General features: G+C 43.0%; 1 protein-coding gene and 1 long non-coding RNA gene across 7 annotated transcripts; both read right to left on the bottom strand.

The window, feature by feature from the left end:
- Positions 1–1,555: 1,555 nt before the first annotated feature.
- Positions 1,556–129,393, bottom strand: ADGRG2 (adhesion G protein-coupled receptor G2). Of its 6 annotated transcripts, XM_078065343.1 has the most exons (30): positions 129,370–129,393; positions 129,057–129,120; positions 79,819–79,866; positions 68,276–68,394; positions 49,925–49,960; positions 47,318–47,365; positions 47,197–47,220; positions 45,712–45,750; positions 43,710–43,751; positions 41,435–41,488; positions 37,949–38,001; positions 37,051–37,109; positions 33,925–33,964; positions 33,382–33,419; positions 32,042–32,136; positions 31,427–31,493; positions 24,733–25,121; positions 21,191–21,362; positions 20,833–20,989; positions 19,828–19,971; positions 18,878–19,000; positions 18,176–18,221; positions 17,951–18,054; positions 16,477–16,598; positions 14,863–15,131; positions 11,632–11,731; positions 10,806–11,089; positions 8,289–8,390; positions 6,728–6,880; positions 1,556–3,589 (listed from the first exon to the last, which is right to left on the bottom strand). In XM_078065343.1, exons 4-30 carry the CDS (start codon positions 68,391–68,393, stop codon positions 3,405–3,407), a joined length of 3,063 nt encoding a protein of 1,020 aa, XP_077921469.1. In that variant the 5' UTR covers position 68,394; positions 79,819–79,866; positions 129,057–129,120; positions 129,370–129,393; the 3' UTR covers positions 1,556–3,404. The 6 variants fall into 6 exon arrangements, with proteins under 6 accessions (XP_077921469.1, XP_077921468.1, XP_077921470.1 ...); XM_078065342.1 differs by lacking the exons at positions 129,057–129,120; positions 129,370–129,393 and adding an exon at positions 124,801–124,970; XM_078065344.1 differs by lacking the exons at positions 129,057–129,120; positions 129,370–129,393 and adding an exon at positions 124,801–124,970 and having other exon boundaries at positions 37,051–37,106.
- Positions 129,394–146,495: 17,102 nt separating this feature from the next.
- Positions 146,496–193,975, bottom strand: LOC144380410 (uncharacterized). Its single transcript, XR_013444537.1, has 4 exons — positions 193,848–193,975; positions 193,531–193,744; positions 169,695–169,796; positions 146,496–146,757 (listed from the first exon to the last, which is right to left on the bottom strand). It is a non-coding gene; the product is annotated as an uncharacterized LOC144380410 (long non-coding RNA).
- Positions 193,976–216,075: the final 22,100 nt, after the last annotated feature.

Genomic DNA, 216,075 nt, shown 5'->3' with positions numbered 1-216,075 from the left:
CATCTTTGACACCAAGAAGAGGGTCCATTCTGAATGAATTTTCTGAAAAGAGCTAATGTGCCAAATTCTGTTATTTCTATGACAATCAAATCTTTGTTGACTGGAGATCATTTTCATTGCAATGTTTTAAAGAATGTACAATTTGTCTCTGTTCCAGATTCCTGTAGCTAGTTTGAGACTAAGAAGTAAAGAGTAGAAACATCAGAGAGTGTAAGATTTCTTCTCAGTGAAGAATATACAGATACATTTAAAAGAATATATTCTGGAAGAATGTAGTCAATTTTTGTTTGCCTCAACATTTTGATGCTGTACCTAGAGAAAAGAAAAAAGAATCTACTGACAACAATTCTGCCCACTCAAGATTATGTTTTTATGTCCACCCAGTCTTTCCTTTTTCCTGTCCTTCAGACTCCAACTGCATCAGTTGGACCTGAGCAGAGACAAACTGAATAGTCCTTAAAATGCTGTTATGGAGAAAAAATGATAACACACTAGTCCATTCAGTAAAATGTTCATTTAGTAAAGTAGCCCTTTGTCAAAATGGTCTTCAAACTAACCTGCTTTCTAGGTGACCTCATTAGATATACACCAGCATCCCAAATGAAGCCATTTCACCATTTTTGCTGAGACTAGTCCCGATGCTGCTCCCTGAAGTTAAGAGTTACTCTGTGGGATTAATGATTGCAGTGTGTTTTGGGGAAAAACTTCTCAAATGTTCTGAAGAAATTCTTCTTCAAATACTGGTCACTGCTGTGATGCTCCTTGCCTCCTCATACTAGCACTTCGGTCTCCTTCAGTGGAGTCTCAGATTGTGAGACCAATTTTAAACTCAAAGAAGGATGCTTCTCAGGAACATTCTCTCTGTCCTGCCCTTAATGTGTGTGAAGTAAAAAAAAAAAAAAAAAAAATAGACAAGAGAATTTGGCTTAAGGACCACAACCCAGACACAAAACACAAAAGGGAAAATAAGGGGGCATGGACAGAATCTAAAGAACACTGGACACTGTGCATCCTTTGGTGTACACTTTAATTACATCATCTCCAGGAGATCTGGTCTGTGAGATCTCACACCCAAATCTCAGGTTATCTCACCACCTTCATCAATTTAATCCTCAACATCTTTGAGGCAGCGGAGCATCACAGGAGAGATTGCTCAAAGACCTCTTATAGAATCAAGGCCAGCTTCCCCCGTTTGTAGCTCCCCTATACTAATCAGTTCCCCAGAAATCCCTAATCCTGTCCTCACCTTCTTGAAATCCTACTCTTCAATGCTGAGGATGCAGAGACATGGAGGGGGGATCCAAATCTGGGGCTGTGAAGGCCAATGGCAACATGTGTTAAAGAGGGAATCTTGAAAGTGTGAGGGGAAAATGAAGAAGAGACCTCAGAAACTGATCTCGTGGGGAGGAACCTTGCTCTCACCTCACAATCACTGTGTGTCCGCTGTTTGCCAGAAGATGTTACCGTCACGTTCCTCTTAGGCCACTCACATGCCACATCGCCGGGGCAAGAGATCCCAGGCGCCTTCCCTCAGTGAAAGCTTTCAAACTCAAAGGACTGAACTACAAATTTATTTTGGCGATCTTAACATTTTTGTCGATTTTAACATAAATACAAGACAATTAAATAAATCAGAGAAGAAATCTTGCAAAGGCAAATCAGCACTCACAGAAGTGTATTACATTATTATTGTGGTTAGTCGGGGATACAACATTCACTTGAAATATATGCAAGGGAACCATAGTGAAAGACCGAACTACAGGGTTTTGCAAAGTTCCTAATCAGGACACACTTGAGGCATTGTTCAGGCAGCTAGCTATAGGCGGGAAGCAAAATAAACCCTCTATAACTAGGAGCAATCAGGGTTTGATACATATGGAAACAATAGCACTGCAGGATAGTTCACGTTCCCAACAGCTGCTCCCCCTTGTCACTATACATTCTTCAACACTTGACACCTTTTAAAAAATAATTATAGCTCTGGCGGGGCCAGAGTGTACCAGTCCTAACAACTAAAGTGCTATGCAGTCACCTTTTAAAGAAGAGCAGTATGATTTTTTTTTATCCTCATATACATCTTTAAAAAGGAATCCTACTCTACTCCCCTTTTCTGAAAGGCTCTGGGGATTTGAGAAGCGGCAGTGTATGTTTCTCCTCCACATTCACAATTTTCCTGATTACAGGTCCATCCTTCTCCATGGCCAAGGTACTAAGCTAAACATCTTGGCGCAGCTTCCATTCCCTGGTGATTAGGGATGAGATCAGGAGATGGGTATTGGGACTGGGTGCCGCACATGGCTGTACTCGTGGTGCCCTGCACAAGGGTGCACCCGAGAGGATGCGTGGGGCTCAAATAGGGCCCCCACTTTGTTTGACAAACCGTGAGCCCTTGGGGCTGTGTCTGCCCAGTAGGGGCACCTTTTTCCAACTCGCTCAAAGGCACTATATGAGCTAATTGCGCACTGTCTGCGCACACTTTTTCCAGTCTGGCTGGCACCATTATTTCTTGATTTCAGTGAAGCTTCTGTATTTCACATCCCATATAATCTCCAAAAGGAGCTGAACCAGCAAGGATTTTCTGAATTATCACATTAGACACAATAACACAACCACGATTCTACAAAGAAATTAATTTACACATTGTACCTCTGAAACAAATAATACATTATATGTTAAAAAAAAAGAAGAAGAAGATAGCAGGAGGGGAAGAATGAAGGGGGGGAAATCGGAGGGGGAGATGAACCATGAGAGACGATGGACTCTGAAAAACAAACTGAGGGTTCTAGAGGGGAGGGGGGTGGGAGGATGGGTTAGCCTGGTGATGGGTATTAAAGAGGGCACGTTCTACATGGAGCACTGGGTGTTATGCACAAACAATGAATCATGGAACACTACATCAAAAACTAATGATGTAATGTATGGTGATTAACATAACAATAAAAAATTTTAAAAAAGAAAATAAATACAAAAAAATGTAGAAGATATTTGACATGTGGGGCACTAGAATTTAGCTTATTTATAACAAAGGCATGCACAACTAAACTCACCAACAGGCTGAAGTCAACAGTTGCTTTATAGGACCTTATCATAGATGACTCAGCCTCTTTAAAATGTGGCTAGAAATGAACTACTTTGATTTTAAACGAGTCTTATTCTTACTGTGTTGTTTAAACCCAATCTTCTTTTAAAATGAAGGATAAAAAAAACCAGACAGCAAATGTCTAAAAACCATGTATAACGTCTTGGGTTTCCTCTTCCAATAACCATTGCCCTCAATTAGCATATGTTCCTCCAGAGGTTGCTGAGTATAAAATTAGTTGATTTTCATACATCTCACATTGTGTAAAAGGTAAAATTGGACATTTTCACTGTCAAGCATCATGCTTTGATTTTAGAAAAAGGAATCACATTTGCTCAATAAAGTGTAAGCTTCCCCGCTTTGAAGTCCTTCTGAGAGCGATACGGCCTTTACCATTGCACGAGTCTTCTTTCTCAGTAAACATGTGCTGCTTCCCAGTGAAATCATGAAGGCACACATCTCCATTCTGAACACTGAAAGAAACACCATTCTTGTCTGTTGAAGCATTCCCTATATAAGGAAAAACAAAATTGGTATCATGAAGTATCCAGAGATAAACACAGTTAAACATCACTTCGTTCTGAAGTAGGCACATGTAGTACATGAGTTTGTTTTTTTTAATATAGTTATGATGTATTGTCATGTTTTACTTTTCGATCCTTCCCTGAGGCCACTCAAAGTAAACAACACAAACTGGAGGATGTGTCAGAAACCAGTTCTCTATGGCAATTTTTTTTTTTTAAATGAAACGGTCAAAATATGAAGCGAAGCAATATATTTGATATGAGAAGACCCATTTCCTAACTCTGGTTGATCATATTATTGAGAAGTAGCTTCTGTGTAGTATGACCTAATATAATATTCTGGTCTCCCCCAAAACGTTAAAGTTAACAGAGGTCCCCATATGTCCCCTTACAAGGTTCTTGGTTCCTTCAGGTTCCTATAAAATAAAATTTTGTACCAGAGAAACCCAGAGCAACAACAGTCATGGCCAAGAAAAAACCATCTCTGGTAGAGTAAACCGGCTCCTCTGACTAAATCAGGACAGGACTGGTTCCCACGAGGAAACCACCAATTAATTACAACCTCAGAGTCCAGGCCAGGGTGCAGCTGGACATTCTAGAGCCAATGTAGTTCGGACCTGGGCCTCCCACACCGCAAGCAGGCCCTCAACTGTGTGTGTGCTCAGACCCTCTGGCTACTTGGCACCAACCTCCTGACCATTATACTACTGGAAGACAATGCAGCAAGCCAAATAACAGGGCACCTCGGGGGCACAGTCGGTTGAGTGAGTGACTCTTGTTTTCGGCTCAGGCCATGATCTCAGGGTCCTGAGATGGAGCCCCGCGTCAGACTCCGCACTCAGTGCAGAGTCTGCTTGAGATTTTCCCTCCCTCTGGCTCTGTCCCTTCCACTTGTGCGCTTTTCCTCTCTCTCTCTAAAATAAATAAATCTTTAAAAAAAAAAAGAAAGCTGAATAATAAGCCCATTTTTGAGTTCATGCTATAATCATCATAATAATGATTAAGTGTTGAGAACTTTATAAGTATTATCTCATTTACTATACTACACGTTGAGTGCTATTATTATCCCCATCTCACAGACGATGAAACTAAGGTTTCAGAAATCAAGTGCTTTGTACACGGTTATGCAGCTCAGAATTGATGGAGTCAACATGTGATGTTTCTTTCAAACTGTGAGTTTAGTGGCCCCCCATGTACCGAGTGAGAGGGCTGCTGGTGCCCAAGCCTTGAAAGCATAACCAGATATGTAGCATTCACACAAACTACGTGATGGACATGGTCAACACAGCCCAAATAGGGCATGTGACCATTTGAGGCAGCTGTCCTGATCTAGCCATTTCGGTTTGAGGACATTTTGGTGCAGGGACAATTTGACCTGGTATAATAAACCATTAAACTTCCAGTTTCTTTTCTGGAATTGCCCATCCCATACCTCATCCATCCCAGATCCTGGTGTGCAGCCTCAGGAGTCAGGGATGTCTATCTGATGAGCATGTTATGTGGTATTAAAAACTTGGCCATTCCAGTGGCCTAAAATGTACCCCCCCGCCCTCACTGTTGGCCATCCAAAACAGCTGTGTCAAATCAGCCATGTCAAACAGCTGTGCAAAATGTGTTGCTTCAGTCAAATCTGATTGCCCAAAGCATGGCAACACAGGCTAGGCAAGTGAGGCTTCATCTGTGAGTTGTTCCTAGAATATGGAAAAAACCTGGCTTTAAGAGCTCCAAACATTTCTGTCCAAGCCAACAGGCTTTCTGATATGTTGTGATTTTGAGGATTCATGATGGCTTACCTCACACCTCTGACTTCTCTGCCTTGAACCTTCTTTTTCATGCTAACTTATCAGTCAGTCTTGATTGCTACTGGCCCCACTCTCTTTACCTAACATTGAGTCATTCCCGACAGAGCCATTTGTCCTAGAACCCAGAGCTCTTACGCTGGCAACTGTGGTAAAGAGCTAAGGCCAGATGGTAGGTGTTTTTCATCTTCTACAGCAATGGTTCTCAGTGAAGGGGAGGTGGGTGATTTTACCCTTTAGGGGACATTTCACAATGTCCGAAGACATTTTTGGTTGTCACAACTGGGGGTGAGTGGGTGGGTGCTACTGGTATCTGGTGGGTGGAAACTAGGGATGTTGCTAAACGTCCCCAACTGCACAGGACAGCCCCCCCCCCAAACAAAGAGTTACCTAGCTCCAAATGTCAATTGTGCCGAGGTTGAGAAACCTCAATTTAGAGGCATTCCATTGTATTTTTAAATTCTATATAAACCAGCAGGACCTCCCATCTTTAGGTCGGAAAACTGACAGGTATATGGACTTTCTCACATATTTATTTGAATTCATCATGAAAATAATTAATATCCTAAAATGATGAATAAAGGCAAATTCTCCAGGGAAGGAGAAAGTATACGAGTAGAAATAGAAGTTTTGATGAAAATGCAAAAGATGTATTAAGAAGCCAAAGAAGAATGAAATACATAAGCTTTTATGAATGGACAGCCAAGTGTATGAAAGAAAGAAAATGTAATGGAAGTTTTAGCTAGAAATGTCAGAATTAGTATAAGGAGGCGTTGCAGCAATAATCTGTTCATATATTGGTGACATACATGGTCACCAGTACTGGCCACAATTCATCTTGGCAGTATTTGACATATTAATGGGGATCTGGGCACTGCCACAAGGCAGCCCTGCTGTGGAAAAGAATGAACAAACATGACAAGCAAAAAATAGGAAGGTTTAAAAGTGTTGAAAATATGTATGATTATAGATGTACTAAAAAATTGATATGGTCTTAACTATTTTCGGAACAGCTGACACAGCAGGAGCACGGCACTGAGGTCTTTGGGCAGTCCTTAAATCAGGATTTGCAACGGGAAACGTTTTAGGTCATCTTGAAGTCCCATCATGAAAAACTAAACCTTAAAAAAAAAAGTTTTTCTGGTATTCGCTCTAAATTGAATACATTTGGATTAATAAACTTCCTCTACCATAAGGGAGCCACATTTTGATCCACTAGTCATATGTACTTTTTCTCTTTGCTTAGCAAAAATGCCATTAAAGGATAAAAGTACTTTAATAAAACAAACACTAGCTTGAGAAACACTATGTTGAGGGATACGTACCGTTCCCGCTCGCAAGGCCTGAGCAATCGTTATTCACCAGCAGCGTGGTGGAGTGCGTGGAGTTACTGTTTGACTGTAAGGAATTTGAAGAGCTGGACACTCCTTGGTTTACAGTCTGCTTCTTTAAACCATTAGTAGCAGTTTTACTCCAGTCTACAGCAGAATAAGCATTTCAGAAAAACAGGGCGGAATGTTTGAAGCTCAAATGCAAGAGACAGATCACAGGGGAACTCGTTCTAGCAACTGATCTCACTTCCAGATCCCACTTCCACTTCTTACAAAGAAGTCACACATTTCACAAGTTGGTGTGATAAAATGTATTTTCATTTAAGACTATATACCTTTATCCTTTAAACGACCACCTGGTTAAAAGTAACCTATATGCTCTTGGGACTAAAGGCCACGCTCATTTGATTGTGTCTAAAGATAGCCACTGAATTAGGCAGTACTCCAGAACCAAGGATTGTCTTAACAAGAAGGGCGCCTGGGTGGCTCAGTCGGTTAAGCATCTGCCTTCGGCTCAGCTCATGATCTCAGGGTCCTGGGATCGAGCCCCACATTGAGCCCCACATCGGACTCCTGGCTGGCTCAGCGGCGAGTCTGCTTCTCCCTCTCCCTCTCCCCCTGCTTGTGTGCTCTCTCTCTCTCAAATGAATAAATAAAATCTTAACAACAACAAAAAAACAACACAAGACAACTGTGTTGTGGTGACAGGTGGCTCTTAAATGACTTAAAATGACTGAACTATATGTACTGCTATTTTCTGAGTGCAGATCTTGTGCACACAGGTCTCTGCCATACTGCAAAGGTGGTATTCGTGGGGGATATTCATGTAAAAGGAATTTATGTTTTCAAACAGTACTTCAGTTTTCTTATTTTCTTGAAAAGGAGCCATTTGCTCTGCAAAGCAGCAGGGCACACCTGAAAAGAACTTCAAAATAACCAAAGGTATGCTAAAGCTTATATACAACGTCTGGGCCACTAACAAATTAAGCAATGGACAACCAGGACCTGTGGAAAAAAGGTTGAGCCAAGGCTTTTTTTTAATAAGAAAACAATATGCTTTATTAAAGAATTATAGAATTTTTTAATGTTTTTATTTTAAGTCCAGTAAGTTTACATAGTGTACTATTAGTTTCAGGTGTGCGCTATAGTGACTCAGCACTTCCACACGTGCTGAGTGCTCATCACGACACGTGCCCTCCGGAGTCCCCATCACCTGTTTCACCCCTCCCCCAGCCCCTAGGTTGAGCCAAGGCTTAACAAGTTATGAAGGTAAATATGAAAAATTACTTCAGACAAATGGAAAACCTGGGCTCAAAAGGAAAAACTGCACTCTTGTTTCATTTAAGAAGCAATGAGCCCGTTAATCCTATTGTTCACGAAGTTCCCAGATAATGAGCAATTATTTTTTAATTCACTAGGGTTTTTCCCCCTAATGTTCACAATTGAGATCCGTTCACTGATTTCCAGATCTGACAGCCCTTCGGCATTGATTGCTTTAGATCGTAACTTATGTCTTTTCCCCAAGATTTAAGAGGAGAAAAAGGTCAATCTTTACCAGAATTTTCAGCCAGCCGTAACTTTCCACAACAAAGATACCGCCTCCATTGCTTTCTGACGTTCTCTTTTGCTACACAGTAAAAGATGAATATGAAAAATCCTATGGAGGGAAAAAAAAAAACCTGTAACATAATTCCAAACTGAGACCTGAATGTCATGAACTTCCTTTGCCCAAAAGATAAAATCTTTGGCAGCTATAGGCAATGTGAAATTTTACAAATGGGGGGAAAAAAAAGTCCAAAGTCCTAAGAAAGTCTGCTATTGAAAGGCACCCTGAAGGGACTCTCTTTGTAAGATAAAAAATACTTATGAGAGGAATGATAACTCCCTATTTCCAAAATTAAACTGTCTCTCCTCTCACATCCCATCCTTGGCGTTCCCTATCTTTGGAAGTATAAGCCATCCACTCTACTCAGGATGCCAGCTCAGACCTTGGCTCCTACTTCCCCACCCTTCCATATTTATGATGCATCTTCATGTTCAGTCAAGTGCCACATCCTCCTCCTCGGTCTCAAATCCCTGGCTCCTCCTCTCCAGCCCATGGCAGAGTCCCTTGCCTGGGCTCTTCCCTCTTCCTCCCAAGCCTGGTGCCCCACAGTGATGTCCTTGTCTGCCCTCCAGTCTCCCTCTACTCTGTTCAAGGAAATTCTCCGCTGGTGTCCTGGCCACAAAGAAAGCAACACTACAGACCTGAAGAGGGACTCGGGTTCTGCCTCCCACCCACCTTCTTCCTGGTCCTGCAGGCACGGGGCTCCATGCTGCTACCAGGCCTCAAGGCTTTTGCCAATAAATATTTGCTGAAAGAATGGGCGACTTCTGAATTCTCCCTCTCCTGAAATCCCAGTCGGTCTTTAAAATCTTCCTTTTTAAATATCAGGTTTGCTTCTAGTACAGTACACGTGCCCATCCTAAAACCTGCCATCTTGACTACTGCATACCTTTGTTGATCTGCTACCCTTGGGCAATTCCCCTTGGTTGCACAAGAGGAGAAACAGCATGTATGAGAGATCAAAATGGGCCTAAATAAGCCCCAACTCAGAACCCACACACAGCTTTCCTTTAACCAACCCCAAAGCCAGTGAATTAGGCATTAGTTCCCTTTTGTAAATGGAACGATGCATTCCTTTCATCTATTCATACTCTAATGAGAAGACATTCTGGGGGAAATGAAGACAGAGGCAGGTTCAGTTTCCACATTAAATATATGAGGATAGGTACCCTGCTTTCATGTTTGTGATTAGTGTGATGTGGGCATATTTTTTGCTCTTTTAGCATGCCATTAAGGCAAATAAAACTTTTCTATTTAATACTATGTGGTGTAACACCTGGATATACCAATTCAGGAACTGGTACATTGTAAGTTAAAATTAACAGGGGCACCTGGGTGGCTCAGTTGACTCTTGATTTTGGCTCAGGTCTTGGCCTCAGGATCCTGTGATCGAACCCCTCCATCGGGCTCCACTTCTCTCCTCCCTTCCTCTCTCTCTCAAGTAATAAATAAATAAATCTCTAAAGACATAAAATCTTTTAAAAAAATCTAACAAACTATGTAACCAACAAGTATATTAACTGGCTTCCTCCAAATAAGAACGGATAGCTAAATTAGGCATTTGAATTCAATCTCAGGTTGGGATTTCTTTGAAAACCAGCAAAATAATCTACTGCCTGACAGAACTACGGGAGGACGCTATGGGAGCTAAAAGCAACAGAAAGGAAAAGATGAAAACAGGCAGATGAGAATGAATTAAAAGGCATCCCACAGCCGATTTGGAATAAAAGGAAACCAAGGGACAAGAATTATCATTATTGTTACGTAAACCTATTAGCCTGCTTAGCATTTAATGCTAAAGTACTTCCATTAAAAATTAATTACAGCTGACAAGTCTTTTATAACGCTGATCTGAGTTAGTAGTTCGCTTTTCTGAACACCACAACTTGATGGGTTGGGAAATGTGTGCAGCTGGGCTTCAGGAACAAATGGAAAGCCGTGAAGAGCTCACACAGAGCCTGCCCCTTTCTCGCCGGGGTGGCCCAGCACAGCAACTTCTCAGGAAGAGCCGCGGGGCCGGGCTGTGGCCACTTGGCTCTGTCTATTGACTTCCCATTTCTCATTGTCTTCACTCAAACAGACCTAGAAGGTGGGCGTGGCCAGACGTCACCCGGACATATACGATCATGTGCACTTTGCTGTTTGCATGTTCTACCTCCATAAAAAGATTAAAAACAAAAACAAAAAAAAAAGGGCAAGGAACCAAGTGAAGGAAGAGTGATTCCCATAAGCGAGTTCCTGGCGGGTTGGCAGGTTCCCCTCAATATGTTCTCTCCGAGGAGACAATATGGAGGAGGAAAAAAGTACCCGTTTCTTCCAAGGATCTCCAAGCCCCCTTTTTCAAAGATGAATCTGTTTTTCAACAAGTAAGTCTTAAGCTACGAAATAAGCCACTTCACAGATACTTTTTAGAGATTTTTAGTTCGACTGGGATCATTCATGCGTAATTAGTGCTACAGAGCTTACCTTGTAAGGTGTTAAAGATTGCGAAGAGATACATGAAAGTGACGTTAACTGGTCCCCAGGCAAAGAAGGCAAAGCCCCAAGTAATGCCCAGTAAAAACGTAAGGCCGGCAACGCTCCTGAGGTCTTGAATACTGGTTTTCCGCTGGGCTCCCAGTTGTTTCTTCTTTTTAATTCGACAGAGCTGAACCAGGACCACAATGAACATGCTGACGTTCAGCAAAAATATCAAACAGAAATATCCCACAACTGTAATATAGAATACAGCATTGCTGTTGATCCAGCAACTGGAATTTGGGGGGAAAAACAATGGGAAACATATTACAGTGCTGAAATATGGTTCACAATGATACAATGAATCTAAATCATTTTACCGAAACATCCAAGAGGGAAAAAAAAGATAAAACCAGCTGTTCGCTAACAACCACTTAAAGCTCGAAGGAAAAAAAAACCCTAAGAGTTTATTTTAGGACACTTGGTGATTAGAAGTATTTACAAACTATTCTTTGAAAACATTCTGGATTTTACCCCCTTTAAATCTTAGTCACTCTATCCATGAGTCTTTACTAATATAATGTAGCTAGTATTTCATTTTTATCAGAGGCTTAGAAAAGTATTTTCAAAAAACTTCCAATTCGTTTTTTTAATACTTAAATAGTAGCATGGCATTTCCAACTAGCTTATCTCATCACATACATAACTGTGAAGACTGCCGTAAATGTGACTGGATTTTATTAGGATGAGCGTCAGAGTCGATTACATACTCCACTTCCTTGGAGAATTCAGTTTTCCAGTTCACTTAACATTCCCTCAGGGACTTTGTACTCACAAGTCATCGGGTGAGCCATTGGGGAATTTCCCGTAGGACCCAAGGCCATAGTTATTCGGGGATATAGCCAGGATGATGGTCACGACCACAGCTGGTAGCCCTGGAAGATGGGAAACATCAGTCACACACAGTTCTAATAACCAAGATGGTAAGAAGAAAGACTAGAGATCACGTTCTAGTTTCTTCTGGTAGCAGACTGCTGAGTTGTTCACCAAACCCTGTTTCTCTTTCTCCTTGGCACGTGGCTGGACCTCTCCCAGCCTGCTTTGCAGCTGTGTGTGGCCACATAACTAGGTCTTGATCAATGGGATATGGACAGAAGTGATTTGCTCTACCTCTGCGCTTGTCCCATAAAAACTTCCTATATGAGATCCTCCACTCTTTCTTCTCCCAAATTCAGGGCAATTTTGGAAGCCCTGTCTTGAGGCAGAGCTTCCCACAGCTTGGATCCTGAATAACCACAAGACCACAGACCTCTCCAGTCCTGCTAACTGGACTGTGTGTGAGAAATTATCTTCTCCTGAGATTTTTTTTTTTTTTTTTTGTCAACTACAGCAGCTAGAGTTACCCTTAACTTATACACATCTGGAATGTAATTTTGAGGCTCAGGTGGCAGGCAAAGTGAAGGACTCCAAAATGTAAAGCAAATAATCAGCATAGTAGGGTTATCAGCAACTCCTGGCAAATCTTTCATTATGAACCCCAAATCCTCCACTGACTAGCTGGAACCCATCAATGGATTGAGGAGCAGACCTGGTTGATCTGGGGGCTGCTGACTGCCACTATACTGGCCCTTTCAAGGGCCTACTGGCACTTCCACTAAGAAGCAGCACAATGAGAAGGCTCTTCCCAGCTTAAGATGGCGTTTGGCTGGGAAGGAGTCCCTCTCACTCCCCATCCCATCACCCCTCACCCCACTCCATGCGGACAGCTCATACTCTGTGCACAAAGACCAGCCTGACATCCAGTCTCAAGTCTCTGGTAAATAAAAAACAATTCCAGCGCCTGGGTGGCTCAGTCGTTAAGCGTCTGCCTTTGGCTCAGGTCATGATCCCAGGGTCCTGGGATCGAGCCCCGCTTCGGGCTCCCTGCTCGGCGGAGAGCCTGCTTCTCCCTCTCCCAGTCCCCCTGCTTGTGTTCCTGCTCTCGCTCTCTCTCTCTCTGTCAAATAAATAAATAAAATCTTTAATAAATAAATAAATAAATAAATAAAACAATTCCTCCTCACAGGCTGGGGTGCTTGGTACAATCTAACATAATATTTCATTTAATTCTTTTCTATTTGTACCTTACAGAGACACTAACATATGATAACTTCCTAAGTGAAACACTTTTCTAAAAATAAAACACTGGGGTTGTGGAGCCTGTCCAGGACAGAGAATGTGACCTTTTGGTATTCCACAAAGGGAGAATCCATGCTCGGTGTCAGAAGCAGTGATTTATTTTTCTAGGAAGAAGTGACTCATCTCTCTGGAAAGGTGTTCTGTTATTCTTGACAGAGATATAATGACAGGTGGGGTGACAAGTGTGGTAAAGGGTCTGCAGTACTGTTGTGTAGGGAATATCTGAAGGAATATTTAGCCTGAAAAAGAGCAGAGGGAGGGATGGTGGCTGTAATTCAGTGGAAAGATACGCACGAGAAATCAGAAAACCAGGCTGGGCTGCTCTCAAATTGTGTGAATTGGGTAAACCATGTCCTCGCTTCGAGCTGGTTTCCTTACCGCCTGTGCCAACCTCACCAGCTTATCTTTCGTGGGGTTACTCGTGTGAAGATACATGGAAGAACAGGGCATTTTTCATAATGTTATATATTACTGGCAGATTATCTGAAGGGCTCTTTGGCAGAGAGGTGCCAGCTTATTGTTTTGCCTTAGAAAGCAAAAACGAGACCACTGGGTAAGTGCCACCAGAGAGCCAAGTGAACTTAATGGGAAATCAGAGCTGTAGGGCTTTAGAAAATGGTTATTGGCTGCCTTGTAAGGTATTAAAAACAAGACAACAGACCTAAAATTGAGTCACTTATGGTAAGCCCCAGGTGATGAAACTGAGACTTGACTTAATTACAATTTCAGCTCCCCCAGAAATGGCATCTTAAACCAGTCAATCAGGAATCACATTATTAGCACTAGTTACGTAATCTGCCTGATAGACACCTCTGTCATCCCCTAAAGGAGAGGAACCTGGCAATAACGAACTCACTTTTTTGCCTAGAATAACTTGCTTATTCCTGTTCCCTTCTGCCTATCAACGTCTTTCGTTTTGTACAGCTCCTTTCTATCTGCTAGATTGGATGCTGCCGATTCATGAATCCCTGAATAGAGCCGATAAGATCTTTAAAATTTAGTCAGTTGAATTTTGTTTTTTTAACAAAGATAATGAGCTCCCTAATAATAGAAGTGTTCAAGCAGAGGTTAGATTACCTTTAGTCAAAGATAAGTCCAGTCAGGTTGATGAGGCTCCTACATTTGGTGGAGAGCTGACTGCCCGAATCTTCAAGATATGTGTGGTGTCTAAGACTTTGTGACCCACCACCAATAGGTGGCATGATCTGAAAATTGTATCAGTGCGGCTGTGAAGTTACATCAGGTCTCACCTGGTAGGTTCATCTCACTCTGCCCTTTTGAGCACAGTGTCGTACATGTGTGTCATATCTGGGAGATCTAGAACAGAGTGAGGCTAGCTAGGAGGTCAGGGACAGAGAGCTTGACCTCATTATCACGAAGCTCACTTCTTCAATTTTTTGAGCATCTTCTTTGTGCCAGCCCTAACTCTAGTTACTGGAGATACAGACAGTATTCATAGCCCTAACCTCAAAGAGTTTTATGTCCATAACCAATATACAGGTATTCTAGAAAGAGACTGGACGAGGTTGAGGCGCCTGGGGGCCAGGCAGTGAAGCGTCCAACTGTTGGTTTCGGCTCCGGTCATGATCTCAGGGTTATGAGGTCAAGCCCCACGTCGGGTTCTGCACTCAGCAGGGAGTCTGCTTAAGATTCTCTCTCCCTCTCCCTCTGCCCGCCCCTCCAAAACAAATAAATCTTAAAAAAAAGAGAGAGAGACTGGAAAAGGTTGCCCTTTGGGCAGGCAGTGCAGTTAAGGACAACGTAGCTGTTTTAGAAACCTGCCAAGTATGACCTGCTTTATCATCGTCTCTACCTGATGAAAAACCAAAACAGAGGAGTAAAAGCTTTGGAGAAAGCCCAGGCCATGTGCAAGCAAAATTATACATACCCCAACCAACAATGCAGAATTTAAGGATGTATTTCCGGATATAAGTATTAAACACTTTCACAAGGGCCAGGTACATATGGAATGCTTCCAGGCCCATCCATGTGAATGAGACCAAGAGAAAATAATGCAGAAATACAGCCACCGAGATGCAGAGGCCTCGCATGTCATACAGAGCTATCCATGAGTCCAGGAGAAACACCAGGTTCAGCAGGAGCAGAGCTGCACACAGCTGGATGAGGATTTTGGAAGGATAATCCCTCCGAATCTTTCTAAAAGGAAAGGACAAGAAAAGAAATAGCATCCCATTCTGACAACCCTTATGTGAACATATCTATGAAATTTATGTGTATTCTTTGGTAAATGTCTATATGCATCAATTTCTTCTGTGTGTGTGTGCACCAGGGGTAGGGGTGGGGGCAGGCATTGAAAATCAACGACCATAACAACAACAAAGGAAAAATCAAAACAGAATATCGTCTGTCATAACAATATGGAAAATCTGTATTTGCATTTCTGTGGAATCTTTTACATGCTGACAGCTGACCCGACCTTTTAAATAATTTGTAGTGGAATCTACTGAGCACCCACCTTCCTTTCTCCCAAGCGACTTCGAGAAGCATTGCTGTTGCTTCTCATACGATAGGCTCCTACATTCAGATCTTCAAAACCTAGCCAGATCCCCTATTATGTTATTAGTTAAAATGAGATCATGGAAAGAAGAGTTTAAACTACAGCTAAATGAAACAGGCAGAGGAAATTAGAGCTAACTGATGACATGTGCATGTGTGTGTGTGAAATCAGACCTGGTGAAATCATTCTGAGTAATGGCTAGCCTGATGGTAATTTAGTCTCATTAATCATGTTTCCAAAGGTCCACTAGAAGATCTGTAGTTACAGCTGGACCCTAAGTTTGGCACTGCAAGTAAATTTGTGCATTTCCTGAGCAGTGTCCAAAATCTAAATCCCAGAACTTACATACTGTTTAATTTAGTTAGTGCAATAAAAGTGCCTATTTTCTTTTTTTTCCAACAGAATTTGTTGGAATTCGCCCCCCCACCCCAAAGTGACCAAAGGGACACTTCAAGTAAGCCAAGAAGGAGATGCTATTATTTGGAATGTCATTCTTGCATGACTTACAAAGCTGCACTCATGAATTATCTATCTTTTTCAGTGAGGCTTTACACCTTTTCTTCTTCTTCATCCCCATACCTGCTACTGTTTTTAATCTTTTGTGTTTGCTCAGTGTAACTTAGAAACTTAATAAATTGAACATAGCTCTTATGCCGTACGTGAAGCTATGGTCTATATCAGATTATAAGCTCTTGAGTTTCAAGGTCTGCATCCATCTTCCATTTCACGCTTAATGGCGGCTAGGTAGCAGGCACCATTTTAGGGTAAAAAGATGATTAAGACACAACCCCTGCCCTCAGTAAGTGTGCAAACTAGTAGAAGGAAGTGAGTATTTTAACCAAAAAGTCCCACAAATTTTTGCATATAGGTGGCACCATTAGATGTTATGCAGGAGAAGGTAGGCCAGCGAGCACACGTAATACATTTTGGCAGCGGAGGGGAGTACTGCGTCCTGTAATCCAAGTTTCCAGTGTGGATACTCACTCAAAGGCTAAGTAGGTTACCAGAGTAACGGACAGAAAAATTGATGAAAGCCCACAACCAATATATGTGATAAACGTCAGAGCCATCATCTGAGAAGGTGGCAAGGAGGTTCGAGATAGGTCCTGGAAAAGAAAATACTGCTTTCAAGACCAAATATTTTAAAGAAATAAAAGAGCTATGGTTTACATTTATTGAGTGTTCTAAGTGCCTATCCATAGTTCATTCAACAAACCTACAAGGTAGACACAATTATTATCATCAAGTAAAAATAATGAAACTGAGGCCCAGAGAGGTTAAATAATTTGCCCAAGGTCACACAAGTATGAAATGGAGGAGCCGGGACCCAAATTCTGGTCTGGCTGCCTCCAAAGCCCGTGTACGTGATCAGTACAGATGGTTTCATCCTGCTTCCGGTCTTTAACAGAGCAGCCATCCGATGACCACCCTCCTCCGCCACCTGTTGGTATTGGGAAGAGTATCTGTCCCATCAGCAAGGCCGTGGCATTACGATACACTGGAAAAGTACTGGGCTAGGAGCCTAAAGACCTGAATTTGGCTTCAGGCCCTTATACTTCTTAGTTCTATGACTGTGGACAATGGCCTAACAAATGAGTCTTAATTCTAAGTTCTTAAAATGACAGTAACAATACCCCATTCCACCTATCTTGTAGGACTGTTGGAGAAATTAAACATAATAACTTATGACAGAGCATTTTATGAAAATTTTAAAGTGCGGGGCGCCTGGGTGGCTCAGTTGGTTGGGCGACTGCCTTCGGCTCAGGTCATGATCCTGGAGTCCTGGGATGGAGTCCTGGGATCGAGTCCCGCATCGGCTCCCTGCTCAGCAGGGGGTCTGCTTCTCCCTCTGCCCCTCCCCCACCTCCTACTCATTCTCTGTTTCTCTCTCTCTCTCTCTCAAATAAATAAAATCTTAAAAAAAAAAAGAGAAGATTTTAAAGGGCAATGCAAACTGAACAATTTTTCTTACCCATTTTAATCTGAATTCCCTAGGCCCTGCTATTTAAAAGAGGGAAACTTACATATAAAAATAGACTGGGGGTGGGCGCCTGGGTGGCTCAGTCGTTAAGCGTCTGCCTTCGGCTCAGGTCATGATCCCAGGGTCCTGGGATCGAGTCCCACATCGGGCTCCCTGCTCGGCAGGAAGCCTGCTTCTCCCTCTCCCACTCCCCCTGCTTGTGTTCCTGCTCTCGCTATCTCTCTCTCTGTCAAATAAATAAATAAAATCTTTAAAAAAAAAAAAAAAAAAAAATAGACTGGGGGAAAAAAAACTTCCATGTTCAAGTATTATCTTCCAAGTGCATTTGCTCTTTGGAAGAGTAATTTCATTGGTCTATAACTTTGCCACAATATCCTACCTGCTGATCAAAGTCATCTATCATATTAGACATCATGGTGTGACGCCCAGCTACCCCTCAGACCCAGAATCTAAAGCCATGTAGCGTGGGGTTATTACCAGTAGGACGCCAAAGCTCGTAAGGTGGCTGCACATGCAGATGGTTTCATTCTGCTTCCTGTCTTTAACAGAGCAGCCATCCGATGACCAGCCTCCTCTGCCACCTGTTGGTATTGGGAAGAGTATCTGTCCCATCAGCAAGGCCGTGGTCTCAATGATTGCCACTTCCTCCCCTGTCCCCGCCCCCGCCCACTCAAGACTGAAAAAGGTATGACTGGAACCTACCATTTCTGCCCAAGTCCCAAAATACGCATCTCACGGTTAAGTCATCCTGCAGTGGAAAGGTAAGTGACAAATAATCAATTTACGGAACTGAAAAAACTAAAAAGCAATTGAAAAAAAATATATGAAATTTTTTATCTCAGAATCTCATTCTTGATATTTGGAGAATTCTTATTTTATTCTAGTCCCTAGAAGCAAGTGAGTCTCATATAGGTCAGCACTTCTTAGACTTAGCAGTTGTGCACAGGAATGACCTTGAGGCCTTGCTAAAACACACATTCTGATTCCAGGGGTCAGTGTGGGGCCTTAAAGTGGGCATTTCTCACAAGATCCCAGGGGACGCTGAAGGTGCAGGTCTGCAGACCAGACTTTGAGTAGTATGGTCATAGATAATGCTCAACCTGAACCGAAATGAGAGATGTTTTCTCTTTGGGGGTGAGAATCAGACCTGTAGCCACAGATCTAAATGCACTAAAACCGGGTAATTGATAGTAGCTGGCTTTTGCGCTGCACCTTCTTGGAAATGAAGTGGTCAGTGCTTAGGCATGCTAAAACCCAACAGAGTGACCCTATGATCCTAGCCTCACACGCTGCCTTAACCGAGTTTGAGGTTCTGCTGGATCTCCTTCTTTCAGGTCAAGTCTGACAGACGTGGTTTGCGCAAGCGTATCTGGTCCATGAAGAGACCAGACAGGCCTCTCGCACCTGGCTCGGCTTGATGTGCTTTAAGGTAACCGTCACGTTGCTTGTCAAGTTCTTGACAGTCAGATTTGCCACACTGGACGATATGACGTAGCTGATCAGAGAGAGGTTCTCCAGGGCAGGGTCCTAGCACACCAAAAAATCAACAAGATGGATTTTAGAGCTGAACGGGACCCTAAAGAACAGTAAGTCCACACTGGTGATTTTATAATCTAGGTGAGAAATTGAGGGTCAGGGATTGAAGTGACCTTCCCAAGGACCACAATTAGAAACAGAGCCTGCTCCACTATACCTAAGTGCTCTAACTACTGACCGAAATTTCACAGACTGACACAACAGGGCCCTCAGGAACTGCAAAGGGAATAGCTCATGAAGCCGCTTAAACTGTTGTGTTCTTGAGCAAGTTAACCTTTCTGCACCTCCTTGCCCTCATCTGTAAATTTGGGATCATAGTTGAATAGTTCCTCCCTCACAAGGTTGTTGAGAGGATTAAAGTTAACATTTCTAAGTGCTTAGTAGCATGCTCAGCAATTGGTAAATTCTATATATAAATGTCAGTTATTGTAATTTATCATTACCAGTATCCCTAGGTCCTGTTTAAAAATAAACTGGAGGGGCACCTGGGTGCAGGTGGTTAAACATCTGACTCTTGGTTTCCAGTCAGGTCATGATCTCAGAGTCATGAGATCGAGCCCTGAGTCGGACTCTGTGCTCAGCGGGGAGTCTGCTTAGTTTCTCTCTCCCTTCCCCTCTGCCCCTCCCCACTGCGTGCGCTCTCTCTCTCTCCCTCTCAAATAAATAAATAAATCTTTAAAATAAATGAATAAAAACAAACTGCAAAAAAATATAAATAAATCAAAATAAACTGCAGCTTTCATGGGAGAATTAAAAGAAACGAAACTGCCTCACTCCAAAACAAAACCTAAACCCAAAGCAGTTAGCATTAACCTTACCTGAAACAGGGCAGGTGTTTCAAAGAAGTTGAACTGAACCCTGGAAGCGAGCTCCACATCATTAGCTGGTAAATTACTCATCAGTGATGAAGGCAGAGTAATAACACCAATACTGTTCTCAGGAGCCTGCGTTTCCAGAGAAACCTGAAAATCAAGTAAAATATAATAAAAAATGCCTGGGGTCAGTATAATGAAGAGATGGAAAACACAAGAACTAATTAAGACGGAGGCTCCTGTAAAGGCATTTATTTGTGGTAACTTCTGTCAAATCGGTTGTTCTTGTTTCTCTGTTCGCTATGAAATTGGAGAGGCTGTGTAATAGACAGACAAGGCCTCAGAGCAGGAAAGGGAACATTTTAAAGATACACAGGAACCATCAGAAAGTGTAGGATGCTGTATGTCAATTACAGCTCAACAAAACTGGGAGGGGGGAGTGCAGAAAGGGTAACTGCACACATACCAACTCGGCCACCTGTTAGGGCGAAGTCTTCATAAAACCACACGCACTAAACTTGTAAAGGCAAGAGGATACAAATTAAATTAAAAGGCAAAAAAGGCAAGACTTGGTCTGACGTGGGCATTTCCAGCCCCTAATCCCTCTAATAGGTGGATAGAAAACACTGGAAGCAGGATTAATCCTGACACCAGTGCAGTCAAAACATTGTTTAAAGTATTGAAATAACTTGATAAGTAGCTGATGTCCCTGCTCTCTTGCAACTGCCTAGAACCCTCCACGGGACACTTCTCCCCACCTGAGCCCCCCACTTCCCCACAAAACTTCCATTTAGCTGCTAGAGGGTTAACACTGGGCATGAGGATCACTCAGATCCTGCTCCAGCCAAGACTAAAGTCCTGTTTCCGATTGTGTGGTGCCTCACTGTTCTAGATGTTAAATATTTTTAGTATCACCCCTGATTAGAGGCAGTAACTGCCTCCATCATGAAGTACATGGAGACTACAGTCATAGATAAGAAAAGGTTTTTTCCACAATAGATTAGGATGTACCTGAAGATGTGCAGGGTCTTGGGCAGCAAAGGTAGTTGTGTCGAAATTACTAGCATTCACTCTGATCACGGCCAGAGCCAAAGAAGGGGAGGTTAGAGTTATGGTCTTAGTTGAAAAATTCAGCTGTAAGCCAATGTCATCCACTATTTTTAGCAATCTGTAATGACAAGTGGTAGTTCACACTCAGCACTCCCGCTTTGTCTTCCCCATTCGAAGCAGAACATGCAGTAGCAATTTAACAAGTCATTATGAACCTCTTATGTGGGAGAAAAATACTTGGCTGTAATTCATCCCGATAAGAAGTCTCGTTCTCTTAGAGGGTCCCCTCTCCTGACCACATTAGTTTGCTAAGTCATACCTTTGGGCCAGAGGAGCCAGCAAGGCAGGTGGGGAATGAAGGAGTTTGCTGACATGGTTTATCATTTCTCCCGCGAGGTTAGGCTCCAAACTGCCCAAGGACAGAGTCTTTTCCAACTGGGACACTTGGTTCTCAAGATCAGAATCACTGATGCTGCTGGTATAAACAACTTCTGTAACAGAGAGCCAAATCATGTTATGAACACATAATGGAAAAATCACTAATAAAGAAACACACACAGACTCTATGACCTGGCGAACCTACTCCTAGGTATTTGCCCCAGGGAAATAAAAACATGTCTCGAGACTTGTTCGTGAATGTTTATAGAGGCTTTTCATTATACCCCCAAACTGGAAACAACCCAAATGTCTATCAACTGAAGAATGGATAAACAAACTGATCCCTCTGTGCAATAGATTATTATTCAGTAATTAAAAGGTAGGAGCCACTGATAATTGCAACAACATGGATGGATCTCCAATTCTCCAATATATTATGTTAACTGAAAGAAGCCAGACTCAAAAGGCTGCATATTGTATGATTCTCTTCGTATGATACTTTAGAAAAATCAAAAGTATAGGAAAACAAAACAGATCAATCAGTGGCGGCCAGGGGCTGGGGGTAGTGGATAGGAACTGACTACAAAGGAACACGAAGGAAATTTGGGGGTGGTGAAAATGTTATATATTGTGATGGTGGTTATGTGGCTATGGGTGTTTAATCCAACCTCATGGAACTATAAAAATTTCATCTATCCACAGATCTGGATGAATTTTAACGTATGTAAATTATACTTCAAGAAACCCAACTGGGGTGTCTGGCTGGCACAGTCTAAAAGAGCACGTGACTCTTGATCTCAGGGTCATGAGTTGAAACCCCACATTTGGTGTAGAGATTATGTAAAAATAAAATCTTAACAAAAATAAAAGAAACCTAACTGAAAAAAAAACGTAAAAGCACATCAGTGTAGTTAGTATATATTTGTATAAGTATAAATACACTTGTATCTAATTTATATCGTGTGTACAAGATTTTACATGGGTAACAAGAAATTCTTTTTGTGAAAAAGAGAATATTATGGGGCGCCTGGGTGGCTCAGTTGGTTAAGCGACTGCCTTCGGCTCAGGTCATGATCCTGGAGTCCCTGGATCGAGTCCCGCATCAGGCTCCCTGCTCGGCAGGGAGTCTGCTTCTCCCTCTGACCCTCCCCCCTCTCATGTGCTCTCTCTCATTCTCTCTCTCTCAAATAAATAAATAAAATCTTAAAAAAAAAAAAAAAAGAGATTATGAAATTAATAGCTAGATGACCAGCTGTAAACTGGTTTTCAATAGTGTTTTTAATTGGAAAACAATGATACAAACCTGTCTAGCAACGAAAAAGTCTCAATTCCACCACCAAACATCCTATTTTTTATTTTGCATATTCCCTTCTAATCTCCATCCATGTTGTTGTCACATACTGTTATAAACACAGTGTACAAACTATTTAGTGTTGTGTTATTTTCTTTTCACTCAAGACTTGAAAGATGCCCCTGAGTTTCATCTAGCTGTTCTTAATGCAGGGCTGCGAACAGTCATCATGCTGAGGTGGCTTAGTGTATTTCATTACTCTTCTGTTGTGGAACTGTTAGGTTGTATCTACTTTTTCACTACCAGGTAATACTCTGACACAGCTTTTATATGTATGTCGTTTTGCTCCTGTTGTCTCATTAGCTGGAACTGGAGTCCCAGAAATGGAAGCACAGACGCAGGGGGATATGTTGCTAGCCTTTCTGGGGAGCCTGTGAGGTTGATTCTAATGGTCAATGGGGATAGCTCTGCAAAGGTGGGTGTTTTAGGCCCAGGCTAACTAACTTCAATTTTACTTTATTCTTCATCAGCCATTGAACCTTCTCTAAACTAAGGCCCCAATGGTTTTATAATGTGGTCTAAAATGTCCATATTTATAAAAAAATTGAGAGAGCAGTGCAAATTCAAAGAAATATCAAGTCATGGGGCGCCTGGGTGGCTCAGTAGGTTAAATGTCTGCCTTTGGCTCAGGTCATGATCTCAGGGTCCCGGGATCAAGCCCCACATCGTGCTCCCTGCTCAGTGGGGAGTCTGCTTCTCCCTCTCCCTCTGCCGCTCCCCCTGCTTGTGCTCTCTCTCACTCTCTCTCTCTCTAACAAATAAATAAAATCTTAAAAAAAAAAGAAAAGAAAAGAAAAGAAAAAAGAAATATCAAGTCATTTGGCAGCCGCTCCCAATCTCCTGGGGATGCTTGCACTGTGGGGGAGAAGGTGGAGATCACAACGTGAGCTCCAATCTCATGTCACCAAGAACTTGGTTTTGCCTCCCACTCCCCCCAAATTTAAAGGAAGGTCTGCTTCTTACTCACTGAATTGAACCTTCAAAGCATCCAGAATTCTCTCTTGCATCTTCCACTCTTATCTTTATCTCTTTACCCCTAAGCCTACTTTGTGTGTGGGGAGCCCTCTGCAGGTTCCAGGGCATTCTCCTGTAACCATCATTCCAAACCCAGTGCAGCTACTGTGATTATTTCCATCTTAAAGTCGTGTAGGCTAAAGTCAGCTAAATGGCTTATCCCAGATCACACTGCGGGTGAGGACACCTGCAGACCCACACGTATGTCTTCTGAACATTTCTCCCCTCCTCAAGCCAACCTTAGCTCAGTCCCACCTCTGTCACTCTGTAACTGACTTGTTTTCAAGAAAGCTAAATTTTTCTCTTGTCATCTTTCTAAATGGAATTACTGTGTTTAACAGTACAGAAGTTTCCTTGGGGCGCCTGGGTGGCTCAGTCGGTTAAGTGTCCGACTCTTGGTTTCAGCTCAGGTCATGATCTCAGGGTGGTGGGATCGAGCCCCGCTTCGGGCTCCGCGCTCAGCGGGGAATCTGAGATTTTTTCACCCTCTCCCTCTGTCCCTCTCCCCACCACTCTCTCTCTCTCCCTCTCTCTCTCTCTCTAAAATAAATAAATAAATCTTTTTAAAAAAAAAGTTCAACAGTGAGCGCCTGGGTGGCTCATTTGTTAAGTGTCTGCCTTTGGCTCAGGTCATGATCACAGGGTCCTGGGATCGAGCCCTGCATTGGGCTCCCTGCTCGGAGGGAAGCCTGCTTCTCCTTCTCCCTTCTCACACTCCCCCTGCTTGTGTTCCCTCTCTGGTTGTGGCTCTCTCTGTCAAATAAATAAATAAAATCTTAAAAAAAAAAAAAAGTTCAACAGTTTCCTCTTCAGAATGTTGAAAACAGTGACCTAATAACCTTTTGTGGGAGAAAGAAACCTGTAAAATAACTCATCTTGATAAAATGAGATATGTTTGCCTCAGAGCTATTTCTCCGCTCTCTTGATCAAAACAATCAAACTCAGCCACATCTATGTTCTACGAATCTCTGGAGGAAAGCTCTCGAAATCAAGCAGGTATCATAAAAAGAAAGGTTCAACATGGCCTTGTTACAGATATCTTGACTTGGCAAGCTAGCCCCTGCGATTCAGGAAGCCAGATTGTAACAAACAGCAGCAGCGTGACTCCTCATATTTACCTGTCTTGTCAGGAGGTGTGCTGGTCGTGATGACATTCACAGGGGCAGACGCGGTGGGAGAGTAAAGTGAGGATTTCACAGTTGGCAGTGTGTGGGAAAGATCAGTTTGGGGCATAGGGGAAAAGATAGTTCCAGAACTGGGGGGCATATCAATGGCAGAGCTGGAAGCTAGGGGAGCTGAAGGCTGGGGAGAAGGAAGGTAAATCCCTCGTGTTGGAGAGGCAGGGCTCTGGGTTACAGGTGGATGATTTAGAGGTTCAGCAAAAGAGAAGGCACTGGAGACCTGGGACAGAATGGTGGCCCGAGGAACAACTGGGATGGAATTGCTAGAAGAAAATGGTGAGCCATCTGGATGACCAGCAAGACATACGACAGGATCCTGCAGGTCACTAAAGGAAAGAATCAGAGAGATGCACGTGAGACACGAATAAGCGAGAGGCTCATCTCCTCTAGCAACCACCCGACACCACCAAGGTGACTTGGCTCCACCAGGGACCTGCTACTCCCAGCCTCTGCCCTGCATACCTGCCGTGCCCTTGCCACTGGCCCCCTGCCCCTGCCCACTTCCACCACTTCCTCCCTGGGAGAGGAATTAGCCAGGAAGGATGCTCTTTTATGAACTGCCAGTTCTGGGTCACTCACTCACCACTGCTCTCAGGCTCCTGTGCTTTATTACTTATCACTCAGTTGAAGAGATCTTGTAACACTTCTGTGTGTTTCTGGTGGTGGGGGGGAGCTGTTACATGCTGTTACCCACCTAGTTGGTTTTCATATATTAGGAATCTGTCTCACATTTTTTTTTTTTAGGTTTTACAAAATGTATTCTCAAAAAAGTATAATCACACGCCCAAACTGTTCCTAACATACTATAAAGTGTTCTAAATACTGGGTGCCTGGGTGGCTCAGTTGGTTAAACGTCTACCTTCAGCTCAGTTCATGATCCCAGGGTCCTGGGATCGAGCCCCACATTGGGTTCCCTGCTCAGCGGGGAGCCTGCTTCTCCCTCTCCCTCTGCTGCTCCCCCTGCTTGTGCTCTCTATCAAATAAATAAAATCATTAAAAAAAAATTCTTCTAAAAACTTAAATACCAAAATATCATTTTCCTTGAATATTCGAATCTGCATTAAAAAACTGGCTCATCATTTTTAGAACAATTGATTTTACTTTGAAGCAAAAGCATATCCATTTCAAAACTGTATCTGTCCATAACAGATTCACAAACTCTTTTTTTTTTTCAAGATTTTATTTATTTATTTGACAGAGAGAGAGACAGCAAGAGAGGGAACACAAGCAGGGGGAGTGGGAGAGGGAGAAGCAGGCTTCCCGCTGAGCAGGGAGCCCGACGCGGGGCTCGACCCCAGGACCCTGGGATCATGACCTGAGCCGAAGGCAGACGCTTAACCGACTGAGCCACCCGGGCGCCCCCGATTCACAAACTCTTATGTCAACTCAGTATTAACATGGGGTACAAAAGGGTATGGCATAAATTGAAAAGCAGCTCTAAATTTATCAATAGCCATAAAATGTTCTTCAGATTTTTCCTGTAGTTTTTGCAAAGTACATAATTCTGTCAATTACATTTACAATCTTCTGTGTATTGATCCATATTAGAAAAATGTGCAAAAATCATTATTATTGATTTGGATAATGGAATTTTTTATTTCAGCAAATTCTCATACTGGTCTTCGTGAGTCACAAGTAAGCCTTTCTTTTCCATGAAACCTCAAATTTAGCTCACTCACATGCAGTGTGATACTGGCTGGAATAGGTAAATCGCACTGCCTTTTTTTTTTTCTTTGACTTACTGAATTTTGTTTCAAGAAAATCTTGAACTGAAGTTAATAATACTAAATTTTTGTGAAACTGATGAACATAGGAATCTGTCTGAGTCAGTTTTATACCACTATAGCACAGCATGATGCTAACTGGCACCTAGTGACCGGAAATGTTCGTTGACTGAAAAAATAAATTAAGCTGGGGCCACAGGGGCCCCCAGTTTGTAAATCAGCTACGCCCTCAGTGTTGCTTTAGCCCAGTGGTTCTCAACCTAGGCTGTGCATGAGAAAACCCAGAGGACTTTTAAAAAATATACAGAGTTTTTTGTGGCCTACTCCTCAGCATCTGTTTCAGTTGGTCTTGGTGCAGGGGTGAGGCCCCCAGGCCCATATATTTTCATGGCATGCAAGGTTGAGAAGAACTCATCTACTATCAAGATCCACCAGCCTTGGGGTGCGGGGGGTAAGAGTAACCAGAGGGGGCAACAAACTATTACCTAGGGAAACCTCTGATGGATCCAGTTTTAGATGGTGACTTAAGAGCACCAACTAGAATGTGTCCTTATTGCTTCTCTGGGGTGAGAGGAGGCAGGAATATTAGGTTGAGGAACCCGAGGCAGGTCATACCCATAAAAAGAAATGCTGCCTCAGTCTAGTCTGGTCAGACACCCGCCGGAGGCCTGTCTACACAGCCTGGGGTTCAGGGTGGCAGTGTGGACGAAGGGGCGCCAGACAGTCGGAAAAGTGATGAGTCGAGAAGCCCTGGCTGAGGCTCCAGCTCTCAGTAGTCTTCCAGGCAATCCACCCCAGTTCTCGGAGACTCCGTTCTCTGAACTGTGTACTGCAGCAACCCGTCGGGCCGAGTCACAGCACAGGTGCTTTGCAAAGTCTAAATTAAATTTCCTTCTTAGATCTGGGGGAAGAGGCTACCCTCTCTCGGATACTCTTGGCACTTCTGCTACTCGGAGCCCTCCATCCGTCGGGAGAGGCACGCTGAGGGGCAGAGCGGTGGCGGGCAATGCCAGCTCTACGAGAAACCTCCGAGCGCTGCGCACCGGTGCAGGGGCTCCCATCCCAGGCCCACTCAACTGGACTCTCTGGGGTGGCTGCAGGCATCCGTATCTGTTTTAATACGCTTCTTCACTGAGCAGGCTCCATACGGTAGACTGCACTAATCTTCCATTTAGAGCTTGAAGAATTTTTATACGTGTATACACCTATATCATCACCACCCAGATCCAAAGAGAGTATTTCCAGCACCCAAGGCCACTTTGACACATCAGGTTTTAAAAGGGCCCGAAGTGGGCACCTGGGTGGCTCAGTCGGTTAAGCGTCTGCCTTACACTCAGGTCATGATCTTGGGATCCTGGGATCGAGCCCCGCATCGGGCTCCCTGCTCAGAGGGGAGCCTGCTTCTCCCTCTCCCTCTGCTCCTCCTCCCCTCCCCCCCGGTTCATGTTCTCTCTCTCAAATAAATTAATAAAATCTTTTTAAAAAGTTAAAAATAGGACACCTGGGTGGCTCAGTCAGTTAAGCATCTGCCTTTGGCTCCGGTCATGACCTCAGGGTTGTGAGATCAAGCCCCACGTCAGGCTCTGCGTTCAGTGGGGAGTCTGCTTCTCCCCCTCCCCTCTCCCTCTACTCATGTCTCACTCTCTCACAAATAAAATCTTAAAAAAAAAAAAAGAATCACCCCACCCAGGAATCCTGAAAAATCCAGAAGCCTGGACTGCACCCCAGACCAATGACATCACCATTTCTGAGGGTGGGAGGCAGGTATGGGTGTTTTTAAAATTCCCCAGATGATTCCAATGTGCATCCAGGGTTGAGAACCACTGCTCTGTGGACTAGACCCCACTGCGCAAAGTGAGGTCCATGAACCAGGAGCACTGGCTTCACCTGGTAGAAAGGCAGCAGCTCAGTTCCCAGACCTCCTGGATCAGAATTTTAACCAGACCCTGTGTGGCTGATATGCACAGTAACGTCTGAGAAGTGCTGATAGGGCTCACTTCCTATTTTACAGAGGAGGAACCTGAGGCTTATTTCTATTGATAAAGAATCAACAGCTGGATACACAGCTAGCTGATGACAGAGCCCGAGCCAGACAATGAGCTCGTATTCTGCTCGCTTTTCTGTGTCCCGCCGCTTCGTCCTCACAGCTCTTTGAATGGGCAGGCATCAGAGGTCTGTGGGGCTGCCTCAAAAGAGCTATGATCTCTTCATCTGATCCTGGTACTTCTAGAAATTCTCTCTCTCAAATGGGCCTCAACCCTTCAGCTTAATGGAGCATGTTGAGCTTAAAACTTATTCTTCACTTTTTATTACAGAAAATGCTATAAATCCTAAAGTCCTTTAGCTATTCCTCGAGATCCAATGTTTTAATATATCCCAGAAATACAGCCCACACAGGGCACACAGGCTACAGCTAGCCTTTTGTTCCCATATGAGAAGGTTTACATTGAAAAATGTATGTCCTGGGGCGCCTGGGTGGCTCAGTCATTAGGCGTCTGCCTTCGGCTCAGGTCATGGTCCCAGGGTCTTGGGATTGAGCCCCACATCGGGGCTCCCTGCTCGGCGGGAAGCCTGCTTCTCCCTCTCCCGCTCCCCCTGCTTGTGTTCCCTCTCTCGCTGTGTCTCTCTCTGTCAAATTAATAAATAAAATCTTGAAAAAAAAAAATGTATGTCCTTTTGTTCAAATACAAATTTTATCTGATTGTAATAAAGTACTGAAAATGCTGCAAAGAAAAAAAAAGGAATAGTAAACAAAATATCACCTAAGCCCCATGAGTATTTTCCTTCATTCATTCACTTCCTAGTTTTTTCTATGTATATTTGTATACACCTGTGATCACGTCATCCATGACTTTGGGATCATCTGCCTCCCAGCTTCCCTCCATTTTGGTGCTGAGTTTAAGGCAGTCATTCTCAACATTGATTGCACATTAGAATCGCCAAGAGGGCTTTTAAAACCCTTAATGCCTAGGCTGTGTTCCAGACCAATTAAATCAGAATCACTGAGGGTGGGAGACTGGAAATCAGGATTCTCAAAAAATTCTTCAATGGAACTAATTTTAGGCTTACAGAAACCCTGCAAAAATAACACAGAGTTCCCTATATCCCTCACTCAGCTTCCCTCAATGTTAGCATCTAATGTCTGGAATTGGGACCAAATAGCTATCAACATTTAACATATTCCAAAGATGGCTTGTCAAATCACTGAGGAAAAGATAGACTTTTTAATAAATGGTGTGGAACCCCTGGCTAGACATTTTTGAAAAGATTGAATTAGATCCATACCTTGCCCCACACACAAGAATAAATTCCAAGTGGATTTAATGTAAAAAAAATAAAAAATAAAAAATAAAGAAACCATATAATTACTAGAAAAACTCAAGGATGAATTCCCCTATAACCTGGGCATAGGAAAAGGCTTTCTAGCTAAGACTTCAAATCCACAGGCAATAAAAGAAAAGACTGGCAAATTTAACTACAATTTTTTTAAAAGATTTTATTTATTTATTTGAGAGAGAGAGTGTGTGTGCGCGCACTCTCATGCATGGGGGGGCGGGGGGCAGAGGGAGAGGCAGACTCCCCGCTGAGCAAGGAGCCTGGGCCTGCGGGGCTGGATCCCAGGATCCCAAGATCATGGCCTGAATGGAAGGCAGACGCTTAACCAACTGAGCCACCAGGCGCCCCTTAACTACATTTTTTAAAAAATTTAATTTGCGTGACAAAAACACGAAGTCAAAAGATAACTGACAAACTGGGAGAAAATATTTGCAACATATACCGCAAAGGGTTAAGACCCCACTATATAAAGGACTCTTAAAAACTGATCAGGTGATCAGGGGTGCCTGGGTGATGCAGTGGGTTAAGCATTCAACCCTTGATTTCGGCTCAGGTCATGTTTTCAGGGTCTTGAGATGGAGTCCTGCGTTGGGCTCTGTGCTCAGCAGGGAATCTGCTGGAGATTCTCCCTCTGCTCCTCTCCCTGCTCTCTCTCTCTCGAATAAATAAATAAAATCTTTTTTTTTTTAAAGATTTTATTTCTTTATTTGACAGAGAGAGAAACAGCAAGAGAGGGAACACAAGCAGGGGAAGTAGGAGAGGGAGAAGCAGGCTTCCTGCTGAGCGGGGAGCCTGATGTGGGGCTCGATCCCAGGATCCTGGGACCATGACCTGAGCCGAAGGCAGACGCTTAACGATTGAGCCACCCAGGCACCCCAAATAAATAAAATCTTAAAAAAAAAACTGATCAGGGGCACCTGGGTGGCTCAGTCGGTTAAGCCTTTGCCTTCGGCTCAGGTCATGACCTCAGGGTCCTGGAATCGAGCCCCACATCGGGCTCCCCACTCCACAGGAAGCCTGCTTCTCCCTCTCCCTCTGCCAGCCACTCTGCCTACTTGTGTGCACATACACTCTCTCTAATAAATAAAATCTTAAAAAAAAAAACAGATCAGATATCCAGTAGAAAAAGTGGGAAAGACATGAACGCACAATTAACAAGAAAAATACAAAAATGACCCCCAAATACATGAAAAATGTTCAAACAGACCTCAGAAGTGCAAATTAAAATACCACTGAGATACTCTTTCTCAACTACCACAATGGAAAAATTAAAAAATATGATGACATTCAGTTGGTGAGGCAGGGGCAGGGGTGGAGGGGAAGACGGCCAGAATATTTCTAATACTCCCCAGGTGATTTTGATGTGCAACCAAGATTGCAAACCATTATTTCAAAGTAATGGTCCACATGGAAACTTGATACAACAGAAAACTGCATTTCCTCTAAAATTGAAAGCCCTTCTTCACTGTCAAAATTCCAAAATTCCTTAGCCAGCATGGTGATTAAATATTATTATTATTATTATTATCATTATTGCTTTTAGGAAAAATGTCAGCCTGGGTGCTACATACCACTGCAGTTTTCCTAACTCTTCCGGGGAGGAAGGGCATGGTATCCTGACAGAACAGCAGCACTGTTCTGGAGACAACAGTAAAAGAAAGAAGAAAATACATGGTCAAGAATAAGGCAAGGCAGAAGCTCAGATCCATCAAGTATTATGGTTCCTACACTGGATGCATTTTAAAAAGCATCTGTCTAAAATAGGTGATAAAATAAAACTGGATACTATTATATTGACAATCATACATACATAATAGGTGCTCAGAAATATTTATTGAGTGAATAATTTGGGGGAAGTTATATGCATGCAATATCAATTGCTCTTCAACAGCTCCTAAGAATTCCGAAGTAAGTACATCCCGCAGCAATGGATCAAACACTCCAAATAGAAGTCCCCCTCTCTCAGTAGGTTTTTTTCCTATCTTGTTTTCAAATACAGTATACTGAAACTTTATTGAGAAAGCGGGGGAAAAAAAATCACATTTTAGAGCTCTCTAAAAGCTGTCCAAGAGTCAAAACAGAAAGCTATCACATACTTAAATTTATTGATTATATTTTCAGTTTTAAAAAGAACACATCAAAGTCATGTGAAGAAGAACACAGCAGTGAAGATAGAGACAACTTACCCATCGGTTGAATCTTTACTCTTCTCAAAGCAACCATTACAGCACATATGTTCATTGTTTTATTCATTTTTATTGTGAATGTACAATTTAATGTGCTGTAAAGAGAAATATATAAAACCAGAATGTTACTAAACTGGAAACCTACCTACATATTTGTAAATGCTTTTTCAAACTTGGGAGTGAGGAAAGGAGACACTGATGCTGTGAGCTTGGAGGGACAGCCCAATAAGCTTGTGACCACCCACGACTTTCAACCATGAGACATTTATAGAGGTTTACAGTCGCAGAGGTTGCAAACCAGAGACCCCGTGACCACACACAACTGCTGATTCATTTTGCCTGCGGGAACTATGAACTGGCGGGGGTGCAACTTGTTTGCAAAGACAAGCATCTTAACATCGAGAGTCTTACCCGCAGCTGGCTAATAGCCTGGTGTCTGTAGGCATTTGAATTTCCACCATGGCAGCCCTGTCACCTACCAGCCTGGATGAACATCGAGGTCTCTTAAATCCAAAACCTCTCTGGCAATTCCATCTAGATTATCAGGTAATTAGCAATTTAAGACATTATCGCTTATTTTTTTTTTTTTTACTTTAGTCTTGATTTACGTGAAAAAATATTAATGTTGCAAATAACCAAAAGTGGTTAAGTGAAATGAACTAAATATATATAGTGGATAGGGATTCAATCTACAATTTCATGAAGAATTGCCAGTATTTGTACCAATGAATAGCCTGATGAGCAGAAACCATCATTTTCTAGGACTTGTACTCTCACAGAATGCTCAGGATTCAGGTGACGAGATTACTGACCTACGTAAGTCGTTCGCTTATGCAGCCAAGACAGCCGATGGGCACAATTTAAAATGATCATCTGTGCAACCTCAAATAACTGTCGGGCAATCTCTGATGCACCCCTGCACACTTTTTAATTTCTTCTTTTCTCTTTCTTTCCCATCTTTTCCTCCCCTCTCTCCTTCTCCCAAGCACCATATTATGTTCCTTCTTCTCTGTCTGGCCTTTGCTAGACTGGACCACTGGGAGCCATTTCTTGGTTATATTGGTGGCCTTTGGGGCTAAGGACACTGATAGTCCTTACCGTCACCGCACCAGAGGCAAATGGCCCAGTCCCACCCACCCCTCTGTGATTCATAAAGAAACGGGAAGAGGGATGTGGCAGAGTGATGAATGTTTCAGAGGATAAAAACATATATCCAAAATGTCATGAATATGTATTTATTTTAGAGGAACACATTTGAATTTGCAACCTAAAACCCCCTCAATACTTTATTTCTCATGAGTAACGAAATAATATGGATAAAAGTGTTAAAAACGACTGACCTTTGGGTCTCTGCTGTAGCACACACGGTAAAATAAGCCTGAAACAAAACATATATATATGTAGGTTCCTTTGACAGTTGAGAATGTCAGACAAAACAACCTAGGACTTATCACAGCCTCATAGAATCTTAGAATCACAATAACCCCTAGGGATCATCCAATTCACATTGCTATCAGATTCCTGATCTATCATCAAAGCTACTAGGTCCGGGGTGGGGGGGGGCAGTCTCTGCTTGCATCCTGCTACTGTTGAGAACTCGCTACCACACAAGGGAGCTCATTCTGGAGCCCTCATTTTAAGAAACGTTTGGTTTTACATGAAGGAAAGTATCCCCTTGTAACAGCATTCCACTGTGATACCCAGTTCTGACTCTGGATCCATCCAGTTCTGACTTCTGGAGTAAAGGAACTAGTTTATTCAATCTTTTATATGACAGATTTGGGGAAGTTTGAATACATTTCTCCTCAGGAACACAGAACTCCACGCTTTCCCCCAAAGAGAAACAGTAATGATAAACAAGGTATAGGATGTACTATGATTACCTCACTTAAGGTTTGCAGGGCTTTGTTTAGCTCTGATCGTCTGTTAATAAAACGAGAGAAATTGACATGAAGGAGATCACTGGTGATGTTAAATTCAAAACAAGTTAGATTTTTAGCAATTAAACTAAGCCTATGGTATTTATTGCTTCCAGTGTTCACTTTGAAGAAACACTGGGCATACTAAGAGATTCCTATGTGAGAAAAATAAATTATTTATATGACAAGGGAAACTAACCAGACAGAAGCTCTATCAGTTCTAGCCAACAGCAAGATATAAATTATGGTTGAACAATCTTGTTACTCATTAGGCTCCTGCAACCCCCAGGCAGCTTCTTCTGGCAGAGGGCCCAAGGAAGAGCTGGCCCGAGGTGAAATTTCTGAGAGGAGTCCACCACTCGCCATGGGGGCCCTGCACCCCTGATTTCTTCCTCACTCCCTCTCCACCTGACCCCACCTGCCCTCTAGCACTCTCTAGCCCCCCTTCCCTTCCTCATCACTCCTCTTCCAGAATTTCCCTCATTCCTCTCCTCCAGTCCCGCTCAATCAACACTTTTATTTCTTCAATGTGGAAGAGCTTCACGGGAAGTTAAGATAAAAGAAATCTAAAGAATTCACTCTAGGGGCGCCTGGGTGGCTCAGTAGATTAAGTGTCTGCCTTCAGCTAGGGTCATGATCTCAGACTCCTGGGATGGGCTGTGTCAGGCTCCCTGCTCAGTGGGGAGCCTGCTTCTCCCTCCCTCTGCCCCTCTCTCTCAAATAAATAAAATTTTAAAAAATAAAATAAAGAATTCACTCTAGGGCAATCGTTCTCAACTGGGGTGGGGGGACGGATACTGTCCCCCAGGGGACATTGGGCAATATCTGGAGATGTTTTTGATTGTCACAATTGGGGGCTGGGTGTTACTGGCATCTAGTGGATAGAGGTCAGGGATCTGTTACACATCCTACAGTGCAAACACAGCCCTGCATAATAGAGAACTATCAGGTCCAAAATGTCAATAGTGCCAAGGCTGAGAAACCCAGCTCCAAGGGATGGGCAATAGTTCTAGGTGGTTCCAGGGAAGGTCTGGAGGAAAGAAGAGAAGGATTGTTGCAACAGTAAGTAGTCAGCTAGCTTTTCTAGCTGGCAGAAGCCGCTCCTTCCTAACTGTGCTCAGAGGTTACCTTTCTGGGGGTCTCTCTGGCCCCTGGGTTCAAGTCCAACCACTCTGCCTGCTCTATATTTAGATATGTAGAACATCCTTTGGAATCCTAAATATGTCACATTTATTGTAGGGATTCTACTGTATTGTTATTTGTTTGCATCCTAGGTCTATCCTACCAGACTCTAGACTCCTGGTTCTAAAAACTGGCCTCATGCTGGAACCATCAGGGGGGCATTCAAAAATACCAACGTCTGTGTCCCAGCCCCCAAATACTGATCTAATTGTTACAGAGTGTGCCTGGACGTCAGGATTTTTAAAAGCTCCCCAGGTGATTTTAATATGCAGCCAGGGTAGAGAACCACTGTTCTAGAGCCAGTTTTCCATCCTGAGAGTTGGGTTTATCCCCAAGGCCAAACACATAGTAGGTGCTCAACAAATGCTTCATGGCTGTAAACGAACTCCTCTGTATTTCAAGTCTAGTAATTAACATGAATTACAAGTATGTGAATTTCTGTTCTATTTATTAATTTGTGAGTTTAAAAAAATGTATCTTGGGGCGCCTGGGTGGCTCAGTCAGTTAAGTGTCTGCCTTCAGCTCAGGTCATGATCCCAGAGTCCCAGGATCGAGCCCTGCATCAGGCTTCCCACTCAGCGGGGAGTCTGCTTCTCCCTCTGATCCCCCTCCTTCTCATGCTCTCTCTCTCTCTCAAATAAAATAAATAAAACCTTTTTAAAAAATTTTAAAAAATTAAAAAATGTATCTTATCAATATTGTTTCCCATCTAAAGTTTAAGATACTTCTAGGACACTGATATCTTCTGCTTTTTATTTCACACATATACTTTGAATAGCTGGGAAAGCTACATTTTTATCAGGAGTTCAAAAAATAGGCATAAAGGACAGAAATACCGCTCCTGTCCATCCCAGTTCTCATTAGTTTAACTGTTTGCTGCTACACACTCACTCAGGGGAGGCCTAGAGATGTTTGATATCCCCCAGGTGGAATCCTAAGGTTCCCCTCCACCTATGCATTGCTGACTCAGCGGAAGCAGCCAGGTCAAAATGCTAATTGAAAGGATGACCCTTAAGAAGAGTTTTGTTTTGTTTTGTTTTTAAAGATTTTATTTATTCGTCAGAGAGAGACAGAGAGAGAGAGAGAGCACAAGCAGAGGGAGCGGCAGGCAGAGGGAGAAGCAGGCTCCCCGCTGAGCAGGGAGCACGATGTGGGGCTCGATCCCAGGACCCTGGGATCATGACCTGAGCCGAGGGCAGACGCTTAAATGACTGAGCCACCCAGATGTCCCTTGTTTTGACCTAGGAAAGGTTTTTTTTCTTCAATGTCATCACAGATACTCCCCCCGGAGCTTTTGGATTTGGTTCAAAAGTTGATGAAAATCTCCTTTGAGGGGTAGTGGCAAGATTGAGAGTAGATGGATTTTATCTCTGATGCTGCTTTCCTGCACGAGGATGAAGACATGACGTTTCCCCTCCCGGTGACACTCAGGTAAGACTAACTCCGGGCCTAGCCTGACATTTTGGCCTTGTGTCTGACTGGGAGCATCTATATTTGTAATGTATTTCTCATTGTCCATGCTTATCCCTGGAAGCTGGTACCTACTTCACAAAGACTTCTCTCTGACTTTTGAATGACTGATGCTTCATGAAAGCATGAACAAATGGAATACATGGCATCCCACCTTGAACTCTTCTTCCAACCTTTCTGGCTACCAAATCGTATTAAAGCTCAAATACCAATTCAAACTGACCTCTTACATACCTACAGAGCATCAAAGCGAACAGCCTCACGGGGCTATTAGCTGATGACGGGTAACTACTGTCTATTTGCTAAGAACTCACAAACCAAATTTTTATAAGCTTTGGGTCTATTTCCTACTCTCAGTTTCCAAAAGTAAAGATAGCTCAACAAATACCTTTCTATAGTTAACGTCTTAACTTTTAAATCAAGCAGTAGATTACTCACTTTGATTCCCTTAGAGACAGGACTCCAGATAAGGTGTCATTAGCCGTATTTTGATTCTGCTAGGAGTACAAAATCATTAAGAATATAACAAATATTGTTGTGGTTTTTTTACACTCTCTAACAAGAAGTTGTTCTTCAGTTTCCTTGGCTACCCAAAGAACTACACCCCAAAGACTGAATGCCAACGGTATGGAGTATTATCTAGCCAACGATCAAATCCGTATTAACTGAGCTACTTTTTGTTTTTATATTTCCTTTAAAAAATATTCTGAATCAGCAAGTCTAATGTGCTAATTAATTTCATTATTCCAAGGGTTCCCCGAAAAGAATACGATTAAAGCTCTCCACGTGAAAGGTCTCAGACTTAAGATCCCAGTGTAAAGAGGGAACTTGGTAGCAGCCTTCACTTCATTTGTAGCACCTTGCTCCTCACCTGGCACGTAGTAGGTGCTCAGGAAATAGTCACTGGAAGAACAAACCACATTTAGCTGGGATCCTCTGAACCAGTCTAGGTCATGGGAAGTCTGACTCTACTGCATCTGAATCCCCCATGAGGTGGAACAGGATCAGATTCATAAGACTACTCTTAGATTCAATATATTTCTTATTGCTAGAAGTTTCTAATATAATTAAAAAAGTTTTAAAGGCAATAGGATTCCATCGTATGAACATTCAGTAGCAAGTTTAGTGAAAACTGAAATATGCCTATTAACAAAGTACCATGATTATTATGAAGTCAAACCCTCTTGAAAAAGCTAGTGATTCGACAACACTTATTTTATTTATATTTGGTCATAAAAGTAAATATGCCATGAATAATCTGAGCCTTAAACAAATCTTTAAATGCACAAGCACTTCCTTTTTAAGATTGCAATTTAAAAAAATCTTTAAAACCTACCTGGGTAACATTGCTTTCTTCATATGGAAACATTATCTCACCTCTAAAAAATGCTAAAAATAAATTTGCAAAACAAAATTTGAGACTTGCATCCTTAGAGCATGAGGATTAATACAACACAGGAAAAGATTATCAGATTAATAATGAATAATCAAATTTATAAAATAAATGGTTTCATCAAATTCTTTGCAGTTACTCACATTTACTGTCTTTTCTATCAGAATGGTACTCAATGACCACCAATACAATTTTCAGAAAATGCGAACCATAAATTCTATGTGGGAATGTGGAAAGAGAAAAACCTTGCCTCCTTGTCAAGAAATTTTAATCCTACATGCTGCTCATCAGACCTTTTTTCCCATAAAGATGCTAACTTGAGGAACCGGCTCTAACATTAAAAATCTTTTTGGGGGGCGCCTGTGTGGCTCAGTAGGCTAAGTGTTTGCCTTCAGCTCAGGTCATGATCCCAGGGTCCTGGGATCGAGGCCCACATCAGGCTCCCTGCCCGGCAGGGAGCCTGCTTCTCCCTCTTCCTCTGCCCTCCTTGTGCTCGTGCTCTCTCTCTTTCTCTCTCTCAAATGAATAAAAGAAAATCTTTAAAAAAATCTTTTGGGGTTTTCTAGTTGCAGTTACATACATAAAGGAGGGAGAGAAAAAGTGTTTCTCAGAAATTAAGCAGCCTTATGAGAGTCTATTTATTCCTTGCCATTTGGTTTGTTTTTTTTTTCTTTTTAAAATATAGCGACCAAGTGCAATCTCCCCGCTAGGAACAAAGTTAAGATTTTGCTTTTGAAACCCGAATAGTCTGCAGGGAGAATCTTTTCTTCAGTTGAACAACTCATTGTGGCTTTCATCCCCAAAATGCCAGAAAACTCTGTTCTTAAAATGCTCACTTCGGGAAATACAGAACTCAATTTCAGTCAACCTGTTTCCTACAGCGTATACTTGGAGGGGCTCCGACTCAATCAGAAAGAAAGAAAATAGAGACTGCTTAACAGAAGCACACTGTGTGCACTTCATAATCTACAGAGACAGAAAACCGGCCTCTTTTTTTTTTTTTAAAGATTTTACTTATTTATTTGACACACACACACACAGCGTGAGCACAAGCAGGGGGAGCAGCAGGGAGAGGGAGAAGCAGGCTCCCTGCCGAGCAGGGTGCCCGATGCGGGGCTCTATCCCAGGACCCTGGGATCATGACCTGAGCCGAAGGCAGACGCTTAACCGACTGAGCCACCCAGGCGCCCCGAAAACCAGGCTCTAGAGCAGAAGGCAAAGAGGTCATACAAACTAGAGCAGGTGTCAGCCATTTTTTTGGTATCCGATCAGATATTTGAGGTTTTTTGGGCCATATGTTCTGTCAGAAATACTCAACTTTGCAGTTGTAGCATGAGAGCAGCCAAACAATATGTACACGACTTGCATGGCTATGTTCCAGTAAAACTTTATTTACAAAAACAGGTGGCAGGTATTTAGACTATGGGCAGTAGTTTGTCAACTCCTGAGCTAGAGGGTTGAATGCCTTCTCAGCTCATTTTTATAACAACCCAAAGTACCACTGGTGCCCACAGCCAAGTACCCAATGGTCCACTTCCACTTAAAATGGCCAACAAAGCCACTGGCCCAGTGACTGACAGGATTTATCTATTTTAGCAACTGTTCTACTGAGAACCTCAACTTCAGTATGTTCATACTGAAATCTCAATTAATGCAGTATACAATTATTAAAAGTAAAGATACTTGATATATGCATAGAATTACTTATCCATTTTGGGAAAAACCCTTAGCTATTAAAAATGTATTTAGTGTGTGCACGTGCCGACACCAACAATTTGTCTCCCTTATCCGTCCATTCTCCAAGTTCATCCTTCAGTCTTGTGGAGCGCACGCTGAATTTCATACATGTGCTGCGAGCACAGTGTTAGCAGTGTGACCCGGAACCTTTTGACCCTCAGCCTAACTCTGCCTGGTCAGCTCCCAGTTTTTTCACCAGCCTCCGTTTCCCTTAATGAAGTCAGATTGGAACCTGCGAGAAGTGAAGGTTTCTCGTTTCTGGCAGGAGACCATGGGATTTCTGGTGCCAAAAGAGTTGGTTCCCTGATGAGGCTGTTTTCACCAGACACTAAAACAAATGGTCAATTCAGTCACTTAACTGAGGAAAACATTACTCCAACTAGCTTCCTGGCATCTGTTATTCAAGATGACCGTTTTTTATTTTTTGTTTTTTGTTTTCTAAATATTCAATTTTCAAAGTTATCAAACATCATGTAGACACAACACTAAACTAGACATTAGTCACCAGTCCAAAACACAGATGAAGCGTAAAAATAATGAAATTATGGAGAATTCAGTAAGAGAAGGGTAAGAGAAGAGGGAGGGAAGAAGAGTTACACAATATATGAAAGTGAAACGTATCTCACAAGTCTTTTTCCCCTTTAATCAAAGCCAGCTAATATTTGCCTACGATACTCTACCTGGCACATACTATCAGCAGAATGCTCACATCCCTAAAGCTCACATTCACACAAGTAGAAAATGTTTGTGGACCATTCTTTGAATACAAAGTTTTCTTATTTTCTAATACAACCCAACCTTAACCTCTTTTACTTGAAGTTGTTTCCTGTGTTTTTAAAACAAATTATTAGAGGAAACAGAACAAAAGGAACAGAAGAAATGGAAAACATTCCTATAAGGATTGTTTTTTAAGACTTTAAAATTACAAAATACTTCATTACCTTCCTCCTCTCTCTTCCCGTGATCCAGTACTGACCTGCCACACCATGTTTTTATGTTTTCACATCTGCTTTCATTGGTTTTAATAAGGAAGGGAACCCAACAAGCCAAACCAATGTGAGAAAAACGGTTGTTTCATTCTTTCTGGCCCATGGCAGAAGGGAAAATATTCCCATTTCAAAAATAGCGTGTTCTCAAGAGATTTCCATTTTCAATTTGAAAAATAGTGACAGTCTGGGTTAAAGATGGCAAAATACACTCTGGGTACTACTGGAATTAGCAACCAATTAAACTAGGTGTCCGTGAGGTTTTCAACATTCTAGTGGAGCGGTATATTTTACTTTTAGCAGAAGACGACACCCTATTTCTAAGCTATAATACTTAAGGTCCTATGGAAAGGCTTGAGGGATTTATATACCAGAAGTGGCTTTCAATAATTAAGTTCATTACTAGTTATATTCATGGATCAACTCTAAGGGTATTAGTTATGGATTTAAAGCTATGGCGAAAATATCTGGTGTAGAGCTTCATATTCTCATAGTAAGTAAGTTAATCCATCACCTCACTAAGCAACGGGATAATTTCAGGCAGATCTAAAATTTGCTTTTGTTTTCATTTGGGACTTCTTAGTAGCCAGGCGATGTGAAAAGAGACAGATCAGAGAGATACACATCATATACTCAACAGGAGAAAAACCTTTTCTCTCTCTGGAGCTCATTTATCTGGTAATGTGTAATGTACACAAGAACTAACCTGAGTCATTGCAAACAGATGACAAATTGCAGATATTTCTCTGGGGTTTGACTCCTGCAAAGAAAACAACCCGGCCGGTTAAACATGTCAACACCTACACTTATATCCTACATTGTCAAGAGAATTCACAAATTTAGGCATCAAACGTGGGCCTAAAATATTATAAGTTGGATATAATTGGCTGGATGAATTCCACAAAGACTAGAGGAATGAGAGTTTTCATTTCTTAGTTGGTCAGCTATAGAACCTGATTCTTTACTATTCTTTAGTGTTTCACTAACCCCCTACTCCTCCCTCAAAATATTTGTTGTCCTGTTCCCCATTAAACCCTCTCCTGTCCAACATAAAAAGAACAGTGTGAATGCAAACCGAGCATAGAGACTTTAAATGCAATAGCCCTTACTCATAGATCCTCTTTCCTTTCCTGGGCAGGGGAGTCCATGAACGCTCTAATGCTGGTCTTATTTCCTTATGCAAATATATGTAAGAAATAACATCAATGTCATGATGTCACTACAACTAGGCAAAAACCACAAAATTCAAAAACTATTTGCTGAACAACTATCATATTCTACAGGTTTGGGAAGGTTCCAGATACAGACCCTGCCCTCAACGAGCATGCCATCTAGTAAGTGATAGTGGGCGGTAAATAAAAAGTTATAGTGAAGGCAAAATGGAGTGATGGCCAGGACAACAGACCACACAGGCATACAAAGGAGGGAGAGACGAATGGGAGATGAAATAAATCAAAAACTTCATACATATTCACCTAAAAAACACTTTCTCCCTTGGTGAAAGGAGAAGTACATCTCTTCTTTGATTTGAAGAGAGCTCAAGGTTTACTCCCTAAAAATCTTGCCTTCGTTAATTTCATCATTTTGGCCAAGTAAAAGAAATCTATAGTAAATGTGAGGTGCAAATGTTGATAACGTATTAAGCAAAGGGCCAAGGGGAAAAGATTGTTATATTAAGGGATATTTTGCTGTCCTTGTTAGGTCTGGCTCGGTCAGAATTATGTATGCAATGCCTGATTGCTATTTTATTTCCATTGTACTTTATGACTGCTTAATTTTTTTCTTAAGAGAACAAGTTTGGGCACAAACTAAAATTAGAGCTTGTATTAGTGCATGTGAAATGGTTTCTGCCAGAATGATCTGGGTGACGTTTGTTGTATAGGCATCATGCTTCAACTAAGAGTTTTGATTCTGTGAGCAAACTGAATTTAGGTGCCAAAAGTTACCTGACCTGTAGAATTCTATATTGTTTCACAGCAATGTTACCCACACCAAAAGAGAGATTTCATCTTAAATAAACCTGCTTTATTAGATGGTGGGTAGTAATGCTTTAAATGTTCTCTACAACCATTGGTCTATTGTTCACTAAGTGTTACATTCCATCATCTCTCACCTTTCTCTAAATTTTAGTGGTACCTTTGTTTCCAGTGATGTGTGTCTTTTGCTGCTCATTAACCCTGAGAATTTTCTTTCCCATTGCTAGGGCTGTTACCTGTAATTTCCCCCAAGTACATGGCCACAGGTCATCCTTTAAGTCATGAGTGAGAAAACTTTGTAAAGGGTCAAATAATAAATATTTTAGGTTTTGTGGGCCATATAGTCTCTGTCACAACTACTCAACTCTCCTGTTCATTGTATCGGAAAAGTAGCCATAGATAACATGTAAACAAATGGGTATGGCAGTGTTCCAATAAAACTTGATTTACAAAAATAGGTAGTGGGCCATATTTGCCCTGCAGGCCAGTTTGCTAACCCCTGTTTTAAATCAACCAGAGGCTTTTGTCAAGCAAATCACATTATTCCTACTCTTACACTACTAGGTACTTAAAAGTACATCCCTTTTTTGATTTCAAAAGAGTTTGAGGTTGACTCCTCTAAGAATCTCTCCCTCACAAATTAGATCCCATTGATAACCACTAGCACCAGCCCTTTTATTTCCCATGCTTAACCATGTCAGAAACACTTGTGTTATCATTTGCCTTTATCTGCATACATGTTCATGTTAGTTATCTCTTTGTTTGCCTTGTCTCTCCCCAAACTAGAAGATTCTTAAGGGTGGGCATTGTATTTCATCATGATTATATAGCCCCAAACACTTAGTACAACTTCAGGTACCCAGTGCATAAACACCTATTCATTAAGAACAGATTTCACTTTTAAAGGGTGGGGAAAAAAGAGAAAGAAAACATAAAAACCAGCCATTCGTTTCATTTTACTTTAGTTATAAAAAAGAAAGTCTTGATATTGATAGTAAGTCATACCTGATGCATTGAAGGTTTTTACTATAGTGATTTTAGTTTTTTCTGCAAAGAAGCAATTTAAATATTAGAGCAGAATTGTCGCGTGTTTTTAAAAACAATTTGCCATGAATATCATTTTAGTGAAGTGCTAAGAAAACCATACTGTTGACACCTTTCAGACATTATTGGTCATCCCAGCAGCAGAATAAATGGGAATCACAGACCCAGATCATATAACATTGGAATAGGGTGGGTCTGCAATTTGGATTCCCATGTTTACCCAGTTATCTCACACCCATCACATACCCCACTGTTTGTGTCATTCTACCACAGTTTCCATGCGCTGCTGCTAGACAAATTAATGTGGACTTACACTTCCGATATGTAGAATTAAGTCATTATCAGGACCTTCAGGTGACAGGTTGTAAAGAAAAGGTGATTCAGAATAAAACTTAACGGAAACACAAGATCTAAAATATCGCATGCTCTATAATCAAGAAAGTGTCCTGCTATTTTCTCTAGGAGTTAACATAATAGTATTGCTATTATATCAGTAGATAAAATTATTCTCAATGAGGCTGAAACCACTCAGCTACAGTTGTACAATAAGCTCAGAGCAGAACCTAGACAGAACTCTTCAAACCACGGGCAAATATGAACACACTCTGGAGAAGCAAACCTTAGAAGTATCTTCCCAACACACTCTGGGTACAGAGCATGGTTCATTTCTCAGATAATGGAGAACCAGGTTCAGAAATCCTTGCTTTAAGGATGGTCAATTAGAAGAGGCTGCGTTCGGGGCACAGATTTGCAAAGGTCTGTCTGCTAGGGTGAGTGGCAAATTCTGAAGAAAACACAAAGCTCAGATCTTGGAGAAGCACTTAAGAATGATGACGTTATACCAACAGTTTCTGAAACCTCATTTGTGTTATGTGTTATTGATGAGTTCCTGCTTCAACACGTGACTGACTCATGGGCAATGGTCGGTGGTAATTATAGAGGATGACAGTATTTTGCATTATCATGAAGAATCTTTTAAATATATTATTTGGTTTGCCCTGATACTTTCCTTTCCAGAGCAAACAAAACACAGCTGTGAAATGAACTTCTGGTTCTAGTAACAAAAGTGCTTTTGGGGAAAAATGTTCAACCTCACTAATTAAGAATGTAAAACAGAACCTACAGAATTGAAAGATCTAATAATATATGATATAGTCTCAGTTCTCAGCAAAAGTACAGTGACACAGACATCCTCACTCACTGCTGACAGGAATGTTGCTGGGTACAAGCTTTTAAGAAGGTAACTGAGCAATATGTGTATCAAGGACCTTAAAATACTCCTACTGCTAACCCATTAAGTCCAGTCCTTAGAATGCATCCTACAGAAATCAGGAATGAATGCAAAATGTTGGCACAAGGATGTTCATCGCAAAAATTTCTATTAAGAAAATAGAAACAGCTTTAAGAATGTTCAACATATGGTACACAATGGAATATTATCAAGTCATTAATAGTAACGGACAATAGAAAATACTTATAATTTAATATGAAATCAAAAGGGCAAGACATAAAAATCTATATACCCTATGACTATTGTGTAAAAGATACACACACACACACACACACACACACACATAGTGTGTATGTATATATGATCCTGAATGGAAATATACCAAATTATTAACAGTAATAGTCTTAGAAAAGTGACATTAGAGATGATTTCTATTTTTTTCATTGTATTTTTCTATATTCTCCATTTGTTACGAGCTAAGATATATTACTACTACAATTTTTTTGATGTTATTTTAAGCGGAATGTATGGCCACAACAGTTTGGAAGGTCAGGAATGTGATAACACAAGAATGACAATGTCAAAGTGAAATGAGTAGTCAATCAACAATTGAAGGCCCAGGAAGTATGCAAGGAGACAACCTTTAGCAATCCAGAAGACTGACCACACAAGTGAGAAACCCAAGAAAGCACAGAAGACGAGCTATTATATTTAGAAAGAACTTGATATTACCTGTTTTGTTTAAAGTGGATAATACACTCGAAGTAGCATCTGAAATAAAGTAATGAAAATTAAGCCTAATTATTGATATGCTTAACAAACACAAGCGTCTTCTAGGTTCCGTGAACATTTCACTTTTCCCCAAATCCTAGAGAAGCTAGAGAGTTTTGCAAAAGCCAGCTGACACTATCAAATGCATTTGCTGTCCACCCCGCCACACACTAACCATTCTCCAACCCCCAGACACAATTCCGGAGCAAGTATTCATTCTTTAAAAATGTGTTTCCTGAACACAGGTGATGTGTCTAAAACATACCAACACTTCTATAATGATTAGATTTAAATAAACCCATTTATGTTGTTTAATATTTTGTCCCTTTTATACTCCATTATAATGCAAGTCCCTAAGGGATATATTTCCAGTTAATACCAACTTTAATATATAGCCCTGGGGATGCTTAAAGGTACACTCTTACAAAGCAATCTTTAAGCAGTTCTAGCTTAAAATTAAACTTCTTGAACATTATATTTCACTAACTTTTAGAAAAAAATCTCATTTTGATCTTGTTTCCCTTAAAATTCAATTGAAAATCTATTCTAACTGGTATTTCTTTAAATAAAAATCATTCTGTAATTTATTATTCTGGATGAAACTTTAAGGGGAAAAGGCACATATTACCATACTTAAAAACCCACATACCATGGATCCAAAAACTACTGCCAAAGCTATTTTGAAGATGTTCTTTCATTCACTTTAAAAAGTAATTAAACATAGTTACGATGTAATATCTAGCCCTTTCCATTGGACCAAATATGAATTTAAACCGGTTTTGATCAGTGTGAACTCCATCTAAGATTGTTTAGCTCCTTAACCATCAACCACATGGTGAGATTTTTATTTTAACCAAGTAAGGGACTGTGGAAAGAGTTGGGTTTTGGCTGCACAAAGAAAGAGGCTGTCTACCCACAGAGTTCGGGAAGGCACAGAATTTGCCCTGTCCACCTCCCTCAAACACAGCCCACTTCTCCGGCATGAAGAAGAAGCCAGGTTTTTCTCTTCATGTCATGCTACTTAAAAATTGATAAAATCACCCATAAAAGGGTAGTCTTTGAACACTCTGTGCCTCCAAATCCATGCTGAATCATATTGAAGTCACTGGATGTGCTTCCCACATTTAAACAATCTGTCATATAAAATGTGCTGGCATTGTGTTGGGAAGCAAGAGAAACAGGGTACTCAAACTGTGGTCACTATTTCTTCTTTTTCACAGAACAGTTAGCGTGGTGGGGGGCTGGCCTCCCTCCATGATAATAAGAATGTTTTCATTTAACCGAAAAGTTTAGGGTACTCTCCAGGGTTGACAGTTTTGGGGGTTTGTTTTATTTGGGGTGTTTTTTCTTTTGCATATTTGAATATGAAAACCTTCAACACTACTCATTATACTTATATTCATATTAAGGGTTATCAATTTTCACTTGCTTCAGAAAAATTCTTACCATTTAGGCTTGTAGTTTCAACCTCTTTTGCCCCGAGGGGAAAAAAAATAAAAAGATATAATTAAATCCAAAACTTAACAAATTAGGCTAAATCTAGGTTTGAATTTTTTCAAAATCTTGCCTGGAGTACCATTGGTGTAGGGGACAAAACCAACAAAAGATGATTCAACTGCAAGAAGAAAAAAAACAACAAAAATGTCAAATTAATATTTTGAAACACTTATTTATTGAATTTTAAGGAGTTAAAACTTTTGAGATAGAATTATGAAAAGAAGTAGACAACATGCTATCAGACCAATATGAATCTGCAAGCCCCATAATCCTTCAGGGAATATACACTTAACCAGAGAATTGCAGAGAAAGAACCCAAGAAATGAAATGAGCAGTTGTCTCATTTTACAGACAAAGAACTTGAGACTCTTCCCTCAAAGCCTGCTCCTACCTATGGAATATTATGGACATAAGTTTAGAAACCACAGCAAAACATGTGACATACCACTTTCAATTTTTTTTTTCAGCCAGAGAATTCTAGAAACATTTTATACTTTGAATAACTGTCAAACTACAATTATAAAACATACCAGCACATTGGCTCCATTCTGTTATAATAACGCCTGGCAACTCTTCCCATCGTTAATTGAGGATTTAAAAAAAAACCAAACCAACAACTTTGCTACCACTCAGTACAGTACCACCTAACACAATTTCCTGGTAAGTTATTTTAAAATATGGCTGCTATTAAGACAATCAATCAAGTTATAAATTTCCCATGGAGTAAATCTACTTAGGCTAAGAGGTCAGTCTACTACACACATTTTGCATTTTGGAATATTAAAAAGATCCTATGGCTTGACTTCTACGTATATGCAGGAAAAGGAAACATAAACATTTTACAAGTAACACAAGCTTCGCAGTAGGCAGACTGATTTTCAGTGGGTAAGGACATTTGGGTGTGTCAAGGCGCTGGGCTGGCCTGTTTTAGACTGCTCATCCGTTGGCTGAAACACACACACCCTGTCTGTCCTACATTATTGCTTCCATATTTTGCATTTACTACATTTCTTTTTAATTACCAAGGATATTTCTTGAGAAATAAGACAGTTCCTGAGCAATAAGATTCAAAGTGTGGATATGGAATCCTTTGCAAAACAAAATAATTGGCCAAAGCTGGTTTTTAATTAACGAGTATTCATTCTTCTGAAAGGTGATGAACAGTGAGAAGAAGCCTGTGTGCACAACCCCCTGCCAGTCCCTGGATGTGCGCGAGCTGCTCCGTTCCTAAGTGAGTGCAGCTCTCCCCCAGGGCACCCAGATTGCAGGCTTTGACTGGAACCAGTGTGTGCCTCCAAATCTCCATGCCCCCTATTTCCATGAAAACAGGATTTTGCTGATATCACCATGATTAAGTCAGATGATGGCCACTGTACTAGGAGAAAAATACAGTGGTTCATTTTACCCCAGGAGCTTAACAGCAAGGGGGCAAATTGGCACAGTCAAAAAAGCTTGGGCTTTGGAGGCTTGCAGTCCTGGTTTGAATCTTTGCCCCATTACTTAATCACTCATAATAATGATCGTTATTACTTATTGAGGGTTTACGCTGGGTCAGGTGCATATGTTATCTCATTTCATCTTCACAACTATCCTATGAAGCAGGTACTATTATATTCCCCAATTTATAGATGAAGGAACTGAGGCACAGAAAGGTGAAGAAACTTGCCCAAAGTCACACAACTAGCAACAGGGTGGGAGGGTACTGGTCAAGTTCAAACACAAGTAGTCTGGCTCCACAGAATATGTGAACGTGAGCAAGTTTTATCCTCTCTGACCCTCAGTTTCCTCATCTAGAACATGAATATAATAATTCCTATACTGCAAGACTGGAAGCTGAATGAGGTGTCTGGAGACTCCTAAGCATGTAGTGTGGGCACAAGAAGTAATAGCTATCATTAATTTTATTTAAGTGAATTAACAGCAGAAGCTCATTTTGATACAACTAAGGATAGAATGTGAGTTGACTCACTCCTTACCATAACAGATTGTTCTACAATATATGGTATACCAGAAAAAACGCAGAAGGAGGAGGCAGAAAAGCCACGTGCCGCCTGTGCGTAACGGTGGCAGGGAGCTGTGTGACCTTAGGTAAGTTACTCGGGCTTCACTATCTCATCAGCTCTCACCATATGGGGCTGGACCACTTTATCCCTGAGTTCCGGTTCCAGTTTCAGCTAGCAGTCTCGAATGTGGGTTCTATTCCTGGTTCCTGCCAAGAGGGTCCTAGTTAAAAATTTCTCTTTATTTGCCTTCCCGTTCTCAGGAGGGCTAAGCCCTCAGAAGTCCTTTGAAAAGTATTTGTTCAGAAGTGACTGAAGAAGTATATTTAAGAGAGCATCCCATGCCTCAAATATATAGGAACATGCGGCAGGTTTATGTTCTTAATAGTCTACAGGAGACCTATGAACTAGAATACTAAAAATAACGTTGAAGAACTTAAGCAGTCCCCCAAATGAAAACCCACAAGTTATTCCTCAGCTTTGTCCATAAATGTGGGGGGACCAATTTGCCTGTCCGCTTGTCTATGTGTGCTAGTGACTTTTCAGGTGTAGGTTTAATTCAATCAGCCTGCATGGAGAAAAGCAATTTTGCTGTACCTGACTACATGCCATACTGCATGGAGAACTTTTGGAATATTTTCCTGAAATTCCCCAAAGCCATGAAATAACAGTCTTACCAGATGGTGATAACAAACTGGAATTATCAGCATTCTCTGTTGAGGAAAAAGGTGATTTAAAGTTAGTTAATTTGTGCATGAACTTGTAGATGAACATCTTTAACAGGAGCGAATGTAAAATGAAGTGCAAATAGCTACCAAAAGAGGGCAGTGTATTAATTTACAATTATTTTCAACAGCCTCATCAGTACTTGTAAACTCAATTTTCTAGAGACACATCTCTGGTGAAGCAATTCTTCCAATTTAACTGGTGATGGTGCTCCCTCTATTCTGTTATATAATGATATAGTATATATGAAACTTAAAATGATGACTGAGAACTTCAGTTGTTGGCTTGTATTCATTAAAATCTGTAAAAGAAAAGGGGAGCCAGGGTGGTTCAGTTGGTGAAGCGTTGGTCTAGGTTTCCACTCAGGTCATGATCTCAGGGTAGTGGGATCGAGCCCAACCCCCTCAGCGGGGAGTCTGCTTGAGATTCTCTCTCTCCCTCTCCCTTTTCCCCTCCCCCCACTTGTGCTCTCTCTCTCTCTCTCTCTCAAATAAATAAAAATCTTTTTAAAAAACGAAAAGGGGGCACCTGGGTGGCTCAGTCGTTAAGCGTCTGCCTTCGGCTCAGGTCATGATCCCAGGGTCCTGGGATCGAGCCCCACATCGGGCTCCCTGCTCGGCGGGAAGCCTGCTTCTCCCTCTCCCACTCCCCCTGCTTGTGTTCCCTCTCTCGCTGTGTCTCTCTCTGTTAAATAAATAAAATCTTTAAAAGAAAGAAAAGAATGTGTAACCGTAAAGGTATATATCTGCATAAACAAAACTTCCACTAACTGTGCTTCTTTGTACACCTATTAGCACAGCCTTTATATTATACCTAGTAAGTATATTATACTTCTTTCTTAGGAGTTAAACCACATCAGATGCCTCTGGGTTTATAAATTACAAGAACTGCTGTTATTTACTTTCAGAGGATGCTCAGATTCCTTAAAAGAAATTCTATTTTTTTCTCTCTGAAAAACAATACACACTTATTGGAACAACTTCAGATAAATTACAGATAAACAAAAAAGGAAATTAAAACCACCTATAATTTCACCACCCAGATATAGATGACATTAACATTTTGGCATATATGCTTTGCTCTCTCTCTCTCTGTTTATATGTATATCTACATATGTATATAGATATATGAATATATGTATGTATGTATTTCTGTGTGAGAAAGATCATATCACATAAACTATTTGTATCCTGATTTTTCTCATGACAGTATATCCTGAACATTCTTCTATATCATTAAACAATTTTCCACAATACCTAACTTATGATCACTGTATAGCATTTCATTGACTGGATGTACCATTAATTTACACAACAAATTTCATTTTAGTGGTACAATTTTTCATGATTATAAACAATGTTGTAATAAATACTTTTGGCTAGGGGCGCCTGGGTGGCTCAGTTGGTTAAGCGACTGCCTTCAGCTCAGGTCATGATCCTGGAGTCCCAGGATCGAGTCCCACATCGGGCTCCCTGCTCAGCAGGAAGTCTGCTTCTCCCTCTGATGCTCCCCCCTCTCATGCTCTCTCTGTCTCTATCTCATTCTCTCTCTCAAATAAATAAATAAAATCTTTAAAAAAAAAAATAAATAAATAAATAAATAAATACTTTTGGCTAAATTTTTGTAATACATACTTGGCTGCTTCCTTCAGAAATTCCATGATTTTGATTGCCAAAATGCCCTACAGAAAACAAACCAATTTATACGACCCTCTGCAGCACATGAGTGCTACTTCCCCAAACTCAAAAATCCACGTGGGATATTAAAATTTTTACATTTTTTTAATGACAGGGCGCCTAGGTGGCTCAGTTGTTAAGCGTCTGCCTTCGGCTCAGGTCATGGTCCCAGGACCTGGGATCAAGTCCCACATCGGGCTCCCTGCTCGGCGGGAAGCCTGCTTCTCCCTCTCCCACTCCCCCTGCTTGTGTTCCCTCTCTCGCTGTGTCTCTCTCTGTCAAATAAATAAAAAAAAAATCTTTAATTTTTTTTTAATTACAAAGGAAAGATTATTTCTATAGTGGTATCTTGAAATACAAAAAAAAAAATTAATAATATGTAGGGGCGCCTGGGTGGCTCAGTCTGTTAAGCATCTGCCTTCAGCTTGGATCATGATCCCAGGGTCCTGGGATCGAGTCTCACGTCCGGCTCCTTGCTCAGCGGGGAGCCTGCTTCTCCCTTTGCCTGCTACTCCCCCTGCTTGTGCTCTCTCACGCTCTCTCTCTCTGATAAATAAACTCTTAAAAAATTAATAATAATATGTATGTTTGGGGGTGCCTGGGTGGCTCACTCGGTTGAGCGTCTGACTCTTGATTTCAGCTCAGGTCATAATCTCAGGGTTGTGGGATCGAGCCCCATGTCGGGCTCCCCGCTCAACAGAGAAACTACTTGAGATTCTTTCTCCTTCTCCCCTGCCCCTCTCACGAGTACTCTCTCTCTCTCTAAAATAAATAAATTGATCTTTAACAAAAAAGAATATGTATGTTTGGAAACTAAAATTGCACAGTGAAACATACTTGGTAGGCTCCAAAAGCCTATTTTCCTGAAGTGGTGGTAGGGTACTGATTATTTTCTGGGGTCATTAAAACACAATTCCACTTGAAAGCAAGACCAAATGAGTGCTCAAGTTCCCAATTACCCTGTAGCCAACAAGGCAAATGTATGCAGAGTGGTTAGTGCCTCCATGCCCCAATTTAATTGGAATTGCCTCCTCTTAGTCTCTGTCCTTCAATATCTCCCTCAGGCTACTTTAATATTCTACCAATTAAAGAGTCTGTTGAGTTAACAGGAGCTTAATTTTTAAAATACTCTTGGGAGCACTAAGGGAAAATCAGTCATTCACACCTTAGTATGAATTACCTCCAATTGGCTGAATTATTCCAATCATGTAGTAAAGACCTACCATACTGGGCCATGTTGAAAAGTACTGGGAAGAATCAACATTCAATATGGGCTACTCTGAGAATGACACTTATTAGTGTGGGCAGGTGAGGTGGAGTGGGCCGTGAATGTGGCACAGGCAGGGAAGAGCATGAAGGCACTGAGGAAGTGTTCAGTACCAGGAAAGAGTTCAATACCAGGAAAGAAGGGTGGAGAGTAATGTTTAAGGCCAACAGAGGCTTATTCTGCTGCCTCTACAATTTTACCCAGGGGCTGACCAGAGCAGCCAATGGTTCCAACCTCCTCCACTGCCAAATCTTTTGACCTATAGACAGAGCTGGCCTCTTCCATCTTGGAACCCTGCAGGGCTCCCAGCAACAATCTACACTGATGAAGGGAGGAAATCTGGTTAATAAAAGCCAGAGATTTTTAAATTGTTATTGTCCACTTTTTTTTTCTTTTGGCATTTTTTTTCTTCTAGGGGCCTGATTGCTTAGTGACTAATATTTTATTCATTTTTTTCTGTCTCTCATTACAATCCTCCACATCACTCCTCTTGGTCCAAAATAGAGATGTCCCCATAGGCCTTGCATTTTCCTGACTATCAGCCCGTTTCTCTTGGGCTCTCTCCTAACTCACTTCCCATTTGTTACAACCAAAGAGGTGGTCGTCATTTCCACTGAGTCATATATTTGAGCTCCATGCCATTCTTAGGAGACAAAACATTTCCATTGTTACAAGGATTCATAAACAAAGAAAGGAAAAACATTTAAATTTTTCAGATTTTCCTTTGGAAACCTACTACGAGCACATTTTAAAGCCTTATTCATTTACTGAAGTCTCAATTTAAGTCAATAAATAAAATTATTGGGGGCGCCTGGGTGGCTCAGTCAGTTGAGCGTCCGACTCTTAGTGTCTGCTCTGGTCACGATCTCAGGGTTATGGGATCGAGCCCCAAGTCGGGACTCCGTGCTCAGCGGGGAGTCTGCTTGAGTTTCTCTCTCCCTTGCCATCTGCTCCTCCCCACTGTGCTCCCTCTCTCTCTCTCTCTCTAAAATAAATAAATCTTTAAAAAACTAATAAATAAAATTATTGTGGTCTACAAAATTTACTCAGTATTACTCTAGTGATTTTTTTTTTTAAAACAAAGCGCGTATTTCTGATTATGATGAACAGGAGTTTGGCATGCATATACTTACAATGAAAGCCAAAGACAGGAACTGGAAACTCCAGAAACCGAACTCCTCAACAGTCTCTTACCCTCCGTCACCTCCCTGGAACTTTCTTTCGGCTATTGCCACCACCTCCTCAACCCCAACCCCGCGAGGCCAAGTGCGGTCTGAGCACTGCCAAGTGAATGCCTTACTGTCTTTGCCCCTCCAACTGCATATATCCCAGAACTTCTCCCTCATCACCCCACATCATTTCCATACCTGCTGAGTTCTCAAATTTGATGGTGTTGCTGGTAACATCAGCCAAATAATTTAAGATGGAAATGCCCGGGTATTAGTTTCCTGTTGCTGCTGTAACATATTACCATGAACTTAGCGGTTTAAGACAACACAAATGGGTGATGTCAGATTTCTGTAGGTCAGGAGTCCAATATGAGTCTCACCAGACGAAAATCAAGGTGTCAACAGGCTGCATTCCTTTCTGGAGGCTCCAGGGGAGAATCTGAGTCCTGCTTATCTAGGGTACTACAGAATTTAATTCCTTGCAGTTGTAGGACCAAGGTACTCATTTACTTGCTGGCTGGAAATTGAGAGCCATTCCCAGATTCTAGAAGCTACCCACATTTCTTCATTCATGCCTCATTCTTCCATCTTCAAAGATAGCAATGGTGGGATGGGGTGGGAGAGGGGACTCCTTCACCTGGGGCATTCTACTCACTCACTCTTCTACCTTCCTCTTCTACTTTTAAGAACTCCCAGGATTAGACTGGGCTCACCCAGGTAATCCATGATAATCTCCCCATCTTACAGTCCTGAGCTTCCATCACACTTGCAAAGTCCCTTTTGTTAGGTAAGGTAACATATTTGCAGATCCTAGGCATTAGGACAGGGACGTCTTTGAGGAGCGATTATTCTTCCTACCATACTCAGAAATCCAGTTTTTTTTTAAATTATAGAAAATATGAGTTGCAAGGAAACACCCTCTATGGAAAAAAAAAATCCCACAGGGGTTAAGTAAAGGGCCTGGAAACCCAGAGTTCGTTTCAGCAATAGAGCTGAGTGTACAAATCAAATGCTCACTCTCGGATCATTACCCCTGACTCCTCCCTTTCCCCCACCTCCCACCTCCATGTCCAGGCATCCGTCTGGTGCATTCTTCTCCCCGTAACATGGGGCTATTGCAAGGATTAGAGAGAGATGATGTATGTGTGATAAAGAGCAATAGCAAACAGTGGTTAATGCTTCCTGTGACCCAGGCTTAAAGCTTCATATGCACTTATTATTTAATCAGCCAACAACTCCATGAGATACATGAATTCATTAACATCAGTCTATTTTAGTGCTTGAGAAACAGTCTGGGCAAGGTGTACTGGGCCCCACCAGTAATTCACTGTACAGCTGACATTTGAACCCAGGCAGTCCAACTTCAGAGCCCACCCTGAGTCGCTATTCTATCCTGCTTCCAATGACAAATTCTGTTGACCATAAACTAGTATATAAATGTAGGGCATTATTATTAATATTCTCTAATCTCTCTCTCATCTGTCCCTTCTTCCCATGCCTCTAATCTCTCTCTCATCTGTCCCTTCTTCCCATGCCCACTGCCCCCTTCTAAGCCCAGGTCTTGATCGCCTCATATGTGAGTGAAATATTAGAACCCCAGAATGTTCTCATTGGAAAGGATCTTAATGTTCTTTACATTCGACTTCTCACCCATTGCAGTAAGCCATTCAACAAGTGCATACAATTGGCTCACGATCCCAATTCAGCTGCCAGGCAAGTTTTATCGTGCCCACGCAGTGGGAATCATACTGAATTTTTTGAAAGTTTGAATTACTTAACAGCATTTAGAAATCAGGTGATTTCAAATGAAATTCCAAATTTTCACCCTTTCAAAATTGGGAATTTTAGAAGATGACCTCCTTGGATCAGCTCTCTGGCCCTCTAAAGCATGCTCTGGCTACAACAGTCAGCTGAGGTGGCTCTCTCCTCTTTTTATCTTAAGGTTTATTCCTTGACTACACCATTCACTTGCCATTTGTCGGACATACACTATTAGGCAGTGTTATTTAACTTTTCTACTATATGTCTCGTTTTCCCAACTAGATGTTAAGCTGCTTGATGCTTTATTATCTTCTAGGAATCCAGTCCAGTGCCCTGCATCTGGTAGATGTTCAAAAACATTTTGGGATTGGGGCGCCTGGGAGACTCAGTTGGTTAAGCATCTGCTGGAGTCCGGGATCGAGCCTCGTGTCAGGCTCTCTGCTCGGCGGGGAGTCTGCTTCTCCCTCTGATTCTCTCCCCTCTTGTGCTCTCTCTCTCAAATAAATAAATAAAATATTTTAAAAACATATTTTGGGATTGACTGATGACATCATTAAGGAGTCTCCATCAGTCAGGGATCAGTCTGGAACCCATGAGTGGTAGTTGAAGAGCAGGAACTTAACACAAATAGTGCAAGGAGTCAGGACCCTGGGATACAAAGCACAGCAGGGGAAAGATAGGGAATGGATCTGAGAACCATGAGGCAGAGTCTATGAAGGAAAGACTTGAGAGTATTTCTTGGACAGTTATTATTCGGAATCTGAAGTTTGGAATAGTAGTTGTAATTGCCAATCACAGCAGACAGATCGCTTAGCGGACCTTACAAATGTATGCTAAAATGGCCACTAAGATACATATCACGACCAACATAAAAAATTCAATGACCCTGAGCCTTCACTGCCTACCGCAGTGACCTCAGTAACATACCCTTTATTGGCTTTTCCATTTTTCCTAATGCCTTCTTCCTGTTCCCTCACTCCTGATTCCTGAAATCACCTCCCCAACAAACTACCTGCATGCAAGTCAGGCGAGGTCACGGCTGACTGTCTCTGATGTTTTCATTTTTCTGCCCACTCTTTGATGCCGTGGGGGTTGTATGACTTGAAATGGGAGGCGGCTGGTCGTTTTATACCTGTGACTGTGGGAACACGAATGAGGATTTCCTTCCAACGCATGTGCCCCAAGTTGAATGAGAAAGATAAAGACTTAATTTTTGAGGAGTGGATCTAAAACAAATACACGACTAGCCCCCCCTTGCACGGATATTTTAGACCCAGCTGAAACTTACAATCTGGTGGCAGTCCTCCTCTGGATTGAATTACTATTCCATAGAGAGATGATTCAAAACTAGGCGCCACACCTAGGCACTCCTATATGGGAACCCCCAACAAAACAATTATTGTTTTGTTATTATATTGGCTCTTCAGGGCTTGGAACAACAGATACTCTTCCAAGAACTGTATTTTCAGATTTTACTACATAACCAACAAAATGAATGAAAACAGTTCTCCTTTGGCACAGCCCGAAGTGTTTACTTGAGCTGTGACCATCTCACGTCACACTGCTCAATAAGTACTCTGACATAACATTTTTATTAAAGGATTAATAATGACATCATTAGAGAAAACTTCAGCTGCTAGCTGATGGAACTTCCCGAAGTGTAAACAATCAGCAATTCTCGGTGGGCCTTGGCCTTTATTGAACACTTTACTGAACACTGGCCTTTACTGAACACTTATTAGACTGACAGTACACCCTTGCTTCTTCATGGAGTCTCCCCACATTCTCATGGAACAGATGACCTTCTAGCCAGACCTCATCTCCTCCTATTCTCCCCTCACTCAGCCACACAGGCCTCCCTGCTATTCTGCCAACACACTGGCCATATTCACACTTCGCACTTGCTGTTCCCTCTGCCTGGAACACTTTTCCTCCCAAGAGCCCCTTGGTTTGTGCCCTGGCGCCTCCTTGGAATTTTGCTCAAATGTCACCTTCGGCTGAGAAGCTGATCCAGACCACTCTACTTAAAATCCCTACATTTTCCCTCTTTGCCTGACCCTTTCCATCCCTTTATCTCCTTCCACCTAATGAGTACGTACACATTTATGTATGTGTATGTTTTTGGATTTGTGCACACTCACATATGCAGCGCTAAGAGTGGGCATCTCTTAAAATTTTGTGCTCTAGACCCTTCACTTGCCTTATCTTAGTCCCAACCCTGTATAATTGGTAAGACTTTTTTGCCTCCAAAAGCCAATGTTCACTCCCGTGGGGGCGATACTGCCCCTGGAGAGAATGCATGCTCTACGCTGATCTCTACTTATTCCCAGAAGAGATGCGGCTTAAGGAGAGCAACATCTGCTTGGCTGCCCTTCTTCTCCCTGATTCCCACTCCTGTCTAGGGTAATTCTACTGTGAGTTAGTTGACATATTCTTTCATGCCAAAGCACCTATAATTTATGGGTTAGCGAGAGTTTCTTGTGGTAGTTTTAAGTGCAGAAGCACCTGGAAATGTAGGGTAGGGACACTAGTGGCTAGGGTACAGAGAGTTTTCTAGTCTTTTTTTTTTTTTTTTTTAAGATTTTATGTATTTATTTGAGATAGAGACAGAGAGGGCACAAGCAGGGGGAGCAGCAGAGGGAGAGGGAGAAGCAGACTCCCTGTCGAGCAGGGAGCCTGACGCGGGGCTCGATCCCAGGACCCTGGGATCATGACCTGAGCCAAAGGCAGACGCTTAACCGACTGAGCCACTCAGGCGCCCCTAGTCTCTTTTAGATCACACCACTCTTTGCCAGCTCACAATCAAGCAGCGACCCCCTTGGCATCTTAGTTTAGGTTCTCTGGGAGTGCAGAGCCTAAAATAAGGACTTGGGGGCAAAATGGCCTCCCCCCTCTCCCCAGCCCCTAGCACAGAACCATACGTATTGTTTTATATAGCTCCGAAATACACGAGGCGGCCGGAGAGGAGGGTGCTGCTGCGGTAGACTGGCCAAGACGTGATGAGGACCTGAACCTGTGCTTGGGAAGCTGGCATGAAAAGAGGTTCAACAGACACCCTAAGGTAAGATGAGAGGATGGGGGGTCCCCTGGGATGTCGGGGTATGCAGAAAACAGAAGTCAGCCCCAGCAGTCCATGTGACAGTGCCCTGAATCCCTCAAGTGTAGTAAGTAGGTCATGAACCTAGACTATGATGCCCAGACAATGTAGGTCCAAATCTGCCACTTGTTAATTCTGCACAACTTCTGTAATCCACCACTAGGTAACTCTGGACAACTTCCTTACCGCACCCCCCCGCCCCCCCGCACTTCAGTTTCCCATCTGGAAAACAGGGATGAAGATAATCACAATAGGACATACTTCATCGGTATGTATGAGGAGACCACACAGGAAACCGTGCTCATGTCCATAATTAATACGATCATGCTCTCTGTTCCTCGTTTACCTAGTGACCTTTCTAAAAATGGTTTCTCCCTTCTATGGAGCAAGACCTCCACTTCACTTTCTTTCCGTTTTATACTCTTTGCTTCTGATTTTCAAACACCCTTGGGATCGCTTTGGAAACATAAGGAAAGAAGCAGAAGTCAAAGGGTTTCAGGAGATCAGGTGACTGTTACCTTCTGTTTCTTAAATTTTTGCACAAAGTCAAGACCCGGTTAAAGTTTCAGGGCAAAAGTGAAAGGCGCATCTAATCGTGATGTTATTAGGGTGCCCTCTAGTGGGATGCATGGTCTCCCCAGGGGTCACTGGCTGGCTTCTAAAAATTAACATTAGTTTCTTTTCTAATTATAACAATAATAATGTGGGTTTATGTGGAGAAAATTCTAAACCACAGAAAAGTGGAAAGAAAAGCTTTTAAAAAAATATTCATATGAATCAGGGAACACTACATCAAAAATTAATGATGTAATGTATGGTGATTAACATAACATAATAAAATAAAATTTAAAAAAAAATTCATACTCTTTCTACTCAAAGATAATGTTGGCTGGCTGTAAGGCTCTTCAGATTATCTTCGGGCCAGCTGCAGAACAGAAACAATTCAGTAGAGCCTTGGGAGATGTTAGTATCAGGTTTTACTTAGAACTATTAGCAGATACAAAATTGAGCTTGTTAGCGTTCCAGTATGTGTGGTGTCTTGGTAATGGAGCATCATGGCGGGCCTAAGCTGCATTTCCCAGAATTCCCTTTTCTGTACGTTTCTGGAGAGCTTCCTGTGGGACATGCGGACAGAAGAGGCGCAGCAGCCGCCTCCCTTCATTCACGTGAGGGCGCAGCCAGCCTGCAACAGCTCCAGCGCCACCCGGGTCCGCTTCAGCTTCTCCGACTCCTGGGCCAGGTGGGTACTGAATTTTGTGCTAAGGACCCAGCTTCTGCGGGACGACCATACCACCAAGGTCACAGGTAACGAGAATGGACGTGGGTTTCAGTCATGCCTGTGGGTTCCAACTTGTTCCCGGTGTCACCCTTCTTCCTGCCTCCCTCCTGCCCACCCATGGTACATGGCAAGTTCTGGCATCGGATGCGAAGGCAACAGCTTTATAGAGGCTGCTTAGCCAGCTCCCGCAGTTGTACAAGGTCACATCCCTGTGACAAATTCCTTAGTGTGTGTGTGTGTGTGTGTGTGTGTGTGTCCCTAGTGACTCTCCTTCTGTGACTGAACCCTGACTTACACAGTATGAAGGAGAAAAATTCCGAAGCAATTCGAACGAATGGTCTAAGCTGCACTGTTCACTACCATAGCCCCTGGCCACGTGTGGCTACTTAAATTTAAGTTCATTCAAGTTAAACAAAATTAGAATCCAGTTCCTCAGTCACGTTTCAAGGGCTCAATAGCCACACGTCATTGGCGGCTACTGTATAGGGCAGCACAGAGACAGAGCACTGCCATTGTTGAAAGAAATCTCTATCACTGCGCTGGTCTCTAGGGATGACGGCCAGTATTTAGGGGTTCTGACAGTGTGTCAGACGCATTACAGGCGTCTCTTCATGCATTCATTCATTCAATCTGCGAGTAATTCTCTGAGAGATACTGCTACTTTACAGAGAAGGAGATTGAACCGCAGTGATTAAATACCTTGTTATAGTCAGAGTTAATAAACGGAAGAGGTAAGATTTGACCCCGGAAAGTCCAGAGCCTGGAGTCTTTTGCTGTATGCCAAACTGTGAAAGTCCTAGTGGCCCGGGTTGGCACAAAGGGAGTGGATGGCTTTGGTGGGCCTCGGGCACTCAAAGGACTCTCTTGTGATTGGGTGAGGAGCATCTCAGTAGTGACATCATCGACTCCCCCAGCTTGGACTTGATCTCAAGAAAGATGAGATGCCTACCCCACCCCACCCCACCTTCCAATGGCAGAACGAGATGTACAAACAACCCTGGTGAGAAGGGTCATAGATGTATTAGTTAAGGTAAGGCAAATTGCTGCAATAACTAAATCCTAAAATCTCAGGGACTCAAAAAAATAGAAGTTTCTTTTCCATGTATAAAGTCCAATCAGCAGCCTAGAATGGAGAGTAGGGTAGGGCAGAGAGAGGGACATCTGCTCCACGCAGTCATTGAGGGGCCCAGGAGGACAGAGCACTGCCGTGTTCAACATGAAAATTCCAAATTTGCTCTGGAGAACAATATCCAGCAGGCCAACAGGAAAAGAGACAGTGAGGGTAATCAGGTGGGAGATTTTTAATGGCTAAGCCTGGAAGTGGCAAACATTGTTTCTGCCCACATCCATTAACCAGAACTCAGTCACATAGCCACTTCTAATGGCAAGGGAGGCTGGGTAACAGAGGCTAGCTGTGTGGTGAGAAAGAAAAAAATTAAAGTTTGGTGAGCTGCCAACCAGTCTCTGCCACATCCATTTAATTTGAGGGCTGCGGAGTAATTAATATCCATTAAACTAATGATGGGACAAAATCAATGCTAAAATTACTCTCCCCAACTACCATTTTCTTTTTCTTTGCCATGATATCGACAAGGTCAAAAGTCAAAGAATCAACAGGAATTAGAGGAGGAGGAGTCCCTGCCACTTTGAAGCTAAATCTATGAATTCCCCTTCTTTGTGACTCACCTCCCTAGTTCTGCTCCCAACAAACATCCATATTATGATTTTTTCATGATCCTCAAGAGTAGGACTCCCATATGACAAACCATTTCTGTAAACACCTACATACTAGTAAAAGCCACTAACAAAGCCTGGAAGTACGGATATTCCTGTTGAGGCCTACTTAGTTAGAAAAGTTGTATTCTGGGGGCGCCTGGGTGGCTTAGTTGGTTAAGCGTCCAATGATTTCAGCACAGGTCAGGATCTCAGGGTCCTGGGATCAAGCCCCACATTGGGCTCTGCGCTCAGTGGGGAGTCTGCTTGAGGATCTCTCTCCTTCACTCTCCCTCTCTCTCCCTCCCCCCTCTAAAATAAATAAAGAAATCTTTTTAAAAAAGAATTTTGAATAGGAGAGCAGCCTTAAAATGAGATGGCAGAGATGAGTGGTTCTCAGTTCGAAGCAGACCCCAAGGATCTCTGGTAACCCAGGACAATGAATTAGGAAGCTGAAGACTCTCCCTACTGGGTAATTGAACTCAGAATGTAAGAGTGTGAAGGAATCCTAACATGCAATCAGCTGAGCCCCTTCATCATATGGAGGAGAGGAAACCATTCTTTAAGGGTTTCTAGCCAATGGACAGCCACTTCATTGAGGTCTATGCAAAACATTAGAGGAGTAACATATGTTGTCTAAGAACTCACTGGGTTCAGATGAGGGTAATGCTGGTGATGTAAGCTGAAGGGAGAGGTCCGCGTTTTAGAGTATCTCTAGGCTTTACACTAGAGTCACAAGTCAAAATCAAACAACCAGAGTTTATTGAGCATTTACTATGTGCTAGACTATGGAGGATACAGAGAGGAAAAAGTTGTCACCCTTACCCTCAAGGACCTGACTAGATATTTCTTCATACCTGAAAAGGTAAAACCAGAAGGAGGAGCAGAATTCAGGATATGATGATCACCTTCAACAATCCCTAGCAGAGTGTCCTAACACATCTTAATATGTATTCGTTTTAGAGTTAGTTTAAAATTTATAAATAGAATTTGGATGTACAAATAATAGCAACAATAAAGAAACACATAAAAAAAAAAATACCCAAGCTTCCATCTTATTTTGGAGCCTCCATTCCAGAGGTACAGGAAAGGGATCCTTACACCTGATGATTTAAGGTGGCTCGCTCTTTTGCTCTGAAATGATCTCCAGTTCAATCAATGTCTTTTGGATAAATGCACAATCTTTGTTTTGCCTCCTCTTCCATCTGGTGGTCAAGATGGCTTCCAGGTTGGGAATGGGGTGCTAGTGTTCTTCTGGCAGCAGGGAGAAGGGGCCCGGATCTCTGAGCCCACCCCGTGTTGAGCAATGGGTTCTCAATGGCCTCTCCAGAGATCTCCCTCACCCTGTGGGGTTCCTAAGTATCCAGTTGGCATCCACTGCTGAAGACTGTGTCCACTGGCCCCCATGGTCTATTCTCTCAGTAGCCCACCTTGGCCTGGGGGTCCCTCTCTTGATAATCCAGGTCCCCTCAAGTCTCACCTCTGAGTGTCTGTCACATCCTTCATCTGGCCCCTGGTCTAAATTGTCCACACCATCGCTTTTGCGCTCTGTCCCTGCTCCTGGCTCACAACACAGCTACCCACAAGGAACATGAAGGCCATTTAGAATCTCTACCCTGCCCACAAGAGACAAGAAAGACTTGAAAAAGACACCATCTCCAGCCTTCTCTCTGCCTAAACACTCTATGTCATCATCTTTCATCTCTACCATGGCCTCCATGTTGACGTACAGGCTGCTATGAGTTCTGACCAGTTCTAAGTGGGAAGTGGGACACAATGTCTTCCGCTTTCAGTTTCCCCTTCAACTCTCTAGAGCCTCTACCATTCCTTGTCACCACTTCTATCTGCCAGGGAAAGAGGCAGGGTCTACCAGAAGTGACCTCATGCCCGTATGGGGGTAGTGGGAATTTGGGAGGCTGTAAGATTGGCTGAGCATCAGATCAATGCCATGGTATTTATAATCTCATTTGCACAGATAGAGAATTGAGAGAGAAGGAGTACAGCACCCGGTTTGGTACTGGAAGACAAAGTCAAACAAGACAGGTTCCCTGCCTTTCAGAAGCATTACAGTCTACCCTCCTACAGCTTTACCATGCACTGCACAAGGAAGAACAAAGATTTGGATGGACAAAGCATGAGAGGATAAGAGGAAACAAGAGAGTGAGGCCTTGGGAGAGAAGAATTACAGAGAAATCTATCTCTGGAAATGCCTGCAGTGCAGAAAGATCTAGGCCCAGACCAGAGAGAGAAAGTTGGGGATTATAGCTCATGAGCTTACCAAACTGGCTCAAATGTGTAATTGTTTCCAAATGGGGAAGACAACTCTACAAGGATGAAATTATAACCATCTTCCACTATTATGTCATCTCACCCTCTGGAAAATAGTTGTACCTAAAAGAAGACCTCCTTCAAAGACAAAAAAAGAAAAGAAAAAAAGGCATTGGCACAGCCCAGGAGAGCTAGAGGCAAGAGAGAAGTATAATTACCTACTGAAGCTCATGTGGGCTTCTGGTAGACCAAGAATGATTCCCTCACACATTACCAAATTACACAACTGAAAGCATTAGGGTCTAAGGATTCTCTGTTGGCCAGTGGCCTAACAAGAGAGTGTCAGACCTACCTCTCCTTATTGTCGGGAGCTAATGAGTCATCTCTCAGGCTTCCAGGATGAAGCTACTGTGTTTGCAGTCCAAATACCCCAAAACCAGGGGGAATGGCTGCTAACCAGCGGCATACCCCGGCTCCCTGTCTTCTCCCCACACCTCAGTGACACGTTCCTTCAGTCTTCAGACACCTACGAGGCAACCCGGTAGAGTATGAACAGCACAAGCTACACATCCCAACGGGGAATCCTCTGAGCTATGAGACTCTGCACAAATGACTTAATCTCTTTGACACGGACACTCAGTTTCTTCATCTGTAAACTGAGACTGTAAACTGAGACACAAAAACTGAGGCGTTTTTGTGAGGAGTAAATGAGATGATATAGCTAAACACCTAGCAGGGCATGGCCCAGAGCAAGTCCCCAGCCTGCCCATTAGTTTCCCATCCGCTCCCGCAAACCCTCCTTCTCCATTCTCACCTGGTGCTGACAATGTGCTAAAAGGACCCGTGATACAAAGGAAGTACCTAACGCTGTCATAGAAGGGGACAAGTATAAAAAGATATGGATAAAGAGAAAAGCACTGGGGAAAGAGGTTTAATTCTTCTGAAGAGATGAGGGCAGGTTTTATAGAGGTAGCAATATTTGGCTGGACCTTGGACGATTCATTCAGTTCCAAGTGGGGAGACCCCAGAAAGCAGAGGGAGGGAGTAGGGAAGTAAGACAGGGAAGGGGGTAAAGACAATAATGGGTACATTAATGAGTGGATTACTACTGGGGGCAACTGGGGCACAACCCAACAATCTACTAGGTGTGTAGAACACAGCTCAGCAACATCTCACCAAGGGACGAGGAAGCTGGCATAGGTAAACGCCGACTCTCATCCCTCACTATTTTGGAGTGTTAACTCCCTGGCACTTCTGGCTTGTTCCAAGCACAGGCCATGCATGGTCGTATAGGCACAGATCATTCGCAGTTAGAGAGACATGGGAGCCATCAGCACGCATGCACATTCCTGTTTACCTGCCCCATTTTAATCACTTTTAAAAATACTTTTTCAAAAAGACTTATTTCTACCAAGCCGCTTTCATTTTGATGACTTTTTTCCCCTTATGTTCCACTTTCCTTCCTCATCTATCCCCATGGTGGAAAAAGCACTGAAACATGAGACTGAAGATCTAGTATCTAGTCTGGCTCCGCCATTTTCCAACCAATCACACCCCTGGGGACATTTACTCATCAGTAGAGTGGGGACATTTGACTTCTGCTCTGCCAATCCCACGGTGATGTTTTAATGCCCCAAGAAGATGACGTGCAAGCATAGTTTAGGGGAACATCACAGTACCACAGCAGAATGTGTAGCCCGTGATATTTAGCTGGAGGAGTTTTCTCTACCTACTTCTGTCTTCTGCCAGTTGTGCAGGCAGTGGTCCTCAAAGTGTAGTCTGAACCAATCGCATCAACATCACCTGGGAGCTTGTTAGAAATGTCCATTCTCGGGTCCGGTCCTATACCTACTGAATCAAAAAGTCTGGGGGAGAGACCCAAGTCCTCCAGGGGATTCTGACATTTTGAGAACTGATGTTTTCAGAGTTTGAGAACTCTGGTTTTCTGGTTATGACCACAAAATTCAGAGCTGGCTACAAATTCCAGTCAGCCACTTCCTTGAGCAACTTACTTATCTGAGACTCAGTTTCTTGATCTGGGAAATGGGGCTAACACTAGGACCTCTCCTTCACAGATGTGGTTGAGAAGCTTAAGAGAGTGTGTATGTGTAAAGCACGGAGGGACCTGGCCCATCGTAAGCAGTCAGTACATGTTTAGCTCTTACCATTTCTTTTTCTCAAGTATTGTGGCTTCTCGACATGCCCCAGTGCCTGCTTTTTGAAGGATTGTCAATTATTGTGTTTTATCCTGTTCAGAAGTTTTCCATTCAGTTTGCATGTGTGTGTTGTGCATCTATTTTGTTTACATGTCTTTGTTTGCTGCTAGTAGATATTTGCTTTATCCAATGAAGATTCCTTGATCCTGCCACTCTCCTCTGAGTAAGAAAGGTATTTCTGTGTCCTTAATAATTCTTCTTAAATAATATTCCTGGTGAGGATTCTTTCCATTTGCATAGCAGCATTGTATTTTTTTGGAAGTTGTGCCTACAAATGTTGCAGCCAAGATTTCTGGCCTTTTTGCTGCCTTCCTTAGGTACATTTTCTCCATGTTTCATTCTAAAGATCCTCCCTTCTGAAAACCATGCTGCTTCATTTGGCTGATTGTCTACCTCCCTTAACATTTCCATGCAGAAGTGCCTTCAAATAAACAAATAAACACTAGAAATAGACCCTCACATATGTGGTCAATTGATTTCTGACAAAGGTGCCAAGACCATTCAATGGGGAAAGGACAGTCTTTTCAACAAATAGCTCTGTGAAAAGTGGATGTCCACACACAAAAGAATGATGCTGGGCCCTTACCTCACACCATATACAAAAATGAATTCAAAATGCATCAAAGCACCTGACCATAAGAGCTAAAACTCTAAAACTCTTTGAAGAAAATGTAGGAGAAATCTTCATGACATCAGATTTGGCAGTGGTTTCTTGGATAAGACAGCAAAAGCACAGGCATAAAAGTAAAAACAGATAAATTGGACTTCATCAAAAATAAAAACTTTGGTGCGTCAAAGCACACTATTAAGAGAGTGAAAAGACAACACAGAATTGGAGAAAATATTTGCAAATCATATTATCTGGTAAAGGATTTAATACTCAGAATATATAAAGAACTCTTAAACTCAACAACAACAAAAACACCCAAACAACCCAATTCAAAAATGGGCCAAAGGTTTGAGTAGACGTTTCTCTAAAAAAATATCGTTATGTCCAATAAACCCATGAAAGATGCTCCCCATCACTAATCATTAAAGAAATGCAAATCAAAACCATGATGAGGTATCATTTCACACCCACTATCAAAACAAGAGAAAATAAGAAGTGTTGGTGAGGACAGAGAGAAACTGGAATCCTTGTGCCCTGCTGGTAGCATGAAAAATGGTGCCGCCACTGGAGGAAACAGTGTGGCAGATCCTCAAGAAGAATCACCATAGAATCACCATATGATCTAGCAATTCCACTCCCAGGTATATGTACCCAAAAGAACTGAAAGCATGGACTCGAAATTGTACTTGTACACCAATATCCAGAGCAGCATTATTTACAACAGTCAAAAGGTAGAAATACCCCAAATGTCTATCAACACTGAATGGATAAACAAAATGTGGTCTATACACACAATGGCGTATTATTCAATCTTAAAAAGGAATGAAATGCTGATACATACTATAACATGGAGGAACTTTGGAAACATGCTAAGTGAAAGAATCTAGAAACAAAAGGACAAATATTGAATGATTCCACTTATATGAGGTACCTGGAATGGCAAATTCATAGAGACAGAAAGCAGAGAGAGTACCGGGGACTGGGGTGAAAGGGAATGGGGAGCTACTGTTTAACATGGACAGAGTTTCTACTTGAGATGATGAAAATATCCTAAAAATGGATAGTGGTGATGGTTGTACAAAATTGGGAATATATTTAATGCCAGTGGTTCAATGGTTAAAATAGTAAGCTTTATGTTATGTTTACTTTACAGTAAAAAAAAAAAAAACCTAAATAAACACATAAAGACAGAGATAAAACGGGAAAAAATGAAACAAAACAAAACAAAAACACCCAGGCACATTACCTTCCAAGGATGTAACCAGAACAACATGAAGACAAATGATGATAAGAAATATCTTGAACATCAGTAAAAGTTCTTCAGGTCTGCCAACATGGCCACACTGCCTGCCAGAGAAAAACATCCTGGAATAAAATAAAGGGAAAACGTATCATCATAGCATGCCGCAATCACAACACAGCAATACCCAAGAGGCAGTTACTTAACCAAGGCAACCTGCAATCCTGCATCCTTTAAATTACTCTCATTCCAGGGGCACCTGGGTGGCTCAGTCGGTTAAGCGTCTGCCTTCAGCTCAGGTCATGATCCCAGGGTCCTGGGATCGAGCCCCACATCGGGCTCCCTGCTCGGCAGGAAGCCTGCTTCTCCCTCTCCCACTCCCCCCTGCTTGTGTTCCCTCTCTCGCGGTCTCTCTCTCTGTCAAATAAATAAATAAAATTAAAAAAAAAAAAATTACTCTCGTTCCAGAGAACTGGCAATGCCAGATGGGGCACTGGCTATAAAGAGCAAAACCTCTGTTTATTATGGGAGGACCACCCAGTGGGGTATCACATTACATTAAAAATTACTAAAAACAAAACAAAACAAAAAAACAGAAACAGACTCACAAATACAGAGAACAAACTAGTGGTTGCCAGAGGAGACAGGCAAAATAGGTGAAGGGGATTAAGGGGGACAAACTTCCAGTTATAAAATAAGTAAGTCACGGGGATGAAAAGTACAGCATAAAAAATACAGTCGGTAATATTGTAATAAATTTGTATGACGTCTGATAGTAACTACACTTAACGTGGGGAGCATTTCATAATGTGCAGAATTGTCGAATTGCTTTGTTGTACACCTGAAACTAATGTAATATTGTATGTCAACTATACTTCACTCAAAATTAAATTTTTAAAAAAATTTTTAAAAACGTGGTCCCTGTGAATTTATGGAAAACATCAATGCATGCAAAATATCAAGAGAAGTTAAAAACAAAAAGCGCTGCATATATAATTATTACTACTATATAAATGCTGGTTAAAAACTATGCTAAGAATCAGAAGGGGTTGGAGAATCCTATAAATAATTCTACTCCTGTTTATGTCTTATACTGTAAAAGGATTTCCTCTTTATTACATACTAGTCCATTATCACTGCTTGCATCTTTAGTGGTCAGGAGGACAGAGTCAACATTTTTTAAAAGCACAGTTCGTATCAAAACTGAATTTAAAAGCCTCATTTACCATTCATGCATTCATTCATTCAACAAATTATTTATTGAGGGGCAATAAAAAAAAATGTACTGAGGGGGGAGCCTGGCACACAGAGAGAATGGCAAATCCTGAGACTGTGTCAGTTGCTCTAACGGTGGAGGAGTTGGCCAACAGAACCCCATGCCAGGCAGTCAGCACCAGCAGCGGCGGCTGGCACGGGATGCCGAGGGAGGAAGAAGCCAGCCAGGAAGTCACAATCTGCCCACGGGCTCAGGCACAAGAACGGGGACGTGAGAGCCCACTGAGCAGGCTCCCCCTACACAGCCCCAGGGCGAGCGGCCAGGGCAGACCAGGCTGTATGCTCTCGGCTGCCACAAGTCCTGACCACGGAGCACCCACGACCCCAGCCACCACCGCAGCTTCTGCCAGCCTCCGAATGAGAGAGTACGCATGCCCGGTGGCGAAGACTGAGGAGCAGGAGTCGCAAGGTTCTGGCTCTGCCATGCAGTGTCTGAATGACTTTGGACAAGTTCTTTCCAATGTCCAGGATTCCAACCCGACAGCGTTGCTGTGGTGAGTAAGCCCTGTGAAGCCACTATAAACGCTAGCTGTACTCTTCACTCGTTCGGTCGACAGATACCTATTTTGCACCCGGCATGTGCAGGGTAAAACAGTGCAGGGATTACGGGGACGAGGGCACGGAAAGATGGGCATAAAACATAATTTCTCAGCCCCAAGGAAAAGCTGGCAATCTTTAAGGATCCTGTAACTTAATAGCCATCACCAGTACCAGCGACGGAATTCTTTCCTTGGACGTGGCATGATAATGTCTTAGACAGGAGGTGAGTCCTTCTCCTTCCAAAGAGGGCTTACATTTTTTAAATCAATAAGCTGTATCATATATTAATAATACACTATGTTGGGGCGCCTGGATGGCTCAGTCATTAGGCGTCTGCCTTCAGCTCAGGTCATGATCCTGGGGTCCTGGGATCCAGCCCAGCATCGGGCTCCCTGCCCAGTGGGAAGCCTGCTTCTTCCTCTCCCATTCCCACTGCTTGTGTTCCCTCTCTCGCTGTCTCTCTCTCTGTGTCAAATAAATAAAATCTTCAAAAAAAATTTACTCTTTAAAAAAATAATAATAATACACTATGTTAACAAGTTGTCAAATGCCTCTGGTTTGGCTCTCCTCTTCAACACTTTTATCCTCTCTCTGTTCATAATGGCATATTATTGACCCTCCCAAATGAGTCCCTCGAACCAGAATGCAAAGATGTAGCAATGTCTCTCTGGAGGGAAATGTAAGCGTCTGCTACAGCTACACACAACAATATTGATGAATCTCAGAGACATAAAGTGAGATAAAGGAGCCAGACGTGAAAGAATGCACATTGTACAGAATTCCATTCGTGGGAGGTACAAAAGCAGGCAAAACCAATCGATGGAGCAAGGAGTAGGGAGAGTGGTTATCCTTGGATAGGGGGTGCGGGTATAATAATTAGACGTGGGCACAAAGGGGTTTCTGAGGTACAGATACCATTCTGTGTGCAGGTTACATGGGTGTGTTCAGTTCCTGAAACTCATCGAATTGTACACTTAGGCGTATGTCACAAAAAGTTTCATTTAAAAGTTTAAAAACCAATCTATTTTTTATTTCTGAACTCAGTTCCCCTCCAAAAGCACTGTTATTTTTTTTAAAAATCTATATTTAGTGAAACAAACCTCTACCAAAACAAACAAACAAACAAAAAAACCCCAAAAACTCTCCTATACAAATGCCTTGACTCAACTCTACCTGGAATTTGTAGAACTGACTTAGAAGATTGACTGTGCAAGTACCTAATTTTAGTTCTGGAAAGAGTATCAGAGCAGTTTATTTTTGGAAAGGAACTCGGAATTCACCTAGCCTCAAACCCCCATTCTACACATGAAGGAAGAGGTCCAACATGTTCTAGGAGATGGGTCAAGGTCATTTGGCTGTTTGGTGGGACTCCTACTCTTTCTACCAGGCCACAGTGCTGGCCTCCTGAGAATGTGCCCCCTTGGAAGTAAACGTCTGAGTCTATCAGGTGAAATGAATCAACAAATGCAAGATGCTATTATATAATTTCAAAATTTCTGCAAACTCATTCTTGAGCTTTGCCAAATCCTAGGGCAGGACCTCCTGAGTGGTATAAGATATGGTCAAAGTTAAATCAGTCACAGTACACAGTGACTGGTTATTATGTGCCATAACATGGGCCTCTGATCAAAATAAACCATGCCTTTTCACTGAAGAGAGCCTGTACTCAACTCCCAAATGAGAGCAGGAAAGGTCAGAATGAAGGGTGACGCCAGCAATCATCTTGGAAAGAGAGTATGGATCAAGAAGGACTTACTACAGACCAGCTACCACTGAAAAGACCGCTTTCGGTTATCAAGCCTGAAATATCTTTCCTCAAGACTGAATATACATTTCCTAATAGGAGAAATTTTATGGTATTTAAAATAATGCAGCCCTCAGTTGCTCTGTATAAGCTGGGGGACATCCTGCTAAGCCATAAAGTCCTAGGATCACTGATCCAAGAGGGAAATCTGTGGATTTTGTTGAAAGCCTTATTCATTATACATGAAAGTCATTTCTATCTTTTTGAGCTGGAACTTTTCTTCATCTTCCAGGGTAACTTGGGTTAGCTCAATGCTCTCCAGGTCATCAAGAAAGAAGATTTAAACAGCCACTGATTCTTAGCAAATTTTCGAGGTGCTGAGGATGGCTGGTAAGATCACATCAATTACAAAGAAAACTATCTGCTAGCATTTAAACAGTTAAAACCTAGACCTTGACGCTAGACAATCACTCATAGAAGATTTTCCAAGCTTCCTCATGGTCCTGGGCCCCCTTTTATGGTTGTGGACTCTGATGTAAATGGCACCCCTGGGGTTGTACGGTACACAAGCGACACGACTGTAGGCCATGGCCCTGTCTGTAACCCTCCAAGAAATTGTTCTAGATCTCTTCAATTTCTTTAAATATACTATCGCTTATCATATTTTTAAAGACACATATGTCATCAGTGCAACCCTGAATAGCAATAAATGATAAATTTATCTTTATCTAAATATAGAATAATTAAAGAATAAGACTTAAAAGTGGGGGGGCAATAGCTTGATACCACTTGAGGGCAGGTCTGGGTAAAGGTTATTCTCTATTACCTCTGATTAACTGGCATATTTCGATTATACCATGGCGGCTGTGATATATGCAATGATCAATATTTTTGACCGAAGTAACAAGAGGTGTGGTAATTGTTCCCTAAGTCTCCTAGAAAACTTTATGCCTTTGAGATATTTACATTGAGTCATAAGTGTTGGTTAACCAGACTTGCACAAGGGGAAATTTAAAAGGGAGGTGCTGAAGAGGTTCTCAGTGCAAATAAAGCAATTGACTTGGATCATTCAACTGTCAAAGAAGTCAGAGAATCTCAGGGTTGCTTTTTTTTTCCCCCCTTGAGTCTCTGGTCATGTGTTTACTCTAAAAAAGGAATCCAGAAACTGTTAGTAAAAGCATAGTTAAATTTTATTTGAACTCTACTAAAAGACCCTGATATAGCAAATACCTCAGGAAAAAAAATTTCTTCAGTGTTCCAAGAATATGTTGGGTTCAGTTATTTAGACCAAACCTTCTGCTGAAGACAATCAAAAATTACAAATGACATATTAAGAGCATTTTCTTAAATATATCAAAAAGCTGACAAGATAGAAAAGAATCACCACGCCAAAGGTGAAGTGAAAGCAGGAACTCAGGGAGGTAATATAAACAAAGGAACCACTTATGCCTGAGGTTATGGGCCTAATGAAGTAAACCTGAGCTCCAGATATGAAATACAAAAGAAAAGTTCAGAGACATGGAGAAAAAAAAAATACAAGGTCTAACATATATTTCAAATTCAAAAAGGAGGGGCACCTGGCTGGCTCAGTCGGTTAAGCATCTTGCCTTCGGCTCAGGTCATGATCCCGGGGTCCTGGGATCGAGCCCCGCATGGGGCTCCCTGCTCGGCGGGAAGCATGCTTCTCCCTTTCCCTCTGCTTGCCTCTCTGCCTACTTGTGCTCTCTATCTCTCTGTCAAATAAATAAAATCTTAGAAAAAAAATATCTGCTTGTACTCTTTAAAAATGTCAAAGGGTCCTGGGATTGAGTCCTGCATCGGTCTCCCTGCTCAGCAAGGAGCCTGCTTCTCCCTCTGCCTGCCGCTCCCCCTGCTTGCGCTCTCTCTGACAAATAAATAAATAAAATCTTTAAAAATTTTTTCAAAAAGGAAAAAAGAATCAAGGTTTGAAATAATAATGACTGAATGACCCCAAATTGGTGAAAACCATCTATCCACAGATTCAAGAAGCCTAAAGAATCTGTACAATAAATAAAAGGAAATCTACACCTAGACACAAAATAGTGAAATTGAAGAAAACCAAAGATAAAGAGAAAAACTTACAAGTAGCCAGAGAAAACCAGACAGTTTACCTTCAAAGGAGCATGTGATAGACTGACAGCTATCTTCTCAGAAGCAACAGTGGAAGCCAGAAGACAGACAAAAAAAAACTGTGATATTGTTCACTACCTGCAAATCCTCCCTGAAGCAAATCCCGAAAGATATACTCAGGCAAAAGATGTAAGATCTGAGATGCAACAAGGAATGAAGAACAAAGAAAGTGGTTACGTGTGACCAAGCCCATTCCTAACATTTGCGATACACAGGTTAGGAGTTTAAAAGGAGGTCCAGGGGTGCCTGGCTGGCTCAGTCTGTAGGGCATGTGACTCTTGATCTTGGGTTTGTAAGTTCAAGCCCCATTTGGGGCATAGAGCTTACTTAAAAAAATGTTTTTAAATAAAAAAAATAAATTAAAGGAGGTACAATTTGCCCTTATTCTTCCACTGAGGCTCCATCTCAAAATACAAGAGGTTTTGTGCACATGTATGGGGACAGCCCAGCCTGTACACCTAAACCCCCCTCTCTCCCTGCCAGCAGCTACCCCTTGGTCATCCCTTAGGTCTAAAGGTATGGACACCTGCAGCATGACTTGCCTGGGGGGAGAGGCCTGCTCAGGTCCTGGAAATAGGCACACAATGACTGGAGAGGGAATTCCAGGGTCCCAGGGTCCCATAGCAAGATCTAGGAGCAAGGGTTGGGGGCGGAGTGAAGCAGGTTCCAGGTGGGCATCATTTCTTTGTGTCACAAACTTCTCACCCTTAGAGAGGGGTATGACTAGGGAAGGGTCAGAGAGGGGACCTCTAAAGCATGAGACACAGGCCAGAGGCCCCAACTGCCTAGAGCTAAGGGTGGTACTATATACTGGTAAATCCAAAAGAATGTGTTTTTTTTAATTATCTCATTTTATTTAAATGCAATTAATTAACATATAGTATATCATTAGTTTCAGATGTAGAGTTCAGTTATTCATCAGTTGCATATAACACCCAGTGCCCTCCTTAATGCCCATCACCCAGTGACCCCATCCCCCCACCCACCTCCCCTCCAGCAACCCTCAGTTTGTTTCCTATGATTGAGAGTCTCTCGTGGTGTGTCTCCCTCTCTGATTTCATCTTGTTTTATTTTTTCCTCTCGTCCCTTATGATCCTCTGTTTTGTTTCTTATATTCCACATGAGTGAGATAATATATCTTTCCCTGATTGACTTAATTCGCTTAGCGTAACAAACGAATGTTGACTATATAAAACATTAACAATAATATCTTGCAGGGATAAGTCAAACATGATAGCATAAAAATGACAACTATATTATTTACATATACATTATATAATATAGATTATATATATCTCAATTAGGAGATGAAAAAATGAAATTAAGAAATTAAAGTCTTCCAAGGTCCTTATATTATATTAAATGAGGCTAAGGTATGGATTATCTTTAGACATTGAAAAGTTGGGTAGACATTGTGATTTTTATACTAGCTATTAAAAAATAGAAGTGCGGTATATAACGTCCTAACAAGTGGATGGGGGGATGTTTAGAATATTCAGATAATTTGAAAGAAAGCTCCAAAAGGGAGCAAAAGAAAGAAAAATGATTAGGAAAAATAGAATATGGTAAATGTAAACATGCACATGAATCAATGATTCATTAAATATAAATGGACTAAATGATTCAATGAAAAAGCAATGATCATCAGACTGAAAAAAAAAAACACCAAAATTCAAATATGGTATTTATAAGGACACAACTAGAACATAATGATACAAGTTTGAAAATAAAAGGATGGGAAGATATGTAATGCCAATATTAATCAAAAGAAAATATGTTTATACTAATATCAGACAAATTATACTGTAAAGCAAAAAGCATTACCTGTAAATAAAATGGTTCATTCATAAAAGGTTAGATTCAATAAGAAGATGACAAATTAACGTCTCTATCATCAATTGGTAAAATTCAAATAAGAAAGTCACTAAGAATATAGAATATTTGAATGACACATTTAACCAACCTGACTTAAAGACCATCTATAAACCCTCCACTCCACTTGGGAGTAGTTATGAAAACCAAGCCATACAAGAAGTCTCAAAAATGTTTTACAGAACTGGAGAAGGAAAAAAGAGCATTTTCTCTGACTGCAAGACAATTAAACCATAATAAAAAGGTAAATTGTTATTTAACAAACTTACAGGTCAAAGAAGAAGTCATTACATGTATTAGAAAATGTTTGACTCGATCAATAATAAAAAAGACTGTATTTCAAAGCATGTAGGATAGAACTAAAGATCTTTGGAGTGAAATTTACATTTTAAATGTACATATTAGAGGGGCGCCTGCTGGTTCAGCCAGTAGAACATGCGACTCTTGATCTTGGAGTTGTAGGTTCCAGCCCCACATTGGATGTAGAGATTAGTTAAAAAGAAAATCTTTTAGGAGTGCCTGGGTGGCTCCGTCGGTTAAGCATCAGACCCTTGATTTCAGTTCTGGTCATGATCTCAGGTCATGATCGCATCGGGCTCCACGCTTAGCAGGGAGTGTGTTTGAGATTCTCGCCCTCTGTCTCTGCTCCTACCCACCCCACCCCACTCCCATTCACTCTCTCTCTCTCAAGATAAATAAAATCTTTAAAAAAATAAAAAGGAAATAATAAAAAGCATTAAATAGTGATATATAAAAAAGACATAAAATAAAAGTTATTAACACAGCCAAGGTTGTTCTTTGGAGAGACAATTCTGGCAAAATTAAGAGGAGGGGAGGAGGGGGAGAAAGGGGAGGAAAAGAGAGTGAGCACCAGCAAATAATCAGTGGAAAGAATTTAAAAAGCGATATAATTGAAAATGCTATAAACATACAAGATATAAGGATCTTAGGGATAACATTATTCAATAATTTTGAAAATCTAGATAGAAATGGGCAAATCCCTATGCAAAACATAAAACTTAACCAAAAAGGAATCAAGAAGAAATCATAAACATGAGTAGGTGTCTAATCATTAGAAGTCTCAAAAATTTTCCGAAAGACAAAGAAAAGTCCAGTCCCTGATATTTTCACTGGTGATTCTATCAAATATTTAAAAAACAAGAATTCCAATCTCACAAAAACTCCAAGAATAGAGAAAGAGAGCACAGCCTAACTCATTTTTACCAGGCTAGGATAACCGTGGTGCCAAAACCTGACAAGGAAAGTCCTCACATTTTTACCCATTTTATAAATCAAATAAGACTATTTACAGAAGTCTCTGGAATGCTCACAGAAATGTCTAACAGCAATTTCAAATCTTGTAAACTAGGGTAATCAGTAAATATAGGACAAAAGGAACCATTCCGAACTTCAGCAACAAAATTTTTTGAAGATGAAGTCACCAAGAACTAAAGCCAGCAACGCTGTAGTAAGAGAAATGACATCTCATATGCCCAAAAAAGCCCATGTCCTAACGACAACAGAAACTGGGTTAAGTGGTAAGTGCTGCATATGAACTCCAAAATGGCAGCTTTGTGTATCATTTGTCATTGCACAAAGTCAGATCAATGGGGAACCATCCAGCATGATGGTAATATGAAGCTTTCATGTCTCTAGAAGCAAATGGAAGGACATGATTTGTTTGGTCTTTGCAGTGCAAAATGATTTCCTTAATAAGCATTAAGTGCTTTCTAATGCGGCGGGGGGGCGGGGGGTGGAGGGAAGCTTTATTCAATAAAACAAGTGAATCATTATCAGATGTGCAAGATTAGAAATAAATTGTGCACTTAAAGTAAACAAATACAAAACTCTGTGAAAGGTCCGATATTTTCCAACTCCCTCACTCATGTCCAAACTCCTCCACTGTCCTACCTGCAATCGCCCAGCCTCTTTCAGCCTCTTCATTACCCGATGTGTGAAGACCCAAGGCAAAGCGAAAGCCCGCTTCATCTCTGCCCTCATTCTTCAGGCTCCTTTCCCAGTGCATGGTTAAGTATGTTGAACAAGCGCATGCCTGGTAGAGCCAACGGCCTGCCTTCGAACCCAGGGCTCCACCACTTACAGGGTAACCTTCACCTGTTCCTTAAGCTCTCTGGACCTCAATTCTTCATCTAAAAATTGGAGGTCATGATAAAATCTACCTCACAGGGTTCTGTAGAAATGAAATTAAGTACTATAAGGAAGACTTAGTATAGTCAAAAAGTGTTAGCTATTATTACAAGCAGAATTATAAGACAAGTTTACAGTATACTCTGGTGCTAAATGTAAATAGATTTGGGAATTATTTCCCACATTCATTCATCTGGTTTATAAAACTGTGTTGAGGTTCTATTACATGCAAGGTACTACGCTTGGGACTTATGATACTACAACAAACAAGACAGATATCTTTCCTGCCCTCGAGAACTTATAGCTACTATGTACTTAGATTCATGGGTCATCGGTGTAGCCAAAGAAATAGTGACTTTTTTTTTTTTTAACGTTCTCGTCATGGTCCATGAGACTCAGCTTAGCCCAAAAAGAACACCAAGGCAGCGGAACACAATATCCTTGCCTGAACAGACTCCGTCTCCACCTCACCCCAAGCCCAGCAGCACGCAACTCCACCCACAGCAGGCACTCGGAAAAGACTTTTTTAATTGATTTGGTCTGGAATCTGTTGCCGCAGGGTAATTCCATCAATATGTAGAGGAGAAAAATAGGAGACTCTCCTTAAAAGTACCCTCAAGATGGTGATCTACACTGGGGGATAGGGACAGGGATGGGGCAGAAGTACATGGTTTGTATCATCAGAAGATCTTATTTGATTAGAAGTGAGGTACTAAGAAAAGCAAACCACCCACCAGTATTCTGTGCCCTTCCTGGCCTTTGTCATCACGCCACGCCAACTCCCGCTTCAAGTCCCAGCTTGGCCATTTACCAGCTGGGTGATTCTGCTCAGATATTTTAACCTCATCCATAATAATAACGTATCAGCATTTAACATAATACCTATGTTGTTATTTATCATTTCAATTATAACAGGATCATTATAATTTTTATTAATTGCGATTAATACTTGCATTGGTTATAAGATTTCTATTGTTTATACCAGTGAAGTCCCAGAAATAACCAATATTTAGGAGTCTCAAAGGAAACAGGAAGTGTAAGTCAGTAGTGGTTTAAAAATTTCTGTGTAGAAGAGAGCTGGGAGCTGAAATATGGTTGGGAGGAGCCTTTGGAAGCTGCATGGGCACAGCACTTTAAGTAAAAAAGAGAACGTTCAAGGACACCTGGGTGGCTCAGTTGGTTAAGTGACTGCCTTCAGCTCAGGTCATGATCTCAGAGTCCTGGGATCAAGCCCCGCATCAGGCTCCCTGCTCAGTGGGGAGCCTGCTTCTTCCTCTTCCTCTGCCTGCCGCTCTCCCTGCTTGTGCTCTCTCTCTCTCTCTCAAATGAATAAATAAAATCTTAAAAAAAAAACAAAAAAACAAATGTATTTTAAAAAAGAGAGAGAGAACGTTCAATAGTCCATTTCAAAGCATGAGAAGAGCTGTTGGAGACAGGGAAGCCAGTCCAGGGAGAAAGAAGGAAAGAGGAAGAGTGAAACCAAATCCCAAAGAGTTCTCTGGAAACAATCGTTTTCCTTCCCCAGATTTCACTGCACCAAGTGACTTCAAAATCTGTACCCACTTCTGAAAGTTCTTAAAAAACAACTGGATTAGCAAGAAGAAATGGATCCACAATAGAATACGCAAAGAAAAGAAAATGTCTGAAGAAGAAGGCTCCAAGTAGGAGTGAGGAGTTAAAGACAAAACCAAACAAAAAAGAATACAGTGGTTAAGGGATAGGGATTTGAAATGAAGGGAGGTCATTTGAGAGAAAAAAAAAACAACCAACCAAACATGTTATTTCTACACCATTATCACGTAAAAAAAGCCTCACTCACCTGGCAGCAGGAAATTCAAAAGAAAAGATGGAGAGACTCTGCACAAATCTGAAAATGAGAAAAAGAAAATTAGATCAATGTAAAGTGGGCCCTCTTGGCACCGTAATGCTTCAAGCTACCGTCAGCCCGTTGGCTGTGGCCCGCAGACCCCCTGCTATATACAAGGGCTTGAACTTGGAAGCAGAGATTACAAAAGAAATGGAGGAAGCAAACCCTGCTCCCAAAGAACTCATTTTCAACTGCAAGACCAGCCTGAAGCTGGTGTTGGGGCTGACCGTGTTAGTGTTTTAGTAGCGTGTATTACTGCTCAGTCTCAGGCTTCATTAACAGCATGGCAGGGGCACCGGACAATGTAGTGATCGGATCTGGGGGGGAGGTAGTACCTTCTAGAGACCATGCTTTGTTAGATACTTCTACATGGTTTTGTGACTTAACTTCCCTAGAACCTAAACTCCTTGATAGCAACAATTGGGTCATTTATGTCTCTTGTGCACCTAAAACCAGAGGCAGAATTCTTTCTCCACAGAGGGGCCAAATAAAGAACTCTACTGAGTGTTAAGTTTGGCTCAGAGTTGAAAGGGGTTGTGGGGGTACTGGCAAGGACAAGAGTGAGGGACAAGGCGGATGCATACCAGTGAAGGGAAGAGTACGCCCACCCAAGGCAGAGCGCATTGGTGACAACCCGACTTGCATCTTTCACAATATTCCACTATGCCCACTTCGAAACCAAAACACTGGTATAACTATTAACTCGAAGAGGACAGTCCCGTCACTCAATGGTATCCCTTCATGTGAAATACAGGCATAATGATTCTCAAATCAAGACTTAGGAGAGGAAACAATCTGTAGGTAATCTTGGAACCAACTGACCTACTTCTGGTTTCAGTCAACAGACAGAAGTTCAATGCTCAAGGAAGAATCCAAGATATGAATTCAAAGAAGAAACAAAGGGGCTCCTGGGTGGCTCAGATGGTTAAGCATCTGCCTTCAGCTCAGGTCATGATCCTGGGGTCCTGGGATCGAGTCCCACATCGAGCTCTCTGCTCAGTGGGAAGCCTGCTTCTCCCTCTCCCTCTGCCTCTCCCCTGCTCATGCTCTCTCTCTGTATCTCTGTGTCTCAAATGAATAAATAAAATCTTTAAAAAAAAAAACAAAACAAAGAAGAAATAAGGAGTTTCTATTGATCATGATATGTCCTTTTTTTTTTAAGATTTATTTGAGATAGAGCACGAGAGAGAGAACATGAGGGGGGAGGCAGAGGGAGAGGCAGGAGCAAACTCCCGGCTGAGCGGGAAGCCCGGACACAGGGCTCGATCCCAGGACCCTGGGACCATGACCTGAGCCGAAGGCAGACGCTTAACCCACTGAGCCACCCAGGCGCCCCTGATATGTTCTTTACCAAAAAAAAAAGTAGTTCTTGGGGCATCTGGCTGGCTCAGTTGGTGGAGCATGTGACTCTTGATCTTGGGGGTGTGAGTTCAAGCCCCACACGGGGTGTAGAGATTATTTAAAAATAAAATCTTTTAAAAAAAAGGTTCTTAATAAAGCTTGATATGTCAGAAAAACTTCATTAAGCAATGTTTAAAGAAGACAAAAATGAAGGCCAAGCATGTCATCCTGTCCTAGAATGAACAAATTACAAACACATGGCCCAGTGCTCAATGTGGAATGAATGTAGGATTAACAACTGAAAAGCATTCAAATAATAATCAAAGAAACAAATTGATTGCGACTTGAGTATGGAAATAATTTCACTTCACATTTGTGCAAACGAAGATTTTCTACCTAGGGATTTTTGATGATATTTCACACCTCAAGCACATTGCCTCTTCAAAACATTACTGACAGCCACAATGAAACACACTTCATGGTTCATGGTCACCAAGTTTATTAATAAACAACACGAGGCTCTCTTTGCTCCTTTGGAGTACTTTCGGGTAGAAAAAGAAGTCAAACAACAATAAAGTTTGTTTTGCCCACTGGATGAAGAAATGTAAAATGCTAGAAATATCCAAAGCTGTAGAGCATGTGGGGAAATGAACACTCACATACACTGTTGGTGTCAACTTTAGGGCACCTGGGTGGCTCAGTTGGTTAAGCGTCTGCCTTCAGCTCAGGTCATGATCCCAGGGTCCTGGGATCGAGACCAGCATCAGGCTCCTTACACAGTGGGGAGCCTGCTTCTCCCTCTCCCTCTGCTGCTCCCCCTGCTTGTGCTCTCGCACTTGCTCTGTCAAATAAATAAATAAATAAAATCTTAAAAAAAAAAAAAGAAAAGAAAGGAAACCTCAACTAAGAGAGAATAGTGTAGCTAGGCTTTGCAATGTTAAGTGTGCATACCTTTTGATCCAGAAATTCTCATTCCAGAGGTTGTCCCTACAGAAATACTGACACACACAAAAAAGCTGTCATTGCAGCTTCATGTGACTGGGGAAAAAAGCCTAAGTCTCTCTCCATCTCAGTAGATGAATAGTTAAATAAATGATGGTCCATCCATATTATGGAATATTATGCGATGCTTAAGAAGATGAAGTTGATCTACATGTTGACATATAGAGATTGTTGTGAATACATGTAAGCCAAAAGAAAAAATCAAGTTTGTTAATAATACATATACTAGGATCTGTTAAGAAACAAGCAAAGCTATACATATGCATGCTTATTCATGTAGTGACAAGTAAGAATGCACACGAAAAAGCCTGGAAGGAAACCTACCAAGCCTCCACAGAAAGCAGTGTGACAGGGGGGAAAGATGAAGCCCAAGAGAACACAAGACACGTATCTGTGTATTACTTATGCAATTAAATATATTTCTTCTAGCAAAGAAAAGCAGAAGAGACAGAGGACCAAGCCATCCAGGTTCTCCAGAAAGAGCTCCCAAGTAAGCTCGGAGGGAGGCTAACTAGGAGGTAATGCCATCACTGGCTCAGCTGGAGGCCATCTCCCCTGGCCCAGCCCTAATCCAGTTAGAGGCCCCAATGAGGGGCGCCTGGGTGGCTCAGTCGTTAAGCGTCTGCCTTCGGCCCAGGATCCCAGGGCCCTGGGATCAAGACCCGCATCGGGCTCCCTGCTCCGCGGGAAGCCTGCTTCTCCCTCTCCCACTCCCCGTGCTTGTGTTCCCTCTCTCGCTGTGTCTCTCTCTGTCAAATAAATAAATAAAATTTAAAAAAAAAAAAAAAAGGCCCCAATGAAAGCACAAAGCCCTCTGGTTGCGGAGCCAAGAAATCAGCTTCCCAGCCGGGGAGCAGGAACTCACTTGAGCAAGTTGTGGAAAAGAATGTCAAAAGCAATGATGTGCAATGCCTGATGGACAAAGAGGCCTAAACTTAACGAAAGAGCTCCACATCCTTCAGCCCCTGGGGTCCCTCCTGGCCACTGTCACCACACACCCACCATCCTTTATCTCCTATAGAAACTAAACAGGAATCAGGACCCAATCAGCACCAGCCTCCAGGAACAAAACATTAGTGATTGCCAATGTTTGGGCTTCTTACATCATTGAAAGGAAAGGGCAAGTCACAAAAGGACACATGGCACAAAACAGAGAAACTGCTCAGAGGAGAAGAGCAAATCCACCAATTGCTAGGATTAACTGAAACCTCCCCCAGTTGCAGACTGCCCCAAACCATGACATCAGGGAGGCTGGAAATGCATCCAACTTCCTCTATTTATCAAACTGGCTAAAAGCCAGGGTAATACCAGAGTGAGCGGGGGGGGGGGGGGGGGGGGAGGTGGGGGAAGGGCAAGCAGACTGTACAAGTGGCTTGGGTGGGAAGGAAATGATCTCTGTATGCAGTTCAAGCCCTGCTCCAGCGCTGAGTAAACTCTCAGAGAAGCAAGCCACATCCAAGAATCAGGACTCCTGTGCTCGGAGCCTGATCAGAGGCCCCGGGTGCCAGCCACAGGGCCCAAGCATCCTGGGGATAATCAGCAAAACAGGCCAAGTACACAGGTAACAGTCAGCCAGCCCCAGATGGTTGTACCGCGGCCCTCTGGGGTAATACGATGCTGGTCCAAGCATCAATAAAAAAAACTAAAAAAACAAAAACAAAAAAAACCCGCTGGTGACATACAGCATCCTGAAAGACTCAGCACTTAATATGAAACCTAATGATTAACTAGTGGCCCAGATTGAGGGGCAGAGTGGCTGACAGTTTCTGGTGTTGACACCACCATGGAAGAAACAACCAGAGAACAAAGAGGTTGTGATAATTTGGGAACAAGGGCAGAAATAAGCAAAGAGAAGCTTCTCCACACTAGGAGAAAAAGCAAATTGCACAGATAGAGATGATGGTGAAAGTTAGGCTTGCGGGCATATACAGGAGAAGGTCAGGGACATGCAGGTTCTTGACTATAGAGTAGTACGTATTACCATCAAGGAACGAACAAGAGTGATTCTAGAACTCGGGGCGCCTGGGTGCCTCAGTCATTAAGTGTCTGCCTTCGGCTCAGGTCATGATCCCAGGGTCCTGGGATCGAGCCCCGCATTGGACTCCCTGCTCGGCAGGAGGCCTGCTTCTCCCTCTCTCTCTCCCCCTGCTTGTGTTCCCTCTCTCACTGTCTCTCTCTCTCTCTGTCAATTAATTAAATAAAATCTTAAAAAAAAAAAGAGTGATTCTAGAACTTTCTGGTGGCCCCATTGCTGGTCACACCCAACCTAGTAAGATCTTTACCTACACAGACTGGTGTGTTCAGTTCTGGATGCCACCATTCAAGAAGAGTTCAATTGTGGCAAAGCTTTGGAAAACTCTAAAGATATTTCATTCAGCAAACATTGACCGAATGCCTACTACATGCCCATAACAGGGCCTCTCCATATGGTTGCGCAGGTTGCACCTTGCACAAGGATGCCTGGTCAAGAGAATCAACAGAGCCTGAATCCAGAATGTCAAGTTTTCTGGAAGTGCCATATGAACCAGCTGTGGGCTCTGTCACAGGCACAGTAGGAGCTCTGAGGAAGGACAGTAAACCGGTGCAGGGAAATGGATCTAGGAGCATTTCCTCAAGGAGGTAACAGTCATGCTGCCTCCCAAAGGATGCACAAAGCCCTTTATGCGAAGAAATGGGAAAGAGCTTTCCAGAGAAGAAATAGCCTAAACCAAGACACAGAGCCAACGACTGGCATGGAGTGGGCAGGATTTAGAATCAGTTGGATGTTGCTGAAGCATGAAGAGCGAAGCAGAGGATGGCCAGGAGGGACCCTGGAGAGATGGAGCAGAAAAGCAACTGAACATATTAAAAATATAATCTGAACAGGCTGGGGGAAAAAAAGTCACACTGCACGTCCACATGGAAGTTGTGGTGGATTATGAAGACAGCTGCTAAGTACACAAAGCTCTCACAGAAAGAAAATGGCGGCTAGGTGTTCTCCAGCTCTACCACAGGCAGAAAGGATGTCGAAAAGCTGGCTTAAACCATAGCCCCAGAAGTAAGTTAATCAGGAGGAAGAATGTCCTGGTAGTGATCATTGTTCTACTGTAGAAGTGACTATGAGAACGCTTTTGGAATTGCTTTCTGAAACATCTAAAAAGATGACCTCATAGTCCCTGTGGTGAGGCTTCGTGCCGAGATGGAATCAACCAGGCCAGGAAAAGTAGCTGGTGGGTCTCTTGCAACCATTAGCACCAGGCTATTTTTTTCTGCAGCACTCAGAGCTTTCTTTTCTCTCCTCCCCTCTCCCCATTGTTCTCCTCTGTTCTTGCCCTTCTACGGGTATAACTCAGTTTTATTGCACCTCCCTTTATTGCACCTCAGAGATACTATGGGGCTTGGGGGGAGTTTTTTGTTTTTGTTTTTGTGGGGGTTTTTGGTTTTTGGTTGTTTAACAAATAGAAGGGTTGTGGCCACCCTGCATCGAGTGGGTCTATCGGCACCATTTTTCCAACAGCATCTACTCACTTTGTGTCTCTATGTCCCATTTTGGTAATTCTCACAATATGTCAAACTTGTTCATTATTATTGTATTTGCTATAGTGATCAGTGATTACAAGTTGCTGAAAGCTCACATGATGGTTAGCATTTTTTAGCCATAAAGTATTTTGAATTAAGTATGTACAACGTTTTTTAAGACATAATGTTATTGTATACTTAAAGATAGCTTACGTACGTGCTGGGAAACCAAAAACTTCATTTGACTTGCTTTGTTGTGGGGGCCTGGAACCCAACCCACAGTATCTCTGAAGTATACCCGTACTCTTTCTCTCTCCTTCATCCTATGGTTTTCCCTCTTTTCCTCCCCTCCCCTTACCTAGCTTGACACTTGCCAAACTATTCCAGGGCCTAGAATGTAGATGGTTACCTCTGTCCAGAGCTGCAGAAGCAGTATTGAAGACCACATGATGAGAGACCCACCTTGGAATGACTCCCTGATAACCAGACCCAACCCTCTGAGGGAGGCGCCCACAGCCGGCCACTGGACATGATGGAATAAAGGTGTTTCAAAACAGGGCATGACTTGCTTTAGCGTACAAATCATTACCACCTTAAAAGTAAATGCGTATGCAAGGATATAGCAACTAATTCTTTCACAGGGCAGTAGTTTACGGTTTCACAAGAAGAACACTTTTAATGCAAGGCTTACGGTAAGCTATATTTATACAAAGTTAACCTGAGGTAAACCATCTTCCACTTCTTTGAAAACATTTCACCAGGAAAACTGAATTTAGGTAACTATCACAACCTTAAATCAATCCAAATTGTCATACCTGATATTTTCTCTTAACTTCTCTTCCCACTGGGTGGTACCAAATGCTGGGCATTTTTCTTTACTTAAACTATGTTTTGATATTGCATTTTCAATAATGAAATAAAATACAATGAAAACATACATAAATGAAGATAAAAACCAAATAATTGTGCTGGTAGGATGGGTTCCACCAAGCAACTAAGAAAACCACCACATCAATTTCTCCTTTGTTGTTTTACACTTGATACCATATTGGGGCTAGAAATAAAGTATGATGCGTTAAAATCTTTCTGTTTCCAAATATATTTGCCACATGAGATGCACTAAACACTTAACTGTCCCTTAGTCCAATTTCGGGGAGTAAAAGACAAAGAAACTTTTGCCCATAAAGATTTCATTGTTCCCACTGGAAATGAGTAAGAAGTTACCTTATTATCCAGCCATACTTGACAGATAAACTGTGGAAGATAGGAACCTGGTGATATATTAATATCATTTTTTAGGGGCGCCTGAGTGGCTCAGTCGGTTAAGTGTCTGCCTTCGGCTTGGGTCATGATTCCAGCATCTTGGGATCGAGCCCCGCATCGGGCTCCTTGCACTGCAGGAAGCCCGCTTCTCCCTCTCCTCCCCGCTTGTACTCTCTCACTTCTCTCCTCTCTCTCTCAAATAAATAAAATCTTTAAAAAATATATACCATTTTTTAATTCACTGTGAGAGCCTCACACTCAATCCCTACGCTGTTGTGTCTCTGCCAGCTGTGGCCACAAAAGAAATTTCTAGTCCTTCCCTTTGGTGGTAGATTGCAGAACTAGCCATACATCCTTGCTATCCCAGCATGCTTGTCCATTTGCAAGGTGACTTTACAAGTCCTCCTATCAAAAGGTGGAGTCTATGTCTCCACCCCCTGAAAGGGCTGGCCTTGCCACTTGCTATGCCCAATGGGACATTAGCAAATGTGATACAAGCAAAAGCTTGAAAAGTGCTTGAGCATGGAAGTTTGCGCTGTCTTGCTGCTCTTAAAACCTCGAACCACCATGTAAGCACATACACAAGCCTGAGCTAGCCTGCCAGATGGCGAAAGCACATGCCCAGTCACCACCACTGTGCCAACCCCCAGGGACCATCAGCGAGCTGACTGGCAGCTGATCGCAGGTGCATGAATGAGGCCCAACTGAGACCAGCAGGACCATCTAGCTGAGCCTAGGCCAAGTGCAGACTCCAGAACTGAGAATTAATGAAATGGCTGTGGCTCTATTAAGCCACTGAATCTGGGGGTGTTTTGTTACACAGGAAAAGCCAATTTATATACCTAGTCTTTCTTCCTCTCCTTCCTCTTCATTCTTTCTCTCCCTTCTCTACCCTTCCTGTTTTTCGTTATTTCCCACCCCCCACGGTTCTTGCTTTCTTCTTCTCCTAATACAAGTACTACAAAGTACCCATTTGGGACACATCAGTACAAGCCACTGGCCTGGGCTAGTTCTCATTCACAGCCCGCCTCCTTTTTGCCTCTAACTCACTCCTTTTGAAGCCCACCAAACCGACTCTGCATACTTTGCAAGGTCGATGGCCCCACTCATAAAGTGATGCAAGATGTTTCTAGGGACCAGCAGGCCATAAGGTAGACTCTTGGCAGAGTTTGCAGCCCATCTCTGAACATTTGCTGGTGATAATCTCCCTGGGGGAGTCATTTGTCACTGTGACCCGTTGAGTGGGCTACTGAGGTGTTCTAGCCCTCCCCTCTACACACCAGAGGGGAAGTGTCATAAGAAAATGGACCTTTCGGGGTGCTTAGGTGGCTCAGTGTGTTGGGCATCCGTCTCTTGGTTTCGGCTCAGGTCATGATCTCAGGGTCGTGGGATCAAGCCCCACATTGGGCTCCACAGATCAGCGTGGAGTCTGCTTGTCTCTCTCCCTCCGCTCTACCCCTCCCCGTGCTCTAATAAATAAATACATGAATATCTTTAAGAGAAAAAAAAGAAAATGGACCTTTCAAGTCAGACACCCAAGGGTTAAAGGGCACAGCCCAAGACCCCTTCTCTCAAATGGCTGCTCAGGCTAAGTAAGCAGAAAATATATTTATAACTACAGGAAACATTGCATTGTGAGTGGTAAAATGCTTAGATTTCCATTTGTTTACTACACGAATAAAAGACAATCAATAGGATCATCTTGCTAATGACATCAAACCACTCAGTACTCAGAAGACAGAAGGTCATTTCTTAAGATGCTTTTCTTTCCACTTCCATATTTATAGTGTGCACTTTATTCCCTTTCTAACTTATTTTTCCTCTGAATGATGTTTTTTCAGACTTTCTAAAAGCTTACTTTTCCCTGCTGGCCTGGAACATACCATTTGTTTGTGGTTACAACATTAATGTTTAGAAAGGTCAAATTAGATGTCAGGGTTGGATAAATATTTGCGTGTGTGTGTCTGTGTGTGTGTGTGGTTGAGAGAAAGAGAGAGAGAGATGTTTTAAATGGAACTCTCTCCCTTAGGATTCCCTGGAGAAGTTCTTTCCTTCTCTAGGGACATGTGTGAATGTACTTCTAAACTGAGCACCAAAATGTCAGGTGGACGGAAATTTTAATGGTTTCCATCAGTGAGTGTAAATTGGAAGTAGACCCTCTGGTACAGATTTCTAAGATTTTTCTCAATTTCTTAATGCTGCCGTTGGCAGAGCACAGGAAGACTGCTGCCTCAAACATCTTCTAGTATTTCCCTTCCTATGTTCTAAAACTGTCTATAGAGCCTCCCTGTTTAGAGAGAATTACTTTTGCTCCTTCCCATCTGCTAATAGTAATAACTCCTTCCATTTGTACAGTAGTTTATGATAAGGAAGCTGCTTTTACATACATTATCTCAATTGGCCCACAAATGTTTACAGAGTAGCTGCCAAGCAAATTCCTAGCCCCATGCTGGGTAGTGGGGATACACTGGAAAGCAAAATTAAGTCCTGCCTTCAGGAAGTTTATTGTCTGGTGGTGAAACAAAGATGTGATACCAAAAATTAACACCAAGAAATGCAAAACTGCAATTGTGGTAAGTGCCACCAAGAAAAGCCTGTGGCCCTGAGTGAAGACAGTGGGATTTGACCTGGGGGGGGGGGTGTCAATGAAGCTTCCCTGAGGAAGTGATGCTAAAACCCAAAGGATAAGTGGAAGGAGTTAACCCAGAAAAGAGGCAGGGAAAGACCATACAAAGTAGAAGCAGTGTGTGCAAAGGCACTGCGGCAGGAGAGAATACGACCCATGAGAGGACCTAAGACCATGTCAGAGAGGCCAGGACACAGAGGGCCGGGGGCGCACTCAGGGATGAGGCTGAAGGAGCAAGACTCAGCTCATACCAGCTCTTGGTGGCCAAGGTGAGGATTCGTGTCTTGTTCTCAGAGCAATGGAAAGGCACTTAAGGATTTTAAACCGAGGGTGATATGTTCACATTTTGATAAGATTGTTCTGGCTGTTGAGTGGAAAATGGATCAGAGGGGGACAGAGTGGAAGTGGGGGTTCCAGTTCAGGATTTCTGCTCTCCATCTCAAATACTGTTCTGAAGGTCTGAGCAATTCGATAAAACAAAAATCCAAAGTAAGATGTATAATCAAGGAAAGGGAAACTATAGATTTATGTCATACACACACACACACACACACACACACACACGATGGAATTAAGAGATCAGAAAAGGAGGAAGATTCAAAATAATTATACAGGGGTGCCTGGGTGGCTCAGTTGGTTAAGCGACTGCCTTCGGCTCAGGTCATGATCCTGGAGTCCCGGGATCGAGTCCCGCATCGGGCTCCCTGCGCAGCAGGGAGTCTGCTTCTCCCTCTGACCCTCCCCCCTCTCATGTGCTCTCTCTCTCTCTCTCTCAAATAAATAAATAAAATCTTTAAAAAAAAAAACAAAACAAAATAATTATACAAATCCGTTTTCCCAGGGCTCAGCAAACTTCTCCTGTGAAGGGTCACATAGTAAATATTTCTAGCTTTGAAGGCTACAGGATCTCTGCTGCAACCATTCGTCTGCCACCGCAGCAAGAAAACAGCCACCTGGGGCGCCTGGGTGGCTCAGTCGTTAAGCATCTGTCTTCGGCTCAGGTCACGATCCCGGGGTCCTGGGATCGAGCTCCCCAGTGAGCTCCCTGCTTGGCGAAGAGTCTGCCTCTTCCTCTCCCTCTGCCTCTCCCCCTGCTTGTGCTCTCTCTCTCTCTCTCTCCCTCTCTCTCTGACAAATAAATAAAATCTTAAAAAAAAAAAACCAGCCACAGACACAATGTAAACGAACGGGTGTGGCTGTGTGCCAAAGCAACTTTATTTTCAAAACTGGTGGGATCTGGCCCATGGGCAGTAGATGGTCTGGCTCTATACCAATGAAGAAGGGATGGTCGTATCTGAGAAGAGAGATGCTAGTTTGGCTGAGGATGGTGGTGGTGGTGATAAAACAGACATATTTGAGAAGTATTTGGAAGGGAGCGCTGATGGGCCTTGCGTCTGGACTGGCTATTAAATATGAGCCAGTGGAAGGCAGAGCCTCGATTTCAGTTGAGGCAAGAGAGGCTCAGAGCTAGTAAGTGGCCAAGTGTGGACTAGAGCCCAGTTCCTCGGACTTCTGCACACCTGGCCCAGCGTGCCTTCCTGCCACAGCCACGGCCCCTCTGGTAGTCCCATCTGCAGCGCCCCTACCGGCCCCGGCAGTGCCCCAGCATTCCACTGTTGTTAGCTTTCAAGTGTACGGGATGCTTCCTCCGAGTGCTTTTGGCTTCTGTGGCCACATATAATCTCTATAGCGTTAGCATCAATTCCCAGCCTTTCCCCTCACATCAGTCCCTGTGAGACAACCTGGAAATGAGTCAGGTAAAAACAACAACAAAAGACAGCCTAGTAGACAGTCAAGGCCTAATTGGGGGCAGGGGCACAGAATGAAAAAACCAGAGTGGGTAGAATTAACCAGAAACCAGCCCTAAAAAGATGAGCTTGGGGGCACCTGGGTGGCTCAGTCGATGAAGCATCCGACTCTGAGCATTCGGCTCAGGTCGTGATCTCGGGGTCCTGAGATCGAGCCCCTCATTGGGCTCCACGCTCAGTAGGAAGTCTGCTTCCCCTCTCCCTCTGCCCCTACCCCCCATTCATGCACACACTCTCTAATAAATAAATCTTTAAAAAAAAAAAAAAGATGGGCTTACAGTCAAGTGTCTGGTGAGGATGAGGAGGGGCAAAGGCAGGAGGAGGAAGGGCAAGCCCAAATGTGAGGGGCAGATTTGAGAACCAACACTTCCTAATGCCACGAGGGAAGGCGCATAGACTGATGTGGGAAGAGCAGGAAACCAATTCTGGAGCTCTGAGTGGTAGGTACACAGGCCCTTCTTTTCAGCTCTTGCCTTCCAGCCTCATCCCCCTTATCCTTAGCATCTTAAAATTCTGTCCTTGCACCTGTCCTCAGGGAGGTCTCTGGAGAGGTAGAGAAGAATTTCACATTGGGCTTGTGTCTTAGAATCTCTAGTAATATTTTTATTTAGAGACCCTACTTGTTCCATGGAGGCCAAGAGGTAATTAACAACCAAGACTACAGATGACAAAATGGCACTCTCTATGCCCCACCCCCCACAAAGAAAAACAGCTTCAAGGAGAATATATGAATCAGAGAAGGAGGGGGATGCCTGTGTGGCTCAATTGGTTGGGCATCCAACTCTTGATTTCAGCTTGGGCCATGATCTCAGAGTCCTAGGATCGAGCCCCATGTTGGGGTCTGCACTCGGGGCAGAGTGTGTTTATCCCTCTCCCTCCCCCCACTTGCTGTCTCTCTTGCTCTCTCTCTCTCAAATAAATAAATAAAATCTTGAAAAAATATCAGAGAAGGAGGTCAACCAAGGAGGGGAACTATAAAACAGATAACTAGGTCCTAAGGCCTTCCTATTTGTATTATCAAAGCACAAATGTGGCTCTTTGGTGTCCAGATAGAAAAAAAAAATCAGTCATATTCCATTCTGAACTCTTATCCATGAAGAGAAGAAAACAAAAGAATCCTTCAAGATTGGGGCACCTGGCTGGCTCAGTTGGTTAGAGCGTGCAACTCTTGATCTCAGGGTTGTGAGCCCCACATTGGGTGTAGAGATTATTTAAAAATAAAATATTTTTAAAAAAAATCCTTTGAGGGGCGCCTGGATGGCTCAGTCGTTAAGCATCTGCCTTCGGCTCAGGTCATGATCCCAGGGTCCTGGGATCGAGCCCCAAATCAGGCTCCCTGCTCCGCGGGAAGCCTGCTTCTCCCTCTCCCACTCCCCCTGCTTGTGTTCCCTCTCTCACTGTGTCTCTGTCAAATAAATAAAATCTTTAAAACATAAAATAAAATAAAATATTAAAAAAATAAAAAATCCTTTGAGGAAGCAAAGTTTTTCCTAAGCTAGTCCTTAACGGAACCTACTTAGGGGCCATACTCGGTCTCTCCACTTCTTTTTTCCAGCCTCTCTTGAATGAATTTCAGTCAGCCTTCTGGGCCACTCCTATCAAGGTCACCCATGACTTCCACCTGGCCAAACCCAGCTGTCACTTCTCAGTCCTCCACTTGTCCTTTCAGTAGCCTTGGACAGCTGATCACATCACCTGCAGTTAGTTGTGGCTTCGAATTAAGACTCTTCAAAATTAAGGCTAGTCTGTGTTTGCACAGGGAAAGGATAGACGGACGTGTTCTGTGAAGGAAAGAACCATCTCCAGTCAACTCCTCCGCATGAATGGTGTCATACCACATGCTCATAGTCAAAAGAACACTGCTGCGAGGACGCAAAGATGTTCTTTATCAGAGGGACTGAAGATGATGGTGACCTGGAAGGCCCGTGAGAGCTTGCCTAGAGTAGGACTCCTCTCCTACCCTAAAAGTTCTTAGTTTTTTTTTTAAAGATTTTATTTATTTATTTGAGAGAGAGAGAGAGAATGAGAGACAGAGAGCATGAGAGGGAGGAGGGTCAGAGGGAGAAGCAGACTCCCTGCCAAGCAGGGAGCCCGATGCGGGACTCGATCCCGGGACTCCAGGATCATGACCTGAGCCGAAGGCAGTCGCTTAACCAACTGAGCCACCCAGGCGCCCAAAGTTCTTAGTTTTTAACTGCTGTCTAAAAGACCACCTCTCAAGGATTCTTTTTTCTAAGGTCTAGCAACCCATTACAGAACACAAATTTCAACTACTATGGTCATGAACAGATAAGTGTGACTTACCCGATCAGGTCAGCTTTGCTGGTGAGTAGGGATACCATAGGCACGGATGATTGGGGAGGGCCCAATGGGGTCAGGAATGGACAACACAGGAGCATTGAAGTGGGAAGCTGCTGTTGACTTGGAGAGGGCAAAAGGAGAGGGATGGGGAAGAGATTCCCAAGGAGGGATTTTGCCTATAGTAGAGGTCTGCTCGGCTGCTCCTTAGAAACTGGAAGTCAATGCCATTCCAAGCAGCTCTCGTCCATCCAGGAAAATCTCCCATTTGAGACTGGCCTTCTCGTTTTATTTTGTTTCCTCCCTCATCAGGATGTTCTCTCAAAGCATCAACACTACCTTTTGCTCAGGGTGCCTTCAGTGACTACTTGGCTCCCCCGGAAGTGGAGTTATTTTTGCAGACTGGATGGTGTAAGATAGGGTGGGGAAAGCCAGCGACGGTGGAAACTCCTCTCTCACCGGCGAACTTGGCTGTGGCACCAAGCCCTGGCCTCACACCAGAGCAGGCCAACCATTTTCTTCTTTTTTTAGTAATATCCCCCTGGACCCACCCAGTGCTGTGATTTGTCAGTGTGTTTTTCCGGGAGAGCTAGCAAACCACCTGACAGATTCAATGGTTTTCATTGACAGCCCCAGCGGAGTCCTCCGAAGACTGCAGAACTGGACACACAAACAGCCCATAAAAGTCCTACCTCCCACAAGTGTCTGAACACTGCCTTTTCCCAAATGACCCTCCAGCATTAATGCAGCATGGGTGGCTTCACAGTATTTTTTTTAATGATTTTTCCAAAACTGAGGTGTTCCAAGTGATGTGGGAGTATTATTTTTTTTCCCCTTCCAGTACAAACCTAAACTCCCCAGATCTTTTGGGAAAATGGGAGCATAACTCATGAATGAATCGACTCTCAAAGCTGATCACCTGCCACCAGACAGACCCCAAAGTCTCCATGAACTGTGAGATGCAGTGAGCCTGCTGGTTAAAAGTCACTTTAATACACTGCAGGGAGGGGCGCCTGGGTGGCTCAGTCGGTTAAGTGGCTGCCTTCGGCTCAGGTCATGATCCTGGGGTCCTGGGATCGAGCCCCACATCCGGCTCCCTGCTCAGCGGAGAGCCTGCTTCTCCCTCTCCCTCTGCCTACTTGTGCTCTCTCTGTGTCAAATAAATAAATAAAATCTTTAAAATAAAAAATACACTGCAGGGAAAGGAGTGTGGTAACAGATGTGCCATCTAGTTTGACTTTGAACTCTTATGAGGGGTCAGCAAAGTTGACTGCAGAAAGGCCACTCTCCAGAGGCAGCAACTCCAAGTCCTTCTGCCATCCAGACGTTGACCAATAATCCACACTTTGCTAGTCAGCATATGGAATGCCAAAAACCTTCTACTGGTAAAAGTAGTGACTCAACAAGAGTGATGAACAGGATGCGGAGGGAAAAAGCAAACATTATTTCTCTCATCTGAAGTGTAACAGTCACATAGGTTAGTCTCGGGGATGGATGGAAAATTTTACAGTAAAAAAAGTTCAGGGTGAATATGAAACAGAATATTTCAGACAGTCTCCCAGGTTCTTCTTGGAAAGGGTCAGGTTGAAAGGAAATGGACCAAAATGGCAAAGTCAGTTTACAGCTAGTGGGCTTCATCAGGAATATTCACTAACTTGCTAACTCCCTGTAAACTGTCAAGAAATGTTAAGCATAGTGAAGAAAAGTCACCCTGCCCACTCATGAAGTAAATGGCAGTCATTTCAAGGGACATGAGCCCCTAAAACCTCGGGCAAGTCAGTCTCTCTGTGCACTTCAGTTTCTTCATCTGTAAAATGTAGAGCGTATCAGTAGTACCCATCTCACACTTGTTGGGACACATAAATGTGTAAGTATATATACAACAGCTAGGGGGCGCCTGGGTGGTGCAGCTGGTTGAGCATTCGGCTCCTGGTTTCAGCTCTTGATTTCAGCTCAGGTCGTGAGATCAAGCCCTAAGTCTGCTTGAGATTCTCTCCCCCTCTCCCCCTGCCCTCTCGCTAGTGTGCTCACGCTCGCTAAGTAAATACATCTTTAAAAAAAACAAACACCTAAAACAACCCCTAGCACATAACAAATGTTCAATAAAGAGTAGTTACCAGCATTATAGTTAGAAATACAGATTGAAAGGGGCGCCTGGGTGGTGCAGTCGGTTGAGCATCTGACTCTTGGTTTGGGCTCAGGTCATGATCTAGAGATGGTGGGATCAGATGGTGGGATGGAGCCTCGAGTCAGACTGTGCTCAGTGGGAGTCTGCTTGAGGATTCTCTTCCTCTCCCTCTGTTCTTCCCCTGCTTACACGTTCTCTCTCAAATAAATAAATCTTAAAAAAAAAAAGGGGGGGGGACTCTGGGTGGCTCAGTCGGTTAAGCATCTGCCTTGGCTCAGGTCATGATCTCGGGGTCCTAGGATCAAGCCCTGTGTTGGGCTCTCTGCTCAGCAGAGAGTCCGTTTGTCCCTCTCCCTCTGTCCCTCCCCCCTATTCTCTCTCTCTCTCAAATAAATAAATAAAATCTTTCAAAAAAAAAAAGGAATATAGATTAAAAAATAACACTTGATATGAAAATGATCCTGCCTGAATAAAGATGTAGTATGCTCATGCAAGTAAAAACATGTGTACAATATATCCAAATATCTACTGTTAAAACTCACATTCAGAAGTATTATAAACTGCCTTTATCCTATAGTAATAATGGCAAATTACTGACAAAATTGACAAAGCATTTTCACATGTAGGATATTGCAGAAAAAAGGGAGGTATAGGAAGGCAGCAAGATGCTTTTACTGAGTCATGGTAAGAATGGCCAATATTTAATGTCAGCCTATCACGAGCTGCAGGACGCAGTGCTCACGGATATGCAACGCCTCTCCACCTTGGATTCCTTACCCATGAAACAGGGATAATCACTGTATTTGTGTCCTGAAGTCTTCGTGTGCAAGAGTGAGTAAGTACAGGAAAAGCGCTCAGCGTAGAGCCTGGCTCACAGCACGTGCCCAAGAATATCGGTTCTCAGCGTGCACAGCACTCTAACTGCTGAGTGTGTCGGCACCCCGCTAATGGCTGATTCACACGCCTGGGCCGGGGGGGGGGGCTACCGAATATGCTTCTCCAGAAGCTTCTGTGTCGGCGGTGGGCCCACTGCCCTGTGTCTGCCCTCTTCCCTCCCGGGCCGTCCCCCCCGTCCAGCCCCTCTTCTGCCTCCCTTCCCTGCGTTCTGCTCCTCATCCCCACCCCGTCACAGTCGCCCCCAGGAACTCACAGTCTCCCCCAGGAACGTAGCCAATAATATCCGCTCTCCGTCCCTGAGTGTGAAGGCCTAATGAGCCGCCCGGCTCAAAACGCATTGGCGCTTTAAACCAACTCGGATGGTCGAATTGTGGACTTTGTCTTTCGCTAAGGCATTTGGAGACTAGAAGAGAAAGTGTATTTGAGGGGCCAGGGCCACGTTGGGGGGGGTTCATTCTCTTGCAGCCCATGGGGTCGTCCCCAGCCTGACGCCAGTGGAGGACAACCTCACCGCACGGAGGGCGAGCGTGCACTGCCCTGCTCAGGAGCCTTCCCATTCAACAAATATTTAGTGAGTAAATATCACATGCCAGGCACTACATGACGCACTAGGAACACACCAGTGAGCAAGACAGATACAACTGTGCCCTTCTGGAACTTACATGCCACTGGGGCACTCAAACAAATAAAAATGGAAATGGACAAATACATGAAACAATGACAGGTTTTAAAAGAGCACTGTGAACCAGCACAGGAGATGATGAATCACATTCTTAGAGGAGACAGTGACACCGAGAGAATGTGCAACTTGCTCCATACTATAAAGTCAGGGCGCCTGGGCGGCTGGCTCAGTCGCTTAAGTGTCTGCCTTCGGCTCAGGTCACGGTCCCAGGGTCCAGGGACTTCCCATATCGAGCTCCCAAGCTCCCTGCTCAGCGGGGACTCTGCTTCTCTGCCCCTCCCGTGGCTTGTGCTAGCTCTCTCTCGCTCACTCTCTCTCAAATAAATAAATAAAATCTTTAAAAACAAACAAAAAAAAGAAAGCCAGCAAAGAGAGACTAAGTCACTACATGATCATTTCTACTAAGATGTTCGTGTTGGCGGGAGTCAGGCAACCCTTTGCCGACATGCCAGGAAACCCTAACTCCAAGTGAGGGGATATTCCTTTTCACTCAGCTGCTCCTCCATGTTTTTTCTTTACTTCTAGAGCTGGGACTAGGCCAGATCAGGGATCTGATATTTTCTCTCAGACCAGTTTCAGATGAAAATATAGAGGAGAAACTATCTTAAAGGGATCAAATTTATAATACTTAGAGAACACAGTAAAGCTTCATCTGTTTATGAGCTGCTTAGCTAAAGTTATAGGAGTAGAAAATGTACTCCCTCTAGAGCTGGTGTAAACTTACTTTCTTAGGCCACCTCAAAATGCCAACTCTAGGGGGAAGGGTGGGACTAAGGCTGGATTATATTTGTTTCGTTGAGGTTTTCTGGAATTTCTAAAATTTTAACAATAAAGATACATTATTTTTAAAAACAGGAAAATAAATCTTCTTACAGGCATGGTGTATTTCGGGGGGGTCTATCCCAGTTACAGCAAAACAAAACTACACTAAAAACATTATTAGCTGCTCAATTAAATCTATAGGTTATTAGTAATAAGTATCCAGTAGAAAATCAAGGCAAGGAAGTGGATAGGAAGTGCGTGTGGGAGGGGAAGACAGTTTTTGAGAGGTGGCCTGCGAAAGATGCCGGGAGGCCCGGTGGGGGTGAGCGCTGCCGCAAGCAGAATTCACTGGGCCCCGGACGTAGGTTCCCTGGATGGCCCGTTTCCCCAGACAGGCAGCTTACTTCTGACCCGAATCAGCCTGGACCGAATGGAACCAACCGAGTCAGAGGAAAATGAAGTGATGGGTTGACATGGCATTGAGATAAACGAAAGCCAAAGTCTAGTAAATGCAGGATCCTAAGTGCTTTATTTGTACTAATTCAATCCCTGCAACAATCCAAGTTAGGGTACATACATAATTTAACGTCCAGACTGGGGTACTGAAGAGTAAAAGGAGATGCTATTAATTAATGCAAAGAAAACAGGCATAAATCAGGGCCGCCTCCAGCAAACCGGGAGATATCACCACCCCACCCAGAAGGCATATACTATTATAACTGCTTTATGGAAAAGGAAACTGAGGGGGCGCCTGGGTGGCTCAGTCAGTTAAGCGGCTGCCTTCAGCTCAGGTCATGATCCTGGGGTCCTGGGATCGAGCCCCACGTCCGGCTCCCTGCTCAGCAGAGAGCCTGCTTCTCCCTCTCCCTCTGCCTACTTGTGCTATCTCTCTGTCAGATAAATAAATAAAATCTTAAAAAAAAAAAAAAGGAAAGGAAACTGAGGCACAGAACAGAGAGGTTGAATAACTTGCCTGAGGGGCGCCTGGGTGGCTCAGTCAGTTAAGCGTCCACCTTCAGCTCAGACCCTGTTTCCAGGACCCTGGGATCAAGCTCCCTGCAGGGAGCCTGCTTCTCCCTTTCCCCCTACTGCCCCCACCGCTTGTGCTCTCTACCTCTGTCAAATAAATAAAATCTAAATGAATGAATGAATAATAAATAAATAAGTAAATAACTTGCCTGAGGCCACAGAGGTAAGTTGTAGAGTGAGGATTTGAATCTGGATGACCAATCTTCAGAGCCCCCACTCTTCATGCCCATTCTGTATCGCCTTTCTGTGTTTTGTAAGCTAGGAAGCTCCTGATGCTAAAACCTAGGTTGTGTTTACCATCAGGAGTAGGAAGTTAAGCCAGAAAAAGCACAAGCTTTTAGAGTCAAACGCCACCACCTGACAAGGTCTGCAGCCCTGGACAACCACAGTAACCTCCCCAAGCACCGGTCAGTCACCTGTGAAACAAAGCTACTGAGACCCACCTCACAGCACCACTCACTGCAACGCTCAGATGAAGCAGTGTTTGTGAAAATGTTTGGAAGCTGAAAAGCACAACACGGACATTAATTCTAAAAAGTTATAATATATAAAAATTTGCATTTTCTCTGCAAAGGGCCAGATAGTAAATATTTTCTGTAAAAGGCCAAATAGTAAGTATTTTCAGCTTTGCAGTCCATATGGTCTCTTGCAACTACTGAACTCTACCGTTGTAGCATGATAGCAGTCAATCTGTAAATGAACGGGTGAGGCTGGTGCCAATAAAACTTTATTTACAGAAACAGGTGGAGGGCCACAGGCCATTATAATTAGCCAACCCCTGATCTAGAGAAATGCTATTTAAAATTGCAATCCCTCGATGCTCCCTGTACCTCTTTTCTGATTCATTTTCCTCCACCATCTAACATAATGTCTATTTTACTTATTTATTATCTGCTTCCCCCACTAGAAAATAAGCTTTGTTGGGCGCCTGGGTGGCTCAGTTGGTTAAGTGTCTGCCTTCGGCTCAGGTCACGATCCCAGGACTCTGGGATCGTGCCCCGAGTCAGGCTCCCTGCTCAGTGGGGAGTCTGCTTCTCCCTCTGACCCCCCCCATGCTCTCTCTCTCTCTCTCTAATAAATAAATAAAAATCTTAAAAAAAAAAAAAGAAAGTAAGTAAGCTTTGTTGAAGGCAGAGGTTTTTTGTCTGTTTGGCTCACTGTCGAGTCCCCAGTGCCCGGCACATAGTAGGAACTTTACCAGTATTTGTTGAAAGAATGCATGGATGAAGGAATGAAGCAATTTTGAAGAGATTGGACATATTATTGGGGGGAAAGGGCAAATCAACAGTAAGTAAAAAAAGGAAACAGAGAAAGAGTACCTGAAAGCCAAGGGGAAGAAAAACTACTGCAAATGAACTCAAACTCAAGTTTGAGATTCCTTGTAGGCAAAGGGAAATAGGATTACAGTTTCCGAGAGTTCCAGCACTTCACTTTTTGTCATGCTAATTGCTTCTCCCGCTTTTGGCTTAGGTTTCATAGGGATGCTCTACTTTCGGGTAGCATGGGAAACCTGTATTTCCAAAACCAAATTTGTGGGTTGTGAACATTTGGAAGAACTGAAGCCTTATAAAACGATCTCCAAAATAGCTGGTTAAAATCTAAATGAATTATTGGCTTGATTTAGGTTTAGTTAAGAGAACTTGAGGTTTGTTGCAGCTAACTAATTGTGAGTGAGTGTGTGTGTGTGAGCGTGAGTGTGTGTGTGTTTGAGCCCTGCTCTCCCCCAACCCTGGCAAATGCAGGTTCGCTGGGAGTCGTCTGGGGAGCAGTAAGGAATCGCTTCAGCGGACCTTGCAAGGAAACACATACATTTGTCCCTAGTTTGGCTCAGGTCTTGGCAAGTTGTATTGTCATTTGTTCTACTTGTTCTTCACAGTTCAATTCAAGCTCATGGTTAAAGTTAACAGCAAAATACCGCTCCACTGAATAGGCACATTTCTCCAGAGAGGATTCTTTGCATAAGGTGCTTCATGTCTGTATTTCGAACCAAGCTCTATCATAACACGTTGAACGCGCCAGCCGACGTTCGCTGGAAGAAACTACTACTTCACTCCTACAAAAGCTGGTGTGCGTGTCTAATGCACAGCTCACAACCGAAACAATATCCAGCTTCCCAGACACACTGCTTAGCAAAAGTTTGGCATGGCACAGAGTAAACAACACTGGCAAGATGCTTCTAAAGAACTCTGTCGCTGATCCTCTACTCTGCTGCACTCTGCAAGGAAGCATGGAGTCCAAAGAACTCTGTTGTTAGGCTCATGAGTAATCAATTCAGTGTCCTTAACTTCTTGAAGAAATAAATTTCCACTTACTGATTGATTTAATATGGTAACTGTGAAAGGAGCTGGACCCAGAGTCAAAAGACTTGGCTGAAGGACTGAAGGAATGAAGGAAAAAAGGAATAGAATGAAAAAGACAAGATGAAAACGAGGAAAGGAAAAAATGAAGAAGGAAAAGAACAAAGAATGAAGTTCTGATTCATGACAGGGAGGACCCTTGAAAACATGATGCGAAGCGAAAGAAGCCAGACACAGAAGGCCATACACTGCATGACTCCATTTATATGAAATGTCCAGAAAAGGCAAATCCTTAGAGACAGAAAGTAGATGAGTGGTTGCCAGGAGCTGGGGTGGGGGAAGGGAGAATGGAGAGTGACTGCTAATGAGTCAGGGCTTCTCTTTAAGGTAATGAAAATGTTCTGGAATTAGATGGTGGAGATAGTTACACAACCTTGTGAATACACTTAAAAAACGTTGAATTGCGGGCGCCTGGGTGGCTCAGTCGGAAGAGCATGCGACTCTCGATCTCGGAGTCATGAGTTCGAGCCCCACGTTGGATGTAGAGATTACTTAAACAGATAAAACTTTAAAAAACACATTGAATTACATACTTTATTTATTTAAGATTTTATTTATCTGACAGAGAGAGAGACAGCGAGAGAGGGAACACAAGCAGGGGGAGTGGGAGAGGGAGAAGCAGGCTCCCCGCCGAGCAGGGAGCCCGATGCGGGACTCGATCCCAGGACCCCGGGATCATGACCTGAGCTGAAGGCAGACGCTTAACGACTGAGCCACGCAGACGCCCCTGAATTATATACTTTAAAAGGGTGAATTTTATGGTATGTGAATTATTTCTCAACCAAAAAAGGGGAGACAAAAAGAGAAAGTTCAAAAAAAAAAAAAAAAAGGACCTGGCTCTGCTATTGACAACCTTCGTGAGCTGTGGGCAAGGCATTTAATTTCATATGTTTCCTCATCTGAGAAATGGGGGTAATATTAACCTACCTCCCAAGTTGTTGCCAGATGCAATGAGGTTATCTATGTCAAAGTAATTTTGGAAAAAAATGTGTAATGCCACAGGGGCGCCTGGCTGGCTCAGTCAGAAGGGTGTGTGACTCTTGATCTCGGGGTTGTAAGTTTGAGCCCCAAGTTGGGTGCGGAGATGACTTAAAAGTAAAATCTTTCTTTTTTTTTAAGATTTTATTTATTTATTTGACAGAGAGAGACAAAGCGAGAGAGGGAACACAAGCAGGGGGAGTGGGAGAGGGAGAAGCAGGCTTCCCGCTGAGCAGGGAGCCTGACGCAGGGCTCGATCCCAGGACCCTGGGATCATGACCTGAGCCGAACACAGATGCTTAACGACTGAGCCACCCAGGCGCCCCTAAAAGTAAAATCTTTTTAAAAAATGTATAATGCTACAAATTCAAGACAGTTCCACTCAAATCTTAATGAGGTTCTTCATGGAACTTTATGGTGATTCTAAGGTGTATATGTAAAAGCATGGCCAAGACAACAAAGAAGAACAAGAAAGGAAGGCTTCACCTACCAGACACCAAGACTCATTAGAAAGCTGTAGCAATCAAGGCAGTGTAGTATTCTCTCACAATTAGACAAATACAGCGGGAAGGCAAATTTGGGCGAACCCAGAAGCAGATTCACACATATAAGAACACCTGGTATAGCAAAAGAAGTGCGAGAGTAAAAGCAGCTCAGGAGGGCAAGCATCCTGGGACAACTGGTTTTCCAAATGGAAAAACAATCCAGATTCTCCCTCAATTCCAATTAGACAAAGTAGTTCAAAAGCCAACATTTAAAACTTTTAGTAGACAATACAGAAGAATATCTTTAGGTCTTCAGGATAGGAACACAAAAAGAGCAAATCATAAAAGAAAAAAAAAAAGCAGAGACTACATTAAAAGTAAGAACTTTATCAGAACACAGCATAAAAAGTGACAAAATAAGCCATAGACTGGGGGTCACTGTCTATAACACATATCACAAAAAATTAGTTTCCAGAATATATAAAGAACGTCTACAAGTCAGTACAAAAAAATACTAACAACCTGACAGAAAATAGGCAAAAAACTGGAACTAGAATTTCACAAAGATGAAATTGAAATAGCCAGTGACCACTGGTACTCAAGATGTGCAAATCAAGGAGTGCCTGGGTGGCTCAGTTAGTTAAACGTCTGCCTTCAGCTCAGGTCATGATCCCAGGGTTCTGGGATCGAGCCCCATATACCGGGCTCCCTCTCCCTCTGCTGCTCCCCCTGCTTGTTCTCTCTCTCTCTCTCTCTGTCAAATAAATAAAATATTTTTAAAAAAAGAAATGCAAATCAAAGCCAAACGATACACAATATTGTACCTACCATTTTAGCAATATTCAAAAGTCTAACTATGCTGCGTTAGCAAAGATTCTGTTGCTTAGGAAAGTAATCTGGCAATATCTAGTACAGTTGAAGAGGCATATATCCTACCATCCAGCACTTCCATTTCTAAATATAATCCCTAGAGAAACATTCATATATCAATACAAGGAAGTAATGTTCAAGGCTGTTCATAGTAGCTTCATTTTTAATAACAAATTCTGAAACGACCTAATTGACCATCAATGGAAGAATGTATAAATATTTACATAATGGAATACCACAGAGCAGAGAAACAGAAATGACCTAGAGCTACATGTAACAACGAGGGCATATCTCACAAAACATGTTGTTTGAAAATGAAAATTGCAGAAGAATGGGACAGTAAAAAGATACCAGTCAAATAAAGTTTAGACGCAGGCAAGTAGCATTCTCTTTTGCTTAGGGAAGTATACATATGTAGGATAAGTGTGAGGAAATATACGAGAAGATAAACACCAATTTCAGGATAGCACTTACCTCTATGCACTTTTTTAAAGCCAATGTATGGCCAGGGTTGAGGACCTCCTGATGACACCATTGATGGAGCAGGTCCCAAGTAGATGGAATCCTATGCATTTTCCTCAGCACAACTGAACCAGCACTGACCTACCCTCACTGGGTCCCCGGAGGAGCAAAGACCACATAGGGGTCACAGCCATCAGTGTTCTGATGACCTGAGCCAATTTTCCATAAGCAGCTGACCCCAGCAATAACCCACAAGAAGGCTCACTTCACCTCAGGTACCATTTTGATTCTAGCAGGGGAGGAAGCTGCAGTGTCGAAGTAGAAATATTCTGATTAATAAAGGATTACCATTTAGTAACAAACGGTAATGAAGACGATCAAAATCACAGTTAATATGAAAATCTTCCCATACATAATTTAATCTTCAATAACTCAAAAACTACTTTAGACTCCAGGAGCACATAAGAGGCCTTATGAAAACATCTATTGTCATTATACATAATTTTCTGGCTAATAGAACGTCCGTGTTGATAGAAGGCTGGATAAATCAATGACAAGTTGTTCTTCCACCTCTCCCTTCGCACAGAGTCAATAGGCCTCCTTCTTTAAAAGGCAGCGTCTTTTGGGGTGTCTGGGTGGCTCAGTCAGTTAGGCGGCCGACTCTTGATTTTGGCTCAGGTATGATCTCAGGATCCTGAGATCGAGCCCTGCGTTGAGCCCCGTGTCTGGCTCCACACTGGGCGTGGAGACTGCTTAACATTCTCTCTCTCTCCCTCTCCCTCTGCTTCTCTCCCCGCCCCCACACACACTCTAAATTAAAAAATAATAATAATAAATAAATAAATAAAAGGCAGTGTCTTTCAAATCACTCACACATCCAAGAAAGCAGGGTCAAATACTCAATTCGGTTATTTTAAGGGTTATTTTACAGGAACTGATAAGAAAATAATTCTGAGGACTTGAACAGGCCTTGGCAAAATCAACGGACAGACATTGCTTGGAGAAAACCAACTTCATTTTTAGTACCCTTTCTGTCCTCTCGGTGGGGCCCATTCCCAGCCTGTAGGTATCCAGTGACCTCATACTTTTTGAACCCCTACCTGCTCTTAGAAGACCTCACATCAAGGCACATAAATCAAATGCTATGTCCATTTACATTTTAACAATTCTTTAAACCAAAGGAAGACTCTCTAATTGTGGAATTTCAGGATTCTTTTAGATGAATAGGAGAAATGCTGGGGGCGGGGGAGCTGGGCACAGTTATTGCTATGGACTGGATGGTGTACCCTCAAAATTCTTATGTTGAAGCCCTAACCCCCAGTGTGACTGTGTCTGGAGATAGGGTCTTTAGGAGATAATTAGGTTAAATGAAGTCATAAGGGTGGGGCCCTAACCCAATTGGACGGTGGTTTATAAGAGAAAGCTCTCTCTCTCAAACTCCACAACCCCCCCCCACCACCATCACCATTTGAGGATATAGCAAGAAGGTGGCAGTCTGCAAGCCAGGAAAAGAGCCTAAAGTCACAGGGAAGCAGTCGCCTAGCCATCCATCCTTGATGTTTTTACAGATGTTTACATTAAAGCTAGCCCTGCTGGGGCACCTGAGTGGCTCAGTCAGCTAGGCGTTTGCTTTGGCTCAGGTCATGATGCTAGGATCCTGGGATCGAGCCCCACGTCAGGCTCCCTGCTCCTGAGGAGCCTGCTGCTCCCTCTCCTCCCCGTTTGTGCTCTCTCTCACTATCTCTGTCTCTCTCTCAAATAAACAAAAATCTTAAAAATAGGAAGAAATCAGAGAAGGAGAGAAACCATGAGAGACTCTGGACTCCGGGAAACAAACTGAGGGTTACAGAAGGGAGGGGGGTGGGGGGATGGGATAACCAGGGGATGGGTATTAAGGAGGGCAGGTGTGCTGATGAGCACTGGGTGTTATACGCAACTCATGAATCACTGAACACTACATCAAAAACTAATGATGTACTATATGTTGGCTAATTGAACATAATAAAAAATAAATTTAAAAAATTTTTTTAATTTAAAAAAAAAAATCTTAAAAATAAATAAATAAACCTAGCCCTGTTGATGTAGCATGTACCCTTAAAATATCAAATCTAAAGGACCAACGGGAACCCCAAGAGGTCCAAACAAAGACATGGGTGTTCACCTGGTAGGCAGCACACCCTGGCAGAGGGACAGCAAGATTGTGAGAACTCCAGGCCAGAGTGGTAGGTCGGGCTACTCTCCCGAACGTCCCTGCATGTTTTGAGTTCCAAACATGCAAGGAACCACAGAAAGGGAGATCCTGCCTACAAGGTCTTGAGGGGAAAAGGCGGGGTCATAGCATACTTGTGAACATACAGAAGGACTAAGAACCCCAATGTGGGTGCAGGCAGTCCTTAAATGTACTGAGAGGCTTGAATTATGCCAAGGTTCAGACGCACGTCCAGTCTGGGGAAGGTGGCAGGAGGAGGCGGTGGTCCAGCTGAAGACGTGGCTAGGAGGAGCACTGATCCCTGATGCAAAGCTTGGGGAACAGCTGTGGCTACATCCTTGAAATTTAACGCCAGGGGTCTTCACGGTAAAAGGAAAGTCCAAGAAAGAGCTTCTTGTCCCAAGGAACTGGACAGAGAGCCCACAATAGAGAATTGCAGGGAGAGGAGCATGGAGGAGGATGCAGCCAGGATGAGGTTTGTGGGGGCCACAAGATTGGTCAAGAGCTCTAAGACAGAACTCAGACAAACACCCCATTGGGCAGGGGTCAGAAAGACCAGAATCAGCTCTGCTGAGGAGCCCAGAATATCACCTCTGCTGACATGATTCCCAAACAGCCCAAAAACACAAAAGCATTCTCTCCATGATCAGGCATATTTCCAGCTATCGAAATGGTTAGTGTCATGCCAACAAAATAACTAGACACTGGTGAAACCCCCTTGAACAAACCCCCCGGGGCTCCGATGCTGTTTTCTTGTAATGGAGTTTTATTAAAACAAACTAAAGTACTTCCTGACTGCTGGCCTCGAAGAACCTTGCCGTAGTTTGGGTTCCTCCAGAAGGTGACTGTGGAAGGATTCGAGGTAGTTAGTTGACTTAGGACGTGATCCCAGTGAACAGGAGAATGGGGAAGTGAGACAGGAGCAGGAAGGCAGCTAATACAGGTGCATTACCTGGCCAGTTACCACTGGGGTCAACTGCAGCTCAGTCCTGGTGAACTCGGGGGGCCAGTGTAGAATGCTCCTCTGCTCAGTTACCCCACTTGTGGGCAAAGGAGCTGGACTATTTACCTACCAACGGTCATCGGGCATCGGTTGAGGGCTGCTCCCAGGGTGGGGTGTGGGGTGTTAACTCCCTGGCACTCCCAACCTGCCCCATGGGCAAGCAGAGCAGGCTCGGAGCAGAGAAAAGCACAGCTGCTGGCTGGAAGGAGGCTGCTGTGAACTGAAGCAGTGGGGACCGGGGATGTCCAAATGCACATCCAGTCTCTCTGGAACGAATGAGGACGTACAAAATGTTGAAGCCGGGAGCGAAGAGGTTGGTTTCATGCCTGCCCTGCCTCATGCCTTTCTTCAGGTCAGTAGCTGGGATTTAGGGGTGTGTGTGTGTGTGTGTGTGTGTGTGTGTGTGTGTTTTGGTTTCGCGTGCCTTTGAGGAGTTCAGTGGTTTTTCTTCAGGTGTATGGAATGTTTGAGGAGAGACTAGATGAGGGAGGTTAAAAGGAGTTTCTACTTGAGGGTAAAAGAAACATTCAAAGAGCACTGGCTTTGTCTGCCACTCCAAAGCGGGCTGCACATGGCTGCTTCTTCAGCCAGTGCTGGGAGGGCTAGCAGAGAGGCACTTGGGCGGGGATGTTTATCATCTGTACAGGGGCAATGGACAAAGGTTCCACATAATCCCCAACTGTGCTCCAAAGCCTCGCTATTCAAAGTGTGGTCCCCCCCACCCCGGAAATCTCCAGCCCCACCCCAGAGCTATAGAATCCGCATCTGCATTTTAACAAGATCCCCAGGTGATTAGTTTGTACATTTGAAAAGCACCGCTATAGATAATACTATTCCGCTAATTGTTCTAGAGTTCATTCAGCAACCGTGTCTTCCACCGAAGTCAAGTGGAAGGTTATTTGCCTGATCTCAGTCTATATTCGCTCTCTCCAGTTTGTGGAATAAACTTCAGATCTGCTGAATGGAGTAAGTTAATGCAACTTGGAACAATGGAAGAAACTAGTGTCAAAATCTGCTGACCTGGGTGTAATCCCAACAAAATAAAGCAAACTTCAGTTTTTCAAAACTTTCAATTACTTCTTTCTGCTCTTCCTTCCCTTTTTTTTCTTGGCAAAATTAGGAACCAGTGCTTAATAAGCCTGTACCATTCCAAGTCTATTCAGGTGGGTAAACCTTTGCCTCAACATCTGCAAAAATACATTCCTTTCAGGAGTATTTTCCATTTCAAAATAAGTGTGTGTGTGTGTGTGTGTGTGTGTGTGTGTGTGTTTTGCAGGAAAAGAAAAAGCACACCAAAATTCTTAGGATGTTTTTTAAATGACATTGGATATAGGTAGTTAGTAAAGGAATAAGTGAGCATAGAAACAGGCTCTTAGTAAAAAATTAAGAAAAACAACTGATGCTAAAACTGAATTCAAGTTATGAATAAAAAGTTTCAATATTGTATACTGATACAGACATGTATGTCCAAAGGTGGCTACTAATCCTAACTGCATGCAGAGGAAAAAGTAATTGACAACTGTGAAAATGATTAGGAATGGTTGCCCCTTGAATAATGCAGGGCTTAGGCATATTTGGCCCTCCCCCCCCACACACACACAGTTGAAAGTCTGCATATAATTTTTGACTCTCCCAAAATTTAACTACTAATAGCTAGCCATTGATCCAAAACTTTACTGATAACATAAACAGTCAATTAACACATATTTTTCATGTTATATGTATTACATACTGTATTCTTGCAATAAAGTGGGCTGACAAAAAAACATTAAGAAAATCATAAGGGGGGGTGGCGCGTGCCTGGGTGGCTCAGTTGGTTAAGCATCCAACTCATGATTTCGGTCCAGGTCATGATCTCGGTCCAGGTCATGATCTCGTGGCTGTGGGATAGAGCCCCGTGCCAGGCTCCAAGCTCAGCGAGCAGTCTGCTGGAGATTCCCTCTCCCTCCGCCCCCCACCCCTTCCCTTGCTCTCTCTCTCAAATAAATAAATAAATCTTTAAAAAAAAAGGAAAGAAAATCAGGGTGCCTGGGTGGCTCAGTAGGTTAAGCATCTGCCTTCAGCTCAGGTCATGATCCCAGGGTCCTGGGATCGAGCCCCACATCAGGCTTCCTGCTCAGCGGGGAGCCTGCTTCTCCCTCTCCCTTTGCTCCTCCCCCTGCTCATGCTCTCTGGCTATCTCTCTCTCAAATAAATAAAATCTTAAAAAAAAATCATAAGGAAAACACATTTGCAGTACTGTATTGTAAAAAGTCCACATATAAGTGGACCTGCACTGTTCAAAAACCCACGTTGTTCAAGGGTTAACTATATATTTAAAGCATTCTTTTAGGTATTCAAGGGAAGCAGAATAGGACACCCCAAAATGTGCCTGTTTGGCATAAGGATTATCTTGAGGCTGATTATTTTTAAGAAACAGCAGACACAGGAGGAGCTCCGAACACCCAGAAGGTACCCTTTTGTAAGACACATTTACATTTATAAGGGCAATATCAATTTATAAGGGAGTTTCCCTTTGTGTACCAGGAAGATACCCCAATCTCTAGAAACTGTTATCGATGGAGAAGGTAAGGACTTAGAGCTGCATAACAACCTTACCCTTGTCTATTGTGGTTTTCCTGGTAACCTCCCATAACTGACTCCCCACCACCCCAACATCTTCTTTTGTCTTTAGCTGGAGATGGCATTTAAAATGATGTTGCACAATTTGGGAGAGTTACTCAGTTTTCCTGTGTCTCTCCCATGCATGCAGGAGGTATACATAAATTTGTTTTTCTCCTGTTAATCTGTCTTTTATTCCAGTGGGGGGCAGGGGAGGTCTCCGCCAAGAACCTTGAAAGTGTAGATGGGAAATTATTTTCCTCCCCTACGGTATTTACTGGATAGTAATGCACACATGTGTTCATCAAAAGATATGTCCAGGAGTGTTTCTCACAGCACTATTTATAAAAGCCAAAAACTAAACAAGCCAATGGTCCATGGACAGCAGAAAGGATAAATTGTGGTACAGTCATAAATAGAATATGGCAACTGTGAGTACACACAACAATACAGATGAATCTCACAAATGACACTGAGTGAAATTAGTCAGATGTCCTGAGTGGTACCATATATATGAAATTCAAGAACGGGCAAAATGAATCTGTGACATTTGAATCAGAATAGTAGCTACTTTTGGGAGGTAGTGACCAGAAGGAGACATGAAGGGGGCTTTCGGTTGCTGCTCATGTTCTGATTCTTCATGTGGGGGCTGGTAACAGGTGTGTGTGGTTCATGAAAAGTCATTGAGTTGTTCATTTATAATATGTATAATGTGTATTTCAATAAAAGGTTTAATTTAAAAAATATATGTAGGGGGTACCTGGGTGGCTCAGTCACTTAAGAGGCCAACTTTTGATTTCGGCTCAGGTCATGATCTCAGGACTGTGAGATGGAGTCCCGCATTGGGCTCTGTGCTCAGCGGGGAGTCGGAACCTGCTTGAAACTCCCTTCCTCTCCTTCTGCTTGAGATTCCCTCTCCCTCTGCCCCTCCCCCTGTTTGTGTGCTCTCTCGCTCTCTCTCTAAAATAAATAAATCTTTAAAAATAATAATAATAGGGCGCCTGGGTGGCTCAGTCATTAAGCGTCTAACTTCGGCTCAGGTCATGATCCCAGGGTCCTGGATCAAGTCCCACGTCGGGCTCCCTGCTCAGCGGAAGCCTGCTTCTCCCTCTCCCACTCCCCCTGCTTGTGTTCCCTCTCTCACTGTGTCTATCTCTGTCAAATAAATAAAATCTTTAAAAAATAATAATAAATTAAAAATATATGTATATACACTTAATCCATTTTCACAAATGAGTCAAAAAGAATAAGACTCAATATATCCATATCCATGAAATGGTACCTGACACCCTTGCCTCCTCTCACTAAAGACAGATGCTGATTACTCAAAGAAAATGACTAATAATGATGCATAGGTGACAAATATTACGAGTGAATAATGGTACACAGCTGTGGACTCATGTATGAACAATGAGTACAATGAGCATTTGATTCAATTAAAGAATATAAATCGTGGGGCGCCTGGGTGGCTCAGTCGGTTGAGCGGCTGCCTTCGGCTCAGGTCATGATCCCAGGGTCCTGGGATCGAGCCCCACGTCCGGCTCCCTGCTCAGCAGAGAGCCTGCTTCTCCCTCTCCCTCTGCCTGCCACTCTGCCTACTTGAGCTCTCTCTCTATCTCTCTGTCAAATAAATAAATAAAATCTCAAAAAAAAAAAAAAAAAAGAATATAAATCCTACTGGGTCAAGGGTAATGGTTTCTCCAAATAGCCTAAAACATGTGACACATTCTATCAAAATTTAATCATCTGTATAACATAAACACTAGTTGAGTTCATTTGTACTGATTTTTCCTGGAACCCTTAGTACCATACAGAACCCACTACAAGAGTTTACAAAAAAACCCACAGCTAATCTTCAAATAATGCCTAAAAGGGAAACCACTTTGGCACACATCCTTCCAATCTTTCTCTCCCTCTCCCACATAATTCAATTCGTGAATACCTAGAGGGTTTAGAAAATTCACAGGTCTCGATGTCAAGGTAAACATGTCAATTTTTTAAAGATTTGTTTTATTTATTATTTTAGAGAGAGAGAGCGGGGGAGAGGCAGAGGGAGAGGGAGAGAGAATCTCCAGCAGATTCCACTCTGAGCACAGAGCCCAGCACGGGGCTCTATCTCATGACCCTGAGATCATGACCTGAGCCAAAATCAAGAGTCAGATGCTTAACTGGGCCACCCAGGCACCCAAAACGTGTCAATTTAAAAATCTGAGACCCAGTCTTATAGTGAGAAGGGCCAGGAAAGTCCCACACTGAAAAATGTGACACTGCTGATTTCTGGAATTCTAGCACTGTTTTGTTTTTTGGGTTTTTTTTTCTTGGTAAAATGTAATTCCCCTTTGTCTGGAATGTCTAATAATTAGGATCCTAACACATGCATATGCATCTGTTTATCAAATCACTGTTCTCACCAGAAGCTTCTGGACTTAGCCCCAGAAAGAGATGGACACTCATGTTAGAAAAAGAATATTTAGTGTCTTCCAAGTGCTGGAAATTATGTTAGGCAATTTAAATGTATCATTCATTGATCAAATATTTATTGAATACCTACTATATGTCAAACACTATTCTAGGCACTGTGGTTAAAGTCTGGGTCCTACTCACACTCTAGCTTAAGGAGAGGAGAGGGAAGGGGGAACAATAAATATACAAATAAACAAGAAAACTAATATAATGATAAAGCGCAATGTTGAGAATTAAAAAGATGAGAAGGATACAGAGGGTAACATGTTGGCTATTCTAGATCAAGTGATCATAGGTGATATTTAAACTGAGATATAAATGTTGAGAAACCAGCCATAGAAAGATTGGGGAGGGGACAAAGAGAACATTGCAGGGTGAACAGTTAGTCAAAAGACCAAAAGGAGCTTGATGTGCTGGAAGAATGAAAAGGAGGATAGTGGTCCTCAACAGGGACAGGTGAACAGTAGGGGAGTGACATCCAATTAATGCTTCTAAAAAGATGCTCTAGCTACTGTATGGGAAATGGAATAATAGGAGGCCACTGCAATTATCCAAGAACAAGATGGTGGCAGACTGACATAGGTGGAGGAGTGAAGGTAGAGAGAACACCTGGGATATACCTTGGGAGCCAAATTGACAAGATTTGCTGATGAGCTTTGGATGTGGGGCATGAAATTTGTAGGCCTGGGGCTTGGGCAACTGGGTGGATGGTGGTGCCATAGACAGAGATGGGGAGAGAATCAGGTTTGGCCCAGGGCGGGGTGGCAGAGAATCCGATTTTGCTTTGGAAACTCGGATTCAGAATGCCAATTAGATATCCATGTGGATTAGTAAGTCTTTTTTTGTTTCAAGATTTTTTAATTTTAATATTTCAAAAACACAAAATGTTTAAGAGCATGATTTTTTCTGTGCCTTCTTCCCCATTTTTCATTTCTACAGCTCCCATTTCTGAGCCTTTTCATGTTTCAAATTCCCCCCAAAACTTTCAACATTCTTAGAATTGGTCAATTTATCAACATTGCTTTGTAGTATTTCTCAATGATATTTTTGAGCCAGTATAAAAATCTCACAGATATTTTTTGAGACAATGAGATCGACTCTACATTTTAATCTCACAGAGGTTAGTGTGGTATGAATGCCATGCTAAGGAGGCTGGAGTTCACTTTTTTTTTTTTAAGATTTTATTTATTTATTTGACAGAGAGAGACACAGCGAGAGAGGGAACACAAGCAGGGGGAGTGGGAGAGGGAGAAGCAGGCTCCCCGCCAAGCAGGGAGCCCGACGCGGGGCTCAATCCCAGGACCCTGGGATCATGACCAGAGCCGAAGGCAGACGCCCAACGACTGAGCCACCCAGGCGCCCCTGGAGTTCACTTTTAAAATCAGTGTAAATGAATGAGTTCTGGAATCTAATGTACAACATGGTGACTCCAGATAACAATACCTGCATTGTATACTTGAAGTTTGCTAAAAGGGTAGATCCTAACTGCTCACACACACACCAAAACAAAGGTAACTATGTGAGGTGGTGGCCGTTAGTTAGCTTAAGTGTGGTGATTACTTCACAACATATACCTATATCAAAACAGCAAATTGTACACCTTAAACATACACAATTCCTATTCGGCAATTATACTTCAACAAAGTTGGGGGAGTGGGAAAGTATATACAATGTTTTTAAAAGAATGGGTTAGTGACTCTTGAGTGGCAGGAAAGGTCATGGCTGCAGGTAGTGGCCATGAGGCTGGGGGGTCACGTAAGGAGAGGCTGTAGAGAGAAGAGAATCAGGACAGGACCCTAACTAGATCAGACAGGGGAAGAATGTGTGGTGATGAAGTATGTGCGGTCTTTTAAAAGGCTCCTCTGAGAAGGGGTGACTAGTAATGGGGAGACAACAGGAAGGGGCTGTGGAGACAAACAAGATATTCTATATTAGAGCATGACTGTAAGCTAATGAAAATGATCCAGAAAAGAGAGAGGGGTGCATTGAAGCAGGAAAGAAGGAGGGACACAGGATTAAGAATTACGTTCTTCACAACATGAGAACTAAAATCATTAAGTACAGCAATGAATTATAAACCACTGAAAAAAACAGGAATTCAGGAGTCCATACCAATAATAAATACATGAATAAAAAAATAAATGAGGAAGGAGGAAGAGGTCTTGGTGAGGGCCAACTGGCAAATATAGAGGGAATATCAGAGTTGGAAACTCATTATTTTCAGCCATCATATTAAGGACTGGATCAGGCAAAAATCACCACTGAATGCAAAATCTGGAGAGAAACACTGATGAGGAGTAGGCTATCTGTGTCTTCCCGCAGATGACTCACTAGGAAAGAAGAAACCAGTAACCACACACTGGAGAAATTAGACAACACCTGGACCAGGTGATCAAAATTAACATCATCAACAAGAAGAGAGGGACATCCGTGTGGAGGCCACTTTTAGGCAAAGAGGCTTGAGCAATGGGACGCAGACCGGGCCTCAGTGACGCCCTGGCTGAGCCCATCAGGCCACCCACCTCAAAATATCCCTAGGCCCTAACTAACCAATGGGCTACTTACAACTAGGCACAGTTCCCAGAAAAGGGGAAGGTTCCATATGTCGCCCTACCTCCCCATCTCCCCCCCTTAAAAACAGCCCCACCCACTGCCTCACTGCAGACAACCTCTCCTCTGCAGTCCTGCCTGCAGCTCCCCCGCTGTAGCCAATAAACTTCGATCTCCTTTGTTCTGCCTCGGGTGAATCCTTTCACCTGCGCCCTTGGCCTCCACCCGATTGTTGCCCCACATTTGCGGGCCCCCATCCGATCATGACACCCCATTTAGGCACCACAATCTGGGCATCGCGGGCCTCCAGGTGTGATACCTTGAGGACACAACATCATCTACGCACTATTGTGGCCCAAAATGCATAATCTGTATCTAATCACCCGAAACATCAAACAAACCCAAAATGATGACTGTTCTCTTAAAAAGAGAGGGAGATGGTCTGTATGCATCCTAAATGCTGAAGGGGAGAAGCATTTGCCACCCCAAAATATGCCTCTTTGGCCTAAGGATTATTTTATTTTATTTTATTTATTTATTTTTAAAGATTTTATTTATTTATTTGGCAGAGAGAGACACACCGAGAGAGGGAATGCAAGCAGGGGGAGTGGGAGAGGGAGAAGCAGGCTTCCCGCTGAGCGGGGAGCCCGATGCGGGGCTCGATCCCAGGACCCTGGGATCATGACCGGAGCCGAAGGCAGACGCTTAACGCCTGAGCCACCCAGGCGCCCCTGGCCTAAGGATTATTTTAAACTGATGATTTCTAAGAAAAGCAGACACAAGAGAAGCTCTGAAAACCCTTAGACATTACCCTTTTGTAAGAGACATTTACATGAATAAGGAAAATCTCCATCTGTGAGGGTGTCCTCCTCTCTTTACCAGGGAGAAGGGGATGACTCTAAATCTCTAGAATCTCTGGTCAGTAGAGAAGGCAGGACTTAAATCTGCATCACAGCCCTACCGGTATTTACTGTGCTTGGCCTGGTCACCTCCCATAACCGCCTCTCCACCCTCTGCCCCCAAATTTTCTTTGGGCCTTAGCTGGAGATGGCGCTTAAGGTGGTGACTTGGGCCATTTCGCAGAGTTACTCAGTTGTCCTGGGTGCACATGTTATTCAAGTTCTTTGTTTTTCTCTTGTTAATCTGTCTTGTATCACAGGGGGTCTGTAGAGGGAAAATTACGTTTCCTTCCCCACACTGCCAATGTCATAAAAGACAAAGAAAGGCTGTGGAATGTTCCAGACGAAAAGAGGCTAAGAGACCGAGACCACTAAATGCCAACACCCCTAGAGCAAATCCTGTGCCAGAAGGAAAAAATGCTGTAAAGGATGTTATCACGTCTATTGTCTAACTTGGAAGACAAATAGCAGATTAGGTAAACAAACAAACAGACAAAAACAAATAGCAGATTAGGTAACAGTATAATATCGATGTTAAATTTACCAAAGTTGCCAACAGCGCTGTGGTTATGTAAGAGAATATTCTTATTCTTAGGAAACCCATACTGAAGTGCTTACGAGTAAAGGCCATGCTGCATGTAACATCCTCAGATGGCTCAGACCAGGGATGTGTGTGCGCAAGAGTGCAGGGGAGAAAGCAAATGGGGTAAAACGCTAACAATAGAGGAATCTGGACAAAGGGTATATGGGTGTTCTCTGTACAATTTTTATTTTTGCAACTTACTTACAAGGTTTGAAATTATTTCCAAATTCAAGCTTTGATTTGTTTTAAGTAGGCTCCACACTCAACATGGGGCTTGAACTCATGACCCTGAGATTAAGAGTGGGGTGCTCTACCAACTGAGCCAGCCAGGCACCCCTCCACATAAAAAGCTTTCAAAAAGGTGGGGGGGGGGAATATGTCCTTGAGAAGGTAAAGAGGATAAGAGGTCCAGAGCCCAGAAAAGCAGCCAGTCTTTGACACACCGGAATTGTTTCATTCAGTTTCACAGCACCAGTGGGGAGCACCATGAATATTTAGTATTTGTTTGTTTGGGTTTTTTTTAAAGATTTTATTTATTTATTTGACACAGAGAGAGAGAGCGAGAGCAGGAACACAAGCAGGGGGAGTGGGAGAGGGAGAAGCAGGCTTCCCGCGGAGCAGGGACCCCGATGTGGGGCTCGATCCCAGGACCCTGGGATCATGACCTGAGCCGAAGGCAGACGCTTAACCCGAGCCACCCAGGCATCCCGAATATTTAGTATTTGTACGAATGTGGGCATGTTGGGAGTTTGGGCGCCGAGGATCTAAGGAGGCTGCCGTCTAATGAGCCAGAGTCAGCAGCGATGTAGGAGGACTGACAAAATAAAAGGTGCCAAACAGTTGTTTTGGAGAAGAGAAAAGGAAACCTACCCTCCAAGCACAGTAAGCTTGCTGGGCAATGCTGAAAGTCCACTCGAGGTTTACCAAGGTCAGGACCTGCACCTAGATGTCCGTATTTATTCCGAAAACTTCCCAGGTGGTTTGATTGGGCAGCCAGCTTTCGGAACTACTGTGCTAAGGCAGGATTTCTCAAGCCCAACACTATGGGCTTTTGAGCCAGATCATGCTTGGTCGGGGTCAGGAGGGGTGGGGGTTTTGTGCATTGCAGGATGTTTAGCAACGTCCCTGGTCTCTACCCACTAGATGTCAGTAGCACCCCAACCTCTACCAGTCACGACAACCAAAAATGTCTCCAAACATTGCTGAATGAATGTCTCCAAAGGGGGGCAAAATCGGCCCTGGTTGAGAACCACTCTTTAAGAGAATAAAGGCCATAAACATGACGTGTTGATAAAGGTTAGGAACTGTGTATGCTCCTTGTTGCCATGAGCACTGTGTAGGCTCTGAAACCACATGGTCTGTGTTCAAACCCTAGATCCATTAGTTACCTTTCGTATGACCTTGGCCAAGTTACTTAACCTCTTGTGCCTCAGTTTCCGCATCTGTAAAATGATAGTAGCATTTGCCTCTAGAAGTTGGAAGGATTAAATGAGTGACTATATGTAAAGTAGTGAGAGCAGTGCCTGCTCATATTAGCTATTGGCTATCATTATTACCATCACAGAATCAGAAATGGAGTAGATACCAGATGTCTGTTGATTAATGAACTGCTTACATTAAAATATACTCCATCTTTAACCAATAGAAAGTTCCACACTAAAACAGAACAGAACAGAAAGGCAGAGTACATTGGACTTCTCTTAGGATTAGTGGCCTGATTTCTTCTAGATTCCAGGCACACTCATTCATCCGGTTGATGAATATTTATTGAGCACCTACTATGTCCCCCTGTTCTAGCTCCTGAGAACACAACACTGAGCAAGATACACAAAGTCCTCACTCTCTGGGAACTTACATTCTAGCAGGGAAAAGAAGACAAGGAATCAGTAAACAAATAATTAAATGATACAATTGCAGATAACAGTTGTTATGAAGAAAACAAAAGCAGAATGTGGGGACGGCGATCCACAGCGGTTAGTAGGGAATGTTGTGTTGGAACATCGGTCAGAGAAGGCGCAGAAGGCACGAATGAAACAAGGCAACAAGCTACGTGAACATCTAGCTGATGAAATGCTGCTGTGTTTGGGGAAGTGTGAGAATAGGGGTAAAGGACGTATAGGGCCTCAGAGGCTACAGTGAGGAAATGGGGTCTTATTCGAAGTGTGGGAGAGGTTATTAGAGGGTTTTGAGCAGTGGGTTTACAAGACTGAATTTACAAGCTGTTCTGAGGGGTCAAGGGTGGATGCTGGTTTAGAGGCTACACAGTAATTCAAGAGACAAACGTCTTACTTTGCAGCATAGCAGGATCGGATATAAAATGAATCTGTCTAGGACACAGTTCAGCAGTCTGGGGGCTTAGAAACTAAAGGGACGGTTTTATAAAACAGTGTTTTTTGAAAGGGTGGTCGAATCCATTTATAGGGCAAGGATCATCATTTTTATTTTATTTTATTTTTTTTTTAAAGATTTTATTTATTCATTTGAGAGGGAGAGAGACAGAGAAAGCACAAGCGGAGGAGAGGCAGAGGAGAGGGAGAAGCAGACTCCTGGCTGAGCTGGGAGTCCAACGTGGGGCTCGATCCCAGGACCTGGAGATCATGACCTGAGCAGAAGGCAGATGCTTAACCATCTGAGCCACCCAGGTGCCCCCATCATTTTTAAATGAAATAGAACAGATGGAAGAAAACTGAAAATATCAGAATACACTGCACAAAGGCAAAATGCATAAGACTTTGCGAGATTCTATTTCAATCATATACAAGTAGGTTCAGACTAGGCTGAGATATAAAATATACTTCTCACTATGGATGGCGGGCAGGAAGTTTGAAAACACTACCAAAAGCTACCTTATTTATTCATAAGTAGGTTATATAATCTGTCCCTTTATTTTCTCCCTTTCTTGCTGTATCTGGCATCCTCCCAAATGAGGACATTATAAAAAGCTCCAAAGGTAGTATCTTCATAGTCTAAATAAAACAATTGACTTATATTACACTTTACCTTCTCCTCCAGGGAGATCAAAATATGACCCTCCATAGAAGCTGGGAAGAGTGACTCACCTCTAAACTGTTAGGCTTTTTCAATGGAAAAAAATAATCTAAGCAGAACACAAAATTTTAAAATCAAACTTTAGACGTTCAGAAGCTCCAAATGCAAAAAAAACTTCCTGAAGGCTGTAAAAATAAAGACCAGAACTCTACCACAAGCACAATACCTAGTAGTAAAGTGTTAGAATCATTCCCACCCAAATCAGATACTCCTCAACAGTGCCCTGGAGGGAAGCCTAGCGACTAAGGCAAGCAAGTAAAATGGGGGGGAAAATGGAGGGTGGGGAGGGGAAATCCCTATATTGTTTCATTTCCAGAGAGTTTGACTGTCTACCTTAAAAATCCAAGAAAACTGACTGGAAGAAATTTGAACTAATAAAAGTTCAGTAACATGGCTTGAATATGATAGACCTACAAAAAAATAAATAACCTTCTATGCAAGGTTCTTTCAAATTATAAATGAAATGGCAATAAATGATACAATTTTTTAAAGCAATAAAAATTACACCCACAAAACAATCTAGGAATTCACCTAACAAGAATGTGTAAGACCTACAATGTAGTATAGACAAAAGGACAGACATACAGATCAATGGAACAGAACAGAGGTCAAAAATAAACCCACACAGGGGCGCCTGGGTGGCTCAGTCAGTTAAGCATCCGACTCTTGATTTTGGCTCAGGTCATGATCTCAGGGTCGTGAGATCTGAGCCCCGTGTCAGGCTGCACTGGGCATGGAGCCTGCTTAAGACCTCTCTCTCTCTCTCTGTCTCTCCCTCTACCCCTCTCCAGCATACCCCCATCTCTAAAATAAATACATAAATAATAAACAAACCCACACATATACGGTCAATTAATTTTTGACAAAGGGGCCAAGGGGATACAAGGAAGGAAATACAGTCTTTTCAACAAATGGTTTTGCAACAACTGGCTATCTATAGGAACAAAAGTGAATCTTGACCCATACAAAAGTTAACCGAAATGAAGCCGTTAACCGAAATGAAGCCATAAACCTACATATAAATGACAAAACTATAAAATGTCCAGAAGAAAGCACAGGAAAAAAATCCTGGTAAACATGAGGTAGACAAAGATTTATCAGACAGGTTACTAAAACTGCTATCTATAGAAGGAACAAAACCTGATAAATTAGACTTTATCAAAATTGAGAACTTCTGCTCTTCAAAAAAAAATCATTAATTCCACTTTCACGATGTGTAAGTCAAATAAAATAGTCAAACTCATAGAAACAAAGAGTAGAATGGTGGTTGTCAGGGGCTGGGGGAGGGGGAAGTGGGGAGTTGGCGTTCAACGGGCATAAAGCTTCGGTTGTGCACAATGAATCCGTTCTAGAGATCGGCTGTTCAACATGGCGCCTATAGTTAACAGTACTCTACTGTACACTTAAAAATTTAAGAGCGTAGATCTCAAGTTAAGTGTTCTCACATCACAAAAAGAAAATAAAACGAAAAGGCAAACCACAGACTAAAAGAAAATATTTGCAATAGATATCTGACCTGTATCCAGATATAGATATATACAGAATTCTCATGATTCAAGAAGACAGACAATACAATTTAGAAAAACAGACATTTCATAAAAGACATACAAATGACCAAAAAGCACATGAAAAGATGCTCAACATCACTAGTCATCAGGGAAGTGCAAACTAAAACCACAAAGAACTGCCACGACAAACCCACTGGAATGGCTAAGATAAAATCAACTGCCAATACCAAGTGCTGACAGCAAGCATGCCTTGCAGCTGGACCTCTCATACATTGCCGGTGGCGGTGCGCTGGGGTGTGGCTGCTTGGGAAAAGTCTGGCCATTTCTTATAAAGTTAAATTTACCGTACCATCCACCAGCAAACCTATTTGGAGGTACTTACGTGAGTGGAATCAAAGTGTATGTTCATACAGGAAGCTGTCTGTGAACGTTCACATTGGCCCTATCCATAACCACTGAAAGTCAGTGAATGGATAAACTGTGGAATAATACTCAGCAATAAAAAGGAACAGATGATTGATTCACAGGACACTGAGAAATCTCAAATGCATTATGCGAGGTGAAAGAAGCCAGACTCAGAAGGCTACATCATGCATGAATCCATTCCCAGGGCATTCTGGAAAAGATAAACTTATAGCAACAGAAAACAAATCAATGGTTGCCAGGGGCTGAGAGTGGTGGAGGAGGTTGACTACAAAGGGTCAATAAGGAATTTTCTGGAGTGACAGAATTCTTCTCTATCTTGCTATGGTGCTCATTAGATGACTATATGTATCTGTCAAAATTTATAAAACTATACATAAAGGAGGTGGATGTTATTATACATAAATTATAGCTCAATTTCAAAAACATGGAGTCAACTCAGGAATTAATTAAGTAGATTTACAAAATGGAACAGTGTTCACAGAATCTTATTTGATTGAGAGGATTTATTTCATGGTAATTTTTATGAAATGTTTAGCCCATTTCTTAACTTCTAGTACCCCCACCTCATACCATGTTCCCAGAATAAGTTCCATGTGGATTAAAGACCCACATATTGTAAAAACCATAAACATTTTAAAAGAATTTTTTGCCCTGTCTTGGTAGGGAAGGCCTTTCTCAGCAAGGCATCGAAACCAGCTCCTAGGTTTTAACTAAAGGCAGAATCTCATCTCTATCTTCCAAATTATTAACATCACAGAAACACATTCTCTGCCCCCCACTCACCATTTTTTTTTTTTTTAACGGTTCTCTTCCCAGTTTGTAGTGAGTATTTGAAAGGGACTTGGCAAATGGAAAAATGTGTTTGTCAGTTTCTCATGAGCAGTGAAAGCACCAGGAACCTACATAGTGATGTCCCCCTCTGAGGCCAAAATCTATATAGTGATGTCCCCCCCTGAGTCCCAAACCAGACTCAGCCACACCACAACCACACCAGAGTCCCTGGAAGGAACACGCAGGCCACCCAAAAGCAGCTTAACTGGCTCCCTAACACCTGAGCAAACTCACTTTGCCATTTCTGGAAGGCTGTTCATGGTACCAAAAACACAGCGGCTCTCCTTTCCCTGCCAAACCTGCCAATGAAATTCCACTTCTCAGACGTTTTCTCCCTCTGCTGAACAAAATCATCTCCATAATTAAAGTTCAACTTCTTTTTCTTTTCTGTGTTTCCAACCATTTTTGTTGCTAGAAAAATCACACACACCTGGAGTCTGCGGGCAAGAATTATTCACACGGAAATCACCCTGCATTTCTTCAGTGTTTTTCAATAGCAAAATCTGCTCTATCCCCCTTTTAAGGAAAGTCACCTTGCAGGGATGTGGAAATGATAAAAGCGATGGGAATCCGATCAGGGATTGGCATCGCGCTGAGGCCCTGTAAAACAATACCGCTGAACAGCTACACAATTTGGCTACTTTTTGTTTTCCAGATTTGCATTTGAGCTGTAAAAGCAGCCAAACCAAGCAATGTCCAGCTCCTTTCAGATCTTAACTAAGCAAAACTTTGAGACACTAAACAGGTCTCCCCAAATCCTTTGGGAATAACACATATATTGTCACTTCGTTTACAAATATACAATACAAATACAATATTATGATGTCAAACTTAACTGTATTGCCTATTAATAAGTTCTTAATAAATTGTTAATTATTAATATTAATAGAGCAATAAATATTGGCATACCACCTATAACTGAGGTTACACTCACAGGCTTATCTCTTAAAATAGCCAAAGAGAAGCCAAGAAAGAACGGAGGAACTGCAACATCTGGCTAGACTTTGGCTTAATAAACCCTCACTCTCCATCACCCACCAGCTCCTAACCCTGATCAAAGAAATGGGTCCTTTTTCTGCCGATGGGGACTATTAGACAGGATCGGCTACATAATTTGTGAGCCCCAGTACAGAATGAAAATGCGAAGCCCCTTGTTCAAAAATCACTAAGAATTTCAACAGCGACAGCAAAGCATGAAAACCAAATACAAGTTGCATGCCCACGAAGCCGGCTCGACCAACAGATAATGTATTTGGCTAATAAGCTAGTAAGAAAAGTAAAGCATTTCGCTTCTGAATGAGTAGCAATCATTTTCATGTGTGTGTTTGGGGTGGAGCTGGGACTGTAAAGTCTTAGGACCTCTCCTCCCAGTCTCTCACTTTTCCTTAGGTTTTCAGCCTGTTGGACAGAAAGTACTTCTGCAGTGTCTACCATACAAAATGTGGTCCACGGAGCCGCAGCATCAGCATCACGTGGGGGCTTGTTAGAATCGCAGACTGTCGGGCCCCACCCCAGACCTACTGAATCAGAATCTGCATTTTAACAAGATTCCCAGGGCATTCGTGTGGAGAGTACAAACTAAGAACTGTCACTATCCAGGCAGCCACGGAAAACCTGTGCCGCCTGCCTCATCCGACTGTGGCAAAGCCCGTCGGCTCTCCTTCTCCTCACCTTATACATAGTTCCGGAGCCTCGAAAGGGCAAGTCCCAGTCAGAAAGCTCTCACCCGAGACCTCCAGCCTCCTCCTTCCCCCCCATGCTCACCCCCAGGCTTCGAGCTGCCGCTCCATCCCGCCGCGCCCCCCGCCACCTGTTCTGGGTCGCGCCAGACAGCGCCGCGCCGAGCCGAGCCGTCGGGGGCCCGGGGCGCGTTCGCGCTCCGCAAGCTCCGCCGCACCCCGCGCCCGGAGCGGTAAACTGAGTCCCCCAAGGGTCTGGTGTCGAAGACCGCCCGCGCTAACAAGATTCATGGGTCCGTTTCCCGGAGGGGCGGGGAGAGTTTGAGTCCGTTTGAAGCTTTAAGATACACACGCCGTCACCCCCCCCACCCCTCGGAGAACGCGTCGCCGGAGCCCCCTTTCCCGTGGCGCGCACTCTCCCACCGCCGGGGTGCCGGCCCCCGGAGCTCGGCCCCTCTGCCTCTGCCTTTCAGGGCGGCCCCGGGCTCCGACTCAAAGCCGCAGCCGGGCGGAGGGAGCGTTCGCCCCGCTGTCCCGTCGCCCTCCAGGTCCAGGCGCTCCGCCCGAGCCGCCCGCGCCCGTCGTCAGCTCCCGGGCCGGGTCTCAGGAGCCCGAGAGAACAGACTCATCCCTGCGCCGCGCACTTACCTGCCTATCCCGGCAGACGGGCTGGCTGCTGGCGCTCTCCGGCCCTCCTTCTCCCCTCTCCCTCCGGCCGCGTCCCTCCCCCTTCCCGCGGGCTGGGCGCCGCCCCCGCCGCTCCGGGACCGCTCGCCCGCCTGCTCTCCAGCTGCCCAGCGCGGCGTGGCGCGTCCGGCGCTCGGCGGCGGCTAGGCTGGGCGCGGAGGCTGGACGCAGAGGTGGGGAGCGGGCGGGGCGCCGAGGGAGGAGGGCGTGAGCGAGTGGCGCCGCCGGCCGAAGCCCGGCGGGGAGCTCCGGGCAGGGGGGGCGGGGAGAGAATCGCGGCCCGCGGGCTGGGCAGCCCACCCCACCCCTGCAGAGGCCCCCGCGGGGCCTCTGGACTCCCTGGACCGCGCGACCCTCGGATGCCGGGCGCCTCCTGCGGCGCGCTCCTTGGAGACCCCCAACCTCCAAACCCATCCTCTCACCTTTAGGGGTCGCCCTGGTACCCAAATGCCTGTTTCACTGTTTTCAGCACCGTGCACTGTGATGGGTGGGAACCCCGAGGTCGCCCCTCTGCCACAGTATTCTCAATGCAGAGGTCATATGTCAGACCACTGGAGGGGGATTTGGAGAGACCGATGGAAGAAAATGTTCTGGGAAAGGTTTTAGCTCCACGGTTATTTGGTGAAGAACAGGTTACACCGGATACCTAAAAACTGGGATCCCCAGCACTCTGCTTGCTGAGTGTGTGTGTTGGGGAAAGGGGGGGGGGGATATATGGAGTGAGTTGTCTCTGGTCCCTTCTATCTTATCTGTTAGCATCTCCTCCCCGTGCACGTTCACAGAATAAGAACTAGATCTGGAAAGGACTTACAGATCACCTAACCAGCTTGTCAAAATACCCCATGTTACAGATGGGAAAATGGAGGCCTGGGGGCCTTGACCCGGTTCTACAATTCTAATTACTTGTAGAGACGAGGGGGGAAAAATAATCACTCTGAATTCCCTCTCTGGCTCTTTTTACTGCTGCCCATCTATTCTCTTCAACCCTACCCTTTATAGTCAAATAGCTTCTATATTTGCAAAATGCTTTATGACTTTAAAGGTGCCATTCTCTTTTGTTAAAACCTGCAGGAGAATATTCCATTGTTCTTTACCACCAAAACAGGATTCTAGATTCTGAATTGCATTCACAGCTCTGGAGAAGGTGTTTATAAAATGCAGGTCTGCAGAGCATATCCTGGCTGACTCTGCCGTATTAGACACAACCCTGGGGGTAAGATGTACTCAGCTTTGCAGGAGGGGTTGAATTTGTTTTGCAAACGCCAACTTATTAACACTCACAACATTCTAGCTGGATAAATGAATGGAAAGTGTTTTCAGAGAGACTTTTGACTGGCTGGATTAAGGGAGAGTGGAGGTCAGGAAGCTCATCCAGGCTACATAACAAGTTGGAGGCAGAATTCTGATAAGGGGGAAAACAGTATATTTTAATAAACAGTTTAATGATACTCCAAAGGATTAAATTGTTTCTGTTTGCACGAACTTAACACTTGTGTATCTTCAACTTACTAGAAAGTAGACTTCATATTGTATAGAGCCACCAAAAATCTCACACACTGCTATTTGGCAGAATCTATTGAAACTGAGCGTACAACTACCCCGTGTCCGGCAATTGCCCTTCTAGGTGTATACCCAACAGAAAGGAGTGCATATGTTTACCAAAGGGTATGAACGAGAGTGTTCATAGCAGTGTCTTTCTAATAGCCCTAGACTGAAAGCTACTCAAATGTCCATGGGCACTAGAATGGATTGAAAACATTGCGGTGGTATAGTCACAAAACGGAATACCAAACAGCGAGGAGAAAGCATGAACCACAGCTACACTGAGTATAGACGGAATTCATAAACAATATTGAGCAAAGGAAATCAGACGTGAAAGCATACGTACAATGTGATTCCCTTTATGCAAAGTGTAAAACAGGCAAAACCAACATTCAGGTTAGTGGTCGTTGCGAAGTTGGTGACTGGAGGGAGTTACAAGGGGGATAAGAAGGTGATGTCTTGTTTCTTTATCTGGGTGCTACCTACATGGATGTATTAGGTTTGTGAAAATTCATTGAGCTGCTCACCTATGATATGTGCACTTTCCCTATGCATGTTTTACTTCAAGAAAGGAGTTAAAGTCTGTATACCTCATGTTAAAAGTTGCTTGAATTCCTAAAGTAAGTGTGATGCCAGAATAAATATGCTTTTCCTTTAAACAAACTTGCTGTTAAAAAAAAAAAGACACTCGGGGCGCCTGGGTGGCTCAGTCATTAAGCGTCTGCCTTCGGCTCAGGTCATGATCCCAGGGTCCTGGGATTGAGCCCCGCATTGGGCTCCCTGCTCCACGGGAAGCCTGCTTCTCCCTCTCCCACTCCCCCTGCTTGTGTTCCTGCTCTCACTCTCTCTGTCAAATAAATAAATAAATAAATAAATAAATAAATAAAATCTTAAAAAAAAAAGACACTCTAAAGAAATATGTCTAAAACACAAAAATGAAAAATAAATAAATAAATAAATAAATAAATAAATAAAACACAAAAATTAGAGACTCCTTTGCCTATAATTAAATTTCAGATTTTGATGCACTTCCAGCCAAACTTCCATTCCCCTTGGCACATACAGTCAGGTCAACATAACTCTGTCATCCTAACCAAAGGAAGAGGAAAGAGGCTGGGACCAAAGAGGTGGCCAGCACTCCAGCCAAGGGGCCCTCTGCCTTTTCCGTGAGAGGGGCCCTGGTCACACACCTCCACAGGCACAGTCTAGTGATATGGAGGAAGGCTCTGGTGCTCGTGCTCTGCAGTTCAATCTTAAATCTACAGGAGCACAGCCCAGAGACTGCTGTCCCAGCAACTGGAGAGTGGGCGATTTGGATCTTGCCCCACAGGGTATGTGAGCCAGTGGGGATAGAGTTTGATCCCCAGCATCAGTCGGTGAGGAAACATGGCAGAGACTTGAGTAAGCAGGCAGAAGGCCTTGTTCTCCTCACCCCCTCCCTCTGGTGGATCCCTGAGTGTGGGCTCTCAGCAGAGGGAGGTGGCAGAAAAGGACACCTCACCAGTGCTCAAGGCCCAGCTCTCTCCTTAGAATTTCAAGTGCAACTTTACCTGGGACCAAATAGTCTGCAAAGATACCACGCAATGGTCTCTAACAGATTTATTATTTTCCAAGGGAAATGAGCACAAGAAAACATGGGACTTGGGAGTAAGTCAAGATGGTGGGATGAGAAACCATAATGACGATGGTGGCCCTGATGGTGATGAACATTATACTTGCTACATGCCAGGCATGTTAGGGTTCTTCCCTAGTTTATACTTTGGTACCAAATCTTCATGGCAACCCACTGAGGATTGTCCAGCTGAGGAAACTGAGGCACAGAGAGATTAAGTAGGCTGTCCCAAGATCCACAGGTAGTAAGTGGTAGAGCCAGGAGTGGAATCAGTCAGAGTGTGACTCTTAAGCTGTCTGAAGGCCCGGTATGAAAGGTACAATGTTGGGGTGGCAAAAGCACTAGATAGAGAATCAGGAAATGAGACTACACTGAGTCTGGGTCTCAGTTTCCCCATTTGTAAAATACATAGAGGGTGACAAGATCAATCTAAACTCTAGTGGTAGTGGCAAGGGTTGCTTTGGGGTATTTTGGGTCCCTCATAATCCCATCAACATTCGAATACCCCAAATAAGAGGCATCTAACAAAACCGATGTACTATACGAGCAAAACATGAGAACTTCCCTAGCCAACATGGCCCCCACTTCCCACACAATTATCACCTGATTACCAGGACTGAATTTCTCCTTTCTAGTAAATCTAGGGGCGCCTGGGTGGCTCAGTTGGTTAAGCAACTGCCTTCGGCTCAGGTCATGATCCTGGAGTCCCGGGATCGAGTCCCGCATCGGACTCCCTGCTCAGCAGGGAGTCTGCTTCTCCCTCTGATCCTCCCCCTCTCATGCTCTCTGTCTCCCATTCTCTCTCTCAGATAAATAAATAAAAAATCTTTAAAAAAAAAACCAAAAAACAAATCTAGAGCGACCACTGCTCAGAAGTCCTTTCTGGCTTAAATCATTCATCCATTCAGCAACAAACATTTATTTTATGCCTACAGTATCAGCAAGGATAGCCTAGGTTATGTTGCAGTAACAAACAACTCAAAATCTCTATAGTTCACACAACAAAGGTTTATGTCTTACTCATGCTATGCGTGCATTATAAGTTAGGGAGAGCTCTACTTACCACAGTCACTCAAGGACCCAGGCTGACTGAGTAGCCACCTTCTCAAATGTTGCTGGTTGCTCAGCTAGAAGGAAAAGAGCTCTGGACCACAAGCATTTGAATGCTTCAGCCCAGACTTGATGTGCAACGCTTCTGCTCCCAACTCATCAGTTGGAACTGTTCTCAGAGTTGCCCCCAGGCACAGAAGGCCAGGCAATGTAGTCCTATAAGGACCCAGGAAGTGAAGAGGTAGAAATACTACCATACCTACTATGGCTGACCCCTGGGCAGATGAAGATGAGCAAGAGGTGATCCCAGCCCCCTAGGCACTCACAATCAAACCAGAAAAGCCTCTGGCCACACCATTCCGTCCCCTGCGGTGTAGGCTTTGGTGGATCTAGGTGAAAAACCAATCACTGCCGATGTGAGTGATGTCACCATGTGATACAGCAAAATTTTTCTCTAGAACATTGCGTTAGTTGTAATGATGGTGAACTGATTGCACAATGGAGGAGATAAATAAATCACACATTCTCGTGGGAGGCAAAAGGCTCTCTCCTGTGAAAATACTGAATGAAGACAGTTGGACATGTTGTCATTCTGTTCGATGAAAGTTACAAATAGCAGTTTAATGAAAAATGAAACCAGACTTTGGCCTCTAGCAAGATGAGGATGGTGGGACCAGCCCTTTCTGAGAATGTGTCCCAACTTGGGAAGAGCCGAGCATGGCCTCATGCCAACACAAATAATCCCAGAATCGAGAGGAAACTAAATGCATCCCAGTAGATCTGCACACTGGCATTAGCTTGTGCAATTCACCACCACCCTGCCTACAATAAGCAATCCAGGGCCTTGGGGTAGAAACTGGGGAGAGGAAGATGAGCCCATAGCTTCAAAAGTGACACAGGGAACAAGTCTCTGGACAAGGCCACACTCAGCTCAGTCGTAATTGAAGTTCTCTGAACAGAGATGGCCCTGTTTGTTTCTTGGAAGAACCCATGAAGTCCTGGCCATGCAATTTCTTTCTTTCTTAACGGTTTTATTTTTAAGTAATCTCTATACCCAATGTGGGGCTCGAACCCACAAGCCCAAGATCAAGACTGAGCCAGCCAGGTGCCTGCTCGCCATGCAATTTTAAACTGAGTCTCTGGTTTACCTGTCTGTGAAACCACAGGGCATGTTTCAGGAGAAAACTCTGGACAGACACACCCCTATAGCACAGTAGTTTGTTCCCCTCTTGGGGAAGATACTTTGAGGCTATGCAAATACCCTGTTTCTCCTCAAAACTTCTCTTATTAGTGTTAGCATCCATCCGTGGGTCTGCCTACGACAGTGATTACTGTGGTGTGCTAAAGGTCGCTTACTATTTCCCCCATGGCTTCTACATTCATTCACTGGAATTCTTCTATAGGGAAAAGCTGTACCTTCTCTCCCATTACTTTACTTATTCAATTTATTTATATCACTCATAGATAATTATTTTAGTCTTTGGGTTATAATCCAATGTTATCATTTTGTTGCTAAACTGCCTTGCTTGTGGGTCACTGGGAGCTCTTTCAGGTTGGCTCCTGTGTCCATTCCTTTTTTGAGCACTTCCTTACTTTCTGGAACCACGATATATTTCAGGCTCATCTGTATATTATTCCATTTTTTTCCCATTTCACCTAAGAAGACACCTTAAGTCCCCCTCCCATTTAAAAATAAGTATTTGTAGGGGCGCCTGGGTGGCTCAGTCGTTAAGCGTCTGCCTTGGGCTCAGATCGTGATCCCAGGGTCCTGGGATCGAGCCCCGCGTCGGGCTCCCTGCTCGGCGGGAAGCCTGCTTCTCCCTCTGCCACTCCCCCTGTTTGTGTTCCCTCTCTCGCTGTGTCTCTCTCTCTCTGTCAAATAAATTAAATTTTAAAAAACAAAATAAAAATAAGTATTTGTATATTTTTAGCCAATTCACCAGTTGGGGATCCTCTGCGTGAAGTAATCCTCCATTTTATTTGTCCTAAGTTGCTTTTCTCAAGTTACAACAGTTAATCTACCTGGATCTAGTTTTTGGGAACTTAGTGAAAAAAAAATACCTGTTAAGTAAATACATCCTTCATCCTAGAATATTTTTGGTATGCCCATTGGCCCCATACTTCCTTGACCTCACCTGTAGTTATGACGTTTTTGGCTATAAGTACAAGAAACCACAAAGCCAACTGGCTTAAATCATAAGGAAATGTGTTATTTCAGGAAACAGGAAGGTCAGATGCACAGTGCAAGGATTCTGGCTCCTCTTCACTGTGATCCTTTCGGCTCTGCCCTCAGCCTGGTTGCCCTCATGGTCATATGTCGGCAGTCAGCAGCAGAGGCAATGGTCTACCTCGCTTGTGCCATCAGGAGGGGTGAGGGAAGGAAGGAGAGGGAAAAACAGTGACAAACAAAACAAAACAACAACATCAATCTTCCTTCAACTGTGGCTTAAATAGCCTTCTCTTTCGTCGGATGGGGCCAACTTAGGTCATATGACTACCTCTGGACCAATTCAGCTGCCAGGAGAGTGCCAGAAACTGATCAGCTTAAGCCTGAATTCAGGAACCAATCACTATCAAGGGGAACGTGATCAGCATGACTGGTGAGGACAAGTGGTTCTCAAAAATAAGCCTGAATCAGAATCACCAGGAGGGCTTACTAAAATACAAATTGCAGGGCCCACAGCCCCAGGGTTTCCGATTCAGTAATCTTGGGTGGGGCCTGAGAATTTACTTCTCCGATTGTACATTTCTAACAAGTTCCCAAATGATGCTGGGAACCACACTTAGAGAACCAAGGGATAGACCGATCAGACTAACTCTACAGCTGGGGATAGGATCAGTGTACCCTGAATCACATGGGCTGCATGGAGGAAGGATGAATGCCTGAAAAAACTAGGGGAAGAGAAGAATGGGCTGAGGGTGGACCATCAGCTGGTGCCTGCCAAACTATTGTTCCTCAAACTTTAATGTGCAAGCATCACTTGAGGATTTTGTTAAAATGCAGATTCTATTTCGGTAGGGTCTGGGGTGGGGCCTGAGAGTTTACATTTCTACTAAGCAATGCTGATGCTTCTAGTCCATGGACCTCACTCTGAAGAAGAAGGCACTACACCCCCTTTCCCTGGTTCAGGTCTCCCATAGCTACAGGCGATGTATGTAACATCCTAACAGACTCCCCCTGCATCTCACTTGTGAACAGTCCAAATGGCTTTTTCGACCAGTCCACAGCATTCCCTATCATCTACAGAATCCAGCTCAGAATCCTTCACTTGTCATTCATAGCCCATTGGGATCTTTCCTCAACCTTAGTATTCTATGTGAATCCTCAGTTCCGATCAGAATCCCCGCACACTACACCTAGAATGTGCCTTGTCCATTTCCATAACTTTATCTTTGCGCTTGCTCTACTTCTCACCCAAATCGTCTTTCCTCACCCACTGCTTCTTTGAATCCTACACTTCTCTCAAGGGCAAGTTCTTCAAAGCTTCCTCTGCCCGCCCTTCTATAGATTCTACAATTATTTGCCCACCCCCAGGGTGCCAGGCAGCTTCAGCTGTCCTTCCCTCTCCTAAATTCCCAAACCCTCATTGTTTGCACCATTCATTAACTCTGATGATTCATGGCCTTTAATGTTGAGTCTAAGTTGCAGTTGTAGTTGCCAATTGGAATAGAAAGAAGTTCCTTGAGTCCATGCCCTGATACTTCCTTTTTCCCCTAGAGTGTTCACCCCTGAATCTGGGTGTAGTAGATGTATTTGTCAAGTAAAGTTAGGCCAGGCTGCAGTGACGACACTAAAATTCAATGGTTTGACTTCGTAAAGGTATATTTCTCCCTCACGTGAAGTCTGAGGCAGGACAGGATACCCTCCTCCATCTTTGAGGGAAACCATCAGGAACATGTGTCGCCAAGATGGCGGAGGCAGGGAAGAAGAGGGGGAGGGAGGCACCTGGGCTTTTAAATGCCACAGCCCAGAAGTGATACGTATCACTTCTGCTCATAATTGATTGGCCAGTATTAGTCCTATGGCTCCAACTTAACTGTATGGAATATTTGATGACACTCGTCTATACCATAGTAGGTATCAGCAGTTATTTCTTTTCTTCCTTTTTTTTTTTAAGATTTTCTTTTTTTTTTTTTTAAGATTTTATTTATTTATTTGACAGAGAGAGACGCAGCGAGAGAGGGAACACAAGCAGGGGGAGTGGGAGAGGGAGAAGCAGGCTTCTGCTGAGCAGGGAGCCCGATGCTGGGCTCGATCCCAGGACCCTGGGATCATGACCTGAGCCAAAGGCAGACGCTTAACAACTGAGCCACCAAGGCACCCAAGATTTTCTTTTTAAGTAATCGCTACACCCAACGTGGGGCTCAAACTTACAACCTTAAGATCAAGAGTCACATGCTCCACCAACAGAGCCAGCCAGGTGCCGCTCAGTAGTTATTTCTTAATAGTTTGAGTCTTTTTCTCAGGGTCTTTTCCAGCTTCAAGAGATCTTTCCCGAGAATTGATGACAAAGACCGCACTGGATGCCAGTGAGGCCTTCCCTGACTGCCTTATTTATTTACATGTTTTAATTTCCTCCTTCACCACACCCAGCTCTCTCTCTCTCTCTCTGCTCTTTCCCTGCTTTATTTTTTCTCCATAGCACGAGTTGCCAACCAACTTGTGTTACTTACTGGTTTTGTTTATGGACTGTCTCCCCCCCCACAAACAGAAAGCAAGTTCCATAAGGGCAAGGATGTTTTGGCTTGGTTTTTTACTATTTTTGTTGCTGTGTCTCCAGTGCCTAGACCTGTGCCTGGCACATGGTTGGTATTCAACAAATAATGAATGAACGAATGAATGGACGGATAAATGTGTGAATCATGGATTTATATGAGAGGAGGTGATGCTTTTGTTTTTTTACCAGGTACCTTCTTGGAGGGCATTGGCCTTGCCCAAGTAGATGTACCAAAGGAAAAGTATATAGTGACTATTAAAAGCTTGTCCTCTCTAAAATTGGTAGTGCCAGCGATTTCCCTTGATCCTTTGATCTGCTACCTACTATGACCGTCTGTCTACTCCTGAGTCGGCAAAGGAGAGACCACGAAAGGCTTCAGAAATATTGGTGCCAGGGCCTTTCTTCTCTTCAGTTTGCCTCTGGATAGACCAGGTCCCCAGGGCAGGCTGGACAAATCATCGGAAAGAAAGCTACTAAATAGAGTTTCCAGGGACACTCTGGAACGCTGCTGATCTCTCCCTCCACCTGAAAAAGAAAGTTCAAAAAACGCAAGTTATTCTCCAAATCACCAGGTTAGGTGCCCAGTTTCCCTCCAAGGAACTTCCTCCCGGGCCAGAACAACGATAAAGCCCCTTTCTCCCAGCTGGAGAGGTGGGACTCGGGAAAAGCTGTCGTCCCTTGCTTTTTGCTTCATCTTCTTTATTCCTTCACTCCACAAAGCGAAATGTGATAGTAGCATAATTTCTGTAGCTTTTCTAAGAAATTCCTCTTCGCTGGCACATGGAAAGGACTCTCCTGGATTCCTGCCATTGGCCATGGAGCTTTAACACATTGTTGTTGGCTCAGCTGGGGAGCCAAGATGAGTAAAATATTCTCCAAACACACATAGCAAGTGTTTCCAACCGTACTGTATTATTTGACCCAAAATATTTTTCCCCCTCCTATTTGCCAATCCATGTGTTACTTCCCTCAAAACTCCAAGTGACCTTCCTTTTCCAAACCCCATAGCCCTGGGATTACTGAGGGTCTGAGGCCACTTCTAAATAGTTTGATGATCTTCAGCAAGTTACCTCCCGTTTCTGAGCTTCTATTTTCCCATCTCATGGAAAGAGATGTATTAGGACAGAGTTTCTCAGACTTCAGTGTGGATCAAAATCATCTGGAGGGCCTATTAAAACTGATGGCTGGGCTCTCCCTCCACACTTACTGATTCAGGAGGTTTGGGATAGAATTCCAGGATTTGCATCTCTAACAAGTCATCAGTGGCCCCAACGGTACTGGCTCAGGGACCCCACTTGGAGAGTCACTGTATTAGATGAACTCCCAGGTCTATGTAGTTGTTCATTTAATGAGTCTGTAAGTCTGAGTCAGGGCTCTTTTGGTTGCAAATGACAGAAACTTGACTCAAATCAGCTTAAGTAAGAAAAGGGAATTTATCAGCTCACATATCTGGGAAGGACAGAGGTGGAGTGGATTCTGCATACAGGAATTCAAATTACATCATCAGATTTCTCTCTCTCTCTTTCCCTTTCATTCTCTTCCTCTCTCAATAGTTAGCTCCAATCTCATCTTTCTACACAGGACTTCTTCCATGTTAAGCAGCATGAAGTATGGCTATAGATACTTCCAGCTTATCATCAGTGCAGGTAATAATCACAGAGAAGGATTAGAACTTCTGGTTTGGGAGATAATAACACCAGGGCCAGGTTCTCATTGGCCTGGCTTGGGCCATCATATGGTAAGGAGAATGAATTGTAATGACTGGCTAAGCCTACGTTACATGCCTTCTCTTGAAGTCGAGATCTAGAGCGTTAGGATGGTCAGCACCCTTCTCAGATGTAATCTCCGTATCTGTCATGTTCATTACTGTATTCTCAGGATCTAGGACCTAGCACATGGCAGGTGATTAACAAATTTTTTTGGAGTGAATGGATGAATCATTTCATGAATAGTGTAAACTTTTCTTAGTGAATCCAGAATCTTCAAAATTGGGGATCCTATGCACTCTGGGGTAAATGTGAAATTTCTTGAGATTTTCACACAACTTTACTGGACCCAACTAAAGTAAGCTTTGTTCTTTTCCTTTTTCTTTTTTTTCTCCCAGTAGAGACTAGAATTTTGCTAAGACCCAGCATATCCTCTACCCTTTACATTCTTCTGGGTTTCTGAGGCTTCTTTTGATCCTGCTTTGTCTTTGCAAACACCGTCATGTACCTTTTTTCCTCAAAATAATGTAAATCATTTTTAATTTAGATCCTCTTTAGCGTCTTTTAGTGAGTGCCCTGTAGGCATTTGTTAGTTGATAGTTTAATAAGGTTTAAATTATCAGGTTTTTTTTTTCAACAAAGATAAACATCTCCCCATCCTGGTCCCCAGCCTGTACTGCAGTGGCCGTTTTTTAGGGTATTCACTGAATGAGGGGACCCGGGTTCTTTGTTTTTTGTTTAGATTTTATTTATTTATTTGACACAGAGAGAGAGTGGCAGACAGAGGGAGAGTGAGAAGCAGGCTCCCCACTGAGCAAGAATCCCGACGTGGGGCTCGATCATGACCTGAGCCGAAGGCAGACGCTTAACCGACTGAGCCACTCAGGCGCCCCCCCCCCCCCCCGGGTTCTTTGTTACAAACATTGACTCTTTGGGTGGTGGTGGGGGGGGACATTCAATTTCCTTATTTGTAAAAGAAGGGTTGAACCAGATCAGTGGTGCTCTGAATTGACTACCCATTGAAACCACCTGGGGAGCATGAAAAAAATATTGATGATTAGGCCCCATTCTCAGAGAATCTGATTTACATGATGGGGCCATCAGAGTTAAGGACCACTGGCTAGGGGCGCCTGGGTGGCTCAGTCGGTTGAGCATCTGTCTTCTGCTTGGGTCATGGTCCCGGGGTCCTGGGATGGAGCCCCGCCTCGGGAGTCCGCTTCTCCCACCCCCTGCTCCTTTGCGTGTGTGCGCATGCTCTTTCTCCCTGTCTCTCTCTCTCTCTCTCTCCCTCTCAAATCAATAAAAAAAATCTTTAAAAAAAAGTTTAAAAAAAATTAGAACGATCTAGCCAATGGTTGTTTTTTTTTTTAAGATTTTATTTATTCATTTGAGACACAGAGATACAGAAAGAGAAAGAGAGAGAGAGCATCAGCAGGGGGAGAGACAGAGGGAGAGGGAGAAGCAGGCTCCCCCTGAGCCAGGAGCCCAATGTGGGGCTCGATCCCAGGACCCTGGGATCATGACCTGAGCTGAAGGCAGACACTTAACTATCTGAGCCACCCAGGCGCCCCTAGGTCATTCCAATTTAAGAATGCAGACTTAGAGTCAGAATGCCAGCCCCAGCACTTAGGTAAATCATGTTATCTCCCTAGGACTCAGTTTATTTGTAAAACAGAGACATTAATTGTATCTAGGGTTACTGTGAGAATTAAGTGAGATGATCCAATAGAACCTCCCTATTCAAAGTGTGGTACCTGAACCTGGCCAGTGCTATATGCATCACTTCAGTACCTCCTAGATGCAAAATCTCAGGTTCCTCCCCAGACCTACTGCAGCAGAATCCGCATTTTAATCAGAACCTCAGACAATTCTTATGTACATTACAACCTGAGAAGTATTGGTGTTGAGGATTTAGTAGACTACCCAGCACAAAGTAAACGTTCAATTAACGTTAGTTATTACTAATATTTGTACTAAAAATTCTCAAGGTAAATCATTCTATTTCCATCCCAGCTTTTCAAGTTTTTTCTAGACCCAGCATTGTTTTAGTCTTTGGACTGTTCTTTAACTAAAATAAACATGTACTCTCAAAGTCAGTCATTATTAAAGATGTAAAATAGAAGTATGTTTTCATTGTAAGGGGAAATACCCATAACTACATCTTGGGGTTTTTTTTTTGGATAAATTAAACAGAATCTATTTCTGCATTGCTTATTTCCAGTGCCCATGACAGCCACACAGTCCTTTTCCAATTCAGACAAGTAAAAATGCATTTCACATAACTAGGATTGTTTTTTAAAACTATCGTATTTGGCATATTTTATTTAAAAGCAGTTTATTTAAAAAAAAAAAAAAAGCGGTTTATTCCGGGGCACCTGAATGCCTCAGTTGGTTAAGTGTCCGATTCTTGATTTTGGCTCAGGTCATGATCTCAGGGTCGTGAGATCGAGCCCAGAGTCGGGCTCCCCACTCACTGGGGAGTCTGCTTCTCTCTCTCTCTCTCCCCCCATCTGCCCCTCCCACCACTCACTCTCTAAAAAAATAAATAAATCTTAAAATAAAATAAAATAAGATAAAAGTAGATTTTGTGTTTTCTGGACTTAGAGTCCACCATATTCTCAAACAGATTCAGAAATCAGCACAACCCTAAACCCTGCATTCAGTGAATCCAGCATCTGGCACCTGAGACTTCACCCAATCAGTTTCGTTTTATAAGCTCCTGATCAAGTTATTTCCTGATTCTTCTAACACTTCATTTTCACTTTTTGTTTTTTGCCTAGGAGGTTGTTAAATATTTTTATTGATCATGAATTTGCAGAGCCAGATCCATTTCTTTTACATTCTCATGGCACAACGGTTACCCAGTAAACTGGAGAGATCCTGGGCCCTGGGGCCTCGGCCCAGCCAGACCCAAAGGAGTGGCTGAAGGTTCCTGGTCTTGTCACAAGAATGAATTCGGGGACAGACATGGAGCAGAGCAGACGAGTACACAAGTGGGAAAGTTTATTAAAGCCCAAAATACAGGGCGCCTGGGTGGCTCAGGTCTAAGCGTCTGCCTTCGGCTCAGGTCATGATCTCAGGGTCCTGGGATCGAGCCCGACACCAGGGCTCCCTGCTCAGCAGGGAGTTTGCTTCTCCCTCTCCCTCTGCCTCTGCTCCTCCCCACTTGTGCTCTCTCTCACTCTCCCTCAGTAATTAAATAAAATCTTAAAAAAAAGAAGTTGATCTTATGAAAAAAAATTTTTTAAAAATAAAGCCCAAAGTACACTCTGGAGATGTGCAAGGCGCACAACCTAAGGTTTGGGGTTCTATCTTTTGACTGTGTTACTAGGGGCCGGAAGATTTATTAGTTGGTTTGGTAAGTACGGTTTCAAGCTTTTTCTTCCTAATTTGATCAGACGTTTCCTGTCATGGCTTCTGCCATCTTGGGTCTGTCTGGTCTGATCTGGCTTCTTGTGGAGTGCTGCAGGGACAGGCCTCTGATCTTCCCAATAGCCAGCCGTGACTTCCTCATTGCTGAGCTCCAGGTATCCTGTTAGAACCTAACAAGCAGCAAGAGAAGTCAGACACTGAGACGCAAAGACCTTGATGTTCTGTGGGAAAAAGAGCAACCCCCTATTTTTTCTGCTGGCCTAACCTCCTACCCCTGTTCTATTCTGGAACACTCAAAGCCCAGGATCTAAAAGTGTTGATATTTAGCAATCTTGGTCCAACAGAAGAGAGTTAATATTGGCTGCTGACATTCAAGCCTCTGAGGAAGGGAGCCTCCATGGGCACCCCTGGGAATGAAGAAGGTCACCAATTAAGACCCTCCTCACTCCTTTGCCCTCACTTATGAGGGCAGAAATCCTTTTGGTATAGGCTTATGAGTTAAGGATAGTCCTTTGTAGGAGCAGAAAAGTTTTCCCTTCTTCCCTTCTGGTTCTTTGGCCAGTCTAACAATTCAGTTGCCATAAGACACATTAACAAGAGAAAAACAAACAGAAGTTTAATAACATGTATACCTCCTGTAAATACAGGACAGACCTGGGAAGCTGAATAACCCCCCCCCCCCCGAAATGGCCCAAAGTCATCACCTTGAAAGCCATCTCCAGCTAAGGCCTAAAAGGAGATTTTGGGGGTGGGGAGTCAGTTATGAGAGGTTACCAGGAAAGCACAGTAAACAAGGGCAGGGTTGTTATGCAGATCTAAATCATTGCCTTCTCCATAAATAATGATTTCTAGAGATTTAGAGTCAACCTCCTCTTCCTGGTAATGGGAGGGAGACACCCTTACAAATGGAGGTTTCCCTCCATACAAATGGAGAGAAATGTAAATATCTCTTACTAAAGGATAACTCCTACTTGGTTTTCAGATCTTCTCTTGTGTTTGCAGTTTCTTTAAAATAACCAGCTTAAAATGATCAATATGGCCAGGAGGGATACCTTGGGGTGGCAATATTTGCTCCCCTTTACCTTATTTTTAGAGAACAGAATTATAATGCCTGATCCTCTGACTTCTTGCTACTTCAAGTGTGGTTCTGGGACCAGTATTGTTGGCACCATCACCCGGGGACTTGTTAGAAATGCAGAATCTCAGGCCCCACTCCAGACCTACTGCATCAGAACTTTTTTTTTTTGCAGCACAACATATACACATTTTTCAAATTAAACCAGCAATTTTTTTGTTTTTATTATTTTTTAAAAGATTTTATTTATTTGACAGAGAGAGACACAGCGAGAGAGGGAACACAAGCAGGCGGAGTGGGAGGAGAAGCAGGCTCCCCACCGAGCAGGGAGCCTGATGCGGGGCTCGATCCCAGGACCCTGGGATCATGACCTGAACTGAAGGCAGATACTTAACCGACTGAGCCACCCAGGCGACCCCCTAAACCAGCAATTTTAATTATAAACACAGTGCTCTTGAAAATTGGTTGTAGGGATGCCTGGGTGGCTCAGTCGGTTAAGCGGCTGCCTTCGGCTCAGGTCATGATCCCAGGGTCCTGGGATCGAGTCCCACATCGGGCTCCTTGCTCGGCGGGGAGCCTGCTTCTCCCTCTGCCTGCCTCTCCCCCTGCTTGTGTTCTGTCTCTCTGACAAATAAATAAATAAAATCTTTAAAAAAAAAAAAAGAAAATTGGTTGTAATACTTTTAACTTTTTTAAACTTTATTTTTATATTTTTCCAGCTTTATTGAGATATAATTGACACATAACACCGTGTAAGTTTAAGACGCACAATGTGTTGATTTGATACATTTATATATTGCAACATAATTACTGATGTGGTGTGGAGTGTTGGGGTCCGGAGCCAACGGGCAAGAAAGAATTCTTGAGACACCTTTGGTGAAAAACAGGGACAGGAGCCGTGGGCAGAAAGAGCTGTACTGGGGTTGTGAGGAGTGGCCCATTATATACTTTGGAGCTGGGGGAGTTGGGGGAGGTAAAGACGGAGGGAAGTTTCCAAAAGGACTTTCATATGCTAAAGAAGACACACAGGATCCTGGAGGCCTAGTTATTGTCAAGCTCAGGTTGTTTTTCCCTCTAGCAAGGCATTAACATTAAGACAGTGGGAGCTTCCTGGAGGAAAGTTAAACTCTGCCTGTCTCGAGTACTTGTCAATGCGCTGCAGGTTCTAAGGAAATTTAATTTTATCTCCATTTCCTTCTGCTTCTGTTCCCCACATCAGTTACCACAATAGCATTAGGTACCACCTCCATGCACTTACAAGGAGAGTTGTCCCAGTTGATTTGCATGCACATTCACATTTAAGAAACACTATTCTAGAAATTTTACACAGTATCTTCCTATTCTATTTTTTTAAAATTGATTTAGGGGGTGCCTGGGTGGCTCAGTCGTTAAGCATCTGCCTTCCGCTCAGGTCATGATCCTGGGGTCCTGGGGTCGAGCCCCACGTCGGGCTCCCTGCTCAGCAGAGAGCCTGCTTCTCTCTCTCCCACTCCCCCTGCTTGTGTTCCCTCTCTCGCTGTGTCTCTGTCAAATAAATAAATAAAATCTTTAAAAATAAAAAATAAATAAAATTGATTTAGGACAGTATTTACACCTTATCCTGAATATATTTTCCCTCAAAATAAATTTAAAAAACCCTAAACATGACAGCCTTCCATTTCCCCTCATTTTGAGGGAATACTTTTCCCCTCATTGTCCCCTTTGATTTTCTCATTTTTAGTCACCGTTTTATTCATCATTCCAGAAAGTGATTCTGTGGAACAAGAGGACATAAGACTGTTCCTCAGAGCCACCAGGGACTATGTGTAAAACCATCGGTCACACCCCTTATGAGGCAACTAACTTCTCATTGTCAGTGTGAAGTTTTTTTGTGTCCTCAAGGATGGTTTTGCACACAGAAAATATTATTCAGAGGCTAATCTGGTACTTGGAAACAATATTCAATTCAAATTAAATTAACACATTTTTAAAACTTAAAAACAGATCTTTCTTAAGCTTTTAAGTTCAACTTACAAATCTTGTTTTCTTTATAAATATAATTGCGTTTTATCAATAATTTTACAGGGACTTTTACAATTCATGAATTAAGTTCTTTTAAATCAAATTTATACATCTAACATATTTTATTTTCCGTTTAAGTGCATGAATTGTTTCCTAACAAACAAGTTCCTCAAGAATGCTGCTGATTCCAGTAAATGTAATAAACAAAACTTCTAAGTAAGTCCTTTCAAGTGTTCTAATGATGAAGGAACAGAAGGCAAGCTGAGGACAAAGCAGAAGCTGACACCCCACAACACACCCGCCCCCCCCCCCCCCGCCCCGGCCATGGGATATATGTGACATTCCTCAGGCACTCCTTTTTTTTTTCTTTTTTTTAAAGATTTTATTCATTTATTTGACAGAGAGAGACACAGCGAGAGAGGGAACACAAGCAGGGGGAATGGGAGAGGGAGAAGCAGGCCTCCCGCCCAGCAGGGAGCCCGACGCGGGGCTCGATCCCGGGACCCCGGGATCATGACCCGAGCCGAAGGCAGATGCTTAACGACTGAGCCACCCAGGTGCCCCTAGGAAAAGCAAATAGTTACCTTACAGAGATCACAATGATGCAAGACATGAGTCTCCCTCAGTTTACAAATCTCTTAGCAATCTACAAGAACAAAACATTTCTATCAATAACCTAGCTTCCGGAAGGGAATGTAGATACAATTAAATGTCTTTATAACCTGCAGCCCATTGACAGATACTTGAAGCAAGCAGAGTGTAATGTTCCTCCAGGAAGTTCCCAACTGATGGGGTTTTGGAATATAGGTGAGGTTCGGTGGGGCGGAGTCCGGAGCCGGCGACCAGTGAGATAGTTGGGAGCTTCCTGGAGGAACACTACACTTTGCCCACTTCAAGTATCTGTCAATGGGCTGCAGGTTATAAGGACATTTAATTGTATCTACATTCCCTTCTGGAAGCTAGGCCATTGATAGAAATGCTTCGTTCTTGTAAATTGCTAAGACTTGCGTAAACCGAGGGAGACTCCTGTCTTGCAGGATTGTAAACTCTATAAGTTAACTTTTTGTTTTTCCTTTAGGGCAGCCAGGAGTGCCTGAGGCATGTTACACACATCCCATGGGGGAGGGGGTTGTGGGGTGTCAGCTTCTGCTCTGTCCTCAGCTTGCCTTCTGCTCCCTCATCACAACTATCTTCCTGTTAATGCCTTGCTAGAGGGAAAAACAACCTTAACTCGACAATGGCAAGGCCTCCGGTATCCTGTGAGTCTTCTTTAACATACGAAAATCCTTTTGAAGCCTCCCTTTTCCTCACCTCCCCCAACCCCACAGTATATAATCAGCCACCCCTCAAACCCCAGGGCAGCAGCTCTTTCTGCCCACGGGTCCTGTCCCCGTGCTTTAATAAACCACCATTTTGCACCAAAGGCGTCTCAAGAATTCTTTCTTGGTCGTCGGCTCCGGACCTCACCCCACTGAACCTCACCTATATTCCAAAACCCCATCACTAATACTGTTTGCAAACTTGGTAAGCTGATCATCTCGTCTAAATCAATTTCTCATGTATGTATTTTAAATTAGAAACACAAAGCTAATCTGTTAGATAATTAAATATTTAAAATTATCTTAAACATTGCAAGTAAATACATACAGAGAATTCCCACACATAATGCAAAAATATTAATACTGTGGGTTTGATTTATTTATCAATCCCTATACTTAACCATAAATCTTTTTAGGGTTAAAGCAGTGGTTCTCAATAAAGGGTGATTTTGCCTCCCAGGGCACATTTGCCAATGTCCAGAAAAAAAATTTTTTTTTTTTGGTCGCAACTGGGATGGGGTAGAAGTTCTGCTGGCATCTAGTGAGTAGGGAGCAGGGATGCTGCTAGATATCTTACAATGCATACGACAGTCCCCCACAAAAGAGAGTGACGCAGTACAAAGTATCAATATTGCCGAGGTGGAGAAACCCTAGGTTAAAGGTGAGGAGACAAGTATTTAAGGAGAGAAGTATGAACCCAACCAAGTGTCCATCAATAGTTGAATAGATAAAGAAATGTGGCATATACATATGCATACAGACGCATACAGGGGAATAGTACTCAGCCTTAAAAAAGAACGAGATCTCACCATTTGTGACAACACGGATGGACCTAGAGGGTATTATGCTAAGTGAAATAAGTCAGACAGAGAAAGGCAAATACCATATGATTTTACTTATACGTGGAATCTAAAAAAACAAACAAATGAATAAACAAAAAGCAAAAACAAACCCACAAATACAGAGAGCAAACTGATTATTGCCAGAGGGAAGGAGGTGGGGGATGGACAAAAGGGGTGAAGGGGAGTGGGAGGTACAGGCTTCCAGTTATGGAATAACTAAGTCACAGGGATGAAAGGTACAGCATGGGGACTATAGTCGGTGGTTTTGTAATAATGTTGCATGAGGACTGGTGGTAGCCACACTCGTGGTGAGCGTAGCACGACCTATAAACTTATTGAATCACTATGCTGTACACCTGAAACTAATATAACATTGCATATTAACTATACTTCAATCTAAGAGAAGAAGAAAAAGAAGATAATTACATCATCACAAGCAATTTGGAGTTACTCCCCAAGTGAATTTTGAGGTTACATTCTCAGTTAACTGAGATTTGACCAGAATGTGAGAACTGGAACTACAGACATTCAGAGAGATCTTTCCTACAACCCAAACTGCCTTACAGTGCCCCCTGCTACATAGTTTTTCATAGTGGCTATCTCAATGGGCAACCCCAAGTTCAGATCCCATAAATGTGGTTAGTTTCGCTCTCAGAATCCCCTGAGTAAATTCAAGTCACAGCTTATTTACTTTCGTAACTGCTTTTACCTTTTTCATCTGATAAGGCATAGGAAATCTGAGGCCCTTCAATCCAGATTGCTATACCATCTGATTGGATTTACCTAATCTATTTACAGCTTCCCTCTATTTACAAAATGTTATCCTAGCTCAGAAGGCTGAAACACTTAAATGCCTCTTATTGGATTCTGTATATTTGTCTAGCTATACAGTCAAGTTCTAAAGTTATTCTAATGCCAATTATGATGAGAAACATATATATTTATGTAAATAAATTAGTAAAATTATGCTATATTAAACTATTTAATATGATTATATATAATATGGAATATATGATATATGTAGCGCATACATATTATATGTACATAAATAATTTATATTATTGCATGCCTACCATGTGCCAGACACTAATGTTTTACATTCAGTATTGCTTTAGACAGAAGAACTGTGGTTTTAAACTGCTGATGGGTTCTTGTAAACCTCTCTTCCCATGCCCTCAACCTACTCAAGTTTGCCTCCCATTCATTCAGCAAGTATTTATTGAGTACCTAATGCGCCAGATACTGTGGGAGATCCTGGGGATAAGAAGGTGACCAGGATATACACATTTGCCATTTTCACTGACATTACATTCTAAGACTGCTTTCAGAATTAAATGAGATAATATATGGCAGCCCTTTATACCTCCTAGATCACCAGGCAAATTCTAAAGATTCAGGCTACAGTAGCTACAGCAGACTCAAGTGTGAGGACTTTGCATCTACAGGGTTTAGAGTCATCCCGAGATTGAATTCTAGAAAGTTTCAATTCTTTCTTTATAACGAAAATCTCCAAGGAACTTGGTTACACGTCTCTTGAGTGTGGATAAATAAGGTAGACACAGACAGTAAGAAAGACTCTACCATTTTCAATCTGGGGCTTTCAAGAATGCCCTGAGGGCAACATCCAACCAGCAGATGGTAGGAAGGGAGAGAGGAGATGGGTATTTCTGGGACAGGTCTGAATGGTGCACTTTTCTTTTTGCTTGCATGTTACTGGCTAGGCTAGAGTTTTATAGCCAACTAACTGCAGGGAGGCTGGGAAATGTATTCTACCTAGGTGCCCAGGAGGGAGAGGATCTATCTAGCTTTAGTGACCAGCTAGCCACTCTCTAACACACCCATTCACACAAGGTTAATTAACTATGGTGGACAGCGTCATATGAAAACCCTAAATGGTGCATCTTGAGCCTTGATACTTGATTCATTTTATTCTTCCAAAGCTTAAGGCTTACATTTAAGGGGCGCCTGGGTGGCTCACTTGTTGGGCATCTGCCTTCGGCTCAGGTCATGATCCCAGGGTCCTGGGATCGAGCCCCGTGTTGGGCTCCCTGCTCAGTGGGAAGCCTGCTTCTCCCTCTCCCACTCCCCCTGCTTGTGTTCCCTCTCTCTGGAGTCTCTCTCTGTCAAATAAATAAATAAAATCTTTTTTTTTTTTTTAAGATTTTATTTATTTATTTGACAGAGAGAGAGACACAGCAAGAGAGGGAACACAAGCAGGGGGAGTGGGAGAGGGAGAAGCAGGCTTCCCACCAAGCAGGGAGCCCGATGTGGGGCTCGATCCCAGGACCCTGAGATCATGACCTGAGCCGAAGGCAGATGCTTAACAGCTGAGCCACCCAGGCGCCCCAATAAATAAAATCTTAAAAAAAAAAAAAAAAGACTTACATTTAAAAGGAAGGATGAAATGTATGTGAGTTAATTTCTTTTTTTAAAAAAAGATTTTATTTATTTATTTGACAGAGAGAGGGAGATCGAGAGAGCACAAGCAGGAGGAGTGGCAGAGGGAGAGGGAGAAGCAGGCTTCCTGCTGAGCAGGGAGCCCGATGCAGGGCTCGATCATAAGACCCTGGGATCATGACCTGAGCTGAAGGCAGATGCCCAACTGACTGAGTCACCCAGGTGCCCCGTGAGTTCATTTCTTAGGGCAGAGCTCTTGCCTCTCAGAGTCACAGTTTTTTCATCTATAAAAGAAAACATTGAAATAACAAATATTAGAGCATGAATTAATAAAATAGAAGAACAATAGAGAAAATAAAAGTTTGTTCTTTGACAAGATCAACAAAAATTGACCAAGAAAAAAAGAGACTCAAATTACTAAAATCAGAAATAAAAGAGGGGACATTATACTAACTTTAAATAAACAGGATTAAAGAGGAATACTACTCACAATTGTATAAGAACAAATTAGATAACTTAAGTAAAATGGACAAATTTGTAGAAAGACACAAACTACTTAAACTGACTCAAGAAGTAGATGTCAATTACATTTAATTTAAAAAAAAAAAAGAAGTGGGGCGCCTGTGTGTCTCGATCGGTTAAGCATCTGCCTTCGGCTCACGTCATGATCTCAGGGTTCTGTGATCGAGTCCCGCATTGGGCTCCCTGCTCAGCGGGGAGCCTGCTTCTACCTCTGCCTGATGCTCCCCCTGCTTGTGCTCTCTCTCTCTCATCAAATAAATAAATAAAATCTTTAAAAATAAAAATAAAGAAGAAGAAATAGAAAATGTGAGCAGACCCATAACAAGAGGCTAAATAAGTAAAACAAAACAAAACAAAAAACAAAACACAAAAACCCTACCCATAAAGAAAAACCCAGAACCAGATGGTTTCACTGGTGAATTCTACCAAAAAAAATTTTTTTTTAAGATTTTATTTATTTATTTGTCAGAGAGAGAGAGAGAGAGAGCAGGAACACAAGCAGGGGGAGCGGCAGGCAGAGGGAGAAGGAGAAGCAGACACCCTGCTGAGCAGAGAGCCCAACATGGGGCTCAGTCCCAGGACTCTGGGATCATGACCTGAGCCAAAGGCAGACGCTTAACCGACTGAGCCACCCAGATGTCCTCTACCAAGAACTTAGAGAGGAACTGATATCAATTCTTCACACACTCTTCCAAAAAATTCCCAATTCATTATATGAAGCCAGAATTACCCTGATAACAAAATTAGGCTAAAATATCATGAGGGAAAAAAAAAACTACAGACCAATATATGTCATAAATACAAATGCAAAAATCAAAAAATACAAATCCAGCTACATATAAAAAGCATTATACACCATAAGCAAGAGCAATTTAACCCAGGAATGCAGGTTGGTTGAACATGCAAAAATTAATTACTCTGGGGCTCCTGGGTGGCTCAGTCGGTTAAGCATCTGCCTTTGGCTCAGGCCCCGTTCCCAGGGTCCTGCGATCGAGCCCCTAGTTGAGCTCCTTGCTCAGTGGGGAGCCTGCTTCTCCCTCTCCCTCTGCCCGCCACTCCCCCTGCTTGTGCTCTCTCTCCCTCTGTCAAATAAATAAATAAAATCTTTTAAAAAACTTAATTACTCTAATACAGTGTATTAATAAAATAAGGACAAACAACCACATAATCATCTCAATAGAGGCAGAAAAATCATTAAAATCATTCAACACCTCTTCATGATAAAAGCAGTCAACAAACTAGGAATATAAGGGAATTTTCTCAACCTGATAAAGAGCATCTGTGAAAAACCCACAGTTAGCATTATAGTTAATAGCCTCCCCTAAATTCAGGAATAAGACAAGGATGTCTGCTCTCAATGCTTCAATTCAACATTGCATTGGAGGTTCTAGCCACGGAAATTAGGCAAAAATAAATAAATAAATATAAATAAAAATAAAAGGCAGCCAGACCAGGAAAGAAGAATTAAAACCATCTCTAGTTACAGATAACATGACTTTATATATAGAAAATCCCAAATAATCCTCTAAAATCCACTAGAACTAGTAAACTAGTTAAAAAGATTTTAGGATACGGAGCACCTGGTGGCTCAGTCAGTACAGCATGAACTCTCGATTTCAGGATCATGAGTTTGAAGCCCCGCATCTGGGGTAGAGTTTACTTAAAAACATACCAAAGAACAATAACAAACAAGAAAGAAATACAAAAATTTTTAAAAATCTTAAAAAAAAAAAAAAAAAAGGTGGGGGCGCCTGGGTGGCTCAGTCAGTTAATCATCCAACTATTGATTTCGGCTCAGGTCATGATCTCATGGTCAGGGGATCAACCCCACATCGGTTCCATGGTCAGCGGGGAGTCTGCTTGAGATTCTCTCTCTCTCTCACTCCCTCTGCTCCTCCCCCTGCTCCAGTGCTCTCTCTCTCTCTCAAATAAATAAATAAATCTTTTAAAAGAAGAACTTTGCCTTAAAAAACAAATAAAATAAAAATTTTAAAAAGGTTTCACGATACAAAATCAATATATAAAAATCAGTTGCACTGCTATACACTTACAATGAACAATCAGGAAATGAAATTTAAAGAGCAATTTCATTTACAATAGCATCAAATAGAATAAAACACTCGGGAATAAAATTAAAGAAATTCAAAATTTATATTCTACAATACAAAACATTGTTGAAATAAATTAAAGACCCAAATAAATGGATAGATATCCTTGTTCAGAAGAACTAATATTGTTATGACGGCAATAGTTCCCAAATTGATTGACAGATTCAATGCACTCAATCAAAATCTCAGCTGGCTTTTTTACAGAAATTGACAAGCAGTTCCTAAAATTCTTATGGACATGAAAGGGACTCAGAATAGATAAAACGATCCTGAAAAAGAGTAACAAACAAAAGAATAAAAAATTTACACTCAAACTTACCAATTTCAAAACTTACTACAAAGCTACATTAATCAATCACTACATTAGTGTGGTGCTGGCATAACGACAGATGGATAGATTCATGCAATAGAATGAATAAGAGTCTAGAAATAAATTCTCGCATTTACACGCAATTGATTTTCAACAAATGTGCCAAAATAATTGAACAGGGCAAGAATAGTCTTTTCAATCAATGGTACCAGGACTGCTAGATACCCACATGCAAAAGAATTAAGTTGTATCCCTACTCTAGAGCATAAACAAACATTAGCTGAAAATGGATCAAAGACATAAGAGCAAAAACTGTAAAACTCTAGAAGAAAACATAGGCCTAAATCTTTCTGATCTTGGATTAGGCAATGGTTCTTAGATATGATACTAAAAGCACAAACAACGAAAGAAAAAATTGAGGAGCATCCGGGTGGCTCAGTCAGTTAAGCCTCTACCTTCAGCTCAGGTCATGATCCCAGGGTCCTGAGATCCAGTCCTGCATCAGGCTCCCTGCTCAGCGGGGAGCCTGCTTCTCCCTCTCCCACTCCCCCTGCTTGTGTTCCCTCTCTCTCTGTCAAATAAATAAATAAGATCTTAAAAAAAAAGAAAAAATCGATAAATTATACTTTATCAAAATTGAAAAGTTTATCAAGAAAATAAAAAGACAACTTACAGAGCAAAAGAAAATATTTGCGTAGGGGAAGAAAAATGATTTTTCCTCTACCCTTCTAGATTCCTGGCTGAGACCCCTCTGTAATAAAAGATAGATTAACAGCAGAAAAACAGACATTTAATAACATTTATACCTCCTGTATACATGGGAGAGACCCAGGACAACTGAGTAACTCCCAGAAATGGCCTATGCAATCACCTTAAAATAAATAACATCTTAAGCTAAAGACAAAAGCTGTTGGTTGGGGCGGTGTCGGTGGGAAGACCTGATAATGGGAGGTGACCAGGAAAAGCACAGTAAACAAGGGTAAGGTTGTTATGCAGACCCAAGTCCTTACCTTCTCCACTGATAAGAGTTTCTAGAGATTTAGTCATCTTTCTCTTCCTGGTACAGAGAGAGAAACACCCTTACAGACGGAGATTTCCCTTATACATATAAATGTTTCTTATAGGCAACTTCTGGGGCGCCTGGGTGGCTCAGTCAGTCAAGTGTCTGCCTCCCACTCAGGTCATGACTCCAGGGTCCTGGGATCGAGTCCCGCATTGGGCTCTCTGCTCAGCAGGGAGCCTGCTTCTCTCTCCCTCTGCCTGCCGCTCCCCCTGCTTGTGCTCTTTCTCTCTTTCTGTCAAATAAATAAATCAAATCTTAAAAAAAAAAAAAAAAGGCAATTTCCACTCTGATTCCAGAGATTCTCCTGGGTCTGCAGCCTCTCAAAAATAATCAGCCCCAGGGGCGCCTGGGTGGCTCAGTTGGTTAAGCCGCTGCCTTCAGCTCAGGTCATGATCCCAGGGTCCTGGGATTGAGCCCCGCATCGGGCTCCTTGCTCTGCGGGGAGCCTGCTTCTCCCTCCCTCTGCCTGCCGCTCCCCTTGCTTGTGATCTCTCTCTCTCTCACTATCTCTCTCTCCGTGTCAAATAAATAAATAAAATCTTAAAAAAAAAAAAAATAATCAGCCCCAAATAATCAATATGTCAAAGAGGCATATTCTGGGGTGGTAAATCCTGCTCCCCTTAATTTGCAAATCATATATCTGACAAGGGACTTGTATCTAGAAAATATAAAAAACTCTTACAACTCAATAATAAAAAGATAACCCAATTAAAAAATGGGCAAAAGATCTGAATAGATATCTCTCCAAGGATACACAAATGGCCAATAAGCACATAAAAATTTACCCATCATCCTTAGTCATCAAGGAAATGCAAATTGAAACCCCAATGAAATAGCATTTCACACTCACTTAGGATGGCTACAATTAAAAGGAGAGCTAATAATAATTGTGGGTAGAATATCGAGAAACTGGAAAACTGATACACCACTGGTGGGAATGGAAAAGGGCGCGGCTGTTTTGGAAAATGGTTGCGGCAGTTTCTCAACAAGTTTCACATAGACTTATCATATGATCCAGCAATTTTACTCTTTGGTACGTATCCACGAGAAATGAAAACATATATCCACACAACAACTTGCACATGAATGTTTATAGCAGTATTATTAATAATAGCCCAAAAGTGGAAAGAGCCCAGATGTCCATCAACTGATGAGTGGATAACCAAAATATGACATATCCGTACAATAAAGTATTATTTGGCCACGAAAAGGAACAGGGTACTAGGACATGCTACAACATGGATGATCCCTCAAAACATGATGCTAAGTGAAAAAAGTCAGTCATGAAAGGCTACATATTGTATATTGTGTGATTTCATTTATCCAAAATGTCCAGCATAGGCAAATCTATAGAGACAGAAAGTAGATTAGTGGTTGCCTCGGGCTGAGAGAAGCAGGGAGGGAAAATGGGAACTAATTGCTAGTGGGTATAGGCTTTCTTTTTAGGGTGATGAAATGTTCTAAAATTTATTATGGTGAACAGTTGCACAATTCTGTGAATATATAAAAACAATGAATTTTACACTTTAATGGGTGAATTGTATGTTTTGTGAATTATATCTTTTTTTATTTTTTAAAGATTTATTTAGGGGCGCCTGGGTGGCTCAGTCGTTAAGCGTCTGCCTTCGGCTCAGGTCATGATCCCAGGGTCCTGGGATCGAGCCCCGCATCAGGCTCCCTGCTCGGCGGGAAGCCTGCTTCTCCCTCTCCCACTCCCCCTGCTTGTGTTCCCTCTCTAGCTGTTTCTCTCTCTGTGTCAAATAAATAAATAAAAATAAATAAAATCTTTAAAAAAAAAGATTTATTTATTTATTTGAGAGAGAGCCAGAGATAGAGCACAAGCAGGGGGAGCAGCAGAGGGAGAGGGAGAAGCAGGCTCCCAGCTGAGCAGGGAGCCCAATGTGGGGCTGGATCCCAAGACCCTGGGATCATGACTTGGGCTGAAGGCAGACGCTTTAGCTGACTGAGCTACCCAGGCGCCCCTATATCTTTTTTTTTAAGATTTTTAAAATTAATTAATTTATTTAAAGCGCACAAGCAGGGGGAGTGGCAGGCAGAGGGAGAAGCAGACTCCCCGCTGAGCAGGGAGCCCGAGGCAGGACTCAATCCCAGGACCCTGGGATCATGACCTGAGCCGAAGGCAGATGCTTAATCAACTGAGCCACCCAGGCACCCAAGGAGCTTGGGTTCTTGATGACCATGGGACTTCCTTCCCAACATTAAACTACCTACTTCAGGGCACCTGGGTGGCTCAGTCGGTTAATTGGTTAAGCGTCTACCTTCGGCTCAGGTCATGATCCTGGGGTCCTGGGATCAGGCGCCATGTCAGGCTCCCTGCTCCGCAGGTAGTCGGCTTCTCCCTCTCCCTCTGACCCTCCCCCCTGCTCGTGCTCTCTCTCTCTCTCTCAAATGAATAAATAAAAAAAAATCTTTAAAAAAATAATTTAAAAAATGAACTACCTACTTCAAAATGTATTATATACAAGGGAAAAATAAACTCCTGTGTTTGAGCACTGCTATTTTGGGTTTTCTGTTACTTGCAGCCAAATCTAATATAAACTACTACCTTCCCGTGATGGTATTTGCAATTCAACAGGCAATTCGAGTTTAACCTAAATGGAGACTCTATCCCAAAGTTTCAGGCAGAAATCAGCAGATAGGATTTTGAGGTCTTAGATCTTCTTTGGGACTTTGAGCTCCCCTTTCGAATGCAGTCTAATATCTATAAAATTAGCAGCTGTGTTTTGTAATTATTTTCTACCTTAGGAACTCTGCAATGTTATTTGACCTATAAGATAACATTTAAAGTGCTACTTTCTTATGCAATCATTTAGTTAAATGATTAAGTGCAGAAAAAGAATACTTTAAAATAAGTATATAAATGTTTAATTACCAAGGTGATTGGTTCTGATAAAAATCCCATACCTTTCTAAAAATGCAACGCAGACTTGTGCATTGTTGCAACCTGTGTTTTCTGCTTGTTTCCTGGGCTTGTGCTGAGGAAATCAGAATCTAGAACTGGGCTTTGATAAAGTCACAATTATCTTCATCTATGCATGCCCAGGGCCCAGCATGTCCAGGTGGTGAGCTGGTGCCTGGGGCAACAAAGCTCTACCCAGAAACTATCTCTGCTTAGTCACACTACCATTAAAAAAAAGGCAACCCTATCAACTTGGAAACTATACGTAAGAATTCCAGTGGCTAAGAAAATGTGAATCATGAGGGTTGGGAAAAGGAAAATTGGATTACGTTTCTGTGATATTTAAAATCTATTATGTGCGGTTGTCTTACACATTATCTGATACTGAGTTATGCCTAAGGATATAGACAGATTCCAGGACAAGCTTTTAAATATATTTTCCTACTTAACCTCTAAGAGATGGGAGCCAGTGTGAAGCTGCAACTCAAGTGTCTATTTCCAATCTCTGCTCTTACTTTAAAAGCATATTAATTTGCCTAAACCCAAGAACATTTACCCCAAGACTGGGGCACCTGGCTGGCCTCAGTCCTTATAGCATGTGACTCTCAATCTCTGGGTCGGGAGTTCAAGCCCCATGTTGAGAGTAGAGATTACTTAAAAAAATAAAATTAAAAAAAAAAGAACATTTATCCATATATGATATGAAATTATATCATAAATATTCAAGTTTTCCTAAGAATGCGATTGAGCTGTTGAACCCTTTGAGCTGCCAATAAAGAAAGTTCTTCTCCACACAGACCATGCTAAAGCCATGACCAGCATCTTGCTGAAACTTGCCTAATCACATTTTCCAGAGATGCCCCACATTTTCCAGAAATGCCCCCTTGGTTTAAAGGGATAAAAATTGCTTACCAGTTACTATAATGTGTGCTTGTGTCACACTGAACACCAGACCTTGAGACTTTTTAATTACACATTTGTGAATAAGAAGTCATAATCCCATGAAGAGAATTGCTATCCATAAATATGCATATAAGGCTACAGAAGATGGTTTCCACAGTCAAAGTTCAAATGAATCCGTGCCCACCGGAAAAACAGGTAACTTCATGTGTAAGACCAGTTCTCTTCAAAGAAAGCCAAACAGCCATTTCAAAACAAATGAAAACATAGCATTTAGAAAGTAGTAAGTAGAGAAATTAAACAGACCAGGATCTTGGGCAGATTTAACGTGTTAGTCAGAGTTTCAGCCGGAAATAGAAGGCACAATGAGCTGGGATCTGTGGAGATAATTTCATGAAGACACTATTTATATAGGTGTGAACAGGGTTAAAGGAACCAGCAAGAGATGTCAGGGCACCCAGAGACCAGCAGCAATGGGAAGCTCTTAGGACTCCTGGGCTGGAAAGAAGAGGAGAAAGAAGTGGGGTTTCCAGCTCCCAGGGAGAGCTGGAGTCTGGAGAGGGGATGACTGACAGAGGCTGTCAAAGGAGGAAGCTGCTGCCATAACCAGATAGAGGGAGAAGTGGGAGCTGGGCAGAAATACCCCGACCTCTCTCTCTCTTCTCCTACCCTCCAATCTCCTGTGGTGACTCCCATTGGCCAAACCCAAACAGAATCCAAAGGATATGGGAGTCTGGGGCACAGAGCACGGTCCAGATGGACCAAGAATGGATTAGGAAGGGGGATTCAAGTAGAGAATACCCAGCATGCTGTAAAATGTGTAAATGGGAATAAAAATAGTACCATCTCCTAAATTTGTTTTGAAGATTAAATGAGGCAGTACATGCCTAATCCTTTTTTATTAAAGATTTTATTTATTTATTTGAGAGAGAGAGAGAAATAGAGAGCATGAGCAGGGAGAGGGGCAAAGGGAGAGGCAGAAGCAGACTCCCCCACTGAGCAGGGAGCCCGATGCAGGGCTCGATCCCCAGACCCTGGGATCATGACCTGAGCTGAAGGCAGACACTTAACCAACTGAGCCACCCAGGCGCTCCAGTGCATGTGTCATTCTTAACACAATGCCTGGCATAGAAACATCAAATGCATGCTAGCTACTATTTTTATTGTATGCACTATTGAAGATATAGACATACTTGTTTCAAGTTACAGCCAGTTGATCAATGGATGTTAAGATTTAAAACCTCTTGTGGCACCTGGCTGGCTCAGTGGGTACAGCATGCAACTCTTGATCTTGGGGTTGTGAGTTTGAGCCCCATGTTGGGGTAGAGCTTATTAAAAAAAAAAGAAGAAATCTAAGACCTCTTGAACATGATTCTGAGAGCTGGCTTACACAGATGTCTTTTTAAGCTGTCTCTTTCTTTTTTTTTCCTTAAGATTTTACCTATTTATTTGATAGGGAGAGAGTGCGTGCGAGAGAGCATGAGCAGGGGGAGGGGCAGAGAGAAAGGGAGAAGCAGACTCCCAGTTGAGCAGGGAGCCAGATGTGGGCCTGGATCCCAGGATCTTGAGATCATGACCTGAGCTGAAGGCAGATTCTTAATCAACTGAGCCACCCGAGCGCCATGAGCTGTCTTTTTCTATTAAACTTCATAACTTTATACCTTATAACATAACAAGTGATGTACTGGACAGTAATTTCATCTCATCTAAGCCTGTGTACTTACATGATCCATTCGGTGATAAAGCAGAAACCAAAGAAGGTAGGGGAACTTTTCTTTCCCCCTCTGGAAAAATAATATGTTAAAAGTCCAAGTTTTTTCTCTTTTGATTTGCAGAAGGACTCATAAAGCATTAGTATTCTAGATTCTTCAGCTCCCAAAATTCTTCCCCAGCTGCCTCTGATACCTGAAATTCTTCTGTAAAGGAATAAAGCTTTTCTTTCTGCAACTGAAGTCAAGACATGAAATAAAAATGGCCCTTGGGAAAAGAGCATACTGGCCAAGAGTTCGGCCGCTTCCCGGGCAGCAAGTTTTGACACATGCAGAAAGGGAGTGAACGGGCTTCCTTTAACCACCCAGGCCCTGCTGAGATTGACAGAGGCGAGATAAGTGGGAATGCTCCCCACTGGCTGTGCCAGGGAAGGAAGGTTCGGGAGGCCTGGGCTGAATTAAAAGGGGTGTGACTCCAAGCAGTCTGAGGCAGTGTAACCAGCTGCGGGGAAGAACCAGAATAGTTCCTGCCCGGAGCCAAGATCGAGCTGGGAAGTCAATTCCATGTGTGCCATCCAAAAGGTGAAGCCAGGACAGAACACTAGTGTGAAATGGGAGTTGTGCCTAGGGGCAATGGTCAAAATACTTAACCACATACAGATACAGACATATGATATCTGTAGATGGAGACAGACACATTTCGATATATTGATACATACTCTATATTAATCAAAAATTAAATGCATATAATCCTTTTATTCTCTTACTCTATATGTTTGTATATTATAAAACTGCTTTTTAAATCATTCATCAAGGGGCGCCTGAGTGGCTCAGTCGGTTGAGCGTCTGACTCTTGATTTTGGCTCAGATCGTGATCTCGGGGTGGTGACATTGAGCCCCGTGTCGGGCTCTGGGCTAAGGGGGGAGTCTGCTTAAGATTCTCTCTCCCTCTGCCCCTTCCTCGATCGCGTGCTTTCTTTCTCACTCTCTCTAAAATAAATAAATCTTTTAAAAAAATAAATCATTCATCAAATAGTTTTAATAATTTCTGTTATTTGCTGATTTTTAGAAAATCTTTATGTGGTCTTTCGTTTCACATGGTCTGTTACTGCCAAATAATGCCTCCAAGTGAGTGGTGATTTGGTGCAGGGAGCAACATCAAAATCTGCTAACAGCGACACCATTAGCTTGATAGTCATTAGGTAGCTTGTCGTCTCAATTCATAGATAATTTATCTTAATATCATATTTTTCATGGTGCTGATGCTTCTTTCAGCTTCTGCTGAACCTACAGCATTGACATTGGAAGACTTCCTGGCTCTTATTCTGTTTGAGAATTTTGTAGATTCAGCATCTTTCTTATTTTCATGACTAAGTCCTGAAAATCACTTATTGTAATTTTATATAAAATTGTTTGTCTCATTGTTAAAAATTTTTGTTCTCCTTCAATCCAAAGAGATTCACAAACATCATTTGGTCTAATTTCAGGTTTCAATATTATGTGGTTTTTTTCCTCATATTTGTCATTGAGCAACAAATCCATTTTTAAATAATTTTTAAGGCAAATGAATAGTATTTCTTCTTGGAATTGATCATTGCTTTGTTTCAAAGAGTATGTCCTTAGTCTCCATCTCTAATAATATCATCCACCTTTTTTAATACTTTGATTTATTTTGTTTTAAATACTTAGTGACTTTTTGCCTTCATCATATTTTTTTTTTTTTTTTTAAAGATTTTATTTATTTATTTGACAGCGAGAGAGGGAACACAAGCAGGCGGAGTGGGAGAGGGAGAAGCAGGCTTCCCGCCGAGAAGGGAGCCCGATGTGGGGCTCGATCCCAGGACCCTGAGATCATGACCTGAGCCGAAGGCAGACGTTTAACCGACTGAGCCACCCAGGCGCCCTTGCCTTCATCATATTAATCTGCTAGCTTTAATATCAAAATATTTCTTTCTTGGAGAGCTGAAAAAAGTTATTGACATCTCAGGAAGAATACCATTGACTTAAGCCAAATCTCTTTAAAATGTTGTATTTTCGGGCGCCTGGGTGGCTCAGTTGGTTAAGCGACTGCCTTCAGCTCAGGTCATGATCCTGGAGTCCCTGGATCGAGTCCCGCATCGGGCTCCCTGCTCGGCGGGGAGTCTGCTTCTCCCTCTGACCCTCCCCCCTCTCATGTGCTTTCTCTCTCTCATTCTCTCTCAAATAAATAAATAAAATCTTTAAAAAAAAATAAATAAAATGTTGTATTTTCCAAATATTTAATTAATCCCATTTAATAATTTCTTTTTTTTTTTTAAGATTTTATTTATTTATTTGACAGAGAGAGAGAGCAAGAGAGGGAACACAAGCAGGGGGAGTGGTACAGGGAGAGGCAGGCTCTCCGCCGAGCAGGGAGCCTGATGTGGGGCTCAATCCCAGGACCCTGGGATCATGACCTGAGCCGAAGGCAGACGCTTAACGACTGAGCCACCCAGGCGCCTCCCACTTAATAATTTCTATGAAAGTGACTGTACAAGGCTAGATATTGGCCCTGAACTGCTTTTGCAGCTTCTAATCCTACAGACTTCTCCAGGAGATCCAAATATTCTCATTTTCATTACTTCAATTTCCAGATTTTTAGCTGATTAAAAAAAAATTATATATTAATTTTAATTTTTTTAAAAGATTTTATTTATTTATTTGACAGGAGAGACAGGGGCGTCTGGGTGGCTCAGTCGTTAAGCGTCTGCCTTCAGCTCAGGTCATGATCTCAGGGTCCTGGGATTGAGCCCCGCGTCGGGCTCCCTGCTCCGCGGGAAGCCGGCTTCTCCCTCTCCCACTCCCCCTGCTTGTGTTCTCTCTCTCGCTGTCTCTCTCTGTCAAATAAATAAATAAAATCTTTAAAAAAAAATTATTTATTTTTAAAGATTTATTTGTTTTTATTTTAAAGAGAGAGAGAACAGGAACACGGAGTGGGGAGGGGCAAAGGGAGAGGGAGAGACAGAATCTCAAAGCCGACTCCCTGCTAAGCGGGAAGCCAACACGACATGGGGCTCGATCTCATGACTCTGAGATCATGACCTGAGCCAAAATCAAGAGTTGGACACTTAACGGACTGAGCCACCCAGGTGCCCTAATTTTTATTTTTATTTATTTTTAAAGATTTTATTTATTTATTTGACACAGAGAGAGAGAGAGAGCACAAGCAGGGGGAATAGGAGAGGGAGAAGCAGGCTTCCCGGGGAGCAGGGAGCCCAATGCAGGACTCGATCCCAGGACCCTGGGACCATGACCTGAGCCGAAGGCAGATGCTTAACCGACTGAACCACCCAGGCGCCCCAAGTTTTATTTTTTAAGTAATCTCTACACCCAACATGGGGCTCAAACTCACAACCCTGATATTAAGAGTTGCATACTCTACTGACTAAGCCAGCCAGGCACCCCAGATTTTCAGCTATTTCATTTAATTCTTTTCAATTATTACTTTTCGTAAGGTAGTATATTATAAAATTTATGGAGAAAGGATTTTAAATGTTCTACTTCAGAGGTTGTTAAGCTTTTTCCATATTGGGCTAGATGGTAAATATTTTAGGCTTTGCAGGACACAGGGTGTCAGTAGTAAGTATTCAACTCTGCTTTGTAGCAGGAAAGCAGGACCGGACAACATGTAAATGAATGGGTGTGGCTGGGTTCCTATAAAACTTTATTCACAAACACTGGAATTTGAATTTTATGTGATTTTCATATGTCACAAAATATTTTTCTTCCATAGTTTGCAGGCCATACAAAATCAGGCAGTGGGCCAGATTTTACCCTGATTTACATTTTTATTGCATCATCCAAAAATAATTGAATGCAGTGACTTACTTCCAAATTAAAATATCCAGAAAGTTGGGGCGCCTGGGTGACTCAGTTGGTTAAGCAACTGCCTTCAGCTCAGGTCATGATCTCAGGGTCCTGGGATTGAGCCCCGCATCGGGCTCCTTGCTCCGCGGGAAGCCTGCTTCTCCCTCTGACCCTCCTCCTCCCTCTGACCCTCCCCCTGCTTGTGTTCCCTCTCTCGTTGTCTCTCTCTCTCTGTCAAATAAATAAATAAAATCTTTTAAAAAATAAATAAATAAAATAAAATATCCAGAAAATTTCTTAAAATTTTGGCTGAAGCTCCTTTCTTTTTATCAGGCAATAAGGTTTTTTGGTAAATATTTGTCATTTAAATCATTGTTCCCAAGCACCAACAATAGAGTTTAATATAGTACTCCTTTTGGTTCTATAATATCAACAAAACCCATTAAACTCTAATCAGACTTGAATTTCATAATTTAAATATATTATTAAAATACTTTTATGCAAAATAGAGAACCTTAGATAATTATTGAAATTTGTGTCTCTGTTTCATATGTTTTCTTGAAAATTATTTCCTCATTTTACTAGATAAGTTTTATAATAAGGAGAACTTGAAGTCTTGATTGCATTGATATGCTCACATCAATATTATTCTTTCCTTGAAGTTCTCATAAAAATTTCCTTTCTGAAAAAGCTTGATTACTTTTAACTACACAGTGACATTGTTTAAAATTCTGATTGTGTTTTCTAAATGTTTTTCATTTGCTTTTTTGACATTTTGATAGAATATTTTGGGGGCACTTCTACTATTTCAAAAGCTTTATTTAGGGAATAATTTTTTTTTTAAGATTTTATTTATTTATTTGACAGAGAGATAGCGAGAGCAGGACCACAAGCAGGGGGAGTGGGAGCGGGAGAAGCAGGCTTCCCCACTGAGCAGGGAGCCCGATGTGGGACTCGATCCCAGGGCGCTGGGATCATGACCTGAGCCGAAGGCAGATGCTTAACAACTGAGCCACCCAGGCACCCCTAGGGAATAATTCTTGATGTTATTTCAAATTTTTCCTCATTGATAATGATGAACTTTTTCCCTGGACCATGAGTTTGAATAGAACATGATTGCCATTTTGATAAAAACACATGTTTGGCACTTTCAAATTTTAGCGATACAAATTTTGAGTCCATTTGCATCTAACATTTATGTCATTAGAAATAATAAGCCATTTGTATTTTTTGTTGAAATAGTCAAGCTGGTTTTTTTTTTAAACATTTTATTTATTTATTTGTCAGAGAGAGAGAGAACACAAGCAGGGGGAGCGGCAGGCAGCGGGAGAGGTAGGCTCCCCCGCTGAGCAGGTAGCCCAATGTGGGTCTCCATCCCAGGCCCCTGGGGTCATGATCTGAGCCGAAGGCAGACACTTAACCGACTGAGCCACCCAGGCATCCCATCAAGCTGGTTTTTAATTGTAGAATTACAAATTATTCTCCTTTGAAATTGTAATTCTTGCATGATATCAAAGAATGTTTCAGGCTTTTTGTGATTTTTGCCACTAATAGAAGATGTAACAGGCTGCAGTTCATTATTGAAATTGTTTCTTTGTTTCCTTTCAAATTCAAAAAGATTCATGTTGAATATATTTTAAAACAACGTTAAGAAACTTACCAGATTTTATTGTTTCTCCATTCTCTAAAACTCTTGAATTTATTAATATCAACACATCGCACACTTACCACATGCACATTACAATGTACTAATAACAAACCAACACATGAATGGAATTATTTAGAAGTTATTGCAACTAAGTGATTTGAGGCTAATAATAAAATAATGCTTTTTCTAAAGCACGGAGTGCTCCATGAAGAAAGTGCAATTCAGCCTTGCCAATATAAAGACTGTATCATTCATGCTTCACAGATTTTTCATCTGTCTATCCATACACACACACACACAAAGTTAAAACTAATGAATTGTTTAATACTGCAAAATGTTTGCCAGCCACTCTGTGCAATCAGTAATTCATGAGTATCTTTGGAACTCCACCTTGTAACAAGAAGGGAAGGGAAAAAGTGGATGCCTGGGACGAGTACTGGACGCGATACTTCGTTATGAAGGGATCTATTACATTCATTCCATGTGGCAGAAACGTAAATGGATTGACTTGTCTTTTCTCTTATCTAAGCACTTCCACAACTGAAATCTTCTCTGTACTCCAAAGCTATAGCTGTTTTTCTAGGTCGATTGCTGCATACCCACAAACCCTACAGTGATGGGACACAGCTGCCTTTTGTGTTAAGGACACAGGGTGAGAGGTGTGCAGAAGCATTTCCCTGGAGCCTGAACAGTGTGAGTCATGAGAGTAAATGTTTTCAGTCACAGGGTGCGCTGTGCCAGGCTGAGCACTGGATTGCTCGTGACGGTGGTGTCCAAGTATTCAGTACTTCTTTTTGGGGGGTGTGTACTTATGGTATCTGTGGCCCTCTAAAGCATGGTGTCCGGGATTTTTCTTGCATGGATCTAACAACGGAGTATGTGTCAAGTACACAAGTTCAAAAAGTCAAGTTACACACAGACCGATGGTAGAGGACAGACAAGGAAACTGTGCGGGGTGCTGAGTATCACCCTGGAAATGGGCACGGGAGCTGTGGGCAGGATGGGGAGTGCCTGGCCTAAGCGGGAGGCGGGGAAGGAGAGAAAGGCTGGAGAAGACTTCCCAGAGGATATCAAGTTTGAAGAAGGGGAAGTAAGGAAGAAAAAGAGTGAGAGCATTTCAGGTAGAAACAATGGCAGGGGAGTGAGGAGGGAAGCAGGGGAGTGTGGCCTGTTAGGGTTGGGCAGAGACCAGAGGCCTCAGAGGTCATAGTGAGAGGTTTGGATTTCATCGTGAGGGCCATCTGGAACCACATAAAGATAGAAAGCAGGGGAATGATATAACCAGATGTCCATTTCCAAAGGAGTCCTTGACAGCCGGCTAGATGACCAATGCTGGGGTCCAGGCCAGAAAAAAAGCTATGGAGAGTGGGGGGTCGAAATGACAGAGGGGACAGGAAGACCCTCTAGATATTGGTGGCTCAATATACGTAGGGGGGAAAGAGAGGGAGTCATCAAGAAAGAGTGCCAGGTTTCTGGGTTTTCTGGCTTGGGGTACTGGCTGGGCACTAGAAGGGAGATTGAGGAGGAGAGAGAGAATTGTGTGGAAGGTAAGTTCAGTTTCAGACATGCTGAGCATGGGTACATCCATGGAGAACTGTCCAGATGGGCTGACTCCATGGGTCTGGACTTCAGGAGAGTGTTCCAGGCAGAATATAGATTTCAGAAGAGAGGGCCATTTAAATACGGGTGGTAGCTGAAATCTTGGGAATGGACTCCTCTATGGAGAAAGGACTGGGTAGGGAGAGGGAGGAAAAGAGGAAAGTGGAGATGAGGAGTGAGGAAGTCGGGGGTGGGGGGCTGAGGAGAAGGGAGCAGAAGTGAGAGGAGGAGAGTGAGGGAAAGACTGAGGGCAGGACCTTGGGGAACAGCAATTTAAGGAGAGAGGAGGCCACCACCGGAAGCCCATGAGGAAGACAAAGAAAAAGCAAGCAACGATCAGGAGGGACAGGAGGACAGGGTGGTATCCCCTAAGTCAAGGGAGGAGAGCCCTGAAAAGGAGGCAGTGGCCGGCGCTGTGGTGTGAGCCGGATTTGGCAAGGAGCTCCTTCACTGCCTTAAGGTGAGTGGTTGCACTGACTTGCCAGGGGCTGAAGAAAAATCCCAGCGGCTTGAAGAATGAATGGGAGGTGAGAAGTGAAGATCCTAAGAAACTGGAACGAAAGGGAAGGAAACAAATTGGCTGTGGTGAGATAAGAGAGGGATGGAAAAGGGAGTTTGAGTTGAAAGTGCTCAACCCTAGATGAATAAAAGGCAGAGGAGCTGTGGGGGCTGAAAATGCAGGAGAATTGGGTGACTAAAGCCCTGGAAAAGGGGGGGGTACCCCTGCCCAGGTGGGTGGAAGGTGGACATCCCCTGACAGAAATGGAGGCAAGACTGTGAGGGAGGGAGAGAAAGAATGTGTCTGACTCGGGCGGGAAGCGTGAAGGAGAGGGCTTTCTGCTGGGCTTCCATGCGCCCGGAGCTGTGTGGGGGTGTCACACGCTGGTGTCGAGGACTCAGAGTGGGCCCTGAACGTTTGAAAGCGTTGCTGAGGATGGTGGCGGAGGGAGGAGGCAAGCAGAGAGTGGGACCGTGGAGTTGAAGATTTTAAGATTCTGGATAAGTGCCTCTAGTTCTCTCCAACTACCCTGCCTGGCTTTACTGACACTGCCAAGCTGGGATGTCATCAAATAGGGAATTAAAGCTAGGTAGCCGGTGTTTTGTGCCTGGGCTTTTCCAGTTCCGTTCCCTGCCGCTTCCTACACATGGCCAGCCATTCAACACGGAGAGTCAGCTCTCCACAGTAGTTCACGCAATCCACATTTGGCACGGGAGTGGTAAACAACCAAGTGGAGAGCCAATAACACCCCCCACCCCGCATCCACCTTACAGAGTTGTAAATCCCTGAACAAGTCTTTTTTTTTTTTTTTTAAGTAATCTCTACGCCCAACATGGGGCTCGAACTCACGACCCTGAGATGAAGGGTCGAATGCTCTCCCAACTGAGCCAGCCAGGCGACCCTGAGTCCTGACACAATTCTGTTTGGTATCTGTCAATGGCATTTACACGATCCACCTGTCAGTCCCTGGAGTCCTTTCCGGCTAGCCTTGGAGAGTGACTGGATTCTCCACAGGCGCCCCATGAAAGGTTCCCTTCCTTACAAGGATATGAAGTGCCCTTGAAGTCTGATTTCCCAAGTTACCAATTCAAGTAAGGCCCCTCGGGGGTTCACCCAGTCCCAACGGGTGTGATGTCTCTCAGAGCTTGGATTTTATTCCTAGTTCCTCCTCAGGCCTCGACGCTGTCTGGGCTTTTCTCAATCGGCCAACCCCCTTCTGTGCTGCTAGGCACCCACCACCACCACCACTAGGTTGGTTCCACTGGGCGTGGTGCCCCCCGGTCAGTTCCGCCCAGGAGATTCTCTTCGACAGGTGTTTCCCAACGGTAACAGCCCCTCAAAGCCGGGCAGTACCACCACCTCTGTGCACGCTCTCCATGGGCCAGCATGCCTCTGCCCAGAGTCGTGGGGCTTCAGGCTGGGACCCGGCCCAGCACAGCCAGCCTGTGCAGCCTCATACTCCCTGGCCTCGCAAGTGCTTGGTCCTCCACGTGTGGGGTGTCGGCCGCCTCCCTGTGTCTCCAGCAGTCTCCCGGCCCCTGGAGGCAGATGGACCCATGGCTCTAGGTACTTGGCAATGGGATATCCATTCCTTCTGGTGAGCAGGCTTGTTATGTCACACACCATAGACCCTCCAACCAGCCAGTTACTTCCCCGAGTGACCAAAGGTCTGCATTTTCTGCATAGAACTGAAACACGTCCCTCCACCTCCCTGGGTCCTACTGACCAGTTGAGGCAGAGACTAAATGCTACTTCTTCCATGCAGCCTTCCTTCATACCTGTGAATAAATGTCATTTTTTCCTTCTCTGAACAGCCACAGAGTCTCACCTATGCTTCAAGTTCATTCATTCATTCGTTCAGTAAGTATTTATTGAGAATCTTCCGGGACCAGGCTCTGTGCCAAGTGTTAGAACACAAGAATAAACACACAAGTCTCTTACCTCATAGAACTTTCCGAGTAACTGGGAAACCGCTGGGTACATGAACAATTTAATATTAAAAAATTGCTCTGTGGGAGATAGTACAGTTGTTAAGAATGTGGACTCTGAACTCAGATTGCTTGGATTGGAATCTCAGCTCCACCACTTACTGGCTGTGTGAACTTGAGCTAATGCCTTAGTTTCTACATCTCTAAAATAAGATAGTAATAATAATTACCTCATAGAGTCTAGACTACTGAGCGTGTTCTACAAATGGGTTCCTGTTATAATATTTGTTGTTAGGATCGTTTAAACCATTAGAAGTATAAAGGGAAATTGGAGCACAGGAGAAGCTTTTAATCCTCCTGACTTAATATTGGAGTTCTTTATCTGAGTCTAATCTCCCATACCAGATTCTAAGGTCTTCCAGGGCAGACATATTTACAAACAGCATAACCTTTGACTCGGTTCCCTGCTCTTAGTAGGTGCTCCATGAATATCCATTGGTTTCACGGAAATGGATTAATCCAGATCTGGGTCAGTCCCTCGGCCACTCCAATTGGGTGTACAAGTAACTGGAGCTACCTTCTGCCTTCTAGACCAAATCCTGAGGGGCTGCACGGGTCTGTGGTCAAAGCAAAGGGGCAAATGAAAATGAAGGAAAAGGTGTCTCACCCAGAGATGCCACGTTTTCATCCTGGTCTTTACGTTTATTCCTTCCCATGAAGGCTATCTGGGGTTTAGCGTTTCTACTTCCATGATGTAAATGTATTTTCAAGGGTTGGTTACTCGGCTCTGGAGTTCACTGGTGGACCTCAGCACTCAAAAATCTATCCTGGGAGCCGTTAGCATTTTCCCACCCCTACCTACCCCCTTAATAAACTAACTGAAAGAGAACAAAAGGATCAGTTTTAAGGTCCGCAAATATAAACAACTTATGTTTCCCTAAGAAAGTCACTTCTCTTCTTGGAGTAAATTGTCATTAACCTATCATGGAATTTTCCAGAATTCCTCAAATTTCTTAAATTTTGAGTCATGTGGTTCTGAAAAGAAAATATGTCATGCTGGTTTTAATTTCAAATGGCTTCCAATTTGAAGCCCTGGCAAGTTTCTATTCTGGATTGAACCCTAGACGGACTTTGAATTAATTCTAGTAAATGATGAAGATGGATAGCTTGCTAGTTGCCAACTTCACTGAAGTAAGTTAAGGCAAGTTGAGTTCATATGTTTTTCTTTCCTACCTTGGGTAGCACATGCCTAATACTTTCATTACAATAATTTCCAGTCTTCTGTAATCTCATTAGAGAAGTGTTTTATTTTATTTTTTTTTAAGATTTTATTTATTTATTTGACAGAGAGAGACACAGCGAGAGAGGGAACACAAGCAGGGGGAATGGGAAAGGGAGAAGCTGGCTTCCCGCCGAGCAGGGAGCCTGACGTGGGGTTCGATCCCAGGACCCTGGGATTATGACCTGAGCCGAAGGCAGATGCTTAACGACTGAGCCACAGGGGCGCCTCCCTCTCCCACTCCCCCTGCTTGTGTTCCCTCTCTCGCTGTGTCTCTCTCTGTCAAATAAATAAATAAAATCTTAAAAAAAATACAGTTGCATAAAAGATGCGCAAAACACTCATTATTAGTTTCTCAAGTAAATTTGTATTGTGGAGGAGAATTTTAAAAGGGGCATTGGTTAAAAACTGGAATCAGATACAGGCAAGAATGCAAAAGGTGCTCATAGGTAGGGTGGCCTATTTTTGAAGGTGAAGGAATCACAGAATTTAGAGAAGAAAGTCAAATCAGAGCTCTTCCCACCCAGCTACTTGCAGAGTGCTAAGTCCTGTTGACAGGATCCAGGACTGCGTGAGTAGCTCCAGAGAGAAACAGGTGTCTGCATATCAAACTGTTGGTGCTCTATCCATGTTCCCTTGACATTCACTCTTCACCCATGGATTCCAGTGATTCTGTTCCTGAGAGCATTTTTTTGTTGGAGCACATTGGGCTTATAGGCAGAGCATGCCCTGAGTGCTGGACAGTTATGTTTCTGGAAGTAGTTCTAAAGCAACGGTGGTTGGGGAATTGGTGAATAAATCCTCCACATTTCTGGTTCCTTGTGGGTAAAACTCTGAGGCATGCTCTCCTCTGTCTTCCAGAGTTTCCCAGTGGGATTGACCTCTAGTCACCCACACTAGAAACTGGCTTGCTAACACACCCATTACTGTCTTCATTTCTTTCCCTGTTTTCCCCTCTCCTCGACCAGTGTTTCCTGGGATCACCTCTCAAAGTAACTATTTGTACTTGAATCCTCGGGGTCTGCTTCTGGAAGGATCCCAAACTAAGATAATTCCTAGTTCTGCAAGTCGGGTGAGGTCTTTCCTGCTTCTCTCTTTGATGATTTTTTACATCTGCCAACTGGTTCGGGCCTGCAGTCTCTTCTCCTTCCTTTCCTACCACACATTGCTCCCAGATCTTCCTTCCTCCTAAAGCAATGGTCAGATGTATTATTCCCCCTGCTCTAAATCCTCTACTATTACCCCATGTTCTAAGTCGGAACAGAAGTCCATACCCCTCTCATAATCTGGCCCATACCCCTCCCTAGCCTTTGACCCACAAACCTTGAATGTGTAGGGTGCTCTCCTGACCTATCCTGCTCGCAGATGCTAAATATTTGTAGAATCGGAAAGCTTAAGGGAAGGTGAGAAAAGTCAGCTGGGTATTATACTTGTATCTTTATCCTACTTAAGAGAAGTTCACAGTACTTTTTTGCACTTACACATTTTCTGTAAATAGATTAGAAACAGCTTTCCCACCCCTCCCCCAGTTCTCTCATTCCAGATATAGGGCTCCTCTCAATTCAGTTAGAACAAAACTCCGCATGTGAGTGCCCTACTGTAGTTTCTCTTTCTCTCTCTCTTTCTTTCTTTCCTTCCTTCTTTTTCTCTTTCTTTCTTTCTTTTTTTCCTTTCTGTAGGCTGCACACCCAACACGGGATCGAGCCGCATGCTCTGTTGAGTGAGTCAGCCAGGCGCCCCCTACTGTAGTTCCTTATACTGGAATTAAACCACTGATTTTCCAATTGCTTTTCTGCTTTGAGGTCACAATAGGTACTGTAATAATAAACATCTCACAAATGCAGACAGAGGGAGGGAGTGTGTTATGTTGGGCTGAGCAACATAACAGGCCTTAGCCATAGCTTGGCTTTGCCCATAAGAGCTCAGGTGATATTGAACAAGTCATGACATTTCTCTGAACCTCCGCTTCCTTATCTGTAAAAACGGGCTTGTGTCTGAGCTCCATTCTAGAGCTAAGATGCTACTAACAAGCTACCATGATTTGAAGTTGTGGTTGCTGGGAATGAATAGGTAGGTAGAGTCAAAGGCTCAGAGGCTACTCTAAATTTGTTCATGCATCTCATAATTTTAGTTTAGTTGGTCCAAAAATTCACCTAATTTTTTAAGTCCTTGAAAATGATCAATGAGTGTTACCCATCAGGACATGGACTAAAGTCAGCTGCAGTCTTTGCTTCCCCGAGAAACTCCTGTCTCTTCCCTTCCCCCAGTACCTTCCTGACTTTAAGGCTGGATGACTATAGGGGCGCCTGGGTGGCTCAGTCATTAAGCGTCTGCCTTCGGCTCAGGTCATGATCCTGGGGTCCTGGGATTGAGCCCCACGTTGGGCTACTGCTCGGCGGGAAGCCTGTTTCTCCCTCTCCCACTCCCCCTGCTTGCGTTCCCTCTCTCGCTGTGTCTCTCTCCGTCAAATAAATAAATAAAATCTTAAAAAAAAAAAAAAAAAGGCTGGATGACTATAACATGCCTAACTTGGTCCTGGTTTTCTTTTGAGATAAATAAATATTAATGTGAAATGAAAACCACACACGTAATAATGCTGGGATTAATGAGGTGCTGATCTGTATTCTTACTTTGTTATTGTTGGCCAATGTGGTATTCAGCTGAATTCAAAACTGTGGAACCATTTGTAAAACAGAAATGTTAAGTCCAAACTTTTGCATCCACCATGTGGCTTATCATTCTACCAAGGTGGGATGGCAGGGCCCCACACATCCGGGAGGCAGGGCAGGCAGTGCTGACGTCTTGTGGTCTGGGGGTTCCGGGTAAGCTCCCACTTCCAGCCTCCATGCATGGTCAGTCACAAAGAAAAGAAGAGGAGAGGAGAGGAGGGAAGAGAATTGTTCCCACTTACCTAGCTCTGGTGAAGGTGGCTGGGGAAGGTTGTCCATTAGACCATTATCGGCCATTAAATTCTAAACTCTTATTCCGTTCCAGGATTAGTCTCCAAGCAGAGCTGAAAGGGGATGAGAATTAAGCCTTATGTGAGCAGTTTCTCACACATTCATTCCAATAGTCTTTGGGAAGGTGTCATAAGTCCCGACAAACATATGAAGAAACCAGGGCTTAGAAAAGTGAGTGACCCATCAAGGTCACATAGTTGGCGAGTCAGAATTTAAACCAAGGCTTCTGGCTGGACCTCCAGCAGTCAGTGCAGCCACCACCCCTCCTGCCCTTAGAAACACAGGAATGTATTCCCAAATATGCCTTTTCTTCTGTCCCATGTGGCAGGTGGGAGTGAAAGTTGGAACCGCCTTGGCGGAAGGCAATTTATGTTATCTATCAAGACCCTTTAAAATGTTTATACCTTTTGGGGCACCTGGGTGGCTCAGTCGGTTAAGCATCCAACTCTTGATTTCAGCTCAGGTCGTGATCTCAGGATTATGAGATTGAGCCCTGGGTCAGGCTCTGAGCTGGGCGTGGAGTCTGCTTAAGATTCTCTCCCTCTCTCTCTCTGCCCCACTCTCCTAACTCGTGCTCATGTGCACGTGCACTCTCTCTTAAAAAAAAAAAAAGTTTATACCTTTGGACTGTGTAATTCTACTTTTAGGAATCTTCCTGAAAGAAATTACCTGAGATGAGGATGATTACCAGACATTAATGCAAAAAGATGCTATTACAGTATTATTTATAATCATGAAATGCTCTAAACTCCCCTTGCAGGAGAACAGCTAAATCACTGCAGCAGAGGCCCCAGTTAGGCCAGAAAAGAAATGCAAATATGTGGCGTGTTCCCACCCTTTGAGTATAGGTCTGAATTAACTCATACACATGGGCACTGGTGCAGAAAAAGCATTAACTCAAGCCCACAGTTGGAGTTTAGATTATACAGGTAAACTTGGTAAGGAGAAAGCAGATGCCAACAGAAGCCAGCTTGTAGGAAGAGACCATAGGGCCCCTGGAAAATAATTGATCCTAGAGAAGAAAGCACTTGGTGTGATAGAGTAGCTTCAGCAACACAGCTTGAGATTCCAAGAGAAGGGGCGCCTGGGTAGCTCAGTCAGTTAAGCATCTGCCTTCGGCTCAGATCATGATCCCAGGGTCCTGGGATGGAGCCCTGCATTGGGCTCCTTGCTCAGTGGGGAGCCTGCTTCTCCCTCTGCCTGCCGTCCCCCCTGTTTGTGCTCAATCTCTCTCTCTGACAAATAAATAAATAAAAATCTTAAAAAAAAAAAAAAAAAAAAGAGGGAGAGAGAGATTCCAAGAGAAGTCTCTCCTCTCCGACATTTTCTACCACGGCTTATCAACCACCAGCTTTGGACCTTCTCTTGGGCTCTTCTCCTGATGATCAGCTTGGCCTTTTGACTTATCACTTATCTACCCTTGGCTTGTTTTTGGATTACCTACTCAGCTTAAGTCTCAGCCTGGCCTGCCATCTCCCCCTTTCTATCGGATACACACAAAGAAATATCTAGTAGACATGAAAGTAATGCATGGGAAGAGTTTTAAGTGGAATAGGAATCGTGTTGGATATAATCTTAATCAAGTAATGAAGGATGAAAAAAATGTGTATATATAAGATGATTTTCATTATAAAAATGCCTTCAAGGTTTTGTAAAGAAATATGTTAAAGCCTTAAAGCAGGGTTATGAATGCCCTATATTTCATTTCCATTTAACTTTTCATTTTCCACGAACATGAAGGTATTATTTTATAGTTACAAAAGGGAGGTGTTTAAAATGTGCTCTTTTTCTCCCTCCTAAAAGGCAGGCAATGCACAAATCTATTAAATGTGGGTTGAAAAATAGACGGAATTGGCCTGGAAGTCACTGAAGCGGCCCATCTGGTTTAGCTGTATTGGATGAGAAACAGTTGATTGCTTAATTTGGCATCAGCTTGGGCCACTGGTGCTTTTACGCAGCCTCAGGGAGAGCTGTTCTGTATCTGGAAAACTGAGATGGTACCAGGCTGATAGAGGTGGTCCAAGGGGAATAATTTTGTATGATGTGGCAAATTAACGTTTGCAAAGAAAATGCTGTTCTGTTCTTCAAATGTTCTCAAAAATAGTTTATGAGACTAGACAGCCTCCCTGTCCAATTGCAAAAGAACTTCCAGTTCTCATTTGTAAGTGAATCTTGAATCAAACAATGATCAATAAGCCCAGTGCAACTGTGAGGATTTTGTTAGATATGAATATGTAAGCAAGCGCATACATTTATAGTCTAAATTCAGAATCTCCTACTTGAACCTAATCAACTTCCTTTCACTCTATAGCAATAATTTATTTGTAACATATTTATGCTCTCATTTTTTCTTCAGTCCAAGAACCATTAGCACTCATGTATTAAGCTTTGTATTGTTGCTTTGCACAAAGTCAAAATAATGCATATTTTTTCCTTCAACTATTATTGCAATTATGGTTTTAATTGCATACACTTCTTCCTCTCTGCCTAAACATAAAGATACACTGTATCTCATAGGTACTTATTAAATATATAAGGACCAAAGGATTTGGGGCACTCCAATCAGCATCTCCAGCTTCATGGTACGATTTCTCCTCCCTGAATTTTTGCTTCCCTTCATCTCCCAAACCCCAAGTTGTTTCATTTGCCGTAGCTTGAATAGCTAACTAAGAAAAGTCATTTTTGTCTTCCTTGACGCTGCCTGTGGAGGGGGCAGCCATCTCCTAGTCGGCATCATGGCTGCCCTCACACCTCCGGGGAAGCCCAAGATCATTAAAAAAGAGGACCAAGATGTTCATCTGGCCCCACTAAGACCAATGTGTCAAAATTAAGTGCAACTGGTGGAAACCCAGAGGCATTGACATTAGGGTGTGCAGGAGAGTCAAGGGCCAGATCTTGATGCCCAACAGTGGTTATGGGAGCGACAAGAAAACAAAGCACATGCTGCCCAGGGGCTTCCGGAAGTTCCTAGTCCACAACGTCAAGGAGCTTGAAGTGCCGCTGAGGTGCAACAAATCTCACCGTGCGGAGATTGCTCACAGCGTCTACTCCAAGAACTGCAAAGCCATTATGGAAAGAGCAGCACAGTGGGCCATCAGAGTCACCAATCCCAATGGCAGCTGCATGGCGAAGAAAATGAATAGACAGACAACTTACATGCATGTCATATTTGTGTTAATAAAATCATAAAACTCCCCCAAAAAAGCAATTTTTAAAAACTCTCATAGGCTCTTTACTCCAGTACATAAGCACATTCATACCTCTACCATCTTAAAACAACACTACAACAAAACACTTCCAGGTTAAAATGGAGACCAGATATTGATAAGCTAAGGGCAAGTACATTGCTCCTTGGGCCTCTAAACTTCCAAGGGTGGGAGAGAAGAGGGGCCCCAAAACTCTGAGTGCCGCCAGCAAGGGCCACCCTCCTCCTCCAACACTCACAACCTCACCATTACCCTCTGCCTTGAAGACCATCAAGGCTCGTGCCCTCCTGCCCTCTCTCTGTTATGCACTGAATTAGGTCCCCCCTTAATTCATGTTAAAGTCCCAACCACTGGTACCTCAGAATGTGACCATATTAAACTGTAGTTAAGGTCTAGGGACATCTGGGTGGCTCAGTCGGTTGAGCGTCTGCCTTTGGCTCGGGTCCTAGTCCCAGGCTCCTGAGATTGAGTCCCACATCAGGCTCCTTGCTCACTAACTTAAAATGGATTAAAGACTTAAATGTAAGACCTAAAACCATAAAACTCCTAGAAGAAAACACAGGGGAAAAACTCTGACATTGGCCTTAGCAATGAATTTTTTGGATAGAACACCAAAAGCATAGGCAACAAAAGCAAAAATAAAGAAGTGGGACTACATCAAACTACAAAGCTTCTGCACAGCAAAAGAAATACGCAACAAAATGAGAAGGCAACCTATGGAATGGGAGAAAATATTTGCAAAACATCTGATAAAGGGGTCAACATCCAAAATATATAAGGAAGTCATACAACTCAAGTGCATAAAAAAACAATCTAATTTAAAAATGGGCAAAGTACCCAAACAGACATTTTCCCAAAGAAGACATACAAATGGTTCTCAGGTACATGAAAAGGTGCCCAACGTCACAAATCATCAGGGAAATGCAAATCAAAGCCGCAATGAGATATCACCTCACACCTGTCAGAATGACTATTATCAAAAAGACCACAGATAACAGTGTTTGCAGGATATGAAGAGGGAACCCCCCTTGCAATACTGGTAGGAATGTAAATTGGTAGAGCCACTATGGCAAACAATATGCAGGACCCTCAAAAATTTTTTTAAAAAAATTAACTACCCTATGATCCAGCAATCCCACTTTTGGGTATATATCCAAAGGAAATTAAATCACTATCTCAAAGAGATATCTGCGCCTGATGTTCATGCAGCATTGTTAACAACAACCAAGACATGGAAACAACCTAAGTGTCCACTGATGGATGATGAGTATGGTATTATATACATATATATATAATATTACTCAGCCATAAAAAAGAAGGAAATACTACCATTTGTGACAACATGGATGGGCCCTGAGGGCACTATGTAAGTGAAATATATCAGACAGTGAGAGACAAATACTGTATGATCTTACTTACATGTGGAATCTAAAGAAGCTGACCTCATAGAAACAGAATAGCATGGTGGTTACCAGGGGCTGTGGAGTGTGGGAGAAATGGGGAGATGTTGGTCAAGGGGTACAAACTTCCAGTTATAAGATGAATAAGTTCTTGGGATCTAATCCGAGCCTAGTGACTATAGTTAACAATACTGTATTATATACTTGGATGTTGCTAAGAGTAAATCTTAAATGTTCTCACCACACACACACACACACACACACACACACACCCCAAAAGGTAATTGTGAGAGGTGATGGATGTGTTAACTAACCTTATTGTGGTTATCATTTCACAACATATACATGTATTAAATCATCACATTGTACATCTTAAACTCACACAATGTTACATGTCAATCATATCTCAATAAAGCTGGAAAAAAGAGAAAGACACAAAAGTACAATAAAACTAGCTTTAGGGCACCTGGGTGGCTCAGTTGGTTAAGCGACTGCCTTCGGCTCAGGTCATGATCCTGGAGTCCCTGGATCGAGTCCCGCATCGGGCTCCCTGCTCGGCAGGGAGTCTGCTTCTCCCTCTGACCCTCCTCCCTCTCATGTGCTCTCTCTCATTCTCTCTCTCTCAAATAAATAAATAAAATCTTTAAAAAAAAAACTAGCTTTAGATTATAAATCATAAAAAAGGAAAAAAATCTGAGTAGAAACAAATTGCTCTCTGCGAAATCTTTACTTATAGCCCTCTTTTATTAATCGGGATTCTTGGCCATGGAGACTGCCTCTGGCAATCTTGAACAAAAGTTAATTTGTTTCAAGGATTTGGGAGACAAAAAAAAAAGGCTTGGAAAAACCTGGTTAGCACTGAGTGGTCCCTAAACAGTCTTCAAACTCTTATATCACTCAGGTTTCAAAGACCCAGGTGAGGGCGTCCCATGATCTAGCCTAGGTCTAGCCTCCATCAGGGTGAGGGAGCTGGCCTGTTAACTTCCACTGGGGCAGGCAGATACCACCTTTCTCCAAGAAAAGGCAGAGTGGGAGAACGGTCAGCCCCCAAACTGCTAGGGTCCTGTTAGGAAGGGGGAATGAAATCATATTGAACTGAAATGTGATGTCATGACTATGCATCTTCTGCTGGCAACTTTGCTTCTGGCTTGCCTTCTTCACCATTCCTGGGGAAGGGTCATCCTTCCCTCACTCTTCCTTCTCCTCACCTCTGATGCCTAATTGGTCACAAAGTCTTTACAATCCTAACTTCTAATCTCTTTCCTACCCTCTCTACCTTTAAGGCAAACTACCTTCATGCACTGTGCTTAATAAAGTAAGGTATAGAAGGGACTCCTAACTTTCCCCTCAACCTTCCGTTTGCTCTGTTTGGGCTCATTCCAGTTCCAGAGACTTCGTGGACTTTGTTCGTGTCCCTTTGGCTTAGAAAGACCTCAGCTTCCCTGACTCACTTCAAAGTGTTCGGTGCAGTCTTAGAGCTGGACTCAACCCCAGGTTCTTCCCACTCTTGGTACAATTCTGAATCCGTTAGGATCCAGCTCGGTAGTGAATTACTGAAATAAAAAACAACTGCGTCTTAAAAGGCTAGAAGTGTATTCCTTTCCTATAGTAACAGAAAATCTCTAAAGGAGATCAGTCCAGGGCTGGTGGGCCTCCCACCCATGGGTCTCAGTTTCTGCTTCTGAGGGGACCCAAATTAAGACAAAGGGGTAAAAATTCACTTGGGGCATTTGATTCAAAATAATTATTCCCCTGAGCACAGTTCTTTAACAACTTGGGTAATTTTCAGGTGTACATAAAGAAACCCTAGGCAGGTTTTCAACAAATTATTTCTGCATGTAGAACTATTACACCACACACCTATGTAGCAGCCTAGAAGAAGCTTGCTTCTGAGGGGGATCAGAGATGTGACTTCTTCCTCTTGGGGTTCTCGGGGACACTCCTGCCCACGCTTCCACCCACCACCACCACCACCAGGCTCTAACTTCTCAGCATATTTCTCTCTTCCCTCTTCCCCTCAGGCCTACTCATTCTGGAGCCCAGCAACCAGCTTCCTGGCTTCCCCCAGGGTCTTACCCCCACCCCACCCCCAGTCTCAGCCCAGGTCTAAAACTCACCAGTATCCGAGGGAGGTGTCCCTGAGCTGTCAGAGTCACCAGAGCTGATTGCTGAAACACCTGAGGTGTTAAGTGTTGATAATAGCTTGCTGAGTTAACCCCTCCCAGGAGATATTTACATCTTAATGGGAACAATCTGGAACCGCTGTTTTTTCTCCACTTGGCTCGCGCGAAGACAGTGGTGATGATCTGAACAGCACCCTAGGGTAGATGGATGAGACTCCTCAGGGCTGTAGGTTACCAGTGCGGGAATTCTGGCCCCTCTGAGAGCCTCACTCTCTGCCTTACTGGCTGCTCCCAGGGCTGAGGGGTCCTTATCTCAGCCACACATGTCCTCCACACTGGGACAATCATAGAGAAACCACCTTACACCTTTAAGGAAGGGATGGTGCCAGCGCGTTGCCCAGCGGGCCAAGGCAAGATTGAAAACCAGTGCCTAAAAACAGAAAAATGTGCTTTTTTTTTGGGAAAAATTCCAAAACTACATACAAGTGGAGACTACAAGTGATTCTTTCTACTTAACCCAGATTCATCAACCAATACTTCGCTATTCTCATTTTATCCGGTACCCCACACCTTTTTTTTTTTTGCACCAAGTTTTCTCTAAAGCAAATCTCATGTCCTTTCACTTTACTGTGCATCTCAAAAGGAAGGAAGGAAGGAAGGAAGGAAGGAAGAAAAGAAGGAAGGAAGGAAAAGCTTTTTCTTATATAACCACAATGCTATTATCACAGTTAACAAAATTAATAACAATTCATAAATCTTATCTATCGCTCAGTCCATATTTAGATTTCTAGATAATTGGGAAAACAGAAGTACTTTTTAAATAGTGGGACCTTTTTACAACATCAGAGTAGACAGGTTTATAGGAAAAAAATTGGGAAGCAGAAATTGTACCCTCTTAGACCCCCTCAGAACATCCAGTTGACCCAAACTAAGGTGGTGGAGTCTTGATAAGCTGAAAAAGCAAATTATCTTCTTATACTTCTTCAGTCCAATAAAAAGTAAAAGTGTTCTTCCCCATTTCACTGTGTGCTTCAGTTCACAGGATTTTGTAAGGTACTAAAAGGTCACTTCTACCCACCTCAAAGGGCTCATATCAGTCTCCCTCTGAAACAATGTGAATAAAAGACTCCTTGTATATTCTAAGGGGAAATATTACGGTGTCTACTTGTTGTTCTTTGTATCAAAGTCTCAGGGAAAAAAATGGTGAGGATGTGTACATTTGTACATGAGCCAGGAGTTGTCCATTAACTTTCTAAATGATCCAGTCACAGTCTACTGAATTTGGAAGAACTGCCAAAGATGAAAGAGCTTTTCCTGCTCAACTGGAACTAAGGAAAAGTGGTTTGGGACAGTAAGTGACAAGTCAGAGAAAGATAAAAATCACCATAACTCCTACCAGCTAGCCTAGAAGAGATTTTCCTTTACTTTTTCTCTGTTACAGCTTCTCCTTGCTGCAAAATGAGCCCTTTCTAGTTATAGCTAGCATGGTTGACTTTTCATCACATCCCAGGTTCCATTCTCAGGGCTCGATGTGGCTTAGCTCAGTTCGTCCCCACAACTCTATGAAGTCGGCATTATGATTATTCTCACTTTTACAAATGAGGAAAGGAAAGGACAGAGAAGTCCGAGGATAAGTTATGCAAGATTACACGGCTAGTTATAAAATGGCCGAGGCGGTGCTTGAATCCCGGGCATCTAGTTTGGGATGAAATGCTGGGATTTTTGTACATATGATCTCATCTGATATCATTGCTTTCATTGCGTAGCTCTGTCCCAACACTTTTCACACCGTCCGAATTAATTTCTCCTTCCTCTCTTGTTTTTCCAAATGAAGTTATGAGCTCCTAGAAAGAAAAGGCTGCTACTTCCCGACAGTGCTTACCTAGCAAATGGCAGACATTCATTTAACGTACGTGACAGGACCAGGGCTTGGGTGAGGAGACGGAGGAACTCACCCACAGTGCAAAATTTGAGAGGGCTCAAAAAAAAAAAAAAAAAAAAAAAGCCTTGACAATCAAGATGGATGATACTTTAATGCAATGTTTTTTGAAAAATTAAAATCAAGGTCAGTGGCAGTGCCATGTTGAGCTATGCTGGAGCCTGAGGCAAAAGGAAAAGTCAGCCAGAGTAATCCGGTCTTTAAAATATTGATATTGTGGGGCGCCTGGGTGGCTCAGTCGGATAAGCGTCTGACTCTTGATTTCAGCTCAGGTCGTGGTCTCAGGGTTGTGAGACTGAGCCCTGCATCATGCTCCGTGCTGGGCCTGGAGCCTGCTTAAGATTCTCTCTCTCCCTCTCCCTCTGCCCCTTCCACACCACCTCCCACTCATGCACGCGTACTCGCTCTCTAAAACAAAACCAAAAAAGTTGATATTTTAATCATCATGGATTTTTTGCATTAATTTTGATTTCTTAAGATTATTGCATTGAAATATTATTTTTCTTGATTATTGAATTTTTTGGTGTCTCCTCCTCCCCCTTAAATTTTCCTCCTGAGGTGAGCGCCTCACTTGCCTCATCCTGGTCCAGGCCCCAGGCACAATTGAATAAATGGTTAAGTTCACATGCAATATCTACCTTTTGCTGGTGAAAATATATATGAAGTTGCTACTCAATGAATAATGGAAAAGACAAATATAGAAACAAACATTAAATCAACAAAACTTAAAGTTGTGGGAGACATTGTTTCTAGGAAATTCTTTGTGTTTGCCCGAGTCATCTGAGGTTGGCTATCTCAGTTATTTCAAGCAGGTTGTTAATGAGGTCACAGCCATTGACCAATCGTCTTAAAAAGCCCCTTGAAGAGCATGTCCCGCTAACAATGACTTATTCATTAAGCAAACACTCACTGAGTACCTGCCATGTAGCAGGTTGTATGGCAGATGCTGAGGATACACAGATGCACAGGCAGGGCCTGCTTTTTCAAGTGGAGTGGAGGTGGGAGAAAGTCAATAGGCAAGAGTTCGTAGGTCTATCCAGAAGATTCATGAAAGGCTTCTCAGAGCGGGCCAAGAGCGTGTCAGTTTGCAGTTGCAGTGTTTGAAAGGGCCCAATAGATAATTCTCCCCAACTTGAGATCTGAATTACTTGTAAAATAAGACAAAGAAGTTGGCAGTTAAAGACCAAAATATTAACTTTATCCCTGGTACAATGGATGTTGGAGAATGTGGCTCATACCGCCAACAAGCAGGCTTCTTAGTGCAGAATCCCAGAATTAGACAGACCCACCCAGCACTCCTCGACCAAGGCAGACCCTGCCCGCTGCAGGGACAGAGCTTGCCTCTGGAGATTTGGAAGAGAATGGGGGCTCCCTGGGTGCAGCTTGCACCCAAAAAGTAGTGATTGGATGAAGCATGTCAACTATTGCCTATATGGTATAAACAGTGAGATGCATAAATGAACTGTAATCCCTAGAGGTGGTTGGTTAGCATTTGAAACACCTAATCAGGAATGTACGTTCCAGAGAGGTTTAAGTACTACAAATATTGTTATCTAAATCTATACTCAGAGGATTTGTTAATAAATACGTTAGAAATAATTTTCCATCGATGAAATGACTGATATTAGATATTTATATGACAGGTTAGAAAGATTATACTGGCCCAATTGCTTTTGCACAAAGGAGGTATAAGAATCTGGCAAGCCAAGCAGTCTGATATTGTCAGAGCAGTGCCCTGGGTCCAAAGCCTCCTTGGTTCTATGCCCACCTTTTCATGGAGAACTCAGTTGCAGATAAACTGTAGGACTGGCCAGTCCCATCGTCAGAATTTTGCTGTATCCATCTTAAGATTGAGTCTTTCCTGTAAGGTGCTTGTTGGAATGTGTAAGGACTGAGAGAGGAACTTCCACACAAGTTTACAAGAACATGACGCATGACTGTTTTTGTGCCTACTTGCTGATAAATATACATCTGGTAGGATTTGGTGTAAGACTTTCTTTTTTTTTTTTTTTTTTAAGAGTTTATTTATTTATTTGAGAGAGAGAGAGAGCACAAGTGGGGGAAAAGGGAAAGTTGGCTCCCCGCCCAGCAGGCAGCCCGACGGGGCTCAGTCCCAGGACCCTGAGTTCATGACCGGAGCCAAAGGCAGATGCTTAACCGACTGAGCCGCCCAGGTGCCCCAAGACTTGCTTTCATTATAATAGGCCATGTAGTAGCTAAGTTGTGGGGGTGGTGATGTATATTTCACCTTCCTACTTTTCTTTGCTAGAACCGGAAGAGCCTCACCACTAAAGAATGGCCAAATTGGCTTGGGTCAGTTCAATACATCCTTCCCAAACTCACTAATCAGGTAAATCCCTCTTCCCCAACCCCAGGGGTGGAGAGAGCAGGAGTGTTATACTAATAGAAGTTCCTTCACATGGAGGGGCACCTGGGTGGCTCAGTCTGTTAAGCGTCTGACTTTGGCTCAGGTCATGATCTCAGGGTCCAGGGATTGAGCCCCATGTCAGGCTTCCCACTCAGCGGGAAGTCTGCTTCTCCCTTTCCCTCTGCTCCTCCCCCAGCTTGTGTCTCTCTCAAATAAATAAATAAAATCTTTTTAAATTTTTTTATTTTTTTATTTTTTATTTATTTAAAAAAAATTTTTTTATTATTATGTTATGTTAATAATAAATAAAATCTTAAAAAAAAAAAAAGTCCCTTCACATGGAAAGGAAACTCAGTAGTAGGGAATGAGAGTTCTCCACTAACAGTGGACAAACCAATGTTCTAGGCAATAGAAATAGCGTGGATTAAAACACAGAGGCCGGATGAACACATTCAGGAAATTATAAATCATTCAATATTCCTGGAGTATAAAGGGCAACAGGAGGAATGGTGGGAGATAAAAGCAGACATCAGGGCAGGGATCTCTCACAAATCCATACAAAAATTTAAGAACTATCTAGCAGTGCTAAGTAGGATGAAAACAGGACAGGATTTGAATATTAGAAAAATGCCTTTGTTGGCAGTGTGGGGCGTAGAGTGTGAGGGGAAGGCAGCAAGACTAGAGGCAGGGATACCAAGAAAGTAAGGCACTGCTGCTGATGAAATGGTCTGATCTGAAACAGTGGAAAAGAGATGGCAAAGAAGAAAGAACATGAATGGTTCTCAAAAAGGAGAATTTGGAAGACCTAGTGATTGAGTGGATATATGAGGTAAAGGAGTGTCTTGATCCATTCAGGCTGCTATAACAGAATATTCTAGACTGGGTGGTTTTTAAACAACAGGAATTTATTTCTTACAGTTCTGGAGGCTGGGAAGTCTGAGATCAAGGTGCCAGTAGATTCGGTGTCTGGTGAGAGCCCACTTCCCGGTTCGTCGACGGCTGTGCCTTCACTCGGCAGAAGATGGTAAGGAGCTCTCTGGGGTCTCTTCTCTAAGGGCACTGATCCCATTCATGGGGGTTCCCACCCTCATGACCTAATGGCCTCCCATGGCCCCACCTCCTTATAGCATCACTGGGAGTTAGGTTTCACTATATTAATTGGGGAGGGGTGGGGCGGGGGGGGGGGACACACAAGTATTCAGTCCATAGCCGGGACAGAGGCTTGTAGTGTCATCTCCATTTTCAAAGTACACAAGTGGGCACAATTTACAGAGAAGCATTCAATCTATAAATATTTATTGAGCCACGAATATATAAATAGCAAATTGAGAGTAGTAACTGTAGGTGGTAGGTTGAATTTCCCACAGATGACTACCACAAACACATTTCCGAGGGTAAAATCCTTCTCTGTATGTTGTGTACATAGTGCCCAGAAATCAGGAGTGCCTTACTATAGGTTTCTTACGTTCGGTAGGTCATTAACCTCTGCTTAGGCAGTGTCTGGCCTGTGGCAGTTTCTCAATAAATAACCTGCTGAATAATCTAGAAGAAGCATAATACCCCTGTGTGTTAGTTATCCATTGCTGTGTAGCCAGTTCCCCACAAGTCAGCATCTTAAAACAGTGAACGTTTATTAGCTCACAGTTCCTGTGAGGAAAGAATCAGCAAACGAATGGTTTGGCTGGATGGTTCTGGCTCACGGTCTCTCACAAGGCTACACTCGAGGTGTCAGCTGGGACAACAGGCGTCTGAGACTTGATGAGACCAGAGGAGGCCCTCCCACAAATACTCACTAGGCAGTAGGCCAGAGGCCTCAGCTCCTTGTCATGTGGGCCTCTCCATAGGGCTGCTCACACCTGGCAGTCCCAGAGCGGATGATGATGATGATGATGATGATGATGGTGAATGAGTGAGAGAGGGAGAGAGGGAAGGAGGGAGAGAGAGAGAGGCCTCACTGCCCTTTATGACCAAGTCTCAAGTCATCATCCCTTGTGCGCTCTTCTGTTCATTCGAAGCAAGTTACCACTAAGTCCAGCCACCACGCCAGGGAAAGGATGACGCGCTATCAGGGGGTCCCTGGGGACCATCCTGGAGGCAACCTATCATACTTTGTGAATTGTTAACCGACTGTGCAAATAGCAGCCTCCAAATGCTCCCACAAATATGTTCTTTGCTGTGAAGGTGGCTATAAATTATTTATCAGCCTCTCCCTCATAGTTTTGCAAACATGGTAACACTATCACCTCTTTGCTCCTCAAATGCAAAGGGCACTCCAGCAGGTAAATGGACGGTAACGACAACTACCTTAGCACCACAAAGATCCCAGGGAAGGGGCGCCTGGGTGGCTCAGTCGTTAGGCGTCTGCCTTCGGCTCAGGTCGTGATCCCAGGGTCCTGGGATGGAGCCCCGCATCCAGCTCCCTCCTCGGCCAGGAGCCTGCTTCTCCCTCTCCCACTCCCCCTGCTTGTGTTCCCTCTCTAGCTGTCTCTCTCTCTCTGTCAAATAAATTAAAAAAAAAAAAAAAAAAAAGATCCCAGGTAGGCCGATGAATTGCCTTGAGGCAGTTTTTGTTTGTGTCTTCAAGGTTGTCCCTTGACTAGAATGAAAGTTTTGTATTTCTCAAGCCCGGCTCCATCAGCCGGGCAAAACTCGATACCAGTTTCAGCGTTAAAAAAAAGTATTGACTTGGGTAGATCATTTTATTCAAACCCTTGTTCTAAGATGACCTGTTAAGACAAGCAAAGTGTCGCTACAGTCAGGAATTTTTAAATGAAAGTGCTCAGTGTTTTCCAAAGAACAAAATGTGGGTTTGCTTCAGGGAAGGAAAATATTTTTTTTTTCTTGGTTTTAAAACACGCACACTTTCTCTTTCATAAAAAAAAAAAAAAAAAATTAAGGTGAATTTGCTAAACAGAGATTTGGGCTGAGTTTGCCAGAGGCAAAAGTGGTCCCCTGTGAAGATTTTCTGGCTGGCAAGCCGGTATGGTCATCTGATGGGTTAGAGATATGGGCCCTTTGTCTATTTTTATTTTTTAAATTTTTATTATTTTTTAAAAGATTTATTTATTTTGAGAGACGGAGAGCACGTGTGTGCGCACGCGCTAGCAAGCAGCGGGGAGGGGCAGAGGAAGAGAATCTCCAGCAGACTCCCCACTGAGTGTCGCTGAGCTCCATCTCATGACCCTGAGATCATGACCCCAGGTGAAATCAAGAGTCCCACGCTTAACGGACTGAGCCACCCGGGTGCCCCTCCTTTGTCTATTTTAGCCCATTATTTCTGCAGCCTCAGCCAGCGCCTGTCCTGCTTCATTCTGCGGGATGAGTCTCTTCATGCCAATTCCAGATAGAGCCTCGGAATAAGCAATTAAATTTTCGGGGGAGCACACGTGGAAGGGTGGGAAAAACAATTTTTCTCTTACAAGACAGTTGAATAAAACTATCCAAAGAGAGAAATGAAATGAGTCCACTTGATATCAAACAAAGACGCGTGAAGGGAAATTTTCCCAATTATGCTGTGGGTGTGAATGTTTTCACACAGCCTTTCCCCAAAAACAATTGTGCGCGGTGGCTGCCAAACCTGGTCCAGATGTTCCACATCAGCCTTCCGAGATGGCATCTCTGCCTAGCCCCGACAGAAACTCACTGTTTACTCTAGCTGAATTTCCCCAAACTCTGTCCCTCCAAGACCAAATGCATCTTGGTCCTTAGAGTTCTGTACCACCTTGGCAAGCTCTGTGTGGCTGGTAACCTTAGCCATTAAAAATGCTTTAAAATCATTTCTGTGTAGTAATTAGATTAAGATTTGTCCTTTGAAGTCCGCCTCCAATTGGCATTTCAGATATCACTTAACAAGCTCACACTCGGCTTTTGTGTTCGTATGTTGGGCCCTGTGGCCATAGGGCCCCTTGAGTTTTTACTTCAAGGCTGGATTAGTGGACAGGGAGCAAGTTTATCACCACCAATACATCTTTAAAGAACGGTGCTTTCATCACGTAGCATTTTCTCCTTTTCTTAACCAGCTCTCTCCTCTATCAAATGTTTCAATAACCATTCGTGTTATCGAACGGTTAACAGGCCTCGACTAGTGTTTCTCAAACACTAATATGGATATGGATCATGGAACGTCTTGTTAAAGTGCAGATTCGGATTCAGTTAGGTCTGCGGTGGGGCCTGAGAGTCTACATTTCGAACGTGTGTCCCGATGATGCTGATGTTGCTAATTCCAGACCTACTTTGAGTCTCAGGGACCTAAAACTACACTAATGGTGATGAGAGGCAAACTGGCTTTGCTTTCAGTACCTCACTGGTTATCCTTCTTCGGCGAGCCACTTGTAGGGTTGAGATAAACAGCTTCTCACCTGAAGAATAGTTCTCTTTTCCTCTTTCTCTCTTGTGAGGCAAACGCTTGAATTTCCCTCCAGCTAAATCCGTTTGAATAAAGAAAATACTGATTGAGCAACTTTACATCAATAAATACATTCCCTGTTTCTAATGATTGGAGTAAGTAATGGAAATTGGATGGACATTTTTAGCAATTGTTTTTTCTCTTTAAAGTGTCAGCACATTAGCTGTGGTTTATTTGCTTTGTTTGAAGTGACCTCCAATGCTGCTCAGGAAACACTCTACACGCTGCTTTAAAAGAATTAATCATATTGAATTAGTGATTGGTTTTTAAAAGCCTTTCTAATGGCAATACACTCCCAAGGACTTTCAGGGTCATTTCGTACCTTCTCTCTCTCACTCTCTCTCCATCCGTCTTTCTCTCAATCTCTCCCTTATAATTGGCCCATGTTTTACAGACTCTAGAAACCTTCCCAAACTTGCTGATTAATATTAATAATCGGAAGTAGTGAGGTAAAGGAACCCCATTTCTTTAAGGATGCTCCATCCAGCTCCAAGAAGCCCACTGGCTAAGAGAGACTGGGGATAGGGCATCAGCTGGCGGAAGACAACAAGGCGAGAGGAAAATTCCCTTTGCTATTCACTGGAGAGTTTCAGGCAATTCCCAGAGGAGTGGCTACACTCAGTGTGACTATTTAGTTTCATAGAATATGCTCCCTTTTAGGTCTTTCTTGTCACTTGAAGAATGTGGGGTCTGCAGAGAGGGAAAAGCAAATGATTCCCACTGAATCTCTCTCTTGGATTATATTTATTTGCCAAAATCTTGTAGACCCAAGAGAGAAATAATACAACTTCACAATTTTTATCTAAGTCTCTCCAATGTCTTGGCAGGTCTAGAACACTTAGTTTTTTCATTACTCTAATAAAGGAGATCTGTAGGTGACTTTCTTTGTTTTGTTTTTGTTTTTAAACAGGCTCCACACCCAGCGTGGAGCACGATGCGGGGCTCAAACTCACAACCCTGAGATCAAGACCTGGGCTGAAGAGTCAGACGCTTAACTGACTGAGCCACCCAGGCGCCCCTGACTTTCTTTGAGTTGTAATTTCATAGTTCACTATTTCCCTTACTTTTATTAAAAAACAAAAACTAGTAGCTCCCTTTTTGCTACTTTACCTTAGATAGAGAAACTTGAGGTACCACAGCACCTGGTTTCAGATCCTAGCATTGCTTCATCCCTAACTATCTGACCTTGACTTAAGATGACTTAAGTCACTTAACCTCAGTTTCCTCACCTGAAAAACGGGGATAATAAAAGTACCATCTTTGTAGGGGGCATCTGAAGGAATACTAGCTGGCACAATAAAAGTGCTCGATAAAAGTTACCTATTGTTTTAGTCCTGTTCAGCTCAAATAACTGCAAAATGCCCAACGTGGATCATTGCAACATAACCTACTACTAGGTTCTGTCCATGTGATTCTGAAACCAGCTGATCAGTTGTCTGCATTAAGTCAGTGCCATGGTTTGGTGATGCGACAAGACAGTCATGTGTGCCTACAACATCAGAGCATAGCAAAGGTATTGTTTTTGTTGTTGTTTTATTTTGTCTTCAGCAACTGTATTGTTTTTACCCACCCTCCCAGCCCATGAGGGCTTAAGCGAGAACAGAAGTGATGAAAATGCTTTGCAAAGCTCAGTGCCCCACGCGGAACACACACACAGTGATACTTGCTGTAAACTACACTAATACACTATAACCCTGGATTTTATTTTTAGTGTCTGGTTTTCTAAAACCCTATGTGGTACAGGTCAACCAATGTTCAAGCGTACGTAGCGCCACTGCCCCGACTTAGGTGCTGTGAAAACTTAAAAGATGATGTAAGACAAGGTTTCTGCCCTCAAGGATTTGACAAAGATTTTACACCAGAGACCAAGCATCTGCGGCTCACCGTAAGGACGGATGAGGACAGGGGCTCCAGTAGATTCAGAGAGCCAGCCACGGGGGGTTTTCGAAATGCTGTCGTAGTAATTAAATATCCCCTGAGGCGTCCCTATTTAGAACTTGGCTTTACATCTTAAAGATTTCTGGTTCATTCCCACAATGGCCAAAGAAAGTTTGTGTCTGTGTTATATGTCTTGTGTGTGTGTGTGTGCATGTGTGCGTGCAAATTGCTGCCCTAGACCAGTCTAAAACAACTTTTTTCCTTTTTTTTCCATTTATTCAACAAATATTGATCAAGAGCGTATTACGTGTGTTAGGAGTTGTGCCCTATTTATTCCAGTCACAATTGTACACACAAGTCCGGAGTCCTTTGGGCAGTGGCTTTAGTAAAATGAATAAATTAGGGTAAAATCTTTCACTCTTCTGATTAAGTAAAGTATCCGTGTAGGCCAATTTCAAGATGCAGGATTCGTTTTAGAAAAAGGTATCGGGGCGCCTGGGTAGCTCAGTCAGTTACGCATCCGACTCTTGATTTTGGTTGAGGTCATTTTCTCGGGGACCTGACCTTTGGCCTCTGCGCTCAGCGGGGAGTCTGCTTGAGATTCTCTCTCTCCTTCTCTCTCTGCCCCTCTCCCCTGTGCTCTCTCTCTCTTTCTCTAAAATAAATAAATCTTAAAAAAAGAAAGAAAGAAAGAAGAAAGAAAGAAAGAAAGTGAAAGAAAGAAGAAAGAAAGAAAGAAAAGAAAGAAAGAAGGAAGCATCAAGATGCTGGTGGAGAAATCTGAAGTTTAGTTATATGGAGATGTGTACCAAAACCAGAAATGATTCTCCATACCTTTTACCATAAAAGCAGTTTGTTGCCTGTCTGAATGTTCCAGTGTCATTTTATTGGTACTCATTCTATTTTCAGAGTATTACTTGCTACTGAAAGAAAATAGAATCAGGTTACAATCAGATCCTTAGTTCAGGAGCACTGTAATAATATCCAATTTGCTGGATGCTGCAAGTGAAATCACTGGGTAGCCGAACAGATGGGGCCCTTTTATGTTCAGCTAGAGCATACTCAACCTTTGACATGAGATCTGTTTGTAAACCAAGAAATGTTAGCTTAAACCCCAGGGCCTCTTAAACCCTTGACTTCTCTGAAAAATGCTAGAGGATACATTGAGGCAAATAGTTTAAGAAAGTTCAAAATAGCAATAAGTGCTTGATGAACATATTTGACTCCATGACATTTCAGCCTCGTTGGTCAGGGAAGATCTTTTTTTCCCTTGAAATCACTTTGGAGGTAACATGATTTTTCCCTTGCTACTCAAAAAATATCTTTACTTGTCATAAAATGAAATAAAAAACCTCCAAGCCCAAGCATATAAAAGGCTTAAATGCATGAGCCTTATCATGATCTTTCCTATTGTAGTTCCGAAATTAGTCCTGAAATTCCACGGAAGGTGCTGAAAATGTCTCTTTTGCATTTCTTTTCTAGATTGTTCCCTCTCTGCGCAATGGTTACCAGAGTCTTTTAGAATGACTTATATTTGCTAATTGGATTAAAGGTGTGATAATGGAAGAGAGTTTTTTCCAATATCCCAGTAACGTTCTTAATCTGGGAAACAGATGTTCCCACACCTTTTTGCATCTTTGTGTTCAGTGATTACAGTAAGAAGATTTCAGAATCTTCCAAATAGTTCAAATTCATTTTCCACACAGTTGGAAGTGGGAAGCCATCAGGATGAAGGCCTTGAAACTTAAATGTAATCAACAGGAGTTGGAAGAAGGTAGAAAAGGGAGAGAGGAGTCCGAGTTGTTCTTACTTGTGGTTTCTAGATTTCTCTCAGCGCTCAAAGTCATCCTCCCGTTTCATTCATTTATTGGAGCAGTTAATGCTTTTTATGATCTCATGCACACAGAGAAAAATATAAAAATGCATTTACCAGGTGGAAAACGAAAGATAATTCTGACTTAGGTGGTCATACTACCTTCATTGTAGATAATTCTTATACCTAAAACACTATAAAAAGGCAGTTTATCATCTATCCATTAGAAAAAAGGTGCTAAAACCAGATAAAACCTTCTCCTATCTTTCACAATAATTTTGTCTTAACTTGCTTTTCTTTCGTCCAAAAATGTTTATATAAGTTTTGTAGGCCATCAGTATTTGAGAAAACGGGAGGAAAATGATTCTTTTATTATCAAAATACAGGTCATAATGAAATATATGGTTTCTAGTGTTCAGGTTGTATTTTGTTTTTAAAGCCACAAAAATCTTCTTACGGTAGCACCCTGGTTGAAAGTTTTAACAAACTTGGTTTTTAAAAAAAGTTTAGTAATAATAATAATGGGAAAAATCCTTTGGCCGCGTTCATCTGTGAGAGTGATTAATCTGGTATTATAAAACCTCACATTTTCCATAACCGATATTTGGAATCAAAGATGTGCAGGACGTCTGTCTACATCTGATGTTATACAAAAGCCTTGGCATGCATAGACATGGAGATTCTTGGGTCCTGCTCCCAAAGGGTCTGATTCATTAAGTCTGGGGGTTTCCCTGGGAATCTGCACTTTTAACAAACAGCTCTGGGTGATTCTGATGTTAGTGGTCCAGGGACCATTCCTGGAGAATGGCAGTTTTGGAGCTTGTCTGAGATTGTAATGGTGCGACTCAGCCCTGCCCACCACCCTCTGCTTGCACCGCTATTACTAAATATCCCTCAACAAAGATCTTCAGGGGGATGACTTTCCTACAGCTCCAATATCTTGAAATACATTCTGAATTATCCTCAATTATAACAATTATGTTTGGTTAAACACCTTTGAGTTACTCACTAAAATACTCCTGCAATTAGTGAATGCACAAGGGCATATCTGGTAACTCTATTAATCACACTACATGTTTGGCCAGAAACTCTGGTTAGATAAGAGAGGTGGGGCTGCCTAGTCACCCAGTTTTGAAATCCAACTGAAATGTTAGAATTCAAGCAAAGGGCTCTTAGCCTACCACCATTATATATCGGAAAAGCGATTGTGTCATTCAGAGCAAATACTCAGAGATGGTGCCTATACATTACAGAGATATTAAAAGGGTAAAGAGAAGGGGTTGAATTATGACAAAGACCTGGCTATTTTGACAACTGGTATATAGTATGGTCTGTTTCACGGAATTTCATCATATATTCCTTCTGTTTATCTTCCTAAATCAATTTAGATGTGTTGACTCCAGCGATATTTGAAAAGGCTTCTGGTGAATTCTAGACTGCCTCTGAATAGTGTATCCCTCATCACGCACACCTGGAGGCAAGGAGGCGTCAGGAAGTGGCTGCACCAGAGAATGGCTTTTCTTCCCTGGGTGAAAGCTGGACCATGTCTGCAAAGGAGGCCAGACAAGCTCTCACAAATAAGGTACAAGACAGAGTTCCTATGAGAACCAACTATTTACTTTCCCTCTCTTTTCTCCTCTGTTGGCACCCTGCAGAAAAAAAGGAAGTGTGGTAGAATGTATTATTGGTTCACAATTCTTCCTTTTATTCCCTTCCTTGTGCTATACTTCACTAGGTAGATGATGCTTATCTGTCCCATTGACTTTGAGTTTGGCCATACGACTTGCTCTGCCTAAGGGCAAGTGGGCAGAGGTGATCATGAATCAGTTCTGATCCAAGATGCTAAAAGGCACTGCACATTTCTGCCAGACTTTTCTTGTACTTCTGTTATCTCCCTGCGAAGAGCATGCCCTGGGCAGCTGTGGATTTCAGAATGAGACACACATGCAACAGGCCTCGCTCTGATTCATAGCCTTAAGCAGAGCTGCCGTAACTGGCCCACAGACACATGAGTGGGAACAATAAGTGTCATTTTAGTAAGCCACTCTGATTGGAGGAGGGGCTTGTCTGTTATGCAGCAGCATCATAGCATTAGCTGACTAATACAGGAGGGTAACTGCCATTTACTCAGGACTCACTCCTTGCCAAGCACCATGCACACTAACTCCTTTAATCTACAAAATTTCTGAGCTCTATTGATGCTCCCATCTTTCATGACACATCTGCCCAGAGAGGGAAGGACCCACAGCTAAGAAGTGGCTGGGCCAGAAATTCAAATTCACACGTTCCCCTGTCCAAATACAGCGATTATTTCATGGCTCTTTCCTACCTTCCTGCAGTTAGCAGCACAGGTTGTAGCAACATAAGAAACGATTTTGCTCTTTTATGAAGTGCTTTACAGTTTGATGCATTTTTATGTACCTTTTTTCACCAATAAGAAAATGTCCAGGGGGCGCCTGGGTGGCTCAGTCGTTAAGCGTCTGCCTTCAGCTCAGAAAATGTCCAGTTACAAATCGGGGTAGTTCTGTTTAGCTCTTCTCTAGATTGAAACACAGCCCTTGAGATTTGAAATGGTGTCTTCTGTTTGGCAAGTATTGTGCTTTAGAAACCACAGGAGGGCTTAAAATAGACTGGAATATTCTGAGGTTATAGGTATGAGAGAAAATGTACCAGATAAAAACCAGTTGAGCCAGTGTTTGGAGCCTTTCTTGACCAAAGCAGACAGACTCCATAGAAACTTCTCAGGACCATCCCTCTGACCACACTGGAGGAGACAACCGCTCAGAAGGCATCACTGGTATGGTCACTGTTGACAGAAGGAACAATATTTTCCAACTCGGGCTGCACATTAGAATCACTTGGGGGGGGCTTAAGAAAAACAAAATCTGGGCCCTACTGCCAAACAAACTCAATCAGAATTTCTGTATTCTGTACATCCGTATGTTTTTAAAGTTCTCCAGGTGATTCTAATATAAAGCCAGAGTTGCATTCCACTAAACTAGAAGATGGGACACAGAAAATGTATTTGCTGACATTTAACATTGAAAAATAATTCCAGGGGCGCCTGGGTGGCACAGTCATTTAAGCGTCCGACTTTTGGTTTTGGCTCAGGTTGTGATCTCAGGGTCATGGGACCGAGCCCCAGCATCGGCATCGGGCTCTGCTATCAGCATGGAGTCTGCTTGTCTCTCTCCCTTCCCCTGTGCCCCTCCCCTGCTCAAATAAATAAACAAATAAATCTTTATGAAAAAAATTCCAGGCCGTGGCCCACACCTGGAGATTGGAGTGAGGTCCAACTTTGCGTGTCTTTGAACTTCCTACACAGTGACTCCTCTGTTATCATTCTTTATCATCTCTTTTTCCTCCACTGAGTATTTACTGAATCCAGACTTAGTTGCTGACATCCATATCTATGTCAGTTTCTACAACAGTGTTTTTGTTGTTGTTGTTTTTTAAGATTTTATTTATTTATTTATTTGACACACAGAGAGAGAGACAGCTAGAGAGGGAACACAAGCAGGGGGAGTGGGAGAGGGAGAAGCAGGCTTCCCGCCGAGCAGGGAGCCCGACGTGGGGCTCGATCCCAGGACCCTGAGATCATGACCTGAGCCGAAGGCAGATGCTTAACGACTGAGCCACCCAGGTGCCCCTCTACAACAGTGTTTGCCAAGGGCTAGACTGTAAAAATCTACAGATTTTTTGTAAGAAATTCACTACAGCTGAGATCAGCTAATGTAATGGGAGAGATGTTACTAGCTTCACTAGCCAAATAAATAAATAAATAAAAGCAACAACTGTCATTTATGTTGTGTCTATGTATGGTTCACACTCTTCTAGAAATATTTCAGAGCACTGACATTCTGGTTTAATTTGCACATTCAAGTTCCCAAGGATTACCTTTGATTTGCATAGCAGGAGACTGAGGTCCCATATGCCAACTGCTACCTCACTCCTACACAGAGACCCTCTTGTGGTGCTTATCAAATGGCCTCCCCGGGCTATGTGGGAAACTTTCTACTTCTTCTTTTTCCCCTAAGATTCTATTCTTAAGTCATCTCTACACCCAACGTGGGGCTCGAACTCCCAACCCCTAGATCAAGAGTTGTGTGCTCTACCGACTGAGCCAGCCACGTGCCCTGAAACTTTCTATTTCTTTTCCCAGTAAGACACACAAACTTCTTACGGCACTAGTGGTAATTAATTTCAATACATTTGAATGAAAATACTATCTAACATTTACAGAGTGTGTTCTATGTGCCAGGCACTATTTATAGTGTTCTATATGCATTAACTCGTTTAATCCCTAACCCTATGAGGTAGATGATTTATTGTCCCCATTTTACAGATGGCACAGAAAAGTAAGGTGCCCAAGGTAACTAACTTATTAAATAATAAAGCTGGAATTTGAACTTTCCTGTATGGATACTATTTATCAATTACCAGTTTGAAAGGGCACCAAGTGTGGTCAAATAGCATCTAGAGTTAGGAGACTTAGGTAAATATTTTCAAATAAACAATGCATATTTAAAGAAAACAGTCATTCCAAGCAATCAGAGTAACTTTCTGATGTCTCTAGGTCTTCCATGCTTCTCCACTTCTTATCACAAATGCCAACCTGATGAGTTAATAACAATAAGAGAAAATGATCGACTCACTCAGGCATATGAGACGGGTTCAGTGTGCTCATACTCGCGTCCAGACAGGAGTTCAAAGGCAGGGTGACTAATGAGTATTGCATGAAGGCGCAGCTGGTAGGAGGCATCAGAACCAAGTGTCCTCGGCTGGCTGGCCTCTGCATCTGCTGGAGCGCCCACTTCAGGGGGTGTGGAGAGCAAGTGAAAGCAGGAGATGGATTTCTTCTGTAGAAATCTTCAACAATGAGGAAATTGAGATCAAGGGTGAGAAGCAACTCCACGTGACATTCTGCCAAAGGGCAATCCCTTCTGGGAAGGGTTCAATGCAAAGGACTTACCCTGAGAGTTCTCATCACTCCCACACACCCTCAGACTCAAGCAGCCACCCCTACATATCCGAGAGGAATGGCCCAATCCACAATGCCCCATTTATCCCACTTCTGCCTTTGAGAGAGAAAGACCTCATCCACTGTCACAAAGGCAATGCTTTGCCAGAGAAAGCAGTAACTTTTGTTTGCTTAAGAAGCACGCCTATAAAAAACTTTCATCACTCCAGATGTCTTGGGCCAAGTTCTTTCAAGTAAGTTCCATAGGGAAGAACTTTTGAAACTGGATCAAAAATGATAATCAGTGGGGCGCCTGGGTGGCTCAGTCGTTAAGCGTCTGCCTTCGGCTCAGGTCGTGATCCCAGGGTCCTGGGATCGAGCCCCACGTCGGGCTCCCTCCTCGGCAGGAAGCCTGCTTCTCCCTCTCCCACTCCCCCTGCTTGTGTTCCCTCTCCCGCTGTCTCTCTATGTCAAGTAAATAAATAAAATCTTAAAAAAAAAAAAATAGGAATCAAAACAGCCACAAAATTCACGTCTGTATCAGGCAAGCCAATGGTTCCCTCCTTGTCCTGGGCCGTGAATCTGACCACCTCACTGGACGAATAGAAGCCATGCAGTCAAAGCCTCTGTCTTCCTTCTCCTCCTCTGTGCACGGCACAGATTTAGGGATAATCAAATATGAGATAGCTTTGGCAAACACGTTTTTTAGAGTCGCGTTGATTATACTCTGGGGAAAATCATATTAAAAGGAACTAGATTGATTTAATTACTGAATTCACTCATCAGTCATTTAGTGAATTTGCCTCCAGGTCTGATTTCCAGTTGCATTTTAAATCTCAAGCTGTTTTCAGAATCAGATTTATCCCCCCCTCATCCTCCCCATCACCTCTCCCGTCCATGTCCCTCTCTCTCCGCCATAGACTCACCACTACCCACCTGAAGTCTTTCTTTCCCACAAGGACCTTAGTGGGACTGAGGCTGAGAATTCCAACATGACTTCTGTGGTGGGAGGAAGATCAGAGATTTCCCTATAGATGAGTCTGGATACTCAAATACTATAAAAAGCCCTTGCTCCCTTCTGAGCTATTGCCCAGGAACATTGTTCACCACCTCAGCCTAGTGGTTTGGTGCTCTCAAGTTGGATCTGAGAACCATCACCAACTTTCAATGCCCTTATGACAACAGAGTTGTGGCTTTCAACTCCCATCATTCCTGTAGACTGGACTTACTGAGGAGCTGCAGAGAAGGCATGAAGGGTCCTCATATGAAGCAAGGTGTCCCTGCTGAGTCCCAAACCAGGAGTCAGTGTCAACAGACCCACCGATTCCTGCCATCCTGGTCTTATTTGAGTTGACTTGAGGTGCCTTTCATTTGGGGGCAAAAAGAGGAGGAAAAACCCCTGGTATCTGCCCTATGCCTAATCTGAAGAATGTCTGAGAACCTAGAAATAAAGTGATCAGGGCCTAAAGCTGAAGGGACTCCATTCATCAGAGACTCTCTGTCATGGTGGGCCCAAGAAGGGGTCATGCTCCTCCACCCCTACTCTGCACTGAAGGGTCTGGAGTGGCCACTAATGGAGAATGACAGTTCACAGAAGAGAAACAGGTGCCTACTTGGCAACTGTCAGGAACTAGGTACTTGACAGCAAGGACGGCTCAAAAGAATGTGGGCCTTTCTTGAATACCTGTAAGACACTTGTCCTGTGAAGTCCCAGGGACATTAGAAGGATTGGTGGGGGGGAGGTTAGTCATGTGCTAGGAGCCCATAATTTGGGCATAAATGTTCACGTGACATCATTTGTACCCCAAACTGCTAAGAGCCAGGAAGATTTTAATTATTCTAGAAAAGAGCGTGCTTCCCAATCTCCTTGAATAGGATAATACAGATTGTGTTTTGTTGGACTACGTCCATAATATTAAGGTGATCTGTGAAAAGCGGATTCAATAGTCAAAATAGTTTGAGAAACACTGGATTTAATAATGTCAAACAGATTTCGTTACTGGAAAACTTCTCTCCTTGAATATGCTGATGGGGTAGTGAATCCCTGCATGGGTCGAGAGAGGCTAGGTTATACTGCAATAAAAACTGACTCTAAAAGCTCGATGGCTTCGACCAACAAAAGTTTCTTCCTCGCTAGCTCTGCTGTACGTCAACTTCATATGTGGACCTAGGCTGAAGAAACAGACTCTGTTTTTTGTTTTTGTTTGTGATAAATACTCTTCATTTTTACATATAATAAAATGCACAGATTTCATATGATTTTGTGTGCAGAAGTGCAGGGAGGTTAATGTCTGTGGGACAAACTTGGACCAGTGGGGAGATGGGAAGTGGCAGAGAGTCAACAGGTAAGTTCCCTGTTTGTGTCCCCCCTGCTGGACTGCAATGAGGCACGGTTCTTCCTCCCCCCTTAGCCACGGGGCCAAGTGGGTGCCCCTGAAAGAGCCAACCGTGTCTCTCCTGCAGTTTGTTGGGAAACCAGTGCCACAGGGTGTCATCTCACGTTTGAATCTCACACTTCTCTGTCCTCACGTTGGCCGCCCTGGATTATCCCTCCCATGAAAGCATTAGCATTTCAGCCTTGCCTCAAGCTCTGTTTGCCGGGGCACCCGGAATAAGCAATGTGGGTAAATATCGGAGGTTTCTGATCTCATAGACAGACTGATGGAGTTGCTCTCTTAGGCCTCCTAGCTAGCTACCCTTCCATCTCACATAGGACACTCTCAGCTTTTGCTCATGCTGTTTCTCTGCATGGAACATTCTTCCTGCGGACACATGCATGGCTTACTCCCTCACCCCCTTCAGGTCATTGCCCAAATATTACTTACTCACTGAGGCCTTCTCTGCTCTCCTATTTAACATTGCACGTGCACCCCACTATATTCCTTCACCCCCATTTATTTTTCTTCATATGTCCATATTGTATCTTCATGTATCACTCTCCAAGATTGATAGATTTACTTACGTGGTAAGGCCCATGAGAGCAGGAACATTCAATAAGTATTTGTGGGTCAGACCGATGAATGAATGGATGGCTGGATGGCTGGATGATGGATGAACGGACAATGGATAAACAGACGGATAGAAGGAGCGGTGGGTGATAAGGAACTTCTCTCTTCATGGCTCAGGATCTCTGTAAACGTAGTGTCAAGAGCATGGGACCTGGAGTCAGGCTCTTCAGATCCGATCTAGTTTGATGTAAACACCCTGTGTGACCTTGGGCAAGGAGAATCATTTACATTTGAAGTGGGCTTTAGAGTTTACGGTGTGCCTTCACTGTATTTTTTGCTTAGATCTTGAAAATAACTGCAGGATGTGTAAGTCTTACCTTTGTTTTACAGATAAGGAAACTGAAGTTCAGAAAAACTGGGTGGCTACACCTGAGTGACACGCACCATGACAGAGAAACATCATATGAGGGAAGAGCTCCCTGAGGTTGTACGACCCTCTTCGGTTCTAAATTATGAGCGGATATATAAGTGAAGGAGGGCACCCTACTTCCATGATGATTTTACAAAATAGTATCAAGCACTTCGTGACCACATTGATGTTAATTAAACGAATTCCCAGAAAATATGTATAATAGTGCTGAGCTCAAATGACTTTTACAAGGCAGGAAATGAATGTATTTTGTCTTAACAGTATTCCAAATGCGCTCTCCGCAATGTGATGTCGTATTTCAAATGATAAAAGTTCTCTGTCAAGTTCATTGTCTTTGAAAGCTAGGACAATCGACGGTCAAATGCCAGAGAAGAGCCGGGCGTTGGGTAAACAACGTCGGGTTTATTTTATTCCATAATTTACTTATCACAGAATTCGATTGATGCTTTTAAAATGCCTTTGATGATGGCTGAGAGAATGGTGGTATTTGAGAAGCTGCTAGGGGCTCTGCCCTGAGACTGAGGAGGGTGTGGGGGAGATTTGTGGATATAGATACGGGGTGGGGTGGGGGGGTTGGGGGGGTGGGGGGGTGGTCAGAAGTCAAAGGAACAGCCACCAGGGTCCTAGTGCGGCTGGGAAATCAGCAGATGCGCTGGAGGTTTGGAGTTGTCAAAACTTTCTGTAAACCAATGCAATCAAAACCCAAAGCTACCCATTTCAAAGGTCTATGAAAAGGGTTAATTATGGTCTAGAAAACTCTGCATGAAGAGGACTCAAAACATTTAAGAGCCTGTCAGTGGATGATTTTTTTCCCTTCACTTCTGCCGGGTTAAGTTTTGGACCCAAAGTATGAATTCGGGGTGTGCAGACTTTTAAAATTCTACTGTGAAAGATACAGTCCATACCCGCTGGGAATTTATTCTCCATTAAGCCAGCAAAACCCATTTATGTAGAAAGTCAAAAACAGATGAAACATATAAATAAGTATAAAGAAAATGGAGCTATGCTGGGACCCATATTTTCAGCTCTGAATTTCAGCTCTGGCTGTAAGCTGATGAGCCAGGGGCTTTAAGAGAATTTGGTTAGTGTCACCCCTGGAGGACCTCCTCGGGGAGCATGTTTGGAGACTGCGCCCCCAGAGGGCTCCACGGGGTCTGGTTAGTGACTTCACACCAGCCCTGTGCTCCGAAGGGCCCTGACTGGGGCTTAATGTTCTGCTGTTGTCACATTGACATTCTTAATAATTTTAGTTTTGAATTTGTGTGGGTTTTTAAAAGATTTTTATTTATTTATTTGACAGAGAGAGACACAGCGAGAGAGGGAACACAAGCAGAGGGAGCGGGAGAGGGAGAAGCAGGCTCCTGGCTGAGCAGGGAGCCCGATGCGGGGCTCGATCCCAGGACCCCGGGATCATGACCTGAGCAGAAGGCAGACGCTTAACGACTGAGCCACCCAGGCGCCCCTGAATTTGTGTTTTGTAAGTGAAGTCCTGTGGGACAGTGGAGCATGTGGGGTGCCAGGGTTTGGAGACTGGTCCACCTTGAGTCTGCCTCCTGCCACCTTCGCACCTTTCCCAACGGGCTCTTGACCAACCCCTCTCCTCCACCCACTGGAGCCCCAGCCCTGCCTGCGACCACTGCCACTCTCTACCCCGGCCGTGTCCAGGTAGCATTGGGGGGAGGGGGTAGAATGGTGTGGGTAGAGCGGGATAGGGGACTGGGTGCGGGAGGAAGGAGACCCATGTTCTACCTGACACACGTGCAGGAATGTCAGGGTAGGGGGCGGGTTGGCCATGTGCCCCCCATGGAGTCTCAGGTGGGGCATGGGGGGAGCCCACCCAGCCCTGGGCTGGCAGCTCTGTGGTGGGTTTGGCAGACAACTGGGTAGGTGTGAGCCTCAAGCTGATCCAGGTCTGGAAGTTGCAATCCCATGGGGGTCTGTCACAGGCTATAGGAAGGGGTACTGACTTCCTGGCTGGGGCTGGGACACTGCACATGGGTCCAGTGGCTGATGGGAGGGGGCACCTGGCAGCCAGTGGGCACATGCACCCTATCACAGAATGGGATCACCAAGCACCTACGGGAGTTTAGTGTGACATTAAATAGAAACTAAACACACACACACACACACACACACACACACACACACACAAAGCACTAGTTAGCAGAGGACAGATTTTGTGTTTCAGGTCCTGCTTTTTGAATAAGGGCCCTGCATTTTTATTTTGCCCTAGGCCTAGCAAACTATATAGCTAGCCCTAGACTACAGGTGATGTTTTCAATAGTTACAATAAAAAGAAAGGGAGCCAGGTCCACCATCTTGCCGCAGGCTGGCCTGGAGAGTGAGACAGTGCCCACTGGTCTATATATCCACTAAGCATATAAGTGGCCTCTCTCAGCCCACCCTTAGATGCTTTGCTCCTATTGGCTGTGGACTTACATGGTGCTGCCTGCCATAAGACATGGGAGCAAGGATTATTTTTTAAGATTTATTTATTTATTTGAGAGAGAGAGAGAGAGAGAGAGCAGGGGTAGGGGTAGAGGGAGAGAGAGAGAAGCAACTCCCTGCTGAGCCCGACATGGGGCTTGATTCCAGGACCCGGAGAATGACCTGAGCCGAAATCAAGAGGTGGACGCCTAACTGCCTAAACGACTGAGCCACCCAGGTGCCCCAGGAGCAAAGATTTTTAGCTTACTGGTTGCTGGTCTTGATCCTAACGCCTGAAGTTCTAAATCTCATCATTTTGCATTTAAACCATTTTGGGCTCTCTCCAGCTCCCTCTCGCCTTCCTGCCTTCAGGTGCACGTGCCTTGCCCGCCTTCCAAGCTGGCTGAAACATACCGCTAACATTCAGGCCCAGGCAAAACTTGCTCATTTTAAATGGTTTTTGCTCCACACATGGGTGACAGCAGCACAGGGATGTTCATGAGACTTCTCCGAATTGCTATATTGGAGTAGTATTTGGTGGAGGGGGAAAGGAAGGAAGAAAGGCAATGCATTTGTAAAGTAATATATAGTTACTACCTTTTTTCCCCTCCAAGTGTAGAAATGGAAGCCTGGTAATTAATCTAGCAATTAACCAAAACACACACTTCAGTGGACAAGCCTGAGTGGAACCTGATGATGTCAGACAGTGGGAGGAAAGAAAAAAAAAAGACTTTCTGCTTTGAGAGAGTTAGAAGCATTTCCCATTCCAAATCAAAAAGCAAAACAAACCGAAAAACTCCAAATGAAATTCAGTTTCAGGATTCATAAGTAGCTCAGGAAAGAACAGTTGAGTTATCTCAGCTGTGCTGAACAGTTTTTTTGGTTACTCCCATCACCACGACTGAGCTCATCAAGTTTGGAAGGCGTCCTACTATGTCTCATTAAGCTGTTTGAAACTGTTAATGTCAGAACATAGCACTCTTATTTCTTCATTGCTAATTAATGGATTAAAAGTCCACTATAACAGTGTTAGAATCTATGGCCCAGGAAGAAGGTGGTCCTGGACTCGTGCCGAGCCGCATCCGACACCACCAAACGCTGCCAACGCCTGGCCATCAGTGTGCATTATGAGGGAGACAGCAAAAACCCACTGATAATAAATCTGGAGTGGTTGCTAAATTTAGAGGCATCCATTAGTGGACTCTTGTTTTTAACAAAATGGAAGTTTGTTATTTAGAAAATTTGTTTTGAATTATTAATTTATGTAGAAATAAGAAATGCTGGGGTTTTTAAGCCCTGTCGGCTTGGGTCCACAAAGTCGTTCTGCCTATCTTAAAGATGAGGGAAGGCCATCTGTTTGTCCAGAAGATAATTGACTAGCTCTTGAGTACCTTGTAAAGTAGCAAATGATGGACCATTTTAAGTGGGTTGGTTTAGTTAAGTCTAAAGCCTGCTCAACATTTTAACTATTTAGAGACTTGGCCCATAATGGAAAACGAGCATAAACTGGAGTTCTGGCGGCATCTGGCTGTGCATTGCCCTTGCTCAGTACCTTTAATTCTAACAGTAACAGCTTCCACTTACTCAGTGCTTACTATGACCTGGGAATCACACCAAATGCTTTCAATATGCTATTTTATGTTCACAAACATCTTTTGTGCTAAATATCATTATCCCCATTTTACAGACCAGGAAACTACCATTTAACGGGATTAAGTAACTTGCCCAGGATCTCACAGCCATTAAAGAACAGAGACATGGCTTTACCATGTTTGCAGGCTCCTAAATCTGGGCTCTGGGGTTTGAAGAAAAAGGGAAAAGGCCATATAAAAATCACTGAGTTCTAAACCCTCAAGTGATCAAACCTAGATGATCCTCATTAGACCAGTCCTTCTGCTGCATTTCCAAACCTGTCAGAATCCACCTTGTTCAAGAGGAGGGACATACACATATACACGTGCGTGTGTGTGCACGCACACACACACACACACAGATACATTTTTATACATGTGCACACACACAACAACCCTTGGCCATTCACACCAGAGCAGTCAGCAGACACTCCTATTCTAGGATCCTTTGTGCTCCGAGCCAAGTAAAAAGGTAAGCCAACTGGATAAGTGCTTTGAGCACTAATCTATAAGGGCAATAATATTCCCAATGGAAATCAGAAATATGGTACCACTTAACTCAGATCTGCACATGTGACTACTTTTATAACCATCAAAATATACATTGGTCCCATTCCTGCCAAGTAGACAATGGAAATGAAAACAATTCTTGTGGTGCCAGCTCTGCTCCCCAACTGAATGACTGTTGCACTAATATTGAAAGGATATCATTTGAAGGACACCAAATTCTTGGTCTGCCTTGAGCTCCAGCATATCTTGGTCCAGACCTGTTTGTGCGATGGATGGTAGACCCCACTTCTGACACCAAAGTACTGGAGCCTCGAGCACTCTGCCTTGTCTTCCATTCCAGCTATACTGTCCTCTTGCTTTCTCACGTGAGGGCCAGTGCATGAAGTCCAGTGCTTGTCTCCGCACCTGGATTTCCCCTCTGGTCCAGGGTGGAATTTGGGGGCAGATCTTGATTGCCTTGCTGGCCTTCAACCTCTCCCAGGTTTAACCTTACACATTAGATTTTCATTGTGGCTTGGGATAAATGCTGCTGAGGCCATCCAGCCTGAGCCTGGCCTGGCCTAGCCTGGGGCCACCTGGGGCCAGCAGCCTTCTCTTGCTTCCTGAGCATTTCAGGAATACTCCCGGGATGCCCTGCTTGCTGCTTGTTCCATATCTGTCCTCTGGTCTGAATGTAAACTCTGTGTGCCGCTCTATCCCCAGTATCTTGCATTGTACCTGCCATGTAGAAGGTGATCAATAAATATCTGTTGATCCGCTATACTTCAATTAAAATACATGTTGTAATCAATTTGCTTCAACCAGTGATAAAGAGAAAATATTAAAAGTAAAAAAAAAAAGCATTCACCTCCACAATATCATTGAGAAACCTCTTGTAATAAACCTCATAATGTCAATTCCAAAATAGATGGATAGATAGATAAATATCAGTTGAATAAACAAATGAATGGATATTTACTTATTTAGCAGGTACACGATACTTACTATGTGCCTGGCAATGTTGCAAACATTTTATACATATTAAACCCATTTAATAATTTTTTTAACTTGCCATTTCCCCCAGTAGACTCTTCCTTCCTTCCTTCCTTCCTTCCTTCCTTTCTTTCTTTCTTTCTTTCTTTCTTTCTTTCTTTCTTTCTTTCTTTCTTTCTTTCTTTCTCAGTAATCTCTATACCCAACTTTGGGCTTGAACTCATGACCCCAAGATCAAGAGTGACATGCTCCTCCAACTGAGCCAGCCAGGCGCCCCACAGACTATATGTTCTTGAGGACAGAATTTGCGCTGGTCTCTAGCATAATGTCTGACAATAAATACGTATCAATTACATGAAGACACTTATAGTTTTAATTAACGAAATCACATTTCTGAATCCATGTCTTTGTACTAGAAACAACATGAGGAGTCACATATCTTAATTGGGGTAAGATCTAGTTCCCATATTTGTAAATTCTCACATTTAAATGGCCATATTATTTCAATTTTATTCTCTTGTATGAAAATTTCTGCTGTGAACTTTCATGTTCTATTCTTTTCTTTCATTGAACTCTTTTTTTTTTTTTAAGATTTTATTTATTTATTTGACAGAGAGAGACACAGCGAGAGAGGGAACACAAGCAGGGTGAGTGGGAGAGGGAGAGAGGCAGGCCTCCCGCGGAGCAGGGAGCCCGATGTGGGGCTCGATCCCAGGACCCTGGGATCATGACCTGAGCCGAAGGCAGACGCTTAACGACTGAGCCACCCAGGCGCCCCTCATTGAACTCTTTTGTCAATATCCTTTGCTTTGAGTCAGACTTACTTTGGAAAATGTACAATAAAGAACATTTTTAGAAGGAACTTCAGCAGCCAGTTGTAAATATTGGAACTTCAAAAGACATTATGTTTTCTCTCATTTTGTTTCCCTGATTGTTATATACAAGTTCTAGGCCCCATCAATCTAGAAAATTCTTACTCTTTTTTTTAAAGATTTTATTTATTTATTTGACACAGAGAGAGAGAGGACAAGCAGGGGGAGTGGCAAAGGGAGAGGGAGAAGCAGGCTCCCTGCTGAGCAAGGAGCCTGACTCGTCGTGACTCGATCCTGGGACCCTAGGATCATGACCTGAGCTGAAGGCAGACGCTTAACTGACTGAGCCACCCAGGCACCCTGAGAAAATTCTTATTCTTAAGAGAAATTTCTCTGTTGGCAAGATACACTCTGCTTCATCACAGGTCGGTATGTTCAAAATGTGTCAAAAAATGTAACACTTTAGGTGGGTTGCTCAATGAAAAACTAATTGGCCTCTCTTGCAACATGTTTTGCTAGACATTAGAACACTATTTTATTCAGTTGAAGTTAGGTGTTCCTTTTCCTATCCCCAAAGTATGACTTCTGAGGGAATATGAGGGTCTTGACTTAGTTCATGGTCACTACTTTGTGACATTGGAAGGAAGGTAAAAATTTGAAATCAAGGACTGTGTTTTTGGATCATCAGCTGGAATCTGCCTCTTCTCTTTCTCTTGAGGAAGAAAGTTTTGAAAGGATATTACCATGTTATGGGGCCAGGATCCCTGTAGTCTTTGCTGGAAACCAAACTTCTGAGCCTTTTTAAAAGACAGGATTATAAGAGAAAAATGAACATAACAAATATTCCAGCTATCAATTGCTGTGTAACAAATTACTCCCAAATTTAGGGTTTAACACAACCATTTCATTTTGCTCACCACTTTGTGCATCAGGAGTTCTGGGAAGGCTCAGCAGAATGGTTCTCACTGAGGTCTCTCACATGATCACATTCAGATGTCTGTGTGCCCACAGTGATCAGAACCTCAGCTGGGCTGGACATCCACCGTGGCTTGTTCACACATCTGGCAGTTGATCCTGGCTGTCAGCTGGGAGTGCAACTGGAGATCTACTGGGGTACCTATATCTGGCCTCTCCATGTGGTCTGGGTTTCTCACAGCATGCTGGCTGAGTCCCAAGAGGAAGACATCTGGAGAGTAGGTATTCAGAGAGAACTAGGGAGAGGCTTCAAGGACAAGACAAGGGCTTGAAAGTCATATAACATCACTTCTGACACATTCCATTGCTTCCAAGTATTGCTTCCAAGTAAGACCAGCCCAGATTCAAGATGGTGGAAGGGGAGAATTAGATGCCACCAATTTATGGGAGGAGAGTCAAAGAATTTGTGGCTATCTTTTTTTTTAAAGATTTTGTTTGTTTATTTATTTATTTATTTATTTGAGAGAGAGAGACCGGGGGCAGGGGGGAGGAGCAGAGGGAGAGGGACAAGCAGACTCCGTGCTGAGTGTGAAGCCAGATGCAGGGCTCGATCCCACGACCCTGAGACCATGGCCTGAGCTGAAACCTAGAGTCAGACGCTTGACTGAGCCATCCAGGCGCCCCTGTGGCTTTCTTTTAGAACTTCCACCACAAATTTAGCACTGGACATGTGAATGAATGAATGAATGAATGATACCCACCTAAGCATACCTGGAAGAAATGCTCTCTAAAATCCTTCTTTCTATAAAAAAATCTTGCATTTATTCTGAAATATTTTTAGGTCCAAAATTAAGACAGTGGTTTTATCATGAAAAAGGGTCTACTTACACTAACTTCTCTGCATAAGGTAAAAGGAAGGAAAGAAGAGGAATAGAATGAGAGGCAGAGCGGTCATCTACCCACCCATCTATCCACCTTCCCAAATATCTCCCCCTTCATTTATTTCCTGAAATCCCTCCAGTAAAGGCTTTTCCTTCTAGTGAGTCCTGAGGAGCTTCTATCTATAGAAATTGCCTATCATGGTACAGATAACACTTAGAGAAGAAGATCTTAGTTTTTTTATATCTCATCCCTTGGGAGTTAGAGCAGGAGTGCAGAGGAAGAGGAAATATTGGGTGGGGGGCAGATGCTGAAGGTATCAGAGCTTTTCCTACTCTGATGACTGAGAACAAGAGCCTCCATACCCTGAAAGGGGGATATAGAACAGGCTGGAAGTAGGAGGAGAAAAATGGATGGCAAGGTGAAAAGATTCTAAAGGTTAACCTCACATTTCAAAATGCCCAGAACTGGCCCAGGAAGATGAGTTGACAGCTTGTCAACAGAGTTAACTTGACCTACCAGGGAACTCCTAACAAAGGGAAGGGGGAAGGAGATGTGGAGGAGCTCCTATGAACAAGCATGCATTCACATCTCAACCGTGACAACAACCCTTTACAGAAATATTCTCACTATGTCCACCTCACAGATGAGGAGGGCAGAGCCACAATGTATCAGGAGTCTGGGTCCCTGAAGAGTCCCGTAGGAGGCAGATCAAGCAGTGCCCTCCTAGTAGATTGTGATGAGTGTGAGAAATAAATCCAGTGAGTATTCAAGGCTTATTTATTACAAAACCATTGCTACCTTTAACTAATACAGCATTGGTTGATTCTGCCTCTCCGCCAGTCACGTAGATAGCATATTCTTATTGGTAATAATTCTCTAGGGGTGGAAGGAGAACGGGAGAGGAGGACAGGTGCAGAAGAATAGCTGAGGAAAGGTGTATGTATAGTTTTAAATTCCCCCACAGTCTAATCCCCTTCCACACCATATCCCTGCTCCCCAGGTAACATGTTGTCCTGGGGTTACAAATCATTGTATTTTAGGTTTGGGAATTTGTTTGTTTGTTTGTTTGTTTGTTTGTTTTGAGGGGGGTGAGGGGCAGAGGAAAAGGGAAGGGGAGAATCTTAGGCAACCTCCACATCCAGCACAGAGCTGGGTGAGGGGCTCGATCTCATGATTCTGAGATCACAACCTGAGTTGAAATCAAGAGTCCGACGCTTAACTTCGGAGCCACCCAGGCGTCCCGCATTTAAGGTTTTAAAGTAGGAACGCCGCATGATCAGAGGTGTGCAGTTAGGAAAACAAATCTGGCAGTGACGTGTTGGATGTGTTAGGTGCCAGGGGAGTGGCGTGGGGGAGGCGTGGAAGCAAGGCGCCAAGTAAGGATTATCCAGGAATGATCCCAGGGCCAGAGGTGCAGGCAGCTCTGACGCACCAGATGTGGGAAGCCTACAAAGAGCACAGGTGCAGGAAAGATGGACAGAGAGAAACACGCAAGGTGACACGGGCAGGCTGACTGGATCTGGGGCCTGACGAGAGAGAGGAGCGTTTGAACTTTGGGGACTGGGAAAAGGGTAATGTAAGAAGCAGATTACAAGAGTCAGTCTTGCTCAATATATTGATTATATCCAATACATAAATGATTTTGGACAAAGATTTTACAAATCGTTTGGCTAAAAGGCAACAGCCTCTGCAGCTGCTGAAGGGATTTCTTTCATCCTTTCTACTGAAGAGCTGAAAAACTGCTCTCTTCCCTTTAGGGCGTCCCAGTGGACAGGACCCAAGATGAGCCATAAGGCCCTCATCGGATCCCAGAGAGACCCTCTTATATCCCTTGACCGGACAAGTCTGGATTTCAAGCTTGTCCAACACAGCAGCCCCTCCCTAGCCGGTCACTGGTGCAGTAGGCTAGCCCTCCTCTGGTGCCCTACATGCCCCGGGCTCTAGCCCTCCCCTTGGGCTTCCGTAGGTGCGATGTGGGCCCCATTTCTCCATATCTCTGAGGAAACCCTTTCCAAAGCTCCCAAGCGGCCCTCTGGAAGTCCCTCACAAACCAGATTAAAAGTGAAGGAGGGTGTGATTCTTCCATCCCCAAAGCACAAGCAAGAGTTGTCTTCTTCACAAATCCCCTCCCCTCTCCACACCCCGACCCCTTTTGATAACCTTGTTCTGGCCGAGGGTCCCAGAGCCGCAGGAGCAGAACCTGAACACTTCCCCTGTAGTTTCTGCCTGTGGGATTTTGCCTCCCGCTTGCTTTCATATCTACCAACGCAGTATTGACATCTCAGCTGAAACTGAGGGGGAAAAGTTCCATTCTAACCAATTGCTAGCTAGACAAAAATTAATTTTTAAAAATCATAATTCCTGCATTCAAAAAAAATCTCAGCCATCACTTTACTAAGTCCAATGTTATTTAAGATCCTGCTTCTTCAACTCAGTCCCGTGGATATGCTGACAGTCAGTGTAATTTTTCTCTGATCCTCGGCAGTCTTTAGCCAGAGATCACTTTCCATCAGGTAACTGACACAGTCATCTCCAAGCCATCTCTGAGATGCGGAAGGCCAAGTACAATGAATTACGCTTTTGCATTTCTTACTCCACCCCAATTAATGTAAATGGGGGAGAAACCCTTTGGGAAACAATTTCTGAGGAACAAAGCAATTTCTAGTGGCCCATCTGAATCCAGTGCCAACACTGTCGAGCATAAAGTCGTTTACCAGTGGAATGTTTAATATAAATTGTGGTTATGCTCATAAAAGTCATGCTTAAACATTTTAATTATAGAGGGAAGAATGTTTATCTCCGGGTATTCCTTTCTTAGTGGTTTTTACATATTCCACTTTTTATTTATTTATTTATTAAGATTATTTATTTATTTACTTGACAGAGACATAGCAAGAGAGGGAACACAAGCAGGGGGAGTGGGGGAGGGAGAAGCAGGCTTCCCGCGGAGCAGGGAGCCCGATGCGGGGCTCCATCCCAAGACCCTGGGACCATGACCTGAGCCGAAGGCAGATGCTCAATGACTGAGCCACCCAGGCACCCCTCTTCCACTTTTTAAAAGAGAACAAACCTGCTTCTCCCTCTCCCACTCCCCCTGCTTGTGTTCCCTCTCTCGCTGTATATCTGTCAAATAAATAAATAAATAAAATCTTTAAAAATAAATAAATAAAAATAAAAATATGATGCTAAACACATAATGTAATTTTAAGTTTTTTAGTAGCCACGTTAGAAAAGCGAAATGAAACAGGCAAACTTAATTCAATAATATATATTATTTAACCCATTGTATCCAAAATATTATCAGTTTGACATGTAATCAATACAAAAATTATTAATGGAATATTGTACGTCCTTTTTTTCATATTAAGTCTTTGCAATCCAGTGATTATATTACACTTACGGCACATCTCAATTCAGTCTAGCCTCACTTCAAGTGCTCAAGAGCCCTGTGTTTATAGTGGGTCAACACAGCTCTATAATCTCAACAATGATCTTGTAATAGACAAATATTAAAGATCTTATCAGGCTTTGTTGATTGGACATGAATTTGTTCTTGTGTGCTTGATAAAAATTCTGGAGAAATGCAAAATTTTGCAAGAAAATAAAAAAGAACTCAGTTATTTAAGTAGAGCATTCTTGTATCTGTCACCCTAAGAAAGTTGTATTTATGAACTGAATCTTTTCCTTCCCTTTAATGATTTGTTTAGTTCCAAAGCCGTGTCTAGATAAACAATAAATTGCCTCTCAAAAGCATGAGTAAACCCCAAGGAGAATGGATTAGTTCACATCATCATCTGAAGTATGGAGACTACTGCTCTCCAATATTTATTGGTACTTATTTTTTGAGGTAACACCTTCAAATCAATAGTTCTTTTCTATTTTTAATGTCCTGCCATTAATCCGTTCTTATGTCCATTTTTCTTGCTCCACAAAGAATGTGCAGAAGCCTGAGTGTTTTTCTAGGGTTTTTATTTTTTTCCCTCTGTAGGAGGAGACTGTGTTTCATCTGGAGTGTGCATCGGGATTTAAAGATTGGCAGTGTACCTCCATTTTAGACAAAAGGGAAGTAATTCTAGGGTCTGCTGCATGAAAAATAAAACTTGGGTCTTATGTGTCTTTTAGTATTCTGGTAAGAAACACATAACATTAAGTTTACCCTCTTAACTGTGTTTAAGTGTACGTTTCAGTTGTGTTAAGTATATTCGCATTGCTGGGCAACCTTATGGGTCTTTGTGCACTTTTTTTGGTGCATCTTAGTCAGAGAACCAGTAGCTCTCACCTACGTGGACAGGTTGATTTGTTGTCTCAGGCCTCAGAGATGGTTGGATGGGGGATTTATTTATTTATTTATTTACAATTTTATTTATTTATTTGACAGAGACAGAGAGGGAACACCAGCAGGGGGAGCGGGAGAGGGAGAAGCAGGCCTCCTGCCCAACAGGGAGCCTGACGCGGGCGGGGCTCGATCCCAGGACCCCGGGATCATGACCTGAGCCGAAGGCAGACGCTTAACGCCTGAGCCACCCAGGCGCCCCTGGATGGGGGATTTATAGTTAGGTCATGGGCCTGTGAGGAACCAGGGAGGCCCGAGCTCCATCTGACCCGCCGTGCAAAAGAGGCAGACGAGCTGTGCTCTCTCATCATCACGAAGTTACAGGATGTGGTGACATTGCAGAATTACAGGATTAAGTCTCAGAACACTCTGCAAGGGTCAGGACGGTCACCTGTGCCCCTAATATTTCCCCTGTGACACTCCCAGTCAGCTTGCACCCTTTTGCTTTTAGCTACCAGTAGATGTGTAAGCCTCGTCTGATGGTGACAAAGCCAGAATATACACACCTAGTTTCAAAGGCTCAGATCTTTCAGTTAAACCACATGTTAATACCCCCTGTTCAGAGGGACCTAATAAACTTTTTTTAGGCACTGATGTTCAGAAATTTGCATCTTAATAGGCTCCCACGTTAAACAATGTTGGCTTGTGACTCTCCTAAAAAGTAATTTTTGGGGCACCTGGGTGGCACGGTCGGTTAAGCGTCCATCTCTTGGTTTCAGCCCAGGTCATGATCTCAGGGTCATGGGATCGAGCCCCAAGATGGGCTCCGAGCTCAGTGCGGAGTCTGCTTGAGTTTCTCTCTCCCTCTCCCTCTGCCCCTTCCGCCTGTGCTCTCTCTCTCTCCCTCAAATAAATAAATAAAATTTTTTTTAAAGTATTTTTCACTGCTAGAAACCTTCCTGGCCAAGGAAGTAATAGTTGTTCCTATTTTGACAGGCCAGTGATCAAATGGTAGATAAAAAACCGTATGAATTTTAGATTGCAGCTCTTGACCTCAATTTAGCAATCTCACTAAATTATTTCTTAGTTTCCCAGAGATATTTTATTGTTATCAACTTTTTATTTTGAAAACTTTTAAACCTAACAGAAAAGTTGCTAGAATAGTACAGTGAGCTCCTGATGGCCTATACCTAGATCCATCAATGGTGAACATTTTGCCGCATTTGCTTTTTCCATCTTGCTAGAGCCATAGTTTCTTATTGAGGTGAAATTGACATAATGTAAAATGAACCATTGTAAAATGAACAATTCAGTGGCATTTAGTACATTCACAACGTATAATCACCACATCTATCTAGTTCCCAAACATTTTCATTCCCTCAAGATAAAACCCTGTATCCAGTAAGCAGTCATTCCCGTTTACCTTCTCCCCAGCCCCCTGCAACCTCTAGTCTGGTTTCTGTCTCCATGGATTTGCCTACTGGGGACATTTCATATAAATAGAATCATGCCATATGTGACCTTTTTGTGTCTGGCTTCTTCGGATAACGTGCTCGAGGTTCGTCTGCACTGTAGCATGCATTAGTACTTTTACCACGGATATTGTTCATTGAGGTTGTAAATTGAGTATGGGGAAGCATTCCATCACTTATGTTCTCCTGCTTCTGCTTCACCCCACAAACAGGCTGGATAGAGTCTCATAGTCCCTTAAATCCCATAGTCCCTTTCAAATCAAGTGCCTCTTTGGGAAAAGGGTGGGTATTAATTCAAGTATATGTGTGTTCACATCCTATATGCTTCTTACTTCATAGCTTAAAATGGGCCTAAAGAAGAAAAGACCCAAAGATAACCACGCTAACTAGCTAAATAGCTCTGGATATGTTGTTTAATCTCTCTTGCCCTCAGTTTCTTCATCTACAGAATGACAAGACTGGATCCAAGCCCTAAGAGCCACTGTAATGAAAATTGTATGATTTGATTCCCCAGACTATTCAGCTTACACTTTTCCTAGACCTATTATTCCAGAGAGCTACTTTCCCTCTGTGGTGTATTAGAGCAAAATTGATATTGATGAACCACTGGGTATGTGACCCTGGAGTTTACAAACTATAGCTTGGATGAGTTTACAATTCAGTTGGAGCTAAGAGATAGATGAACATGTGACAAGAGGGATATTCATAACCAGAGGACAAAGCTTGTTAAGAGACATTAAATATTCAACATTGAACCACACACATACCCTGTAGGGAGACGGTAAGAAGGCCAACAAGAAATATCAGCCTGCCCTCACTCTTCTCGTGTCACTGCCCTCTTTGATTTGACCAGTCGCCCGTGGGTCAAATAGCTATAGAATGCTTCTGGAAAGCTAGCAGCGCTTCCAGATTAAAGTTTACCTACTGGTACACTAGACAGAACATTCTTTCTTGAATTTATTTTTAATACCGGATTTTTAAAAATTTGTTCCAATATTTTATTCTAAAACTTTTCAAACACATAGCAAAACCGAAAGAATTTTACAGGGAACCTCTATATACCTGACTCCTCTAGTCTACCATCAACATTTTATACTACTTGTTTTATCTCCTACTTATCCATCCTTCAACGCATTCCTTGATCCGTCTCATTTTTGGAAGGATTTCAAAGTAAATTACAGACATCAGCACGCATGCCGTTAATTCAAATACAGTATTTGTTTACCAATTTTTTCTTTTGATGTAAGATGTATGTACAAGGAAATACACAAATTTAAAACTGTACATTTGTTGAGTTTTGACAAATGCATACACCTGGGTAATGCAAAAATACTATCAAGATAGCTAACATAGCACTTATTTTTTCATTTAAATTTTTTTTAAAGATTTTCTTTATTTGACAGGCGAGAGAGAGCACAAGCAGGGGGAGAGGCAGAGGTAGAGGGAGAAGCAGGCTCCCTGCTCAGCAGGGAGCCCGATGTGGGGCTCGATCCCAGGACCCTGGGATCATGACCTGAGCCAAAGGCAGACGCTCAACCGCCTGAGCCACCCAGGTGCCCCTTCATTTAAAAAAAATTTTTTTGAGATTTTATTTATTTATTTGACAGAGAGAGATAACGAGAGTAGGAACACAAGCAGGGGGAGTGGGAGACGGAGAAGCAGGCTTCCCGCCTAGCAGGGAGCCGGGTGTGGGGCTCGATCCCAGGACCCTGGGATCATGACCTGAACCGAAGGCAGACGCTTAATGACTGAGCCACCCAAGCGCCCCTCATTTAAATTTTTATGTAAGTATGTTGTTTTGAAAAATACAATAGCATGTTTGTCTTAAAGTGAATCACTGTGGCCACCTGCCCCTTCCTCCCAATCCCGTTTTCTGCTTCTCAAAGGCAACTCCTTTCAAATCTTTTTACATGTTTCCTCTAATAATTATATATCCTTGTATAGAATGCTATTATTTCTATTTCTTAAGTTTTCCATTTTAGAAGTATCTCCTGGTTAGATATTACGGAAGGTGATGTTATGGTTTCGCCAGAAAACTCCAAAAAATCTAGAATTAATAAAAGATTTTGGCAGGTTTGCTGTATAAAAACAACCTACAAAAAGCAATTGTATTTATATACAATAGCAATTAATAGAAAATGTAAAAAGAAAATTGTCGTTTCTAAAAGTATAACACATCATAAAATAAACATGACAAAAGATAGGTCTTTCATGAGAAAGTAAAAATTCTGCATTGTAAATAAGCAAGGGAAGTCCAAATAATTGAGGAGAAATACCATGTTTATGGAGAAGCAAATTCAATATTGTAGAGAAGTTGATATACACGCTGATCCCAAAAAGTGTGTTCGTGGAACTCTACAAGCTAAAGTATTTGTTGATGATCAGAGAAGCAAGAATAGTCAAAAGACTGCTAAAGAGAAAAGAACTAAGAGGAGGAGCTCATCTTACCATTATCAAGAAATATTTGAAACCTATAGTAATTAGGATGGTGTGATTAAACCGATGGAAAAGGATAGACAGCCCAGAAAACAGATCTCTGTGGAGGAAGAACTACTCCAAGGACCTTTTCTGCCTGCCTAGTACTGTCACGTGAGCATGAAATACAGTTCTATTGTGTTTTGGCCATTTTATGATTTTGGACCTATTTTGTAAAGCAGTTAGCCTATTCTAATATGACTTTAAAAAAAATTTTTTTTTAGATTTCATTTATTTATTTGAGAGAGTGCGCATATGGGCGCATGCTTGTGCACAAGAGCAGGGGGAGGGGCAGAGGGGGACAAGCAGACTCCCTTCTGAGTGCTTGGGGGCAGGGGTTGGGGAGGGGCTCCATCCCATGACAGTAAGATCATGACCTGAGCTGAAATCAAGAGTCAAACCCTTAACCAACTGAGCCACCCAGGTGCCCCTACAACTTCCATTGCTTTACTGGTCACCCTGTGAATTTTGATACGCAAAAATAACATCAATATTTACATTAATATCTTTGCCTTCCTGTTTAAAAACACAAGAACTTAGCATCTGAACATCACCATCTGCCTGATTTACATGCTACTGTTACTGGATTTTATGATTCTATTTTTAACCTTATAAGATATTGCTTTTGTACTCAGTGATGTTTTAGATTACTCACATATCTACTACTTAATTTGCTCATTTTCTCTTCTTATGTCTCCAACCTTCCACCTGAAATCGCTTTCTTTCTGTCCACAGTACATTCTATATAAACTATGGGGACCTCTGTTGGTGTCAAATTGTCAATATTTGGAAATTATTTTGCTTACAGTGTTTTTATTTGATGTTGGGGGGAGTTCAATTATCCACAGTTCCTGTAAGCGGAGTGAGGTAGAGGCTTGTCAGGGTGCTCTTGTGCGTCAGCACGAGGCAGGCAGTGGGGGAGGAGGCGTGACATTACCCCTCGGGTCCCCCGCGTGATGTGCCAGGAGCCCAGCGTAGCTGAGAGCAAGATGGCACGCGCTGAATAAGGTTACCCAGTCACCCAGGAGTGGGGAAGAACCATCCATGCCCTGGGAGGACGCGGATCTCGTTTTGCTTCACCTGAAAGGGAAAGCTCTAGCACTGCGTGACTTTCGTTTGTCCAACTCAGCCGCTCGGGGGCCGGACTTCGAAGCGCTGAGCCATGGCTGACAAGAGCTAGTGGTCGAAGTTTAGAGACCTGAGACATCGTTTTCATAATCTCCTAGATGGGCTTCTTGCCACCTAGCTCTCACCAGATACGGACCCGAAGACAGCACCCTCCTGGCCTGCAGAAAGCTCCTTATGGCAGCCGGGAGCAGGAAAACCATAGAACAAGGTAGAAAGGCTCCTTTTTCTAACCCCTTCAGTGTGACTTTCCTCCACTCCCAGGAATTATGTATAGTAATTTCCATGCCAAGACCAGGGCGCTGGCAGAGTTCTTAAAAGCAAAGTGGAAAAAAGTGAGATTGACCCAGATTGATCCTATTCCAAGATAATTTCTTCATCCATCTAATGCCTATGAGTTCCTTATAGCTGTGAGGTTTGCCTGTCGCTGTGAGGTCTGTTTTGGTTCCATGAAAGAGTGTCTCCCAAATAGTGATGCGCCAAAGTACCACCAGGTCAGATGTTAAAATTATACATTATGTCAACTTTAGTAGGCATTCTGAATTCTTACCTCTAGGGCGGTGCTATCCAGTAGAAATATTATGCAAGCCACATATGCAATTTTACATGTTCTAGTTACTACATTTTAAAAAGTGGAGAGAAACAGGTGAAATTAATTTCAAGGATGTATTTTATATTATCTATATGATAATAGATTTAATTTTAATAATGTATTTTATTTAAATATATATTTGAAATAGACTTTATTTTATTTTTATTTAAAGATTTTATTTATTTGACAGAGAGAGAGATAGCGAGAGCAGGTGCACAAGCAAGGGGAGTGGGAGAGGGAGAAGCAGACTTCCTGTGGAGCAGGGAGCCCGATGCGGGGCTCGATCCCAGGACCCCGGGATCATGACCTGAGCCGAAGGCAGAAGCTTAATGACTTAGCCACCCAGGCGCCCCGAAATAGACTTTATTTTAAATATATTTTAATTTTAATGATATATTTTATTTAAAATATAAATATTTTACTTATATATTCAAAATATTGTCATTTCAACATGTGAGCAATAAAAAATTATTGAAATGTGTTACATTCTTTTTTTCATACTAAATCTTAAATTTCTATGTATATTTTATACTTAGGGCACATCTCAGTTCAGACCAGCCACATTTAAAGTACTTAGTAGGCACAGATGGCTAGCAGCTGCTATTTTGGACAGGGCAGTGCTAGGGAAAGGCCTAGAAATCTATGTTTGGAAACATCCCAGGTGATTCTTATCAAGTAAGTTCAGAAAATGCCACTTTAAGGACTGGTGGAGCTTTTGAGCCATTTTGATGACCTCATAAATACATACGTAATGTTGCAATGGAAGAGGGCTTGGA

Source organism: Halichoerus grypus, chromosome X (genome assembly GCF_964656455.1).
Source record: "Halichoerus grypus chromosome X, mHalGry1.hap1.1, whole genome shotgun sequence".
NCBI lineage: Eukaryota > Metazoa > Chordata > Mammalia > Carnivora > Phocidae > Halichoerus > Halichoerus grypus.
Note: the sequence above shows the minus strand (reverse complement) of the source record. Positions and strands in the feature narration are given on the sequence as shown.

Excerpts from the sequence above, each read along its gene's own strand:
- ADGRG2 (XM_078065343.1), bottom strand. The coding sequence starts at position 68,393 with ATGTTTTTCTCTGGCAGGCAGTGTGGCCATGTTGGCAGACCTGAAGAA. Across the intron at positions 41,489-43,709 it reads AAAAACCTTCAATGCATCAG|GAGTCAAACCCCAGAGAAAT; the intron begins GTATGACTTACT and ends TTTTCTTTGCAG. Across the intron at positions 37,110-37,948 it reads AAGAAAGCAATGTTACCCAG|CAGAATCAAAATACGGCTAA; the intron begins GTAGGTTTTAAA and ends TTGTACTCCTAG.